Below are 248085 nucleotides of genomic sequence, written 5' to 3' on the forward strand. Positions count from 1 at the left end.
TCAGGGGACTATTTGGGAGAGCATCCCAGCTGTCCGGCTGGAGCCCGGAGAGATGATCTCGCAGAGGGAGAGGGTCCAAACCATATGAAGCTTTAGAGAGCCAAATCGATACCTGAAGACCAACTAGTAGCCAGCGCAGTCTAGTGAGCACAAATGTTCTGTGTTCCATACACAGGCTGCTACCAGGAAATGGCTGAGGTGGCCAAGGGATGTACAGGAGGTAGTCCCCTGGAGATCTTTACTGGTTGTTTTAAATAAACCAGCAAGTGCCTGGAGGGCTGTGTATTCCATTGTAAAGTAAGCCAGTGCCTTAGCACCACAGGAGGGGCCTCTTCCCCCGCTCTCTCGCCCCCTGTCCTTGTGGACGGGGTTTTCCACCCCAGCCGAGATACTCATCCAGCATCCAAATTCCTCTTCTTCTTGCACCCTGCACCCTTCCTGCTTGCCTCAGGCAGGAACAGTTGAGCCACTCCTGTGTGAATCATTCCCCACTGGGTAGAAATGCTTTCTTGGATGCATACGGTTGGGCCCAGCAAAGAGTCGGAAGGCCTGTGATCTGGGATGACTCACTGAGCCCCAGGAGAGCTGCTGCGTGTAAGGAGACAGCTCAGACAGAGGTCAAGGCAAGGGTAACATTGCAACAAAAAGAGGTGTGATCCATAACCATGAGATTTCACAAGAGGATCAGGAGCACTGCTCTTCGCAAAGACTGAGAACGGAACCGACCTGCAAGGACAGAAAGCGGAGACACAAGACAGGAAAGGACCAGGGATTGACTCAGTGTGAACAGGAAAGCAAACATCCCAAGCCGATCAGCAAGGCGTCTACATCACTCACGCCTACATTCTGAAACACTGCTGTAATTCCCACCCCAGCCAATCAGTTCGGGCTCTTCTGATTGATTGCACTGGCTAGCATATATGCGTACTACTGCCCACTACAGGACGGGATCAGCACTGATTAGCTGTGTGTCAGACCTAACTGAGATTCTCCTTTAATTCAAACAGCAGACGCCTGTGCTTTGGGGAGCAGGAGGATGTGGGCTCTATCCAGATGATGGTGGTCTGCCACATAGTGAAGTTCCAAGGTGGCTGTGAAGTTGTTAACGTATTTTGAGTATGATGAAAGGCTAGAGAGGGTAGTACAGGCTGTTTGCTAAACCTCCTTGCTGCCAGGGATGGATAAGGTAGCTCAGGTGAAGGGCCAGATCCAGTGGCCAATCTGTGCATGGAACTCCAGAGTGGAAGGATGCCTCCAAGCCAAGCTCCCAAGAGAGGGTGGGTGTACGGTGCACCCAGATGGCTGGCGGTGGCGTATTAATGGAGAGAGAATGTATGGGCTAAAGGTGTCAACATAACCCAGTCATTGCCCGACATTAAACACTGTTAAACAAGCTCCAGGGTTTGGGATACACAGACCTCAGCCTGCTTGGCACCATGGCAAACACACCATTAACAATCCTTTTAACCTTTTATTAAAGATAAGGAAAAACAGTGAAAACCTTTGAAATGTAAACTATTAAGTCAGGCTTTCATTGTAAAAACATCCCTTGTTCCCTCGCCCTTTAGCTGGAGAGAGTTTTTAGAAGGAAAGCCCCTTGTCTGACAGTCCCTTAGGTGGTATCAAAGATGGTGATAGCTGTGCTTTGGGGGAAGAGAAACAAAGTTAGTTGAGATGGGCTGGACCTGTTACTATTGCCTTGTTGTTAAAGTATGATTCGGTTTTATACCAGGTGGTGTCTGGAACTCAGCTGGGGCCAGCTGGAAATGGCACTTGAGGCCCTCTTTCTAGCCTGGTCTGGTCCAGACATCTCTCAGGATTAGGACAAAGAAGGTCGAGGATCCCAGGTGACGGTGGGGGTGAAGGTGGCAACCATGACCAAAGCTCACTCCAGGAGCCAATTTTTCTCCCCAAAGTCTCTTTCTTTAAGGACCAACAAAGGGCATGATGGATAGAATAGCCCATCCCCTCATCATTTTGTCCACCAATTAGGCCTAATATCCAGCACACTAATTTTGGTTCATGAATTCCAGGTCCCACATTCTCTTGTTTACCAAGCATGATCACAACACACTCTTTGAGTTAAATCACTAGGCCTTTTTGTTCCAACTAATTCAGTCTGTCTCCCTCTTGTACCTTTTCCCATCCACATTTGTTATTATAGGTTATTGTGACATCGTGTGAACTTTCACATACTTTTGACAGTGGAGCTCACGATTCGGGTAGATTTCTAGGCCCAATTATTACAACAGTGTCATTGAATCTGTGAGCGATGGCATCCCACTCTGGGAGACGTTCCTGCCTCCTGCAGGGGTAGCACAGCACCATCCCATCCAAAAAGCTCTCTTGTACTGGGACATTTTAGCCCAAAAACATTTTTTCCCAGATGAATAACGTGTAGAGAAAATCAAGATGATGGAGGAATCCTACATCACAGGGCCAGATTCACGAGGGATCTATGGTAGATTATGCCGGTATTAACCTTGGCAAACTTCCCTGGTGTGAGAACATCTGCTGTGTGTGGGATCAGGCTGTGGCTGCACAAAGCATCCACCTTCTTAGTTATCTGGAGAAGGCAAGCCCGAAGGGGCTGTTGCCACACTATAAATGGGCTGTGTTGGCCAGAAAGGGGATATGGTCAGCGTGGATGGGGAGCCCGCTGGTTCTGCATCTCTGGCCATTCTCCTGCCAATGGAGCTTTTATGAATTATTATGGATTCTATGAATGATTATTAGTGTTTCTACTATGGGATCCCCAGTCCTGGGTCTGGACCCCATTGTACTGGCAGCTGTGCAAACACAGAACCAAATTGGGCACCCATGAACTGAGTGGGAATAAAAAACCCTGTTATTGCCATTTCGGATGCAAAGCAGTTCTCCCTAAAGAACAGCTGAGCAGAATTACTAAATAGATTAATGAGATGAACGGAGCCTGCAAGGTGGGAGGGCTCGCCCCTCCCAGAGAAGCTTGTGGAGTCAGTGAGAATGGAGGATGCTCAGTGCTTGCTAGGGCACAGGAACACTAAGCCTTAGGGCTTGTTTTTAATGTTAAATAAAACTTGGCAGGATCAGGCCCTTAAAGTGGAATTACAGCGTGCTGTGTGCCTCTAAGAGGGGCTGAGCACCCTCACTAAGCCCCAAGACGATCTCCAGCCTCTCGGTGCTGCCTGGAGGTGTGGGAGCGTTATTCTGTGAAACACCAAGCAGCAGCCATGGAGAAGAAGGCAGCCAGAGAAGGGAGAAGCAGGACTGGAGGAATGATCTCTGGTTTGGAGATAGATGTGAATATGGGTGGGTGGGATTGGGGGGCAATTCCATCCCAGGGGCTGTGGCTCAAGGTCTGAGGGCACAACCCCTGCATTGATAAAACAAGCAGCATCTGGAGGCCACGGTTGCTTTAAGCCTGGTGGGGTTGCTTTGATCTCCTCTTTGGCTCCATCCCATTGGCTTTAAAACCATCACCCCGCAGGGTCTGGCAGAAGCAGTTCTAAGTAAACTCCCCTCCCTGTTTTAATCACGGCAATCAGATGACTCTCGGAGACAGGAATCAAAGCAGCCAGCCCAGGCACTGTGAACAAAGAAAGAAAGAGCATCACAGACCCCCTCCCCCTGCTGTCCTTTGGTTGTTTTGGGTGGGAAATTGCCGGTGCTCCCTCATGAAAGATAGATAGGCCCAAGGCTTACTGGGTGTGTACATGAGCATGTGTGTAAGGATGGCGGGAAGTGGGTGACTTTCTGCCATTAACCATTTTTCATTTGTGAGCTAGTTTTTAAAAAGAGGATTGTTCCCAACACCTCTGATCTCTCTCCGGTGCATGCGCCATTACAGTGGGTCTCCTTCAATCTTCCCATTCAGATCTTGTCCAGAAAAAGGGGGTCAGGAGTGGAAAGGAATGTAACCCAGGAGGGAGGTCTCACTCTTAATTCCCCCACCCGCACTTTGCTAATCTCTGGTCATTTCAGGGGATTATGGAAAATGCAGGGCAAAGATACGAAGGAGCCCTAAACAAAAGCCGTTTTATACCATACCACCACATAGCATATTCTCCAATGTGACTCTGGGACGCTGTTAGAGAGATCTCTGTTGTAATAGGAAGTTCACAATTACAGCACAAGTTATTACTGGAAAACAAAATTCTCTGGCATGCTGCGAACAAATCTGAATTCCTGAGGCTGGTGCAAAAAAAAGAAAGTAAATAAACCCATCATGTTCATTCCAAGACCCACCAGAAACAGAGGGAATAAGACAATATGAAGGTGGAGGGGGATGAGGTTGGTGAGATAAAGCAATTCCAAGGAGGTATTTCAGACAATGAATATTAAATTAAAGCAATGGAAGTTTTTCTTGAAGGAACCCCCTCCCGCCCCCAAATGAATTTTAGTGGTTAACTGAGAATCCCTGAGACTGAAGCTTTGTACCGACCAGTCATAATATGAACAATGGCATTGCAAACAGTCCCAGACTGCATCATCAGAGGACCCTTTCCATGCCCTAGGAGTGACAGGACTATTCAATCTCTACACCCGTCCAGTCTACCTCTGTGCTGAGACAGCCAGCTAGGGTAATCACTGCAATGGTATTTGCCATGACCCGGCCACAAGACTGGTTTATTTCACGTACTCTCAACTACTAGTTCTATATTTTGGTCACTCTTTAAGTAGGCTAGATATGAACTAGTCATCTTTACGGAAAAGGATCTATAACGAACCACCAATCTGTGGCACCCTCTGCATCACTGTCAGAGGACTCAGAGCTGCGAAGCCAAGTGTAATCCATTGCTCACCGTGTATTAGACGTCTCCCCTGCCCCCCACCGCATGGCCAATCTATAGTGAATTTGAGTCTATTACAGAGCCTGGGGTTTTGGCTCAAGCTGTAGCAACTAATGATCTGAGCTTTGGACGTCAGTGTTTCAATCCCCAACGTCAGCCCAGGAGGATGGCCTACACAAGAATGTTACCCAACCCTTCTCCTTCCTCTTACAGATACTGCTAGCTGTCTTTCAAAGTGAACATTTGTTGCACACCCAAGATTTCTTTTTAAAGAAAAGCAATGGCCTATCAGAGCAGAGGGTTTCACTCACACGTCGCTCACCTGGGGATGCTGAGCCTATCCTGTATCATTCCACAGCTAAGCCCTGATGGTGTCTCAATCTGGGAAAATTTCCTTAGGGAGGAGAGAGACTTGACATAACTGGGTTGCACAGTGCTGCTGCCAGGGGTCTCAGTGAAAAGTGTCCTGACTATTCCTGCTGAGAATCTGAGTGGATGGTCTGAACAGAAACATTGCTTCGAGGATGATGTGCTATTTTCTGATTCTGGAACTCAATCGAGCCTTTTCTGGAGCTATCTGCTCCAGCCCTCGCTTCACAGTAAGTCAGAAAGAGGGACAGGAGAAAGAAGTTAACAAAATACAAAGGGGCCTAAGTAACCTGGGCCGGTTTTCAGAGATGCGGAGCACCTGTAGCTCCCACCTGTCTTCAGGAGGAGTTAAGGATGCCTCGTACCTCTAAAAGTCAGTCATCAGATTCATGCATGGATTCAAATGCCTAGTATTCCATATCCAGGTGTGCGCATGTTGGCTGTAGGGCCCAGTCCTGCTATTGATGTCAGGGGAGTACTGTCATTGAGTTCATTGGGAGGTCCTGAACTCCTGTCGGAAGCCAAGGGAAGGCTTGACTCCATTAGGGGTGTTCCATGTCCCCGGGAATACCATGAAAGGACTCCCTGCTTGTGAAACTAAACTGGCTCTTCATTAAGGGAACTTATTCACAGAGAAGCTGCAACTGCACATGGCATTCAAGCCACCAGTGTACGAGTCCCTCATGCCTCCTGCAAACTCTTCCTTTCTGCAATCTGTGCTTCTCCTCATCAGTTCCATGCAGGTTGCTACAAGGTGCTTTGGAAAATTCCTCTGTTAGCATTGCAGGGACCTGCTTACAATACATTCCCTCTGCCCCAGCGTGGTTTAATCTTGTGGCAGACCTGCCCATGGGAAACAAACTATGTTGTAATTCTGACTCCAGATTCTGCAACAGTCTTGGACTTTGCAGGACTGTAGCAGCTTGATTTGGGCACCTGGCCTAGTCCTGACTGCACTGCAAGTCCAAGCCATATTTTAACACTGTCGGAAGACCATCATTTTGTACCTGGGTTCCACACCAAGGGAGGTTTTGCCTGGGGGAAAAGAGCCCAAGCTGTCACAAAGAGTTTTAGAGTGACCAGGGCCTATCAATGTTTCTATAAACTTCAGGTGGCAAGATGCAATCAGGGCCAGGTCCTTAATTGTCAAAGCCCAAGTCAATTGTTTAGTGGGGTAATAGAGCTATACAATTCAGCCCCTACCTCGAGCAGTCACATTAGAGTATCTGCTGATCCCAGATACTTTCCTACTGTATGAATACAGCCTCCCTATCAACACATGTTCAACACTCACTGTATTTATAAAAGGCAACAGCTTCAGGCCATTTATATATATACACACACTCATTCTCTCAGGCTACAAAGCTTGTATTTAAACATAGAGGCTGGCTGACAGTTCTCAGGACAGATGGCTCCCTTGCCATGCAATTAGGTTCCCATTTCCGCTCATTTGGGGAAACGTTAGCACTTTTATCCATTACTGCAGGTAGCTGGCTTCTTCACTGAGATTGTCCCTGTCAGTAACTGCTAGCTCCTCACCCCATTCCAAAGTTGCCCCTCCTACACCTGATTCATTAACACACCAAATACCTCCACCAAAAATATACAGGAACCCTCCTGCCTAAACCTCCTTCCCTGAAGACTGATCCATTCTAAACCCACCTCCTCACTCCAAGGGAGTGGTGCTCTCACCTCCCTTATATCAGGTTGTTAATGACCCAGCTGCACAAGTGCTGACATCCTTTCCTTAACCGTTTCTTAGCCAGTTCTCATTCTCTGCGAAGAGGGTGGGTATGGTAGGCAATGTAGGTCCACGCTGAAACTACTTCTATGAAACATACCCCCACACTTTGGAAGTTCAGATGAAAACAGTACTGTAGTCCAAACTATCCCTCACAGCCAATCAACTCACAATCAACCAAGGCAGTTTTGCAGAATCCAGAATCAAAACCATCCCTTTTATTTCATTTCTGTTTTTTAAAACAATGTCCCCTGGTTTTGCAGAACATCTTAAACATGTGTTCATCTTTAAAAAAGGGAAGAAGGAGAATCAGGGGAACTACAGGTCAGTCAGCCTCACCTCAGTTCCTGAAATAATCATGCAGCAGGTCCTCAAGGAATCCATTTTGAAGCACTTGGAGGAGAGGAAAGTGATCAGGAACAGTCAGCACGGATTCACCAAGGGCAAGTCATGCCTGACCAACCTGATTGCCTTCTATGATGAGATAACTGGCTCTGTGGATGAGGGGAAAGCAGTGGACGTGATATACCTTGACTTTAGTAAAGGTTTTGATACGGTCTCCCACAGTATTCTTGCCAGCAAGTTAAAGACGTATGGATTGGATGAATGGACAATAAGGTGGATAGAAAGCTGGCTAGATCGTCGGGCTCGACGGGGAGTGATCAACGGCTCCATGTCCAGTTGGCAGCCAGTATCAAGAGGAGTGCCCCAGGGGTTGGTCCTGGGGTCGGTTTTGTGCAACATCTTCATTAATGATCTGGGGGATGGGATGGATTGCACCCTCAGCCCTGGAATGGGTTCCCTAGGGAGGTGGTGGAATCTCCATCCTTAGAGGCTTTTAAGGCCCGGCTTGACACAGCCCTGGCTGCAGGGCCGGCTCCAGGCACCAGCGTTCCAAGCAGGTGCTTGGGGCGGCGGTTAGAAAGGGGCGGCAGAGTTTCCGGGGCGGTGGCAATTCGGCGGCAGCTCCTCAGTCCCACTGGCCGCCGCGGCAGTTCGGCAGGAGCTTCTCCCCTTTGCCATCCACGGCGGCAGTTTTTTTCACTGCTTGGGGTGGCAAAAACTGTAGAGCCGGCCCTGCCTGGCTGGGATGATTTAGTTGGGGTTGGTCCTGCTTTGAGCAGGGGGTTGGATTGGTGAACCTCCTGAAGTCCCTTCCAACCCTGAGATTCTATGATTCTATGATTCATTTGACAATTAATCTGCTAGGAATATATGGCACCTCTTATGCATCAAAGAAAGACATGCATGGAAACCAAGGCAGGGGTTTGCAGGTTTGGACTAAGCGGTCTTGGCAAAGCTGCACAAGGAGGGCTCAGGGCTAGGAGAGCAGAAGTGCCGGAGCTCAGAGTTGAGCTGCATTTGCAAAGCAGAGTGAGCAATTCTGCATGGTGGCGGCCTGCACCATACCTGTCTTTGGCCTTCTCTGTGAGTTGCCCAGGATCACAAGCACAGAATTCACACACTCCTATTGCATGAAAGCATGCTACAAAATACAGAGGGGGGAATCACATCCGTTTTCTGCCCCACGTGTTCATTGATGGGTTGGAGGAGGACTGTGTGGGCTGCTTGGTGCCAGAACCACCCACATGACTTAGTTTTTCCTTCAGCCTGAATGATAACCCTTTAATGAACTAAATGGAGCAATTAAGCAGGATTTTTTAGAAGTGAACTGGCATAAACATGGAGGCTGATATTTTTGCTCCTCAAGATGATAATTAACATGAAGCCCCTGAGCTTTAAGGATTCACCATACCTCTCCTATCCTATCCATCCCTTTATTTACTTTCTTGGCTGTCTGTCCCTTATGTGTACTTTATGAGCATGGATCCTTTGGTCTCTCATGAGATATCTCAATGTGCATCTAGATAGAGAAGTGGTGTTTCAATGCCCCAGGATGACTCACCACAGTCGTCTAGCAGGGTTCCCCATATCACAGACAGCTAAGAGATCAGGAGGTTCTGGGGGGAACAGGACTAGAACCTGGATCCACAGAACAGCGGATGCTTCTGCACTGCCATCCTGCAGCCATGGTAGGGCTGCAAGCATTACTACATAGACTGAAGAGCTACATACCTCAGGAAGTACTGCCTGCAAACACTGGACTGACAGTTTCCCTCATGACTCCTGACTGGTCCAGGCCCCCTATTTAAGCCCAGGAAGTGACTGTGCAATGAAGTGGTTGCTTCTTTTAGCTGTAGTGATAAACCTGCATCTTGGCTCACTCTTGGGTGCCTGGCTCCTGGTCCTACCCACTAGGCCAGACTATCAACATCCTGGTTGTGACAGAGAGTGCCACAACTCAGAGGCCTGCTCCAAAGCCATTGAAGTCAATGAAAAGGTTCCCATTTGACTTCAGTGGGCTCCAGATCAGGTTCTAAGACAGCTCCTAGCCCAGGGGCTGCCCTCACTGTGTGTAGGTCCTCTACAGATGCCACTCGGGTCCGTTGTGTTTTAGGGGCGCTTGCTCACCCACACATGCCTCGTGCGCTGGCTGGTAGGGTGTGACGCTTTCGTGTCATTAGGAACCTCACATGTACACATCCGTTATCCAGCTCTGCTCCTTAGAAAAGGGCTGAATGTTTTAGTCCTATTGCTGGGACGAGGTCAGTGAGAGGCTCACAGCAAACCCCTAGGATGTGAGGATTGTAACTCTCTGCTAGCCAGGCACTTTATCTCACTGGCAGACTTGGCAGCCGCACCTCAGCATACCCGGACTGCCTTATCAGCTACAGCCCCTAGCTAGCCCCTCACTGTAGCTCCCTCTCTGTGCCCCTAGATCCCTGCTCCATACCCTCCCTTCCTCTGCCCCCTCCTGTGCCCCCCACTTTCCTTTCCCCACCTTTGGCTTTAAATATTTCATACTTTATAGGAATCTCTTGGTGCCTCAGTTTCCCCATCTGTGAAATGGGAATGATTCTTCCCTACCTCAAAGGGTGCTGTGAGGATAAACTCATTAAGGTGCCTGAGATGCTCAGATATCATCCCCGTCTCATATTATCCCCATACCAGCACCTGGATAAGGACCGTGATGCTCTCTCCCGCTCTTGTGACAAGCGATTGGGTCTCTGTGATTTACTTGTCACCCAAAGGATGGTGAAGCCTAGTAAATGCCACAGCTGCACCCTGGAACAACTAGTGCTGCCAGAACCTGGTACAATAAGCACAAATGAAACCACAGGAATTGTTCATTGAAAGCGGCTTAAGAGAAAGCTTGTGTTTCAGGGAGGAGGAAATTCCCTTTCAAGTCTCCATGCATATTCTACAGGTAATTAGCAGCTAGAGCTCATTTGCTCACTGCCGGTGATGAGAGTAACAGAGCAGCCATCATCTGGGAGCCAGCCAATGGAACCTAAGGCCTTGTCTACTACACTGGGTTGATTTACAGAGTAGGGGAAGCTGCAGTGACAGGAATCACTGTTTAGACCAGTGCAGCACACTGACACCCCAGCTTTCTCTCACATTCTTCCTCTTTTCCGGGGGAGGGCGGGGAGGATTTTCATTTGGAAACTTTTAATCAAGAAATATATAAATATATGTTTACCAAAACTAATTTTTTTCACCAAAAAAGTCATGGTTTTATTTGAAAAGCGTTTTTCATCCAAATCCCCTTTTGCTGAAAATGTTTGGTGTGGGGCCCCTCCTGCCTGCTGCTGGAAGATGACAACCCTGTTCCGGCCATAGGGTTGCCAACTTTCTAATTTCTGAAAACTGGACACTACAGCAGGAGAGCTGAAACTTCCCCCCTCCCTACCTCTTCCCCCAGACCACGCCCCTGCCCCACCTCTTCTCCCAAGGCCCCATCCCTATCACTCGCTGCTCTTCCCCCGCCCCCTTGCTCAATCCTGTCCACCTCCCTCCCTCCCACCATTTGGGCTCCCTTTGCTCCGGGGCCGGGATAGGAGCCTGCCTGCCCATTAGATGCAGGTAGGAGGAAGCCCCAGCTGAGCAGGGGCTGGCATGGGTTCATGACCCAGCACCTCCTCCCTTGTCCTCTCCCATCCCCTCCCAGTGGTAACTGGACTTTTGGTGTCCAGTCAGTAAATGTGACTGGACACTGTACAGGTCCCCTTCAGCTGGACTTTCTGGTTGAAAACCGGACACCTGGCAACTCCAGTTGCGGGATACAAGAGCTACTACAGTCGTGTGCTTCCCATTGGGGAAAGGCAGGCCTGCTTGCACCCAGCCGTGCTGTCTGCTCAGCGTAGGAGAATCACTCCCCCCTTCTGCAGTGCAGTCAGCTGTTGTATTGGTCTCTCCCTGCAGTGGGGCATAGCCATAGTTCAATGCCAGCAGGAGCACCAGATCATCTAGTCTGATCTCCCGTATTTCACAGGCCACCAGCCCCACCCAGCCCCTGCACCCTAGACCCAACAACTGAAATTAGACCGCTGTACTATCATCCACGGGAGACTATGAGGAGCCACAGTGCATGTGTATGCAGCCTTGCCTTCTCCTAGCGCAGGACGGACCTCTGGATGTGTATTACAGTCCCCTTGCCCTGCAGAGTGCGCCATGAGCTCCCTGAACAGAAATGTGTGCTTTGAGAGCGAAGGAAGAAGGTAGGGACAGATCCCACCAGAAAATCAGCCCAGCAGTCGCCACTCATTATTACCCTGGGCTGTTCAGTTTTGAGTGCCCGTGAGGAACTAGTAGTAGCTTGAACAGTTCGACAGGTATTGGTTGTCTTACGGATGGTTCAGGCTACAGACAACAGTTCCATCAATATGCCCAGCCCTGCAGCCCGTGTGCTCCCTAAGAAACCCAGCCAATTCCCTGTAACGGTGCACAACAAATGCAGGATGGGCCCCTAAGCACTCTGTGAACAATGATTTGGCACCATTGAATGAAGCAGAGGAACCGTTCTTTATTGGCGGGTTGAGCAATACGAACCACTTCTCCCTTTGGGTGATTGTGCAAGAATCTTCAAAACGGGAAAACCGCTCGGCCAGACTGGGAAATCTCCTGGACGCTCCATCCAGCAGTGTCTCCACAGGGAGACAATAGCAAGATACCCTGCCATGCGGCTACATGTCCAGACAACGTGCTCAGAATTACTGTAAACATGACCTGTGCACTTCTGAATGTTACTTTTGGCTCCAGCATCCCTTATTGTTACTTGTCCCTGCTCAGTGACAATGGTGTCAAGCTAACCATATTCGTTATTGTATTCCCTGTGATGCACAATGGAATCGATGTCTAATCCCTATGGAGCAGGAGTGTTAGCCATCATCTCTCTCTATCCGGCTCAGGTGTCACTGCCCTGGGAATACTGCCGTCAGCTCTGGGTAGGGTGACCAGGTAGAAAGTGTGAAAAATCAGGACCTGGGTGGGAAGTAATAGATACCTATATAAGAAAAATTCCCAAATATCGGGACTGTCCCTATAAAATTGGGACCTCTGGTCACCGTAGCTCTGGGCTCCATGCGGAAAGAGAAGAGGGAGCTGACAGGAGATCAAGAAACTAGGGGGTTGGAGGGACCAATTAATGGGGGCAGATTAAAAGCACTAAATATAAATAACTTGGCTAAGCAAGAACTATGGATGAACGCCAAGGATGGGAGGAATTGTTGAGTGCGGTAGCTGAGGATACTACTGAGAGTAGTGGAATGAAGTCTATGAGGAAAAGTGTCCCGGCAGTGAGACATGCTAGGCTGTGCAGGATAGTCCCCTGAGGGAAATGTCCGATATGCCACTGCACACAATTTTTAAAGCTAGACTGGAGAGCAGGCTACAAAGCGCCCTGTAGGAAACTCAATGTCTTGACTGCGATCATGGGCTGGGTGTGACTGCAGTTCGAGTAGACATACCCGGGCTAGCTTTCACCTAGGTAGCTTGGGTCCCAGACCCGGGAAGCTACAGCAGCACGTACCGTGAGTAAATAACCGGATGGTCTTGCATAATCCCTACTGAAGCCCATGCTACCACAGCTTCACTGCTGCAGGGCCCAAGCTAGCCAGATTAAAGCTAACTCGAGCTGCAGTCCCGCCCAGTGATTGCAGTCTAGACAGACCCATAGCGCTCAGGGTAGAGGGGACTCCACACAGGTCAAGTAGTGTTACGTCCTGCCTGGGAATCCCCTGAGCAGAGGAGGAGACGGTGCACAGGAAGAGCGGCCGATCCCGTGCGCCACCCATGCCTGATCCCACCTCACCTTGTGCATGCAGTGCCCGCAGAAGGGCATCCACAGAGAGCTGGGTAGGGGGAAATGATGCTGTGGAGGCAGCCCTCCTCCACAGCTTCCACCAAGCCGGGGGCAACCCCAGCCACACAGCGTCCCCTCTGAGCAACGGCTGGGTCCAGTCCTTCTGCTCTGGTGAACTCTGCTTTTTCCAGTGGAAGGACAGAAGTAGGGAAGGAAATCCCTTCTCCTGAACCACAGTGGCACATTAATGATCGCCTTAGGAAAGGTGCTTAGGAAAAGTGCTCCACGGGAGCATTGTCTCTCTTGGGGGTGGCAGGGTGGGGCAGGGAAGCTTTGCCAGGGGGCAGTGGTGGTGGAGAGGAAGCTAGAATAACTCCTACCCCAGCATGCAGCGGCTGTCAGGCCATCCTATATGCTGATCTGGGCAGATGATCTGTGGCAGGGGGCTACATCAGAGTTAGTGAAACAAATGAGCTGCTTTCTATCTCCTCTACTCCATCGCCTCCCTCTGAAGCGACATCTGATCTCATGCTTGTAAAATCTGACTGGATCTGCCTCTCACCTGGCTGTGCACAGAGCAGCAGGCTGGGCAGGAAGAGATTAGTAATGATTAAGCACAGCTAGCCCATGCTAGATGAAGGAGGAGAGAAGGCCACTCCCATCTCCAAGGCATCAAGGTCTCCTTGAATCTCATTAAAAAGTGACATCTTTTTGTTTCAGAATCAACCTCTGTTTAATTTTTAAAAAACATTAACAATATTTTAAAACCTGAAAATGAAACAAAACGCTAAAAAACCTTTCAGACTGACTGAAACATTTTGTTTGATCTGAAACACAAACAAAAATAGGGTTTTCATTTCATCAAGAAAAGCCCCCAAAATGGTTTCGGTTTGATCCAAAACATTTTTTTTTTTTGGTTCAACCACTTACACAAAAACCTGGTTATTTGCCTATCCCTAATTGCAAGTCCCTGTTCAAATGAGTGTTGCATTGCACAATCGGTCTTCTATTGCAGGCCTGTTGCAAGCTGGCAAAATTGACTGCCCATTCCTCTTCCATTGCATTCCTTTGCCTAGACCAGCTCAAGATGAAACCCTTACCCAGAGATTGTCTTCTGATCATGTGCGAGCCAGAGTCCCTGGGCCAGATCTTCCCAGGAGACCAATCAAGTTTGAGTTTTATGCACATATCTCCTGGGGTTTACACGTGCTTGCTGACAGGTTCTGTCATTGCATGGGAATGTTCTCCTGCCAGGTGGAAGAGCTTTGTGTTGTGCCACAAACTAGTGATCGCACAACACAGTGGATCAGATGGATTCCCCCTTGTGCAAAGTCAGCTGATGGAGCTTTGTGGAGTAGAAGGTTTTGCGAACTTCTCCAGCTCTTGTTTCAGTTGGCTAAACTAGACTGAATGGCCAGGCTCCCTCCCCCTCCCCTTGCCAGTCAAATTCATTTTTTCCCAAGGGCAATTCAGTCCCTTGGTCCTTGGGATGCTATACTCACATTAGCTTTCTGGCATAAATAGAGAAGTGAAGCGCTAATATTTCTAGCATGAAAACAAGCAGAAACCCTCACCGCCGCCAGCCAGGTGGTTGGTATCTGTCCGAAGGAAGCAAAAAGGGGGATAAACGCTCCCTTTGGTCCTCTTTGCAGCTCACCCTTAATGTAACTTGTGCCGAAGAGCGAGCTATAGGAGCCTTGGGTGTTCCCAAATCAGATCCCTGCTGCATGTCACATGCATTATCAAGTTCCTTCCTATGCCCTAGAAGGGTGACAGGCAAATCCCCACTTACTGAACTGCTTTGGCAATGTCTCTATAACATGCATCTTCAAGCCTGGCCCTTAAAAAGGACTCAGGCCAAGGTCATTAGGGTCACAGGACTAACAGGGTCACCTGACCCTCAGAGATCTATTGGCTTTCCAAAGCGAGGGCTGCTGCCTGGCCAATCTGCCAACACCTAACAACCCAGGGCTCCAGGTTTCTTCAGCAACACAGGTGCAAACCCACATTTCACACCATCCTTCAGCTCAGCTTGCCTCTGCCATACAGGGAAAGCCCTGGCCAATCGTCTCTCTAGTTTGGTTTGAACCTTTGCCTCTGCAATCAATTTTGTGTCCCTCTACACTTCTTAATATAAATGCTTCCCTCTTATATGCATGGGATATTCATAAGGGACCTGTTGTTTGCAGATGATGCAGCCCTTGTGGCTCATAGTGTTAATGCCCTACAATATCTTATTACCAAGCTTTCTGATTCATGCAAAATCTCTGGGCTAGCAATAAGCTTGAAGAAGACTGTTACCATGCACCAAGGCTCTTCAGAACCAGTTCCAGATATCACCTTAGATGGTATTCATCTAGATGTTGTTAACCAATTTTGCTTCCTTGGCTCTACTGTTACTGGCAATGTAGATCTGGATGCTGAGCTTACTAGTAGAATCAACAAAGCAGCCAAGAACGTTGGTCTTTTGCAAGACAAAGCCTAGAACAATAAAAAAATGTCAACTAAAGTGAAAACCCATATTTATGAGGCATGTGTTTTATCCACTCTTCTGTATGGCTCAGAAACATGGACGACTTACAGCAAACATACTAAATAATTTTCATATCAGATGATGCTTGGGTAAAATTCTTTGAATAAGATGGCAAGCCAGGGTGACAAACGTGGAAGTGTTAAATCGTGCTGGTATGTCATTCATGGGAATGTTGATTAGTAAGGAAAGACTCAGGTGCATTGGACATGTCAAGCAAATGCCAGATAACAAGATCCCGAAGAGTGTGCTGTATGCTGAAGCTTGCAAAAAGTCTTAAGGATGCTTGAAAAGATGATTTAGTGTCTTTGGAATCTCTGTGAATGCTTGGGAAAGGAGTGCAGAAAGCTGCTCTGGTTGGTGGACGAACAGCTAGTAGCTGGAGTGAGGTGGACTGGACCAAACTTTGTGATGACCGGCATCAGAGGAGGAAAGAATCTGCTGCTCAGATTCAGAGCATTGCTAGTCTGTGGGCACGCCCGAACCATGGATGGGACTGTCATTTACGCATCAGACTCAGCAGCCATCAAATAACTCATCAGCACATACACCATGCTCTGTAAAGAGTGACAGTGTCGATATATATATATATATATATTGTGAGAGGGTCAGGCCAGATGGCTACAGGAGGGTGATTGACGGTAGAGACATTAGCCCCAGATTAAGCAGGTCCCCTTTCCCTGAGTAAACTAATTGACCATTCCAGAACAATCAGGAAGTTGCTGGAACCAATTATGGCAGGCAGGCTAATTAGGACACCTGGAGCCAACTAAGAAGCTGCTAGAATCAATTAGGACAGGCAGGCTAATCAGAGCACCTGCTTTAAAAAGGAGCTCACTTCAGTTTGTGGTGTGTGTGCGAGGAGCTGAGAGTGAGAAGGCATACTGCTGGAGAACTGAGGAGTACCAGTGTCATCAGGAGGAAGGTCCTGCAGTGAAGATAAAGAAGATGTTGGGAGGAGGCCATGGGGAAGTAGCCCAGGGAGTTGTTGCTGTCACGCCGCTGTTACAGGAAACACAGTAGAGAGCTGAGATCCACAGGACCCTGGGCTGGAACCTGGAGTAGAGGGTGGGCCTGGGTTCCTCCAATCCCCCCTCAACTTCCTTTTGATACAAGAGGAATTGACCTGGACTGTGGGTCCCACCAGAGGGGAAGGTCTCTGGCTTGTCCCCCGACCCACTAGGTGGGCCATCAGAGACTGCTGGGATTGTTCTCCTCCCTTTCCCCATGCTGGCCAGTGATAAGGTTAGCTGAGTGGATGGCAGGTTTGAGCCACTAGCAAAAGTGGCCAAACTGAGGGCTGCCGTGAATCTCTGAGGCGAGCAAATCTGCCAATAAGCACAGGACCCACCAAGGCAGAGGATGAACTTTGTCCCAATATATTTGTAAACATTTCCTCCCGCAGCCCTCACTCATTACATTTCTCACCCTTTCCTATATTCAATTCATGTTTGTGGTTCAACCCTTTGCTTCCCCCTTTCCTAGTTTAATTAACCCTGACCTATTAACCCATCTTTCTTCCAGCCTCCGCCCTCTACACTTTTCAAAAGTAGTCTCCTTCCCACCACTGTGCCCCAAATCTCTTTCTTCTGCACAAATGGCTCACCGAAGCCTGGTTCCTCTGACCTCAGTGGGGTGCTATGGGACACCTGTGGCTGTGAAGATACAAGGATTTGTCTATGCTACTCCTCCCAGGGCAACCAGGCCACTCTACAGGCTGCCACCAGGAAGCTGGTGATGGGACTCCTGCCTTGTGGGGTGTCAGGAGGCAACCAGTGTTGAGGTCTGCAGAGGGTGGCGGAGAGGATGGCTGGCTGGTTCTGCACACATCAGAGCTCCAGCATATGGGTTTATTCATGATATGTGCATTAGAAATCGCCTTTGTACAGTGCATGCCATAGATCATCTCACAGTAGTTTAAGGTTGGTCTGTGAAGCGGCGGGTGTGAGCTAACGTCAAGTTTGGGCTGACTACACTACCAGGGAAAGGACTTCGGGGCACTGAGAGCATTAGGGAGTTGGGGATTCAAATGAGCAGTGATGTGAACAGTACAGGCAGCATGGGCACCAGGAGTACCTGGGGATGGGATCAGAAATCTAACGGCAGGGATCCATGCTCATGAACTCACAGGTAAACTTACTGCAAAATTTGGAGTTAGCTGAGAAGCCATTTCCCCCCGGATGAGCTGGAAGGGTCTTTTCACCTTCCTCTGGAGTATTCAGGTGAGACCATCACTAGGACCAGGTGGGCATATGGCTTGTGACCATTTCCCTAAGACTCAGGGAGCTGGTGATCCCTTGCCCTTCCCACTCCTTTCTCCTGCGCGCCGAGGGAACACCCGCCAGAAACCGCAGCAAGAGAACACTCTGTTTTCAGTGACAATGACAGGAGCCAAAGATGACATAAGTGTTCCGCAATGGATGGAAACCGATTGGCTGAAGGTGAGGTAATGGCTTATGAAGGAAGACTGATGGTGGAGAAACATGCTGACTAGCCAACCCATCCCACAGTGATGTCCACGGTCAGGCTGCATCCTACCTGCTCCCACCTGGGAGAACGGTGGTCGGGGTCCATCGTCCTGACACATCTCTGCTTTGAATGGAGGATGAAAATGAGACTGTAATGCACCCAGATGCCCAGTGCCGGCAGGTCTGCTGTGTGTTTGATTGCATTCCCCACAGAGTCCCGCCTTCTCCTGGGCTAAATTGTGGCATCTCTCTTTCTCTCATCAGGGTCCCATCTGTTTGCAGGAGTGATGACATCCCCCTCAGCATGCTGACATCCCAACCTGCACTAAACCTTCTGTTTCTCTGAGTTCCTGAAGCCTTCGTGGTGCCAGATGGCTTTGTCTGAAGATGACTTCATCTCCTTGAAAAGCACAGCATTCCCTTCTGCAGTGCATTGTGGGACCTAGGAAGAATCGTGGGTTGGATTTAAACTCCTTGCTCATTACACCATCCACAAAGTCTATGACCTGGCAAGGGAGAAGCTGAGCTTAGGAAACATGGTCTAGCGGTTAGGACATTGGACTGGGGCTAAAAACTGGGGTTTATTCCCAGCTCTGCCAGTGACCTGCCATGTGATCTTAGACAAGTCATTTCCCCTGCCTCGTCTATTTAGGCTGTAAACTCTCTGGAGCAAGAGCTGTTGCTCGTTATGTGTTTGTATAGCACCTACCACAGTGGGTCCCGATCTCAGCTGGGCCCTCTTGATGCTTCTGCAATATAAATAATAAAAAGAAGAGAAGAGAAGATCAACGCACTGAGTTTAGTACCAGGGACCAAATTTATCTCAGTGGAACCAGGCTTGGCCAGGGGCAAATTTGGGAGAGTTTGGTTTGCCTCCCATCTATTTCCTCTCCCAAATCATTATTATTCAATTGTATATACTTACCTCGTACCCAACACCTGAGCAGATGTTCCCCAAATTAACCAACTGCTTCCAGAAATCAATTAGCACTAATCAAACTCGTCCCCAACCACTAATGAGATCATTCCTGCTGGATCCCAGCCACACGGTAAGAATGAACAAAGGTGCTTAAATGAACAAAGGAGTCTTGCTCTGCATCCTAAGGCATCCCCAAACCTGACGTGGGTTGAGGGAAAATTGCAGGAGATGAATCTCAGAGCATGCCCCCCAGACTGGGCCCTATGAACAATTTAGAGGTCACCTTTATAGAGGGAAAAAATGTGTCCGTGCCCACTTTTGCTCTTCGTAATGAATAAGGAGGCACCACAAGTTATTGTTTTCTGCTAGTCTTTTATATTAGGAATTTAAGTCTTATCTGACTCACTTTTCTTGGAAGACTCTATGGAGCACAGGGGAACCGGTAGGTTTATGGTTTCAGAGACACCCATACAACTGAAACCTGATCAATTGAGAAGGGAACTAAGTGTCAGGGAGCCTCTGCTTTTTGTTTGTCTTTGCGCTCAGTACTTAGAAGGGTCAGGCCCATGGACAGTGAAACCTCTCTGCCTACAATATATGGGGAGAAGTTTCCATCAGAGCCTACTCCCCAAAGCCCAGGGGCAGGAGCTCCACAAGGAGTGATAGATACAAAGTTCAGCCCAGGGCTACTCTAGCTGCACCTCAGGAGATAAGCGACAGTTTTAGCCTTGGGATGTGAGCAGGAAGTAATGTTATCCTGACTTGAAGCTGTAGAAAAGGGAGGATACATGAGCGACAGAAGCTCTGTTTTTGGAAAACAACCCCCCCCACACCCCCCACCCCGTTCCCCTCCTTCTCCAGCTCCCCCAAAGCTAATCTGTTCCTATTGTTTCTCTCAGGCAATGCCCCCTGCCCTGCATGTTCCTGCAGGCTCACACACTGCCTTACGTACAGAGCAGGAAAGTACCCCAGAGGCTGAGGCTGGTAGGTCAATCCGGTAGAAATTATGTACAGCAACAAAGAAAACAAGTTGTCTGTCCCTGAGAGGTAAAGATCTCCCTGTCTGGTTGGTCTCAGCCTGTCTCTGTTCTCCCTAAATGCTCATCAGACAGCTGACTGCACCTCCACACGGGTTGTACTACCACAGAAGACATATCCCGTGGGTTTCAGGTCTAGCTGGCAGATCAGCCTTGCTAAAGTAAGACACCTTTAAAGAACAAGAGGGCACAGTACTGCTCCACAACTGATCCGTTACAGGCAGATCATGGGTTAAGAAACCAGTTCTTACTTACAGAGACAGGCCAAGATTGTAAAACAGTCAGACTCTGAAGTTTTCATTTAAGCAGCTAAATAAGTGGCCTGATTTTTAAAAGTGCCGAGCCCCTCCACGAGGACATCGGCCTCTAGCTGTAGGTGCACCCAGTTTCGAAAAACTCAGCCACACTGACGACAGTCATGAGATATTGGAGATGCCCACAATGCGCTAGGTGCTTTCTGAACATCAATGAAAGGACCCTCTCGGCCATGACCTACGGATTCTTCCCAGTCCTGGATTCTCATGGGTGTCCTACCAGCACTGAATGAGAAATGCACCCATCTGGAGGAGGATAGGAGTTACAACCCGCAGTGAAAGACATGTGGACAGCAGGGTCCCTATAGCAGTCAGTGCAGTGGGGGTACTGGTGATTTCCAAAGCCCTGTTGGAACACTCTGTTGCTCTTTAAAAATGCTTTGCAGGAATCAAACTTGCAAGACTGTATCCTGAATGTATCAAATGGAAACCCTGGAGAGGAGCCAGGAAAGGCAATAGCTACCAGTAATTAAATCTTCTAATTGTCAGAAAAGTGACAAAACCTAGGACATTCTCCACGCGCTGCAAAAGGCTCCATTGGGTCCAAGGTTGGGTTTGTATCATGGGATTTGGATGGGGGTGAGGGACATGTCGGCACCAGCTAAAGATGGTCAGTTTTGGTTTGTTTGTTTTATCAGCTTAAAAAAGTCAGAGGGCAAGTGTGGGTTGGATAGCCCCAGTCAGAATCAGGCAGGATGGACAGGCTCTGTTTAATCTTCACACACACAGCCCTGCTAATGCCCTTTGCTTGCAGTCACTGGTAACTTTGCAACCTGCATGTTGCTGCAGAGAAAGGAAGACAGAACTATGGGTTCATTTATCTAACCAGAGCCAATGGGTCTCACTTTGATTCAGTACTGGTCTGGATGTAGCCAGGGAGGGGAGAAGGTAGAGCCAGATAATTGCAACAGGTACCATGCTCCCACCTGCCACAAAAGGTCAGTGTAACAACCAGAACTCACTAAAGCCTTTGATTCTCTATACAGAATTTCTCCTTCTCTCCAGCAACTCCTGTCCCTGCCTTGAGGACTGGGATATCAACACAGGGAGTCACTAAGGACTGGGGTCCTCCTTACCCCAAGGGCAGTCTCCAGTCCAAACAATCCATATCTTTGAATCTTGGTTGCCTTTTCATTAGGAATTTCTCTGAGCTAGTCCCCTCATCCTTGTCTGGTGGATACAAGTGTTACTGTCTCTGTTCCCTTTTCACTTGGAGAGAGGAGAGGAGTGGCTGACACTGGTGTTTGCACTGACATTCTTTGCCTGTGTTGGCTAAGTCAGACAAGGCCCCATCAGTAGATGTGAAGCTCAGGCCTGGTCTACAGTACAGGATTATGTAGAATTTAGCCACGTTAGGTCCAATTAAAACTAAATCTGTCCATACAACCAACCCGATTTTGTCGACTTAAAGGGCTCTTAAAACCGGTTTCTGTACTCCACCTCGGCAAGAGGAGTAGTGCTAAAATCGACATCGCTGTTCTGGATTTGAGGTACTGTGGACGCAATTTGCCGGTATTGGCCTCTGGGAGCTATCCCAGAATGCTCCACTGTGACTGCTCTGGACAACACTTTCGACTTAGATGCACTAGCCAGGTAGTCAGGAAAAGCCCCAGGAACCTTTGAATTTCATTTCCTGTTTGGCCAGCGTGGCGAGCTCATCAGCATGGACGGAACGGGAGGTACTGGATCTGATTGCTGTATGGGGAGAAGAATCCGTGCAGGCAGAACTCCCTTCCAAAAGACGAAATGCCAATATATATGCCAAAATCTCCAAGGGCATGGACGGAACTCCGGGCTGGGCTAAGCGGGGCTGCCGCCCGGGACCCCAGCTGGCAGGAGCCGGCGGCCAGAACCCCAGACCGGCAGCAGGCTGAGCCGCTGAGCCCGCTGCCGGTCTGGGGTTCCAGCCGCCGGCCCCGCTCAGCCCGCTGCCGGCCTGCATTAAATGTGCCGCAGGTTGCCGACCCCTGCGTTAAATGAGCGCGATGAGAGGAGGCAGGATGCAAAGCTGAGGCTAATGGGGAAGCAAACTGACATGCTCAGGGGTCTGGGGGAGCTGCAGGAAAGGCAGCAGGAGCACAGACTGCCGCTGCAGCCCCTGTATAACCGCCTGCCCTCCTCCCCAAGTTCCATATCCTCCTCACCCAGACGCCCAAGAACGCAGGGGGGAGGCTCTGGGCACCCAGCCACTCCACCCAAGAGGATTGCCCAAGCAACAGAAGGCTGGCATTCAATAAGTTTTGAACTGTAGTGTGGCCTTGTCCTTCCCTCCTCCCCTCATCCACCACCCCACCCGGGGCTTCCCTCCTCCCCCACCCCTCCCGGGCTACCTTGCAAGTTTCCCCCCTGTTTGTGTGATGAATTAATAAAGAATGCATGATTTTGAAACAACAACGACTTTATTGCCTCTGAAAGCAGTGATCGAAGGGGGGAGGGCGACTGGCTTACAGGGAAGTAGAGTCAACCAAGGGGGCGGGTTTTCATCAAGGAGAAACAAACAGAACTGTCACATGTTGCCTGGCCAGTCATGAAACTGGTTTTCAAAGCTTCTCTGATGCACAGCGCGCCCAGCTGTGCTCTTCTAACCGCCCTGGTGTCTGGCTGTGCGTAACCAGCAGCCAGGCGATTTGCCTCAACCTCCCACCCCGCCTTAAACATCTCCCCCTTACTCTCATAGACACTGTGGAGCACACAGTAAGCAGCAATAACAATGGGAATATTGGTTTCGCTGACTTTTCCTTTCACTTTTTAACCACGGTCCTTGTATGATTCTTACAGAGAGTAAGAGATGGGGAAAAGGGAAGTTAAGAAAGTGGGGGAAGGGGACAAAGGGGAAAAAGGAGTGGGAAAACACCTGCAGCTTCTTGTATAGCACTAGGGGTTCAGAGTGAAAATTCCCCAGGAGTGGAGGGCTCTCAACCTGCCCCTGCTGAATCCTTGGTCTAGGACTTGCTATAACAATGTCCAGCTCTCTGAGACCTTGTCAGGAAAGACAACTCTTTCTGCAGCCCCTGAGATTGGAGACTGGGATTCCTGCAGGCTTTAGAACCTGCTCTGCTCTCCTCTGATCAGTGCTACACCATCCCCAGCTTCTCATATTGAACAGCTGCTGGGTCCGTGCTTCGAGAGAAGCCTGTGTCCATGTCCTCATCACTATTGTGCTCGCACTATCATCGCCTCCTCGCCTGCTTTTGCAGGTTCTGCACATACTGCAGGATAATGTGCAAGGTGGTTACAACACTCACAACTGCAGCGGTGATCTGAGCAGGCTCCATGCTTGCCGTGCTAAGGCGTCTGCTCGGGCAACCCAGGAAAAAGGGCACGAAATGATTGTCTGCCGTTGCTTTCATGGAGGGAGCGAGGGGCGACTGACGACATGTACCCAGAACCACCCGCAACAATGTTTTTGCCCCATCAGGCATTGGGAGCTCAACCCAGAATTCCAATGGGCAGCGGAGACTGCGGGAACTGTGGGATAGCTACCCAGAGTGCACCGCTCCGAAAGTCGACACTAGCCACGGTACTGTGGACGCACTCCGCCGACTTAATGCGCTTAGTGGGGACACACACAATCGGCTGTACAAAATCACTTCCTAAAAACCGACTTTGATAAAATCAACCTAATTTCGTAGCAGGGGAGATAAGACATGCTACTCTTTGAAACCTGAGACTAAAACCCACCAGCTGCCCAACTGGGAGCACATGGCACTAGCAACTTGCTCTGTCTGGGAGCCACTGTTTAAGAGTGAGTGGGGGATTCTTGCTCCCTGATCTAGTGGAAACTGGCTGGATGTCTCAGTGACTTTTTTGCTTGCCGTCAAGGAAGTCTGGGTGTGCGTGTGTGTTTGTGTGAGCATGTGTTTGTATGTGAGAGCACTTGGGTACGGTGCCAACCTGCGTTTGCCCATGTTGCAGCATGGGAACCTCATTCGTGGGACTATTATGCCCAGCGCTTGTTGAAACGGTATTTTAACACAGAAACCTGGCAAAGAAAAAGGACTGAAATAGGGAGACTGACAATCTAGGGTAGCAAATATACTACACAGGTGTTAGAGTTGGGGGTGGGGGTGTCTCGCAGATGGCGCTGTTTTGTCCAGAATGGTGTTTCCAGCTGTTCTGGCTGAGAGCATATGATTTGTTATACTAGATCAGACCATTTACCCATCAGCTCTAGTATCCTGTCTCTGCGGTGGCCTGTCTTGATGCTTCAAAGGACGGTGAAATAAAACAATGCACCTGGCCAATTGTGCAAGGCTTTCAATGTGGGAAAATTACTTTCCAACTCTTGTGGCAATCAGCTGATGCCCTGAGGCCAGAGATTTGATTGTCTGTACCTTCGCCCGTCGAAATACAATGTCAGTATTGTTCATAAAGTGAGCTAACCTCTTTGAACTCTAGGCACCAACCCCTGATCCTCTCACCTTATGTGGCTGTGAGGGTCACAGCTGTGTGAAGTAACCTGGCCTTCCATTTGTTTTTAGTATACCTACCCTTATTGTTACTGTGTGAACCCTTGTTTTCTTCTTATGAGACATCCCAGAAATGAGAGGCTGATTGCTTTTTTACTACACCCTTCATTAATCCTAAATACCTCATTTAAGTCCCATCTAAGTAATCGTATTGTCTGTATATGTAAACCCTGCCATGTTTGTAACCCTTCTTGGGACTTATTCAGTCCAGGGCATGATCAACTTGAAATCCAAGTCAGTGATAAGCTATTACCAGCAGGACAGTGGGGTGGGAGGGGGTATTGTTTCATGGTCTCTGTGTGTATATAATGTCTGCTGCAGTTTCCACGGTATGCATCCGATGAAGTGAGCTGTAGCTCACGAAAGCTCATGCTCAAATAAATTGGTTAGTCTCTAAGGTGCCACAAGTACTCCTTTTCTTTTTGCAAAGACAGACTAACACGGCTGTTACTCTGAAACCTGAGCCAGATAAGTAAGTTGCAGGCCTCACACCATCCTCCGTCATTTTTTGTGGCTCTCCACTCACATTTTCCTATTCCCATGGTTCTGTGAGAACCTCCCACACAAACAGCAAAGGTTAAGGTCCTGGTCTGGAACTCTTGAGTTCAATTCTCAGCTTTGATGCTCTCCTGTTGTGACCTTGGGCACATTACTTAATCTCACCATGACTCAGGATCCCATGGGGATAATAATACATACTTCCCTGCCTCACCGGGGTGTTGTGAGGATAAACCTATAACTACTTGGGAGGTGCTCAGACATGGCAGTGCTGGGGGCTATATGAGCAGACAGAGAAAATTAAAGGTTGGGATCTCCATGGAGGGACCCTTATGGTTCTGTGGAGTCTCATCGACTTCCTTGGGACTCTGTGTGTGGATAAGAGTCTCCGCTTGTAGGATAGACCCTTATCTGATTATACGGGGGAAACAGTGAAACTGGCTATACACAAATGTACCGCCAACTGCACGTGTTCAGAAATCATGAGTCATGCCCCCGAAATCATGAGACTGTCTTAAAAATCGTGGGATTAAAAAAAATTACATTGATGTTCTTTTTATTTGCCTCCTGGCATTGGCTCATTTTCAAGCTTTTCTCCACATCCATGAAGGCCAGAAGTTTCCTTTTTGTTTTAAATGAAAGCTCAGCCTCTCAGGTAATACCCGGATTCCAGCAGCCGAAGCTTTAAGAAAAACACCAAGTATCATGGGATTCGGATAAAATCACAAGAGCTGGCAACGAGGATGGGGTTTTCAAAAGCCCTTACTTAGCACTGGCTAAGTGAGACCTTTATGACGGCCTTGAGGGAGAGCAGAAGACTCCAGTGCTGATTGAGGGCCTTGAAAAATCCCATCCAAAGTGCTGATAAAAGAGAGACCTATTTTCGCTCTTACCTCATTAGTCTGTAGGGCTGTTTGTGCAGAAAAAAGAAGGGAAAATATCTTCAGACAGGTTTAAACCTCCGCTGCTGGAATGCTGTTTGTGCTCAGTGGTACATGCAGCTAAGCCGCAATCAGCATTGTTTGAGCTGCCTCTGCCACCACCTTAGAGCTGGTCAGAAAGCGGTGATGACTTTTCACAACATTTTGAAATTGTTCACACGTTGCAGACTAGGCGAAAGAGGTTTTTTTCACCCGTTCAGAATTGTTATCAACATTTGCTGGTTTTCATGGGGCAAATTTCAGGGCTTTCCCTACAGCTGGTCAGAAAATGGGTTTGTTTTTCTGCGGAAAATGTAGATGTTTCACAAAAAAAAAAACCCAAAAAACCAGAAAGGGTTTGGCCACCCTCGGAACAGTGTTCAGGTGCTTGATGAAAAGGAAATTTTCCGAGGAAAGCAGGTGCCGTCGGTGAAAACTTTGTTGAAAACCGAGGTTTCCACTGAAAACCAGCTTCAAGCGAAAATGTTCATCAAGTCCGTAGTTCCCCCCCTTTTCCGTTTTCCCTGTAAAAGTGACTGAAAAGGGGAAAGAAAGAGGGGGCGGGGAAGAGGGAGGAAGTGGAATCCAAACATCAACAAAAATTCAGTTGTGGTTTCGTACAAATAACTGAAAATTTTAAAACAAAAATACTTTTTTCACCAAAAACCCTCCGTTTTTTTTAAACAGCCATTTTCCGACAACAACAAATTCACTGAAAACTGCCAGCCAGCTCTCCCTGGCATGTAGCATAGTCAAAAGCATAAGTCAGGCATGTGACTCTAGGTCAGGGGTGGGCAAACTTTTTAGCCCCAGGGCCACATTGGCGTTGCGAAACTGTATGGAGGGCCAGGTAGGGAAGGCTGTGACTCCCCGAACAGCCTGGCCACTGCCCACCTATCCGCACCCTCCCACTTCCTGCCCCCCTCAGAATCCCTGACCCATCCAATGATCCTTGTCCCCTGACCACCCCCTCCTGGGACCCCGGCCCCTAACCACCCCCCAGGACCTTACCCCCTATCCAACCCCCACTTCTCCTTGTCCCCTGACTTCCCTGACCCCTATCCACACCCCTGCCCCCAGACAGGCCCCCCTGGGACTCCCACGCCTATCCAAACCCCCCCGTTCCCTGTCCCCTGATTGCCCCCCCCGAACCTCCACCCCATCCAACTGCCCGCTGCTGCCTGTCCCTTAGGACCCCTTGCCCCATATCCAACCCCCACCTTACCATGCTGCTCAGAGCAGCAAAGCCCTGCCGCCTGGCCAGAGCCAGCCACACTGTCGCTGTGCTGCCCGGCAGGAGCAGCGAGCCAGAGCGCTGATGTCGAGTCACGCTGAGGCTCCGTGGGAGTGGGGAGAGTGCGGGAGGGGCCGGGGGCGAACCTCCCCGGCTGGGAGCTCAGGGGCCAGGCAGGATGGTCCCACGGGCCGGATGTGGCCCAAGGGCCGTAGTTTGCCCACCTCTGGGCTAAGATCTGCCCTTAGCTGCACCTGTGCAACCCCCTGACATCTAGGGGGATGTCTGGGGGTAAACGAAAAGCCTTGGGAGCTAGAAAGATGTAGCGTACTTTTTAGCCTCTGTACAGCAAAGACTCATCAGAAGTTCCAAAAGGCTGCCGTTTGTCTCACTGTTTCCTTGTACTCCTCTTCCATCTGTTGTATCCGCCTGTTGTTTCTTATCTTATACTTAGATTGTAAGCTCCTTGGGGCAGGGACTGTCTTTTTGTTCTGTGTTTGTACAGCACCCAGCATAATGGGGCTCTGGTTCATGCCCGGGCTCCTAGGGGCTTCCACAATACAACCCATCAATAACAGTAATATCCCAGGAGGCTTTTCAGCCTTCAGCTCCTCCGTGATCAGAACAGGATTCTCCCCTTTCCCCATCCCACCCCCATGCACCTACCTGGCTCCTAGTCAAAAACAACCACTGGTCTTTGAAGCTGCAGTTCTGGATTTCATGGCAATGCTGGCTAATCTAACAGTAAAAATTTCTGCCATTATTTGGCTCTGAGGCTTGGGAGTCTGCCAAACTCTGACACACACACACACAGACGTGTTCCTTTCTCCAGAGTGAGAGCAATGCCTCTCCTCCTCCCCTAGTTGGTCAGGGAGGGCTGGAACGTCAGGGAAACGAGTTACACCTACTGCACCGTTCTTGCTAGCTGCTTTCAACCTGTGCTGCAGGGATTTCAGCCAGCAAAATCTCCCCTTGCCGGAACTTCTCTGAGCGTCTCCACTTCACAGCCACCATGGATCTCCTGCAGCTTGTGGGGTGCTGCACCCTGACTGAGGATTCGGCTGAAGGGGCAGCAAGACGATAAATTTCAGGAGAGGTCTCTCCTGCTGCAACAGGTAAGGGCACGCAGCTGCTCGCTGCTTTTGCAAACTCTAAATGACTCAGGGAGCCCTGTGCAGCATGGTCTGGGGAAAGCCCAGGGAGGATGGACAGACCTAAGATCATCAGAGGCGACTTCATGAAACGGTGCTTCTATGTGAGTAAATAGATGTAACCTTCAATTTGAAACAAACAGCCCAAGCCTGAAGATTCATACTTTGAGCAAAAAAAAAAATCCCCAACACAACCAACAACCTTTTGTTATTCTTTCATTCTTTCCCTTGGTCTTGTCAGTCCTAGTACGAGGCATTGTGAACTGGGCTAGGGAAAGCTGGTGTACAATGTTTGCATTTGTTGCCCCGGGTTCGAGCAGGGTAATAGCCTTTTCAGTTCACTCCTGTAAACTTTACCAAGAGTTAGGGGCAGACTGTCACATCCGGTGAATGGACTCTGTACAGCACCTCAGACTGAACCCACCAGGGAATGCAAGCAAAACTGAAATGATGTTAACGATGCATTGTGTGCCGGCTGTATTTACACCACGCTTTTCCTTATTATTTCCCTGTTACACTACCACCAGGGCCAGCTCTGTTGCAGCGTGCACAGGACGAGCCCTAGTGTAGGCAAGACACTGGCATTTTTACTACCCCGATGGCTAACCGCGCTCAGAGTGAATCATGTCAGCAAGGTGGTGAAGACGCCAGGGTCCCTCGCACCTTGCCTACCCTGGCGCTCCCACCACTGTTGCAGGTAGGGCTGCGAAGGTGGGAAACTAAGGAAAAAGCTCGGCAGAAACAAGGCCTCAGTGTTTGCTCTGCATTCACGTAGGCGTGGGCATATATAATGTGTGTGTGTGTTTGTGTCGATGTATGTATGATTCTTTGGGCATTTATGGAGGTCTGACAGCAATCTACACCTAAATGCCTTCGTAAATGCAGATCAATGGACATGCAGCTGTTCTTCCCCCAGCACACATGTTGCACTGCAGAAAAGAGAAAAAGGGGCACTCATGCACTTGCAGCATGGAGATAATATATGAAAGCTCTTAGCAGCAGCAGGAATCAGGTAATTAACCTCCTGAGGGAATTAAAAGCAGACCAGGTGGAATGCAAGAATCCATAAGGACAAAGATCACCTCTCAAATGACATCTGTTGCTTGGGAGCGTTAGCAAAAACCTGGCTCAGTGGAGCTTTCTTCTAAAAAAAAGGCTACAACATTTACAAAAGTTTGAAAACTCTTTATTCTTCCGTGATTCAGAGGCTGATGGGCACACACACACTTGTGCAAGCCCTGGGGCTGTTGCCAGAATTATATGGTTATCTGGGCCTAAAATGGCATTGGGTCTGAGGTGGGAAGGGGAAGGTGCCCGCACAGGCAGCATGGATGCTGTATGGTCCCAGCAGCATCATTTGCAGTTTGCCACTTAGAAGCCTCACTTCTTCCTGCCACTGATAGATCCAGGGACCTTCCATGCTGCAGAGAGGAAGGTGTCTGGATGACTGGGCTCTCCAGATTGCTAGCTAGCGGAGGCAGGTCCCGCTGCGAGGTTGAGAATGAAAAGCAAACACTTTGTATCCCAGCTTTGAGGAAAGCTGGGCAGTATCGGCATTTAGTGATGCTGAAATCATTTGACTTCTTGTTGTGCTACCTTATCATCTCTTAATATCCAGCACTCTCTGGCTTATCTGAAATAGTTCAAGGACATCAGACTTTGAGATAAATGAAGTTGGGGGTAATTGGGGGATTTATTGTGTAAGAGAACCAGTTTAGGATTTTGATCTGTAGTTACAGTCTTGATCTATATACTGCCTTTGTTTGCATCACCTACACACTCACACAACCCCTTCCTATAATCCAGAACATCTTTTTTAAAATGATCCCAACCTGCACTCTCTGCAGGGGCCATTCTTTGCCTAAGCGCTTGCCGCTTGCTAATATTTTTACTCTGAGTGAACTTTAAAGAGGAAGCTTTTGCAGAAGCTGCTCGGTCTCCTGGCCCTTTAAACAAATAAGCATCACTCTTACGGGGGGGGGGGGGGAGGAGTAACTAAATCACACCTGGAATCAAACATCTACTAGAAGCCAATTCATTTTGCATTATGCTTGGTGGACAACAGCTCTTGGCTCCGGTGCAAGTCACACAGGATCATCATGCCAGCCCGTTGCAACCAAAATGGTATTTTTGTTGTGTGCATGTGTTTATTTGTGTGCACCCCTGTGCATATGTGGTTTGTGTGTGTGTGTGTGCATATATCAGTGTGCATTCGTACAACTCCACCAGTGCAAACACATAATAGGATTAAGAAGCATCAGACCTTTTTTGGAAAAGCCAGTGCCTCATTGTCCTGCTAGAAATCTGATTAGCTGAACAAGCAGTTTGTCCTCTCTGCTGCGGTTTTCCTTGGCAGGCGGGCAAGTTTGTTGCAACAAACTTTCCTTCCTGGTTCTTGGAAGAAAGAGCTGGGTGATGTTTGAAGAGTGCAGAGCAGATTGTGGGGTATTTTTAGGAAGCAGAAAGGTTTGCAGCTAGGAAATATTATGGACTGATCATGCTTTTGATAGAAACTGAAAATAAATTCTTCAGCTAGAGACACTGTAGGTATAGTATAAAGAAAAGGAGGACTTCTGGCACCTTGGAGACTAACAAATTTATTTGAGCATAAGCTTTCGTGAGCTACAGCTCACTTCATTGGATGCATTCATTACTAAGCAATAGGTAGATGTAGAGAGAGAGTGAATAGATATCTACTACTCCATATCGATCTACTCGGATAAATAGTGTAGGGAGATAGATACAATTTAGAAGCAGATCTTCAGTAGACAGTGTAGAGAGAAGTTCCGAGGAGACACATCTTGCTATTGTAAATCCAGTTGATAAGATCTCATTAAGACAAAGCGTGACTGTGACAAGCAGCCCACTGTGACTACCTGCAAACATGCTAGCTTGCCATCCGCACCACATTTGTCACCGATCACACACTGTCACATACCCAGATGGTGAGCTCTCTGGGTCAGGGACTGTCTGTGTTACTTGCTTGTACAGCATCTAGAAATAATTAGCGAGAACGATAGTTTTACGGCGCTGCTTGGGGAGACGATCTCCCTGCATTTACTAACGGCATGCAGGACTGGTATTTTTATAGGCTATCTGGGCAGCTAGTCCATTGACTGAAACATCTGCCCCTGTGGAATTTTACAGCACACATTTCTGTAGAACAGCTCCCCAGTGATCGGCCTGTGGATCTTTTGCAGCACGCAGCTGAATTTGTTGACTCATCCCCATTACCCTACTTTTACACACACACTCTGAATGCAAGGAAGCGTCTGGAAGAACCAGTGCAGAGGAGTCAAAGCTGCTGTAAACCGAGCAGAAAATTGGCTTGATGGGGCCTATGTGCCCGGGGACCAGAACTAACAGCCAGCAGGTGAATTGGGTTGCTGACGAAGAAAGTCGGCAACGGAGATGGGTCATATAAATGATATCAATCAAATGATATCCCTGGGAGAGAATCAGAATTCTCTTGTGAGTCTGGTTGGGGAAGAGAGGCTAGGAAGGAAGCTTTCAAAGTAACAGCCGTGTTAGTCTGTATTCGCAAAAAGAAAAGGAGTACTTGTGGCACCTTAGAGACTAACCAATTTATTTGAGCATGAGCTTTCGTGAGCTACAGCTCACTTCATCGGATGCATACCGTGGAAACTGCAGCAGACTTTATATACACACAGAGAATATGAAACAATACCTCCTCCCACCCCACTGTCCTGCTGGTAATAGCTTATCTAAAGTGATCATCAAGTTGCTAGCAGTATGTCTGCACAGCAATCGGGAGGTGCAAATACAGCACATAGGACGCATACCTAAGCTAGCTGTGATCAAGCTAGCAGTGTAGCTGGGCAGCCTGGGCTAGCCCCCCTCGTGCATGCTGCGGGTCCCTGGAGGGACTGCACGCCGATCGCTCTCCATGCCACCCCCTGCTCTGGCTGCCACAACTAACCTGCTACCCTGCATGGTCAAAGCTAGCTCAGGTATGTCCACACACACTGCATTCACACCTCCCAACTGCAGTGCAGACAGACATACCCGGGGTTACAGATCCCTTTTCTGGGGCCAGTCCTGCAGGCGGATGGCAGCTCTGGGCATAGAGGGTTGGCAGGGGTGACTCCCAAAAGATTCTGGACAAGTGGCTTTTAAATAAAAATAAATATGAAATAACGTGTTAGCAGCCGGAGCACAGAGAGACAATGATTGATACACAAGGAGTTCTCTCCCGACCTGAGACTTGCAGGGGCTCACTAGCTCCTCCTACAGCTTTGTATTGGCTTGGTTTGAATTTGTGGCACTTTGTGGCTGAGGTGCAGGCAGGACCTAGTAAATTGCCAGGGGCAGGCAGCCCCTCTTCCCCGCCGTGTCGTCCAGCTTAAGGGAAGGAGCCACTGGACGCAGGCATCAAAAAGAGTTTGGGGGCAACAAATGATAAAACAGGAACGGGAGTGAGGTCAGAGGGTCAAAAGCAAGGATCCAAAGCGGTACACCGAGCAGAGAACCCCGGACAGTGCTCACTGCTCCTCAAAGGCATCCAGGGAGCCAGTGGATGTGGCCCAAAGGAACGTGCCCAGAGACATGACCCAAGGGAGGATCAAAAGCGGGCCCCACATTCGCAGAGCACCTCCCCGTTCAGCTTCCTTCTCCTGGTGTGGTGGATGGCTACCTTGGAGGAGGTTGACGAGAAGGTCTCGTGACTTTGTGGGGCCACGGATGGTGTGTGCAAGGAACGGGAGGTACAGGGGAGAAGTGGAACCAGAACCTGAGGAGAAGGTTCGGTAGGAGCCAGAAAAGGGGCTGCAACCTGGTGCACTCAAGGCAGGTGTGCGCCAGAGCCTCCCTCACACCACAGAAGGGGCAAGTGTTGGGGAGGGGGATGAGAAGTGCAGGAAGTATTTGCTAGAGCAGAGCAGCTGTTGTGGACGAATTCGTCCTGCACATCAGAAATGGAGAATCCTGAAAATCAGACTTTTCCAGCCTTTGCCAAAACTAGGAGTACCATCAACGTCCCAGCGCCATGGGATTCCCATCCTGTCCTGTTACAGGCTATTCCACAGCCAAACCTCTCTCACTCCCACGGAGTGTTCCCTAATATTCAGCCTACCGGTCGCCTTTCTGAATTTCTTCCTGTGTCTCCTAAGTATACCCGTGTGCACTGTACTCAATAACTCCTCCCCATGCTTGGTATTTACATGCTGCACATATGAATAGGTTCCCATGTCTAGGGACAGTCATCATTTGGCTGCGCTAACCACAGTGACTCCCTCCATATTCCTTAGCCATTTACATTGCCCGTCTCCAAAACCACATTCCAAGTTCTCTACCTTTTGGGCAATGAAGTGCCCATGACTGACCCCAGTACTCCAGGTGTGGTGCCACGGGAGCCATAAAGAGCCACCCTGCTCCCTGCCGGAATAAAGCTATTACTCACCTCCCTCTGTGAACTTGCTTTCCAGGCAGGCTCTGTCTCAAGCTCTCATGGCTGCTATCCTCAGCATCACCCATTCGAGGTGGCACCTCACAGGTACCTCCCAGGCTACACCGTGGTATCTAACTGCTGGAAAAGGAAGGATCACTGCCTCTGGAACCCAGTAGAACAGGGGATAGGTTGCAAAAGCTGCAGATTGCAGACTGTGATCAGTGAGGAGGAGGAGCTGGGAGATGAAGGAAATCAGGCCTCTAGGAGGGAGAGAGAGCAAGGGGGAAGGGGTTTAGACTAACACACCTGCCCACCGACTTATGTGGCACAGACTCAGAGTGCATTGTTGCATTCACACTGCTAACCACCCACTCAAAACCAGATGGCATTCCTGGGAGTAACACCAAGCAGCGCAGCTGCGGATGCTGGCCAGTGCTCAGTAGCCCAGCCACGGAGTCTCTACTGCATGGGGAGGCTCCCACCCTCCTTGCCCTGTGTGATGAAATGATTGATGTCAAGACTGGCTGGCTAGACCTAGGCTGGTTGCTCTGTGGAGTTTGCGTCATTCCGTCTTGCTGCCTGGGCTGGAAGAAGCTGGAAAGGCTGGAGAGGGGCCAGGTCACTTAATTGCTTGATGTTTCCATTTCCCTGTCTGTGAAATGGGGGCAGTGATGTTTACCTTCCTCCAAGGGGTGTTGTGAGATTTCATCAGATATCATTTATAAAGTGCTCTGAAGGCCTCATGAGAATGGAACCAGATCAGTGCCAAGCAGCATTACCAGTATTCACCTGGGCTGTTGTTGCTAAGGTTCACTGACCCACCCAGCGATACTCCAAACTCAAGCCTCCTGACCTTCTCCTATGGATAGCAGACCAGCTCACAGAGTGGGTATAAGAACAGTGACATCTCTGCAGGCAATCATCTTCTCTCTACTCCAGGCATTTATACAGGACTCACTGCCACGGCAGTGCCCTGTAGCTGGTGGTCTTATTGGTCTCTTTCCTTAGCTGGACTCCTTCAGGACCACGCGCTCTTACAAACAGCATTAGATCAAACTGTCCCGGTGCTGATGGCATGCTGGTACTAGAAAGCCTCCTGAGTGGTGCATGGGTTATTCACAGATAAAGGAGACAAGTAGCTTATGTTTGATGCAACAGAGAAAGGGGAGCCACTAGCAGGTTGCAGACAGCGGAGTGACATAGTCAAAGTGATCAGCTAAGAAAGTTATTTTTGCAGCAGCAATCTGAATGGACATGAGTGGGGTGAGATTGCATTTGTTAAGGCTAGAGGATGTAGTAGTGATAGACACGAATTCTGAGAGTTTTAGCAGTGTGGATGGATCAGAAAGGCCATATCTTAGAGCTCTTATGCAGGAAGAATCAGCAAGTTTTAGACACAACCTGGATGTGAGTATCTAACCAAGGGTGTGCTGTCACCCCAACAAATTCTTATAGGACTGAGGAAGGCCCTCTGGAGAATAAGAAGGCCGTTGCTTAAATTAAATACCTCCCTAGCGGGGAGTCATTCATCCACCTGCAGGATGTTCAGCCTAGCTGGAACAATTATTTAATGGGTCATTCCAAGCCAGGGCATACCTCGGTCATAAAATGCCCACGCACCGGGTTTTAAATGACCAGCCATGCTGTTCCTGGCTGCTTAGCAATCAGGAAATGATTTTCAGTGCTCTGGCCAAGCTATGTGACACACACTGCTTGTCATTGAAAGGCTGTAGAGGGTAGCGGCATTGCTGTGTTGTTGTGAAATCCGCTATGCTATTTCTTTAACGGGATACTATCCAGTCAAATCTGCCCCCAAACAAGCTTTCACTTCACATACAGCATTGCCAACCCCAAATGTTCAAAAATCATGAGCCAGCCCCCCCATCACAAGATTGGCTTAAAAATCGTGAGATTTTTAAAAATAATAAAACGGGGGTTCTTTTTATTTGTCGTCTGGTGGTTTAGTGCTTAGGGTTCGCATTTTCAAGTTTTACTTCACAACTCTGAGGGCTAGAACCTTTCTTTTCTTTTCAAAATGAAAACAGAGATTCTCAGGTCAGCACGTGAATCCAGGAGCTGGTGCTTTAAGAAAAGCCCCAAATGTCAGGAGACTACAGTCACGATAAGGTGGTGCGAGTTGGCAACACTGACACCTAAGCCGAATAGAAATGGTTCCCTCACATTGTTTTTATTTTTTAAAGTCCAGTGGAACCCTTTTATTGAGCAGCCATAACATGGCTCTTTCGTCCTGGTAACTCAGACATTGCAGGGTTATGCTTGTGCATGAGCACACAGCAGTGAAACTGACTAGAAACCATCTCCATACAAGATAAAACTGACCTGCCTTTTTAACAGGGACCAAGCAGAGAAAATGGCAAATTGTAAACAAACGGCATGAACTGTGAAAAGCAAATAAGATTTTTTTCAAGAGGGTTCAGTGTTCATCCAAGGTGTTATTAGCGACATGGATAAATGTCCTCTTTAAAAATATATACTTTTTAATCCTACATTTTCTATACTGAACAACGTTAATTATTTTCTGATTGATTTAATTTTGCAATGTTTGGCCCTAAATGAATTTCTCATGCTGTGTCCCTCCTGTTCAGGTACACACTGAGCCAGGAGAAGGTGCATTCCTGGAGTCCTTCCCCCCTCAGGCTTTGCTCCCACCTTGCTAAATAATTTGCTCCCTTAGCTCCCTCCCTTCTTCCTTTGTGACCCTTGTACTTTAAAACCACAGTAAAACTGACCCTGTCATTTGTAATTTGAGCAGCTACAGGGCTTTTTCCCCCCCCAACAACCTTTGGAAAGAGGTAGGCGTGTATTTACCTGTTCGTCCTGTGAGAACTATTCTGGCTGGGCTTTGTGCAAAGTTTTAAATAGGTGATTGGGAAATGAAGGGGAGGAGTAGGGCAGGAAATATATGACAAAGGGTGGGTAGATCTCTTGCAAGAAATAGGGGTGACAGGGGGTGGGGTACTGAGAATGGGAATCCCAAATCCAGTCTTTCCTCCAGGTCTCATGGAAAAAGGACATTTCTAGGAGCAGAGTGCAGGTTGCATTTCTAGGAACAGAATGCATCCCTGGAGTTCCCCAAGGGATGAATTCACTTCAACAGCTATGTTCAGAGTTAACTTGCTTGGGGTGTTTTTTCCTGCTTCCCTTGGAGGGGATAGAACTCAGGGAGGTATCTGGCCCTCACCCCGCCTCCTTTCTGCAAGGCTGTCCCCACTTTTCGGAGGCACACCCAAAAAGCATGCAAGCTCTGTATATTGCATTATGCCGTCCCTTGCTACTGCAGAATCACAAGCTAACATCATTCTGGGAAATCACAAGAGGCAGTTCACAACTTTTCTTTATGTCAAATGCTAGCTGTGAGTCACACAGGGTAATGGGGCCTGGACTTTATCATGCAGTTATTAGTTATCATTTAGTTTCCGCATATCAAAAGGATTTCCCCCTCTGAGCCTCATCACCGTGCCAGTTTTTTTGTTTCAATTTGCCAGACTTCTTGGACACACTTTTAATATAGATTCACCAAGAGCGTTCCTCAGTTAAAATGTAGCCTGACTAAAAGCATAACAGAAGGGTTTACTAGGTATTTGAGTCTATAAGACTCAACCCTTCCAGAAATTCTGATCCCCTTTTGGTGTTCATGAACAAAGCTTGAATAACCGAGGAATGATCTCCTAGCATTTGGCTACTGGCACTTTAACAGGGAGCAATGTATAGAACTGTAGAATCCCTTCAACTGTATGTGCAGGGAAGATTGCGGAAGCAGAACACAGCAGTGAAGACTGTAGCGTTGTCAGGTCTTCTGCAGCCAGAGAGCAGAAATACACCCACCTTCCATGTGCGCCCCGGTACCAGAAGGTAAAGGCCTCAGGAGGTGAAATGGATCCTGAGAAGGGAAGTAGGTGAAGGAGAGAGGATGTGAATTATGTCTGCTGGGCAGTAAACAGCTTCCCTGAAACTGAACGTGAAGTGCCCTCTGAATGTCTGGAGCTACAAATCATGGTACAGGGCGTGTGATTTAACCCCCATAGACAACTTTTGCCAGAGAAAGGTGTATAGCCCAGGTCACAGGGTTCCTGTGTCTCTTCTTGAGTCACTGCTCCAAAAGACATGGAAGGGATTTGTTTTTCTTGCTTCCTATAGAAGATAACCTGCTGAAAAGCTTGTCTATTTTGAATATTAACATTTAATAGAGAATAATGTCACTCCTATAGAATCCTACAGGGTAATCAAATCACAGAAAGGATTTCATTCTCTATTAATCTATTGGCAAAACCCAGACCCTATGCAGCACGCTACACCTAAATCTTGATTCAGGGATCCCTGAACTAGGCAGCAGAAACCTCAGAGTAATGAACTGCCCCTCACCTTAAAGTCTCTTCTCCCTTAATGCCCTACTCCCTCACCAGGCCAGTGCAGTACACCCTGCTCACAATTTCCTGTTTATTGTGATATTAAATTCAGTTTATTTTACACCCTTCACATACACAGCCTCATCTGTAAGGTTTCAAAGTCATAGAAACCTACTACGGTTCTGCAGAACCTTATTGGTTCCATTGCTGTAAAATTCTATTGGCCTTTTCCTAAAGGGTTTTCTCTTGAGTCCTAGGATAGGCCATAACGGACCAGTTTTGCTCCTGTGGGCAATTCATTTTCCCCAGCTTTCTGGCTGAGCTTTGTCACTGCTTTCTCAGGTGTTCTGGTTCCTCTCTGAACCTTTTTTCTTGTGAGCTTAGTCCATGTGAAAGATATCAGGTTAACAGTTCCAGGGACAGAAGTCATGCAGGAGCAGCAGCCGTGTTGTGGAAGCAATCCTTTTGCTGCCCGTCGCATGTGTCTAACGCTGATCTGTAGAAACCTGCCCTGTGGGAGTGAGGGTGATCCCAGCTGTGAACACACTGACCTCTGCTGACACTAGGTTGCCAACAGTGGTGGTGGTTCTTCAAATGTTCCGCTGGGACCTGGCGACTGGGGAGCTACCAGATTCACTGCACATAAGATACCAAACAGCTAATAGCTAATGGTAACTTTTGGTCATTACCAGCCTGGGCTTGATTTAAAGCAGCAACAAAGAAGCCAAATGCTCTGTTTCCTGTTACCAACGGCCTGTGAAGACCTGCCACTTCTTCAGGAATGAGAAAGAAAGGGAAGCAGGGAAAACCATAACAGACGTTAAATATGGAAGGGAAGGAAATGCAGCCTAGAGAAATCAGATGCAAAATGGCCACCTTAGGGCTGCCGCTGCTTGTTTCCAACTACCAGAAGAACATGTGTAACCCACACACCTTCTGGGTGTGGTGGTCTGTCCCATCTAGTGACACCGAGACCACTTAGAGAGAGAGAGAGATAAAATGAGTCTTCTCTACAGCCTTAGCTACTAGGCAGTTGGCTTTGAGCTCATTAGAGGCTCAGGCACTAAGCTCCCAAGGTTGCTGGTTCAATCCTGCCCGCTCATGACCGGGATCTGTCGGCGTTACACATGCTGGGAAAGGTTCCTATAAAAGGGTGAACCTACACTAGGGAGTTTAGTAGCCGCGGGACAAACACAGTGACTACAGCTCCTAGGAAAGAGCTGAAGCTAGAGATCTGAGTGGAGGCATCTTAAGGATTTTAGAGCCAGATTCCGAGATAGTTAAGGTTTTTTTGTGTTCAGATTTGTTTAAAAAATCTGCTGCTTCCTATGCTTGAAGTTTGGCACCAGTGGACGGACCCCTAGAACACACAGTCTCTTCACATCAGAACCTTTCTCTTAAGAAGGAGGAAGTGAACTTGGACGGACTTGCAGCACACCCTATCTTAAGGAGCACCATATTCTATTCTATTCTATTCCATGCTCCGCTCTGCAGTAGCCGAGCACCATCCAGTAATGCATTAACCAACATGTCTACACATCTGTCACCTGTTTTTTTTCCTCATCCTCTTTTCCTATTCCCACCTACCGAAAAAAAGATCCCCAGCTAGTTCCACCTCATACGCTCTGGGGAGATCTTTACTGCCCGAATTATATGAAAGCTTTGTCAGAGAAACAGAGCCCTCCCAGGATGTCCCTGGTTCCTTTCCCTTCCATCACCTTACCTAAGTAAAGGCTGACCTCACCCTTGGAAGCTCCAGAAACCATCTGTCTGAACCTACCAATGTGGCTAAAGCTTAAACCTAAAGCCTACCCAGCACTGAGGAAGCCAAGGTACTCTGCCACACCTGAAGGGAGAACAGAATAAATGGAAATTCCATTGAGTCATCTCCTTGCACTGGAAAGTAAGAGTTCTGGTGAAAGCGAAAGGATGGCCTCATAACACTTCACTGGAAGAGGCTGTTTTTTTAATAACATTGACACCATCCGCTCTTTAAATTCTATGTGTCTCGTTACTCCTGCCCAAAGATAAACTAAAAGACAACGTGACGGTGTGACTAGGTTAGGGATATAAGAGCACAGCAGTGTTATTTGCGCTATGATTTTCCTGCATGCTCAGCTTCAGAGCTTCCCCTTTTGGAGAAGTCCAATCAAATTTAATAAGGAAGACACCAATGGGTGCCATAGATATTTAGTAGGGGTTATAGAAATTATTCTGCAAACCTATTGAATTTGACACAGGATGTTCTCTTTTCTATAGATGTCTTACATCATCCAATAGAAGAGATAGATTCTCCATTACATTCTATAGAATGGATAAAAAAAAAACCCAGAAAGATTACTGTTTTCTATTAAATTCTATAGGGCTTTGTCCCAAATGAATCTTAGCTTGGTAGTTCTCACAGTGTGGTCCATGGATGCCTTCCTTGTAATCTGCAGAAAGGAATTTTCAGGAGGATAAAGCAGTGGGAGCGAGAGGTGTTGGAAAGGCAGGTGAGTCCATGAGCAGCTCTCTTAGGAAGTGGTCAGTAGAATGAAAATGTTAGAGACCCTCTGGCTTCAGTGACTGTGCTTCCCTTGGGCCCACAGGTGGGAGAGTTTGAAAACCAGGATTATTGTCCACTCACAAAATGAAAAGGGGGAAAAAAATCTGTAGGAATTTAATTGCTATTTCAGGAGAGCAAGAAGGGAAGGGAACGTTCTAGTAATGGCTAAGTGCAAAATTCTGCTTCTACGTTTGCAAACACAGCTCCTATTGACTTTAATGGGAATTGCAGAAACACACACGTGGGGTTAGAATTCGGCTACAGTTATGTATGTAAACATAATATCAGTAGTTGTGCGCGCTGAGATAAGGGTAATTAAATTGAATGCTTTAGGGCATAGGTTAATAACGGCGGGAGTCAGGAGGAATGTTCTGCCATATGCTAAAGCATTCGGCATTGGCCCTGCTAGAGAAAAGATACCAGAAATGAAGGTTAATGGTCTGATGCCATTTGGAAAATCCTGCCTTCTTAAGTGATGTCTGTCTCTTTCACTCTTTTTAAAAAATGCTGGCTTACTCTCCTCACATGGATTGTATGAGACAAGAAACTCTTCCTGCTTTGCAGACCTATAGGACACACACACACTCAAACACACCCACATGTCCTCCTTCTAGCTTCCGCCATGACAATGTTGTAAAGGAGCAGCTTCAGACAAGTCCCTACACGCTGCCAGACTCTTGCGCTCTCTTAAGTAACAAGCAGCTCTTCTACCACAGCTCTCAGGCTTAGAAGAAACTGCATGTCTCTCTTGATAGATTGGCCTTGTCCTACGAGGGTTTTTTAAGCACATGTGTGTTGCATCGTTTGCTCAGGACTCAGTGAGTGTCGAGTTTTATAGCAGTAAAGACTTTGCCAGCTCTGTACCAAATCCACATGACATTGGCTTTTGCTTCTCATTCTGATATTTGCACTTTCCTGTGACCCAAGCCACATATCTGAGTTACCCAGGAAAGAATTTTCTGTAGTATCTGGCTGATGAATCTTGCCCATATGCTCAGGGTTTAGCTGATCGCCATATTTGGGGTCGGGAAGGAATTTTCCTCCAGGGCAAATTGGAAGAGGCCCTGGAGGTTTTTCGCCTTCCTCTATAGCATGGGGCACGGGTCACTTGCTGGAGGATTCTCTGCTCCTTGAAGTCTTTAAACCACAATTTGAGAACTTCAGTAGCACAGACATAGGTGAGAGGTTTTTTGCAGGAGTGGGTGGGTGAGATTCTGTGGCCTGCGTTGTGCAGGAGGTCAAACTAGATGATGATAATGGTCCCTTCTGACCTAAATATCTATGAATCTATATGCAAAAGCTAAACTTCAGTTGTCTTGTTCCAGTCAGTCAGACTGCTGGATGACAGGCTTTTACTTATTCATGAAGGCTGGGTGTGAATGATAGTGTCTAGCTCTTTATTGGCCATCTCAGCAAGAGAAGCTGACACACATGCGCACAAACTTGGGTTCAGATCATTTGTTCCGAATGTTTGGTTTAACTAGGAAGTTGAACCAGTCCCATCTTTTAAAGAGATGAATCTTGAAAAAGCATCTGGAAAAACAAGTCCTTCTTGTTTAAATTAGTAAGGTGCCGAACAACTGGCAGGTATTGGTACTTGATATGCAATTTGAATTTAAAAGAGGAAGGAACAGTCCCAGATTGTGATCTCCTGGGATATCCAAGGGAAATAGAGGCGCCTATAAATAGCTTGAATTATCAGTGAATATCCCCAGTTTCATCCCTTAATGCAAAGAGACAAGCATTCATCTAGCTTCATAAAAAATACCCTGGCCATTTATAAACCATTGTCACCCTCACTAATAACATTTCTCCATATTAACGACACATCTGCCGCCCCATTCCTTCAGTGACGTCACAGTCACGTCTTTGTGAGAGTTACATTCATGATGATAGCGTTATTGCTCCACAGACCTGGGTGCAATGCCAGTGGAGGAACCTGGCAGCAGGGGCACTAGGATTGTAGCCACTGCAGAAACACTCGTGTCTTGGTATTCAGCAAGAGGAAGCACACAACAGCTCAGCAAGGGTTCAGTAAAATACAGGACATTGCCTCAGCAGGGTTCAAAGAAGGACTGAACGTTTATAGGAAGAAAAAGGTGACCCTGAGTTATAATAGCTACTGCTGAAAAAGAGAGTTTTGGAAGGGACAGAAAACCTCATGCACCAAGGTTTAATGCAATCTCTAGCTATTAGGGATTAGGATGAGATTAGGGCAGATTGTCCCACATCTCCCAGCGGAGGGGTTTCCCTGAGGCACCTGGTGCTGGCCACTGTCAGAGACAGGACACTGGACTAGATAGACCATGGTTCTGATCCAGTCTGGTAATTCCTGTGTTCCTATTTTGTGACATTTCCTAGAGAGTGATCATGGTTCTTTAAATCAGGTCCTGCTGGATGTGAGCATAATGCATAGTTCAATCACATCCTTAGTTTTTGTTGCATCTTCTCTCATGCTGCAACATGCGAGATTTAATATAACTGCCCCCATCCATGTTAGCTAACACACTAATTGTTTGTTCTTTGCCTCACTTCAGGGCCCAAGGAGACACCCCGCCTCACACACCATGGAATTTGCTACAAAGAAGCGTGTCCTGAGCTCTGCTTGTTTTCTGATGCATTGTCTGGCCTGCTTGGGGAGCTCTGAGAAAGGCAACTCCTCCCCCTTACATTTTACCCATCCCTTTTATAACGCCACAATCTATGAGAATTCTGCCCCCAAGACCTATATAGAGAGCTATGTCAAAATGGGCATTTACGTGACAGACCCAGAGTGGGCCATCAGGTACACAATAGCTTCTGGGGACAGCGACGGTCTCTTTAAAACCGAGGAGCACACGGTTGGGGATTTCTGCTTCTTGAGGATCAGAATGAGGAGCGGGAACACGGCGCTTTTAAACAGGGAGGTCAAAGACAATTACATGTTGATAATTCAAGCCACAGAGAAAGCCTTTGCCTATGAAGCGTGGGCCAAAGTGCTGATCCACATTCTGGACAGGAATGACTTGAAACCTCTCTTTTCACCCCCCTCGTACAAAGTCACCATCAGAGAAGACACACCTCCGAAAACTGCCATCAGCGTGGTCAGTGCCACGGATGCTGACCTGGGTCAGAATGCAGAGTTCTATTACGCCCTCCACACCCGCTCACACTTGTTCATGGTGCACCCCACCAGCGGAGTAGTGATGACGGCCAGGAGGCTGAATGGTACATACCGAGGGAAACACCAGCTGCAGGTCCTGGCTGTGGACCGAATGCGAAAAATCTCCGAGCGCAATGGATTCGGAAACCTAGCTAATCTGGTGGTCCAAGTGGAGCCATCTGCCAGGAAGCCCCCAGCTATTGCCTCAGTGACGGTGACACCAGCTGACTCAGCTGAGGACCTCCTCTACGCTACATTGTTTGTGGAAGCTAGTGGTTCAGAACCCGGGATCGATTCAGTTGATATTGTAGCCGGAGATCCAGGAAGGCATTTCAAAGCCATGAAATCCTTTGTTGGGAGCAATGAGTTCATGATTGTGTCAACCAAAGAGATCAATTGGTTGGCTAATCCCTCTGGTTTCAATCTAAGTCTGCAGGCCAAGGACAAGAGCAAACCACCTCTGTGCTCACAGATTAGAATTATCCACATACCTCCTTCCAAGTATGTCTCTGCCAGATTTCAGCAGGAAGTGTACAGAGTCCAGCTCAGTGAATTTTCCCCACCTGGGAGCCAAGTTGCTATGGCTAAAATCACCCCAGTCTTTCCAAATCTGAAGTATATTTTGAGACCCACTCTGGACAGCACAGGGTTTAAAATCAACCCTCAAACTGGGCTCATAACTACAGTCAGAACGATGGACTTCCAAGACCAGTCTCACTTTGAACTTGAAGTTACAACGGCCAACAGCCAGGCCTACACCACTGTTGCCATTGATATCATTGATTGCAACAACCATGCTCCAACTTTTACTCAGTCTTCCTATCATGGCACCTTTGATGAAAACGTCCTGCCTGGCACCAGTGTTTTAACAGTGATGGCTACAGACCATGACCATGGGGAGAACGGCTTTGTCACCTACACCATAGCCAACAAGAAAGAAGTTCCATTTGTCATTGACCCATACTCAGGCATCATCTCCACCTCCAAGCCAATGGACTATGAACTGATGCAGAGATGGTACCATCTGCGTGTGTGGGCATCAGACTGGGGATCCCCCTTCCGCCACGAGACCGAGGTTTACGTTTCCCTCATTCTGAGCAACCTGAATGACAATGCCCCAGTATTCGAGAAGGCAAACTGCAATGGAAGCATCCCATGGGACTTATCTATTGGGCACCCCGTGGTCACAGTATCTGCCATTGATGTAGATGAACTGCAGCACGTAAGATACCAAATCACGTCTGGCAATGAGCTTCAGCATTTTGACCTGAATCCTGTCTCTGGAGTCATTTCCCTTAGAACCTCTCTCAGAGATCTTCCTGCTGGGCAGTCACCCCTCTACTCGCTGAAAATAACTGCAACAGATGGAGAGAACTATGCTTCACCTACATCTGTTAACATCACTGTGGTCAGCCCTGGCTTCCCAGTCCACATGCAGTGTGAGGAGACGGGGGTGTTGCAGCAGCTGACGGAGAATATAATCCACTCCATCAAGTCTCTGTCTAAGGACCAAGGCTTGGAGGAGGAAACCTCTGTGAACCAGTATCATGTGAATCATCATTCACCTCAGTTTGATGACAACTTTCCAAGGTCTATCGATATCATAGAGACTGCCCTAGTCAACTCAACCATTGTTGACCTTGCAGCTGTTGACCCTGACACTGGCTTTAACGGCAAACTGGTCTATGTGATCACTGATGGAAATGAGGACAGTTGTTTTACAATTGACATGGAGATGGGTCTCCTCCAAGTTCTCTCACCTTTAGACCATGAACGAACCAGTTTCTACATCCTTAACATTACTGTGTATGACCTTGGCACTCCTCAGAGGTCATCATGGAAACTCTTGGCGGTGAATGTGCTGGATGCCAACGACAATGCTCCTAAATTCCCACCAGGTACATATGGGGTGGTGATACCAGAAGATGTAACAACAGGGACAGTTATAGCACAGGTGAAAGCAGAAGATGCTGATATGGATGACAATGGGAAGGTAAAATATTCCCTCCTCACCCCCACTGATAAATTCGTCATTAACAGTGTCACCGGGGAGGTGACAGTGACTGGCCCCCTGGACAGAGAATTGTGGCCTCGCTACGTGCTAAAAATAGAAGCCAGGGACCAGCCTAGAATGGGCCACCAGCTGTTTTCAGTCGCTGATCTGGTTGTGACTTTGGAAGATGTAAATGACAACTCCCCACACTGCATCCCAGCCCTGAACCATGTGAAGGTCCCTGAGGACCTGCCCCTGGGGACCATTCTGCTCTTCCTGGAAGCCTTTGATCCTGATGCTGGCTCTGGGGGAGAGCTAAAATACAGCCTTATCAACAATGAGGAGAGGACATTCCACATGGAGAGGCTGACGGGGGCTCTCTGGCTGGAGAAAGAGCTGGACTATGAGATGAGGAACTTTTACAATCTGACCATACAAGTCAGCGATGGCGGGAGGCCCATCTCTCGCTCTTCATTCTGCCACGTGGCGGTTGATGTCCTTGACATCAACGAGAACCTACACCCTCCTCGCTTTGCCTTCTTTGTGTTCAGCGGTGGGGTGCAGGAGAACAGTCCCGAGGGTACATCGGTGATGATGGTAACAGCTCAGGATGGAGATAAGGGGCAGGATGGAGAACTCCAATATTTCATCCGAGAGGGCACTGGCCTGGCTGTCTTCCGCATTGAAGAGGACACAGGTAATGACAGGCCAGTGTAAGGGTATGTCAAGGGGCACCGTGAAGGTTGGCTTAAATGACATCCTGTGGTTGGTCTGAATTTTGACCCACCGGAACCTTTCTGTATTCTGTTTGCAAAGTCCGTAAGCTCAAATCACCCTTGCTTGTGCAGGGAAGTGCAACGTGCAACCCCATGCGCTAGCAGTGGCAGCTGCTCCCAATGGGAATTCACCAATGTGTGGACCTCCTGCCTCCCTAAGGGGCTCTGCAAGGGGAAGATACCTTGCAAGAGCAGCCAAAGTCCCATAACAGCCCCACTACCTGCAGCTGCTCAGGGATACTTGGGATTGGTATATGTCCCAGACACACTTTCCCTGCCCCCGTCCTGGTTTTCATTGCCCACATCCAGGGCTGCCTGGGCCAGCCATAGGCCCCACAGCAGAGTGAGGTTTGCGTGCACCTTGTTCACCTGGACTGATAGAGTATTAAATCATGACTCACTTCAGTCATCAGGGTCTACTGCTGCAGCATTTCAACCCTTTTTCTCCCCCTCCACCACCCTAGAACCCCAAGGTATGCAAGCTTCATCTCCGAGATAAGCCTGACCTCATGCACCAGATCCAGTGCTGAGACTCAGATCTCCTGCATGGTAACACAGAACTGCTAGTGGACCACACACAAATTCCAGCCCAGAGTTTTTAAGGGGATTGTTGTGCAAGTTTATTGGAGTTCTTGGAATCCATTGAAAGAGCTTTTGGTAATTCTCCTAGGTACAATTCAGACTGTGGGACCACTGGACCGAGAATCTACCTCTCACTATTGGCTGACAGTGTTAGCTGTTGACAGAGGTTCAGTTCCTCTGTCCTCTGTGACCGAAGTTTATATTGAAGTCACCGACATCAATGACAACCCGCCCCAGATGTCGAGACCAGTCTTTTATGCCTCTGTCATGGAGAACTCCCCCATGAATACCTCTGTCCTTCAGCTTGATGCCAGGGACCCAGACAGCAGCTCTGCAGGGAAGCTGACTTTCCAAATCGTAAATGGAAATCCTCAAGGGTTCTTCACCATTAATCCTGTCACAGGTAAGGATTAAACAGCCTCAGTGTCTCCATAGCACACATGGAGTGTTGCACAGAGCATACTCAGTTCAGGAGAGTGCACAGCTGCTAAATTACAGCTGGCCTCTGATGAAGTAGGGCAGTTTAATGGTGACTTCTTTCAAATATCCAAATCCTCAGGTACAGTGTCTGCTAAGAGGCCGATTGTCTGTCACTGGCACTCCCACAAGCTGTAACAATCTTTATCTGCAGCCAAGTGGCTCTCAGAAAGAAACAAGATTGTTTTACCTCTTTGAGAGCATCAAAGAGACACAAAGAATTTGTTTTTAATATTTACAATCAACTGCCCCACTGAGCAGCGTAAGCCAGTGGCAAGTGTATCGGCACCAGCAGGAAGTGTCCTTTTGGAAGGTACTCTTTGGTTATAGAACAGGATGATCACCCTACGACAGGCTCAATAAAAACAAATTCTGTTATACCTGGGGACTCCTCTGGTTCGCCAGTGCTATTGCTAAAGCTTATCCTCCAATAAATTGGTTAGTCTCTAAGGTGCCACAAGTCCTCCTGTTCTTTTTGCGAATACAGACTAACACGGCTGCTACTCTGAAACCAGTATTGACTCAGCCTCTTTCTGCCATCACTCCAGACTACATCTTTTATCTCAGCATTAATTGCCAGATCTGTGAGAGCCTTCCAAAGCCCACTGATGCTCAGTGTAAACAGCTTCCCCAAATTATGGTAGTCTGACATGGGGCCGGTCTGAAAATGAAAGCTCTGCCAGGCCTCTCACTATATCAGCTCTTGGGAACTGGCGCAAGGAGGGCAAAGAATCTGACTATGGTATGGGGTTGATTAAATGAGTCTGGCATGGCAGTACCAGGATAATGCAACAGGTTAATGTTCCTTGCTCTCGGTATGCTACGGCAGCTGGATGTACTGAAGAGGCAAGTGAAACTAACTTGGCTCTTGGCAATGTGTGTTGCTCATCAGTCTCTAGTAACCCCTTCCCTGGCTTGTTAAGATGTTGAGCTATTGTAGGGTTGACCATGTGGGGGAGGCAGGTATAGTATAGTATAGTAAATGGTAAGAACCTCCAGGTTTCAGTAGAGACTCTTTTTGTACTCCCTGTAAGATGGTACTGTATGTTGGCCACAAATGGTGACATGCTGGATAATATCACGGAGTCCTCCCAACCATCTGTCTTCTTCAGCAATTGCAGCTCTACATTCCTCTGCACCCCTGGTAACTATGCACTCTGCTAGAGAGTTGCAGCATCCACATAAAAACAATATTTTAATTTTACATTAGAACAACCAGGCTAAAATCCAAATGAGCTGACTCACCTCGAAGGGAAATGTCTGTACACAAACAAAAAATGCGTGACTCACATATAAGCCATCTCCTGTCCCTCTCTCTGTATTCTCCATCTCAGGGGTTGTGTGCATCTGATGAGAGGTGACCTTATCACTTGGTGGGAGGACTCTTCTTTAAACTCAGAGCTTGGGAGCAGTGAGAGGACCTGCTTCCAAACTTGATCTAGCTTCCTTTCTCTTCCCCTTTACTTGCATGTCATCCAAAACGAAAACGATTGCCTGGAAACATTGGTATGCACCCCTAGGTTTACATGCAAGTATATACAGAATTTAAAAAGAAGACATTGATTGCTGTTGCCAGATAAAGTCACAGCTTGTCTAAATTTCTGGGCTGTAGACAGTTTACACAATGCTGATTTCACGATGAGGAAGGGAACGTGTTGGTTGCCCCACTAAAGTGGCTACAAATACAATCTTCTTGTGTCTCATCCTGAGGCTACCGATGGCTGGAAAGTGGTGGAAGGCGGAATCCTGATCTTTGTCGTCAGTGATGATTTATAGTGTGTTTGAGATGGGGATCTACTTGACCCTCTCCGGACAGTGAAAGCCATCATAGTTGTGCAAGAAACAACCACAAAAAATTCACTGCAAAATGCGTGACTTTACCTACATTTTAAGAGAGAGGAAAAGGGCCCAGAGAAGTTTCTGGCACCATGAATCCTCTAGAGCTTTTAACACACTCTGAAGAGTTTTTTCCAATATTCTAGCTCTTTATTCTACATGCTTTTTCAAAGGCAAAAAACGCCTCTCTCTCTCTCTTTACTAAATGGAGGAAAGACCATGAAAGGTTCTAGAAGGGTTTACATTCCAAAACCAGTGATCGCTTCCAAATTCTACCACACTTACTCTGAGATCACCCCAACATTCAAAGACAGAAGAATATTTTGAGTGATTGAATTTGCTGAGGCAGAAGTGTCTGTGACTGGACATGACTGGGAGTCTTTACTTTCTTTATGTTCTTCAGTTACGAGCTATGAGTAATTTCAAGCGGAAGCCACACAGTCTATTGTTGTTAGTCATGCAATTTGAGCAAATACTGAAGAGATGAGAGTCGGCACAAAGGTTTCAGAGTCATGAGCCAACAGCACACTTAGAAGGAAACTTCTTAAACTTGAAGAACACCACAGTCTAGGTCTCCAGAAATACATAGCCCATCATCTCCCTAGTAAAATGCTTTTGTTCAATGGACAAATACGAGTTTATGTTACAGTGGCACTGGAAACAAATCAGAAAGATTCAGTCTCAAGGATCAACCAGGCTGAAATGCCCCCACATCTCATAGAGAGGGAATGACCACCCGAGTACGGAATGCACCCTAAAGGTCCCTGCCCCACATCAGTCCATAATTCACCCTCTCCCCATTTCTGGTTAAGACCCTCCCATAGCTGCACTCAGGCACCAGCCAGACACCGTTCTGAAAATCAACCAGCAGGAGGGCCTGGTAGATTGATGCCCATCAACACAGTCCTCCCCCACAAGCCCAGCTTCACCTTGTCAGCAATGCCCATGCATTCTGGCAGCTAGCGGGAGAGAGCCAGGCATACTGGGCTTTGGCTTGCACTGCGAGGTTAGTGCTGGGTCAGACTGAGAGCTCTGTGTACTGAAGGCATCTTCTGACCCACACAACAGACAGCAACCTCTCCTTAGCCACACTGCACTCACAAACCCTCTGTGTTACCTCCCCCAGCCAGGAGGGCCCCCACCTCCAAAGGCTAGGTGGTGTTTCAGACTCCATGCCCATTCAGTCCTTATCTGCTGGGAATGCCAGGAAGGGCATGAGTATAGCCAACCCAAACCCAACCCCTTCTTGCTAGCGCACCAGGCCTAGCCCCGGAAAGGTTTTGTAACCATCTGGCATTTGAATTCCCTCACCTTTACTGATAACGTTGTCTATAAAGAAAGGTTAATTTACTCTCTGCCCTTAGCAAGAACCCCATCACCTGTAACAACCAATCAGCTTCTAACCCTCACCCCATGCTATGAGATGTGGCAGCAGGAGATAACATGTTCAAACAAGCCCGTCCACCACAGGGCACTGCAGATCTTAAGAGTGCAGGTGCCTTGCCTGGGAAAGAGAATTGCTGCTTTCATTTACTATATTCTTACTTGCTCTTTTCTTGATAAGGTTTCTGGTGCTCTCCTGAGCTGAGATGGGCAGGTCTCAGTATAGTGCCCTGTGGACAGAGGGCCCCCTCCCCACAGTTGTCATTTTGCTGGTGGTCTCAGAGAAGCCAAGAATTGCAGGGGCCACAGAGGTTACGCTCCACCTCTCAGTCCTAGAGGGAGGTTCCTCCTGTTCGGAGTTGAGACACACTAGCAGATGCAACCCACACTGGAGCTGTTCTGTGGAGGGATAGTCCCCTTTAAGTCATTCTCTCAGAGCTACAAGGTTTGCACGGAACAGAAAGGGCCCCCCTAAGAATGACCCCTTAACAAGGGGCTTTCCCAGACAGCATAGAGCAAGTATAAAGGATTCAACCCTGTCCCCCTTCTCAGATACCTGAGAGAGGGTGGAGAAGAGGGGTAATAAACAAAGGTTATTGTTTAATAAGAAGAGGGAATAAACATAGTGAAGATGAGAGCTTCCTGCCTCTGGCAATGGAATATCCCCAGCCCAGCCTAGCAGATGGTGCAGTGGAGTTTTTGTGGGTCATAGTTTTAGCTGGAAACTTTTGCAGACATCTACATTGGATATGCCTAGTATTTAGAAGTCATTCTTTGATGTAAATTGTGTTCTAGTGTATGGGGAGTTTGCAAGTGGAGAGGGGGTGTTATGGAGGGAATGAGGATGTCAGAGTTACAGGGTGGTTTTGGTCACTTGTCCTGAAGACAAGCAAATGTAGAATACGTGGTATCCACTTTGCCTCAGAAAACTGGTATCTTCTTCCCTTCCCCAACTACTCACTCAGCCAGTATCTCTTCATCGGAAACATCCTCCATCTCTGAGCTCTCTGCTACTACTGGGTTCCTGTATCCAGAGGGGCTACTGCTTCCAGAAACCGATTTCTTTCCCTGTGTGTTTCTTACCATGGAGGGAACCAGAAAGACTTGCAGACATTGCTCCCCTCCCTCTTTAAACCTGAGTTCCTCCTTTCAGGAGACCAGGGCTGGGGAACATGCCTGTCTCTGAATCCATTCTCCTTATCTGCTACCTATCAGCTGGGCTCCCAGCCCATTCCCTCTGTGCAGATCTAAGGGTGCTTTGAGACTTATGGGCACCTTATTCTCAGGGAGGAAAAGGTCACTTTCTGCTTTAGTGCTGTGAGCTCAAATGGTGTGTGGTCTTGTAAGTTAGCTACATTGGCTATAAAAATCCCCTGAACAGGAGGCAGCTGGGAGCCTAGTACCTGAAGATCACTGTGGGTTTATGCTTAAAGGTAGGCATAATTTTCTCCAGCTCTGCCTTTTCAGAGGACAGCTGATATTCTCTATGACTTGCAGTAGCTGTGTGCCCTCAGATATCATAGAATATCAGGGTTGGAAGGGACCTCAGGAGGTCATCTAGTCCAACCCCCTGCTCAAAGCAGGACCAATCCCCAATTTTTGCCCCAGTTCCCTAAATGGCCCCCTCAAGGATTGAACTCACAACCCTGTGTTTAGCAGGCCAATGCTCAAACCACTGAGCTATCCCTCCCCCCCCCAAAGATATGTATATCTTTGTCTTGGAGGAGGCGAGGCTGAAAGTCTAGCCGTGAAGCCGCCTGTCTATAATGACCCTGTAGCAAGCAGCACCTGCCAATCATGCTCAGCATGTTGTCTTCTGTGACATCCTCCTACAGACACAGTAATCAATGTCATTTGTGGGTCTTCAGACTTTGATTTTAAGAAGGACATCTGAGCAACAACATATTTGCTCATGGGCTGCTTTGGCGTATAACATCCCCAGTCTTTCCCCCTTGATTTTGGGCTTTGTTTTAACCCAGATCTAATACACCTGTTTTCTGCTCGGTCCCATTGAGCACACGTTGCCCATCTGACTGCAAAAGGTTTAGGAAACTGCTGACTGTTGTAACATCAATAGTGCAGTGTCGTTACATGATGCTGGCAATACTCGTGGGGTGGATTTTTCTTTGTCACCTCTAAACAGAGGGCTGCATACAGCACTGACTTGCAGATGAGACTGGATTTAAAGTCCTTGTATAAGCTGAAGCCGGAATAAGTCTTGGGTTTCTATCCCCATGCTCCTGTGACAAGCCTTTACATGCGCGGGTTTGTTCCAGCTGCAAATCCTCCGGCTTTTATTACCAAATCTCACATTCCTGGATTTGACTCTTGGAATTAGGAACTGGAGACACAAGCCAAAGAGGTGCTTATGAAACCACCCCTCGCTCGGATCACCTTTGCAGTGACCTCGGTTGACCTGAGCACAGGAGATCCCTCTCTTCAAAGACAAACCATGGTTCTAAAGAACGCTGGAAAGCATTTGCTTCTTTCCAAATGAATTACAGCCGTGAAGACTGTGTTCACTCCTAATCAGCAATATGCAGGGCAGATCTGATGGTGTCAGGGGTGACCCTGATACCAGGGAAACCATTCTCATCATGGAAAGCACTCACTGCTGACTTCACTCAAAATGCTGAAATTCAGTGCAATCAGCATCTTACTTGGCATCCTTAAAGGAACAGTACTTGGAGCAATAGGTCATCTCCACACACTTCTTCCACTCACTGCATAATCAGTTTGTGGAACTCACTGTCACAAGACATCTCTGAGGCCAAGAGCTAAGTATGATTTAAAAAGGGCTGGATATTTATATGGAGAACGAGAGCATCCACTGTCACCTTAGATGGAACCATCTTACATTAGATAAGGGATATACATTGTCATGCTTTGGGGAATAAGCGAATCATGAACAGGTTAGGAAGAAGTGTCCCCTGTATAAGGGACTGGCAGCTAGAACCCAGGTCTGCAGAGCCTGGAGCAGCAGATATTCCCACAGTGCCGCTTGGCGGCCATAGAGAAGTAGAGCCAGGGGACAGGATGGAGGATAGTACAGGAAGTACAGCCAAAGAGATCCAGAGTGACAGTGTCTGATTGGCCCAGTGCCCCTACTTAACCCCAGGAAGTTGTCTGGGCAACCGCACAAACCTTGGCCTGCTGTAATGCCAGACTTCACCTGGTCTCTGTCTCCATCCTGACTTCGACCCCAATTCCTGCCTCTCGATTCTAACCCAGTACTGCTTCTGATCTCCAGCCTGACTCTGATTCTTGCAGACCTCAGCCCAGCTGTGACTGCTAGGCCAGACTTCCTGCACCCCCATCCCTTATACCTGCTGGCAAGCTTTGTCCAGAATTGTCCACTTAGGGGTGGTTCTTGAAGCTTCCTTTCATGCGTGTGGTACTGGCCACTGTCAGAGACAGGATGCTGGAATGTATGGACCCCTGGTTACTTCCAATGTCCCCATGTTCCTACTGGGCTAATGTCATCCCAGGTGTAACTTTTTAGGGACCAGTTGCACAGCCCTTACTCACCCTGGTGAAGATATGTGTTTTCCCCCTTCTGGGATATCACAGTCTTTCCACATGAACTGTCTCAGGCAGCCTTCCCATCCACTGCCCAGGCTGTGCCACTTCCCCAGTGCCTGGCAGGGGAACCTAGGCCTGCCCACTACTCTGGGTTCCAGCTCAGGGACCCTCTAATCACCAGCCAAAGTCTGCAACATCCCAAACATTGCTGCCATTTCCCTGAGCCTTTTCCTACTCCATCCCTATCAGGCTTCCGCTCGACCACCCTTCTAGGTAAACTCTTCCTTCAGGGCCAGGATCCCAGTTCTTTCTCTCTCCCCCTGGGTCTCCTCCTTTCCCTCTCTAAGCCCAGAGAATGACTGCAGGCTTCCACACTGCAGCCCCTTTCTGCTGTAAACCTCCTTGCTTTATACTAGCCCCACCTGCTCCTACTCAGCTGGGCTCCATCCTTAATCAGGGCTTGCTCATCAAGGCTCATCCTCCCTCAGATGTGGCCTATTGCATTACTTAACCCCACCTGGGCCACATTAACCCTTTGTTGTCTAGTGTGGGGTGAGCATTCCATCACAGGGAGATATAAGGAAAGAGGGGACCGTTAGATCGTCTAGTCAGCCCTCCAGTATGTCACAGGCCATTATCTTTCACCCAGTTGTCCCTTTAATGAGCCCAATAACTTGTGTGTGGCTAAAACATATCTTCCAGAAAGGCATCTAGTCTGGATCTGAAGACACCAAGAGATGGAGAATCCACCATTGCCCTTGACAGTTCGTTTCAATGGTCGCTGTTAACAATTTGTGCCAAAAGAAAGAAAGAGGGAGAAGGGTCTAATGAGGGGGTAAAATGGGAGAGCAGAATAAAAGAAAGAGGGTGAGGTAGAGCAAGAAAGCACATGGGGGGGGGAAATGAAAGAGGGAAGGGGACAACAGAAGGGAGAAAGAGGATTTTAGGCAAACTACCTTCTCCTTTTTCAGGGCCTTGTGGTGAAAAATTCAGGTGCCCTTGACCTTGGAGCTCTCTGTGTTAACTCTTTGGGTTCTGCTCTTGCCCGAGCTGGGCATGAGGTCAGAACCCTATCCCCAGCTCTGCCAGCAGAAGCTGTTTTTTTCTGTTGGCTGATACCAACGCACAGTTGCTTGCTGCTCCTGTTCCAGCATGCCTGGCTTTCTTTCCCCTTATTCTGACAATGAACAGGAGGCATTCTGTCGCTGCAGGCAGAAATGATCTGTTTCCATTGTCAGCACGTGGGCTCGGACAGGCTGCAAGCACAGGGCTTGTGCATTCCTGGCCTTGCAAACTTTTCTTCCAGCTGGAAAAGAACTGTAAAGACGATACAGGACCTCAGTTAGTTTGCAAGTGATCTTCAGGACCAGCCTTGAGGAGGCGACAACCAAGGAGTAAACATGTTTGTGATGGTTCTTGTCTGGGATTTTGTAAAAAGGCCACCCCGCTCAATGATTAACCCAGGCAGTAAGAGCTCGAGGGAGTTAACCGCTCCAGTGGCATCTAACCTCCATGTTGTGTGTAGGAGCTGCGTTGGCCTCTGGAGCTCGAGCCTCCTGGCTAGTCATTGTGCCTTTCCAAACCGTGACAAGGTACCTTAACCATTATTGTGCACTGGGGCACAGACAAGGAAATCAGCCAAAAAATCCAGAGTGGATTTCAAATCCCATTAGAAAGCCTGCTCAGCATTGGCCAAATCAGAAAGGAAAACAACAATTATCTGGGGGGAGTGGGGGAGGGGGTGCTTTTTTCCAGCTCCTAGGAGGAAGTGGTTCGAACAGCTGTGTGTAAACATCTCTTCAGAGCACAAAAGCTAATGGAAGTTTCCCTTCCATAATGGTTTTGCCTTCCACTCTAGCCCTCTGATTTCAGAGTGTGCCTAACAGAATGGCAACAAAGAAAAAATTCCACCCGGCTTCCCCTGAACTTCGTGTCCAGCCTCCGCCTCTGGGGCTCCGAGTGCTCAGCTGCCAGAGTTGTGTGAACACACTTTGCATTTGTGTGTCTGGGCAGGCACGTAGCGCTATAGCTCTGTTTGGGAATTAGAACAATGAACCGTTAACCACACGCGCTTTCTGGGCTCAGGACAGGCCGGTTAGCAAACCATGGACAGGCATCACTAGCTGTGACTGGGCCCGGGGTGGGGGGCACAGAAACAAGTTTGCCCTAGTGGAACTTGCCCTGGGGTCAGAAAGAGAAGCCAATGGAAGAGAGACCCCCCCCCATTGTACCCAGGAGTTATGGACATAGAGCAAAATCAGCCCGTGCTGGTGAGCGGGGTCCTCCGTTATCCACGGAGAAGGGTTAGCCTGGGACGTGATACATGTGTCATAGAATAATGATGATCAGTAGGACCCAGTCCACCCACCCTCTATTCCTTCATTTCTCTGTTACTGTGATGCTTAGCCAGAACCTGGTTTGTTTTCAGTTCCCCCACCATCTCTGTCTGGCCTCCTTTTTGTGACTAACTTTTTGTGACGAGGTGAGGGAATATCTTTTATTGGACCAACTTCTGTCGGTGAGAGAGACAAGCTTTCAAGCCACACGTTGCTCTTCTTCAGGGCTCGAAAGCCTGTCTCTCTCACCAACAGAAGTTGGTCCAATAAAAGATATCACCTTAACCACCTTGTCTCTCTACATGACTACAACTACACCGCACCCATTTCACCCCTGTTCCCCCTTTCACATCCACTTACCAACCTTGCGTCCACCTACCTATCCCATCTCGTCAGACGTAAGCCATGGCTACAGGATTCAGCAGTCTCAGCAGGCACCATTGCTTATGACTCAGCATTTAGGCCCTGATTCAGCAAAGCACTTAAGCATGCGCCAAAGTGTTTTGCTAAATCAGAGCCTTACTTGTTCTCATAGACATGTTTGTTCCTGTCCCAGCGTGGGGGGAGGCTTTGATGATTTCTTGAGGTCCCTTCTAGCGCTACATTCTATGACAAGGGGCAGATTCAAAGACTCCTTGATTTCTGTATTATTGCTTCTTGCTCTTCTACCTCTGCTCAGATGTAGAAATGATGACTGGGGGGGGGAAAATCCATCACATATATCCAAACATAGTCCGTTAAGCTATGGCTTAAGGCAAAAGACCTATCTGGCTTCAAGATTAAACTCGATATGTTTATGGAGGAGATGGTATGATGGGATAACATGATTTTGGCAATTAATTGATCTTTAAATATTCATGGTAAATAGGCCCAATGGCCTGTGATGGGATTTTAGATGGGGTGGGATCTGAGTTACTACAGAGAATTCTTTCCTGGGTATCTGGCTGGTGAATCTTGCCCATATGCTGATCGCCATATTTGGGGTCGGGAAGGAATTTTCCTCCAGGGAAAATTGGAAGAGGCTCTGGGATTTTTTTGCCTTCCTCTGTAGCATGGGGCATGGGTCACTTGCTGGAGGATTCTCTGCACCTTGAAGTCTTTAAACCATGATTTGAGGACTTCAATAGCTCAGACATAGGTGAGAGGTTGATTGCAGGAGTGGGTGGGTGAGATTCTGTGGCCTGAATTGTGCAGGAGGTCAGACTAGATGATCATAATGGTCCCTTCTGACCTTAATATCTCTGAATCTATGAAAGCTACTCTTGTTATAAGATACATTAAGGAGACCAGGTTTACTGTTTTAAATGCATCGCATAAATGTTTATAGTGGCAGCTGCCACAGCTGCAGGGTGTTTCTCGCAGCCACATGCGATTTTCTGCTGCCTGTGGCATTTAGACACTTGTACACAAAAGTAACTATGACCAAATTTAAAACAACAGTATCTATCCAGTAACTGTATTAACCCTTGGATCAGAAACAGGATATAAAAACATTTGTGTTGTCAGTTTTGACACCCCTGCAAATGGCATTTGACGCATTCCACTCTCTTTTTAAAGGCAATCCAACTGACAACAGGTGGTAGAGTGAAAGAAGGGATGATGTAAGCACAGTGAGAATGACATATCCCCTAGACAGACTGCTATAGGCACACACATGCTGACAAATATACACATATACTACCACCCAGGCACACTATTCAACAATTCGTGTTCAAAAGTCCGAGGTCAAGCCTCAAAAATCATGAGATTAACTTAAAAATCACAAGTGTTTTTAACTATATATGTGGGGTTTACTTTAATTTGCCTTCTGGTTCCTGAGCCTTGGGGTACACGCAGTCGCATTTTAAAGCTTTTATCCCTAACTGTGAGGGCTAAAAACGTACTTTTTAAAAAAAATGAAAGCTGAGATTCTCACATCATCATTCGACTCCAGGAGTTGGGGCTTAAAGCACCATGTGTCTCAAAATCACAGGAGTTAGCAACACTGCATCACACACACACATTCAGTAGGATATGAAAAATATACAAGGTCTGTTCCCATATGGGATCTGGAATATGCAAGGTAAAGTCTAATCTTTCCCCATTTATTTTCAAAGGTACTTTTCTCATATGGAGATATTTCACCAGGAATTGGCATTTGTGTAGCAGACAATGGGTGAGGTTCAGGGAGGCCAGCCAGTGGACACAGCTGCTTACTGAGGGCAGGCAACCCCGTGAAACAATCTGGTTTCAAAAAGGTGCCTTTGTGGTTGTTAAGCCAAACATGCACCTTAGCAATGGCCTCGTCTGGAATCTCTCATACCCTGTGCTCTCCCCACTCTGCAGAGCGGTCATGCCAATAAAGAGAGACAAGGAGTAGAGAACATTTTTGTCATGCTTATTATAAATACTAGATAATAATAATACCTAGCTTTGCAATGGCAGATCTCAAAGTGCTTTTCAAAAGAGGGCAGTATCATTATCCTCACTTTATAGATGGGAAATCTGAGGCACAGAGAGGGGAAGTGACACCCAACAGGCCCAATAGCAGAGCTGGGACTAGAACCCAGGTCTCCTGAGCCCTAGTCCAGGCTCCTAGGCCACACTGCCTTGTAACAGGGTGTCTAGTCTTAAAGCAGGGGACTGTCAGACAGGCTCCCTGAATTCTATTCACAGTTCTGCCACTGACTTACTCTGACCTTGTGCATGGTCCTCAACCTTCCTTGCTTCCATTTGTCCATCTGGAATAAGGACATAATAATATCTACATTGCAGAGATATTAAAGGTGCCAAAGCACCTTCATGAATGCCTGGAAAGCTGTTTGGGATTCTCAGATGGAAAGTGCAATAGATTGTAATTACACTTACTATGATAGTTCATTATCATAGAATCATAGGACTGGAAGGGACCTTGAGAGGTCATCTAGTCCAGTCCCCTGCACTCACGACAGGACTAAGTACTATCTAGACCATTCCTGACAGGTATTTCTCTAACCTGCTCTTAAAAAATCTCCAGTGATGGAGATTCCACAAACTCCCTAGGCATTATGATTGGTTATTGTAAGTATTATTATCGGTCCAAATCTGAGGTCCTCACTCAGTGTTCACACAAATTCCCATTGACTTCAGTTGGAGTTTGCGTGAGTAACGGCCCTCAGGATTTGACCCATAACGAATACATAATAAACCAAGCAGTGACTGCTGGCCGTGGCAGACCCAGGGCTGTGACACAGAGAGCTCACAGGCAGGAGGCTGTTCATTGTCAGAAAGTCATGCATTATATATAACATTTCCATCAGCTGGAAGAGCTGGTTTTGAAAACAATGCAGAGCTGGCAGCCCTTCTGAACAGGATCACTGTTAAGACAGGAGAGGAGTCACCACCAGGATCCAGCTCTCCTTGGCTAGCTGCTTGTGAAAATCATCGATTTAAAGGCCAGGAGGGACCATTATGATCACCTGGTTTGACCTCCTGCATAACACAGGCCAGAGAATTTCACCCACTAATCCCTGCAACAAGCCCATGCTAGAGCATATTTTTTAGAAAGCCATCGACTCTAGATCTAAAGACTTCAAATGATGGAGAATCCACCATATCCCTTGGAAAGCTAATCCAATGGTTAATTACTGTCACTGTTAAAAATGTGTACGTTATAGCCTGGATTTATCTAGCTTCAGCTTCCAGCTGCTGGCTGGGAGAGATATTCTTCCCCTCCATAAAAAGGAACTTCAAACTTTTGCCCAAAATACTGTAACGTTTAGAGATCAATGTTCAAAACGGAGAAACAGGAGGCAACATTTCCACATTGTAAAACCACTTCTACTCACAAGCATGGGAAGTTTGCTAGTTTGGGGTCAGGAAATGCTCTCTTCCCACAGTCCTCTTGCTTTTTCATCCATTTACTTAAGGGGTAACATTGGCACTGGAATCTCTGGCTCTGGCTGGCGAGTTGGAAGAGCGATTTGTGCCATCCACTCCTATGAGGCTTGGAACTCAAAGATTATCTCTCTCTTGGCAGGTCTGATTTCCACCACTTCTCGGCAGCTGGATCGAGAACACAAGGCTGAACATATCCTAGAGGTGGGTAATGACGAAGCTGTAATTAGTTTTATTTACCTGCAAGTGTTTCAAGTCCTCAAAGAACATTGCCTTGCAAGTTGGCGCACAGAGAAAGAGGCTCATACCATCAGCTCCCAAGCGCTGGGAAAGATAATTAAATGTTGGCTTTTTTTTCCTGTGTTTCCCCAAGTGCCAGCTGCACAATGTTTTTGAAAAGTGCCTCAAGATTTCCTAACGGAAGAGTGGAGGAACACGAGGCCTGTTGCCAAACCATGGGGAACGAAGGGTGGGAATTGCAATTCTAGCCTCTAACAAGATGGACAATGATTCATTTGTAAGAGACCAAGGCAGAGAAATTCACCCTTATTTATCTTAGTGTACGGCGTTATCTGAGCCCAGTCCTCAGGTGCACTGAGCTCATGCTGGGTGCCGTTGGATTGCAGGGAAGGGAAGGGGCCTCGCCAATCCTAGAACTCTGCTGGGGCCAAACTAACACCCAGTACAAGTTAGAGAAGGCACAGGAACCCTATGGACCATTCCACCAGCCCAGGATTGCCAGAGCGTTAACTTGGCCCCTATGCAGAAAGGAAAGCAAGGGTGGTACAGAGCAAGCTATGCTGCCTTTACATCACCAGGAGATTCCCCTACAGTAGAGTGATTTCCATAAAGCTGAAGGAATCCCCAGTTGTGCTGAGGAACCAGCCCTCTCCTTCCTAATAATAATGTTTAGTAATTCTAGAACACTCTACACACACATACCTTTTCAGTCTCACAGCATCCCCAAGAGATCTGTTTATCCCCATTTAACAGAGGGATAAACTGAGGCACAGAGAGGTTAAGTGACTTGCCCCAAGCCTCGGGGTGAGTCAGTATTAGAACTCAGAAGCTCTTATCTCCAGCGCCTGTGCTCAGTCACTTCAGTACATTTGTCAATGTCTTCCTTGTTTCTAAACTCAATAGTTCCAGGCAAGGGTGAATTTTCCTGCCCCTTTTCTATATTTCTGTGGATTCCATGATCATTTGGGAGATATTTCAGCACACTATTATTCTACAGTTTCAGGACTTTTCTGTTCCTTTTCTCCCACCCTCCAAGAATTTCACAAACACATCAGTGAAAATGGCCAAATCCGAAACGAAGACAAAGAACCTCCATCCCATTTGTTTCATAGATTCATAGATATTAAGGTCAGAAGGGACCATTATGATCATCTAGTCTGACCTCCTGCACAATGCAGGCCACAGACTCTCACCCACCCACTCCTGCAATCAACCTCTCACCTATGTCTGAGCTATTGAAGTCCTCAAATCATTGTTTAAAGACTTCAAGGTACAGAGAATCCTCCAGCAAGTGACCCGTGCCCTATGCTGCAGAGGAAGAGAAAAAAAACCCAGGGCCTCTTCCAATCTGTCCTGGAGAAAAATTCCTTCCCGACCCCAAATATGGCGATCAGCTGAACCCTGAGCATGTGGGCAAGATTCACCAGCCAGATACCCAGGAAAGAATTCTCTGTAGTAACTCAGATCCCACCCCATCTAACATCCCATCACAGGCCATTGGGCCTATTTACCATGAATAGTTAAAGATCAATTAATTGCCAAAATCATGTTATCCCATCATAGCATCTCCTCCATAAACTTATACAGTCCCTGTATCCAAAACATTATCAATAACTTGTCACACAAAGATCACAGGTCAGATCTGAGACCTTGTGCTCAGTCTAGGGTGTCAGTTTTTAATGACTTTTGGCACAGAGCTCACACACACCATGGGGAGGTCATGACGGCCTGTTCATGCGTCCAGAACCCTGGAATAACGTATATATTTGTGTAGCAAGAGTAGGACCGGATTCAAGCACATCCGTTTTACTCCACTGATTTCAATGGAATTACTCCTGATTTATATCAGTGTAAATGAGAGGAGAATCAGGTTCTTAGAGTTTATATCTATAATGACCCGTGGCCTGGACTATTAGAATCTGGGACCTTCAGTGCTAAGAGCAAGTATCTCTAGCCCTTCAGCACAAGGTGCAATTGTAAATGCATCTCCTCTTAAGTGGACCAGCCCTAGACAACACCACGTAGTGTGACACACAACTTCTGCAAGCTGCAAACGCCAGAGAATAACTTGGTCACATGCAGTTGTATAGGTTTGAAATTTCATCCAGGCGGCGGAAGTGACATTCAAATCGTGGTGGCGGACAAATACACATACATAAAACAACCACCCTATATTTTTACAACTGCCCTTCATGATGAGGGTTGGCTGTTGTGTTCTGGCTCATGACAAGATGCTCCTTTACCTAGTCCCCTGGTTTGCTTGCAGGTTGCTGTTTCAGACAACGGAGATCCAACCCTGAAGTCCACTGCCAGAGTCGTGATCCAGGTCCTGGATGCCAATGACAATCCTCCCAGCTTCCCCCACAAACTCTTCATGGTTCAGCTCCAGGAGAGAGCAGCTTCTGAGGCTCCACTGCCAGTTTGCAGGCTGATTGCCTCAGACCGTGATGTGGGGCAGAATGGACAGGTCACCTATAGCATGGAGGAGTATGAGGAGGGGATATTCACAATCAACCCTGCAACAGGCACGGTGCTCTCCAGAAAGGCTTTCCCTGCCTCGGAATACAACATACTAACGGTGAGAGAGGCACAGAGAGAGAATGCACATGAACGGAGACGGGTAGGGGGAAAGCGGAGAGGGAAACACAGAAGTAGGAGAGAGGGAGAAAATCAGAGAGGAGAGAAAGAAGATGGATAAGATGAGAGGGACACATGGAAGAGAGAGAGAGAGAGTGGGGAGGGGGAGATAGGCACAGATGGAGGGACAAAGAGAACCAGCGAAAGTGAGATGGAGGTATGAAAAATGGAGGAAAAGTCTGAGGTGGAATGCACCACATTCTTCCAGGGAGAATATCATGTTCCACATGATGTCACTTGGGCTTGGATCTGCGTCTGAGCTTTCCCATAGATTTAGAGGTGTTTAGATTTGGGGTTCTGGTTCAGATCCATTGCAGAGAGGAGCCAGAACCCAACTCACAAAGTTTCAATTCAGGTTCAAACTCCTGCCAACTTCAGGGGCTTTTGGATCCAGGCTCCTGGCCCAGGTCCCTCTCTGCTTTGACACAAGCATGGGTCTGATTTGGAGTGAGCCTGGGAAAGTATAAGGGTTTGCTTTGTGACCAATAGGAATTTGGTTGCATGACGTCTCTGTGAAAGCAGGTCAAACTTTGCCCATATGAGTGAGGTTTGCTTTGTGGTTTATGGGCACGTTCAGGCTTAAAACTCAAAGGGAAACTGCAGGGAAGTATCATGCAGAGCCGGGCCCTGAGAATTTCAGCCCAACCTGGTTAGTGTGCAAGATTGCTAAACCAGACTTCTCTCTGAAACTCAGCCTGTGTATTCATTGGCAGGTCAAGGCGACAGACGGTGGCAGCCCCCCACTTTCCTCCAGCGTGCGGCTTCACATCAGTTGGGTCTTTAGCCCAGGCCCTTCCTCAGAGCCACTAGCTTTTGACGAGCCGCATTTTAACTTTGCTGTGATGGAAACGGACCCTGTGAACCACATGGTGGGAGTGATCAGCGTTGAGATGGGACCCAGCCAGCTCTGGTTTAACATCACAGGTGAGGCACCAGTGGGAAACTAGTGCTATGGTGTCTAAGATCTGGAAGAATTTTGCCCCAGTTCTCTGGGCATTCAGCACATACATGCCCAGAGCAAACAAAGCAGTTTACTTAAGATTATAGGAGAAGCCTCCATGTAGGCACTGAATGACATTCAGACTGACTACACAGTAAACATAGCTGCCCCACTAAAAGAGTCGGTGCCCAAGAACAACTACCCATCGTATTTTACAGTGACATTTCTGGCACTTGCCCATCTATAATGAAATCTCCTGCTTTGGAAGATGCTGCGGGTGAGACAGACTCACATGGCTCATGGGAAATATGTGGCAATCATGGCTGTGCAGCCTGGTAAAAGACCTTTTGAGCTTTCTGTTTGGCTGACTTGGTTACCAGGCTTGCTTTGCTCAGGGCACTGTATGATTCCTCTAGAAAACAGTTCTTTCTGGATTCCTCCTCTTCTTCCTCCCCTGAGTCTGCTCTTAAATAGCCTACGATTTCCATGAGATCAGGTTTGATATAGACTGTGTGTCTTTCCCGTACTTCTGATGGAAGTGCTTACCCAGGACAGTTCTCCTTTTTAGAACTCCCCTCTGGGACAACTTTGTGGGAAGGCAGCCTGTGAAGTTGGGGTGAATTTGTCCATGGATCACACTGGGCAGAGATAGAGATTCAGAACTGTCATGCTGTTCAGTGCTCAGTATGCGCCTGGTACCATGGGGAGATTATGTCACGTGCCTATTTGGCCTAGTCCCGGCTGGGGTCCAGTCTGCAGGAATTGTCCTTCACAGGCAGAGCTTTAAGTGTGTGAGTAAATCCTTCTCCCGCCTCTCTTGCATTTGGGCCAGGATAATGAAGTACAAATACAATTAACAATGAGCCTCGACCTTGTATAGCACTGACAATGCCAACCCAACGTTTCTCTGGCTTTATTACCACTTGCCTGGATTTTATAGCCCCCAGGATATTTACCTCTGAATTTCATCACAGCGTTTATCTTCCCTTATAGTTTGGGCCCTTTCTGATCTCCTGCATGCCAAATTCAGAAAAGGCAGTTGTGAATGCATTGGCTGTTAGTCGGCACTTTGTGAAGTGCTGCATCACCATGCATCTGAATCCGTATTGTTTAATTTATTTTACGCGGCTGGTGAAGTTGTGATTTGCAGCTGAATGCTGTACTTCTCATGCTGCAGAAATCAGGAAGCCTTGGTGCGGAATTTGGGACTAGCCTTTCCCTGATATCAGGGTTTTTCTTACTGGAGGCAGGGTTTGACAACTGAGAGGGTGGGAGCCTAGACTGAGCCTCCTTCAAGGGGGTAGCAGCTGAAGAGAGGGGAGGGATTTCACATTTTCCTTGGGGGGCTCTGAGCATCTTCTTTCCTCTTCTACTTGGGGTCTTTACTTACCTGGTTTTCTCCTCTCCTCTGGCGCCATTTCCCCATGGAAGTGAGGTTAGAGTGCTGATCGCTTATGCTGGTGGAAGGGAAGCCACTTGTCAATTTCTTTTCCTCAGCCTCGGCTTCTTTTGTCTGTCTTGCACTGTATCAATCAGGATTTTCCCACACACCCTGATAGCTGCACCATTGGATGCTCATAGGAAAATACGCCTGATTCAGAATGTTGGGGAATCTGGCTGCTGTCTGGCAGAGGTGTTGGGGCACATGATAAATAGCCCTAACAGCCTCTAACCGTCTATAAACCAGCTTATTCCAATGGCATTTTGCATGTCATATGTGAATAACAAGCAAATAGAGTGTGAGACTCAGTGCAGGGGCGGTCATCCTTGGGCTGCCTAGCAATAGCATGAGGAATGAGTCTTCCACTGAGTTCCTCGAGTCTGTGCTATGTGGCCATCTGGGCTGAAGGAAATGGCCGTTGCTCACACTGGGAGTGCCATCTGCTTCTGCAGCTGTTCAGCGTTGGGCTTCTCCGAGAGCTTGCAGGCTCCCTGCCATGGCAGGGAAGGACACCACTAACTTACTGTCAGTGCGACCCTGGAGTTTGAAATCCACTGCAGCTTTCCCTTGTGCAAAGTCACCCCCTTTCCCATAGGTGATAAGCCTGTAGCTCTAGAAATCTGTAGAGTGGATGCAAATGAGGTAATGCCCTAATTTTCAAATTTGAATATCCATGGCATCATTCGCATAAAATCACTCTTCTTCCCTCCCACCCTCTTCTCTGTCTCCCATCTGAGATTTTCCTCAAACCCTTGTTTCTGTTCAGTTCCCTATTTCACAGCTAGAGTTTCCCCCTGGCCACTCCTCTGGCCTAGCTTCTCCCATCTCCATCTCCTTTCTGGTCCCTCTCTTTGTCCCTCAGATTTCCCACTGCTCACCCACAATGGGATGTCCTGACCATAGAAACCCTGCCTAGAGTGTAGCCCCCAAACCGCCCATGGCCACAGAAGTACATCTAGAGCAACATAGCTACATAGTACCATTCTATTCACTACCAGTCCTCTAGCCCTCTCTGTGGCTGTGAGTGAGCTGAGGGTTATGGTCCTCAAGGCCAGATCTCCATGGTTACCATTCTCGAGGGCTCCTAGGGGTCTGCATGGTTTAGATCCCTAATGCTTCCATCCAGGGCTCTTACTATACAGATGTGGCCTAGAGCTCCTTCCTCCAAACCACTCCCCTGTCCTCCCAATGAGTGCAAGAACTAAGAGCCGGTGCCCAGGGACGGGTGCCCAAACTTGGGAGTCTCTAGCCAATCTGGGAGACTTAGTAGCTCTGCCTTCCCCCACCCAGCTCTTGCAGTGACTACACTGAGGGCTAGAGGCAATCCGTGGAACACAGGGCTCCCCTCGGGGACTGGGATGGGGGTAAAGGGAGGAAAATTCCCGCCCAATGTGAAGCCAGCACATTCTGTCTCCCCTGACAATTCTAGGCCTGGGTCACCTTCCTAGACCTTCTCTTCAGCTGGAGATGCCCCAGTGTTCCCTCTGCCTTTGATCAGGCCTTTTAGATTCTTTACCAAACAACAAGAAAAAGGCTTTCACTGACTCATCCTCCCCATGGGACCTCCCTCCGGTCCTATCTACATACTTCCCTCCATGTCCTGGCGGTGGGACATTTAGAATGCCTGCCAGCTGCCAAGTTTTAATTCACACACACCCCAGCTTCCTTGGAGCAAAATTCTTCTTTTATTATATTGCTTCCCCCCACACACACACACACACACCCCTCCGTTTTATTTCTCTTCCCCATCCCAGATGGTGACGATGACATGGATTTTGATATTGAAAAGAGCACAGGCAGCATGGTCATTGCGAGAGCCCTAGATGCAAAGAAGAAGCCAAGCTATAACCTTACAGTAGAAGTCACTGATGGGTCGAGTTTCATCAGGACCCAGGTAAGTTCCCACCCTTCCTGAAGGCGGTTAAAGTTGCTAATCTTTCCATTGCCTTCAACAGGCTTTGGATCGGGCCCTAGCAATGCAAGTCTCATTGCATTGTGCCTATTTGGGGTTGCTGTAAATCCCTCTTATGCTCCCCAGGCTCAGGGTTTAGGAAGATGAGGCCTGCGCCCCAAGGACTGTACACTCTAATTTAAACTCTTGCACTCAATCCCTTAGTCATTTATATCAGAAGAGTGGAAGCAGAAGAGTCCCACAGGAAATCAACCTAAGTGAAAGAAGGGAATTGGGGGGGATGAGTAAGGAGGAGGCTGTTTAATCCTTTTATCAAGGTCCTTTGCTCAGCTCTTACGGCTGGAGGAGCGAGAGTGAGAGGTCAGAGAGGACATGTAGCAGCGGAGGATCAGTATGAGTACAGCGCTGTACACAGCGGAGACCCAAGGCCCTGAGAACCGAAAGGGCAGCAGTGACCAATTTCGGGGGGATACACCCATTCAAATGTTATCCCCATTTCTTCCCTGTTTGGCACTGCAGCAACCTCTCTCGTTCTCAGCACAAAGGGGACTACTCTCAGGCTGGTGACGTGGAGAGAAGGCTGGGGAACAGAAAGGAGGAGACATGGGCTCTCTGCTCTACCCCTTCCTCAATTCAGTATCCAAAAGCACATCCCCTCTCCACTTGTGTAGGCTGAGGATGCTCCACCCTGAGGGGGATTGCTCGCTCTCAGACCATTACCCTGCAGAGACAAGGAGTAGTCAAAAATCAACAAGCATTTTACAACGGAATTCTCACCTTGACTGACCCATCAGTGCTCCTTGTGGTGACTCGTTGTGGGAAATTCCCTGGAGTGGTATGTAGGGGGAGGTTAGCAAGGATGTTAGACAGGCAGAGGCTGCCATTCCACCAAAATTCATTGGTGACCACCTGCTATCTTCAATGTCACAAACTATCGTTCCAAATAAAAAACAAACACCACTTTGGCTAATGCGCATTTGCGGCCTCCCACAATCTCATCATCAGTTTATTTTGGCACCAGTGGCCACTACGGGATGTCAGCAAACTTGCTATTGCAAAACACTATGGCATGTTTGATTTTGTTAAAAAGGAAGCAAATCATTACAGCGGGCTGAGCAAGATGTGGTCAAAAGGTGCAGAGGTGGGGGTGTAATGGGGAGGGCAAGGGAGGGATTCAGGGGTATTGGATAATGGAAGGAACCAGCCAACCTCCGCAGCAGAAATAGGGTTTGCGGTTTGCAGGTTTTACCATAAAATATTCAAGGGGGTTATTCTTTTTTAAATATTTTCACACTGCTCCTGATATGTACAAGCTCCACCCACCCACCATTCCCGCTCCCTCAGTTTCCCAGTGTGAAATTAACAAGCAACAGCCTGACATTAGCCAGCAAAGCCAAGACCAGTGGCTGCATTCATGTTTTCAGGGCAAACGGTGAGTGTTTCTCCATACACCAGCAGCAGACACTTTCAGGCTTTTTAGACTGAGAGATCAACAAAATTACAGTGAGCAAAGATAAAGGCTCAATGAAAAGAGCACAGTGGGCATCTTCTTGGACAGCCTGCACGGAAATGAGCACAAAATGGCTGCATTCAGGAAACAAAGGCACAACAGTTGCGTACCTAACTTTACCACACACTATTTACTGGTCAGTCTGTGTTTTGAATTTTTCCTGCAACCCTTTGATTAGTGAATAGGATTGGGCCCCGGAACAGGCTCCCCTGAATAATGCACTACTTCCTCTGCAGGCCTACGTCCATGTGATTGACATTAACCAGCACCGCCCCCAGTTCCAGGAGAGCCGTTACGAGCTGACAATTCCTGAGGACACTCCCCCTGGGACAGAAATCCTTCGGGTCAGTGCAACAGATGAGGACAAAGGGAAGGGTTTGATCTACACCCTCCATGGCAGCGTGGATCCCAGAAGCACCCGGCTTTTCCAGCTGGATCCGAGCAGCGGCGCCATCATGACAGCAGAGGGGCTCAGTTCTCAATCCATGCTGCAGCACATCTTAACAGTGATGGTATGTTAGAGCCAAAGCATCACCCTGCTGAGCTGGAACATGCTTTGGGGTCCCTTTGTCCATCAGAAATATGGCTGGGTGGCTTGAGAAGTTTAAACTGGGGCCAACACTTTTAGAGGGGAGGGAAAGGCAGGCCTTTAGCTTTCACCATGTAACACACCAGATAAATGTGCTAATGGCTGATCCACATCGAGGTTAAGAGCCTATTACTGCTGCCAGCTAACAAAATTACTCCTTCAACTCAATTGGTAGAGGCCTGTGCTTCGGCTCTTAAGGGCATAGGTTCAGTCCCTGCTGAGGACTACCCATAGTACAGGGTTATTACAGTCAAAACATCTCAGTCTTGATGAGCATTTGGAAGAGTAACTGAGAAGCATTACCCAGTAATGGCCCTCCCCTCACTGAGCATAATGTTAACCTGCTCTTCCTCTCTGACATTCAGGTGAGGGACCAGGAAGTCCCCATCAAACGGAACTTTGCCAGGGTTGTCATCCACGTGGAGAACTGCAACATTCACCCTCCCCAGTTCGTCAGCGTCCACTATGAAGCAGAGGCACTGGACTCAGTGGCAGTAGGCACAGAGGTTGTACAAGTCAGAGCCCTGGATCAGGACCAAGGAGCCAATGCTGAAATCCACTACTCTCTTCAGGCAGGTGAGGGACATGAGGCAGGGCAGTGTTAGTAAAGAACATGCGTGCAACATGGATCCAGACACTGGAGCAATCTTGTCCAGTTAGTGGGATCCACCATTCGGTGGCTGGTCCTGTTTCTGTGTACCCTCAATATTACCACTGCTGAGCTCTTGTGATCTGCAGAGCAGAAACAGAGCTATCTCCGTGGCTGAGGCAACAGGAGCATGCTGAGTTTCTTTCATTGGGAAGCTGCTTTTGCCTCCCCCCTTGTAGAAACAGACCCCTTGACCTCTCCTGATGTGCACAGACTCAGCCTCACCCAATGTAGAAAGTGTCATTAGGAACCCTATACAGTTGTGGTTGGTCATCCAATCTCATTTCTCTCTGGGTTCTGGTAGAAGGAGACAGGCAGCTCCTAAAAAATGGAGAAAGTGCCTGGAAAATCAGCACTGTTGCTGAACTGCAGGAGAAGGCTTGCTAGGAATAATACCTCTTGACGTTTCTTCCTTGTGCCCAGTCCCCCGGCTCTGACTTCAGTTCTGCACAAACTCACACTGTTCCCTATCGCCTCATATCTTCAAGCCACCAGAGCCTAGCTGCTGCAGGAACATTCTTCCAGGGCACATTTAACGTCTCTAACTGACGTACAGCCTGACTGCACAGGGCCAGCAGAGCTGAACGAGCTCCAGATTCCTGGATACCTTAAAAAGGGCCCCAGCCTGTTGGACAATTACAGCACATTGTGCCCTTTCTAATGGCTATATCTATCCCCAGCCTGGGTTGGAAATGGGAGCAGTACGTGGATGCACATTTAGAAATTGTTCATTCCTCTATCATGTTACAGAATATTAACATATTTTCTTAGAGAAGATCATTTCACCCCTGGGTCACAAGTTCAAGTCTAAGCTAAGACGTTAGTGATTGAAACACGGAGCTGCAGCAGCCTCCAGACTGCTGTTTGATGGCCTATGTGAAATAAGTGGATGGTCTCCATCTAACTGCTAATGATCCCCAAACTTATCACCACCTTTCTTGTTGGCTGTCTCTGTAGAGGCACCAAGGAATTAATTGCTATAGAAACTGAAGTACCTCTTTTCAATTCCTAGTGATGGTCCCTCCAGTTCAAAGGTGCCCACAGACTGCAATGGTCATATATTTTATCACTCTAACAGTACAACCCAAACACTTAAGGATGTGCCACATTGGCTGCTTAGATTGTCAGCACTTTGGGCAGGGCCTGCCTTTTTGTTCTGTATTAGTACAGCACCTAGCACGTTCGGATGCTGGGCCATGACAGGAGCTCATAGGTTCTACTGAAATACACATATTATTATAATAATAATAAGTTATGGCAGGGTAGGGCAGGGGGATATGGCACAGCCCACGCTGTACCTGTTCAATCCAAAAATGGAAAACTTCAAGTGCGCATTTCACCAGCATTAAATTCACCTGAATTAAAGAATAATTTTTCTAATAATCCTTATCCTTTATTTACAAGTTTGCCTATAGTTTACTGCAGGATCATTATGTTTAGAGGAAGACCAGCCCATAGGTGTGGGAACTAGGAGGTGCGGGAGGTGCTGCCGCACCCCCTGGCTTGAAGCGGTTTCCATTATACGTGGGGTTTATAGTTTGGCTCAATGGCTCTCAGCACCCCCCCACTATACAAATTGTTCCAGCACCCCAAACCAATCTATACATTAATATAGATTGTTATTTCCCAATGAAGGAAACAGATAATGGTTAGCACAAGTCATTTGATATGATACCAGGAACGTCCCTGGAAACAATCCAAGAGGACACGGCCAAAGAGTGAGTTAATCTCTTGATTTTGCCATTTCTTTTATTTCAGGTAACAGTGAAGGGTTCTTCAGCATTGACTCGCTGTCTGGAATTATTACAGTTGCCCAGAAACTTGACCAGTCCAAACAAGAGCGGTTAACGCTCATTGTAAAGGCAGAAGATCAAGGGTTCCCCCAACTTAAGGACTCCACTGCAGTCCACATTCACATTAAACCCTCCGACAGCACCCCTCCTAAATTTCCAGAGGTGGAATACATCACAGAGATCAGCGAATCTATTGCTGCTGGCTCTCCTCTTATCCTGGTTTCAGCCACAAGTGTGTCACCTGTCAGCTATGAAATCAAAGAAGGAAATGGGGATGGTGTATTTTCTATGAATTATCAATCAGGCCTTATTTCCACTCAGAAGAACTTAGATTTTGAGCAGGTCTCATCTTACCAGCTGAAAGTCCGAGGCACCAACATGGGAGGAGCATTTACGGACGTAACAGTGCTTATCTACGTCATGGATGAGAACGACAATGCACCTGCCTTTGTTCAGCCTTCCTTCGTCGGCTGGATCAGCGAGAATGCTCCATTGGAAAGCATGGTTATGGATGGAAACAATGCCCCACTGGTAGCACATGCAACAGATGCTGACCAAGATTCGAATGCCTTGCTGGTCTATGAAATTTTAGAACAGGAGGCACTGAAATATTTTAATATAGATCCGAGCATGGGAACGCTGACCACTCGTGCCGACATCAATTATGAGCTCATCCCGGTTTTCTACTTCAACATACATGTCCATGACAAGGGTAATCCCTGTTTATTTGCATCCACGCCTGCCAAGGTCATAGTCCACGTCAAAGATGTGAATGACTCTCCTCCAGTATTTTTAAATGACACTTATGAACTTTCTGTCTTGCTGCCTGCCCACCCAGGCATGGAGCTTTTGGAAGTGCAAGCAGAAGATGCAGATTCGGAGGTGACGTATAGCATAGCGGACGGCAACCTTGACAATGCTTTCTGCATTCACCCACTCACAGGTCTCATCTCTGTGCTTAATGCTACCCTCCTGGGAAGTTATCGTGAGCTCACAGTCAGAGCTGGTGATGGCTTATATAAGAGTACTGCTCTGGTCAGGATAAATTTAACCAAAGCCCAAGTTACTGCCTTAAAATTTGATCAGGACTTGTATACTGCAACAGTGCTGGAGAATTCTACGGATCAAGAGACTCTGATTGTTCTTGGAGTCAGGGGGAATCAGCTAAATGAGCCACTCTTTTTTTCCCTCTTAAATGGCACGGAGAGGTTCAAAATGATCCAGACATCAGGAGTGCTGCAGACCAAGCATGTGGAGTTTGACCGTGAAAGACAGGACATGTACGAGGTTGCTGTGGAAGTAAAGGACAGTAGAAACCCACCCAGGGTATCTCAGGCTACAGTCAAGGTTTATGTGGAGGATGTCAATGACAATCCACCACAGTTTGAGAACATTCCGTATTACACATCAGTTCAAGATGGTACGGAACCGGGTGATGTTGTTTTTCAGGTATCTGCCACTGACAGAGACATAGGAGACAACGGAGCCATTACTTATTCATTAGCAGAGTTCTATGAGTACTTCTGGATTGACCCCTACTTGGGGGATATCTCGCTCAAGAAACCCCTCGATTATCAAGCTTTAAATAAATACACCCTTAAAGTTATTGCTAGAGATATTGGCGAGCCTCCCTTGCATGCTGAAGAAGAGGTTTTAATCACTGTGAGGAACAAATCCAATCCTTTGTTCCAAAGCCTTTACTATACAGTGAAAGTGCCGGAAAATATCCCCCTGTACACACCTATTCTCCACACACAGGCTCGTAGTCCTGAAGGCTTGCGGCTCATCTACAACATCATGGAAGAAGAGTCCCTTAAACTGTTCAACACTGACTTCAAGACCGGTGTCCTTACTGTCACTGGGCAGCTGGACTACGAATCAGAGACAAAACATACATTTACGGTGAGAGCCACGGACACAGCGTTGGGGTCCTTTTCGGAAGCCACGGTGGAAGTGGAGGTGGAGGATATTAACGATAACCCACCTGTATTTTCTCAGATGCTTTACACAGCATCTGTCTCAGAAGGCTTGCCAGCTCAGACCCTTGTTGTCCAGCTCTTTGCTTCTGATAAGGATTCAGGACGAAACAAAGTAATTTCCTATCAGATCTTGGACGACAGTTCAGATGCTACCAAGTCCTTTGATATTGACCCTAACACGGGACAAATCACAACGGCCCACGTGCTGGATCATGAAACAAACCACCAGTTTCTCATGAAAGTAAGAGCTACAGATCACGGAATTCCCCCACTTAGCAGCGAAGCCCTAGTAATCATTGACGTGGCAGACATAAATGACAACCCCCCCGAGTTTAGCCAACCTCAGTATGAAGCCAAGGTGAGCGAAATGGCCACCTGTGGCCATACTGTGATAAAGGTCCAGGCCCTGGACCCTGACAGTGGAGACATCACCAGACTGGAATATGTAATACTCTCAGGCAATGACAAAAGACATTTCACCATCAACAGCACTTCTGGAATAATTTCTATGCTCAACCGCTGTAGAAAGGACCTGGAGTCATCTTACAACCTCAAGGTCTCTGCTTCAGATGGGGTTTTCAAGACCACTGTGCCCGTGTACATCAATACCACCAATGCAAATAAATACAGCCCATCTTTTTGGCAGAATGTGTATGAAGCAGAGCTGGCTGAAAATGCCGAGGTAGGAACCAAGGTGATTGAGCTTCTGGCTATTGACCCAGACGACGGCCCATATGGCAGTATAGATTATACTATCATAAACAAACTTGCCCAGGAGAAGTTCTCCATAGACAATAAAGGCCACATTGCCACGCTGCAGAAGCTGGACCGGGAAAATCCTACCGAGAGAGTCATTGCTATTAAAGTCATGGCAAAGGATGGGGGCGGGAAGGTGGCTTTCTGCACAGTCAAGATAATCCTTACAGATGAGAATGACAACCCGCCTCAGTTCAAAGCCTCTGAATACACCTTGTCCATTCAGTCCAATGTAAGCAAAGGCTCCCCAGTCATTCAGGTCCTGGCTTATGATGCTGATGAAGGCGTGAATGCAGACGTCACCTACTCTGTTGATTCAGTAGAAAGCATTGCGGAGGATCTTGTTGAGATCAGTGCTGCCACTGGGGTTGTTAAAGTCAAAGAGAGCCTCGTTGGGTTAGAAAATAGAGCATTTAACTTCAACGTCAAAGCTGAAGACAGCAGACCCCCTCACTGGAACTCTCATGTCCCAGTGAATCTTCAGATTGTCCCCAGAGAAGTGTCCTTGCCAAGGTTTTCTGAGCCACTGTATACATTCTCAGCATCTGAGGACCTTCCAGAAGGATCAGAAATAGGATCAGTTAAAGCTGTGGCAGAGGAGCCCATCATATACAGCCTGGTGAAGGGAACCACCGCTGAAAGCAATAAGGATGAGGTATTCACACTGGACAAGCAAACAGGGGCTTTAAAAATCAAGAAGGCCATGGATCATGAGAAGACCAAATGGTACCAGATTGACATAATGGCTCACTGCTCACATCAGGGGACCGAGCTGGTCTCATTGGTCTCAGTAAGTATCCAAGTGAAAGATGTCAATGATAATAAACCGGTTTTTGAGGCGGATCCCTATCAGGCTTTTGTCACGGAGAACATGCCATCAGGAACCACAGTAATTCAAGTTACCGCTAATGACCAGGACACAGGGAGCGACGGACAGGTGACCTACAGCCTGGAAGCAGAATCTGGCAACATCAGAGGACTCTTCACCATTGATAGTGAGAGTGGGTGGATCACGACACTGAAAGGGCTGGATTGTGAAGCTCAGGAGACCTACCGTTTTTATGTGGTAGCCACAGACCATGGCAGGAAAGTCCAGCTGTCTTCCCAAACTTTGGTGGAGGTCACCATCTCCGATGAAAACGATAATGCTCCACAGTTCACCTCAGAGGTCTACAAAGGTTCAGTGACTGAGAATGCTGAGCCTGGGCAGGTCATTGCCACGCTCAGAACCACAGATGCTGATATCTCAGAGCAGAACAGACGTGTCACATGTTACATAACTGGTGAGCTGCTATTAATTTTAACTCTTGAGCTGGCAAGAATAATAAGCGTATAATCTTAGGGCCACATTCTGCTACCATTAGTCACACCGACTAGTACCTTATTCTGCAAACGGTCCCATTGCAATACTTATTGCATGCATCATATTAAGTGTTTTCCACCAGGGGTGTTGCAGCAGTCTCAGAGTGAGTCGTAATATTTTGTTTCTCATGGAGGCTGCGATATGTATTTAATTTCTTTAGTCTTGCTTTTCTCTTATAAGCCAGTCTAGCCAGCATACAAATCTGCATATGTACATATACTCTGAATGTATATGTAAAGATACTGTGTGTGTGGGCGCGCGCCTGATATTCTGGTACTGAACACGTTCAGGATGAAGTCAATGAGATCTGTGGGCACTCAGCACTTCCGAGAATCAGTCCTTATATGTCTGTAATTGCATACGCTTACCCAGTGGTTTTAGTTAGCCCATTGTCTGTATCAAATAATGTCCAATATTGTAGTTTCAAACATACTAAAGTTTTTCACTATTAAGAAACAATAAGGAGGTTATTGCACACCCAGAATGGAAGCCAGGCCAATCAAAATTAACCACAGCCTATTAAAAAAAAAAGAGGATTAAAAACTAAAATGTCCATACTTTATTTCGACAAGTAATTGCATGATTTTGTAGTATGTTTTGACTACAAAGGGTCTTTCTCAACAGTGAAACAAATGCCTAAAATTAAAATGTTTGTTCCAGCTCAGATAAAGACCCTTCAGGGTCAAAGCATTTAGCCAGATCATGCTGTAGCCTGTGATCTGTTACAATCTTTTAAAACAGGAGTGTGTCTGTGTTTTCAATCTCTTTTTAGCTGGTTTTTTGAATGCCTGGTTATTTTTAACTCATCTGGCTGAGTATGTTTGGCTGTTTTTGTCAGAACATTTCTGGCTTCTTTAAGATCTGGTTTCAGATTACTTTATGCCCTGGAAAATGCACTTTGATGTTGTTTGGGCTTTATTTATGTTTTCTCTATTTTGAGTTAGGCGGTTCCATATGTAGTTAAAATTTAAGAAACACATGTATTGCCCCAGGGCCTAGCAAAACAACACAGAATGCAATCAAGACGCGCTTATCCTTTAGGGTCCATAGAAAAGAAACCATTCTGATCATTATTTTAGGGGGAGTCCTCTCATGCACTCTTTCCCCCTTCCCCCTTTAACTGAGCCACCTGTTTTTCAGCTAGTGGGGGATATGCATCAGAAGGAAAAGTAGGGGGGAACAGGAGGCAGGGTGTAAGCGGACGCCCATCAAGTGCTGATGAACTGGATCATGTCACACAGCACATGCTATTTTGAAGTAAACGTATAGAAGGGGTTCATCATAAATATGGTAACAAATCTGGGACCTCCTCGGTCTTGGTGGGTGTCACTCTTCTGTAGGCCCAGGCCGCTTTGAACTTCTTAGGGTCAGTGGTGATAGAACTCTGAGCCCACAGCACAAGGCTCTGTGCTGCCTAAGGTCATGGTGAGTCTCACACTGGGAGGCCTGTGGTTTTGTGGCAAGAGGATCTGAGCTCTGTGCCCCCTGCCGCCACAAAGTTCTCAGTGGCCTAGTGAACAACAAAATGACAGCTGAGGAGGCCTAGGTGGCCACTAGATATTTTAAAACACAGAGCAAGTTAAAAATAAAAATGCTAGGGCTTGATTCTCCTGGGGTGCAATGGAGAGAGCCAGTTTGGCTCCCTGCTTCTCAGCCCCCCAACCCCAGTGTAAATGAAAGTTGCCAGGAGGCAACTTGAACTTGTGCCGCTGGCGTACGGTGCTTCATGGCCTGATGTAAGTGAGGAACCTGGTGTAGCCGAGCCTATGCCACTCCCCCCGCCCCTCCACATTGCCTCCCCTCACCAGATACACCCTTCGCCTACACTGGTACAGTTCCAGTGCAGGCCATCAGTTCTTTGCCACCGGAGATTCCCACAATATGGGTGAATTCTCCCAGAGTAGTCATAGGTGCTGGAACTAGGGGTACTACTGCATCCCCTGACTTGAAGTGGTTTCTGTCATATGCAGGGTTTGCAGTTTGGTTCAATGGCTCTCAGCACCCCCATTATACAAACTGTTCCAGCACCCCTGGGGGTAGCTTCTGGCCACTTTAAAGTTCACTTTCTGTCACCTTAGCCGCACAAAGCAAACTTGGCAGACTGGAGAATCTGGCCCGCTAGCCGTTACGCAACCACCTCTGGATTCACTTATTACGTCATTAAAAGTAGCTACGGGAGATCAGTTGCAATGCATCCAACGAAGTGGGTATTCACCCGCGAAAGCTCATGCTCCAATACGTCTGTTAGTCTATAAGGTGCCACAGGACTCTTTGCCGCGTTTACAGTTGCAATAGTACATTTAAAAAAAAAAATCTTTTCTTGCACTGCAATAATGAACAATCAGTGTTTGCATTTCAGTGTGTACGTAGCTTCCAGATCTCTTTAGCCACATATAATTCTATTGTGTTTGGAGATAGAGAGAGATATGGACAGACTTTAGGAAATGGGATACATTGTGTGCTTTCGTGCTGGCTCGTATGTACATCACTGGGACATTTCAAAGCTGTTGAAAACAACCTTTAGAAAACAACTTGTTCCCCCCCGGTAGCTCATGTAATATTTAAGCAAGCCATGACTGACGCATAAGTGGTATTTCCTGGGGCTTAAAGTGCAGCAGGGAGGAGTCAGAGGTCTCAGATGGAGCCAATAGGACATTCCTGCCCATTTCTCCTTACAGCTGCTGCTAACACATGCAAGTTCTGCAGCAGGTTGCATGGAGTGGGTGAGGTGGTACAGGGGAGAAGCAGCATATCCATCCCCAACCCCTGTCCCTTCACACTTTCAGCGCTCGCTGTACACTGTGTTTCCTCACTCTGCCTTCTGTATCTTTCCAGAAGGAGACATGATAGGACAGTTCAGTGTTAAACAGGTTAAGGAAGACTGGAAAATCATTTCCAAGAAGCCTCTTGACAGGGAAGATATAGAGAAATATCTCCTCAAGGTCACAGCCTCCGATGGGAAATTTCAGGCTGTCACGGAAGTGGAGATTTTTGTCCTCGATATCAATGACAACGACCCCGAATGCAAGCAGGTGAGGCGAGGGGGGAAGGCAGTGGAAGTGGAACTGATGACAGAGTTGGCATAAGTTAACGTGGTGCGGACTTGTTGTAACTCTAGTACAGAGCTATCTCCTTATTACTTTGACCGTACTCACCATCTTTTAATTAAGCAACATGGTAACGAGAGGGTCAGACCCAGACTCCAGATGTGTAACGTAGCTGTGGCTTATGACACAAGCAGTATGGCAGATAACATATAGAGGCAAAGGGTGGGGGAAGCTTTCTGGGTAGGGGCATGAAAATGGGCAAGCCATGTATCCCATTAGGCTAAAGGATTTCTATCACAGGGGATAGCTAAGGGGTTTGGCAACAGGACAGAGAGCTTTTCACCTCCAGGTCACTGGTATGAATCAAGCTCACGTTGGGAATGACCAAAAGTTGTTGCTCTCCAAGCAATGTTCAATGGCCTCTGTGAAATGAGTTTGCTGACCTCAGCCCAGTTTCCAATGGGCAGGTTTCCTCATCACAAAAGACACAGAGGCTAATTAACAACCTTGAGGCACTCTCAGCAAAGAGACCAAGGAGCAGACATTGAATTAGCCTCTCCCACCAGAGGTGGTCCCCCTGGCACAGAAACACTGACCAGCCACATGGAGGCACATTGATCTGTGCATAGTGGATTGAGTCCCCAGGCCTATCATTCTACCACTGGTTATGAGCACTGTACTACCCACACCCACACATATATCATAAAATAGATTTCCCTTTATATCAAATGGAAGCAGCAGTGAGACCTGAAGGGGACTGCTGAAGCTGCAGGACCCAATTCACTGGCAAGCCTGATAGCCTCGTGTTTCAGAAAACTCTGCTAAAGGGTCACAAAGACAATAATAACTCACTCAAATCGCCATAGACATGGCTTCCCCATTTCCGTCTGCTTGGAGGAGAGGTGGGAGAAAAGCAGGAGGAGCCTGGACAATGTCAGCCTTCTTCTTACCAGCTCCCCACTCCTTTATTTGAAATCACAACATCTGGCAGTAAAGTTTTGTTATGTTGGCTTGAGCATACACATCCTGCACACAGAATGATGCCAAGCATGTCTGAGGGCACTAACTTCTCTCCTTTCCAGATTCTCTACACAGGGAAAGTCTCTGAAGATGCACTCCCTGGTCTTTTCATTTTGAAAATATCAGCCACTGACTCTGATGTTGGCAGCAATGCGCAGATGACGTATAGTCTGCATGGTCCTGGTGCCGAGGAGTTCAGACTGGACCCACAGACAGGTAAGAGCTGCACCTGCCACATGGCAGTTTGCAGAGACCTGTGGGTTATGTTCTCTTCCCCACCCACTCACTCCGGAGATCAGTTGCAGTTGCAAAGTTGGCTCCCTGGAGCTGCCTGCCCCTTATCTCTTGTTGAATAAACAGAAAAGCCTTTAATTTCAGCTCTGTCAAGGTAGCAGCGAGGGCAAACAGGGAGCCTCCTTCATTTATTGCAGTATCTTTAGAATACTGGTTCTTTTCTGGAGTTAACTAAGCGCTCTCTCCACTGACTTCCTTTAAAAATGTTTGGAGATACCCTGGTGAGGTTTTAGTGCTTGGGGAAGGGGAAGGACTGATATTACAGTCTACAGCCGGGCATAAGAGGAGAAGGTGGGTTTTAGGGGGCAGGGCTGAATGAAGAGACCTGGGTTCCATTCTAAGCTCTAGCAAGGCCTTTCTGCATGACCTTAGGCAAGATTTCATCTCCGTGGGTCTCAGTTTCCCCATCTCTAAAAGAGAGATAATACTTATCTACCTGGGAGTGATTAACTCAATGTTTGCAAAGACGTCTGAGATCCTGCTAGCGAAGTGCAATTTATTACAGCTGAGACACATCATGTGCAAACTTCCCTTGCATAGCGTTCCCTTGCACAGGGCCACTCCTGTGCAAAGGCTGACAGTGATATCGGAATAGCTTGTAGCACTGAGACATGGGCTTTTTCTCACTGCTAACTGGGCTGGAGCTATTTTTTTTAACCCAAGTTTGCTGTCTCCCAAGGCTAGTGCATTGACATAGTGTGTCATATAGCCCTCTTTACCAAAATTCTCTTAGATTGCAGCCATTGCTGTCTCTTATTATTTCACTAGGGGAGCTGACCACTTCTGCACCTCTAGACCGGGAGCAGAAACCTACGTACCATCTTGTCGCCAAGGCAACAGATGGTGGAGGCCGTTCCTGCCAGGCAGATATAACCCTAGTCATAGAGGATGCGAATGACAATGCTCCAAGGTTCTTTCCCAGTCATTGTGCAGTAGCTGTCTTTGATAACACCACAATGAAGACACCCATTGCAGTGGTCTCTGCCAGGGATCTCGACGAAGGTGAGTCAGAACGGGATTTCTAGCCTGAGTTCTTTTACATCATAGATAGAAATTCTCAAAATACAGGGAAGGAATGCCGCAAAGGGCATAGACGGCTGTGACTTGGTGCAAAGGTGTCTGGATCTTTGATCCAATCTTCTCGTTGCTTACACATTCCTGAAGACCTTGAAGACCCTGTAGGAAACTGGATACATGTGTAAACTTCAGAAGATACCAGCTGAGGGCATCTTAGTAGCTTAGAGGTAGCATTATGCACAAACAAGTAAAAGAGTGAAGTTCCAGTCTCGACCGGCCTCTTTCTCATTGGGCCAGTATTTATGGGAGCACCGCAGAGCTGCTGGATGCAAATGTCACCACTGATGGAGAATGGGAGCCAATGACAGTAGTGATGAAGGTTTATAAATGGGGCGGGAGGAAGAGAAGGCGAGGGAAGAGAAATGAAAATGGTCTTTGGGAAGTTGTTTGGATTTTTCTTGTGACCCTGGGTTTCCTGAGCCCTGGATAAGGCTCCTGGAAGAGCTCCTCCGTGAAGGTTTTATTTACAATGGTAGATATGGGAGACTGTGCAATTATGAGGGTGAAAATAAAAATAATTAATTAAAAAAACAGAGATCAACAGCATATCGGAGACAAATATCTGATGGATGGCTGCAGGGATGGGTAAAAGGTTGGATCCATATTGGAATGGTGCACACATGAACTGGGACTTAAATGCAACCAAAAGTCTTTCTCTTGGGTTTAAGTTCATTTGGGTATCCATAAACTATGAAGTCCCGTGATTAATCCAGTCTGCCCCGTTATCGTTCCAGGCTGCAATGCAGAAGTGATCTATTCTCTCACTGACTCAGCTGATGGACACTTTTCAATCGAGGAGACTACTGGGGTAATCCGGCTAGAGAAGCCCCTAAAGGACACTCAGATTTCAGCATTTGAGCTGACAGTTTGTGCAACAGACCGGGGCTCCCCGCGCCCCCTCTCTGCTCTCACCACAGTCACTGTCTCTGTGGTGGATCTGACCGAATACCTGCCAGTTTTCCTGAGCACCGAATATGTGGCCACGGTAACGGAAGACGTGGCCGTGGGCACTGAGGTCCTCAACCTGTCCACGCTGACGAGGGACGGCGCTGACAACACGGAGATCAAGTACGAAATCGTGAATGGGAATGATCAAGGGAAATTCCAAATCAACTCAAACACAGGTAGAAGGTCTAGTTCCACGGCACGTCCTGGCTGGACTGGCAAGGAGACCATCCTAGTCAGTGCCCGTTTTCCTGTTTTGTCTCTGTCTGCCTCATACTGCTTCTCCCTTTCTCCTCCGTATTGTAATTCATGTTTTTTGAATTCCATATGCTCTTTACCTGACTTCCCTCTTTTATTCTAGCCCCTTCTCATGATCCTGAAAACTTTCTTCCCCTCCTCATCCTCCCTTCCACCACCACCCTTATCTTCCTCTGGAGGTCTTTTATTATCGTCTTTGATTCCCATCTCTCTCTCCCCTTCTCTCTCCTTTGATCTTTCTCTCTCTCCTCTCTTATCTTCCCTGCCTTTGTTTAACTTTTTGCATCCCTCTCTCCCCAAGTGTTTTTTTTAATATCGTGTTTCATATTTTAAAATAGCTTCTCTCTTCTTTCCCAGTTTGACAGCTCCCCACCCCTATTCCCCATCCCCTACCCTCAGCCCTGTGCTCTTTCTTGCCCAGATATGGAGTATGATTTGTGAGGCGGGAGGGATATGTAATACTCCACTACCCTAAATACAGACACCAGATTCTCTTAGGGAACAATCCAAAGTCCATTGAAGTCAACAAAAAGACCCCTATTGACTTCAGTGGGCTTTGGATCAGGCTTCTGGGGGATGATGCATGAACAGAAAACAGAGTGTGGAGATTTTTCCATTGTGAATGCTCAGGATGGTTTTGTTCCCTTGTTGTTTGGTTCTGGAGGAAAAACACTCCACCCTGACCCGACAAGGAATCTGACAGGGCAGAGAGTGCTACAATAGGTGATTTTATTAGGTAGCTATTCAACAAGCATGGATAAAAATGGAATTATTACTCACGGAGCAGGTGCTGAGTCAGCCCTGATGAGCTAGCGTAATGTGCCATATTGTTTACTCAAAGAGATGATAAAGGCTGCCTATTGCAAGAACAATGTCAGATTCCCTGAGATAGCCACTTTGATGTGACAATGGAGGCCTTCAGCCCTTCACTAGATCATCCCAATCCAAGATGCTGTCTTTATCGTCCCAGCCCCAACACTCTCGCTAACTTTTCCACAAAGATCACTTCTTCAGAACGTCCATCCTAATAGAATTGGAGCAGAGTAATTCCCAGAGAAAGGCTAACATGGGATTTTAGTCATAATCTCATGATGACTTGATTCGAGTACATGGCAACATTCTGTCTCCCTCTTTGCTTTCATGTAGACCTCAGTTTCTCGCCAATACCCTGAGATATGCCCTACCCTTCTGCTTATATACCCACAGACAAACCCAGACACTCATGCCACCACTTTCAAAGGAGACAGCTAGTGATCTCCAGCGGATACCTATCTGTTGATTGTCTCTCATACGTCCACATAGGCTTCAACAAGAACCTTTCTTTCCTGCACTTGGCACTTTTGATTGAATACCTATCTTATTCTGGTTTCACCAGAACCTAACTCATCACTTTATGTATCTTTCTACTTTACTGCAAGATGCTATTGGTTTATATTGTCCCCGATTTGATCTTTTCCACATATGAATCCAGAAGCCGTTACGCAGTGGAAGGATATTTTACTTCTTCAAGCATTCGACAGCAGAGTTGGGCTAGTTATAAAAAGAGTCTGTCTGATTAGAGCTTGTTTTATGTGAAGTCACAATGTTTAGTGGCCTGGTTTGATGGAATATTGCTGTAGCCACCATGGCTTTAGCTGCTGCTGGTTAGCCAATTTCCTCCTTGATTGATCTGGGGGTCTCTGTAAGACATTACATGTCCTGCGTTCAAAGCATCTCCTGTCTTTGCTGTCTGTACACATATACAGGTATCTTGTACGTTAGCGGGAGCCTGGATTTTGAAGTGAGCCACGAGTATTACTTATCTGTTGAAGGCACAAGGAAGGGTTCTGCGTCTCTCAGTGACATCACCATGGTGGTGATTAATATCACTGACATAAATGATCATATGCCAAAGTTCACCCAGGATCCTTATGTCACTGAAATCCGCGAGGATGCAGCTGTTGGGGAAACTATCCTTACGGTAAGACAGAACGGAACGACTCTTACTTAGCAGCCTAAAGGATGGCTCCTGGCTGAAGCCAGGTACCCACCCACATTCTCATTCACATTGTGGTAGAGACTAGAGGCCTTAGTCAGGGATTGATGCTGCACACAGAATGATTAGAGGATCCCCGCCCCACAGAGCTTACAGGCTAAATGTATTACCAGAGACAATAGGTGGATCCAGAAAGTGGGGGGCCAGCGATGGAAAGAACAAGGCAACAGTGAAACTGTTACAACAGGGTGAAAAGCAGTGGTCCCAGCACACCAGCTGCCAGGTCATTGTTGAGTGTTTTGTAGGCACCATGGCAGAGGTGAGTTTTAAGGAGGGACTTACGAGGAGAGGCTGAGGGAACTAGACTTATTTAGTCTGCAGAAGAGAAGAGTGAGGGGAGATTTGATAGCAGCCTTCAACTACTTGAAGGGGATTCGAAAGAGGATGGAGCTAGGCTGTTCTCAGTGGTGGCAGACGACAGAACAAGGAGCAATGGTCTCAAGTTGCAGTGGGGGAGGTCAAGGTTGGATATTAGGAAACACTATTTCACTCGGAGGGTGTTGAAGCGCTTGAATGCGCTCCCTAGGGAGCTGTTGGAATCTCCATCCTGAGAGGTTTTTAAGGCCCAGCTTGACAAAGCCCTGGCTGGGATGATTTAGTTGGTGTTGGTCCTGCTTTGAGCAGGGGGTTGGACTAGATGACCCCCCTGAGGTCTCTTCCAACCCTAATCATCTATGTTTCTATGATTTGAAGGAAGACAGCAGAATGGCCTTGCAGAGTTTTCTCTGTTCCTACCCTGGGCTTCTGCGAGGTACTCTCAAAAGCAACAGTCCGTCTTCCCCTGTCATGCCTTAGTCAGAACCTCCCACCCTCAAACAACCAGCAAGACATTGCCTCTTAGACAGGAGACATTTGTTCAGGAGCCCCCCTCTTATCGCTCCCCCAATAGGTGTCAGCTGATGATCTGGATGGGGCGATGAACAATCAGATCACATACTCTATTGTGGGAGGGAACCTACTGGAGCACTTCACCATCCATCCCAAGAGCGGACAGATCTGTATTGCCAAGCACCTGGACCGGGAGGAGGTGAGTTGCAGTCCCAAGATAAGGTCCACCTAAGGCTTGATGCTGCAGATGGGCGAGTTAGAAAACAATGTTACGTCACACCTCCAGGAGAAGGCTGAAAATGACTGGGGAAGCACACAGTGCTCATCTCTCTGCCGGGTTTTGAAGGATCCATTTAAAACATTGCACTCAGCAGGCCAGGGTAATCAGCTGCCATGCACACGAATCCTTTGGACCCACAGATATTGCCAAAGGGTCAGGAACACATGCTTTGGGGTCTGGACTAGAGCAGAGATACTGTGGTGTAATGGTTAGAGCACTGGACTGGGAGTCAGGAGATCAGGATTCTCTTCCTGGCGAGGCCAATAGCCTCCTGTGCGATCCTCGGCCAGTCAGTTCCCATCTCTGTGACTGAGTTTGTCCACTTGCAAACAGGAGACAATTATATTTACTTTCTTGGTGAAGTACTTTGAGACATATGGATGGAAAGCTCCAGAGAAGGGCTAAGTGTGATTATCATTATACTGCCCATTACCTTGTGCTCTTTAAGAAGCCTGCATGTGGGGAGAATAAAACATCTGGACACGAATCCCAGGCTTCTTTCCACTTCTCCCAATAATCAATGCATGCCGAACACCTTCTAGGTTCCCAGCTATTCCCTGACGGTCCGAGCCACAGACAGCGGCCAGCCTGCACTGTTCAGCGACGTTGCAGTGCGCATCCAGGTGACGGATGTCAACGACAACCCGCCCAGGTTCTTCCAGCTCAATTACAGCGTGGTGGTGCAGGTAAGGCAGAGCCTCTGCGCAGCGGAGACACTGTGTTGCCTCTCTTTCATAGATTCAGAGATATTAAGGTCAGAAGGGACCATTATGATCATCTAGTCTGACCTCCTGCACAATGCAGGCCACAGAATCTCACCCACCCACTCCTGCAATAAACCTGTCACCTATGTCTGAGCTATTGAAGTCCTCAAATCGTGGTTTAAAGACTTCAAGGAGCAGAGAATCCTCCAGCAAGTGACCCGTGCCCCATGCTACAGAGGAAGGCAAAAAAAAAACACCAGGGCCTCTTCCAATCTGCCCTGGAGGAAAATTCCTTCCCGACCCCAAATATGGCGATCAGCTGAACCCTGAGCATATGGGCAAGAGTCACCAGCCAGATACCCAGGAAAGAATTCTCGGTAGTAACTCAGGTCCCACCCCATCTAACATCCCATCACAGGCCATTGGGCCTATTTACCATGAATAGTTAAAGATCAATTAATTGCCAAAATCATGTTATCCCATCATACCATCTCCTCCGTAAACTTATCGAGTTTAATCTTAAAGCCAGATAGGTCTCTTTTCCCCGCTGCTTCCGTTGGAAGGCTATTCCAGAACTTCACTCCTCCGATGGTTAGAAACCTTCATCTAATTTCAAGTCTAAACTTCCCGATGGCCAGTTTATATCCATTTGTTCTTGTGTCCACATTGATACTGAGCTTAAATAATTCCTCTCCCTCTCCGGTATTTATCCCTCTGATATATTTATAGAGAGCAATCATATCTCCCCTCAACCTTCTTTTGGTTAGGCTAAACAAGCCAAGCTCCTTGAGTCTCCTTTCATAAGACAGGTTTTCCATTCCTTGGATCATCCTAGTAGCCCTTCTCTGTACCTGTTCCTGTTTGAATTCATCCTTCTTAAACATGGGAGACTAGAACTGCACACAATATTCCAGGTGAGGTCTCACCAGTGCCTTTTATAATGGTACTAACACCTCCTTATCCCTACTGGAAATACCTCGCCAGATGCATCCCAAGACTGCATTCGCTTTTTTCACTGCCATATCACATTGGCGACTCATAGTCATCCTGTGATCAACCAATACTCCAAGGTCCTTCTCCTCCTCCATTACTTCTAATTGATGCGTCCCCAGTTTATAACTAAAATTCTTGTTATTAATCCCTAAATGCATGACCTTACACTTCTCACTATTAAATTTCATCCTATTACTATTACTCCAGTTTACAAGGTCATCCAGATCCTCCTGTATGATATCCTGGTCTCTCTCTAAATTGGCAATACCTCCCAGCTTTCTATCATCTGCAAACTTTATTTGCACACTCCCACTTTTTGTGCCGAGGTCAGTAATAAAAAGATTAAATAAGATTGGTCCCAAAACCGATCCCTGAGGAACTCCACTGATAACCTCCCTCCAGCCTGACGGTTCACCTTTCAGTATGACCCACTGTAGTCTCCCTTTTAACCAATTCCTTATCCACCTTTCAATTTTCATATTGATCCCCATCTTTTCCAATTTAACTAATAATTCCCCATGTGGCACGGTATCAAACACCTTACTGAAATCTAGGTAAATTAGATCCACTGCATTTCCTTTGTCTAAAAAATCTGTTACTTTCTCAAAGAAGGAGATCAGGTTGGTTTGGCACGATCTACCTTTTGTAAAACCATGTTGTATTTCATTTCAGGATACCCAAGGGACCCCCCATGAATTACACCAGGGTTGGGAGGGGGCAGTTAGCTGTGAAGGGAGATTCTGCTTTGTGTTTGTGACAAGCAATGAACTAATAGCACTGTCTAGAGGCAGATATGTTACCAGCAGGTGCTATTCACCACCCCCCTTCCACTACACCTGCAAGCACCTTGTGCCCTTTCAGTACTGAGCCTCAAAGCCCTGAGGTCCTGACCTACAGCACCCTCCTCCCTGCCCTCTTTGGTCTACATGGCATCTCCAGGGACGTAGGAAGGGACCAGTCCCTGCATTTCTTCCTGGTCCTCCTGCAGGCTGTGCCCTCCCGCGCCACTACACCCATAATCTGGTCACATATAATGATGAAGGCAGCTTCTTGCCATAGGTAACCTGGATTCCCTGGTTAAAAACTGTCCAGGGCTTTGGGTAATTTGGGGTGTTTGGTGACGGGTGTAATAGGAACAGTTTAAGAGCTACAAGCATGATTTGTGGTCTGGCGAACCGGCCTGACAATAAGGGATGTAAAGAAGCTCAGTCTATTTAGTTATCAAAGAGAAGGTTAAGAGGCAATTTAATCATGGCTTATAAATACCTACTCAGGCACAAGACATCAGATAGTAGAGGGCTCCTTAATCTTTCTGACAAAGGCACCGCAAAAGCCAATGGCTGGAAGTTGTAGCTATAGATTATTAATTAATTATTTTGATTACTTAAGAATTCCCAGTTATCATTTTGAGGTTTGACAGGTTCTTGTTCTACGATCAGGCTCATTATTCATTCATTCTCTCTCTCTCTCTCGTTACTGCAGTTGCAAACACTCCAACTCGGTAAAGTGGATAGAGGTACTACAAAGTTGAAGTCAGCAAAGTTCAAACAGGAAATACAATGTACATTTTTTAACAGTGAGGGTAATTAACCATTGGACCCTTACTGAGAGATGCCATAAATGCTCCGTTACTTGGAGTCTTTAAATCAAGAAGGTAGTTTTAGCCATTGGTTGTTGAGATAGATGCAGGAATGCCTGGGGTGAAATCTATGGCCTGGGTTATGCGGGAGGACAAAGTCAATGAGCACAGTGGTCCCTGAAGGCTCTACAGCAGTGGTGGGCAGCCTGCGGCCCATCAGGGTAATCCACTGGCGGGCCACGAGACAGTTTGTTTCCACTGAGCATCCGCAGGCACGGCCGCCTGCAGCTCCCAGGGGCCGGGAACGGTGAACTGCGGCCACTGCGAGCTGTGGACGGCCATGCCTGCGGACAGTCAATGTAAACCAACTGTCTTGCGGCCCACCAGCGGATTACCCTGATGTGCTGCACATGGGCTGCAGGTTGCCCACCACTGCTTTACAGCCTATTAAACCTACCCAACTGACTCCATGAAAACCTTGAGAGCTGCCCAACCCTGGGCTGTCGGAGAGGCTAAGAGAGCCAACGCTGAGTGAGAAGATTCACACAAAGGGCCAAACCAGTGAAAGCCCAGGGAAAGTTTTAATTCCTCAGGAGGCAGGGGAGGTTTCTACCTCCTCCCAAAGTTGCAAGGAACAACAGCAAGTCAGAGAGTTAAATGGATTTTCAGCAGTTAGCTGCAGCCTTGCGTCCAGCCCTGCTCACTGTTCTTCCCACAGGACAAGTGGAGTTGTAGTTACAGGAGTTGCAGTAACAGTTATTTGAAGTTATTTGCTGGCTGTTTCCCCTTATGTTTCCATAGACGTCTGCTGACATCAGCACAACCACCCTGTGCCTTTTCGGTGCCAGGATCAAACAGCAGCCCTAGAGGCAGAGAAATTCCACCCTTATCTGGGCCAGGTGTCTTCCCTCGCTTTGCTCAACCCCTTTTTTCCCATATTTCAGGAGATAGCCCCAGTTGGCACAAGTGTCCTGCAGCTGATTATGAGCGACAGAGACTCCCCTGAGAACGGGCCGCCATATTCATTCCAGATCACCGAGGGAAACGATGGGAAAGCCTTTGATGTCACCCAGGACGGTCTGCTGGTGACCTCATCTGTTCTGGATAGAAGAACGAAAGAGCAGTACCTCCTACAGGTCCAGGTAGATCCTGCCTTACCCCTTTGGGATATGAATTCACCGAGGCCAGTACAGTAACAATGGAGGAAATTGGGAAATTTGGGAAGTTATACCCAAAAGCCCAGACAGAAGCAACTCCAGTCTTTGGGAAGTTTGGATCCAGATCCAAATTTTGAAGCCTGGATCCATCTGTAGAGCTCACTTCCCAAGAGCTGTGTCTGCACAAAACTGGGGCCAGCTTTTCCAGCAATAAAACCTGCTGGTATAGTCATGGGAACCTCTGTGGCGCAACTGAGCCTGTATGGTGCGTTCCCCGATATAGTTCTAGTGACCTTCCACTTCAGGAGAGACTCGCGTCTGTTCCTGAAAGCTTCACCTAAGTACTCCAACAAGGAGCTCTTCCCTTTTATTCATGCTCGCATCAGGTCAACAAATTAGGGCAAAATAGCTTGTTTTCAGCCTGAACTGGTTTTCCTGGGGGAACAAATCAACAGGGTCAGGACATTATTTTTTTATTGGCAAGTTAAAACGCCGGAGCAGGCCTTACCCCCACAGCTCTGCCAGTGCACCTCAGCCCTGTGCTGCAACGCTCACGCTGTTCTAACGCTGGGCTCAACACCCAGCTCCCCCAGTGCCTCCTGCCATGCTACTTCCGGAGCTCTGCTGAGCCCAAAATGACAGTTTTTCCAAACTACATGGAGGTGTTGTGATGCACACAAATTTAGGGATTCAGATGAGATCCGTCAAAATCGTATTGCTTGGTAAATAATGAAGAATATAAGCCACAGTCTCCAGAGATGCACTGATCTGCTGTTCCACCCGTAGAATGAGAAGAGGTAAAAAGATTAGAGAGCGTAATCAGGCTCCTACTGAAATCAGTAGCAAAGATCTCATTGGCTCACTGGTGAAGAACCAGAGCCTAGGACTATATATAGCGTGAAGAAAGGAGGATTTAGAGGTGACGTGAGAAAGAAATATGAAGTATTGTAGCCATGTTGGTCCCAGGATATTGGAGACACAGTCCTGGACTGTAGAGGAGCTCTGTGTCGCTCAAACGCTTGTCTCTTTCACCAACAGAAGTTGGTCCAATATAAGACATTACCTCACCCACCTTCTCTCTCTAATGAAATATGACAGAATGGATGCTTCAGAGACAGTAACTCAGAACCTCCTATTTACTAGGTGTAGGGATCACCCAAAGAAAGCAAAAGAAACTAAATTTAACAGGGATCAAAGAAAATGCTATTTTTTTACACAATGAGTAATTAACCACTAGGACTCACCACCTTCAGGTAGCACTGAGGCAAAACAAAGACAAGATTCAGAAAAGAATTAGACATTGATATGACTAAGTCATCCACAAGTATAGTCAATGGGCTAAAAACATAGAAGGGATCTAAATCTTCCATAATAATGGATACCTAAAGAGATAAGTATTATTATTAATAACATAAGGCCCAACCACTAACTGCCTGAGGTTAGAAAGAAACATGTCCTATGATACAGTTGTGCACTTAATATGGACGTACCATGGCTGCGGTTGCGCAGACAACCGCAGTGATTTTGCCCAGAACTTAGGCACTCAAATGCACACGTGTTTCTGCATGCACAGTTCTAAAAATCTGGATTGGCATTTAGATTTGTTGGAAGATTGGTAGCCATACCTGCTTTATTCTGCTGATAATGGTGCACTCAGGAACCTGGCAAATGACTTAGAATATCAAGAGTTGGAAGGGACCTTAGGAGGTCATCTAGTCCAACCCCCTGCTCAAAGCGGGGCCAATCCCCGATTTTTGCCCCAGATCTCTAAATGACCCCCTCAAGGATGGAGCTCAAACCCGGGGTTTAGCAGGCCAATGCTCAGACCACTGAGCTATCCCTCCTTCACAGGAAGGAGGCTACAGGAGTGAGTACAGGATTGCTTTTGTGAAAATGGAGCAGCTGCAAGTCTGCCTCTGGGGCTGCTGCATTCCCACACATTCCAGCAGCATTATTTTGGAGATCCTATTAGGCGGTGACTTGCAGTCAATGTTCCTGTAGGGAATTTTTTTCCTGGCCTTCGAAAGCCAGGCTGCTGCACCATCCGCTTCTCCAAAGAACCATCACTGAAGAGCCAATTAAACCCCAAGAAATCAGAATCACCTAGGCATGTTCTCTGCCGACGAGTTCCACTCTGAATGCGAATGAATGCACCATGTTAACGCTGTTAGTGATCCACCTCCCTCAGCAGCCTGCAGGCTCCTGTTTTTTTCATGGGGAGGCCTAGTCTGAGTCTCTCTCTTGGAAGGCGCTGTTTCAATCCTACCTGTCCACCTTCCCGAGAGCTGCAATCACAAAGGCCATCTCCTGGCACTGCCCTGCCATTGCTGCCCTGCTGCTCTTTCTCCTCCTTCATCCCACAGCCACAGCTCGTGCTCTTCCAGCTCCCGCACGCAGGAAGTGAGAGGTACTCTACCTCAATGCGTCCTTCTGCGCCCATCTGCTGGGGAGCGGGGAAGAGACGCTCTTCCCACACGTGGCTGTAACAGGTCCTTTTGTTTTCCTTGACAGGTCTCGGACAGCGGCATCCCTCCTCTTTCGTCCTCTGCCTTTGTAAACATCCAGGTGAGCGAGCCCAGCCAATATGCTCCCTCAGCGTTGCCCCTGGAGGTTTTCATCACTACTAATGAGAGCGCCTTCCGAGGCGGTGTTCTCGGCAAGATCCATGCCACAGATCGAGACCCCCATGACACCCTGGTGTACACCTTGGCAGCAGAAGTGCCCCAAGAGGGGCACTTCTCAGTGGGGGCAACGGATGGCAAAATAATCGCTGGTGAGAAGCTTCCCCATGGCCACTACGCCCTGAATGTGACGGTCAGCGACGGCACGTTCAAAACCACCACCACCGTCAACGTCCATGTGTGGTGCTTCAGCCAGGAGGCCCTGGACAAGGCCGTGGTGTTACACTTCCAGCACCTCTCCCCCGAGGAGTTTGTGGGTGACCACTGGCGCAACTTGCAAAGGTTTCTGGGAAACATCTTGGTCATAAGACGTCAGAACATCCACATGGCCAGCCTACAGCCCGCGGTAGCCTCTAACGGCGTGGAGCTCCTCTTGGCCGTCGGAGAGTCCCCTGGTGCCTTCTACGAGCCCCGTGTCCTAGCAAACAAGATTTCTCTGTCGGCTGGGGAGATGGACCAGCAGGTGGGGCTCCAGCTGAAGAAGGCCATTCATGTGCCATGTCATGGGCCAGCTTGTGCCCGGCGTGTCTGCAAGGAGACAATTCAGCTGGACCCGGGCATGGTGTCCACCTACAGCACTGCCCGACTCAGCGTTCTCACACCCCGGCACAGCTTGGAGCAAATTTGTTCTTGCAATGGTGAGAAATCCTCCTTATTGCTCTTGAATTCTCCCCCTTGGGAAAGCCATGCCAGTCTCTAGTGTGTGGGATTATCCCTTCAGTACATCGTGAAACTCAGGGAGTTCTCATGCAATTACACTGTTCCAGTAACTGGCCATTCTGGCTTCGCTTTCAGAGCCAGACCTAGCGTCCTTGAGCTTTAAATTCCATCTAGCCTGTAGGAAGAATTCCACTGGATAATGCTAAGCTCCTATCCTGTGTCATTAAATAATAACAGGATCTCTGTTGCCCATGATGAGAGTAAAGTCACTCATATGTGGAGCAAAATGGTCTGGGCTGTTCGGGTAGAGCTTCGATCCTTGGGTTCCTGTGCTTTGGTCCTGTGCCCAGCAAAACACAGACGAGTTAAAAGTGGTGAATTCAAATCAAACCAAAAAATTTGTATTCATATTTTAAGTACAGTAGCTTCCACTTAACAGCAACCCGGCTGTGGTAGGAAGAGGGCCTGCAACGTGAGGCCTTGTATTAGAGGCCTGGTATGAGGTCTGAGACTAAAGTAATGATCAAAACATCTACATTCATCATGCTGTCATCCTGACCTATCTTTAGGATGGGTCAGTGTGTTCCTGTTCTGTTTGGGGAATGTGCCGGTATCGAACTGTTCTGGTACCACCTTTCTGGAATGTATTTGCATATATGTTCTTATCCCTCGCATTACTTAGGAATGTGTGTTTCTGCAATATCAACCCTGTTCTTGCCAGATTGTGTGAGCAGGACCTGCCTCTTGCTCACAACTTAACTTTGCTTTATATTAGCAAGTTTTGACCATGACTTTCGCCCAGGCCTCATGCCTCATACCAGGCCTCTAATGCAAGGCCTTATGTTTCAGGCCCTCTTCCTACTACACCGGCTATTGACAACTTCCTGTTAACAGCAACATTTTGCCAGGCTCCAATCCCGTCCCACTGACTTTCATGTTAATGGGATTCAGGTACTTGCCGCTTATTACCAATGGTTTTCAGAAGCACGGCCCCAGCGGCAGCCCCGGGTTGGGAGGGAAGCTGCAGCCGGGGAATGAAGTGCTGGGACCTGCCTTCTCTGGCGGCAACCCTGCAAACCTGCCTGCGGATGATGCTCAGCCTGTCCCGTTGCTTCCTTCTGGGACTGGAGCCCGGCAAACCTGCTGGCACAGGGGCTTTGGGCTGGGAGGGAGGCTGTTGGCAGGGTAGATGCCTCTCCGGGCTGTGCCCTGTTGGGGAACTACACACAGGGAGAGAAGTGCTGGGGCATGCTGAACCCCAAAGAGTGCAGGGAGAGGCACTGTACAGCCCCAGGGGTCCCCAGCGCCTCAGTTCCCCATAGAAAGGCCCAGCATCTGGGCTGCAGCCGGGAAGGCATGTCCCAGTGCTTCTGTCCTAGCTGTAGCCCTGCAAACCTGCCTTCTGCTTATTAGTAACTGCTGGGTAATAGCACTTTCTGCTGGTGACCGAAGGGTTTCTAATAAGTGGAATCTTCTGTATTTCCACATAGCCCAAGGAATAGCAGCAGCTGGCAGGTTGGGAATGAGCTGTCCTGGCAAAGCTGTTTGCAGCCCCCTAACAGGAACGTCCGGGATGCTGCAGGACAGGATCGAGCTGCACAGGCAGAGCCACATGTTGTAGGTCAGGAATATCAAGAGATGCTGCATTGGTAGCGTTAGTGAAGACTCAGGACAGGAATAGGAGGGCTGCTGCAGATCAGGACTGGGCTGCAGGGTCATTATGGTGGAAGAGCCGTTGGGGAGACTCAAAATGTGAATAGCCAGGGGGCATTGCAGGTCCTCACGAGCTTCACTGGCAGAGCTATGTAGAGACTCGGGGCAGCAAGGACTCCTGCAAGTCAGGCTAGAATTACAGTGGCTGAAATGTGGGAAAACACAGGGCTGGGGAAAGCACTGGATGCCGTAGGTTAAACACAATCAATTTCAGACTGTTTTCAGATGACCTGGTTATATTTCTAGGCACTGCTGTGAGATTCAGTGGACACAGCTACATCTGGTACCATCACCAGGAGAGAGGGGACTGGCAGATGCAGTTCCGCCTGAAAACCCACCAGCTGCATGGTGTTCTGCTCTTCATCAATGGGACCAACACTGCTGTTCTGGAGGTAGGGTTTGCAATAGCTAAGGATGTATTTCTGCATTAAGGAACAATTCCACTGATTGTGCACTGGGAAATATAGCCAAAGGAAGGAACAGACTGAACAAAGAAATACTCACCTATGTGTAGGTGTAAGCCATTCTAAAACACCATGTGGGGAAGACCTGTTGGTAACCTGGGTACTGTGCAACTTGGTATGTTCACCTAGGCGGGCGACACGTGATTACAGCATGACACGTTGTGAATACAGCATGACTGCTAGAGAGGGGCTTTTTGCACCCACGGATTGTGCACACAGCCAGTCTGTACTAAAGCAGCCTAGTGCTACTACGTCTCTTCCTTTACCCCGCCTGGTTTGTTTCATCCTTGTGTTACATCATGTCCATTTGACTGGAGGCTCATTGGAGCAAGGGCTGTTACATACCGGGTGGGGTTTTCAAAAACACTCTGTCCCTGTTGAGCCAATGGGAAAATTCCCACCAATTTGAACAAAAGCAAAAGTGAAGCTGATGCTGAGCATCTGTGGAAACGTCACCTGAGACGTTCGTACAGCACCAGGTACAGCGCGGTCCCGACCTCAAGGCTGCCGCGCTACCTGGTAATAGTCTTAGCAGCACAGGAGACAGTTGAGGGATGCCAGACAATAGAGTTCCCATGTACCTACAGGAGTCACTCAGGGAGCACCAGGAGCCAGATTCCCAGCTGGTACAAACTGACATGGCTCCACTGACTTCAGCGGAGCTGAATGGACTCATACCTGCGGAGGATCTGGTCCATGGTACCTACAGCCTCACAAGGACCTGTGAACATGGTGTTTCCACCAACCCACAAGCTTGTTAGTGAGCAACCCAACCCCATTTACCCACCAGGGAATTAGTCAGCAACCCTTAAACATGGTGTCACTCATTAACGTACCACAGGAAACAACAGCGGCTGCTTCTACTTTCCTCAGCGGCTGAGCTGGGCTGAGCACGGATCCAGTGGCCACCCGAAAAGATACAGAGAAGGTGTCTGGATGGCCACCAATGGATTAAAGCCTCTTTGTTTTCATGGAGGGCGGGAGGGGAGAAGGTGGGGACAGAAGTCTTATAAAATGGCAACTCACATCACTTACTATTTCATGAACGATCCAGGCAACTTTAGCCAGTGAGATGCGGGAGAACCAATTCAAGCTTAAACTTGCAGCCTCTTATCTTATGTTCCTGCAGTGGGTTTCGTCACTCCAGACAGCTGCCAGAACCAGGAACATCTTCATCTGATCTCTCCCCTTTCTTTGGCTGCACTCGCTGAATCTATAAAGAATTCAAAAGAGCATGTGTCTGCTCCCTTCCACCTTGGCAGCAGAAGGAAACCAAGAGCCCTCCAGAAAAGGCTTTTATTGTCTGTTCCTCATTAATTATCAAACTTAAATTAGGCCCATTATATCTTATAACTCACTTATTGACTTACTGGGTTTTTTTCCCTGAACCCATCTCTGTGTAATCTAGACTTAAGACATAAATTAAATACAGCATCATGCTCATTTAAAGGGACACGATCAATTTTTTAAACGGAGTTTAACAATACTTTCAAGTGCTTCTTCAGCCCCTGAATCCCCTGCCTCTTTCTGTGGCGTTTTCTGATTTGTAAAAGTTTTTCTTTCCGTTGTTATGGCATAAAAGACCCCCACAAACAACAAGAGAAATGGTCTAGCAGGGGAATCAGTGGAGCTGGCAATATATCAAGTGCTGTCAAAGGAACAAACTGAAAAAACACAGAGAAATAGGTTTTTTCTTCTCTAATTTCTTGCAGCTACAGCAATCTTAGGGGATGGCTGGAACAGGAGTGGGTGAATAATATTCACACAGGAGGATGGTTTTTAAGACGACAGTGTCCATTTCAAACTGCTCAGAAAAGGCAGCTCACGCAGTCCCCATCCCTGAGCCCCGTGGCGGCATTAAGCCATTGGCCATGCAGCGTGGGGGGAAATGGCGAAAGGGTCTGCTGACCAGAAGGAATTTTCTCAGCCAGAATTCTGCGTGACCTTGCATAGCAGCTCAGATCTGCTGGCCCCTCTGGCTGGGATGCACCAATTGCTGAGCACAGCGAATGCAGGGACTGTGATTGTACCTGCCCATTGCCCCTGCCCATTGCCCAGGGGCATGAAAGCTGCGGAAGACTCTTGCACCCTCTTCTGCACCTTGCACAGCCCCGGAGCGCCCCTCTACTGCCCCAACAAAACATTCAGGGAGGGGCCATTGTCAAGCCCACATCGGATCTAAAAGGGGTGCCTCAGACTTCACCCTGAAGGCCGGCAGAGTTAGGCTCCAGCAGGCCCTTGGAGCAAGAAAGTCACATAACCAGGGATGCTCTACTGGAAGCACCTTGTCTCCAAGTCTTAGAGCAGCTCAGAGACTGGTCAATAAAATCACCTCAACTGATCTTAGCCCACAGGAAGGTGCACAGGGAAAGAGGAGGAGGCGTGCATAGCAGCCAAGAGACAACTTATTAGCCAACCCCGACACATAGGGCCTGGTGACAAAGGCTAGTTAATGACTGAGATCAAGACGGCCACCTACCAAACCCCCAGTGTTTTTGGCTATGGCAAGGTTCCTGCCCTGCTCTGAACTCTAGGGTACAGATGTGGGGACCTGCATGAAAACGCCCTAGCTTATTTTTACCATCTTAGGTTAAAACTTCCCCAAGGTACAAACTATTTTACCTTTTGCCCTTGGACTTTATTGCTGCCACCACCAAGCGTCTAACAAATATATAACAGGGAAAGAGCTCACTTGGAAACGTCTTCCCCCCAAAATCCTCCCAAACCCTACACCCCCTTTCCTGGGTCAAGGCTTGATAAAAATCATCACCAATTTGCATAGGTGAACACAGACCCAAACCCTTGGATCTTAAGAACAATGAAAAAGCAATCAGGTTCGTAAAAGAAGAATTTTAATTGAAGAAAAAGTAAAAGAATCACCTCTGTAAAATCAGGATGGTAAATACCTTACAGGGTAATCAGATTCAAAACATAGAGAATCCCTCTAGGCAAAACCGTAAGTTACAAAAAGACACAAAAACAGGAATATACATTCCATTCAGCACAGCTTATTTTATCAGCCATTTAAACAAAACAGAGTCTAACGCATATCTAACTAGATTACTTACTAAGTTCTAAGACTCCATTCCTTTCCTGTTCCCGACAAAAGCATCACACAGACAGAGAGACCCTTTGTTTCTCCCCCCCTCCAGCTTTGAAAGTATCTTGTCTCCTCATTGGTCATTTTGGTCAGGTGCCAGTGAGGTTGTCCTAGCTTCTTAACCCTTTACAGGTGAAAGGGTTTTTCCTCTGGCTAGGAGGGATTTAAAGGTGTTTACCCTTCCCTTTATATTTATGACAGGCTATAAATAGACGGCTGTGCCTGTCCAGTGGGTAATATTAATAGATATTCTGCCCTTCAGCTGGAGGGGCAGCAGTGCCTTTGACTCATTTCTTTGTCACACTGTTTGTGAAGTGCATCAGAGGGACCAAAACATTGCCAGGACATGTTGCCTAGATAAACTCTGGGTGCCCTCAAGTTTTTAATTTTGCAAAAATAGGCAAATAAGCACAAGTCAGTAGCATCTGTTATTTATTTGCTTATGGTTTTGAGTTTGTAGTTCCAGTGTTTTGAACAAATTCCTCCCAGAGTGAACACACCTGCCTTATCCTCATGATCTCCAAGCACTGCACCCATGCTGAAACGGCATTGTGCACCACAAGGAGGAAAAAGACAGGCTAGCTGGACGAGACTCACAAAGGAGTTTCTTTTTGCTTCAGGGGAATTGAATCCTAACTTGTCCCCAGAATCTGAGCAAGCCAGTTACTGATGCTCAGCTTGTGTTTAAAACAGAAGGGAAACTGCAAAACCTTCTCTGATATTCTCACCCCACTGTGCAGAGATCCATGCGCACAGCTCCCCCAAGGGTCACCCAGTGAAGTTTCTACGAGTCCTTCCAAAACAGGTTTCCCCTTGTCATATATACACATATATATGGGCAGAGGAGACAGCCATACATATATATTAGAGAGAGAGAGAGAGAAACAAATGTTTGAAATTCCACTTGTGCATTCTCCCTATTCATGGCCCCCTGGGTTCTATAGAAGACGCTCCCTTATGAATCAGTGCGGTAGGGGAAAAGAGGGGTTTTCACCTGAATTCACCCTGAAACCACATTTACTTGCTTCTTTCTCTTTTCCTCTGTCCCACCAAAGTTTTTAAAAGGAGTCACAGGCAATGGACAGCATTTTTTCCGCACTGCCCCTCCATTACAATGCAGAGAGCGTTTGTGTGGTTAGTTATTAGAATTTCAATGATCTGATTGTGTCAGTCCCAGCCCCTGGTGCTGGAGCGGGAGTATTGGATTGCAGTGGGTATTAGCAGCTTTGGCCCTGGTTTCCAGTGTGCTGATAAAAAGCTGGGTACTACAGCAGGTCTCTTTCTTTCTTCTTGGCCCCCTTTACCTGCTCCTACAATGTAGCCCTGCCAGCTGCTCGTGCTTGCCTAGATTCTTTCGGCACTTCTCGTTAATGCCAACAGAGAAGCTCCAGCATGGGCAGCTTCCACACCAGTAACAAGATACCAAGAAATCACTTGGGAAATGGAGTTCACTTGTGCCCAGGCATCCTGAATGCCAGCCCTACGGTGATCCAAATTAAACCCCGGTGCAGCAGGTGGGGGCTGTAAGAGGCTGGGAAGTAAAGTCATGCAACTTCTGCATGCTGCCACGTGGCGATGTGGTCTGGGGCACGGAGCGTGGAACTGGGAGACAGAAGATCGTTAGCTCCTTATGGTGGCAATTGTCTCACTGGGCCTATGTACAGCACCCAGCGGGGCCCTGATCTCTGTTGTGGCTTGCGGGTGCTACCATAATCCGAATCATACTTCTTATGGCATGATGAATCACAGCACAGAGATGATTCCTTCCCACCTCCCAGCTCTTTACAAAGGGAGGCAGGAGGGACTAAATCCCGCCTGTTCTAGCGTGCACTCTGAACCCACAGGGTGATGCATTCAGTAAGTTAGAGCAGAATTTGGCCTTACATATTACAGGAGTCCCAGGGGCAGCTAACAACATATCTTTGGCTGACTGGAAAAGTGACAGGAGCTGGGTTTTGGTTCACAGCCATTCCTAGAGAGAACAAAAAACAAAAGGAAATAATAAAATGCTGTTTGGTTTGTTCACATTAAGAATGGTTTTCTCCTGCCCTGCCCTCTTTCTCCCCATTGTAACAGTGGAGTGGAATGGTCCAGCAGTTAGAAGGAGGTGATCCTAGAGCAGCCCATAGCACAGTCGTCTAGAGACCTCACACTTTCCGGGTCACCCAGGTGCCCCAGCATGGCCACAGGCCCACGGCACGATCATTTCTAGAAGCAGTTCCCATCTAGCTGCTGGGGAGGGCGTTGAGTCCATCCGTGCACTGTTCCAGCTATGCTGATTACTGCATGATCTGCTTGAAACACCTGCTAAAAATAGGGCAGAGCAGCTCCTGGCTTTATAGCCCATCTCATGAGCAGCCATCTCCACCTACTAGTCAAGGGCTGCAGGAGAGGACAGGGATCGAGCTGCGTGAGCAAGATGAGACGGACTAGTTGTTTTCCAAAATAGCAGCGCAAACCTAGTTTTAAAGTAGGTTTGACTTCTTGGGTGTGAAGTTTAGCGCTGGCGAGAGGCAGCTGCCTTCTCCAGGCCAGCACCTACCGACTCCGGCTCCCCCCCAAGACCACCCTGCCAATAGGCAACAACTTGGGGGGCAAGAGGAGACTGTCGGTTGCAAGGCTAGTGCAATCTTTCAGCTTCCCGCTGAGGCTGCCAGCAGAGTTAATGGTGAAGGTGTTTGCTCAGTCCACCAGGAACTGCGGTGAGACACACTGTAATGTCAAAGATGTACACAGTTGTCCCTCACCGTGGACAGTCCCATGGGCGTTTCATTTCTAACGCAAGGCAAAGCCTCAGGAGGTCTGGCTGGTGGAACAGTCCTATTGGCTGAAGATTCTTGGGGTCCTGGAAATCTCAGCTGCTCCCCTCTTGCCTTGCACAGAAGGGGAAGGAGGGGAGCAGGGAGCGTTGATAGCTTCGCGGCACAATGCTGCTTGCATTGCTGCTAATTCTGGCTGTTTGGGCGTGTTTTGCAGCTCGTTAACGGGGTGCCTCATCTCGGACACCGATGCCGTGGCAATATCAATGGCAACCTCTCCTCCCTGGGTTTTGTGAGCGACGGAGAGTGGCACTCGGTCCTTCTGGAAGTGAAAAGCACCTCCCTCCGCTTGCTCGTCGACAGCTTGGGAAATACGTCTCTCCAGCTGCCCGTGGCCTGCAGCATCTCCCCTTCCAGGAGAGATCTGCTCTTCGGGGGGATCGTCCAGTCCCGACAACTCCAGCGAGTCACTCGGGGGTTTAGAGGTTGCCTGGATGCTGTCAGAATTGACAGCGAAGACGTGAGGCTCCTGCCCGGGGACAGCCAGGCGAAGGGGATTGTGGAGGAGGTGGGGATAAAGCAGTGCTGTTCTCACACCGGCGCCTGCAGCAGCAGCCCCTGCCTCAATGAGGGGATGTGCGTCGAGACTCACGGAAGAGGTACGTGAATGTCCTGCCGTTACTTTCTGGGCAATAAGAAATCAATAGTCTGGAGGCGAGCGTGGCAAACAGATGATCTGAATGGCAAATTTAAGGGGGCTGCCCCAGAGGAGGGGAAGTTGTGGCTTTTCACAGCGCTGCATCTCCCAGCAGGCTGTCAGGGGGCAATGTCCTCAATCAGTGAAACACCACATTGGAAGCATGACTCCGCAGTCCTTGGCACATCAGACCAGGTGCACCGCTGTTTCTGGGTGGAGTGGGCCCAGGGCCTGGTGTCTTTGCAGTGTTTGGATTCACTTGTATTTTCATTCAGGCTTTTACAAAGCCTCAAGGAGCCGTTAGTGGGGCTGGAATAACGTGAGGTCTGGTCATCCCATGACATTTCAGCTCCCGGAAGGTGGAAACACTGTGGGAAGACAAGATGTGGATTTGTTCCCATCCTGTAAGTGACTCCCGGGGGTGGGGGAGGGAACTCGTGAAAGTCATTAACACAAGCTCATGCCTGCAATTCTTGGGTTCATCTGAACCTGGCTGCCCAGCAGTTATTTGTAACAGGATTTCATCAATGTCACAAACATGGGTGTATCTATCTGTGCACCTCATCAACCTCCCAACTCCCCTGTGAGGCAGGTCAGTGCTATCATCCCCATTTCACAGTTGGGGCACAGAGACACAGAGCGACTTGACCAAGGCCTCACAGGAGGCCTGTAGCACTAACGTCGGGTCTCCCAATCCCAGGCTAGTGCCCTAACCACTACACCATCCTTCCTCTCCAGAACATCTTGCTCTGATTTCTGTGGGTGAACATAGTGGGAGGGACTCATGTGGACAGAGTAACATTGCAGCCTTGAGCCTCTTGAGCCAACCACTGCCCATGCTTGGGCTTTCTTGCTCTGACTTCCATTCCCCTTTCTTGGGGGCATCTGGAGGTGGCTCTGATACAGCTACATGGTGATGGGAGACATGCACAGGGGAATCCTTTGAACTGCTGTCTGTGCTTATTGATGCTTTTGTCTTTCTGCCTGAGGTCTGTTGCAGGGTCCCACGCCCTGTTGGGCTAGCAGCAATCAAAGGGCTGAGAGCACACCTCCCTTCCTCCCTCCCTCCCTCCCTGCCTGCATCCTCGGGCGACAGGATTTAGAATCCTGTCGGCTAGGCAGCTGTTTAGCTCAGGTGAACTTGTTCGAGGTAAAGCGTACAGACATGGTGTGCGAGTGTGCAAACCTGCAAAAGGGTGCATGTGTGTCCAGGTGAATGTGTGCACATGTTCACATATGTGCAAATGTGCTTGTGCAAGTGTGTGTGTGCTGGAGTGCAAGGGCATGTGTGTTTGTGCAAGAAAGTGTTTGTGTAAATATGCTTGGATCTCATGCTAATGTCACAATGAGGCCAACCAGCCAGTGACAGGATCATGCTCAGGGATACAGTGTGTGAGCATATGTATGCATTTGTGTAGGACTGAACATACATGTCTCTGTGCTTGCATGGCTGGCTGGTTGTGCCTGCCATGTGCATGAGTGTGTGCACAGGTCTCTACTAGTGATGCAGAAGTGAGCCTGAACTTGCCTGAGTTACTTAATGCACAGAGGATGGAGGTGTTTATTTTGGGGTCATAACCAGGCACTTTTCTAGGATGCTCCAAGGTGGAGGGGCTTCACTTCCCCAGCGCAGCTTGCTCTTGCATGGTGCAAAAGAACTCAGCAGAGCAGTTGAAATTCCCGGTATCAGAATTTGATTTGGCAGATACCAGAAAAATAGAATCCCAGCCACCCACCACATTGGGTTTTCTGTCCTGCTGTCGATATGACAACTCCCACGGAGAAGTGGAACAAAGTGTGTCCGGACAGGAGCTGCCTGGCACATGGCCTTTTGCTGGGCACTTGGCGGGCTAAAGACTGGCGAGAACGGAAAACAATGGGGTACTTGGCATCATGTCTAAAAGAGTCATAGAAATCTGCAGCTGATGGATCAGCTTTGCCCTCCCGGGAGGGAGGGGACCACCAGCTACATTTAGGACCTCACTTGAGCTGTACCCGGGGTTACAAGACACATTCAGGAGAGGCTCAGCACTGGGCAGTTGTGGTGTGTCTTATTATGCAGCCTCAACCCCAAGTTCACCCCCGCTGCTATTTCCCAACGTGTCAGATTGTTCTTGCACTCTGGGCCAGAAACCACCTCCGACACCAGTTCCCTGCTAGCTGGTGTAGCAATCTCACAGCTCTCTATTGCCCTCTCTAGGTTACACTTGCATCTGCCCAGTGCTGTTTTCCGGCAACCGCTGCGAGCTGGGGGACAGCCCGTGTGAATCCAAGCCCTGTTTGCATGGGGGCACCTGCCTTCTCTCCAAAACAGGCTACACCTGCCGCTGCCCAGATTGGTATCTGGGGGAAAGGTAAGACCAAGGAATGGCTTTGGGACTGCGTGTTCCCCTTTGCGGAGCCCTCAGCTTACAAGACACGGTTAACCTTGGGCGCCGTTTCTCATGGCTGGGGTGAATACTCAGGAACTGCATGTTCCTGCAGTTTACCTGGTCACAAACCTTAACACCCTGGCCAGCCACTCCAAGACTGATCATCACATTACATGCACTGTTTGGGTTGCATTCTCAGACTCTAGAAGGCATAAAGAATCAGACAATGAATTAATCCCCCTGCGATTGCATTGTCACTAGCTGAGCTATGTACCACAGTTCTTAGAGCCTGGGAAAATAATCTCCTTTAGTCAGCATTTTGCTGGCTGTCAGTGAATGTTTTCTTTGGTGCCGATTCAAAGTGTCTTCTTGTGACAGGGCTGTTCCCAGAACTGCTCTTGTAACAAGTAGACACTTAGCTCGGCTGTGTTACAAATTACCCCTGACATGTCAGGGCTCCTTCGCGGAACTGAGAGGACGAGCACAGAGGATGCATTGTTCTGGGGGAGATTGATGACGGCTCTGTATCTGACACATGTCGAGTTTTACAGCTGAAAAGCAAGTTGGTTAATATCAGCCAAGAGTCAGATCCTTTCAGTTACCAAGACACTGCTGGTGGGGATACTCTAGGGACCATGTCTGTCAGACACCAGATCTGCAGTGCTAAGGAACATAGGAATGTCTACTGGAATCAGACCCAAGGTCCATCCAGCCCAGTATCCTGTCTCTGATAGTTGCCAGCACCAGATCCTTCAGGGAAAAGTGTAAGAACCTACAGCAGGCAGATATAGGATGAGACCCAGGGCTCATCCTGGTCTCTAATAATTAGAGACTGGCTTAAGCCCTGAAGCACAAGGTTTAATGTGCCTTCCCAAATTATTATTGTCATTAATTTGGATAATTCTGGATATTCTTCATATCCACATTAGTGCATGTTCAGAATGCGCATTCAGCGCTGACAGCACTGAAAGAGTTAACGTGGCTCCAGAAGTAGATTTCACGATCCATGTCACCGTGGGTCATCAGTTACGCCTGCTGTAACCGCATGTCCCTCTCTGGGCTCCTCGCTCCTGTCTGCCCCACAACATGGCCGAAAAGAGCCCAGCTCACGCTGAATGTGAGTGGATCTAGCACATCTCTGCTGCCTTTGAATTAAAGCTGCCCGGCATATGCCCGGCCTGTTGGGTGAATATTAAGGTTGAAATTACCCACCCGATTTTGGGGAAAATATGCAACTGCTCACCAGGTGGCACTGCTGCACCTGAAACAAGCTGCACCCTCTAGTCAGACAAGGTGGGGGAGGTGATATCTTCTATTGGACCAACTTCTGTTGGTGAGAGAGACACTCTTTCCAGCTTCCCGGAGCACTTCTGCAGGTCTGGGGAAGGTGCTCCAAGTGTCACAGCTAAATGTAAGATGGAACAGATTGTTTAGCATAAGGAGGTAACCTTAAAGGGTGTGCAAGAGTCTCCCTTAAATAAATCGTTATGCACGAGAAGGTATTGAGAGGAAGCTGAAAAAGAAATGTGATTAAAAAGGGGCCAGTTCAGGGTGGGAGGGGTGTTGCTACTGGGTGGGAGGATCCCAAATCCAGCTTTTCGAGCCCTGAAGGAGTTCAGAGCTCTAGAATCATTTTGAAGTTGATGATTCCTGTTCTATTCAGGGATGGGAGAGTGTCAGGTTTTTTAATGGGGGTGGAAAAGAGAAATCAGTATTTTGGTCTTGATTCCTCGGACTTTTCATGAAATCTCTAAGTGCCTAAGGGCCAGCTGGTCTTTACTAGAGCTTCTAGAAATTCATGCATTTGTCAGAGCTACTCTGGACACTCCCCAGATGTTTGCTCCAGGCTGCAAACATCTGTAGCTTCCCTTGGGAAGACCGGCTAGGTAAACTACATCTGAGGAGGTTTCTTAAAGATGAATGCAGTTCAGAGTGTCTCTGGATTCCCTTGCCTGATTTATCAGAGACTTCAAGAGTGGAGAGGTTCCAAGGACCCAATTCTCCCCAGCAAAGGAGAGGGGTGTACTGGAGAAGAATCTTCCTCTGAACTTTGGAAAGAGGAGTTTTGTCCCGTAGCCTTTGGTATTGCAATCATCTGTTTTACGTCTCTGCGGTGTGGCGAAATGTACCGAATGGCTGAGGGGAGCAGTGGCATTTTCAGGGTTCCTTGGGTGGCTTGACAGGGGTAGTGCACCACCCTACAGAAAACCAGGGAGAAGGAACTTTAGGGTAGCCAGTGCTACCATGAAAGGACTGCAAATGGGGCTAAAGCAGCTGCTCCAGACCAAACGAACCGCAAATATGGGTATAAAATAAACAAAGGTGGCTGGGGTCCAAGTTTGCCTTTACAAGCTGGCCATTCCCCTGCCCCACCCCACAATTCTCCCGCTACCTGGCAGAACTGGAGAAAAGGCAACTTTGCTCCTGTTCCCTGAAAACTATCCTTTAACTTATTGCCAGGGACACTTCCCTGTGGGCCCCTCCTCACCTCACCGCTAGAGGAATAACACACCACATTCCAGAGAAAGGCCCATTCAGAAATCGACCTCACAGGCTCCCCAGCGTGGCCCCACCTCCCTCCAAGCTAGAGAACTTGGGAGCCCAATGGACAGAAAAGTCCCACAGAATCCCCTGGTGGCGGTGCAGCATCTCCTAAACCGAAGGGCTGGTTCTTGGCAGGCAAGCAACCGAGGCCGGGCATAATTTTGTGCTAGTGTGTGCTGGGGCTCTGAGAACAGTTGTGTGGAGCAGCCGCACTGCTTCAACTGGTTAGAGCTTCTAGCAGGTGTCCCCAGCTCTGACAGCCGGTGTCTCCCTTCCCCTTCCCCGCTGCAGGTGTGAGAAGGTGGCTGAGGAATGCCAGGACAACCCCTGCCGGAACGCGGGGCGCTGCGTGAACGCCGGTGGCTCTGTCCGCTGCATCTGCACTGGGGAGTACCAGGGGGCATTCTGCACGCAGAGACTCGTTACCCCCGACATCGCGCCTGCCAAGTGGGGGATGGGTCCCGTGGAGATCGGCGAGATCGTCGCTGGGGTGCTGGGCGTCGCCATCCTGGCGGCGGCCTTCGCCTTCGTCCGCAGGCGTTACTGCCGCCCCGCCAAGGCCCACAAGCCTGTGGCCAGCGAGGACCCAGACCTGCTCTCCAAAAGCGAGTTCTCCAAGAGCGTGGGGGTGGCCACGCACACCCCGCCACCCATCGAGCTCAACATCCTCAGCAACGGCCCACACAACAACCTGGACAGGGGCACACCGGAGCCGCACAAGCCCATTCCTACGTCAGAGTTTGTCACCTTCAGCTCGGGCAACGCCCAGAAACCCCGGGGCACCATCGTGTGCAGCGTGGCCCCCAACCTCCCATCTGCCGCGCCCTCCTCCATCTCCGACAACGAGTCCTTCATCAAGAGCTCCTGGGCCAGGGAGCAGATGGGTCAGTGCTCCCCCTCCACACGCCCCTTCCTCCTGCTAGAGATGACTCAATGCATTCGGGCTGCAGGCTTGTGAAGGGCCAATGGCACTGACCAGAGCCAGTGTAGTGTGGGCAGATGCTGTCCAAGCCTATGCCACAGCCCTCCCCATGCAGTCTAGTCCCTACTGCTACATCCAGCTATTCCCCCCACATCCCCACAGCCCCGCCAACACCCCTCACATCCTGACTAGCTACACCCAGCTATTCACACACACACACACACACAGAGCCCTGCCAACATCCATCACTCTTGACCTGCTACATCCCTCACACCTGACCAGCTACACCCGGCTATTCACACACACAGTCCTGCCAACACCCCTCACACCTGACTAGCTACACCCAGCTATTCACACACACACACACACACACACAGAGAGCCCTGCCAACATCCATCACTCCTGACCTGCTACATCCCTCACACCTGACCAGCTACACCCGGCTATTCACACACACAGCCCTGCCAACACCCCTCAATCCTGACCCGCTACACCCAGTTATTCCCTCCCAGAGCCCTGCCAACACCCCTGAATCCTGACCTGCTAAACCCAGCTATTTCCCCGCACAGCCCTGCCAACACCCCTCACACCTGACCAGCTACACCCAGCTATTCACACACATGCACACACACACACACACACAGAGCTCTGCCAACACCCCTCACACCTGACCAGCTACACCCAGCTATTCACACACATACACACAGAGCTCTGCTACATCCCTCACACCTGACCAGCTACACCCGGCTATTCACACACACAGCCCTGCCAACACCCCTCAATCCTGACCTGCTACACCCAGTTATTCCCTCCCAGAGCCCTGCCAACACCCCTGAATCCTGACCCGCTAAACCCAGCTATTCCCCCACACAGCCCTGCCAACACCCCTCACACCTGACCAGCTACACCCAGCTATTCACACACATACCCACACAGCTCTGCCAACACCCATCACTCCTGACCTGCTACATCCCTCACACCTGACCAGCTACACCCAGCTATGCACACACACAGCCCTGCCAACACCCCTCAATCCTGACCTGCTACACCCAGCTATTCCGTCCCCAGAGGCCTGCCAACACCCCTCAATCCTGACCTGCTAAACCCAGCTATCCCCCCCCAGCCCTGCCAAGACCCCTCACACCTGACCCACTACACCCCTCTTTTCTACTTGTTCTCTCTTCCTTTCTCTCCAATATACCCAGATTTGGATGGATGGAGAGAGAGAGAGAGAGAGAGAGAGAGAGAGCTATTGGATAACTAGATGTATACTTACGTATACTTAATTCTGTCTCAGCACGGGGGATAGACTAGATGGCCTCTTGAGGCCCCTTCCAGCCATACCTTGGTCTGATTCCAAGTAGGAATGGCTATGGACAGCTGTTAACCTGGTTCTGATTTTATTCCAGTATATCCAGCAGAAACCACCTACTGGCCGCCCAGGTACCAACCATCGGATGTCCAGGACCATCCCCACTACGACGTTATTCAAGGCCCTCTTCTGCCATCTGCCCATCCTCCTCCTCCTCCCCAAGTAGACCCTGAACCACCTGGTCTTTACGGTGGCTTTCCCTTCCCACTAGACCAGAGCAATAAGCGGGCCCCCATCCCGCCCCGCTACAGCAACCAGAACCTGGAGGACTTCCTGCCACCTGACCCCATGGAACTGCCTGCCTCCCAGTGCCAGAACGAATACACCGCCATCAGCTACTACCCTTCCCAGCTGCTGCAGGGCGAGGGGACCCCCTACCCTCCGGACGCTGGCTACAAGAGGGTGAGCATGCGCCTCAGCGTGGCCCAGCCGTCCTATGCGGACTGCGAGGTGGGGCCCCAGCCCAGCACCAGGGCCCAGCCAATGCCACCCCCAAACTACGAGGGCTCTGACATGGTGGAAAGTGACTATGGAAGCTGCGAGGAGGTGATGTTTTAATGGGGCTGCATGTTCAAAACGAGAAGGAAGCAGCGTGAGCTGTGACTGGAACATGTACGGAGGGAGAAGTAACCTGGTCTTGGTCCTCTCTCTCCTGGGACGTACAACTCTCCCCATCCCCCGTTAACAGCTTCCCTGTGTGCAGTCGGGCTGTAATATAGCGTGGACTCTTGTCCCTGGCGTTCTTTAAATAGCTCCTGTTGCTGCTCCAAAATGGATCTCACTCAGCTGGGCAAAAAACCAGAAAGGCCAGTGCCAGGGAACACAAAGGAAATTCCTCAGATGCCAACAGGCGCTGATGGCAAGTCATTCTTCATGCCAAGAGCTTCCTTAGACATGGAGGCCCCACCTCTCCCTGCCCTGGACATGGAGCCTGGCAGCAGGAGAGAGGACCACAGACCTTTGGGACAGTCCGTTGCCAGGGTAGCAGAAGGTGGGACTGACTTGGTGCCTCACTGTAGTCCAGGGAGATGAGCTATGTCTCTGAGGGGTGTCATGGAGAGGTCTCTTGTGCCTGGTTCCAAGGGTTTAAGGTGGGCCAAGCAGAACTGTGGAGTTTTGAGGACAGCCTGCCCCCAATGCCGTCTGTCCTCTGGGCTGGTGCCTCATGGCCATGAGAAGGGGGAATTTAGCCGCTACATTAGTTCATTCCTGGGCTTGTCTCCCTGCACCTGTAAAGAGCCCAGAAAAATGTCCATTTCTACAGGAGAAACTGAGCAAAGAATCCTGCCTCCCTAACCCACATCATGAGGTACCACAAGGTCGCTGGCAGAAGAAGGCACAAGATATACAGGCAGGCCTGAATTCAAAGTAGGTAGGTGTTTGACTGGACAATTACTTCAGCACCTTCCCATCTGGAAATGTGCCAGGCTACATCTGCACCGCAAGCGTTACCGGTCGTCTGTCTACATCTGCAGCATCCCTTGTGCCGGGGACATGGCTCCGTTGTCATTATAGAAAGTGGGATTCTTCATAAAGGCTGCTGGGTACAGAGGGGACCCTGGGGTTCTCGCTGGCTCGCTCATGCCCAGACTCCACACAGCCTGAGCGGCTGAGCATCTCCACTCAGGGTCTGCCCAAGCCCTGGCCTGGGGATCAAGGCCCTAGAAAGAACTGCTGACTGCACTCCAGCAGCTCACTATGTGCAATGACCCACAGACATGTGAAAGCACGTCCTGTGCGTGTGCGAGTGTGTGTGCGCGTGTCAAGGTATGTATGTGCAGCCGTGAATATCCGCACGTCAGCGGGGGAGGAGACGGTGCGCTGGCTCCTCCCAGGGTCCCCCCCCCCGCCCCCGCCGTCGAGAGAGGTGGGATTCGCCTGGATCGCCTTGTGCTTGGTAACGTATTGTTTCTCTGAGAGAGTTTATCTTTGTTTGTTTGGTCACTTTTTGAAAGCAATTAAAAAAAGAGGCAGTTTTGTATTCCTATTTTACTTGAAAACTAACGGGGGCTCCTTTGTAAGCGTCAGGCAGCTGCCTAGCTCGGAGGAAAGACAGGTGTGGGGTGCAAAATTTGGATCTGGATGCCCTACCTGTCAGCTGCAATCAGATTCTGGCTGTTGATTGAACCCATTCTAAAGACGGAAACCACCTGCAAATTTTGGCTCTGGATCCATCTCAGATTTCAAACACCCGCAAAGTCTGGAGGCCTTTGGGTCCGTGGATTTGGGCCCCAGCTCTAGAGTCAAGACAACGAGGGTGGGGAAAGTGTGAGCAGCTTGTGCTGGGGTCACACATGACCAGGAACAAAACTCCAGCTTCCCTACATGTTTTCCGAGCGATGGGCCCGAGAGGCCCCAGTGTTACCCGGGGAGTGGTCAGGACTCACGCCCTTAGTAAACATCCCTACTTCAGTCAGAGGAGAGCGATTTTTCCAGGAAACGGGACATTTCACACAAGGCTCCCTTTTCATTTCATTCATCAGTCAGCTTGAAGCCCTTGCATGTCGGACATGGGGGGCATGATGCAAGCAACGTGACCCCCACGAGCACCCCCAAGTTGCAAACCCAAACTCTTGCGCCACTAGACAGTAGGTCACAAACCTGAGATGCACCAAGGCCAAAGCAGGACATACACAGCCCCCAAGCAAAGAAACATTTATTCTCTCCCACGCAGAAACCACATAACTGGGCAAGGGGAGAGAAAGGTTGTCCAGGGTGCTCACTAGCTGGCATTACTAGAACCTATCGAGTCCTGAATTGATACATAAATGATCTTGTATTAGGAAGGCAAGTGACAATGACCCTACCCATTCTCAGACTCACATAGGGTCAGTACTGCCCTTATAGGAACCAGTTGTCCGCACGGGGGCAGAAAAGTTTGTTTGGACAAGAGATGCACTCAAAGAAATGCAAACAGCACTCTGTCGTCCCCTGACGACACTGGAGACCTGAGTGCATCCAGGATTAATGATGTTCTAGGAGTGCATCATGCCCACACAAGGGCACGGGGAGGTAGAATTATAGCTGCATACATAGCTCAGGGACATAGGTCCCTGGAAAGAGAAGGCCATGGCAGGATCAGGGAGTGGAGCAATAGGTAGGCTGGTCCAAAGGACGTGTCTGACCCACAGGTATTAGAGCTGGAGCAGGCCTGGCAGAGCGTGCCAGGATCAGGAAAAAGATGGCTCTGGAAAGGCAGCTGAGGAAGCAGACACCCCCAAGGACACAATGATGCACTAGGCTTTGCTTGCAATACCAGGGCACAATGCAGAAAAACAGCACCCAAAGTCAGCATCACTGAGCACTGGATCGCAGGCAGCGGTACTGCGGTCTCAGCCCACAAGCCACTAGATCCTGTTCAAGTGGAACAGGAAATACGGGACATGTCTCGGCTTGGTCCAGTGCCCCAGTTCCAGTTGACAGTGTTATGCCACAGGGGTACTTGGGGCATGTTTGCCATCAGGTCGATTGTTAACTGAGGGAGGATATGCAAGATTTCAAGATGGCAATCCAAGAGCTTTCCTCTGGCACAAGTCTCCATCTGCGCAGCAGTCATGAGTATCCGGATTACTTGTTTGCTTTCCATGTGTAAAACACCCCCATGTGTACAGATTCAGGGGAGCGAAGGCCCAGAACTGGCCATACTCATCAGAGCAGATTTGCCTTTTTATTGGAACCAATACTGGTGGATACTTGTTTGCACTATTCAGCCAGCTCCTCCCGATGCCCGTCCAGGTGAGCAGGGAACTCCGCCTCCGCCAGCCATGCCAGCCTGTTGGGCTGCAGAGACAGCACAGTGATTGGGTATTAACCCCTTCCATGCTGCATGAAACAGGGCTCTCCAGCACAGATGGCTATGCTGGGTGCTCTGTGGGTGCGAGTGAGCATCCCAGGGATACAAAGGTGGGGATGTGAAGGCCCTGAGCAATAGCCAGGCATTGGAAGGTTTCACACAGAGATAAGGGCAAAAAGCAGAACCATCTATCCAATCCCCTCCCCTTGCTGCTCTCCTAGATAGAATCATAGAAGATTAGGGTTGGAAGAGACCTCAGGAGGTCATCCAGTCCAACCCCCTGCTCAAAGCAGGGCCAACCCCAACTAAATCATCCCAGCCAGGGCCTTGTCAAGCCGGGCCTTAAAAACTTCTAAGGATGGAGATTCCACCACCTCCCTAGGGAACCCATTCCATTGCTTCACCACCTTCCACATCTGAACTCCAGGGCCTGATTCTGCTCTCTCCACATAGCCCAGTGTAAGTAACCCCATTAGAGTCCAGGGAAACCTCACAGTGTAAGTGAGTGGACAGGCAGGCTCTTGGAGTTCAGACAGCATTCACCACAGCATCTGAGCACCGGCCCGCAGCACGTTAAGTAACATGACTAACATGCATCCCGTGTGGTTGGTTCTCTCTCCATCAGCTCTGTGTTCACAGTAAGCCTCCCCATCAAATAAAACACAGTGCATTCTATCAGGGACAACTTGTCGCAAGCAACGTGAGTTACTAAATCTTTATTGCAACAGCATACAAACGTTCGGACTAGAGACATCAGTGGTAAGGCGCTCACCCCACGGCAATGGCATTGGGACGGTCCCTCGAACAAGCCAAGTAAGCATTAAGTGTCTGCAAAGCAACCCTTTAATGGTGCATCTGCACCGTACCCCTTGCAGACCGCACGTCTCCGCAAGCAAAGACAGGAACATGATTTCACATACCAGTCTCAGTTTGGGTCCCCTGAAGAGTTAGAGGGTGCCAGTCCCTCCCTTGGGTATACATGGACGGATCGAGACCATTTTGGCCCCCATCATGGCAATAGTTAGATCTCTAGTGCCATGCAAATAAAACAAAACCCACCTAAAGCCTTTTCTCTACACTTCCCGAGGCAACACAAGAGGCTCTGGGAGGTTCAGCTCAGTGGGATGGTCTCAGCTGAATGAGAACACCCCATGAGGAGGATACAGCCTGAAACAGCAGCTCTGAGACCTACAAACTGCTCCACTCAGCTCAGTCGGTGTGCCCATCCCTGCTCCTGAGTGCTTTAGAGCCTGTGATATGTCTGAAGCATGCCTGTTCTCAGCTCCCCACCCAAAGGGGCAGGACTTCCCAGAACCTGGCTCACATGGGGGCTAGGGAGCGGGCCTCAGACCCTCCCAAAAAGAACAAGTGCCCCCAGAACCCGACTCACATGAGTGGGAGGTAGGAAGGGGGACCCAGGCCCCTCGTATCCTAGAACACACATGAGGACAGCAAGGGGGGCTCAGACAGCCCCAGAAGGGTAAGGGGGCCCATATCCCAGCCCCTAGGAGTGGGACAGGGAAGTGAGCTCAAAATATCCCAGAGGGGCAAGAGCCCCCCAGATCTGGGCACACACATGGGAGGGGAGAACATGGGGCTGAGAGATGCCCCTGCCCCTACTCTCCCCCAGTTACTCTGCCACTCACCCATTCCCTGTGTCCCACCTCTCCACTCCCTCACCTGAACCCCCAAAAATCCCTCTCCGCTCCCCTGTACTAGTCATTGCCATTTATCCCCCTTCCCATAACCCTGTCCCCTCACTGCAGGCCCAAGCCCTCCGCCTCCTATTCCCCTCTCCTCTGCCCCCTGATACCTCTCCTCTCCCAGGAAGCAGCCATGTGTCTAATTTCCACCCAAATACTTGGATTACTTTCCCCCCCATGCATGGCTCACATATCGTAGCACTCTCCAGCTACTCACTCCCAAACTCCTTTTGTCTCAGATTAGGGCTTGTGATTAATTTATCCTTAGTTATCTTAATTGAAGTGTGGATTCACAGCAGCTGTCAATCTCAATGAGGTCTGACTCATCCAATCATTACTATATATCAAACTATTGATATGATGCCATTCAAAATGGTCTCAAGCTGTTGAGTTTTACCAAAGGGCTGTGTGTGCATAACTGATTGGAAAACTGCTCCCAGAGAGTAGTTATCAGTGGTTCACAGTCAAGCTGGAAGGGCATAACGAGTGGAATCCCGCAGGGATCTGTTCTGGGTCCAGTTCTGTTCAATATCTTCATCAGTGATTTAGATAATGGCATACAGAGTACACTTTGAAGATGATACCAAGCTGGGAGGGGTTGCAAGTGCTTTGGAGAAGGACAGGATTAAAATTCAAAATGATCTGGACAAAACTGGAGAAATGGTCTGAAGTAAATAGGATGAAATTCAATAAGGACAAATGCCAAGTACTCCACTTAGGAAGGAACAATCAGTTGCACACACACAAAATGGGACATGACTGCCTAGGAAGGAGTGCTGCGGAAAGCGATCTGGGGGTCAGAGTGGATCACAAGTCAAACATGAGTCAACAGTGTAACGCTCATGCAAAAAAAAAAGCGAACATCATTCCGGGATGTATTAGCAGGACTGTTGTAAGCAAGACACAAGAAGTAATTCATCCGCTCTACTCCGCATTGATTAGGCCTCAACTGGAGTATTGTGTCCAGTTCTGGGTGCCACATTTCAGGAAAGATGTGGACAAACTGGAGACAGTCCAGAGAAGAGCAACAAAAATGATTAAAAGTCTAGAAGACATGACCTGTGAGGGAAGATTGAAAAAATTGGATTTGTTTAGTCTGGAGAAGAGAAGACAGAGAGGGGACATGGTAACAGCTTTCAAATATATAAAAGGCTGGTACAAGGAGGAGGTAGGTAAATTGTTGTTGTTAACCTCTCAGGATAGGACAAAAATCAATGGGCTTAAATTGCAGCAAACTTCCTAACTGTCCTCGGGAGGTTGTGGAATCTCCGTCATTGGAGATTTTTAAGAGCAGGTTGGACAAACACCTGTCAGGGATGGTCTTGATAATACTTAGTCCTGCCATGAGTGCAGGTGACCGGACTAGACCTCTTGAGGTCCCTTCCAGTCCTATGATTCTATGAAAACTGAGCCCCGGATGGTAAAGCCTGTCACTCAAACTAAAACCTGCTGCCCTCAAACTAACACCCAGCGCTTTGTGCCTAGTCAAAGACGGAAGGTAATGCCTCTCCTCACCTCTTCTGAGAGCTACTCCTGCTGGAAGAGCACAGAGGCCAAACCAACATGGGGAGGGGACACTCAGGAAAGTGGAGGCAAATCAACTACTGATGTGAAGGCAACGCAGATGAATTAAGGCCCCTTAAACCCTGGGTGGATGTTCTCAGTTCACTGTAACTTACTCTCCAGTGAGCGAAGGCCACTTCACTCCTGAAAGCATCTGCACTGGGGGGCAATGGTGAGCCATGAGGTGTTTCGCCAGGCATGCAATGCTACACTTGCATGCAAAATGGCCTCCTCCACGAGGCGAGACCTTGCACTTACGCTGCATGCTGTGTGGAGGAGGCCATGTTGTCTTAGAAAATGGCATCCTCCGGGCACACGCCTGGGGGCTGGAGGGAATCATCCTGCAGGCAGAGCCGGTCCTGGGCCATGTGTTGCATATGCAGACAACACACCACTGCTGTGGGGGGAGGGAGTTAACAAATGTGCCTTGACCATGCACCTTGGGTTGGTTTCCCCTAACTTTCCTGAGCATCCCGCTGTAGCCGGGCCCTGAGACCAAGTGGAAAGTGGCTCATACAGCTGACCACCCCCCTCAGAGGAGCTGCATGCCATGACCACACCGTCCTCTCCAGGAGTCCCCGCCTGGCACCTGTAGGATGGAGAACACTGGCCCACTGCTCCTGGGTGCTGCTTTGGCAGTTTGCTCTGTGGGGTTTGCCCTGGGTGGCCTCCCCCTGGCTGCAAGAGCACAGAGAAACCCGTGGGAGAACAAACTGGGAATACCTGGAGCAGGGCTTCCCACAGCGACCAAGGCCACAATGCTGGGGCTATTACCAAGTGGCCAAAACAGAGGCAGAACTGAGGTCCCACTTCAGACATTGTTCACGGTGACTCCCTTTGCTCGTGGGCTCATTGTACCGGCTCGGACAGGGGGCACAGCTAGCCGCGCTGTAAGGGGTTGAGTGACTGTGACCAGCTGCCTGCAGGGCTCCTTGCCTTCCCCTCGCACCAGAGGGACCCGTTCCTCACCTGCGCGCATCCAGAGCTTGGATAACGCTGGTCTGAGCAGCCGCGGGCGTTCAGTGCGCCGCTGCTCTCCGCCCCGGGCAGGGAGGAGTTAACAGCCCCTGACCAGGAGCGAGCAGCGCACCAAGGGCCGGTTAGCCTATAAATGCGCGAAGGAGCCGGGCGCGGTGCGGAGACGGCGCCTCGGGAGCTGCTTCCGAGGGACTGGGGGGGACACGGGGCTCTCCTGGCCCAGAGCCGCAGGTCAGGGGGGCTGGGAGGGGCCAAGGGCAAGGAGGAGGCCGTGACCAAGCAGGCGACAGGGGGACTGGAAGGCGCAGGGCAGCGGCAGGGCTCAGCCCGCCGGGACCCCGGGGGACGCGTGGCGCACGGGCAGCCTGGCGCACGGCTCCGCCGGGGTGTCCGGTTCTGCCGCAGGCTGCAAAGTTTCTCCCCGCCAAGGGGAACTTTTCCCGAGGAGAGCACGGGAGAGCGCGGAGCGCCGGCTGCCGAGGGAGCCCAGGGACGGGGCTGAATGGAGCCGACGGGATGAACGAGGTGGGAAGAGCATCAACGGGGCTGGAGAGGTCCCCGGAGCCCGGCGCTTGGCACCCAGAGCGCGGCACCGGGAAGGGAGCGCCCCCGGCAAGGGGCTGGCTGCGCTGAGCCGGGAGCTCGCCTGCTCCCTCCCCCCGGCTCCTAGCGCTGCCCGCGGGAGGGGGACTTCCCCAACCAGCGCCCCAGGGGCCACTTGACCCGTGTGGGGAGCGGCCCCCGTCCGCCCCCCAGGCACGGGGCTTTGGAAAGGGCGCCCCGCGGAGCAGCCACAGCGCCGGTAGGAGAGACGCGGCTGCCCGAAGCGGTGATCGGCTGGGGAATCCCACCTCCCCGCAGGGCCCGCGGACAGGGACAAAGGCGAGACCCTGCCACGCCAGAGGGGGGGAGCGAGCCAAACTTCCAAAGAACTTCTCCGGGAGGGGCCCATGCGCCTCTCCTGGTGCTTTGAGAGGAGCACTGACCCTTGCCTTCCTTGAGCCCTGACCTCTTGGCTCAGGGCCACTGGAACCTGCTAGTCCCGACTGGCCGAGGACTCTGCTGTGCCCTGGGAGGCAGGTTAGATAACCGAGGATGGAGGAGGAAGGTTCTCTGCTGAAGAACCTGTCCGCTGGCTTGGGAAGGGAGGATGGTCTCTACCCCACCTGGGTGGTGATCATGCTGGCTGTCATCCTCATCGTCACCATCGCTGTGGACATCCTGGGCAACCTCCTGGTGATCATCTCGGTCCTCAAGAACAAGAACCTGAGAAAAGCAGGTAATGGCCTTGCTGGGACGGGAGGGCTTCGCTCTCCAGGCTCCCCAGGAGCAGCTCTGCCTCTCTCCGCGGGGCTCAGGAGCAGTAAGCCAGCCTCCTGCCCTGCTAGTGCAGTGACACACCGGTGCTAGCAGAATCCACCTTTGTGTCTGTGGGTCCGTCCTTGTGTGTGTGTGTCTGTCCATCCATCTGTGTGTGTAAACTTCTCCCACCCAGCACAGTCGGGATTCAAGGCAAATTTCTAGTCGTTGCAGAGAGCCTGGTGTTGGCAAGGCTAGTAAAACAGGCTATCAAAGCATGGGGAGGGGGGGAAATTCCGTTGTCCATACTGACCCTGGCTTCCATGCCCGAGATACATTGCACTCATTTATTTACAATCTCAGCCAAGGGACTAGTGATTTTGGCTGCTCAACTTGGGACACCCTAAAAAAGGGCCCAATTTTTCAGAGGGTGGGTACTCAGTGCTTTCTGAAAGCCCTTTTTAAGGAGTCTCAGCTGGGGCACCCCAAAAACTGAAACATCCCAAATCACTCATCACTTCTGAAAATCTTGACCCAGATTCCACCAGCTGGCTTCAATGCTCATCAGCACCCTCTCTGGGGGAACTCTGGTCAAGCTCCTTGTGGGATTTAGATTCTTAGCTCAATTAAGAGGTTTGGAGGACCTAAAGCTTCCCCGCTCCAAGCCTCGCAGATGATTTTGTAAGTGCATGGGTAGAATAGGACACAAAATGAATGGTAAGAATTGTTCCAGCCTTCACACAGGGGAAAACAGCTATTTTCCATTTGCACCGCCTGATTCTGGGAACAGCTACACTTCAGCTGGCATTTAATAAATCAGGGTGTTTTGGTTTTTATCCCTCTTTATGCACTAAGAAAGTTACCAGTAACTCTCCAGGTTAGGTTGTTTCTGCTGCAATGAAGTGGAGAATTTTGCTGACCTCACGCTCTGCTTACAAGCCCCACATAGGTAGAAAGTTTTCTGTCTTCCCTTGCCTAGAATAAACCCAGGTTACAAGCCAAGGTCTTGGTCAGTAATAATTAGCCTGCATCTCTGGAAAAGCCCATCCGTCACTTCATGTAACAACACTTTGCATTTCTGCAGCATTGGATCCTGAAGCATTTTACACTAAATCTGACTCTCAGCACCACTAGAAAATTATTGTAAGGGGGGAAACTGAGGCAGAAAGCTGGAGGCTTCTATTGTCAAGGGTGTCCACCAGCTTTGGGTGTCTACGTGGAGACAAATGGGGCCTGATTTTCAGTGACGCTGAGCGTCCAAGAATCCCAAGTGGTGTCAGTGGGAGCCAGGCAAATTCCATGCCTCTTCAAAGCAGGCTGTCTTTCTCCCCAGAATTGAATGACCTGAAGTCAGCGTACCTCTGAAAGCTCAGGTCTAAAAGACAAAGCCAGGAATGGAACCCAGGCATCCTGATGCCTAGCCCTGTTCCGTAACTGCTAGACACTCCTACATTTCTAGTTGTAACCTCCTTATCTTTGAATGGGTTCTCTCCCTCACCATGCAGTGACAATGGAACCCTTAGGACATCACAGTCTTTGCAATGGGAGTGGTAGCAATGCTATGCTCCAATACAACTGGACTTCATTGGCATGACTAGGTATACAAGCGTGGAGGGCTCTCAGGCCTGCCAGAGGTAGGTCCATGATGGCCAGGGTTGGGTTCCAGGCTGTGTTTGGGGTTTGATCCCCTGCGTCCCAGCATTCGGATTTCACTGCAGGGAAAAGCCAAAAGGCAGGAGGAGCTGGGAGAGCAGAGAAATAACTTTGATAGGTGTGTGTCCCTGTCCCGTACTGGGGCGCACCTAACCGCTGCTTCATTTATGCTACCTAGACTGTCGCTGACGAACCAAACTGGAAGTCAGTGGCTGGGGGTAGCCCGGGTGTGACTGGTGCAATCTAACACCAGGATCAATCTGATCCTACAGAGCCGAGAAATGTCAACGCACGTTGAAAAGCACAAAGCCAGAACCAAATCTGTCATCCCAGTAGGACTGACTTTAACAGGCTCCCCCGTGTCAAAATCCAGAGCCCATCCCAAGCACCTGCGTATAACTAACCCCCCATGCATGGAATGGCCGGTTCCACGTCCCTGCTGGAGCGGAGCCATGGCTAGGGCAACTTTTAGTGCAGCCAGCTTGAATGGACCCATTGCATTAAACTGAGTGGTTACCATCTGCTTTGGCTTTGGCTGCAAGTGCCACCCAGAAGAACACGTCTCAGCTGTATTGTCTCCAGGGAGAGCAGTGATTTAAACCCCTCGCCTGCTCTTTTCTTTTACTGCAAGCAGTACAGGGGTCAGGATGGGTACAGAATAAGGTAGGGAGGGGGAAGTGTGGGAGGGGATGGAGGGGGAAGAGGGGAGAATGACCTGTGACAGGGCCCCTCGCGGTAGGAATTTGGTTTATTGCAGGCAGGAATTCGTTCCCGTAGGGAGGGTGTTCGCACAAAAGTCAGGGTTGCAAGCTCTCTGCCTCTTCCATCACACAGTTCCATCTGAGAGGGGTCCTGCACTTTCCATGCAGCTAGGCTATGCCTTTCACCTACCACCGAATTCTCTACCCCACCCAGTGTGCCATTTCCCTAGAGCTGCTCCAAAGAGAGGAAAAAACCCACCTCTCTCCTGTCACGGTGAGGAAGAAGAAAGACCCTTGCGTGAAAAGCCACTGCCGCTGGCTCGGGAGTCCTCTTGCGGAAGAGGAGGCACAGATAGCTGTGGGCAGCATTATCCCCTTTGGGGCTTTAATTCCCAAATCAGCCCAGCAGAGAGCAAGCACACTATTGTGGACCAATGAACTGCAAAGCACCCACTTGGCTTTCCTTGTCCAAGTGATAGAAGTGCAGCTCACGAGATTCTGCAACCCAGTGATTAGGGCCTGACACCACAGAGGAGCCGGGTTCGATGCCTGGCTCTGCCACTGACATTCTGTGAGATTTTGGGCAAGTCACTCACAGCCCAATTTTCACAAGTGGGTTTCACTTTAGAAAAAAAATCTAGCCATTAGCTCATCTGTACTAATAGCACTGCTCTGTCTCCCAAGGGCATATGAGGATAATATATTAGATGGATGGTCAATGTTATTTCAATTGTGGCTAAAGGCTAAATTGCTCCTAAAGGCAATCACGGCCCCGTATAAAATGAATAAAACGGACAGTGTCTGCCCCAGGGAGCTAAAAATCTAGGATTGTGACAAGATGCAACCAGGGGATGAACAGACAGGGGTGTGGGTATGAGGTAGCGATGAAAGGAAAAGCAGTCATGGTAGTTAAAGTGATAGTAAGTTAAGCTACTCCGTAGATGATGCACGAGCCAGAACAGAATCCAGCTCCCAGAGCCATCGCCACCGTGCAAAGAGAAGTAGAAAGACAGTACGGCAAGCAGGTGTAATTTGGAGTAGGCGCAGGAAAAGCTGATTTGTTTAGCAAGGAGAAGGCGTTTTCCTGGCTGTTGCTGCTGCATTCCGACCATAGGGTCTAACTGGTTTTTTTTGGTTTTTTTTTCGGTGTTACCTTCCCCAGGCAATGCCTTCGTGGTGAGCTTGGCCATTGCAGACTTACTTGTGGCTTTTTACCCTTATCCCCTGGTCCTGATGGCTATTGTCCATGGCGGCTGGGTGATGGGGTACCTCCACTGCCAGGCCAGCGGCTTTCTGATGGGCATCAGCGTTATCGGCTCCGTCTTCAACATCACGGGCATCGCCATTAACCGCTACTATTACATCTGCCACAGCCTGAAGTATGACACGCTCTTCTCGGGCACCAACACCGTGTGCTACGTGGGGCTGGTTTGGGCACTCACCTTGCTGGCCATCGTGCCAAACTTCTTTGTGGAGTCCCTGCAGTACGACCCGCGAGTGTACTCCTGCACTTTCGCCCAGTCCGTCAGCGCCCTTTACACCATCTCCGTGGTGGTCATCCATTTCTTCCTACCCATCACCATTGTCAGCTACTGCTACCTGCGGATCTGGCTGCTGGTTCTCCAGGTGCGGCGCAGGGTGAAGCCGGAGACACAGCCCAAAATCAAGCCCCATGATTTCTGGAACTTCCTGACCATGTTCATGGTCTTCGTGCTCTTTGCTGTGTGCTGGGCACCGTTAAACTTCATCGGCTTCGTGGTGGCGGTCAAGCCCACACTGGGTTCCTTGATACCCGAGTGGCTCTTCACGGCCAGCTACTTCATGGCCTACTTCAACAGCTGTCTGAACGCTGTGGTTTACGGGGTGATGAACCAGAACTTTAGGAAAGAGTACAAGAGAATCATACTGACTGCATTGCAACTGGCTTACAGGACTGATGGAGACTAGCACCCATGGGCTGAGCCAGAAGGGAGGAGGTTTTACCATATTCACACTTATCCCCTGCTCCACTTTTAAGTGAAGTGCAAAGAGTGCAGCCAAAACAGTGAGAGGTCAGCAGAGGACACAGCTCCATATATAAGCTGTCTGCAACAAGAACAATGCAGCCCACCCTGTTCTGCAACATAGGATCCTCTTTGGAATGCAATGAGCTTTGAAAACAGACCCTCCTTGCTTACTTGCCCTGGCATAGTCTCCCCAGCCTCAGTCAGATAGGCATCCTGGAAACAGCTAGAGCCAAGTGATTGCTAGTAAATTTATTCAGTGAACTATCCACAAACATTTCACCATTTTCTCTAACTTCTCCATTATTCACCAACTAATTCTGTGTATCTCAAGAATGTTTGTGAACAGCTAGCTGAGTGTTGGACACCCAAAATTCAACTGGTTTCATTTGGACCCATGGAATAGTTACTGTTCCACGATTGGATGAGCATAAGTCCCAGCACTGAAGTTTTCTGTGTGAACACTCACCTCTATGTCTTGGGAATCTGTCTTCCCGAAGTATTCTCCAGTATTTACGGACTATTTGCTGTTCCTGCTAATACGCCTGCCAGCAAACTTGCACTGGCCACAAGGTTACCCCAGAGTGAAAGCAGAAAGGGGTGTAAACTCAGCCAAAGGGAATTCAATATTTTTATTGAATGGTGGGATTTTCCAGAAGCTCCCAAAGGAGACAGGTGCCTCTGAAAGCCCCACCTTACGTGAATATACACAAAAATGGTAGCATTTGGTAAGTCATGTGATTCCCTTGAATGAGCTGAGGTGGTGAACCCTTTCCCTTCTCTTTGGAGCCAAGGGTGAACCGTTCAGGAAGGAAAACCCATCACCAGAAAACGGAATCCACTTCAGAAGAAGACAATCATCAGTGTGACTTGACTGCTCCTCTGATGAAAAACCCTCACAATGGGAAGGGGAAACCACCACAATGAGGCTGAATCTAAGTCAGAAGATAATCCACAATGACAAGTCCTCTGCAAATGCCAGCGGCTCAAAGAGAGCATATTACCTTTAAATGAGACCAGACCTGGAGGCTCTTGACAAGATATTTAGAGCACAAGTGTGAATACTGTTTCCCATGCTGAGAGGAGCTTATAGGAGAGAAGCCAATTTTTCTCTCGTTTGGTGTTTAATTCAAGAGAGATTTTGGACTAGAGGAAAGGGAGTTGGGCCCAGATCCTTAAGGTATTTAGGATTCTAACTTCCATTGATTTCAGTGGAGAATCTGGGCCTTTGTCCCCAGTGGCCCCAAATGGCAACAGTTCACTGGGCTTGAATTTAACAGATTGTGGGACTGAGGAGAAGGGAATAAGGAAGACAGAGTCAAGATGGTTAGGTTTTCAACAAGTCTGACCAGCAGTAAGGAAATTATCCACTTGTCTTACTTGCATATGTAACAAGTTCCAGCGTGCAATGGGGTGCGGAACCACAGAACAAATTTTGCATGCAATTTTCCTTTGATCCCTGGAGATCTTCTGCTCTGGTCACCCCGGCATGTAAAGCATAAATCTGCTTTTGTGCACAGCCATCAAGGAAGACATGAAAATATGTTTTAAATCAGCGATACTCAGACTGAGGCTCATGAGCCACAAGTGGCTCTTTAATGGGTTTCCTGAGGCTCTTTGCAGCACATGCTATTAAAGCATTGTGTGATTTAATTATTAACCAATCAGGAGGCTTTTACTATGTTATTAACCAATTGTAGTTTATAAAATACTACTACTTGGTCAGTCATTTTGCTGTGAGAATAATATATATGTTATTATATATATAAACAAAATATTTCCCACTGCACTGTTTAAATATGACTGTATAGTAAATGAAATAATGATTTCACATGACCATGGCTCTTTTGGGTAATGTTGATCACCAATTTGACTCCTGAACCACTGAGGTCTGAGTATCACTGTTTTAAATGCAAGTTTACAAGCGTGAGTATGTCTGTAATGTATTATGGGTGGGATTTTCAAATGAGCCTAAATTACTTATAAGTGTAAGTCCCATTCACTTTCAATGCAACTTTCAATGCAACAAACACACCTGTGTGTGTGTGTGTGTACACACCCCTACCTTGATTAAAAACATCTTGTCTTCCTTGATAGGCATGAAAGAGAAAAAAAAAAATCAGTGTTTTTCCCCAGATGCAGTCATTGGTTTAATGAGTTTATTTTCACCTGGGTTCCAAAAAGAACACAAATATCCAAGTGAAAAAGCTTTACTGTAGATTCAATCAGATCTGATTCACCTGCACTTCATCTGTTGCTCGGAAAGAGCAAAGGGATAACTAGTCTTACAACAGGTATGAAATCTCCCATTTGCTCTCCCTGCCCCCAAATAAAAATGATGTTTCCTGAATTGTGGTTATAGAATCTTTGTTGCAACAGCCCTAGAAAGGCAACAAGAAAGATTTAAGTCGTACAGACCCCAGAATTGCTCTACGCCACCATAACATTATGATGAACTGCTGGGGAATGTCTTTGAACTATAGCCTCACTGCCGTGCACCTTACTACAGAACTCAGAGGCCATGCACACGCACGGAAACAAACAAAAGGCAGCAGTGTCATCATCTGCTCTAGGTCTGGCCAAGAGTTTTCCATCCCAGCTGTTTTGACAGAGCATTGGGGTGTTGACAGACCATTCATGCTTTCACAGAAGTCTCTGCTTTCCATAGAAAATTTTGACATATCATCAAAAATGCAAAAAGATCTTGGTTGAAAACCAAAACTCTACGGGTTTTGAGTTTTTGACCAAAGGAAAAAAAACTCACCAAATTTCCCACAACCCCCCTCTCTGAAAAATACCCTTTTCTCTGACTAGTTCTAATCAGCTCCATTAGAAACACCTGAGTGCAATAGAAATGTTACCCTGTGCGACGGATTCCCACGTGGACACAGCCATTCATTTCTTGGTGGGGACACCGGTTTGACCGAGCTCCTGGAGATTATTGTGCCTTCCATTTAGCACAGAAACCTCTAATTTGTGCTAAAAATAACAATGTTTGTGCACTTTATTTCAGCTGGCTTTGCGTGCTTTGTGCCATGGTTCCTCAGACCCTGATGGGAAGGCTCAAACAAGCCAAAAGGAGAATGAACAATGCTAATCTTTTATTCATGGTGACCCTTTCAGCCAGGAGGAACCCAAAGCACTTTAAAAACTGATGCATGAACGATGCATAGGGATCGCTCCACCTGTCACTGTAACGCAGCCACCTGTAACAGTGTGCAGCATCGCTACCCAGAGATGTGGGGCACGAGATACAAGAGACTACTGTGGCCAAGGAATCTGCAGCCAAAATATAATTCCAGAGATTGAGCCAGCTAGGACAATCCAAAGAGCATTATGGGCTCTCTAATGATCCCCAGTCACTCAGGCCATCAGGTTTACATCTCATTCTAGTTAACAGGGTTGAAGAAACGCTATCAGCTTCAGTGGTGTTACACCAGGGATAAGTTTCCCCCCCCCACCCCGTCTCCAGTAACTTTTTATTTTCACTTACCCCAGCACTGAAGAGACAGTTTCTAATGGATTCTGTCTGAAGTGTAAAAATCCCATCAATAATGGAGCAATGAACAGCCTGCCCTGTCCTCACATTTAACATACACAGGCCCAGTCATCGCATCAGTGCTTTTCTCTAAGAAAGGCCCTTCGCTTCCACACGCCCCAGCAACGTGTTTAAATAGAAGATGCACATTCTGCAAGGCCACTGGACTCTGGGCATTGCGAGGAACAGCCGGGGTACTTTCGCCGCAGCTTCGGACGGTTTGATCAGCAGCTGCTGAAACCTGCTGTCGATCCACTGCTAAAGCCCAATTCCTGAATGAGTTGCTAGGAGCACAATCCACCATGACACAGCCGAGAGCCGTGTTGATCCGGCCTGATTCCCAGATGCTGGAGGTGCTGCTGTATGGTGTGCCTCCCGGTGGTCAGGACAGAAATAAGAAATTGAGCAGGTGAACTCAGGGGCACTGGAACAATTGGTATCGGGGGGGCGGGGGGTGCTGAGAGCTATTGAACCAAACGGTATAGGATGGAAACCACTTCAGGCCAGGAGGTGCGGCAGCATCCCCCACACTCCTACTTCCAGCACCTATGGGTGAACTAATGTTACAGGGAGTGATTTGATCACAGCAAGCCTAGTGACGGATTCAGAAAAGCACTTTATTGAGGATCAGGTGAGTTGTCCAGAATCCCAGTCACTGCCCTGGACTCTGGTTGGTATTTTAGCTGTTTATGTAAATCAAAGAGGGATTTATAATATAAAATGATATAAAATCAATTTGAGTCATCGAATCCCTGTGCTCAAACGTAGTCACTCACACAACATGCAGTTAAAAAGCAAAACAGATTCGCTTAATTGATTTTATTTTTACCCAGCATCTCTTGTCTGGATTATATTAGTGCCCAGGGGCTCTCTCCCTGTCCGAGAGAATGAAGAGCGACCAAACACTCAGCCACAAAATCAGTTCAGACTCCACCACGCAATATCATTTCTGACCAACTAAACAAACAAACAAACAATGGTGGAACCCCCCACAATGAATCAGTTGTGACTCCACCAAATTAAAAAACATTTCTAACACACACCCGCATAGTCATTTCTGTCACCTTCACGAATACCAGTCCCCAAAACTGTCGCACATAACCTTCCCCAGCAAATCACTCCGGACACCTTCCCACGAACTTCCCGCAAACAAAAAGCACTTAACCCCCGCCCCACCCACACGTGAGCAAAGGCCTAAATTGCTGACCAGCAAAACAGCTGTGCCTTCAACACACAGCAAGCAAAATCCCAGCTGATCCTGCACAATAAAACCATTTACAACCCACAGCGTAAAACCGTTCATTACTGACCACATAAGCCCAGCTGCAATTCCACCTTGCATGCACACACATAAACCCACTTCTGGTCCACCCCCCAAAAAGCAGCAATTCCCCCAAACAGCAAAGGAGATCCAGTCTGAGCTAACCCCCATCGCAGCTCCCTGCCTGCCTCCTCAAGCTGCTTTCTCAACCCACTAGACCGTGGAAAGAGCTTCCTGAGAAAAGACTATTCAATCCCCTTCCTCAACCCCTGAACACCAAGGCCTGCCACTGAGCAAGGAGGACTCTCTGTGGACTATAAACCTCCTGCTGGGCAGAAGAGCCCTCCCCCATGGGCCAAAAGCATCCCCCAGAGGCCCCACTTCCTACCTGGTTCACTTGCTGCCTGGGATCTTCCAGTTCAAAGGGTTGTGCTGGAAAACTCCTCCACCTGGTGCTCTCCCATACAGCTCCAGCAAGGGGTGGGATGGCCTAGCTGCAAATCCTGTGCCCCAGAGGGGTAGAAGAAAGCAGCCTGGAAAGCCCTGCTCCATGTTTTCAGTGGAGGGAGGAGCTCTCTCAGGGGCTTGAAATCATCTGCCCTACCCAGCATGAGCTCCACAGGGCAGCGTCTCCCTCCCAGGCCTGCACTCAGAGAGCAGGAGAACACCTGTCCCCACCATCCTCCGTGACCCAGAATGCACTGGGGAAAGACATTGAGCAGCAAGTGTGTTTCTGAAGAAGACAAACGTGGATCTGAGCCCCCTAGACCCGCATTCCTGGCTGCCCCTGGGTACTCCGCACTCGGTGACAGCGGCCAAGCGTGCCAGGGCATTCTGTGGTCTTCCATGGGCATGTCACACGCTTACAACTGGGACGCACAGGCCTCGTGCATTAGCATCATTCTGGTGCAGCTGCCCTCTCTCTTTCCCCACCTTCATGCCAGCCTGAGGAAGGAAGGGTCCGCGTGACAGGCACCGGGAACAGGCAGGATCAAATTCAGCAAAGGCCAAAGGTCAGAGAAATAAGGGGAGCTGCAGCAAACCCAGCACCTCACCCATAAGGGGCTCTGCTTGAGGTCGAAGGGGAAGGAGACTGAGGAGAACAGTCTCCTGTAATTCCATGCTGCAATCAGGTGGAGAGTTAACAGAGCTGGGAACTGCCCCAGAGGGACTTAGCCCAGTTGCAGCACCACTCCTCTGCATATCCTGGATGTGGGGGAGAAAGGGCAGCTGTTCTCCAGGAGCATCTATGCAGATGGTGCCTGCCTCCCCGCAGCGCTGACTGAGGCAGGGTTTGGCAAGGAAAACCAGTGCATGATCATGTCGGTCCAGACGGTATGATAATGCATATGCTTAAGGGGGCAAAACGAAGGTTACACAAGCACCCGGAATTCTGACGGTTCCTAACTTTTCAGTGCTTGGCTTTGCAACCTTAATCCCCTCTTAATTCAGTTTTTGGATGTAATTTCCTATCTTTTTAAAAAAAACTTTGCATGGAAAAAACAAAATGTTCACCACATGGAGCCCACCCTGAGTCATTTGCAGGCTTGGGCTCTTTAGATTCACAGCATAGTCCTCTACCACTGCTTGAACCAACAGAGTAATTGGTAGCAGTAGAAAGTTATCTTCTATATTGACCTGCTACTGGAGGGGGATGGAGAAACACACGTAGCTATTTACTAGACAGGACAGGAATGCAGGCACTCCGGAATAATGGATTCCACTCCAGGTTCTGTGGGAATGTTCTCTAGTGGTAATAGATTCTTCTGCCCTGTTCCCTTATGCTTGTATCCCTCCTCCTCTCCTCTCACTACATTTTGCTCCTGTCTGCCTCCTTCCCTATCTCCCGCCCATGTTTCCCCCTCTTCTCATATCACCCCCCCCCACCCTCAGCTTCTGTCCCCAACCCCCTCCCTCCCTGTCCCTGTCCCTGTTCCATCTTCTGCCTCCCTCTGCTCCTGCTGTTATGTCTCCTTCCCCCACCCCTCTGCATTTGAGTCACTGTCTCCTCTTTTTCCACTACCCGCCAGGGCACCAGCACAGAGAGACAAGGTTCCCAGTAACACAGCAGCCCAGGAGGAGCTATTACAAGGAGCCCTGCAGCCTGGGGTGGAGCATGTGCCGTCACTCTGGGAGGAGGCCCCATGAACAGTTCAGTCACCCCGTCAGAGTGTGCAGGGGCTGGAATGGGCCCAGGGCAGGTGGAAGGTTTGGAGATTTTAGCTGTGAAGCTTTAACAAGCCTTCATGGCCTACGTGTGAGCAGATTATGCAAAGGCTCATAACTTGGCCGAACGTGGGCGTTTTCTTATGGGAACAGTAAAAGGCACCCCCCTGACGCCCTGGTGACACACTCCTGCCCATTTTCAAGTCCCTGCTCTCAAGCGCAGCGGTGCGAGGGCTTCTCAACACGACAGTTAAAAATATTTTTTTTAACCTGGCAGAATGTATTTTTTATCCAGTCTCAATACAACTGGTGTGGTTGAAATTTTCAGAACACATCAGCCTTGAGGCAAACACCCAGCATGGAAAACTTCAGCCCCAGTGGGTAAAATTGGACAAAGTTATAAACCTCTGGAAACAGGGGCTTATGATGGGAAGTACCAGGAAACCCTAATTATGGGAGTCTCTACCTGCGCCACCTATAAATAAGACCCAGATTCTGCAATTCTCACATTGAGTACAGGCTTACTGTGGGAGCAGTCCCACGGAAATCAAAGGGACTAAGTGTGTTAGGGAGGAGGACAAGGAGCAGAGGTAGAGACAGATAGGATTTAACAGGCATTGTTCTACAGGTGCACACCCACGTATGCAGCATAAGAGACACACACACCTGCTTCAGGAGAGAGCAGGAGTCAGCAGTCATCCACAGAGAATACCTGATCTTGGTTGATCTCTTTAAAAAAGGCTCCCCCCCCGTGATTGCTAACATGCTAACGCCCAAGAAATGGGGTGTTAGTGAGTTTTATTGCCATTTGCCAACTTCAATCAGCAGTGACTGACTGCCCTGTGAATTCCAGATAGCAAATAATAGTTAATAAAATGCGAGGATCAATTTCCAGCCTTTTATGACAGTTGACGTTCAAAAGTGCCTGAAGTGCTTTGGAAAATTCCAATTAAAACATAATGCCTGCACTTGGGGATGGTGATAGAAGGAGACGTGTGCCAGGAACGTATCCAACAGGCTCTCTCACAACCTTGAATTGTGAGGTGCGGTGTCACGAACCACAGGGAGGCCACGTCTCCTCAGCGGTGATGTCACTCTCCTTACAGTGTGTATAACACCCATTTTTTCATGTTCTGTGTGTATATAAATCTCACTGTATTTTCCACTGAATGCATCCGATGAAGTGAGCTGTAGCTCACGAAAGCTCATGCTCAAATAAATTGGGTAGTCTCTAAGGTGCCACAAGTCCTCCTTTTCTTTTTACAATTAGAAGTCTGACCTTCCTAAGAATTAAAAGTCAAGCTGTGACAAAACTCTACTTTGCCGCCCTCAAAGTGGCTGGAAAGAGAAGACATAAGACCAAAATTTCCTACCCTGGATCAGACTTTAGTCACTGATGTCAGATGCTTAGAAAGAGACTGCAACCTGGAATGCATCTGGCAGATTATTGTACAATAGTGTACAAAAAATCCTTAATACCCATGCTGTAGCAATGATGGGAGCTATTGCCTGAGTGTATTTTGTAGGTGTCTTTAAAAGACTTATTAAAGCTCATGAAATAAAACTGACATTGCAAGCCATTGGAGAGAGGGCAAAGGCCCAAGGGGACAGCCTGTGAAAGGATCAAATTGGTAACAACTATGATCTGTAATAAAATTCCTTATTGAAGCTCAGGGAGATACCGTGAAGCAGAACCCAACTGTGGGGATGGTTTCCTCTTTCGAGATACTCTGATCTTGAACTAATGAAGTCTTTGGAATTGCTATCATGGGGTAACATAACGGTGGAGTTTCCTTTGGAGCTGGACGAGACCCCTGTGTTTACAGCTGGCCGTGACATTCCATTTTTGGGTCACGTGGGGGGGGCTGATTGGCTAACACCTATTACGATGAATTCCAGCCCTGAATACCTCACTGCAGTGTGGGAGCTCAGTTTCGTCAGACGTCTATTCCAGTCCTTTAGCATAGTCTGGAACTCACTCCAGCCTGGCATGTGACAGCTCAGCCACTTGGTCCAGCCTGGAAATTTAGCACAGCTCAGGACCTTGCTCAGTTCTGGGAGCCCATCCCAGTTTCAGAAGCTTAATTTGAGTTAGGACCTCAGCCTAGATTAAGACCTAGAGCTCTAGATTTTAGCTAAGGGTTTCAATTAAAAGCCTTCTCACCTCAAGGTGGGGGGATATATTTCTTAAGAAGCTGCTAGTGGAATATTGTGAATTAAAATGAACAGATTTTGTGGGCTCTTATATTATAAATTCTTTATTTTGTAATGGACTCCTGGCTTTTTTCCTTGACCCACAGCACATTTGCCGTGACTCGTGTAAAGGTTGCCAGGTGTCCAGTTTTCAACCGGAACACCCAGTCGAAAAGGGACCCTCCTCAGCCTGGTGAAAATGAGCGAGCGAGGGTGGGGGAGAGCGAGCGACGGAGGGACGGGGGATGGAATGACGGGGGTGGGGCCTTGGAGAAGGGGCGGGGCAAGGGTGTTCGGTTTTGTGCGATTCGGAAGTTGGCAACCCATTGCATGGGGGGGGGAAAGATCAGCTCTCTCCTTAAACTTTCAATAAAGCGCGTAGAGGTAACAAACAGAGTGAAGCAAGCTCAGCTGAGCGACTGCAATGCATGCTGTGGACACCCAGCACTCAAATGAAAAGGCCCTTAAATTAGTAAAACCAGAGAGAGTTAGAAGTGCTCTAGTACTGGTCAAGTTGGCCTTGAAGAAAATGAGATGTATTAATTTGCAGTCAGTCTGAACGCGGCTCGGCCTAGGATTGCACCTGCTTCACTAGATGCATGCTCAAACTACGAAGTAGTGGGAGAGAAGGACGTGTCATTGAAATCGACTGGTGAGAGCAATGGCCATACTGTATACCAGTGGTTCTCAACCCGCAGCCCAGTTAGCACACAGCTGGGCTGCAGCTGTGCGCCAAAAAATATTCAAAATTTGCTGCTCCTGTCTGGCAGGGGGCAGGGCTGGCTGAGGGGCAGACGGTGTCAGACAGTCCTGCTGGAGCACTCCTACCAGCAGCAGGGCTGGGCAGGGTGCAGGAGAGAGAGTCTCTGGGGAGGTTTTTTTGGGGGGAAAAGGGGTTTGCTGGGAAGTGGGGGATTTGGTGAGGGCGCTGGGCAGCATTGGTGCAGGACCTAGGGGTGTGGGGACATGCTGCAGCAGCCCCAGGTTTTACCTAGGGCTCCACTCCTGGCCCCGCACCTGGGGTCCCAGCTGCCGGCCCTGCTCGGTGGAGAGGTCTCTGGGCATTGGGGGAGGGATTAGCAGGGAGTCGGCAGGGCAGTGTGGCACATGGTGCAGTTCTGCCCCTGAGGAGAAGGGGCATGCTGGCAGCATAGGGCTGGGCGGGCCAGTGTGCGTCTGGGGCAGTAGGTCTCAACCTACGTCCCACAATGGTAAATAGGTTGAGAAACACTGCTGAATGCACTTCGTGCCAGGGGCTGGCTTCAAACGGATTATCTGGCTCATGTAAACACTGGAGACTTATAATCGCTGCACTAATACTGAGCTTGTTCAAGAGGGTAGCATCTTTGTCTTACTCCAGTAAGTAGCAGACAGGACAAGTCACTAGTGGACTCTCCTCCTTCACAATGCAGAATTCACTCTGTTGAACTTGGAGATTATCCCTCCCCTTTCTCCAAAGGCAAAACTGACCCCACTCTATTCATGGATTTGGGTTGGGCACTCTGAACTTCATCAGCTGACTGAAGAGGTTATCCTCCAAATGCCAGATTCACTCAATGCGGTGCAAGGAGGTTCCCTCTTCTCCCACTACCCAAACAGCTGCTGGATTCACAGGAATGGTGCAACTCACACAATGGATTGATTTGGAAACAGCACAAAGGGCAGTTAGGTGCCCAAACTGCCAGTTGTATTTTCGGAGAGCTCTTTTGTAGCACAGTTTCCCAGGCTGCATTCTTGTCTACCCCTTTTCCCCTTCCACCAGAGATGGCCACTGACGCAGGAGCCGTTGTTAGGGCAGGATGGGCTCTCAGAACTGGAGTAAGGTCCTGAGCTGCTCTAAACTTCCAGGCTGGAGCCACTTTGATGCTGTTCCTGGGGTCATACATTCCCAATGCTCAGGCCTTCCATCCATTATGGATGATTTCTTATGCTTAGAAGCCAAGCATCTTTCAAACGCAGAGACTCATTTCTTGAGAGTTGATTTTCCAAATGGCCCTGATAATGACATACAGCAGCAACATGAATTAGTATCATCATCATGATGAATTAATTATTCAGCAGTACCTGAAGCTAATTCAAGTTACAACCTTGTTGCTGTACTTTCCAAATGAGTAACTATCAGAGAGTACAGGTTGAATATCAGTTACTCGGTGAGTCATATCACTCTGTTGGGTGGATCGGGTACAACTATGCATCCAGGTGGCCATAGACAGACTCATATATACAGGAGGTGGATCTACAGACCTTTCCTGATTATATTGATACTTTCTGAAAACCCATAGCTCCATCTGCAGTTTAGAAAGAAAACACCCTGTCTGTACTGTAGAAAGGTTGATATGTCCCATACTTAGAGCCCTGCAAATCTGCGGATATCTGCTTTATGTGAGTAGACAGCGGATGAATGCGGAAAGGAGTTTTGCGTCCGCACAGGTCTCTTCTGTCACTGATGGGAAGAGCAAATTAATTTCAATTGATAAGTCACAACCATTGGAGCCACAAGCTTGACCTGCTAATTGACGATCAAACTTCTGCTTTGCACACAGGGACCAGCAGTAAAGATTCTGTAACAAGCATTTAGGCAGCAATTATGTTGATCATGCAGGAGGCTAATAGAACACAGCTGGCTTTCCTGCAATCCCTGTAGGAAAACATTTTGACCAACACTAGACAGCGAAAGGAACAAACCCAGGTCTTCCACACAGATGCAGAATTAAGGCATCATTTTAGTCACTGTTCTTACAAGGAGGTTACAAAGTGAGGTGATGGTCAGAACTTATTACAGTAGAAACAGAAAATGTAAAACTGAATACTAGTAAGTTGGGCCGTTTACTAGAGAGGAAAAATCATTTTATGGTGCAGGCACAAAAGGAGGAGCCAGGATGCTTAAGTCCTAGTGACAGCTCTGCTGCAACTTCCTACATGACCTTGAGCAAATCACTTACTTTCTCCCTGCCTCAGTTTTCCCACCCATAAAATGGGGATATATGAATTAACTGGCATGTTAGTTCATTGGTGTTTGGAAGGGGAAGTACTATACAAGTGCAAAATCAATTCACTGGGTGTACTGTGTAGCTTATCCTTCCAGCACAGACTGTTGAACCCTTTGCACTTCCCTCCTCTTTGGCTGAATGCTTGTCTACACTGGGAAGCGACATTGTGGAGTTATGGTAACAGCGTTAAACAGAACTTAGCATTCGGTGCTCACCACTCGCTGACACAACGTCAAATGATAGTCCTTGCTTGCAATTCCCCAGCATAACAAGTCCCTTGGAAGAAAATAAAAAGGAAGGTCATGCTTGCCATATAAGGGCAAACAGGCTGGGGTATTTTAATAAAGCATTTGTTTAGCATACTGCCCAGTAAAATTAGCAGTTTCTGTTGCTCCCATTTGCATCTCTTGGGTGCACCAAGCTGCACCTATTCAATAATCCACTCCCGACCATCTCCCATTGAGGGAGTATAATTTCTTGCAGATCAAGCCCTGTGAATTCTCCTATGCCGTAGAAGTCTACACGTTTCGATACAGTGCTTGGAACAGAGGGATTACAGAGTCTGCATGCCCGCTGCAGATGGGCTGGCTTCGCTCTCTCTCAAAAGCAACATATTAGAAAGTGCTAGGAGGGAAGGGAGGAGAGAGGTAGGAGTTGTAGGCATCAATTTTCAAAGCTCATGGCAATCAGGTGTCTGGGTCAATGAGAAATACATGGGAGCTGGACAGCTATTTCCCCTGGTGGCTTTGAAACCCCTTCTCCCACAATACAGATTTATAGTCATCATGACCTCTCCTTTCCTGGTCAGGGAAGAAGTAAGCAATTTGCACAAGTCTGGGATACTTTAGAACCAGTCAGACTTGTTCATTTTATGTTGCACCTGCAACCTCCATACCCTTATTCCCCTGCCAGCTGCCTTCTCTTTTGTTTTTCCCTTCCTGCGTCATCGTCATGACCCACGTGTCTAAAACCCAGGCCCACAAGGTTCCTGAGGGTCAACGCTCCACCCAACAGCTTAATAGCATCAGCTAAAAGACTCCACCCCTGGGCCCTGATTGGTGGAACACCAGAGGTCTTGATTGGCCTTCTCCCCCACCTACTTAAGTCAGAAGAAGGAACAGGAAGTCATCTGTACAATTGGGCTCCACCCTGATCACCAAGTGCTAACTGCTCCTGTCCCCTGATCCTTAACAGGCTTGATTCCTAATAACCGACTCTCAGTTCCTGACCTCAGCTCCTGGACCTGACAGGCATTTCATCATTTACATGCCTAGCCCTTTGGGGCCGGGACCCATGGCTTAAGGTAACTGATAAAGCACCTTGCACATTTTGGGTGCCAAACAATATTTAACAGCGTTAAATAATTAAGAATAGCCTACTTGTTACATATAAATGATCACAGCTGGTAACTATGGACATTTAACCCAAAAGGGTAAAATTTATCCAACATCTAAAAAATAAAGTTGAGTATAAAAATCGCATCATGGAAGCCTTTAATAAAATAAAAATAGACCTTATTTATTGAATAAAACAACAGAATACATGATCCGGGTACAACACCAAATACAAATCAGTTCTTTCACTGGGCAGATATACATACTGTGTGCTGGCAGTACACACACATGCTGGCACAAAAAAAATACATCGACAGATTAGATATATTTATACACACGCTTTTCCTGGTCACTGACCTGCTGACAACGTGGAAGTCAAATGGTAGGTCTCACGGATCATCCAGACCAATGCTGGCTGTGACTACCTTATGTCACATTACACTTCGCTCCGCAATTATTCAGTCATTCCATGGATAAGTGTAACCCCAGCTAAATGCACCCTGTTCCCCACCCCTTTATTTTCATTTAAATATAGCTGAAAGGCCCAACATTTAAGCTAGTCAAAAAATTTTGAATAATGTTGTCCTGATCATAGGAATCTACAAGCACCTCAAATGCGAGGACTTCAGCACTGATTACAGTCTAAATTCACAGTTACTTAAACTGCCATGCCAACCATTCATTCTAAACACCAGGGACCAAGTGTTGTTCTCATCAGGGGTAAATCCATTGACTATGAATGGAGTTACTCCTGTTACCCAGGAGTAGATCTAAAGTGGAATTTTGTCCTGGGTTTCTTTACCATTGCAGATGGGCATGTCATGCACTCTTTCCCTCTACTCTGCCATGAAATCCCCTTTTCATTCCCTTGATTGGAGATGTGGTACCACACCCGAGTTAGAGGGACAGCATGATATGCATGTAAAATGCAACCAGGGGCTCCAAAAGTAGATGTGGCCACTTCTGTAATATCCCTCTAAACATGATCATATGGCCAAGACAGTTAGTACAAACAAAACAATTTTCCCCCTCTTCTGAACCAGCAGCAAGCTGCTAATATTCAGAGAGCAAATAATCCCGTGTTATCCAAGTGCTCTGTAAAGTTATATTTAATCTATGTTGTGTTCTGTGCAAGAGTGCCCACTGAGCCAGCCCTCAGAGCTGTACAGTGCTGTATCAGCTCAGGGCTGACAGTAGAAACAGCTTTTAAATGGAGGTGGGGGAAGAGGACACGTACTGTTGGGGGCCATAACTTATAGTTTATGTCCCATTAGCAATAATTCTGACATTAGTATTTTACATGGAGCAAGGGAGGGGAGGTTGATGGAGTGCTGGGGTTAACTTGAACGGTCACTTCTACCTGGGGAATTGGAGAAGAGACACCCCTCCACGGTCAATCAGGACTGTGTAGAGGCCAAGAGCAGCATACGTGGATGGGTGGGAGTGGGAGGGGGAGCCACACACATTAGTGTTCCATTAGATGGAATAATCCTTACGCTGGCTGGCAAGGAGAGCCTGGCTGATAACAGGAGGTAGTGGCTATCAATTGCTGCCAACTTTCCATCACGCAGAAGACAAAGCCATGAAGCCAAGAGAAACTGTTCCGAGACTCCAGCATGCAATGATGCTGGGTAGAAAAAGGTGAGGCTCAGTGAGTTGCATGTCAGTAATGAAATCAGACACCAGAGTAAGTTCTATAGGAGTCAATATAAAATGATCTTTTACATTACACTCTTTCCATATGTAGTGTGCACGTCAAGCGCCGTTCCCCAGTGCAGTTCCCGGAAATAGGGGTCTGCTGATCCTGATCTCGTTCACACTGCTCTCAGCGCAATTACTTGCAATTTACACCAAAGCAAGAGACAGCAGGATCAGGTCCTTGGTCTTAAAGGGACACTCCAGCTAGATATCAACTGGCAACTCAAGAGCTTCACCTAAGTAAACAGTAACAAGCCCTCACTGGCGGCTGGGCTTGCTATGACCTTCAGCACGAAGGCTGCAGATGGAGCAGGTTTTGTTTTGCAGATGCAGCCACCCCAATGATGAGAGTGGCAGTAAAAATGTAAAGGAGCATAAGATATAGCTACCTGCAGCTAAAAAAAGCTACATCTCTGTACAACTGGCCTGAAAATCTTGCAGGAAGACACCAGGCCTGGGCACACTGGTGTAGATAACGTATGCAATGCTGAACTGATGCTGAACTGAATGCAATTTCTATACTATGACTGCATCGTGGGGAAAGAGGCTACTTACATACAATAGGAGGGACCTGAGTGAAGTTTATGTATTGAAGCTCATCTCCAGATAGCTTCTCATCCTGGCATTTTGTCTTCTCTCAAAAAAGGTCTAAAACCCCAAAGAACGGTAAGCCCCACTGTTTCCCAGAACCAAGAAGCCAGCACACCAAATTTGCCTACATTTCCCCAAGCTCAGTTCAAACCAGTCACAGTATTCCTTGCTGAAACCAGGGCTGGCTCTTGGCCCAGATGGAACTTGTTCCTAGAGTCTGTTGACTGCACTGGGGCTGCAGAGATAGCAGGGTATCTGCGGGGTGGGAGAGGGGATCTCTAAAGGAAAGGTGTGCCCCTGGAGAGGACACACTTTGAGGCTTTGAAGGAGAGGTACTAGAGAGTGGGAAAGAAGCTTGGCCCACGCCAGGGTCTGGAGAGATGCCGATATGCATTGTTTTGGTCAGGCTGTTTTCAAGGAAATATGAACTTAATGTTCTGCTAAGAGTTTGTTTGCTTCAGGAAACAACCTGCATAACAGGAGCTGATGAAGGAAGTGAATTCTCCATTTAATGAAAACATCTGTGTTAGGAATGTACATGGAGAGAGCAGCACAGACAATGTAGGTCCACAATTGCTTCCTGAACATCTCCCTGAGGGCTCCTGGAGACAGAAGCAGCTTTTGGGAAATGCAAAAGCACAATAACCCCATTTACCAGGGTACCTTTTAAAACCAACCCTTGGTATGGCCACAGCATAAATCGACACCTTCCAGTAAAGCCCTCAGGGTCAGGTATTCACGACCCAACCTCTTGGGTGGAGCAGGACCTGCCTGCCATGTTTTGGAATTGCCATTAAAAAAAGCCTGCCTGAAAATGCCATCCTGCCATTTCACATGTGCACAGACTCCACTTCCAGGCCTGTGTTAGGGCTGCAGAGACTTGCGGCTAGGCCCTGCTAGTTACTTAAGACAGCCACTTTGTGGCCAAGGGGAAATCAAACCCTGCTCCTGTTCTAATTAAATGAAATGCTCCAGCCATTGTATAGACTGATCTTTCCATTGCTACACTAGTCCAAGAGCTCAGAGGTTTTGGATGGTTTAGAGACAGTATCAACCCTCCCTTCAGACCATTCATATTCAGCACAGGGCTTTGGGAACAAACCTCTGCTGATCACCCGCTGCAAGTTTGGCTTCCAAGCTTTGATTTCAAGATGTATATACATTGGCCATACTTGCCCCACCGTAGCAAATAAATAAATTCAGCCCAAAGCCCTTTCAGATTGTGCTTACTTTTAGACACGAGATTAACAAACCATCCTGCTGGAGTGTTGGCAACGCCTTTAAAAAAAATCAATGTAAAAAACTAAATTACAAAAAACAATCACTACAAAGTAGTCCTGGATGTGTGCTGAAAGCGTATGCTGGGACGCTATTGGATTTCCAGCCGTCGCTTTACGAACACTCCCTTCATTAGCACTTTCATTCACACTTGAGTGATCCCCTCCTCTTACGCTAACCAGAAGGAAGAGATTTTTAAGTCAAACTCTGTATCTATATCCATGGATTGCTTACTCTAGTCCTTTGGTCATTGACAAACTGTTGCAAGCCACAGGAATATGAGAGAGGGTGTCATGTCAAGCCACGCCTCACCAAAGCATGACAATGACAAAGCTTTAAACAGCTTATCGCTGCCTAGAGATCCAGCGCAAAGTAAAGGGAAATCAATGAAAGAGAAACATGAAAGAGACAGCTCCCTTCCCTCACGAATCAAACCAAGTGGATAAAACAGATAACGCTTCTTCCTACCTAGCAAGTAGTGGGACCCCCAAAGGATAGATCCAGCAGGGGAAGAAAAGAGAAACGCAGGTTCTTTATAACAATTTGCCTTCGGTTCTCATCGGCATGATTCAGCATTTGTGCTATCAGTGATTTATAACAAACAGCGAGGTAGCACCACCCAGCAGGGGCATAGCTACGGTGGGTGTAAACACAAGACATCCCTTGTAGGCAGGGAGCATTCCAGGGTGAGGTGGAGTGAGCTTAAAGAAGTACTGGCAAGGGGACATCCCTGTCCCATGCCCTTTTTTGAAAGAAAGGGGTAAAGGAAAGTGGGCTCCTAGTCCAAGAATAAAATAACTGCCTCAGCAAGGAAGTGAAGCTCCCAGACACCATCACAGGCTGCTCCGTGCGTACCTTGTTCCTAATGCTTTCGATAAACCCCACATAGTTTATACAGAGTCTACAAAGGAGGAAAAAAAAAAAAAGACAACTAAACTTAAGTCAGGGATTTAGCACAATCCCCCAACTCTTCTCTGAAACCCAAACACACACACAGACTTGCCTCATCCCATGCGACCTAGAATGGACGGAGCCCGAGATGGAGTGTGGCAGGGATCTAGGCTGAAAAAGGCCCAGACAGTTGGGTTTGTAATGTGGATTCCAATAAACAATGCCATCTAATACTTATGTGTTTGGCTCCTCAAGCTAGAGAGCGCTCTACCCACCGAGGCCCGCCTTACACACGGCGAGTGTCAAACCGGGCTGTGACTATCAGCCTGCCAGGTCAGTGCACGAAAGAGATTCTCTCTCATTGTGCAGTTTCCTGCTCCCTTTTCCCCTTGTTGCCACTGTAATTTTCCAGGTTCTACAGCTCTGAAGGATGAGGGCTCTAATGTGTCACTCACTGGCTGGAGTTGCTCTGTTGCCATGAATTAAAGTGCTGAAAAAAAAAAAAAGGGTTGGCACCAGAAAAGAGTCAGAGATTCTCTTTTTCTGGGCAGAGGGGAGTTTGGGAAGCGTAGAGGTACCCTGAGCTGTGAAGCAGTCATCTAGATCCCTGAAAGAGCCCAAGGATTTCTTCCCTCCCCTTGGTACTCTATAGTCTAGAAGCATGTCCACTTAAAACTGAAGTACCTTGGCACCTGTAGGTATGTCACCTTAATCTGCCAGAAGGATCCCGGTGGAGCAAAGGAAGGCACTCCATCCCAACCAGGGGCCGCAAGTCATCTCTGCAGGGCTCCCAGAGCCAAGCAATGAGACCCCCCCCCCCCAAAGTGGGAACTGCAGACTAAGAGGAGAGGGAAAGGGAATGGGAATCGGGGTCCTGTCTTTTCCAGTTGTGCATTCACCCTCACTTCACCTGGACAAATACATTTAAAGAGAAGGAAGGGAGAGTCACTGCCTCGACCCTGATGAAAACCCAGTGAGCTGCCAAGAGGCTGTATGGCGCTGCTGGGGTGGAGTGAGGGAAGGAAAAGGGGTCACTAGACCAAGGCTCTGGTGGTGTTGGCAATGGGGGGTGTGGCCAGTGCCCAAAGGGACTCGTAGGTGCCCACCACAAACCCCGCCAAGCCCAGGATGCTGATCAGGAAGTCTTTGGCGACGGTGACGGGGTGGATGCCTTCGGCATAATAGGTGGTGATCTCCAGCAGGGGAGGGATGATGAGGGCGAGAGCACTGCTGCTCACAGAGCCCACCAGAGAGATGACGATGTCCAGGCGGGGGATCAGGATTGCCAGCAGGCCTGGGAGAGGGAGAGAGAAATACAGGGCTGTTAGTACTGGCATCTGGAGAGGGACCACTCTCCTCTGAGCAGGTGGGAACAGACAGGCCATCACAGCATAAGGTGAATAAGGCAGCAGGGGTCGGTGTATGGTCCCGTGGGTTAGATCTCTGCCTCTGCCCACCAACCAAATGAAGCTTTGCTGGAAGCCAGCAGCCTGGGTGTCTCTTCCCGCCTCCCTCCTCAAAGTCTGTTAAAGTGACAACACACATCTAGGGTACAGAACGACCCAATCCAGGCACAACTTCCCCCGCCCCCAAGGTGGGATTGTCTGTTGGATAGGGCACTCCGAAGCCCCGGGCTTTACTCCTGGCTCTGCCAATTGAGTCACTGTAACCTGGGCAAGTGAGATTCTCTCTGGAGATAGCACTTGTCTACCCATCTAAAGCGGAGAGAGCTACAGATGACAGGTGCTGGTGTCATTAACCAAAGCAAGCAGGAGCTTTTCAGGGGTTGGTCTTCCGGAACAGCCCCTTGGTGCTCGGTATTTAGAGGCCATTTGGAGCTCCACCTTGCCCCAGTTTGCACACAAGATTGGCTAGAGAGACTGTGACCAGATTGGGGGGGAGGAGAGAAGAGGGGGAACAACTCCTCCAGGAGTGCACTAGGGTTCCACGGAGAGCCATCGTGCACAGGGATTCGGCACCATCGTTCCTGGACTCACATATCATTAAATGATGAGAAACGCATCAGAAATCCCCACAGTGGCAGCTTCACTCCAGGAATCAGTCAGGTTCACGGTCCCAAGAACTGTGGCTATTATCTTTTCCCAGAAGAAAACCGACACATGGTCATGCCTTCTCCCCTTCAGTCTGGGGAGCATGGGGTCCCCTCAGTGGCCACCAGACTGAGGTGTCTTGTTTGAGCAGGAGTCAGAAGGGCGTCGTGCTCCCAGCTGGCTAGGCCACAGAAAGGCCAGCAGCCCAAGGGGCGAGTGTCTCCTTGCAATGGGGAATACTGCTCTTCAGCAGAGGGTAGGTTCCTTCAGAGCAACAGGACATGTCAGACAGCAGCCCAGTACAAAGGAATAAGCCACAGATTCCCAAGCCGCATCCGCTGTCTCTGGACTCCCTGGACAAGGCTGGGCATACAGGGGCAAGTTATTTTTGAGTTTAAGCTTAGGCCCCCTCTACTGCCAACGTAACCCTCCCCACCTGCCATGGGTTCTGTTGCCTCTGAGGGAAGGTGGAGAGAAGATAGAGGCTGGATCATTAGTGCACAGGGCAGCTTGCAATGGAGGAGGGGAGCAGTGACCCAGCGCTCTCACCAGTCAAACATTTACACATTCAAGGCCGCCTGTGGAACAGAGGCTCACTGGTTAGGGTGAAGCAAGGGAGGGATGTGGAAAGCAGAAGGAGCAGCCCACTGGACAGGAGGAGTTCAGATCGCTATTTGGAAAATGCATTTTGAAGTGAGTCGTTAACGGCACCATGGCAATAGGACTGGGCTACTTGCAGAGCTTCAGTTTTATGAGGAGGAGGCTCATTTAACTTATTTCTATAGGGCCCACGGTTGTGGCAGTGAGACATCCACTTATAGACAGCAGGCGCATCCCCTGAGAACAAGAGCTAAAACCAGTTTGTTGCTAAAGACCCAGGCCTTTTGCATCATGCCCTGGAGGTCTGCTGGACTCTGGCTCCAACAGGCTACAGAGGGGAGTGAGAAAACCAGGCACACACAGGGCCTGACAGCCAGGGCCCCCAACCAATCTTAACAGCAGTGACAGAAAGCAGAGCTAGGCACTAACGGATAAACAAGCCTTGGGAAAATCTGGGCCTTTACAAGCCTGCCAAGGCCTTGGGCTGCATCTGGCGAGGGACAGGGAGCCAGCACACAAACCAGGTGGTATGTGCTTACCGCAGGTAAGCAGCTGCACCTGCTGCACAGGGACACCAAGACCTTTGTTATGCTGCACACAAACGGAGCTTTCCAGCTAATCCAGAGTCATGTCCCCTCCCACTGCCAAGTAAGGACCCAATTTTCAAAATCAGGGGGTTAAACTCAGATCTACATGCCCAATGTCAGGAATCCATGCTTCAGATTAGGACCAACACCAGCAGGGTTGGCTGCGTAACACGTGCTCAGATCTGTGGTTGTGCGGACCATAAGAGCAATAAAGAGGATTTTCGAGGGACACTGATCTCTTAGGGCAGAGGGAGGGTTAAATAGGCCTTCATAGCATTCCAGTTGCCAATAAGCACTGTGATAATTAGCAATGATCAAGGCAATATGCATCAAGAACATGATGCTTTAAAAAGTGAATTTGGACCATTAGAGGGGGAATTTTTACACTAGAACAAAACCTGAAAGAAAAAACGAGCATGTTCCTTGGCCAGGTGTTTTCTCTATTCGCCAACACGTGTGTCCAATATTGTGTTGAAACAGCAGCTCTCTCCTTAATCCCCCACCCAAATCACAGTCCTGAATTAGTGGAACCATTCTCTTGCTACTGAAGGTAACTGTTGTGTCACACATGGCATGGCAACTTCAACTCTTCCCACCTAAGGGCTTGGATGGTAGTTAGAAACATGCAGACTTTCGCCACACGTGTCCCATTTTCATGAGGAACCTCCCGACTTGATCAGCTAGCAGTGAAGGGCATTTACTACAGGATGCTTCTCCTGGCCATCTTCATACAACCATGAACGAGGGTCACAGCTCCGGCTCAGCCCTCACTTAGAAGATAGGAAACGTGTGTGCCAACAAGAGGGAGGAGAGGAGGGTGACTGCACAGAGCCTGAGGCAGAGAGGTGGGAACAACACAGAGCAGGAAATGACGTCAAAGGCAGCAGAGGAAGTTGGACTGCACTGCCTCGGACTTTACCACTTGGCCCGCTGAGTTGTTAAACACTGACCTCCCTGATAATGACCCGAAACGAGGACCCTGCTGCCGGGCCAAGGCCTTTCGGCCCAACTGAACTCTATCGGCAGTCCCAGCATTCCTGCACAATTCACATTCTTCACCCAGACAGTAACCGCCCAGAAAAAAACACCTAGCACCCTGCTCTACCCCAAAAAGGTGTAAATTAAAACAGAGGTCGGTGCCCATCTTCTGGCACCAGTGCCGAAGGGCCATCATCACAGCGAAGAAAGGAGCACATGACGGCAAGTCAGTCAGGGTGACAGCCAATAGACTCCACTTCCAGAAATGTGAACAACTTCCGAGACTCTGGTCTGACAAAAGGCCCTGCCAGCCATATGCTGTCATGAGACTCCTCACATCCATCTCCGCCTCTCCCCACTTTCCCAGTGTCTCAGGCCATTCCAGTGCTCCATCATAGCCACCAGAACATCTCTGCGTTTCATACCACGGTTTAAACCATTGACTCCGTGAGCTCCGAGCCCATAAATCCAAAACCCCTTGAACCACAAAGAGGAGGAAGGGGAAAAGTTGTATCCCGCTATGTCAGAATAGAGCAAAGAGATTTTTTTTGCTTACCTTCGGAAATGACACCAGCACAGATGAGCCTATCAATACATCTAGAGAGGTTTTTAGAGTTAAGAAATTCCTTAAAAAAAACCCCCACAGATGGCCTAGGTTTTTTTTGTTTGACCCTACAAGTGCCCCCAAAACAGTGCCAGGTTCATTATTTTGAATTTATTCAGTTGTCGAGGAGAAGTTTTTCCAAGATGGCACACACCCCAACCCCAGGCCATTAATTTGGTGGGTGAAGCTCTTGATATGATTTGTAGAACTGGTTGAAAGTTTTTTGTTGAAGTCTTACCCAGCAACACATGGCTTTTTGATCAGGACAAAAATTGTGGAAAATTTGTTTTGGTGAAAATTTTGAAGACTGAAAACACTAGACTGACAACTGAAAAAAAAGTGGAGAATCTGGGATTCTCTGCCCCCGAGCTCCCCAATGTCCCCCTACTCTTCCAGTTGGGGTGAGATGAGAAAAAGACAACCTCAAATTTTGTTTCAAGCATTAGTTTTATTTAGTAAAAACCCACAAGATTCCATGGATAGTTTCAAATGAAAAAAATCTGTCTCCCCCCTCACACACCCCAGCTTCAACGCTTACAGAAAATACTAACCCTGGTTTGACTGCCCCTAATGATTTCCATTACTGAAGTTGTATATTGGGCCCTGGGTGTGACACATGCTCTGCTACACAGAAAGAGAGAGAGAGAAACTCCAAGCTAGTTGTGGGATGTTCTCTCAGCTGCCAGCCACATTAGCCTGGGTGTATGCTGCTTCACTCTTTGTAATCCTAAACAGAATGATGACCCTACAACACTGAAGAGAGATGGCCCAGTAGTTAGGGCACTAGACTGGGACACTAGAGAGCAGAGTACAATCCACTGCTCCGCCACAGATGTCCTGTGTGACCTTGGGTGAGTCACTTAGCTTTATAATGCCTCAGCTTCCCATCCGCAAAATGGTAATACCACCACTTACCTCCCTCACAGGACTGTTGTGAAGATTAGTGCATTAAAGACTGAGGCACTCCAGCACTACAGTAGTGGGGCCGGATAAGTACCACAGAGAGCAGTTCAATAAAATAAATCAATTTAAAAAAATTGTAAGAGCCAAAGCCCCAGACAGCTAACTTATTAAGAAAGGAAAAGACAAGGTGGGCAGCCCTCTTCATCGTCGGTGCTCAATGGCATTGTTAAGGCTTTTCAGTACACAAAACCTTAAGGACGAAGGCAACCGGATTCTGCACAACAAAAAAAAGATTCTCGGCAATGGAAGTAGGGCACTTCAAAGCATAATCACCACAGAGAAAAGGAAATTGGTTGATTGCTTTGAAAACAAGGCCTGTCAAAAAAAAAATACTGTCTGCTACACACTCGGGGGGGGAAGAATCCAACTCCTCGAGCCCAGGATATAGGAAAAAAACATTGCATTTTTGCACCCAGAGCTTATTTATTTTAATATGGGTCACCAGAAAACAGATCTCTTGTGCAACGGAACAAGAAATGTGCCTGGAAAGAAACGTGGCTCTGTTCAGCTTGCATCACAGCGCCCCCGACAACAAGGTCTTCAGTCCAGGGGTCATTCTGCCAACACAGCTCCAGTGTGAGGGCTAGGGGCAGCCAGGTAAGATGGCAACTCAACTCTATGACAGCCACTGGAGCCGCAGGTTCTGACACACCTAGTTCGGTGGCTACGCTGCCCCGTGACACTCAGACAGCGAAGTACACGGCCGCCGCTGCAAGCAACTTGCTTAGGTTAGCGCCTCTGACAGAGCTTTCTAATCACATCACAAGATCAGGGCCTTGAAACTAACAGCCATCTAATTCAACAGCACCGGCAAGCCTGGCTGGTTAGCTCAAGACTGGCCACGGTGGAACCTCAGGGAAGGGCTGAGGGGTTGCAGCAGAAATCTGTTCTCAATCGAGTTTTGCTGGAATTAAACACAATGTCACAACACAGGCAGCAACTCCTAAGTTAAGGCCAACTTGCCCTTCTGTGGCCCCGCTCTGCTTAGACAGCGCAGGACCTGCTGTAGCATAGGATTTTGCAGCTGTGTGCTGCGGTCAGTCTCCAAGTAAGGTTACAGCAGCGCGAGACCGACTGGATGCCGAGCTCATCCTACCCCTGTCCGCTGTAAAGGTGACCTGAGAAAACAAATCCGATGTGTGCTCCTGGCTGTCTTTGGAGCATATGCGAAAGGGGCGGGGAAGTAGTCTCAGGGTTTGTCTACCCCATACGGCATTGAGCTCTTGTGGCACTTAGTGAAGATGCTATTTATGCAGATAGGAGAGCTTCTCCCATCGGGGTAGGAACTCCACCTCCCCGAGAGGCAGTAGCTATGGTGACAGGAGAAGCCCTCCCATCGATATAGTGCTGTCTACACCAGGAGTTCAGCCGGTATAAGTGCATCAGCGGGGGGGGGGGGGGGGGATTTTCCACACCCCTGAGCAATGCAGTTATGCCAACATACGTCTGTAGTGTAGCCCAGGGCTTGGTGTCAAGTCTGGTCTTCCCTGTTCTGCTGCAAGTCTCCCTGGAAAGCCCAGGAGCACCGGAGCTGACAATTGTCTCAGACTGATCAGAGGCACAGAGGACTATGGCTCTTATGGTTTGGAGCAAGTAATCACAACTCACTCCACCGGCTGGAAAAAGCAGCGTAGGCACCAGGGTTCTGGCACATTACAGTGCTTTCCTCAATGAGGCGTTTTGCATGCCAGGTAGCAGGAGCCAGCCCGCTAGGAGGCATGCAGTACCTAGCAAAGGAGGCCACCCGTTCACGGATTAAGAAGCAACGAGGATAGGAGAGAGGATCACAATCAAGCCAGCAAGCAGCTCACCCTTTGAGTGCTGGAGTGAGATTCCTGCTACAACCTGTTCATAATGCAGCATCCTCTAACGCCAACAGGGGGCACCTTTGAGCAATTTATGGCCTTGTAGCATTCTGTGTAACTTTTCCTATATTACTACCCCAGCTCTGTCTGCCTGGAGTCCTGCGCTTTGCTCTAGACAGACATCTGGGCACTGAACTTTCGTGTCTAAAGCTAGTAAATTAGCCTCTGTAAGCAGGTTGCTGCTTGCACAAGACAGCCACAGATGATTGGACGTTATTCCTCTGATCACAGGATCAAGATGCTCATTTGAGTAGCACAAGGGGCAACCTGCAGACATGGAATGGCATTTCAAATGGAAAGGATTCAGTGTAATAACTCTGCCAGAATCACTGTCCCCCTCCCCATTCTTCTCTCCAGTAGCAACAATAGCTGAGAGAAGGGGCCGTAGTGCAAGAAAAGCTCTTCGTGAAGAGCTCTCGGGCATTGAAAGATCTCAACAGCTGGACTGAGGGCACTTTTGCAACTGTTTCTTCTATCACCTCCAGATCTTCCTTTACAAGAGCTACTGGCCGTCCATGAGGACCATGTTAGAATTTGCCTCAATCTAAGGAATTGTGTACGTGGGCAATTTGTTGTCACAACACCTGCTGGATTCAAAATCCTGACTCAGGTAACTAATTCAACGGGGTTTGATAGACTCACTGCAGTCTTCCATGGGCCTTTTTGTCCCTATCCCAACACCGCGGTTTGCCACAGTTCAGCTGGACTGAGAGCTGTGGGCTTAATGGAGAACAGACCCGCACAGTCTTGCTGCCATCATCAGCTTCTCATTTATGCATACTAAAGCCACAAAGCAAGAAAGGCCTACAATTGTGCCAAGGAAAAAGGGAGAAATCTTGGTTTTCCCACTTTTGATGGTTTTGCACCCAAATATTATTGGCAGGGGGTAAACAGAGAACCTTAAAAGCCTGGATATTTTACATTGGGGGGGAAAACCACATGGCTGTAGATCTTAAAAACTGAAGTGTTCTGACAATACTGGGGCCCAACTCTGCCCTCAGTTACAGGGTGTAGCTCCCACTGAAGTCAACAGGAACTGTAGCCACATAACTGATGGCAGATGCAGCCTCTCAGAATGTACACAGTCCTTTTCACCTCAAGGTGAACCACCTTGTCAGGAAGGCTGGTTAGCATCAAAGTCAAGATTAGAACTCAGGTCTTTGGCTCCCAGGCCTCAAAAGCAGGCTCAGAAGTGGCCCAAACACTACACCGGACAGAGTGATGGTACTGAGATACTGGCTGCTACACGGAAGCAGATATTTCACTGCCACTGAGCTGCTTCCAGGAACAGCCGGCCATCAGGCCACGGCAAGGGAGTGAAGGAAGCCTGGATCACTTACAAAGCTCCATGGAAAGAGGCTTCACCTCTTGATAAAAGCTCCGCATTCCAATGCTGCAGTTTAAAGAGGGGGCTGCCCTGCTCCACTGCTTAACTCAAGTATGGCACTTGCTCAGGTCTGGCTCAAGTTAAGGGTGTGAGCGAGATGGAAGGGAGGGATGCTGAGGAATAACAGGAGCCAGACACTTTTGCACCTCATTTTCCTCTTTCTCATCTCTCCTTCCCCCAGTCAAAATATTCCCCACCCATCTCCTGGCTCCAAAGGGCACAACCCTACAGAGACAACTCGCAGGGCAAGCAGAGTAACGGGCTGCAAAATGTGCTATCGTGTGTCCCCTACGACTCCTTTAATTGTGGTGGTTCAAAGTAAACACAATTAAAACCCCACTGAAAACAAGCAGCAAAAGTAAATCACCGGCTGCAGTCCCTCAGCCTCAGGGGACAACCATTGAGCTTTCCACAGATATTAATTCAAAGGGCTTTTAACGGTGTAGGTTTAGAAGTGCTAAGCTAAAACAAATCCAAACTGCACCCTCTCTTGGGCCACCGAAGCTCTGACAGAGGCTTAGTCCAAGGTCATGAGATCATTCCAATGAATATTCATGCCAACCACTTAATGGCTTTTATCCTCTGAGAGCCCGTGATCTCACTCCCCTCTGAGTGAACTCACACTCACTCCCCTCTGAGTGCACAAACCCAGCAGGGATATGCGTGACAAAGGAATCCATGCCTGTCCCCTTAGCACATCTGGGACTATTTTTAATCCACCATCTGTGGGCTCGCTGCAGTCACACACGGATGGCTACCAAAACCCATCTCCTTTAACCCTTTGTTCTTTCCCAGCCTCTTGATGTATCCGCTCGGGGAGTCCATTTCTAGTAGTAGATACTACTGTTAGTACAAACTCTGGATGCAGGAAAATTGAAGTTGTGGTTTATTTGTAGTACTTACTGGCCATGAGTTGTTTGGAAAGGGGGTGGCACTGATGGGTTCCCCCTGCATCCATCCTCCTTGGCATCAGAGAAAGGCTCTGGCGTCAGCCATGCATAGGGACCATCTACACAGCAATTCTCACTGATTCAGTAACTCCGTTTGATCCTATCAACACAGGCCCCACACAAACCCAACCTGGTGAGAATTTCTTGGTGCCCAGGTTCTTCGTCTGTTGCTCACCACTGTGGTATCTAAGAGGACAGCACTGGAACAGTCTTATTAGCAGCATAGCCCCTGCACCCCCAGCATGGAAGGCTATTTGGCGGCTTCCAGTCTTTCGGAGAAGACCTGCATACAGAAGCATGACCTGCTTCATCCTCTGGCGTGATCCAAGCTCAGCAAAATCTGTGGCAGAGCGCTCCTTAGGCAAAGGCCCTCCACCAAGAGCTCCCCAGTCCACAACTGGCTCTAGGTCCCGTCAGCCTCTGAATCTGTGTTGCCTTGCACAGAGAGGTAGCCCAGAGGTAACTGGCATACCGAAAGCTTTGATGAGGGCCAGGATGTTGAAGATGCTGGATTGGACGGGGAGCAGCAATACAACAAGCTTTTGATTGGTCTGGCCTAGCCTAGGAGACCGGCAGTAGCCAGTTGTCCCTTGCAGCCTTCTAAGTCAGTGTCTGGCGACGTGCGTTGCAGTGACTCGAGAAAGGTGATACAGCAGATTACAATGGTTAGGTCGGCATTGAGGGGAAGGAGCGCAGTCTTCCCACTAGCCAGAGATGGAATGAGGCATCTCTGGCTGCAGTGAACTGAATATCCAGGGACAGCAATAAGCCCAGACTCCAAATCTTTACCTACTCACGATGCTCCCTACAGAGGATGCAATCATCTCAACCAATTCCTTGGTACACAGGTTTCAGAGTAACAGCCGTGTTAGTCTGTATTTGCAAAAAGAACAGGAGGACATGTGGCACCTTAGAGATGAACCAATTTATTTGAGCTTAAGCTTTCGTGAGCTACAGCTCACTTCATCGGATGCACAGTATGCATCCAATGAAGTGAGCTGTAGCTCACAAAAGCTTATGCTCAATTGGTTAGTCTCTAAGGTGCCACAAGTCCTCCTTTTCTTTTTGGTATACAGGTCGTCTGCATTGCTTCCAGGCAAGACCAACGCTAAACACCTGCTGCTACAGCCACTCTATCAGCCTTCAAAGTTCTTCGAGGTTAGGGCTTCCCTTTGGGCTATTCAGCTTCCATGGAGTAGACTTATTTGAGCCTCTCGCCCTGCTCAGAAGATTGTTCTGTTTCATTTTGCCAGTTCTCCATTCATATACTGTGATTCGGGCATGTGCGCTCTCAGCAGTTGGGACAAAGAACAGAGAGCAGGAACAGATTAAGTTACCCTTTCACGGTAGGAGTGACCCATCCACTCTAGAGTAAGGGTGAGTTCCCCCAGCAGAGGAAGCATTGGGGTCAGATTGGGGAAGCCCATATTGCTACTGGCTACGCTGCACCTGTTCTATAGATAACCATGATTTCAGCCTCCTGGCCTACTACATTAGAACTTCTTTCCAAGAACTACCCTCTTGGCAGGGGAAGATGGGCAATTTCAGATTTTCTGTGTCCATCCGGCACAGCAGCCCTGGGATGTGCAGTTGGCAGGAGGCCCAATGCTCACGCCAGAGTTTGATTATAAACCATCTATGTATTGTCTCCAGTTGTTTACCTTCCGCTTTCCTGCATGCGGCACTTAAGTGCGGGCTTTTAAGAGAGCTCCCGTGGCGGGAACAAGGGAGATGGAGATTCTCTGTGACAACTGAAGAGATTTGCTTTCAAAACAGAGTCCACAGAATGCAAAAGACAAAGGCCTGGTAAAGTAGGTCAGTTATATATGAAAGCGTGGTTGGCCGATTTAACATGCTCCCCCTCCCTGTCTTGCCTCCTCCCATCCAGCTACTGTATTAGCCAGCAACTTCTGAGTCACTGGAGGAAGTTGCCTGTTTGTGAGCTGCTCACAAGCCTTAAAGCAAGGAAGAGCAGCCAGAAACCGTCTGCAGAGTGTGTAACTGTCCAATACAAACATACATGAGCCCTACGCAAGTGGACAGGGAAGGCACCACACTGCGTACTCAGTGCACCGGGAGGTTTGCCCCATGCTTTGCATTCTGAAAGGGATTTCCTCGCCCAACAGCCGGCACTTTGGGAAGGAGTCCCTGATACGTGACCTAACACAGGCAAGCGTTGTGCATGGTTCCTATGTGCTGCTCCAACACACAGACCACCTGCAGCACCTACTCTGGGTGCATGCAGAGCCAAGCATGACCGCCTCCGAGTACAGCCAGGGAAGGGATAAATGCTGGGCAAGTCCTAACCAGCAATACGTCCGATCCCAGTACCCGGGCTCTCCTCGGCAGGGTCTAACGATTGTGCCAAAGGGCGTCAGACTGCATGGAGGTTTCGTAATGCAAATGAGTGACCGCTAAGCACCGGGGGAGATTCCGGGATACGCTGCCAACACTTTCACAAGGGTTCCCACACCGCTGGGCCCCCATCCCCCCCCGAGAAGGCGAGCAAACCGAACGGGTTTGGCTCCTACTCACATGTCACGCAGACGAGGCACGTCCTGAGGAGCAGGTTGACCCACAGCGCCCAGCGCTCTGGCACCTGGGAAACAGCCCCGGGCACAATGATTTCAGCCGGGACATAGAACTGCAGCGCGTAGGTGAAGAAGATCCCAATGGAGTAGAGCAGCTTGACAGATTGGTACAGCCTGCAAAGGGAACAGGGAGAAATCCAGTCATCTCCACTCACATCCCAGCTCCCTCAGAGGCAGAGTTAATCAAAACAAAATAAAAATAGCTATGTGACAAGAGCGAATTTAGAAGGGAAAGAGAGCTGTCTTAATCCCCATGTCTGTGAAGCCTGGCCCGGGATCCCTAGTTAAGGGGTAAGCGAGCATCCCCCTCCCAAGACAGGGCAGCACAAGCCCTAAGCCCACAGCTGAAAGGCACTTGCTCTGGCCAGGTGACTGTATCCACAAGGAGAGAGATCTCAGTGTGGGTGGGTGCCCTAGGAGTCGAACAGACCGGAGTTATCGACGATGAGTGCTTCGAGCGCTCTGACCCCGCCCCGACCGTCGTGAAGGTATGAAGGGCCAGACTGACACAGGTGCTTAAAGACGCAGCTGGGTGCCTGGGGGAATTTACAGAACTGCCTAAGGGAAGTGCCTGCCATTGAAAACAATGGGAATTAGGCGCCTAAACTACTTTGGATGTTTGGAAAATCCCACTAGATGCCTCGCTGCGTCTCTGGGCACTAAATACCTCTGGCTTCCGTGGAAGCTCCTCAGACCATACATTCAGCCCCTGGCTTAAAGCAGGTTGCTGCTAGCCAGTTCCAGGGCTTTGCTGCTTGCATATGGGTCTTCTCCCACTGCTCAGAAAGTGGGACATTTCATTCCCTAGTCAGGGTGGATCGCAGGGGCCAGGGATTTGAACTTGTGAGCACGTGCACACACAGCATGACACCGTCCACCAAGCTCCTGCCAACTGGAGTCCGAAGGCCTTTGCTCAGCTGCTGAACGGGCACTGTCCCAGCAGCACAAGCTCCCTGACCGCCTTCCCCAGCCGGAACTGCAGGGGCCACCTTTAAGGAATGCAGGGAGGCTAATCCCTATGAGGGCACTACCCACTGGGGCGCCTGACCACCCATCCACCCGGAAATGGACAGAGACCACAGGTCGCCTCACTGAGGAGCCAGCTGATCAGACTTCAGTAGCCACCAGCAACCCACGCTGGCTGTCAGCCAGTGAGCTAGAATTACAGAAGTTGTCTCTTATTACCTGCTCCCTGAGCTCTCTCTCTCATCCCTACCTTTGCTAGCAAAATTTGGGTTCTTCGCAGGAGGAAGAAAAAGCTACATTTCGCCTTGCTCTGCAGCGAGCCCGATTCTACTCTGTGCCTTAAAATAAAAAGATCAAGGCTACCTTCAAAGTGGTTTATCAGCTTTCAACATGAATATTTCACAGTTTTCAATTTCTACCCCCCTCCCCCCCCAGCCAAGGGGAACTACCAGGATTAGCACAGGCTTCGGAAGTTAAAAGCAATGCAGACGTCACCACCGCCTGCACTTTAACCTGCTCGATTAAAAAAAAACAAAAAACACCAGACTATTTTTGGAGCTCGACACAGAGGGTTTGGGGGAAGGGACTGTTAAAATAGCAATGCTGGGCAGGTTGTGTGTCCTGGTAGAGCCCCTTGCTAAGTCCTCAAGTCAGCAGGGGGCTCGCTAGGTATTCATTCTACAGTGACAGACACCAGCAATCCAAAGGGAAGGAGTTTGTCTTCTCTATGTGAGAATGACCCCGATCTGGGACCAAGGATGGCTAGAGGATACCAATTGCTGTGCAATGTCAAGGGATCCCTGGGCAAGAGAACCGGCCTTTTAGAAAAAGAGTGTTGTATAACCTGGGCCAACCAGCTGACTAGATCCCAGCATTGCATGGGCCAATCTCGATCAGGCTTCCAGTTGGTGTACATGTGTGCACGCCTGTCTGGAGAAATAAGAACAGAACAGGGGAGCAGAGCTAGACAGAACTTGTGTGGCACGGGGGAAGACAAGTGGAAGCTGGGGATGCAAAAGCTCCAGCCAAGGAAGGAGGGGCTAGCCACCTTTTTACAATCCTTTAGTGCTGCTTCTCTGCTCCACACCGAACCTGATGGGGGTTGTGGTGAAAGGACATTCCTGCTTTGGTTTGGGAAGATCAACTCAATGGTGGCAGTGCCGGGAGAAAAGCTACACACTGCCTGAAGCAGTGATGGGGACAGGTGAGGTACAAAGTGCAAGCTATAGACAGGAGCTATTTGCTGTGCATATTGGAACAGATCTCCTTTAGATTATTCCTATGTCAATATGCCTGGAATATCTTTTATAAATTCTCTAGTCACTTTACGCAGTCTTCTTAAGATAGCAAGTAACTCAAGAATTCAGACTACATTGCCCACCGTGGCTTTACAGGACATACTAGCTACTGAAAACGCCCACACTTATCAAGGCAGGCTAATGTACAAAAAGCTACAGGCAAAATTTTCATGTTGGCGAGAGACTAATTTAAGGGTGTAAATACCCTGACGCCTGTTGTGCAAGTTGGGGTTTGGGGCATAAGCTACATCCAGGTATGGGGGTGAGTTTCTGAACATCTGACCATAAGTCACCTGTTCCTGTGTTTGGTTGGTTATATTCCTACTGTGTCACACTAAGTGACCACCAAAGATGGGAAAAGGCTACAGAGAACTAGCTCCTAAAGCAAGAAGTTTGTATGAATGTAATGCACGTCTTCAAAGATCCAGAGCAGGGCTGGCCCAGGAGTCTCTGCAGGTCACAAGGAGTCAGCAACTTCGCCCCCTGCTCCCCTAGGTGGGGGCAAAGCACAATGTCACTTAAGAGTTTGGAAAAAGCCATTGATGTTTTAGAAAGTGGATGATGCTGCACAGAGGAAGGATGGTCTTGTGGTTAAGGCACTGCGGAGAGCTGGGTTAAATTCTTAGCTCTGTCAGATTCCTTGTGTGACTTTGGGCAAGCTACTTTGTTCCTCTGCCCTTCAGTTCACCATCTGTAAAAATGGGGATAGTAATATTCCACTCTCCTACCCTGTGTCTTGCCTGTTTAGACTGTAAACTCAGACAGTTAGTTCTGGCTGTGTTCTCTATTTATATGGCCATTAAAGGTCAATATCGGGGAAGTCCAATGATTCAGGATGTACGAGTTTTACTGTAACCTTTATCATGCAAGGGTAAGGAATGGCAAGCCGGGTCACATGACAAGTCAAGACACTTTCCACTAGAGGGAAAGGGTAGAGCTAGCAGGGAACAAGCCAAGATTAAGCACTGCTATCTGGTTCATAAGCCACCTTGGGACACGCAGGGTTCCAGGCCAATGAAGGCAAAGAAACTGCACACTTTTAAACTTTGAATAGTTTCCCAGACCTCTCTTGCCAACAGCACCCTGGCTCATCCTCTTTGGCAAACATTTTCTCTCCATCAGCCACCAAACATCCTGAAGACCTCAGCCTCGAGAGACTGGGCATAGCTATTCCACTACAAGTCAGTGCACAAGAGCAGTGTCACAGTTTCTGTACGAGGCACACCCATTCTCGCACATGGCCAGTGAGTGGAAAGATGGCAAAGGGGCAGCCACAGAGCCAGACAGAGGGCTTTCCTCATGGGCTGGTGTTCACATGGTTTCCCCTTTCACCAGGCAAGGAGAAGAGACCCAGCTTCAATTCCCTGCTCCACCAGACTCCCTGTGATCCATTAGGCAAGCCTGTGCCTCAGTTTCCCCTCCGTGCAATGTGGATAACAGCCACGCCCTACATCCCTGGGGAGTTGTGAGGTACTCAGATACCATGGTAATAGGGGGACGCAGAAGTACTAAGACAGGAGAAATGTCATCCATTGTTCTCCAGGGCTACACTGTATTTCACAGAGCCACATGCTTCCTACAGACAGGCTAGTCAGACTCCGCGTAGCTCGCAGATTTCTAAAGCATTCTTCCATCAGAGAGACTCGGCAGCACCCGAGACTCAACATGTCTCTTACGTAGAGAAACACAGCTAGCGCTGGGAGCAGGACACGTAGCCAGTCTGTGCCCCCAGTCCAACATGCTTTTTTTTTTTTTTTTTTTAATTAAAGAAAACCAAAGGCAGTGAATAGCTTGTCCAGTTGGAGTTACCAAAGAGGACAAGAGCAAGCGAAATATTCTGACACATTGGACAATGACCAGGGCGCCCAGGATAAGAGGCAAGACAGATGCCGTGGATTCTCCAAGCTCCTGGACACCCAGTGGCTCGGCTGGGTCTCCCCTGGGTGGGGATGTGCCATCTTTCCAAGCCATCCTAGGGTACTGGTTCAACACCAGCTTGGTCAAGGGCTAGTTAGTGACCCAATATCCCTTCCAAGAAGACCCATGTCTGAAACTTACTCAAAGTGTTTGAGGAGAGAGAGGAGGCAAATCAGATTCTTGTCTGTTACTTCTGTCCATTGCTCGAAGTGCTGTACACGAGCAGAGCACACCCGTTCCAATCAGAGGCCTTCCCGTGAACTGTTATAAAGCACGGCAGCCCGCCGGGGAGGGAGGGACTCATGATTTGTCCCATTCTGAGAAGCTCGTGGCTTTCCAAACACCTAAACCGGGGCAGGCTGGAGAAACAGAGCACACTGGGCAAGTCCTTACATCTAAGCATCTTACTGTATCAACGACACGCCTCCCCCTGTCAAAGCATATGGTTTTCCACCATTTCTTGTCGTGATGCCAGGGGAGACGGGGAAGGAGGAACAGAGCTGAGCTGACACAAGGAGCGGAGAGATGTTCCACTTTTAGAGACCAGAAGTTGGAGTCACTCTGCATCCTAGTAAAAGGCCAGGAAGCGGGGGCCCACTTAAATCCTCCCCTACAACCACCTTCCTGAGTGGCGGAGGTGGAAATCAACGTCAGGAAGTTGAGACAAAAAGGGAGTTACACAACATGCCTTCTCCTGGACTTAGGCTGGCAAATGTTAAACCTCAAACAAACAGTTTCAAAAGCCTTACATCTGTGTGCCTCATTGAATCGATCATCACAGCCTTCACGTTCCAAACAAGCTGCAAAATACAGCCCCTAGGTGCTAGCGGACAGCACTGGGCTTTTAGTTAGTTCCTGCTGTCCTGCCTGCCCGCTACCTTAGTTCCTCAGAGTCCTTTGAAACCTGCCTCTTGCCACAACAGAGAAGGCAGCTCTGTAGCTGGAGGGTTTCAATTGGAGCAGCTGCTAGCACCTTTGTCTGGGCCCCCTGGGGGCCGAGCAATTTTGTTTTTAATCTTCTCTATGACAAGGCTAGGGTGTGAAACACTGGGACGGGGTGGGCGGCGTAATAGGTGCCTATATAAGACAAAGCCCCTAATATCGTGACCTCTGGTCACCCTAAACAAGGCACTCCCCAACATCAGCCTATTAGTCAGTTTTTATTTAGATGAAATTCCTATTTGGTAAAGCGGAAGGCAGCGCCAGGCAGCACAGGCTGCCGATTGACACCTGTCAGTTAGAATGCCACAAACAAACCATTCCTGTAAGCACCCTGCTTGAATTGTAGCTATGTGTTGCCCTATGCTATGAAGTGTGTGTTGGGCTGAAACGCACCTGGCACTTCTCATCCTCAAAGTGCTTTAAACCCCATTACTTCTCACGGCCATATCACCCAAACTTCAAAGACAGGGAAACTACGGCAGCAAAATTAAGTGATTTACCCAACGTCAAAAGAGAGCCCTGTTTACAATCTGACTCCCACTCACACCTTTCCCAGTAACCTACAGGTCAGTCACCCTGCAGACACTGAATAACTCTCCTTGGCTCCCTAATGAAGGGGTTATATATATAACTCTGGGGCAGTCTGGTCCAAAGGGGTGGAGATAGATATCTATCTTTGCAGCAGGATTGGAGACAGGTAGACACCCTCCTCCGTATTGTGTGTGATGAATCAGAAACCCCAGCAAGGTTTCCACTTACAAAGGAAGACTCACAGCAGAGAGGTACAGTATCCCAAGGAAAAGGGCAGAAGTAGCACTGAACCAGTACCAGACGTGACCCCGGAGGGAAAAGCTCTGCAATCTAAGCACCTGCTCTGGAGCTACATGTTCAAGTGTGGTCAAGCTACACTCATCCCCTCAGCAGCCCTGCACTGAGAAGAGCTATTGCACCCACCAATTTCCTTTCTGCATCATGTGAAATGCAAGCGCCCCACACAGAGAATGTAAGAACGGGCCATACTGGCTCAGACCAGTGGTCCATCTAGCCAAGTATCCAGCCTTCCAAGTTGCTGGTGCTACAGAGGCAATGAACAGAAAAGGGCAATTGATCGAGTGATCCAGGACATTGTACAGCGCCAGCTCCTGGCAGTTAGAAGTTTAGGGAGACACAGAACATGGGACTGCATCCCTGGCCATCTTAGCTAATAGCCATTGATGGATCTATCCTCCATGAACTCATCTCATTCTTTTGCTATATTTTGGCAATGAGTTCCACAGGCTTTCTGTGCGCTGTGGGAAGTAGTACTTCCTCATGTTAGTTTTAAACTGCTGCCTATTCGTGTCACCTGGTGACCCCCAGTTCTTGTGTTACGGGAAGTGGTAAATAGCATTGACCAGAGACTCACCAGCAGTCAGGCAGGTTGAGAGTAATGCTGGCCTGGATGTTGGCTCCAAATCGCAGGTATCCCAAGGTCCCCAGGCTGATGTACAAGACAGTGACTATGGCCATTCCCACATACAGAATCACTGGGAAGTGCCGGGGATTCTTCATTTTATTTTCCAGGGGGAGCACCTAGGAGGAAAAGGAGAAGGAAAACCAAACTGAATTCGTTTCCCTACCCGTCACCTCCATGGGTTTGGAGTCTAGCACGCCACCTCTGAGCCAGCATCTTCCTGGATGTGGCTCGCTCAAGAAGACTCTTTGGGTCTGTGCCCCATAGTCAGAGGAGACCCTAAGCAGCAGTGAGTAGCAGCCATGGCACACAGCTGACTGTTGCTGTTTAGCCATTTGCCAGCAGTGCAGCAGCTGAACAGGACGAGATGCTCCCTGGATCATGGGTAACCTCCCCAACCCATGCCATGCTGCAACAAGACCCAAGGAAAAGGAGCAGGGAATCATGTGACTGCGGACACTACCCAAGTCGCTCCACTGTAGAGGAGTTAAGGAGGTGGGACGGTAACAGTAGGGTGAATGCAGGCCCGGGGGTGGATTACACCGTTTAAGACTCTGGTATGAGGTAGCCAGGCTCCTAGGAATCATGTGGTCAAATCCTAATGGGGTCAGCTCATCCCTTCAACCTTTCAAAAGAAGAGGAGAGTGCTACACAATGTACCGTAGCACCGAAAGTCCTGCCGCTATTTCCTCTGTGCGGTTAGACGCCCCTGCCCTTAAATCCTGCTCTTGGGCAAGATTTCCCCTGTTGCGTGCTGCACCAGCTGCTCACCACACTCCACTCCAGAGGGGGGGCATTATCACCATCTCCCTGTCCAACCCAGTCTCCCTGCACTGCTGGCTTTCAGAGAACTACTGGGGGAGGGGAGGGGAGGGGAAGGGAGAAAATACTATGCATGGGTGGGACTAGTCTATACTGGGATGATAAAGTTATATTTTAGTTTGTCCTACATCTAGCACTGCTAACTGGCTTCACTACCTCTGTGCATCCTGAAGGTTTCCATTCCCCCCCTTCACAATAAACTGTTTCAAAAGACCCCCTTCTCCCCTTAATAGAGAAAAGAATCGCTCCCTCCCATTCTTCCTCATTCCTTAAGACTAACTGGCTTTACCATGTCATCTCCTGCTGAAAGTACCAGCATTGCATCCCTGTAAGGGATACGTGAACTTCATTCAGGATGTACCAGAATGCCATTAAACTCATGTACTTTCTCCGTACAGCCTCATCCGCTATTCTCATGCTTGGGCCATAGGTAATGTAGCTGCTAAAGGAGTTGTGTAGGAGTTAGCCAGTGTCAGGTATAATTTACAGGAAGCTACTATGCCTTCTCTTCTTTGTAAACACAGTGCTGGCAGCAGTCCCCAATCATTTCAACCAGACAGTGAGGGATTAGAAAAAGCCACAGGTTTAAGCTTATTTCAACTTTTCCACAAAATACTGAAAAACAACGAAGCAGCAATGCCTCATAGGAATTGTAGTTTGGGTGCCTTATGCTCCCAATCTCCTCAAAGGGCTGGGTTTGCTAGCTGGACTACATCTCCCATGATGCCTCCTCCCCTTTTGGAGAAGGGAATTCATTATAGGAGTCACTGACTTTATGCAAAGAAAAGTCCAGCCAGCGAGCCCTCCTATACAAGAGAATGGGAGCACAGAACCCCCAAATTGCACCATTTTGAATCGAAATACTTCAGGTTTTGTGCTTTCAACAACATATCAAAGTTTGTGCTTTGTGCTTATTTGGTTTTCAACAACATATCAAAGTTTTCCATGGAAATCAGACTTTTTGAACAATTTCATTCCACTGAAAATACAATTTTTTGTAAGCTGCTGAGAAACAATTTTCAAGAAGCCCTAGTAATCAAAAGTAACAGGAGAGACAAAAGACGACACTTTTCTGGGGGGGTGGTAGGAGTGCATTGTGAAGTTTGCAGCATGTTGCTTTACCTCTACTCAAGACTATGGCCACTGTGCTTAAGAACGGCCATACTGGGTCAGACCAGTGGTTCATCTAGCCCAGTAGCCTATCCATGACAGTGGCCAGTGCCAGATGGTTCTGGCAGTTGGTTAAGGAGAACCCAGAGCATTGGATTGCGTCCCTGACCATCTTGTTAGGATGGGTAATAGCCATTGATGGAGCCATCCTCCATGAACTTACCCAATTCTTTTTTGAACTCTTTATACTTTTGGCCTTTACAACATCCTTTGGCAATGAGTTCCACAGGTTGACAGTGCATTGTGTGAAGTAGTACATCCTTATGTTTGTTTTAAACCTGCTGCCTATTCATTTCATTAGGTGACGCTTAGTTCTTGTGTTACGTGAAGGGTTAAACAACACTCTTGTTCACTTTCTCCACACCATTCATGCTTTTATAGACTTCTGTCATATCCCTTCCTCCCCCTTCCTTGTCTATTTTCTTAGCTGTTTTCAGTCTTTTTAATCTTTCCTCATATGGAAGCTGTTCCATACTCCTAATCATTGTCTTGCCCTTCTCTGCCATCCTTTCCAATTCTAATAGATCTTTATTGATATGGGGCAACAGAACTGTACACAGTATTCAAGGTGTAGGCAGACCATGGATTTATATAGTGACATTATGTATTTTCTGTTTTATTATCTAGCCCTTTCCTAATGATTCCTACCATTGTTAGACTGCTGCTGCACAAAGAGCGGATGCTTTCAAAAAATTCTCCACAATGACTAAATGATTGCTTTCTGGAGTATTAACAGCTAATTTAGACCCCATCATTTCGTATGTATAGTTGGCATTATGTTTTCCAATGCACTTACTTTGTATTTATCAACACTGAATTTCATCTGCCATTTTGTTAGACCCCTTTGTAACTTCACAGTAGGCTATGGGCTTAACTATCTTGAGTAATTTTGTATCATCTGAAAATTTTGCCACCTCACTGTTCACCCCTTTTCCAGATCATTTATGAATATATGTTGAACAGCACAGGTCCCAGGACAGATCTTTGGGGGACCCCACTATTTACCTCTCTTCATTGTGAAAACTGGCAATTTATTCCTACCCTTAGTTTCTTATCTTTTAACCAGATACTGATCCATGAGAGGACCTTCCCTCTTAACCCATGACTGCTTACTTTGCTTAAGAGCCTTTGGTAAGTGACCTTGTCAAAGGCTTTCTTAAAAGTCCAATTTCCTTTTCCCACTGGATCACCCTTGTTATTAGCTTGTTGACACCCTCAAAGAATTGTAATAGATTTGTAAAGTGAAATCTTGCCTCACCAAAGCCGTGTTGCCTGTTGCCCGTTGCCCAACAAATCATGTTCATCTGCGGGACTGATAATTCTGTTCTCTACTATAGTTTCAACCCATTTGCCAAAGTTAGGTTTTCCAGCCTTTAATTTCCAGGATCGCTTCTGCCGTGGAGCCTTTTTCAAAAATAGGCATAACATTAGCTGTCGTCCCATCATCTAGTACAGAGGCTAATTTAAGCCACAGGCTACATACCATTAGTAGTTTTGCAATTTCATATTTGAGCTCCTTCAGAACTCTTGGGTGAATACCATCTGGTCTTGGGGACTTACTGCTGTTTAATTGATCAATTTGTTCCAAAAGCCCCTCTACTGACACCTCAGTCTGGGAGAGTTCCTCAGGTTTGTCACCTAAAATGAATGGCTCGGGTGTGAGGATCTCCCCCACGTCCTCGGCCATGAAAACTAACACAAAGAATTCATTTAGCTTCTCCGCAATAGCCTGGTCTTCCTTGAGGGCTTCTTTAGCACCTCGATCATCCAGTGGCCCCTCAGACTGTTTGGCAGGTTTCCTGCTTCTGATGTACTTACATTTTTGCTGTTAGAATTTGAAGAGCAACTAGCTCAGGACACAAATACTTTCTTGGCCAGTCTTATTCTTTTACAGTTGACTTGTCAGTGGTGCTTTTGGGTCTTCAAATATAGACTTTTGTGAGATCCTGTGATAGCTGCTATGTGTCTTAGACTGCACTGGGTTTTAAAGAGGGAGCATCAACAGGTCACAGAAGCACAGCTGTTGGAGTAGAGGACTGTGAGAGAAGCAAATTAAGCCAAAGAAAAAGCTTTTATTCCCACCGCTCCATGCTTGCTTTGTGAACACGGCTGGGGAGAGAGGGCTTGTACACAGTCTTTACAGTTCTGTGCAGTGCATTTTTCAATACTCTGGTGTCTTTGATAAGAACTAGATAAGTTCCTGGAGGATAGCTCCATCAATAGCTACTAGCCAAGATGGTCAGGGATGCAACCCTATGCTCTGGGTGTCCCAAGCCTCTGACTGCCAGAAGCTGGGAATGGGCGACAGGGAATGGATCATTTGATGATCACCTGTTCTGTTCATTCTCTCTGAAGACCAGTGCTTTGGCTACTGTCGGAAGACAGGTTACTAGGTTAGAGGGACCACTGGTCTGACCCAGTCTGGCCATTCTCATGTTCTTAATGGACTTGGTGCTTCCAGCTCATGTGTTTACGCAGCCAGGTAACACAAAGACATGAAACCAGCTGTCCCCTTAGAAAGGGAGCTCTGGGAAATCCCCTATAAGGTTTAACCAAGATAATAAAAGTGCTCCACCCCTTCCTTTTTCACATCAGCATGCTGCTCTATTTACAGCACCTACTAGAAAGTAGGCAAACATAATTGGCACCACCGGAAATTGAACCGAAACTGCTGCAAGATAGCAGGCTACTCAAGTGGAGGGACTAGACCAAGCACTCCAATCCTCATGTCACTTTGTCTTTCCTGTCTCTAGCAAGGCAGCTTTAAAACCCAGCGAAGTTCACTCCTATAGGCCACACTTATCTGTGCCACACAGGTAGACCAAGGTCTTTAAGTCAGAATGCCAGCTTTGAAAGTATTAGATCTGAAGAGGAAGGAATTGAACAATTGCTGCTTTAGTGTAAAGGTCTTTCAAGATTTCTTTAAAGGGCTCGATACCCCTCCATTCTCCTAGTAGCAGCAAGGTTTGACAGAGGGAAGCTGTGTCTGTGTAGTGGATGCACAACAAATACCAGTCACCCAAGTCAAACATTTGGCTTACAAGAAGAGAGAGAGAGAGATCAGCACATACAGAACAGATGCTGCAGAGAGCGTGAATAGCAGCCGATTCTTGCACCGCTGACAAGCCGACACTTACCACTCCGATACCTTCAAAAGCAAAGATCGCCGTGCCAAAAAACAGAGGATAGGTCTTCCAGCCCGCTACAAGAGGCAGGTTGCTGGGATCTGGAATGCTCTAGAAAAGAGCAATTTGGATTTAAATGCAAGAGAGAAACCAAGGCCTGGTTCAAAGGTTCTTTTCTGTCGCACTTGCTCACCACTCAGTCAAAACATGGACTCAAATGCTCCTGAAAGCAGGTGTGCATCCAGCACTGCAAGAGCTGGGCAAGTTTCTCCCTGTACAGTGCACCTAATGCTTTACCTACCGTCCCCCACCGACTCTAGTGTACGCCCTCCCCCAACCACACACCCACTCCTCTAACCGTCTTGACCGGCAGCAATCCCTAAGAGTAGCTCATATAATGCAGAGGTAGCCAAACTGTGACTCTTTTACAGTTAAAGTGCGGCTAAAAGCCCTCCATGCCTCCACTTACTCCACCTACCAGACTTGGGGTAGTGGGGAGGTTTGGGCTCCTGCTCTGCGGCAGGGCGGTGGGTCTCAGGGCTTATGGCCTGTGAGAGCAGGGCTCTTGGGGCGTCAGCCCCACTCCTGATCCCCAAGACACACCCCTCCCCTCCGGGCCAGGTAGACTCCCCAAGACCCCCTCCTTCTCCGCCAGGCTGAAGCTCTGAGCCCCAGCAGGCATGCCCGGCTCTCAAACTTCTGAAGATCATCATATGCAGTCCCTGAGTGAGGTCTGGAAGGTCTCTAGATTGGCGAGGCATTCGGCTTTGCTCTTTGCACGTACCGTGATGATATACCAGTTTATCATGATGAGACTGCTCAGCATGGCGAGGTTGGCCAGCATGGAAAAGATGGACAGGAACTTGAGATTCCGTATGTACACGAGCAGCACCAGGAACGGCAGTAAGGAGAGGATGAACAACCGGGAGTCCATAGTGGGAGTCAGCACCGTGGTTTTGTTGGAATGGCAGTCATTGGTGGTGCCATTTGCTGCAGAGATCACCTGGAGGGAGGAGCCAAAAAAAAAATAAACAAAACCCTGGATCCTGAACTGTTCCCTGTCATAACCTGAACTTGGCAACCGAGTTGCGTGGCTGATGGCGAGTCCTAGCCACACAGTTATGGTCTCACAATTTAAGAGCCACACAACCTTTATCTTTTAGAGATAGGCTGCATTTGCAAACTTAAAATACTGCAAGTTCTTTTAATAACCCAACAGACGGCTGTAGGGCAGGGAGGGAGGGGACATTTAACATGGCTTTGCTATGCAAACACTTTGAACTTCTATAGCAGCTTCCATATGAATTTTACAGAGCTTTGTAAACACCAAATGAAACTCAGACTCCCAAGCGAGAAGTGTTAGGGTCCCTAGATGGGGAAAGCGAGGCATAGCAACTCAGAGACTTGCATTGAGGTCACACAGCATGCCCGATGAAAAGCTAGGAATAGAGCCCAGTCCTGTGCTTTAGACACAACAGCATCCGCCCCCTGCCATAGTCACAGATCCTGGGTACTCAAAGACACTCTTACAGTTAAAGTGCGGCTTTACACCTCGCCTATCACATCAAGTGCAAATCCGTCAAATTGCTGGACAGCTGAGCTAGGATTTCCGAACAAGTTGCAAATAACCCTTTTTAGCCAAACCATAACTAGTCTATTAAAGAGACAGTACAGTATATTTTTACAGAACTCAGTGTGCACACACGCTCTGCATAAAGCGGGAACAGCCGGTTTCTTTTTTTGCCGCATCATGATTGGATTAAAGGCACTTTGGTGCTAGTATACAATGTATTACCCAAGCCGTAACCACTCCTGGGGCGGCGAAGCACAGCACAAAATATAAACACATATTGTGCAAAGACTTAATGTTCCAGATTTCACAGGAGGATTTACTTTACGATCATGTAAAATAATGCCCCCAAATATGGGCTTCTGAAACCAGCAAGGGGCTTTTCCCCACCCTCAGCTAGTAAAGAAGCAAACGAACATCTGATCTCCATTTCTAATGGTCGGCTTCTTTGTAGCTCAGCCAGCACTGGAATGTCGAGATCGCTCCATTATTAAAGCAACATGAAGGGTTCCCATGGCAGGAAGCCTGCCTTGAAACAGCAGTGACAGTCAGCCAATGCGGTCAGCGAACTAACAGCTGGCTGCATTTGTCCACCTGCCCTCTAGTCGTGACTGACTATGACAGGGTCTGTGAGGTGAAAGAAAAACAGCCCATCATACAAAGAGAGCACTGATGCAGAGCAGCCACTTCACACGAATTCACTGCCCTGTGGAAACCGACAGGACACCCCCAAAAGACAGAAGGCAATGTAATGCTGGGAAGGACATGAAATACAACTCCGGTGTATTCCCGAGTGTGGTGACTGGAAGATCCCCTCCCTGCTCTCTTCACCTCCTGAGGCTATTGGTTTTCATGACATTATGGCCCAGTTCTTTGGAGCAACCTGAGGTGTCCTCTCTTCTCCCCCCTACATCTCCACCCTTTCCCAGGTGAGTAAGAATTTCCACTGATCTGAATAAAACCCAACTAAGCAGGTTTCCAGCGTTCTCAGACTTCCACCAGCATCCGACAGATCAAACCACTCGCTGAGCTGGCTCGCGTCTGTGGATTTCTCACAGTGACTAAGCTCCCTGCAGAGTGTTTATTAAGTAGATATGATTGCGGATGCAGTCTTCTTTCCAGCCACTTATTTAAAAAAGATCCATCACAGCGTCAAGGGAGCTGCCCCAGAAAAGCTCCCCTCATGCTGGGCAAGCAGGTGGGCAGGGTTTCCTCTGATGCTCCGTGGGACACTTGGCAGCCCCTTTCCCATCCGGCTCCCCCTGTGCACGGCCTGGCTCAGAGCCCCAGAGCGTGGAACACTGTCAGATCTTCAATGCCCAGTGTGCCCTTGATTCCCTCCTACATACTGTCCCTCGAGAGGCATCAGCACAAAGGGAATCTCCTTGGCCATTATTTATTTAAAAGCTACAGCGCTTTCATTTTATACCCTGCCTGCTATATTCCAGCCATTTAAAAGGAAAGGAGTGACTGGCATGGGGAGGCATGCAGGGGACTCCCAGCTTGCTCTGAAGTTTTGCAAATGCCTGTTTCTAGGCTGTAATATTTTGGTCTAATTTCAGTTGCTGGGCTTAGGGTGTAGGTGCCGGGCGGTAACATGTGATATACAGGAGCTCAGCCTACATGATCTGATGGTCCCTGCCCTGGAAGTTTGCAGTCCAGAGAAGAGAGACCTAATTCATTTGGTTCTGTTTAAAAGAGCTCTCACTGGCATCATTCTACAACAGGAACCCCCCCTTGAAATTGAGCTGGTCTCAATAGGAGCGTCTAGGTGTTACCGTACTGTCTAGTTCAATATCCCATCGGACTGTGGCCAGTACCAACTGCTTTGAAGGAAGGTGCAAGATTCCCCACAATACGCAATGTGGGATAATCCCCTTCCTCTCTTAATCCCGGAGGCTTGGAAGCATCCACAGACAAAAGATGTGGCAGGCAAGTATTATCTAGTGCTGATTTTTTTTTTCCAGATCCTGCCTTTAGTTCCCTCTGTGAGTGTGGAAGACAAGAGGTCTAGCAGCCATTTATCACCTGTGACAAATACATGATAGGGGGAGGTTATATCTGTCACTTTCCCACTTTGCACAAATGCGGCCAGGATATTGATCGCTGCCTTTGGTCTGAAGGGTTATATTTTCCTGTACCGCTCTAGTTATGGAAGCAAGTCTCTTCTCCCTGGGTTTGGGTTTTAGTTTGCGGGAGGAGGAACAACCTGAGCTCCTCCCTCACCCCAAATCTGGAGAGAATTTTTAAACAAAAACTCCCCTCCCCACCCCCTTATCGCCAAAAAAGCTGAAGTCTTACCTGTTTCAGATTGTCAGCCAGAAATACGAAATAAACACAGCAGAACCCCAGCTGGGTGAGAATCAAGAAAAATCCCACTATGTATCTGGGGGTGGGGGGGAAAGAAAGTATTTAAAAAAGAAACAAATGCTAAAAGACACAGACTCATGCTAGAGGTGCATCCTTTGATCCTAATGCTACACCAACAGTGTGAGTGATTCCTCAGCTAGGAGACCGCAATACAGAGCTAGAGGTCAAAGGGTGATCTGGATTGCTTGCTTTTGCTGATGGTAGGAGGGAGCGTTGCCGGAGGAAGAAGCTTCCCCTCTCCCTCCCTTTCACCAGGAAGCTCACACAGCAGAAGGCCCTTTGAGTACTCTGACCTTTTTAAGGTGGAAGCTCTCAACTCGGAGACAAGCCAATACCTGGAACAGGCCCATCAGAAGCAGCAGCAAGCAGAGAAATGTGCGTGAACAGATCTGTTACACGAGGGTGGTTTCCAACCACTGTCTCAGCAAAGGGATAAGATGGGATCCTGCATCTTATGCTTAAAAATGCCTAGCTCTCTGTTCACCTTCTCCACCCCATCTCCCATTTTAGAAGGGGCTCAGTGTCCTGTGCTAGACGTGGGTAAGTCTGACATCGTGGCCTCTAGAGATTTAGCCCAAGAGTGCCGTAAAGGCATCTCAAATATTGTGACCAAGGAGGGGACCTTATCTTGCAGTTTGGCGAGGTGCAGAAGCACAGAGTTTACACTGGGTGGGGGTGAAGATCTGGACCCCCAAAATTCATAGATTCCAAGGCCAGACAGGACCATTGTGCTCATCTAGTCTGATCTCCTGTAGAGCACAAGCCACAGAACTGCTCCCAAGTAATTCTGCAAGCAGATCGGTTAGGAAAACATCCAGTCTTGATGTTAAAATTGTCAGTGATGGAGAATCCACCCCAAGCCTGGGGTAAGTGGTTTCAATGGTTAATTACCCTCGCTGTCAATTGAAGAGGGTCCCTCCCCACCCCCAGGAGTTTGGATTGCCCGTTCCGCGGAAGGGACCAGCACCACCCCCGTAAGGAAAGCCTTGCCATCTGGGAGACTCAGCTATGCTCATCCTTTTTTGCTTTAAAAGTTTTCTCCCTGCTGCATTCAAGGAGACCAGTCCCAGCAAGAGAGGTTACAGGCTCTTGTTGCACCGGAGAGGCCCCGAGCCACAGAAGCCCCGCTTCACATATGGATTGTCAGTGTGTGTAACAGGCACACTGCTAACGTACGGACTTGGGCAACACCTGCCAGGCAGCGGAGTTACTGAAACGGATGGGAAGCCTCTGACCAGCGGTTAAGCTTCCTCGGTGTCCAGCGGCTGACAGGAATTTGTGCCAACATGCAATGAGGTAATTAGCGTCACCTGTCCCTTCCTTGCTCAGCTGCGGAGCAAATGAGTTTCCTTTTCCCACCCAGATACGTGCAGTCAAGTACCACATTTCCCCTACAGCACCACAGCTGAGCACACGGGGATGACCTCCAGCATTTCAAGGCAATAAACACAGCGAGACAGAGTCCAGCATCCAGGGGCATAGACAAGCAACTGCAGAGCACACAACAGTTGTGTTTGCCTAGAGCCTGGTCAGACCCTAGGGCTTTGCGTTGTGCAGCCTCTCTCAGGGTAAAAAAGGTGCTCTGCACAAAGCCAGGCTCCCCTCAGACTGGGACAAGGCTGAGAAGGCAGATGTGGCATTCCCCTGAACTGGAAGAACTGCTTAAGTCTCTTATTTTGCTCACTATTTGATTAGCATGTTTTAGAGCCCAGCCAGCCCTTCCTCTCCCAATCCAAACCCAAAGCAAGAAGAGAACATGGTACCTTCCCCAGATGGCGTGGGTCCGAAGCCAGGCACTAGGGCTGGCTTCCAGCCCGTACATCACGGCATCTCCATAGTCCACAAAAGGCCTTTGATATCTGAAGGCAGAGAGAAAAGCGACAATGGTGGCCCAATCTACCTTCTAGTTTCAGAGGCACAAACCAGGGGAATAACACAAGATTGCTGGTATTAGATGCAAGGCTGAAGATATTTCTGATTGGCAAATTTTGGGCCAGGGTCCCCAAACTTTTTACATTATGTCTCCCCCCCCACCCATACCACTTGCCTGTGCCCCCTGGGCCGCAGTCGTGAGCCAGGGCCGGAGCCATGTCTGGGAGCAGAACTGCAGCCGGGCTGTGGCTAGGGTCAGAGGCTGTGGCTGAGAGAGCAGCAGTTGGGGGCAGGCCAAGAGCAGAGGCACGGTCGGGGCCGGCAGCAGGGGCCGAGTGCCGAGGCCAGGGCTGCATGTGACCCTGCAGCCGGGAGTCAGGGCCACAGCTGCGGGCAGAGCAAGGCTGGGTGGTGCTCCTGTGGAGACTGGCCCAGGCCCTGTTGCGCCTCCCCAAACATTCCTCCACATCCCCTAGGGGTGCGCGCCCCATAGTTCGGGGACCACTCTGCTTGGCCACTGTAATAACTCTTGTCATGCTTCTCTGTTGAACCCAGGTACCATATAATGGAGATGGAACCGTCAAGCTTGTGTAACCACAAGCAGTAACCCCACAGTATCTGCTCAGAGGAAGATGGGAATCCACCCAGGACAGGTGTGAGCTGGGGACTTGAACCAACAGACAAGGAGAGCTCTTGGATACACTAGTGCAAGCAGGGAGACAACCCCAAATCAATCAGGGGCCATGGGAAGTGAAAACGACCTCCATTTTCTATTTCATTCTTTCATACTTTCCCCCTCTGCGGCTCTTCCCAGTCAGTGATCTCCAGGCACATCACAGGTGTGAGTGACGTGCACCTCCCAAGGCCCCTGGGAGGTAGGGAGGCGTCGCCACCCCCATTTTACAGGTGGGGAAGCAAAGGTGGAGAGAGATTAAGTGATTCACAAAGGAGTCTGAAGAAACAGGAGAGCTTTGATTCACTGCATCATGGTGGTAGTTTGAGAGATCAAGGACTGGGACAACAAATACAGGGCTGTCAGGTGCACTGCCAGGCTCAGCACTGGGAAAAGGGGGCGTAGTGCGAAATCAGGACCGAGGAACACACCTGTAGCACACTGTGTGACTGACTCTGAGGGCCAGGCACAGCACAATCACATGCTGTACACAATCGCCTTTATAATAGCCTCTCTCCTTACCCAGGGTGTAAGTGTTCCTCCCCATCAGCTCCCTCTCTCTAATAGAAACTGACCAAGCCCTTGAAAAATCTGTGTAACTTACCTAACCTGGTAGCTTGCAAAAAGCTTCTTCCCAATAGGAGGAACTTGGTGCAACGCTCTGCAGATCTGGTTACAATATTACAAAGGCAACATCCTCTCCAACCCTCTACGTCCACCATGCACCACACCCAGGGATTCAGGAAGGAGAGCTTTCTGTCCACAGGTTGCACAAGGGCTTTCAGCACTTTGGCAGACTTCCACGGATAGAATGCTGCCTGCGGACTTTAAAGGATGTGCCACCAAAGAACCCCATTTCTAATGAGCTCCATAAAACTCGGGCAAGGGGAGTGCTGGGAAGGGGATAGGAGGCCAACACTTCAGGCATGACAGCTGTGGGGGTTTCTCTTACTTGTTGCAGAAGTGGTGAGCGCATTTAACCAGGATGCCCATACAATGCACTGCGGCGATTCCCATCACCAGCAAACTGAGAGGGCCCAGCTAGACAGCAGGAGAGGAGAGAGAAAGGAGAGAGAGAGAGAAGAGTGCACTCTGATGGTTAAAACGAGAACTGCAAGACTGGGTTTACATTAGACAGCAATGTATAGAGAGCTGAGAACACAAGCACAGTCCTGCCTGCATTAGAAGAGCGTACCAAGGAACCGAGGCAAAACTCCTAACACAGTGGGAATCAGAACTGTGAGGGGGAAAAGCTCTGTAGGATTCAGGCTCTGCCTTTCCAAATCCTGGATTGTTCCCTGCAGTCCAACACAGTCCCAGGTCTGGGGCCACCTCGCAACTGCGGACTGGTGGAGAGTATCAGAGTAACAGCCGTGTTAGTCTGTATTTGCAAAAAGAAAAGGAGTACTTGTGGCACCTTAGAGACTAACCAATTTATTTGAGCATGAGCTTTCGTGAGCTACAGCTCACTTCATCGGATGAAGTAGCTCACGAAAGCTCATGCTCAAATAAATTGGTTAGTCTCTAAGGTGCCACAAGTACTCCTTTTCTTTTTGGTGGAGAGTAGCGGAAGCCCCAAGCGAGGTATGTTGGCTTCGTCTGATGCCAAAGCACCTCAAGGAGCTTTATAGAAGATGGACGATATTTAAACAGCGCATGGCACCAGATTAGTAACAAAGTCATGGGGGAAATGGAACCGTTGGGGTTGGACTCAGTGTCAGGATCCCCAACATCCCTGGAGCTCCATGGGAATGGGCAGAAGGGCCGCCTGCTCCCTCCACAGATGCTGAAGCGATGCACTGTATGGCCTATTATAGATACTGGCGAGACGAATACGCCCGTATCAGTGCCTGAGGGTTGCAGGAGCAGCTAGATACACAAGAATGTTAATCAGCAGGAAGGCTCAGCAGCATCTGATGGCTAAGGAATGCAGTTCAGCACTAGGTGCTTCTGGGACAGCGTTAACGCCCAAGTTCTACCGCCTGGGCTCGGCGGACGGGATGTTGTCACACTGCAAAGTTTTGTTTTAGGTCACAATTTACATGTGTACTTAATTGCTAGGAGCGGAGAAGAGACCGCCTGATGTTTCACAATGTGTTTTCTCAGTCTAGGTAAGGGGGTGAGAGGACACCTTCTAGCAGCCAGAGGCTTTACAGTCACTGGTCTAACTGCAGCATTGGAAAGAGACCCACACGAGGCTAAGGGTCGCTGTACGATCAGCAAAAAGGGCCTGCCCCACAGCTCTGGAGTCTGCAGCCCTCGGTTTGTCTACAGGATACAGCACAGTGACCTCAGTGCATGGGCAAACCTTCCCCAACGCCCTGCTTCAAGCCCGGGCAGAGGAAATGGCACCAAGAGGAACCCAGCACCAAAGCCCTGCTGATACCTTCCCCCAAGAAACCAGCCCAACGCCGCAGCTCTTCGCTGGGGCTTCTGAACAGCCAGCCATTAGCCGAGCAGTCGCTACTGACCTAGCAGGGAGTGGAACCGATGACGTAGGCCTGGATGCTTTCTAGCCTATGACCAACCCCAGCAGCCATCTAAGCAGGAGATGTTAGACACACAGAAGGCCTGAGTCCAAGCCATCAACATGCCACTGTCTAGAAACCAAGCAGAAGCCCCCGCCGCAATTGGAATGGGTGCCTGCGTGCTAGGAGGGAAGACACGATCTTACCACGATGCCAGCATTTTTCACAGCCAGGGGCAGTCCCAGCAGGCCAGTGCCAATATTCCCTTTCACCAGGTGGATCAAGGTTTGAAACCATCTGCAGATGAGAAGATACAGAGACGGTCAGGAGTGCCACAAGATATTCAAGCCCCATCCCCAAGCCCCAGTGCAAACCTGACAGTGTACTTCAGCCCCAGCCTCCCCGCCACACAGCCACTCGAGTCCTAGGCTGCCCTTGAACAGAGATTAGCAGTGGTTGGGAACAGAAAATACCCTTGCAGGATCTCTGAGCAGCAGATGCGTCTGCCGGAGCAGCAAGCAGAGCTTAGCACCTGCAGGTCTTCGTAAGCCCAGCCGCACCAGCAAGTGACAACGCAGTCAGAAGCGACTGATACTGAATGGGTCCATGAGCTCAAGCATCTTGCACTGCCATTCAGGGAGATGTTGGGTAGCCCTGAGCAAACTCTGCAGGTCAGGAGCTTCCCCGTTCGGAGGCCTGGGTGCCCACGGTGTGAAATCATTTTTGATTACAGCTGCTTCAATGCTAGCTGCCCCGGCATGTACCCTTTCGCTTGAACTGGGAGCAAGGAAGATGCTGAGACATTACTGCAAGCACGCTACTGATTGCTCTGGATCCGGGCAAGTCATTTGCCTTCCACATCCCCAAGTCAGAGCTGGCTGGGGAAAAAAAGGTGGCGGGAGAATGCAGGCGGGGAGAGGGCAATCCAAAGCTGGTTTCAAAAAAAAAAATTTAAAAATGCTGTCTGAGTCAGGCTTCGTGGGGGAAATAAACTGCTGGAAAAAATTTCTGCCAAGACCCGGCATCTGTGCCAAATACCCAGTCTATCCACGCCCAGACTGAGCTTACAGCAACCCTGGCGGGTGGAGCCCTTGCTCCCGGAGACCTGTACGGACAGGCACGAGAGAGTCTGCAAAGCCAGCTGCCTCCCCCTCACCCTGAAAGGGGGCTAGTGCTTTCCCGGTTACACAGCACATGGCCAGCGCACAGGGTGCCAGAGCATCCTCCGAGGAGTACCGGGGGGTCGCGGCGGCCAGCAGCTGAATGCAGAGCCCACCACCAGCCACACCCAGGCAGTCTGCGGCAGCGGAGACAAGAGGTGGTTCTGAACCAGTCACTCACGTTGTCCCGTTGCTCTCCCCAAACCGCTGGTAGGACTCAGGAGATGCAAAGCCATTTATGCCTTCAGTGGGGCTCCCGTCAGGCGTAGCCTCTGTGGAGCTGTAGTCCTTGTAGTCCTCGCTCCGCAGCCTCCTGGTGGACATAGTGGCTGTGGAAACAATCACATCAGAAACTGCTACTGCTGCTAACTCTACACTCCCTGCCCGAGTCACTTCTGTGCTCCCTGCCTGGGCTTTCTTTGGTTCACCCATGGTCACAGGACCAGCTCCCTGTGCAATTACCAGAGCAGGCTCTCCCTGGCAGGCTATTATAGGGCCTCCAGACCAACCGGAGGAGAGCCTAGGCCTGTGCAGGGGTCAATATAAGTCCTGCACTCCTCCCCAAAGCAAGACACACCCACCCGGGATGCACCCAGCAATTCCTGCGGGGACAGATCACTCGGAGGTGACCTGCCCAGATACTTAACACCAGATGACACGGACGTCTTTACCGCTTCTCCCAAACAGGCCGGGTACACAGAGCAACCAGCGCCCGTGCAAGCTGGCAGCACACGGCCCCGGAGCTCTCCACCTACTTGCAGGTCACCTTTACGGAAGGCTGTTGACAGCTGCTCAGAACGGAAGGTTCTGTACAGGCTAGATAGCGGCTGTAATACGCCACCAAGGAGTGGATACACTCAGGGCTGACAGGCACCCAAAGGACTCCCAGTGAAGAGACACGGACTGTCTGTTAAGTGACTTTCGCTGCAGGTGAGCAACTGCCCCACACGCAGCCAGCAGAGTTCCCAACCGTCTTTCATCCTGGTATTTTGAGATCCGTGTTTACAACAAGCAGGTCCCAACCCCACTGCCAGGGCCAGCTCCAGGAATCTTTACCCAGGGTTCAGGACTTCCTGTCCCTCCCCCGCCCCCACCATGAAATCAGACTGATCAAGTTGGATTAGGGGTTTAAACTGCTTCCTGGATAAGATCTGACAAGAGAAAACAAAGGAGAGGCTTTCAGGAGCCTTTCTACTCAGTCAGCAATTGTGTAGAAAGAATAGTAAATATGGCAGGCGACCAGCTTGGCTTAACAGTGAAATCCTTGCTGATCTTAAACACAAAAAAGAAGCTTACAAGTAGAAGATTGGACAAATGACCAGGGAAGAGTATAAAAATATTGCTCGGGCATGCAGGAGTAAAATCAGGAAGGCCAAATCATACCTGGAGTTGCAGCTAGCAAGAGATGTTAAGAGTAACATGAAGGGTTTCTTCAGGTATGTTAGCAACAAGAAGAAAGTCAAGGAAAGTGTGGGCCCCTTCCTGAATGAGGGAGGCAACCTAGTGACAGAGGATGTGGAAAAAGCTAATGTACTCAGTGCTTTTTTTGCCTCTGTCTTTACGAACAAGATCAGCTCCCAGACTGCTACACTGGGCAGCACAGCATGGGGAGGAGGTGACAAGCCCTCTGTGGAGAAAGAAGTGGTTCGGGACTATTTAGAAAAGCTGGACGAGCACAAGTCCATGGGGCTGGATGCACTGCATCCAAGAGTGCTAAAGGAGTGGGCGGATGTGATTGCAGAGCCATTGGATTTTTAAAACCTCACGGTTTTAAAACCTCACGGATCTTTAAAACCTCACGGTGATTGGGGGAAGTCCCAGATGACTGGAAAAAGGCTAATGTAGTGCCCATCTTTAAAAAAGGGAAGGAGGAGGATCCTGGGAACTACAGGCCAGTCAGCCTCAGCTCAGTCCCTGGAAAAATCATGGAGCACGTCCTCAAGGAATCAATTCTGAAGCACTTAGAGGAGAGGAAAGTGATCAGGAATAGTCAGCATGGATTCACCAAAGGGCAAGTCATGCCTGACTAATCTAATTGCCTTCTATGACGAGATAACTGGCTCTGTGGATGAGGGGAAAGCAGTGGATGTGTTGTTCCTTGACTTTAGCAAAGCTTTTGACACGGTCTCCCACAGTATTCTTGCCAGCAAGTTAAAGAAGTATGGGCTGGATGAATGGACTATCAGGTGGATAGAAAGTTGGCTAGATTGTCAGGCTCAACGGGTAGTGATCAATGGCTCCATGTCTAGTCGGCAGCCGGTATCAAGTGGAGTGCCCCAAGGGTTGGTCCTCAGGCCGGTTTTGTTCAATATCTTCATTAATGATCTGGAGGATGGCGTGGATTGTACTCTCAGCAAGTTTGCAGATAACACTAAACTGGGAGGAGAGGTAGATACGCTGGAGGGTAGGGATAGGACACAGAGGGCCCTAGACAAATTAGAGGATTGGGCCAAAAGAAATACGATGAGGTTCAACGAGGACAAGTGCAGAGTCCTGCACTTTAGGACGGAAGAATTACATGCACGGCTACAGACTAGGGACCAAATGGCTCGGCAGCAGTTCTGCAGAAAAGGACCCAGGGGTTACAGTGGACGAGAAGCTGGATATGAGTCAACAGCGTGCCCTTGTTGCCAAGAAGGCCAATGGCATTTTGGGATGTATAAGTAGGGGCATTGCCAGGAGATCGAGGGACGTAATCGCTCCCCTTTATTCAACATTGGTGAGGCCTCATCTGGAGTACTGTGTCCAGTTTTGGGCCCCACACTGCAAGAAGGATGTGGAAAAATTGGAAAACGACCAGCGGAGGGCAACAAAAATGATTAGAGGACTGGAACACATGACTTATGAGGAGAGGCTGAGGGAACTGGGATTGTTTAGTCTGTGGAAGAGAAGAATGAGGTGGGATTTGATAGCTGCTTTCAACTACCTGAAAGGGGGTTCCAAAGAGGATGGATCTAGACTGTTCTCAGTGGTGGCAGATGACAGAACAAGGAGTAATGGTCTCAAGTTGCAGTGGGGGAGGTTTAGGTTGAATATTAGGAAAAACTTTTTCTCTAGGAGGGTGGTGAAACACTGGAATGCGTTACCTAGGGAGGTGGTGGAATCTCCTTCCTTAGAAGTTTTTAAGGTCAGACTTGACAAAGCCCTGGCTGGGATGATTTAGTTGGGGATTGGTCCTGCCTTGAGCAGGGGGTTGGACTAGATGACCTCCTGAGGTCCCTTCCAATCCTGATATTCTATGATTCTATGAGTGCTCTAGCAACTGGGCATCCTACGGAACCTATAGGTTATCATTTCAAAGGAAGGCCTCTTTCTCCTGGGGGCAAGCCAAGAAGCAATTAGATGCTTAATTCCAAGATTAAGCCTGGAGAGTTTCCAGATGCCTTTGCCCCCTGCATGCTGACTGCAGGCCCATGCACTATTCCTCCCAAGTATGATGTTTGCTGTGTCTTAACATAATAAACGTTCAAAGCCTCTAAATGGAACAAAGAGGCTTCGGAGGTTTGCAGGAGGATTGGGAGGGAAGGCATGGAAATCCACCCAGCATCTAGTTTCACTGCTCTTGGCCCGGCCTCGGTGCAACAGATCCACTTGGGCTGAAAACATCAGGCAAGCCGAGAGACAAGTCTGCTGCTGGGGTGACCAATGGTTGCAGCCCCACAGGCACTATTAGCAACTGGCTGGAAACCTGTCGTTAATTTGCAGAGACACGAAGAGAGAAATATGCTCTAATGACTGCTAAGCTGATCCAGGCTCAGTTTCCATTTCCTACCACAGGAGTGTCACAATTCACCTTTAAGTAACAAACCACCACAAGCAGAACCAGCAAGCATCACAGCCTCGGAGATATGCAATATATATGCATGGAAGTGCGTGGCACCATGCAGCTTTGAGTCATTCCCCTGGGCACAAGGGGCCTGCTTCTGCTCCGACTGAAGCAATTGTGAGACAGCAATGAAAGCGGGATTGGGCCCAGCGCAAACTGCCATTCTCCCTGCACAACAGGCACTCAAATATTTGCTACAGCTTGCGGGCTGGTCGAGGAGACAACACTGCAGAGAGGGAGAGAACAGAATGGGGAAAAAGGAGCACGTGGTGGAGGGAATTGGTAGAGAGAAGCAGCTAGGAGTGAAAACAGAAAGCAAGGCCAGGAGAGAGATAGGACACACAAAACAAGGGATGGAAAGATGGATGGATGCCTGGCCTTGGGGTTACACCACTGGACGGGGACTCAGGGGTCCTGGGTTCATGTTTCTGGCTCTGCAACACTGTCATGTGACTTGCCCAAAATGTGACTTGACTAGGGATCTCTAGGCATTACTCTAATGCAAATAATAAAAGGACAGAGGGAGAACAGACAAAAGCCAGTGGAGACAGGCAACAGAGTCAGATACAACACATGGGGCACGGCAGGCCAGAGAGGACAGTTTGCTGCCCCAGTGCCAGAAAGATCAGACAAGGGTGGAAGGTATCCTGAAGAACGCTAGGGAATTCCCACCAAACATAACCCTCTAGGCTTCTAGGGCACTGAGCTCTTCCAGCTCCCCTCCCACCTGTCCAGCCACTTCCCAGCATTCCCTTCAGGATGCCCACCTGCAGCTGTGTGTGTGTTCCGCTCCTGGCCCCTCCTCTTCTTCCATACTCTCCCCCAAAGTAACCTCCTGGCTCCAACTCTGCCTCCTCTCCCCAGCCTGTGGTCTGCCTTTCCAACACTGGTCAGCTGGCACTAAATGGCGAGCAACTGAACTCCCAGTAGTCACCTTGCCCCAAAACATTTCTTTGCCACTACGATGAGTTCACTGTCCTCCTCCTCCTTGCTCAGGCCCAGATGCTCCATCATCTTCAACTCTTCATTTTCCTTCTGAACATCCCAGCTGCTCTCAATAGCCACTGCAGTACAGAAACTAAGGGCTGTCTGGAAACATGCCACATTTGCTTTTTTGGGATGGGAGCTACGGCAGGAGGAAGGGGAAAGGAGAAGAGAGGCATAGAAACAATCTTACCTCAAGAGCCTCGCGCAATATGTCTGAGAAGAGCTTGCACGTCAAGAACACCAAGAAACAGGGACAGCAGACCATAGCATCTTCCACCCCTACTATTATCTAGAGAGATCTTTGATGTCAAGCTTTAAGACCCCCATTGTAAGAAATCCAGCAAGCAGCGTCCTTAGTTTAGTAACTTCCCCTGTACCTCTAAAATCTATTCTCTGAAGTTTGGCAGCTTAGTTGACCAGGGAATGGAGGGAGTCATTGCTCCGTCTGGAGCCAAACATAGCACAGACAGAAGTCACACTAGCTTCCTCCTACATAGCCCTGCCCACTGCTATTAAATCCTGACCTTAAAAGTATAACCCCTGCTGTTCCTCTCCTGGCTCCCCACACTGCTGGGAGGGCACCCCACTCCCAGCTGACTGCTAGCCCAATATATGTTGGACCATAAACATTCTCTCTCCAAATGCTCTCAGCAAGCGATTGGCAGATCTGTTAGAATTGTAGCTGAAGGAAAGCAAGGCTCTGCATACAGACTATCTGGATAAAGCACATGTGTTAACCTGCTCCTCCACTACCTGAGACAGCTGTCACGCTTAAGAGGTTCATTTCAACCCAGAACCCTTTGCTCCAAGGCAATCAATCTTATCCCGTTGCAGTCTCCCTGTGGTTAGAGCCAAGTCCACACTCCTCCTGCTGTTAAAAGTTGTACAGCCACGGAAAGTACCTACTAGAATGATCAGGCAGCACTGCTCTCAGCACTGGGGAGCTCAGGTTCCAGCAGTCCTTCAAGCTACTTTTCTCCTTCCTTAGTCAGCAAGGCACCTACTTCTCTCTCACCTGCAGTTAGTTTACAACAACCTCTCCCGTCCTGGAAGCCCAAGTGATTTCCTTCTCATTCAGAAAAGGCCCCCTTCAGATAAGCAGTGTTGGGGGGGGGGGGGGAGAGGAAACAGGTTTCTCACCACCCTCCTCCACACTGTGTCCTCTCCTGGGCCTGCTCTTATTTCTGAGCAAGCTTTAACCCGAAAGCAGCTGACACAGAACACGTCTTGTGGGTCCCCACAGTGGCCTACAGGAAGTCCATTGCACCAAGCAGCAGGGAAGGCAGGTTTGAATTGAGGGCAGGCAGTCACGTAAGGCCAGCACAGTCCTGCTTCTAGTTTCCATGATAAAGGCAAGATCTACTGCTCCATAGCAGCATCTAAGGAAGCTGGATGATCCCCCTTCTCAATGGGGAGGGGAGTTTTGCTGAAAAGAGATGTGAGCCAGGTTATCAGGATGGGGGCAGGAGGGCTCCTCCTAGACGTGAGAGGAGAGATGTAAGCATTTTGAAATTAACATCATAGTTTGGAGTAGAGGTCTCAAACTCAAATAACCATGAGGGCCACATGAGGACTAGTACAGTGGCCTAGGGCTGCACCACTGACCAACCCCATGCTGCCCTGGCCCTGCCCTACTCCACCCCTTCCGTGAGGCCCCCACCCCTGCCCCACCTCTTCCCATCCCTTCCCTGCACCCGTTCCAACCCCTTCCCTGAATCTCCACCCCTTCCCTGCCCCCAGGGGGAGCAAGAGGGGTGCAGGGTGCATCAGGGGGCTCAGGGCAGGGGGTCAGGGTGCAGGAGGGGTGTGGGGTGTAGCAGGGGGCTCAGGGCAGAGGGTTCAGCTGCAGGAGGGGTTCGGGTCCACCAGGCAGGCTCCCTGCCTGTCTGCCCTGCCCCCATGCCGCCTGCCCTCCAGGTACCTCCCACGAAGCTCACATTGGCCGGGAATGGGGAACCGTGGCCAATGGGAGCTTTGGGGGAGGTACCTGGAGGTGCAGCCAGGGCAACACACAGACCCCTGTGCTGCCCTTCCCCCAGGTCCCGGCTGCTTTCCGGAGCAGCGCCGGGGGGCAGGGCAGGCAGGCAGGGAGCCTGCCCTGCCCCCAGTGCGCACTGGGACGGAGCCACTCTAGGTGAATGCTGGAGGGGGCGGGGGACCGCAGGGAGCTGGCGGGCCAAAGAAAATAACCCCGCGAGCCACGTGTTTGAGATCCCTGGTTTAGAGGGCCAATATCCACTGAAGTCCGTCATTTAAGCTTTTGGCATTAGGTGAATGAAGGAGAGAGGCTTCCACAGAAAAGGAAGTAGGAATGATATTCTGCAAGGCTTCGAGAAGGGACAGCATGGGGGCACGGCAGAAGATAACTGGAGAGAGAAAGTGAAGCCTTTGGGAAGATGCAGGCTTGCGCCAGACCCCACCATCCCTAACCCAAATAATTACCTGCCCCGTCTAGAAAGAAGGAAGTGAGCGAAAAACAGGTGCCCAATACAAGAGCAACACGCAATCTCCTTCATGCGTAGCTCGGCTTCCGACAAGCCATTAAAATGGGGTCCTGACCAAAAGGCAATTAGCATAATCTCAAATCCAGTCAGTAATGCAGATCGATCCCACCCCCAGCTTTCTGGCAGATTCACTTCCAAATTCTACCCATGCCCCCCAAAACAATTGGTGATATTTTTACAAGCAGCATCCTCCTCACTCTCAGAGCAGGAAGATGTAAATGGCAGTGGAGAGTGAATTGTTGGTGTATGTACTGTGAACACTAAAGACAATTGTCAGCCTGGGGATCAAAGAGAAACTCTTCCAACAAAGCAATCTGACTGTAATTACACAGCAACCAGCTGCTCCACCTACTCTGCATGGTGCATCTAGAAACAAACCATTAGTGGAGCAGGAGCCTGACATGCTATTTGAGGCTCACATCAGTGATGTTCTCTATACAAGAAACAACATAGTTATGTTATATTCTCTCCAGTCAGCACTCAATTCCTCCCTCGAATTTTCCCAGAGCACACCTAACTGCTCTTCTCTTTTGAAACCCAGGCAGATCTGCCCATCGTGACTTGACATCTTCCTTTCTGAATTAAAGATTGCACAATAGCAGGAAGCACAAGTGGTCATTTTCCACACAATCAGCAAGAAGGAGAACCACTAAAACAGGGCTTGGAAAAGTACTGAGGGGAGAAAGAGGGTTTCAGTCTCATCCATGCAGAGAACATTCTCAGCCAAAAGCAAAACCCACCTAGTTATTTCCTCATCGCTTACAGAGAGTCGAGACAAGAACACTCAGTCCCTCCTCTGACCACGAAGACAAGTTTACCCAAGAAAGCCCCACTGAAGTCACTGGGGCTACCAAGTGCCTAAAGATAAGCGTGTGTGTAAGCATCTGCAGAGTCTAGCCCTTTGAGATCAGGATTCTACCTCCCGAATTGGGGTGGAGGAGCCATTTCCGCCATTATTATGGGTTTCCTCCTTGTCTGGTTTGGAGATGAAAGGTTGGGGTGCTGCTATTCCTTTCAAAAGTAAGGTGATGTTCAGACCTCCGGAAAGACCCTCACAATTTGAGCTTTGTGTCAGATGTCAGGGCTCTTTTCTGCCAGTATTCATTTACTCTTACTTTCCAATGCCTGCAGAGATGACGAGCAGCACCAGCGCTCTGAATGCCCCTCCACATTGCTAAATACAAAATTCCTGGGGAGGACAAGTAAACTGCCCTCATGACTCCAGCTTGCCCACATGTGGGTGGCACTGAGGCACTGACAAACATTTCCCTGTAGCCGCTCTGACTGTTAGGTAGTTTTTTTGGCCCTGCCTGACACACATGACCCCACTTCTCATTGCTCCACAGCATCTTCAGGACAGATGATACTTAGCGCAACTCCCGCTAACAGACATTCCCACTACTTACCCTTGTTCCCCCTCCCGCCGTACACCATAGACATGGGTCACCGAGGTGTATGGTCAGCTTTAACTGGCACTACTAAAAACAGCCTCTATGCTGGGCACATGCCACCTGGTTCACACTTCCCTCAACATAATCCTCCCCTTGCACAATACAACTCCCCCCCACCCCGAACTCATTGCGCCCGTTTTGCTGCATGCGCCTGCAGCTCCAGATTTACCCCCACCCTGGAGGTGGCTACCCCTGGGCTTTAAATCCCCAACGCAGCTTCTGCCCCCGCCCCGGGGCATACAGACACCTGCTACCCCCTCCATACAACTAACACTGCAGAGGGCTCCCGAGGGCTCCAGCCCCCATACAGGCATCCATACCCATCCCCCCAGGGCAATGCCCCCCACACACACACACCCCTCTCCCCACCAGGCAATGCACCCTCCATTTACACCCACCGGAGCAATGCCCCCATGCAGGTGCCCCTAATCCCCGGGCAATACCTCCCCTCATTCACATTCCCCCTACCGGGCCATGCCCCCCATGCAGGGGCCCCCAGTCCCCAGGCAATGCCCCCCCCCATTCACATACCCCCTACCGGGCCATGCTCCCCATGCAGGGGCCCCCAGTCCCCAGGCAATGCCCCCCCATTCACATACCCCCTACCGGGCCATGCCCCCCATGCAGGGGCCCCCAGTCCCCGGGCAAAGCCCCCCCCATTCACATACCCCCTACCGGGCAATGCCCCCCATGCAGGGGCCCCCAGTCCCCGGGCAATGCCCCCCCCATTCACATACCCCCTACCGGGCAATGCCCCCCATGCAGGGGCCCCCAGTCCCCGGGCAATGCCCCCCCCATTCACATACCCCCTACCGGGCCATGCCCCCCATGCAGGGGCCCCCAGTCCCCGGGCAATGCCCCCCCCATTCACATACCCCCTACCGGGCCATGCCCCCCATGCGGGGGCCCCCAGTCCCCGGGCAATGCCCCCCCCCCATTCACATACCCCCTACCGGGCCATGCCCCCCATGCAGGGGCCCCCAGTCCCCGGGCAATGCCCCCCCCCATTCACATACCCCCTACCAGGCCATGTCCTCCATGCAGGGGCCCCCAGTCCCCGGGCAATGCCCCCCCCATTCACATACCCCCTACCGGGCCATGCCCCCCATGCAGGGGCCCCCAGTCCCCGGGCAATGCCCCCCCCATTCACATACCCCCTACCGGGCCATGCCCCCCATGCAGGGGCCCCCAGTCCCCGGGCAATGCCCCCCCCATTCACATACCCCCTACCGGGCCATGCCCCCCATGCAGGGGCCCCCAGTCCCCGGGCAATGCCCCCCCCATTCACATACCCCCTACCGGGCCATGCCCCCCATGCAGGGGCCCCCAGTCCCCGGGCAATGCCCCCCCCATTCACATACCCCCTACCGGGCCATGCCCCCCATGCAGGGGCCCCCAGTCCCCGGGCAATGCCCCCCCCATTCACATACCCCCTACCGGGCCATGCCCCCCATGCAGGGGCCCCCAGTCCCCGGGCAATGCCCCCCCCCATTCACATACCCCCTACCGGGCCATGCCCCCCATGCAGGGGCCCCCAGTCCCCGGGCAATGCCCCCCCCATTCACATACCCCCTACCGGGCAATGCCCCCCATGCAGGGGCCCCCAGTCCCCGGGCAATGCCCCCCCATTCACATACCCCCTACCGGGCCATGCCCCCCATGCAGGGGCCCCCAGTCCCCGGGCAATGCCCCCCCCATTCACATACCCCCTACCGGGCCATGCAGGGGCCCCCAGTCCCCGGGCAATGCCCCCCCCCATTCACATACCCCCTACCGGGCCATGCCCCCCATGCAGGGGCCCCCAGTCCCCGGGCAATGCCCCCCCCATTCACATACCCCCTACCGGGCCATGCCCCCCATGCAGGGGCCCCCAGTCCCCGGGCAATGCCCCCCCCATTCACATACCCCCTACCGGGCCATGCCCCCCATGCAGGGGCCCCCAGTCCCCGGGCAATGCCCCCCCCATTCACATACCCCCTACCGGGCCATGCCCCCCATGCAGGGGCCCCCAGTCCCCGGGCAATGCCCCCCCCCATTCACATACCCCCTACCGGGCCATGCCCCCCATGCAGGGGCCCCCAGTCCCCGGGCAATGCCCCCCTCATTCACATACCCCCTACCGGGCCATGCCCCCCATGCAGGGGCCCCAGCCCCCAGGCAATGCCCCCCCCCATTCACATACCCCCTACCGGGCCATGCCCCCCATGCAGGGGCCCCCAGTCCCCGGGCAATGCCCCCCCCATTCACATACCCCCTACCGGGCCATGCCCCCCATGCAGGGGCCCCCAGTCCCCGGGCAATGCCCCCCCCATTCACATACCCCCTACCGGGCCATGCCCCCCATGCAGGGGCCCCCAGTCCCCGGGCAATGCCCCCCCCCCATTCACATACCCCCTACCGGGCCATGCCCCCCATGCAGGGGCCCCCAGTCCCCGGGCAATGCCCCCCCCATTCACATACCCCCTACCGGGCCATGCCCCCCATGCAGGGGCCCCCAGTCCCCGGGCAATGCCCCCCCATTCACATACCCCCTACCGGGCCATGCCCCCCATGCAGGGGCCCCCAGTCCCCGGGCAATGCCCCCCCCATTCACATACCCCCTACCGGGCCATGCCCCCCATGCAGGGGCCCCCAGTCCCCGGGCAATGCCCCCCCGTGCACGTGCACGTGCACATACCCCCCACCGGCCACGCGCCCCCAGCTCGGCGCTCACCGACAGCTGCCCGGGGCTCACCGGCCCCGCCCCTCCATCTTTCCGGCTGCCGGTCACCCGACGCCCAGTCACGTGACGCCCGGCTCAGCCGACTCCCTCGCCCGGCGTCTCCAGCCTGCGCGTGCGCAGTAGGGGCGGCGGCGGAGGAGTCGGGAGGGGGGGGCGGTGTTGCTGCGCCCCCTGGCGGCCGGAGCTGGCGCTGCGCAGGCCGAGCTCGCAGGGCTGGACCCAGCCGCGCGAGGGGTGCAGGGGCAGAGCCCAGGCCCGCTCCAGGCTGCTGCACGCTGCTGGGCCGGCTCAGGGCTCCCCCTGCTGGTTCCCCTGCTTGGGGGGTGCTTGCAGGGGGGCTCTCTGGCCGGGCCGGTGCTGGGGGGCTGCTCCCCGGCCTGGCCCCTAACCCAGCCCTCCCTGCAGTCAGTGGGAAAGGCACCTGTAGCCTGCTCCCCTGGCCCACATGGCCTCCCCACGCCCGCAAGGAACAGTCAGGCCTCAGCCCGTCAGCAGACCGGCTGCTCGGGGCCCGGGTTCATCGCTTTGCAGTTCTGGGTCGTTGCCCGCTGGGGTTTGGCAACCTCCAGGCTTCCCCGTTCCAAGATTTTCCCCACACCCAGGGGTAGGGGGGATGAGAAGCAGCCTTTGTTTGGCAAGGAAAAGCTGAGATCCCGTGGGGCGTTGGTGGGACTCCAGGACCTGGCCCCACAGAGTCAAGAGTTGGTGATGCTGCCCCCAAACCCCACCCACCCCCACCGTGGGGAAGCAGATCCGGGTGCAGCGTGGAGTCAGAACCCAGGAGGAGAAATGCCCGCTGACAACATCAGGGATGTTTCCAGGCGCTGCAGGTTTAGCGGCCTGGCCTTACGAATCCTGTGTCAGCCTCTCACATAAATGTGATGCTCTGTCACCTCCGCGCTCACGTGGGTGTAACAAAAGCCACCACTACACTGGGCATGTTTCACTGTCAAGGACTCAGAGAAAGGAGCGTGCACCGCTCGCGGGGCCAGAGGGGGGAAGCATGCACCAGGGATAGGCTGGGGCCTGTGTCTAAGCAATACCAGTGATGGATTATGGGGAGGAAAGCATGCACAGGGCAGCCTGGCACGTTCTGGGCAATGCTGGTCAGAGCATTGCATGAGCACTTCAGAGTTGTGTGAAGTGACATCTGAATCGGAGAGTCCGTGGAGCAACGACCCTGGGGCATAGTGGTCTGGGAAATATCTAGTGAGAGTAGCTGCTGGGAAATGCTTGCCTCTGCTGCCCACATATGGGGAAGCTGGGGGAAAATTCCTCCAGGCAGTCTGATAAATGCAAATTGCCTGACATGCAGGGCCCTTCCAAGCCCAGCAATGTATCAAGAGGGGGATTTTGCACCTCTTTACTGAGATCCTTTGATACAGCTGTGTGAGTGCCCAGGCCGAGGGAACGCTGCAGGTTCAGCGTCAGATGCACTGACAGCAGCCTGGGATAGGACGGGTGGGCAAACTTTTTGGCCCGAGGGCCACATCTGGGTATGGAAATTGTATGGTGGGCCATGTATGCTCACAAAATTGGGGGTTAGGGTGCGGGAGGGGGTGAGGGCTCTGGGGTGGGGCTGGGGTGAGGGGTTCGGAGTTCAGGAGGGTGCTCCAGGGTGAGGGGTTTGGAGGGTGGGAGCGGGATCAGGGCTGGGGCAGGAGGCTGGGGCGCGGGAGCGGGTCAGGGGTGCAGGTTCTGGGCAGCGTTTACCTCAAGCACCTCCCAGAAGCAGCAGCATGTCCCCCCTCCGGCTCCTACGCAGAGGTGCGGTCAGGCAGCTCTGTGCAATGCCTGCACAGCCAATGGACGCTGCAGGGGCAGCGCTTGGGGCGGAGGCAGCGTGCAGAGCCCCCTGGCTACCCCTACGCATAGGAGCCAGAGGGGGGACATGCCGCTGCTTCCGGGAGCCACGCAGAGTGAGGCAACGCCCAGACCCCACTTCCTGACTGGAGAGGGGAACACCCCAGACTCTGCTCCCCGGCGGGAGCTCGAGGGCCAGAGTAAAACATCTGGGGGGCCAGATGCAGCCCCTGGGCCGTCGTTTGCCCACCCCTGGGATAGGAGCTCAGACCAGCTGGGGAATCCACTATCACTCGCTCCAGCCAGTGCTGTCAGACCATCACGGGCAACAAACCAACTCACCAGATTTTCATTTACATTTAAAATAAAGAAAATCACAGGTTCCAAAGTTACCGACGGGCCAAGAACCACTGCGAAGGACTCAACCCTCCAGTTAAAAAGATTTATTAAGCACTCGTTGTGGCCCCAGCACTAAGGGCCGCTGCCTCCCAAGAAACCAGCAGGCTTCAGCTAAGCAGTAAGGATGCAGGAATCGGCAGGATAGTTAGTGCTTCTCCACACAGAACAGAGCAGAGCAAAACCCACTGTCAGTTAGGATGTCGCTATAAAGCGTAGCAAGTTTAGAAAGCAGAAAGGTGACCAAAGGCCTTTGTCTCTTAAACCTGTCATGGGCACACAGACTGTGCAAAACATTGTGCGTTAGCCCAATGCTAATCACTATCACACCAGCCCATGGACTGCGGGCATTCAGTAGTTAAGGCTTCTAAAGTGCTTTGAAGATCAGCCCTACACAGCTGCTAAGTAGTATTATTAGGGTGTCATACACATGCATCACAGATGTAATACAGAGCAGAGTGAGCAGTGGCTGTCACATGTGCACGCTCAGAGGGTAGTAATGGAAGACAGAGGACGTGGTGATGTACCGCAACAGCACAGGACAGGTGTGCACTGATGAGGTCATATACACCTGTCTTGCACAAAATAATACAGGAGAGGGCGTGCAGTGAGAGTGTCTTATCCACACAAATCGATGGTAACAATACAGGGTACAAGGTAGGGATTGCATGGCACACACATGCACCTCAGCTGCAATAGCAGGTGTGCAGTGATGGTGTGAATCCACTCACACCTCAGGTGTGCTAACACAGCGACAGTTGTATACATAAAAACAATGAGGAGTCCGGTGGCACCTTAAAGACTTAACAGATTTATTTGGGCATAAGCTTTCGTGGGTAAAAAACCCACTTCTTCAGATGCCTAGAAGAAGTTCTCCATACATCTGAAGAAGTGGGGTTTTCTACCCACGAAAGCTTATGCCCAAATAAATGTGTTAGTCTTTAAGGTGCCACCGGACTCCTCATTGTTTCTGTGGATATAGACTAACACAGCTACCTCTCTGATGATTGTATACATATAGCTCCAGTGCACTAATACGGGACGGGGTGTGCAGTGATTGGGTTATGTATTCTACACACATCTTAGGGTTAGCTGCACTGAACTGGATCTGCAGGTGCAATGACAGCCCAGTATGTGAATTGGGAGGCAGGGACTTACAGTGCTGAAAAAACACCTCCCAAGCAATTTGATCCTATACCCATTGAAATCAATGGCAAAGCTCCCATTAACGGTGCAGAATCGCACCCAAAGTGAACAAATCAACAGCTCACGGTACACCGGATTAGAGTCCTGACTCTCTATTTCCAGGGCCACATCCTGAGCTACAACAATTTATGCCAAACAGAGACTCTTCTCCCTAAAGCCTGTCAAGACCGACGAACGTCCTTGAACCACGTCCTGTAGAAAGAGTCTGATCAGCACATTTTGAGTTGCACCATTCCTTTGCTGTAGCTGCTAAATATGCTGGCTGCAAACTCACGAGGTTCTAAATTCATTTGTTCCTCTGCCCAGGATATGGCAGTGTGACGGCCTGCCTCACCATGGGTTAGCACATTTATGAAATGGTCACTTTAACACTGTGGTCGAGAAGTTCACAGTCGGGTGATTTTCAGTTTCGTAATTACACTGCTTGGAATCCTCACCAGCCAACCAAATTGTTCCTTTGGTTCAAGCTGTGACAACCACATCCTTTTTAGAGTAACAGAAGCCCAGAGCAGAATGAGTCATTTGGTCCTCTGGTAGTGAGAATGAGTACATTGTTTTCTTGTTCTATCCCTCTTTTAATTTTTTAATGCAGACATGGGAGAGAGATAATGTCCATGCTGTTGAAGATCTGCCTCTTTGGCTGGCAATGCCCACCCTCCTGGCTCTCCTTACATTACCATAAGCAATGACTTCTTCGGAATGGATCGGTCCAGCGTGGTCCCGTTTAGGAAGCTTATTTGTTGTCAGAGAATTCAGTGCTAGCTGGACAGCTCTTACTGTTGACAGGTCTCCTGCTGCTACTGCCCAGGTTGACTCAGAAACATAAGAAGTGCCACCCCAAGATAGACCATGGTCCATCTAGCCCAGTATCCTGTCTCCAGCAGTGGCCAGTAAGAATGAACGTATCAGTCTACCTGCGCGTGCATCTCTCCAGTCAAGTGTCGGGGCACACCTTCCTGGAGGGGGCTTACACCCTCAAAGTATATAAGACGGCACTCGTGACCAGCAGTCGAACCCCACATTGCAGAGAGGGGCGGCCAGCTCTAAGCCTCTCTTTTCCTTTTTCCAACTGATTGTTTAAAAGAACTATTTATTTCTGCTTTCTTCTTTCAATTTTTTTTTCTAAAATTCCCTGTGTGATATTTTTAAAAAACCCAGACAAACAAAAACAGCCCCACACCCTAGCCAACAGATGGCAAAAACCCCTAGGACGGTCAAGGTTAACTAGGACACTCAACGTGTGGAATATTGTGACACCCCATTTTGTTTTAAGCCAGTCAGCTGGAGGGCTTACGGGCCCTCCCACTGTTACTGACTGGAGGGGGGGAGAAGGGAGCGTTAAGCAACACGAAGAATGCAATTTCATTACATATGTGGGAAAATAATCAAACTAGACCCCCCTCCATAAGGCTGGCTTGTAGCACAGCGATACAACTCTCTCAAGGTGAGAGAGTGCATGGGGGACATTCTGGCCTGGAACGGAGCTCCTGAAAGCTAGAGCCACCACTAGGATATGACGAGAAAGACTCGGCATTAGACCTGAGCCAGCAGTTTAACCTGATATTTCCTAGGATCAGAGAAGTCGGGCAGAAGAGACCCATATGGCCATCCAGCACATTGCGCTGCAGTGCAGGGCATTCCCCAGCAAAGCGCAGCTGGGAATCAAACAGCAACTGCGATGGGAAGTTCTGTTTAGTGCCATGTGCCTCCCTATGGGCCTGATCCATACGGGCCTGAAATCAACAGGGGCTGGGGGGAGGGTTTCTATTGACTTCAGTGGATCAGCCCAAAGCTGGCATGGGGAATGGTGCACAGCCGACCTGGACCAGGAGAGGGACGCTGCTCTACAGAACAGCATGGACAGGGGTGGAGGGAAGGGATCGAAGCCCCACTGGGAAATGCAACAAGTGGGGCTGCAATTGTAGGGACTGTGATGAAGACTCTCTCAAGTCTTTAATCTCATGATTTAATTGAGAATTGGTCCTGCTTTGAGCAGGGGGTTGGACTAGATGACCTCCTGAGGTCCCTTCCAACCCTGATATTCTGTGATTCTATGATTCTAAGTCTCCTCACTAGGGGCCAGAGCCCTTGGAAAGGCTCCTATTGACTTCAACAGGCTTTGAATCAGGATCAGGAGGGACCCAACCCATTTGCCAACCTTGCCCACCTCTAAGTCCACCCTGCACAGAAGACAAAGGCCTCTCTCCCGCGCCATCCCCCCTTCCATTGGCCCCTTTTCTGAGAGGGAAAAGGGCAAAGAGAGGCGGGAAAGGGGAAGCAGCAGCTGTGTGAGGGCAGATGGCAGCAAGAGGCAGCAGAAGGAGGAAGAGAGCTGTCAACCGGCTCCAGCGTGTGTCTCAGCACGGGGCGGGCTTGTGGTCGGGCAGGGCTGGCCAGCCTCACTCAGAGTGGAGGGACAAGGCCACCTTGACACAGGCGAGCTGCTTGGCACCGTTGCTCAGGACAACCTGGACGCGGTAGTCGCCATTAGTCAGCCAGGAGGGCAGCTGTATGACAGGCAAGTAGAACTCACTGGCTGGCAGGGAGTAGGAGCCCTAAGGAGGGAAACAGATGCCAAAACGTTAGCACACAGAAGCTCCCGCCTCACCCCACCACTGGCTTCCCCTGCCCCAAAGTACAAGCCCACTGAGGGGCGACTCCACCAAGCTTTCGGATTCTACCCCCATCCGCTCCCTGCCCTGCACCTCTTGTGGAGTTTCAGTCATGATCAAGATGAACAAATCAAGCATGTTCGAATATCCATAATTACTCATCACTAATTACTCCCCCAGTGGTGTCTTTTGCTGCCCACCCATCCCCGGGGGCGCCCTGCAGCCCACTGCCCAGTGATTTCCAGCTCAGCCTCTCTGCTTCTCAGCCACCTGCCTGGTGCAGAGACCTCTGCATCTGTGGGTTTCTGCCTGTATTCCCGGGCCCCCTTTCCACGGTCCGGGCGAGCTCAGTACGACTGGCTCTGGCAGTGTCTGGAAGGTGACTTTCTCCATTCCAGCCAGCTTCACCACTGCAGGCAAGTTACTCCCTGCCCCTGATCAGGGAGATTTTCCCAGGCCGGACCGAGTCCAGCTACCTTTGGGGCAGCGTTTCCCAGCAACGTTACAAGGAACCCCCAGGTGGCAACAGCGATCAAAGCGAGCTGACACCCAATCAAATCCGTCTGGAACCATCCTTCTTAGGCCAGTCGAAGCACAAGAAGATCCAGTGATCACACAGCGACTGAGACAGTCCTCAGGGACTCCCTCGCCCACAGCCTAGCCCACAACGCCGGGGGCCTTCCTGCGCTGCTGACCCACAAAGGCTACAGAATGCCCCCAGGGATGGGGAGGCAAAGCCCCAGACCTCCCTGGCGTGGGCCTGCTGGACCCAGACTCTGCCTGATTCCCCACTGCCTTGCACCGTGTGTGCAAAGTGGGTGCTTCAGATTGGGTCAGAGCAGATCAGAACAGGTCCATCTAGTTCAGGACCCGGTCTCCAACAACGGCCAGTTCCTCTGACCTGACCCACGGGCTGCAAGGCAATGCTGAATCCAGCCAACAGACAGGATGCCCTCTAACTACCCCTTCTCTCAGCAGCTGGTTTCTATTCTCTCTCTTCCAAGTGCTCACAAAGCCCCTTCCCCAGCACGCAGACAGCTGACTCAGAGGGCAAGGGGAGAGGAGGGCTGCCATGCTGAGCAGGGGTCTTGGGCTTAGGGGTTGTGACCACCCTGCCCTTTCCATGTCACTATGTGACAGGAGGTTCCCTGCTGGCTCTTGGCTAGACGGGAAGCAGGGGTACTGACAAGGAACATGAGGAGAACAGCTGGCTTAGCACTTACCTGTTTGAAGGGGCAGTGACAGGGGATGCCATAGCTGAGCAGGGGCTCGGGGCATGGAGTTCCGGGGGGGATGACGTTGTCCAGGATTCCGCAAAGGCCATTGTACGTGCAGCTCCCGATCTCATCCAGACAGGGGACCTTTATCCATATGTCAACTACCTTCTTTTCCACAGTAAACACCGCCTGGGACAAAGGATTGCACACTTCACATACCAGAGAATCCCAGCTGGTACGGTCTCCCCTCCAACCTTCCCCTCCTCCAGGAAGCCTTCCTCTGTAACCTTACCATACACCAGCTTTCCTGACAGGTTGGCCCATGTCTTGGTTTCTCTTGGTGGTTTTAGACTGTAAGCTCTTCCAGGCAGGAAATGCACCTTCCTAAACTGAAGGAACTGGTGCTACTCCAGACTGACAGATCGGAAACCAGCCCTGTGTCTGCAAAGTGCTGAGTACTTAGGGCACAATGCAAGAGACATTTAGGATCAACAATACCTGAGAAAGCCATCACTGGGCTGTAGGTTTCCTATTCAGAACAGCTCAACGGAGACCCATCTTCCTCTTTAATTCTGTTCCCGAAAAAACACATGACTTTACCTAGATTGTAAACCCTCACTATCTCTCTGCAGAGCCCCTAACACAGCAGGACATGGATCTAGGCAACTTCCAAGCATTACCACAACACAAACATGAAATAACAGCACTGGGAACAGCAGTAAAGGCTGCAAAGTCTTGCCCTTGGAGATGCCGGCACACAGCTCCCTCCAAACTCCAGGGCAGAATTTGACCCGCTCTGATTCTTTGGCATGAGCAGCAGCGTGCTAAAACACCACAAGGAGCTGCAGAAAGTTGATCCAGAGCCACATACCACTAAATAAAAGAAGCGGAACAGAAATGTACCGTCCTGGGCAGCAATTCCCCTTTCGCCTTGCTGGGTGTTTGTTACCCTTGCAGCTGCTCGGCTGAGGGACAGGAGGCACTTGGTAAACAGGGGTGAAACAGGCGGGCTAGTTCTTCTGTAACTTCTGCAATTGCAGCTGTGGCCTTGAGTTGGCCCTGGTTTCGTCCTGCCCTAGCATCCCCAGTGAAGCCCAGCAGTCGTCCCTCTGCCGGCTGCAGCCAGGACAGGGCCACAGCAGCGTCACACCCCGCGTCCTCGTTTATGCCAGAGGTAGTTGGGTGTGCCATGCTAGCAAAGGGGAATTCCCACTGGCTCAGCCCAGCGCTGGCAGTGATCGTGCCCAGATGTCAAGGGCAGGGGAGAATCAGGCCTGCTATCACTCGCTACGCACCCTCTTGGGAAATGATCATAACATCGCCCCGTCAGCACTGGCTCTGCAGGCGGGGCTGCCTGCTGGTTAACACCCTGCATCAGAGACCGGATGGGAGAGTCCTGCCCCTGCAGATCAGGGCCCAGGGCACAGCAGGTGTAACTGCCCTCATCTAGCCAAGCCCTCGCCCGCCTCACTGACACGGAAAAAGGGTGGGCCGGGGCTCACAGTGTCACTGATGGGAAGGGAGCCCTGTAGCGAGGCCTGCCGCCCCTTGCCGCCCACACCATCATATGATCCAGCTTGCATGGTTGGGGAACTTGCCACCAGCTGCCCTTCCGCTTTCAGCCCTTGCCACCAGCAGCCCTTCCGCTTTCAGCCCTTGCCACCAGCAGCCCTTCCGCTTTCAGCCCTTGCCACCAGCAGCCCTTCGCCATAGCAATCCCGCCCCTGCAAGGGGCAGACGCCCTGCAATGCCCACCTCTCAGCTGTGTTTGCTGCCTGGGCGGTGCGTGTCACTAATCTCTAAAGGCCAGACCCTCTGCCGTGGGTCCCAGGAAGGCGTGTGGGCTCAGGAGGCCCCCAGCCTCCCAGCTGCAGTGGGTGCTGTGCACATGGGGAGGAGCTTTAAGGAAGTGATTATGTTCGTTATCGGCGTCTCCGCAATCAGGAGCCTAGCCTGGCAGTTGGGGGTGGATAATAGGTCTGCTCCCCATGTCCCATGTTCTGGGGCGGGCGGGCGGGGGAGGGGGAGGTTGCCTGGTAGAAAGGTATCTCCCACCTGCCTCTCCGCATCTCCTGGAGTCCTATCCCTCCCCCACCCCTTCCTCTTCTCTCACTTCATCTTCCAATGAAGGTTTCCCCTTGTCTCTTCCCCTCCTCCTGACCTTAATCTGACTCCCCCAAACAGGGTCTCCCATCTCTCTGCTCCCCCCGCCCGCATCCCCCTTCTCATTGCTTCTGTGTTCCCTCCCTCTCTCTCCCTCCCCATGTTGCCTCATTCTTTTCTTTCTCTGAACACCCCTTTGTGGCCTTTAGCTCGGTGAAATCGTTCCCCACCTGGGCGAGGAAAGATCAAGGAAACAGCCCCCATTGGAGCTCTCCACATCTAAAACCCTTATTCTCAAAGGTGCTGAGCGCTCAGCAGCTCCCGCTGGCTTCGCTGGGATCTGCGGGTGTCCAGGATTTGCCAATCAGGCCGCGGCAGTTTCGGTGCCCGTCTTCCTCAGACTTGGCTGCGTTCCCTCAGCGGCGAGTCCAAGACTCATTCATCACCCCAGCCTAACACAGACACCGCCAGGTTGCTCCAGGGAGCAGGAGGTGGGAGCAGCTTGGATCTTACCTAGTTCCACTTCCCAGGCTGGGCCCGGGGGGCCGCGGAGAGGGGCTGGGAAGTCACAAGGGAGTGACTCCACACAAATAAATGGGCTGCTTTAACTTTCCTGAAGGGAAGGGGAATAGCTATTGTGGTACGAGCACCTTTCTGCCGCTGTAACTGCATCCATCCTAGGGGTTGCACTGATCCATTTTAGTAAAAAGCTGCAGCTCAACAGACAGACCGTGCACAGACCAAGCCAGCCTTCGGTCCCCCAGCAGCAAATATTGCTAGGAATAAGAAACTCTGGGCCCTGGAAACTGACTGCAGCAGTGGAAGGTCTGGGGCCGGAAACCCGCCCCAGGTCTACAATCCCCGTTTATTCACACCTCTTGGGCATTGCGGAGAATTGAAAGGCCACCGGGGACAGGTGTTATGGTTGCTTTTGGCACGTTCTTTCCCAACACTCCACAGCACGTTAATGGACAGATCCTGTGTCTGAACAGGCCTCTCTGGCGGGCTTGCCCTTTTCACATACCTTCAGAGGTGAGACGATGTCAACACCACTGGAAACCGCCACGCTGACTTTCAGGTCCCCGGGGATGTGGATCGGGTCCGGGGTTACGGACAGACTCTTAATCACAAAGGGATCGGTCCCATTGCCACAGTTCTCCCAGGAGAAGCCACCAACCTACAGGATTCAGAGAAGGAAAGGGTTAAACAGTCTCTGCACTCAGCTGGGCTGGCTGGCCTGGGAGCAGCACTCTGAGCTGGCATGCCAAGGAGACTCAGTTGTCATGTTCCCCAGAAACACCATAGGCTGCCGCAGGAGGGAAGGTGCTCCAGTGGGTTCTTGAGGGGATCTGAAAGGAGTCCCCTCCAGCCCTTCACAGCAGGAGAGACGGCAGCTGCACTTCAGAGTTCTGGAGTGTGACAGCCCCTCAGAATTCTATTGTGGGGGCAGAGAACTCCATCCATTTCACACACACACACACACACTTACTGATGACATTCACGGGGGGGGGAAAGGAGCTTTTAAAGCATGCAGTCAAAGGCTGAAGAAATAGTAACACTGTACTAACATTTCAGGAGAGATTTTCAAAAGCTCCCAAGGGATTTAGGAGCACAAATGCTATTGCTTCTGGGATCCTAAATCCATCAGGCATTTTAGAAACTCTCCACCTCAGGCAATAATTATAAAGTCTTTTAATACATTTGAGCCCAGCACATGTGCCTCTATCTGGCATTTCCAAGCTTCCTCTTGAATAATGCTTAATAATGCTTGAAAAACGTGCATCTCCCAGATTTAACATGTGTCTAGAAATAGCACATTTGCCAGTGACGTCACCAACAAACACTAGACTCTGAAACTCAGAAGGCTTGTTTTATTAACAGGTTCTGAACTGAGTATGTATGGCCTAGTCTACACACACAGTAGCACCAGTGTAATTGAAGGTGTGGTTTCATACTGATTTAGTTAAACCAGTGCAGTTTTGTGTGTGGACAGTCTTAAACTGATTTAAATCTGGTTTAATACCAGGTTAGCTGGTGTCGGTAAATTAACAGGTGCAAGCTAAACCACCAGAAGAGTATCTACAGTGGTTTGCCGTACGGGTTTATCTACACACAGACGTACCAGTGTCACTTAAATCAGTTTTGTTACACCAATGCACCAACTTTTGTGCACAGACTCTTATATTAGATTAAAACTGGTTCGATCAGTTCAGCTTGTACCTGTAAATTTACCAACACAAATTACACCAATATAAGGCAGATTTAAGATGGTATAAGAGCATCCATGCACAAAACTGCACTGGTTTAACTGAACTGGTATAAAGTCACACCTCCAGTTCAAACCAACACAACTTTGTGTGCACGACTGGGGCTAAATCAAATTAAAACCAATTTAATTCAAACCAGTGCAACTTGTATGTGTAGACAAACCATTCGAAACCAACGTCTATTTATCCACAGGCAGCTACAGCAGAGGCAACAACAGCTGCATTGGGCATCCCCTCCCATGGACTCACCAGCATACCTTGCTCCCGTAATGGGACAGACTGGTTCTGTGGGGGCAACCCCTCTGATTTACTGTCGGTGCCATCCCACTAATGTCAGTGGGATTGCCAACATGTCACCAAGAGGAGAACTTGTCCCAGTAGCTCACCTCTGTCTAGTCCTAGTAAATTTCAGCATGTGGCATTCTGCTGGAGTGGGTGTATTTCTATAGATTCACACCTCCAATATAAGAACATAAGAATGGCCACACTGGGTCAAACCAATGGTCAGTCTAGGCCAGTATCCTATCTTCTGACCGTGGCTGGTGCCAGATGTGTCAGAGGGAATGAACAGAATGGGGCAATTATTAAGTGGTCCATCTCCAGCCATTCAGGCCCAGGTTCTGGCAGTCAGAGGTGTACGGCCACCCAGATCATGGGCTGCTTAGCATTTCCATGGAACATCTTGTGCTGCCGACTCAGAGTGCCTAAGTCTGAGTCATGGATAACTCTGCTACTTCTAAATAACATTTCTCCAGCCATATCAAAGGCACATGTCCCCGGGAAGGGACAAAAGCCCAGGTCCAGTCTGAAACTTTATCACTAAAGCCGTTTACTTAGTTTGAGTGCAAACACACGTCTGAACAAGCAAGAGACAAGGTTTTGTCCTCCTGGATAACTAAAACAAGCCCAGCTCCCTGGGAGGGGATAGTACTGAACTGACCAATGTGAGCTCAGAAGGAGCACAGAGTAATTGTTCTGACAGGTGGAGGCTATATGGAAAAGTACGGAAATGCTGTTTCCACCAGTTATAGCTCAGATAATGGGACACTAAAATCCCAGGCACTTACTCCCATTGAATGCCCCTTTTCACTGCCACGGCGGTGGAAAGTGGCCTCAGTATAAAAGCGAACCAGGCATCGATTCAATGTTTGCTTTGGACTAGATGCTCTTGCATAATGGTTTGCCACACACTGAAACCCCGTCCTGTGCTCACACATGGCTCAGAACCCTACTGGGCATGCTCCAAATGATAACAGCTTTTACTCTTGCTGTATTTGGCTTAGCAGAGCACCGTTTCGGAAACCCCATGGGGAGATGAAGGTCTCCTTCTTTTCAGCAGACACACCTGGTGCCCCTAGTCCTTTGGCATAAGCCAATAGCAAAATGCCCATTGCACTAGCCTGGCTTCATCTTACCAACGCCCAGCACTAGCCAACTCCCTTTCCAGGGTCCACATCCTTTCCCATCTATCTACTACAGCTTGTATGTGGCCTCTGGCTGCTTGCTGCAAGCGGATCTGTGGGACAGGAGGCAACAGTTAAAGCAAGAGCCAGACTCAGGGGTACATGACCGACACTGAGCCTTTCACCTCCAAGTCCTGCATTCGAAGGCTGGGGATCACGATGGCTCGGGAGACAGGAGCGGGAAAGGGAGCCATGCGCTGCTACGCCTCTGTCTGAATCTGGCCGAACTGAAAGCTGTCAACCCAGACTGTTCCCTGCACCCAGGTGACTTCACGCCATGCTGGCAGCCCGGAGTGGCTCTAGCCCGGGCATAGCCGGCCTGGGGGGTTCACATCAATGAGGTGTAATGCCAGCGTAGCAGCTCTTCCACACTATCGCTCCACCCTGCAAGCCAGCCCCAGCAATCCTTGCTCCTTTCTGGGCTCCTTGGGGGTCACTGCCAACCGGCGTCACTTAGAACAGGCCTAAAGCTGCCGAATTTTAGGCTGAGACAAATCCAAAGCACAGCCCCATATCAGCAGAGCATAAAGGGGGGTTACACACATCTCTGCACCTCCCTTCCCAAGCTGCACCCCTCAGCTCATGCATCCATGTCCGTTCTGCAGCCTCTGTGCAAAGAGTTACATGCTTATCTGCCTAACCTTGAGTTTTTGGACAGAGCCTCTGGCTCTGGGGAGATCTCTCACACCCACAGAACCAGCTCCAACTTTTCATGACCTTGGCTGGTGAGGTGGTTGCTGCAAAAGCAGAACTGACATTTAAAAGAACAAAATGAGAACTGAAAGTTGGGCAGGGCCCAGCTAAAGCAGCTCCTGAGCCCGGCCTCTGTGCTGGCTCTCTTGCGGTCACAGGGCTGTTATTGTACAGATTCAATAACATTGCAATCTACTTCATGTCTGAGCTATGGTCCAAATGGCAAGGCGGACTCCAGGAGATGGGTAAAGAATGGGACAGCCATTAGGAACAGCTCAGGCTACAGTTATCCATAGTATGCGGGTATGGCTGAGGGACCTTGGTCCAGCTCCTGGTGGACAAGCATCCATGTCACCAAACCACCACTACTGAGACCCTCTCTGGCCATGGACACAGGCAGTGCCAGCTCACAGAAGGGCAAAGCCTTTGGGGTCTGATTCCCCACCTGGTGCCATCATTTGTACCCATGCAACAGGAGCTCGGTGCACTGCCCCATCAGGACAGCAGCAATTCACATCTGCTTGGCACAGGTGTAAACAACTCCACAAGGTGCAGAGCCACAGGGATTCGAGCTCATTGTTAGCAGCACCGGGTTACAGGCTGGCAAACAGCCCTGCTCCCACACATGGGCGGGCCGGGCAAGCAAGCAGGGTGCTACGCCCATCGGAATCCAGGCCAGCGTGCACCACTGCTCTCCTGGGGACAGGAATGGGCGTATAGCCCCATGCTGCCAAGGGTATGCAGTCCCACCCCTCACGCTGAGTCCCTGCTCCCCGTCGGCCTTCAGAAATAATAACGATACAGAGCCGGCTCTTGGAAAGGGCTTTTCATTAAAACCACACTTGACTTTTCCTTCCAAATGGTTAGTTAATTTATACCCCCAAAAAGGTATTAAACTATGTCAAAGATCAGAATCGAAACACATGGAAATGATCGAAACAAGACGTCTCCACTGACCTGATGGGAATTTTTCTCCCACTCCCTTGGTCTGCGAAACCTTTGGTGATTTAGGCTCCTGGTCCCGATGCAGGAGGGGACCCTTTCTGGAGACCTTGAAAATCCTGGCCAGGCAGGAAAACCATTTCCCACCCAGCTCTCCCGCCCTGGCTGCTGCCCAGGGCTGGGACCCCGCTCCCCCGCCCGGCTCTCCGTCCACACAGGCCAGCCCACCCCAGGCAGTCAGGACACTCGCAGGCTCCCGCACTTGGCACGTGTGGGCTAGTGCTCATGGGCCCTTAGGAACCTGCGTCTGCCCCACGCCAGAGCCCCTGACCCGTCCCCCAGTGGGGTGAAGCCCCCTTACCTTGCTCAGCCTCCGGGACGGCGGCCCCTCCACCAGGAAGGGCTGCCCCCACCGGCCGCCCCGCACGGCTGGGCACAGCTGCAGGGCACAGAGAGCCAGGACCAGGGCCAGCATCGCTGCCGGGGCAGGCTGAAGCCCCGCGGGCGGGAGCCGGGAAGGGAGGCGGAGAGGCTCCGCTCCGGAGGCCGGGGCAGCCGGGCTGCGGCGGGGTCTGGGTGCCGGAGCGGGACGGGCAGGGGGCGGCGGCGGCGGAATGCGGCTGGCTCGGCCGTTCTCGCCCCAGCCGCTGCTCGCCTCCTCGCTGCTCAGCCGCCTGTCGCTTCCTCTTTCGGGTGGGTCGGGTTCAGCCCCGGGCAGGCGGCGCAGGGCGCTGGGACGGGGAAGCAGGCGCCGCTCCACCGGGAATGGATGCAGGGAAAGGGGCCCTGCCCTCTGCTGGCAAAGGAGGGCTGAGCTAAGGCAGCTCCCTGTCCGCCTGCCCTGCCTCCCCTACCACCGGCTCGCTTCTTGCTTCCAGCAGCGCCAGGCAGGGACCAGGGCCCCGCTCGGCGCTGTGTAGCCACAACGCCAGGCAGTCCCTGCCCCAAAGAGTTTGCAGTCTAAGTAGAAGACAAGAGACCGCAGGTGGGCACCCACAGGCACACGGGAACCAGGGCCACGGTGCCGGCACTGGTCTGGGCACAAGGGCCCCTGCCAATGATACCGGACGACACAGGTCTCCCCGAACAGTCCTACTGAGCGAGACCGATGGCCTGCCTAGCCCAGTGTCCTGTCTCTCACCGTGGCCTGCCTAGCCCAGTGTCCTGTCTCTCACAGGGACCTGTGCCCGATGCTCCAGGGGAACACGCATCATGGACACCTGCCCATACGATGTATTTTTCCTAGCCCCAGTCAATTAATGACAGGTTTCAGAGTAGCAGCCCTGTTAGTCTGTATCTGTAAAAAGAGCAGGGGGACTTGTGGCACCTTAGAGACTAACCAATTTATTAGAGCATAAGCTTTCGTGAGCTACAGCTCACTTCATTCAGTCAATTAATGGTTGCTTTATCCTATATAATGTCACTATGGATGGTGTTAGTCATCTCAATATCTAATCCTGTTTTAAATCCTGCTAAACTCTTGGTGTCAATGATATATAGTGGCAGGAGTTCCACAGGTTAACAGCGTGTTGTGTAAAAAGCTAATCCGTTTATCTACCTGAGGAGTGTTGGTATCTCCAAACCTGAGGCTTAGAACCCTTAGCCAACCCCTCCAAATCTGTCCAAAAGGGCCACAGAACTTTTCCCAGCTGTGTGGGTTTGTTCCATGCAGACAGAGGCAAAGTGTCTGGGCAGCAATATACCAGTTAGGGAAGATGTGGAGGAAAGGGAGGGGCAGGTGGTGAGGATCCATACAAAAGGCAGGTTTCCCAGAATCTGTGTGAACCGGGAGAGGATTTCAACAGGAAGGGGACAGTCCAGTTCTGTGCTGAAGAGTTTGGAGCTTTTATTTTTTTTAACTTCTCAGTGCTTGAGGTACATACAGCAAAATGCATGTCCAGAATTCCAGCAGGCCCATCGCCACTGTGGTGTCAAGGCGGGCACTCCAAGGATATCTCATTCTGAGCGGGGGGTCCAGCAGAGCCCAGCAGCAAGGAGGTTAAAATTGGCAGCGTAAGGCACTTGGTGAAGGTCAGGCAATCAGCATAGGCTCCGACTAGCTGCACCTCCATGACCTTATGTAAGAGAGGTGGGCCGGGATCTGAACACCCACAAAGTTATTTAACCCAAACACAATTATCTTTGTCTTTATATCGGGCCAAACCAAAACCCTGGGATCCAAACAGCCCCCAACTTTGAGGGGTTCATGATCCAGACTCATGTTTTGTGGCTTGGGCCCTTCTCCTTACCATAAAAGCAAGAAGAAAGTGCTCTGTGGGATGGAACATCTTCCCTTGCAACAAACCGGGGGAGTAGCTGCAATGCAAGTGCCCAGGGAATGGGTGGAAGGGATGAGAGAGTCTTACCTGACTGTAGATTGTGACGCACAGGGCACCTATTAAAGGCTTAGTCATGTCTGGGAAGTGGTTGTGATATCTTCCCTGGGGGTATGTTTAGCCGATGAATTTGGTGCAATGCTGATAACGTAATATCCATACTGGCATTGGGATGGGTGGAGGGCTCTGCAGAACCAGCTGAGCTGCGTCTCTCTCAGATGTGGGGAACACCCTCATTCTGGCGCCTGCTCACGCAGTTGAATCAACCTCTCCATGCTAAGGCAGTGGGTACCCTCTCTCCAAGGCCTCTTCCCCGATCCCTCTGGAGACAACACACCGACTGTCACCCTGCAGTGCGGACTGGCCTCCAGCTAGACGAAATGTATAGATACAGAGCTGAGGCCTGGGCGTTCCACGCGGTGTGTATGATTGCCACAAAAGCTACAGCAGCACCATGTCTCCAGCTGCGGACCCAGGTCTGGCAAATGGGGGAGAGGGGAATGGGTCAGTGGGAGTGGGCTGGAGAGTGAGCCCACCCCACACTCACCCAGCAGCAATGTCTCCCGTCCTGCAGGGCTTGGCCCCGCTCCCCGCTCCCCACTCCGGGCTTTGCGACCTGGCCCCTGGGGTCACAGCACCGTTCAGGTTTGGCTCAGCCACCCCCTGTCATGACAGAGAGGCAGCCAGGCCGAATCGTGGAGCTGCAACGCCTGGAACAGGGAGCTGGGCCCAGCCCCGTGGCCAGGACCTGAGCCGCTGCTGATGGGTGCATGCAGGGTGGGCTCACTCTGCAGCCCCCGGTACACCTTCTTTCTCAATTGCATAATGTGCTTGAAAAGGCACCACACATACACTTAAAGGTCACCCCCATTAGCTCCGCCACTGCATGTCGCAGCCAACACAGCGAGCCCGGCATGGCCTGTACAGAATGAGGCTTAGGAGCACATCTGTGTTGACTCACCTTATGTAATGCCACCGGTGGATGCAGCTACTGCCCATGTCTCTGTACAGCATAAGTCATACTCAGCAGTGACCAGTCACTGACACCCTGCTGCATTCGACTCCAGGCTTTACCATCACCAGCCCGTCACAGTCCTGCACCCAGGGGATGCTTTTCCCTGCAGCCTGATGGGTACAGAAAGATCCCTGAGAGGCGCAGTTCCCCAGTTGACACAATGTATAATAGATCCCACAACGGAAATGCAAGATTTCGGAAGGTGTTTTAAGGTTTTGGGTTAGCGCGTGTGTGCGTATCTGGTGGATCAGTGTCTGCAGTCTAAATAAAGTTCTAAAGAAAGTGACTCTTTCTGCCATTCTTTACCTTTTAAATGGCTCCAGCCACCACATAGGGATGCAGATCTCGACCATCCCTGAATTTCAGGGTGCTTGGGTTTGGGGTTGGGAATTGGGTCTATCTCTATCAGCAAAACATTTCATAGGACAAATAACAAACTCACACACATAAAGAAAAGAAAAAGAGAAAAGCCCCAGCAGCCTCCTGAAGAGCAAAATTATATCCGGAGAAAACATTGCGTTGTGCAGATAACAAAGTAAATCTAGAATGTGACAACGACAAACGAATGTTTGAGCCAACGACGCCTAGTTCACATGTCTGTCATAAAAATTACAAAGACTTTCAGAGAGAGAGAGAGAGAGACCCAGGTGAAGGAGTAGAAAGTTTACAGGAAGAAAAGAGAAAATTCAGCAATGAAAACAACATAATCCACATTTGTTCATTTGCATTATAAGTTCTTTGGGGCAGGAACCACGTTTTCCTACATTTCTATGAATCACCATGCAAAGCAAAGGCCTGGTATAAATACAATACTCTAGACGAGTACTTCACCGAAGCATCAGGGGGCTGCTTGTACACCTGATCCTGCAAATGCTTCCCCAAATAGTCCTTCCTCACTGGAATGGCCACGTAGATGTCTGAGCTAAAGCCCAGTCCAGTTCTTACACATTCTGAGAGTGCGGATGTTAGAAGGGCACATGGAGATGCTCACAGCCCTCACGATCACACAGTCTACAGCATTGTAAACGAATAGAGTAGTGGCCGGGGAACCGCCTGGTTACCAGACCAGGCTAACTGCCTTGCTCCTTGCAGCTGCTTACATGTGTTCCTGCTGGAGAAAAGGCCATTCCCTGAAGTCCCTGCCTCCTTCTCACCTTCTGCTCTGTTTGTGGGACCTACCCCGTCAGGGACCCGCTGTGCATTTCTAGGCTTCAGATAATCTGCCTGTGCTAGAGAGTGGGAGCTTCGGAGGTGGGAGATCTGGAATGACGAACCTCCCAAGAATGGGACATGCACGCACCTACACAGAGACTCTTAGTTCTTCCCGGGTGTCTCTGATGCAAGTTCGCTGTGCTCCAGCCCGACTAATGGTGGGGTTTATTTCTCACATTTAGAGGAACTCCTTGGAACTCCCAGCACCCACACACCCATCCTCTCCTTTAACTGTCCTAGCTGCTTTCCAAGGGAATGGAGCATCGTCCGGGCGGGTAGTTCAGGAAGGGGGTAAGAAACAGCACTGTGGGACTTCACATTTATTTGCTCAATAGTTGCCCCGCCCCCAGCATGCAGAACGATGCGGCGAAGAAAGAAATGAAGATAAGTGACATCCAGCCGATAGTGATCAGTGACAAATGTGCTCCGCGCTTTGCCGGTGTCGGCAGATCTGCAAGCGCGTTGAGCATTAGAATTAATCCCCACGCGTCCGAGAAACACCCCCAGGAACTGTTGGAGATGCGGGTGCAGCCACCGCTGCCCTCTCCACTCTCTGAAGGGGGGGGGGGCTGGAGACTGGAGGGGAGATGCAGTTGTCCCTAGGTGCCTCCCTCCTTCCCTGGCAGATCAGCCCCAGCGCGACCGGCTGCCTGCTCTGGCTGCGGAGCTGCATGTGCGGCCGCGAGGAGGGGGAGCAATGTTCCGACGGGCCCCAGTTTACACGCCCAGTCACTGACTCCGGTAGGGGAAGGGTCCCGAAGGTCAGCAGAGCTCTTGGCGGAGCTCTATTTTTAGCAGCCCTGGGTTTGCAGCTCGTCCTTATTTAGTCATCAGCCGAACAAGCGCCTGCGTGCGGGAGCGCGGGGGGATGTGGAGGGGGGTGACCAGGGAGGGGTGCCTGGAACGTATTACCTCGCCCCACACCAGCCAGGCAACGACAACTGCTTCACTTATCATCCTACAGTGGCTTAGGGCTGAGGAATAAATAGCAGCAGGCCCAGGGACCTGTTCCTCCCACCCACCCCTTGAGGCAGCCCTGATCTTCCCATGCCCTTGGCAGGAGGGGCGAGAAAGTGTAAGCTACCCAGCATGGATCGGTTTTCATGCTCAGGGCCCAAGAGCTACCAGGGAAGCCCCTTAGCGTGCAGAGAGCTCACCTGGGAAGTGGCCCTGTGCCTGGGCCGGCCACACCCCGCAACTGACCTGTCATTAGACCGAGGCAGAAGCCACCACGGTAGGGGTTAGTCAGCCACGTCAGCGTCCTCTCCACAGGGCTCTGCCAGCGCGCCTCACCCCTGGCCTGCCATACCTGTCGGATTACAGTCCTGAGACTCCATGCGGCTCTGCCAGCGCCCCCAGTCCTGATGCACAGCACCCGCGTTCCTCTCATTCTAGGCCCCTCTTGAGCAGAGATGGAGAGTGTATGGTGGCTCCATGCTGTGACCAATTCTGTACCGGTGGCTAGGCTGAGAACACCACACTCAGTTCACTTGTGTCCAAGACCAACATTTGAAACTAGATCCCTGTCCCCAGGTTCGGGGGAGGAGGGAAGGGGGGCTGGATTTTGCCCTAAGCCTTGTGCTTTTCACCTTGTGCAAGCCTAGTTTATTGCTCTTTGTAAGCAAAGTGAATTTCATCCTCTCTTTCTTCTTCTTTTTTTTTTTACTTAATTATTTTTGTCCTTTTTGCCGTTAAAAAGAGAGAGCAGAAAAGGAACACAGGTGACTGGCTTTGGCTTTCTCCTCTCCCCACCTTTTGCAAAAACACAGCTTATTCCCCCAGAATGACAGGAAGGCTCTGAAATCACCGCCCCAGCCCAAAACCAGAGCCACACTTGCCCTGAGGCCTTAGAAGACTCCACAGTTTCCATCTGCAGGAATCTGTGGGCCTATTTCCGGTGGGCCTGAGCTCTTACTTGGGCCGACTGGCCTTCTGAAAACTCACGTGCTCAGTCAAAGTTGCAGCATCTCAGCTGGTTGGACAAAACCCATAAACATAGGCAGGCTCGGTAAGCAGCCAGCGGAGATCAGTGACAGCCTTAATATCTTGTTTATTTATAGCCTGTCAAAAAAGGCCTCACCCTGGCAAATTGTGCATGTAACCCGTCCGCATGCCCATGGGCCCCTGCTGTGCTCTCCTCACCCTCCCTCCCATTGTCTGTTGGCTTCCAGTTCAGGTCCCCGCAGAGTAAAGTCGTAGCCTTGCGAGTAATTATGCAGGGCTCCAGGCATGGTCGCACCGCCCTCGCTTGAAAGGCGCTCTGCCACAGCATCACTGCTCCGGGACCCGAGCTAGCTACTCGGGTATGTCAGCTCCAGGGGCAATCACACCTTGTGACTGCAGTACGCACATACCCATAGTGCCATGCATGATGCCATGCCCCCAGGGAGCTGAGAGCAGGGCTGGTACAGAACCCCTGTGCCCACTCTGGAAGGCCCTTTGGGCAGAGGGCAGGGTATCCTCCAGGGGCCATCTCCAGCCACTTTTAGGTCCCTTTGCTCTGTGCAAATCTCTCCAGCCCATTTTGAATGACAGAAACATGAAAAAAACAAACCAAACCCTCTCCCCGCCTTCCCTACCAGGAGTGAATCTGACAACTCTTGTGATGCCGCGGCCACAGCTCGAGAATCAGCCCATTGTGAAACGCAGCCATTTATCAGATAGCAACAATCAAAATAAGTGAGTGCCAGATTGTGCCCTTGTGATCTGCATGGGGAGAGAACACCTCTGCTCACAGATCTCCCACCTCCCCGAAAGGGGTGTGTTCCATCTCCAAGAAACAGTCCCATGGGCCCATGAGCGAGAGGTGCTCTCTGTAGCTCTGGGGATCCTGGAGTGAGCGGGGACAGGAAGGTGTTAGAAGGTGCTTTGTGCTTCAGGGCTTCTGCTCATCTTGCTCATCTCCAACTATTAGAGACCATGATGAGGCCTAATGTGGGGGAGGAGAGGGAACAGATTACCCCACATCTGCTACCATAGGGTTCTTACGCCTTCCCCTGCAGCATCTGGTCCTGACCAGCGTCAGAGACAGGATATGGGACTGGATGAATCTTGGATCTGACCCATCTGGCAATTCCTATGTTCCTAAAGTGACTGTTTCCCTGCACCAAAATGCATGCACCGAAAGACACTGAATCCCCTTTAAATGGCTGTCTGAGGAAGGAGTAAACTCCAAGTACATTGGACCAGGGGAAGCCACATAGGAAACAGACCTGAAAAGCGAAATCTCGCCAGTGAGGACACATCCTGTGTAGCCCGCACAGGCGAGGTTTCATAATGATTTACTGCCAGTGAAATGCAGAGATCTTTGGTGCAGCAAAGTTACACTGCGAACCAGCTCTCCACCAGGCACCAGTGCAGAGCCAACCGCCTCGCTGAGGGGAGGGCCTGCGGGGATGTAACCTAATCTGGCCCAAGGCCCCTGATTTAAATGGCAGTATTTTAAAAGCAAACATGTGTTGTAACTGCACTCAGTAACCATAACACTCCCTGCCATGCTGCTGCCCAACACAGGAAGCCTGGCCTATCAGCACATCCAACATAGTTATCGTATTACAACGAGTAGCGTGCGCCGAGCAGCAGGCGAGAGCAGCCCAGAGAACGAGAGCCAAACATGGATCCAAGCCCGCATTCACCGCAAAACCGTTGCCGGGTCACCATGAATCCTGACCGACGGGGTGAGACCAGCCCTCCAGCTCCACAAGCCGTGAGGTGGGAACGGACACGCTGGGAAGCTGGGAACTGACCAGGGATCGGCGCTAAGCAGCAGATGGCATCTGCTTACAGATTCTGCGGGCAAGGAGGATGGAGCCTTAATTGAGTCAGAGTTGTTAGAGCTGGTCGTTTAGTGCACTTCCCTGCCAAGGTAAAGGTGTTCCCGACAGTACAGATCAATGCCCAGATACAGACCTTGCATGAGACAGTCAGTTCCAAAGACCACTTTTGTGTTCATGAGAGCAGTAGGGACTCTTTCTTCTCCTGTGACCAGCCACTCTGCCGGTACTCCACTCTGTCCTCTAATGCCCTACTGCACGCCCCCCGGTCCTCCAACAGCTCTTGCCACACATCATCCCTCCTCTTCCCATAAGCCAGACAGCCTACACCTGGACTTCCATTTTGCATCTGGGTTCTTGAAGCCAGACATGCCTGAATTTGGGGGAAGTTTGATCTGGATCTATACTGTGTGGTTTAGACTTATGTCTTGTACAGACTACCAGCCCCCCTGCCCCACTCTGCTAAAATCAGAGGCATTTATGGAACGAGTCCCCAGCAGGGGGGGGTCTCAAATACCCATCATCCTGCACAACCATTGACATCACATGGCACATGAGCGCTCATTTAAAAGGTGACTGGCAAAGCCCTATAGAATGTAATAAGGTTCTAGAGAAATCACTCTAAAAAGCTACCGAAGCTATAGGATTTTTTAAAATGTCTTACAGAATGATTTAGCAGCCAGAAATTATTTTCTATTTCAGGCCAAAAAAAACCATAGAAGAGTTATCGTTTCCTAATAATTAAGTTCTGTAGGATTTTCCATGAGCAAAGGGGCGTGGGATTGTGTCTGTGCCTTTTTATGGTATTTAAAGAAATATTGGGCCAGATTTCCAAAAGACCTCCGGCTGCATTTAGGAACACTGGACAGTTCTTCAGCAGCTGCCATGGAGAATTTTGGGAGTTGTTGGGTGCAGAGCACTTCTGAAAATCTGGCCCATCAGATCTGGTCCTTCTGGGGGCCTCCTTGCGTACAATGTCCACTCCGCTATCCCTTTTCATGTTATATTTAAAAGGCAGTAAGACCAGAACGGTGCCTGGGATTTCTTCTTCTTTTTTTAATATGTAAGTTAAAGATGCCTCTGAATATCCTAGCCCACCAGTGATCTTAGCCTGGCAGTCTGAGAACTGGCATCTCAAAAAATGTACATGCACAAAATTGTGTGCAGATTTGGGCACTCCGTTTGTGGACACAATTACCAATAATGCACATGCGATTGCCATCATTTCAAGTGCCAGTGACCAGTTAGAAACATAACTGGTCAGTTGCCCATGCAATTAATTCCCATGTTTCTGTGCACCATCACAGCAACCTTGTGTGCAAATTAGACACAGAAACGTGCATGTATTTTTGCATTTCCATTTTGCATGCCTTAAATTTTGAAAACCTGGGCCAGTATTTTTAATTAACTCTTAATCATCATTGAGTCCAGTTCCTTGTGCTGATTGAACTTTTGCCCGCCAAATGGTATATTAGGCACATCCAGCAAACACCCTCAGCTGATGAACCAGTCTTGCCCAGTATATTTAATGTTCCCAAGGAAAGCACTGCCAGGACCTGCTTCCCTTATGGCAGCCATGGCAGAGTTCAGAACACTGGCCTTATCTGTGGCTCCCACATCACCTTGGCAAAGGAGAAGCTGGTGACAGCTGAATGCTGGGAGGCAAAAGTGCCTCACAAGCTGAGCTCAGAGCTAATTTGCAGCAGAAGATAAAGATTATGCAGCATCGGACCCAAAAGAGAATAGGCAAAGCTGGCTGTACCAGTCCCAAGAAGACTTCTCTGATGTACAGAACTGCAGATTGACTGGCTTGCTGCAGTGTGTCCACCCCCACCCTGTTATCAAACCAACCTTTCACAATTCTCTGGGCTTTTTCCTCCTGTGGTTGTGACAAAGCGAGCTCTGGCATGCGTCAGCCAGGAAAACTACCCACAAGCCACGCTGTTCTTACTAGGAGCACTTCTTGGGTCTCTCCATTCACAGCAGGAGCAGGAAAAAAATTAGTCTAGTGCCTTCCCAAAGGCCTTGTCTATGCTAGAAAATGTTTGGCAATAGAGCTATCCATACCTGTAAACCCTCGTAGTGTTATGGAGCGAGTGGTGGTTGGAAATATTCCTGCGGCATGGGTTTCCATTAGCAAATGCTGTTTCATTTATATCGGGGTGGCCAAACTGCGGCTTGCGAGCCACATGCGGCTCTTTTACATTAAAGTGTGGCTCACAGAGCCCCCCAGGCCACCGACCATTCTCCACCTACCAGACTGCGGGGGAGGTTGGGGCTCCTGCCCTGTGGTAGAGTGGTGGAGCTAGTGGCTTCTGCCCCATGGGGAGGGAAGAAGGGGGTCGGGGCCTCAGCCCCACTGGGGACGCCTGCCGGGACTGAAGCCCCGAGCCCCAGCAGACACACCCCGTCTCTCAAACTTCAGAAGATTGTCGTACGCGGCTCGGAGGGTCAGAAAGTTTGGCCACCCCTGATTTATATGGAAACTTGCCGTGGGAACATATTCGTTCTGACGACATTTTGTGGCGTGGGGGAAAAAAGCGTTTCAACAAGGTTGAAACATTCTGTTTCGACATTTTCAGAGGGGAACGTTTTGATTTTTCTGCTCACAACAATCTTTCATTTGGGCATTTCTTTTATTTTATGTTGAAAGCATTTCAAATGTTGAAATCAAAACGAAATGTTTCCGTTGACACAAAATGATTTTTTCCCCCTGAAAATGTCATGGTGCGGGAAATTTTTAAATTCCAGTCCAATTCGGAACAAAACAAATAAACCAACAGCAGCATGGAATTTCCTGCGAACCGGAAAGTCCAGTCCCGCACAGCCCAAGCCACAGCTTATACGGCAAAAGTGTTTCCCAGTGTCAGGTATGCTGCTTCCCTGAGTGAAAGAAAGGATGCCAGTGCACTTTTATGCCGTACAGCTGCATCTACACCAAGACTTTTGCTGGTTTAAAAATGTAAAAACATCACTGGTCACCACAAAGATTGGCAAAAGTTTCTGGCCTAGACCTGACCTGCCAGAACAGCTGGGGCTGCCCTCTGCCCAGAGGGATATGGGACGCTCTGGCTCTTTCCCCATCTGTTCCTTAACACATGAAGCCAGCGACTCCTGGGGGGTAAATGTGCAGGGCAAACATGCCAGTATTTTGCTTTGTGACTCCCACTGGACTCTTCCGAAAAGCTCCCCGAGCAGTTATGGGCTTGATGCAGGGATCACTGGCTGGGAGGGTGTCCTCTGGCCTGGGGGAGGGCAGAGTGGATGGCCATAATGGTCCCCTCTGGCCTTAAAACCTAGTAACCGCTTCCTCCCTCGGGGGTGGGGGCACGTGCGGCCCCGAGACAGAGAATTGAGACCCCGAAGCTGCCCGGGGGGACCAGCTGTACGTTGGGGGCTCAGGCAGGTGGCTGTGTCCCGCCACCCCAGTTTGGAAGAGCAGGTTCCCTGCGGCGCTGGGCTCCGGAGAGGGCTCCGGCCTCCCCTGGCCATGCCAACACGTGTTATCAAACGGGCGCCTGGTATGCCGCCAGGCTCAGCCCTGCCAGCTGGGGATGTGGTTTTTTGCAGGGGGGCTTCTGCTCGGGTATTTACGGCGCGCGGCGGTCCCAGCAGAAGTTCAAGCAGACGGCTCGCGCTTCGCTCGCGGGCTCGCAGCTGCAGCGCCGGGCACGGAGCGCTCCGCGCCCCGCGGCGGGTCCCGACCGCCCGGCCATGGGCTGCACATGCAGCACGACCGGCCGCTGCCAAGCCAGGAGCAAGGTAACGGCGAGCGACTCCCTCCCCCAGCTGGGTTTGTGATGGGTTCCGCTTTGACAGCGATCCCAGCGCCGGGGAAGGGTGGCGGCCCCCAGAGCCTGCCCCTGCTGGGGTGCCCCCCTGCCAGCGCCCCGCTGGGACCGAGCTTACCAGCAAACCCCAGGGCTCTGCCCTTGCCCAGCTCGCTGCCGGGCTGCCTGCCCTCTAGCATGCGGCCCCATGGAGTGCGCTGATGAACCGCAGTTAGTGACCCCGGGGGCGGGGTGGGGGGGGGGGGCTGGGCGTCTGTTCTCCCTCTGCTTTAGATAAAGCCCCTTCCCCAAAACCATGAGCAGGAGAAGAGGTGCTGGCCCACTGCTGGGGAGAGTACCAGGCTGTAAAGGGGTGACGCTGTTGTTCCTGAAAACTGCAGGGCCTGTGTTGATTGTAGAGTTGTGTGTATGGTGAAGAGGGTCTAGGAGTTCCTTCTCTAGTAATGTGGGGGGGGAGGGTCTTGAGAGAGGCTAGGGGTTCCTTCCACTGTACTGGGTATATATAATTATTCACAACATGAGTAAACTGTGGTGAATCCCAAAGGCACAACAAAAAACTTCCTGTCCGAAGGGTCTCCCTGACTCTCAGCAAAACTCTCTCTGCCAGGAAAGGGTTAGCAGCAGTACCCAGAGAAGGGGTGAATTCCACCAGAGGCAGCAAAATCTGGCTGATTCTCCTTTCAGTTTAAACAAGAGCGTTCCTTCCATCCGCCCATCGCTGGTTCCTGGGGGGAGCAGGGCGGGGGGAGAGAAAGATGCTTTTAAGATTTAAGGAAACTAACTGTTCTACAGCAGGGAGGGTGGCAGCCAGGGAGAAGGAATAGGAGAGAATAACGTGAGCCTAGAAGGTTGAAACAGCACCAGAGCAGGATGTCTGCAAACCTCACCCTCAAGCATCTGATGGTTAGAGTCTTCCTTGTCTTGCTTTGCTACCTGAGCTGCTAAGCAGGAAGTGCAATAGCTGATATTCTAAGGGTGCTAACTACATTTAAGCAAAGTACTCTGGGTGAACGATTTATTCTATGGCTTTAGCCTGTCTCCAGTTCTGGAATTATCTGCCAACAGATTGATCTTTACAAGCGTGTTCATTATTTGACTGAAACGTCACATGTTCATTGTCAGTTTCTGGGTTGTTTGTGAACTATTGGTTTCCCTTGTGCTTACAGTTATTCGCTATTTGTTATTCGGGGCCTGTGATTGGTCAGCTGAGCCAGGCAGTGCACCCTGCGTGGATGATTTTAAAAGGAGGAGGGAAATCACAGAGATTGCAAGATGGCTGCACAAAGCTTTGCACAAATTAATATTTGCACGAGGGAGTAGTTCTGAGACTTCCGGGAACACTGAGACAGAAAAAAAACCACTTGTACAGATACTCAGGGGAAACGGAAACAAAAGGACACACCTAATGTCCAAGAGAATTCACAGTGGAGTTGCAGACAAAGGTCTGTGAATATTCTTTTTCAGCCCCATGCACATGAATAGCTGAATATTAAAGAAATGTACTCATCTCTTATGCACAAGGTCAAACACTTCTAGGCCAGTCCATGCTTCTGAGGGCTCCCTGTGCAAAAGAGACACTGGGTGAGAAATGCTGCATACAAAAGGCCCCAGGAATTGAGACAAGGGCATTTCGTTGACATGAGATGGAGTCATTTGGAGACTCTTCCCTTGATTCCGATATGTCCAGTAAATACCATAAACTTAGCTGGGGCAAGGAAGGGGATACAGCCTTTGCTGGCCACATCTTTAAATCAAGATTGGATGCCTTTCTCAATTGTATCCCTAGCTCAGCCAGAATGTATGGGCTTGATGCAGAAAGCACTGAGTGAAACGCTGTGGCTTGAGTTAAGCAGTCGGTGAGACTAAATGCTCACAGTGGTCGCTTCTGGTTTAAAACCTCTGGCACAAGGATAGATCAGAAAGCCTGAAAGGGGGAGTGTAAAAGGGATTGAAGGTGGGGGAAATTCAGAGAGTCACAAGGAAGTAGAAGACGAATCCTCAATGCTAGGATTTGAGAAAAATAAAGTTGGATGCTACAGGCCTGATTCCATTCATGTTTAGTGACTTCTCAGGCTGGGAAAAGTCCCTTGGACACCAGTGGTTCTGATGTTTTAATGGGAGTGGATGTTTTAATTGCTGTGATTCTTTCACCATTGCATGGGGTTAAACCTGATTGCCAGAACTGGGGATGGGAAGGATTTTTTTTCCCGGACCCGTGTTGGAAATGACCTTGGGGAGTCGTCACCTTTCTCAAGGGTACGAACCAGGGATCATCTATTCAGATCAAGTGGGCGTATCACATCTTCTGAGTGCAGGGAGAAGGGCATTGCCAGGACTCAGTCCTTCGTGTCATTCTATTTCTGTCTCTTAGAAGAGCAAAAAGATAAGAAAGTGATTGTGTAGGTGCCAAGTGCAAGAACCCAGCTGGGATCTTGTAGCCATAAGACCACTGGAATGTGATCAGCTCTGAAACTCCGCTGCTTGAAGTAGCAGGATGCAACCTGCATTTCATCTGACATCCAACCAGGAGAGGTGCTGAGAGGTCTTCTTGAAAGATCAGGGCTCAGGTCTGACATCATTCCAACAGCGGGTTAACACACACACACACACACACACACACACACAGAGTAGAACTTCAGAGTTACGAATACCAGAGTTACAAACTGACTGGTCAATCGCACACCTCATTTGGAACCAGAAATACACAATCAGTCAGCAGCAGAGACAAAAGAAGAAAAAAAAAAGCAAATGCAGTACAGTATTGTGTTCCACGTAAACGACTAAAAAAAAGGAAAAAATTAAAAAAAGATTTGACAAGGTAAGGAAACTGGTTCTGTGCTTGTTTCATTTAAACTAAGATGGTTAAAAGCAGCATTTTTCTTCTGCGTAGTACAGTTTCAAAACTGGATTAAGTCAATGTTCAGTTGCAAACTTGAAAGAACAACGATAACGTTTTGTTCAGAGTTAGGAACATTTCAGAGTTACAAACAAGCTCCATTCTCAAGGTGTTTATTCTTTATTCACTTAGAATCAGAAAGGGTCAGAAATTAAGATGCTAACAAGACAGTTAACTCAGCCACAAATCTCAGTTTGTATGTTTATGGTGCAGATTTAATTGCACGAACGGTAGTATGTTAAAAGCCATGAATAGACAATGGGGTTTAAGTGGACCACGCCTCTGCAGACACTGCTCTTGAAGCACTGAGCATCTGCTCCCATTGAAGTTATTGGCCTAACCTTCCTCCCATTGACGTCAACAGCAGTCACAGAGCAAAGCTCCTGGTGACTTTAGGGAGAGCAGTGTCAGGATTTAAACACACATTCCTTGGTTTTTGGTGATTTCATTCTGCAACACGAAGATTGCATTATGCATTAAAAATGCAATTTTAGAAAAAAATCTTGCTCTAAAATCTAAGGCCCGGATCCTGCACATTGACTGCTCCTGGGTGCATCTCTCTACCCACACCAAGACTCACTGGCTCCACAGGGCAGCTCAATAGCAGGACTGCAGGGGTCATTCAGTCAAAGGCCGACTGGTGCCTCTTCAGTTCGTGAGGAGTAGAGTAGAGTAACAAAGGGACACAAATACTCACTGAGCAGGTGCACAGGCTCCAAGTATCTCTGCCAACATGCCAGTGCTCCGTAGGCACGTCCAAAACGTTCTTCGTTTTCAGCCAGCTTTTGTTTTGAGGCTTGGTTATGAGCCTTCTCCCCACTTAGGTTGAACGGACACCTAAGAATCAAGTTTCCAAGCTTCAGACAGCCTGGCGTTACCTCTAGGGGGTGCGGAACATGACAGTAATTTTTGACGTTGGGGAAAATGGTTTGCTTTTCTTCGGCCCACGCTCCTCATCCGAAACTAGTGAAAGGCATTTGGACCAAGCTGCAAAATAATTCACCTTGGGACAGACACCCACTTTAAGGCCTCTTTACATGGCTGGAGCAGTGGGCTCGTGAAACACAGCTTGCTTGCGCTGCTGGACATCCTGCTGTGCTATTTATTTGGACGGTCGTTCCACCAGAAACTGCAGCCAGGGGCATGTGCTCACTCTGGCCCCTGTGAAGCAGTGAATGGTCTCTATGGGATACTCCGAGAGAGACTATCACGGAAACGGAGAGAGATTATTAGCACATGTGGAATACTCCGACTTTTCTTCCCATTGTAAGCCTCAGGCCCTATTCCCCCGTCGCAGGGCGTGAGTCGTGTAACCTCCCTGGTTTGGTATTTGGACACAGGGACAGCAGCACAATCCAGGAGCTTCCAACAAACAGCCCTTTACTGCAGCTTGCTCAGAGATTGCCCTGCATAGATCCAGCCACTTGCACCTCCTGGGGGGTGCCACAACTGGGACTGACAAAGGCGCAGTCCGCTCCAGACAACACCCATTGCATTCCATGGAAGTTACTCCTCTCCTGTGCGGAGTCGGGAGAATAGACCCCCATCACTTGTGTACAGCGTCATGTCAGAGAGAGGGGATCAGATCTAGATGTGATGGACACAAATGCAGCAGGCCAGAAAGAGCTGAAAAGAAGAATAAATCAAACCAGATTTTCTTCTATTTCCCAGGTTCCCATTTCCTTTCACCAGGGAGGGGAATCCAAATGGCAATAGGGCATCAGTCTCTGTGTTAGGTTTGCGCCAGGGGAAAGGCCTTTGGGGCCTGCCTATCATTGCCCAGCTCTAGCTAATGGGCCCGACCATCCCCTCAAGACTATCAAAGTGCACAGGGATAAGAGAGGCTCTGTCCGGGAATCCCAGACTGGACAGCCCATTCTGCCACCAGGATCAGGAGCAGCAGCTGGCAGGCATGGTGCCAGGGAGAGCGGCTGTTCTCGTTGAGGAAGAAGCCTTGTTTACCCGCACGCTCTGCAGCCTGTGCAGGCCCCCTCCTGCTTTTAGGCAGGGGTGGGGGTCTATGGTGGCCTGACCAATGCTGAGGATGGGAGGTAGCTGCTCTGTGGTCAGGACCCTCGCAAGCCCAAGAGGGCACCAGGAGCTCATGCAAATGCCCCCTCCACCAGGCTTCTGCAGAGCCTGACCGCTAGGTCTCCCTTAGGCAGGAGCCCTGGAAGCTGCTGCTGCCTGAGGGCAGAAGTGGGCCCTCGGGAGCCATCTCTATGAGGGTGGGAAGAAGGCACCTGGGATTGAGGGGAGCCTAGTGCAAACCCACCAAGAGCAGCTGCCTTTGGGGAGAGTGGAGTAATCCTGGGAGCTGAGCTGCCACCTCCTTTTCCCTGGGGGCTGATATGGCCTGATGGGCTCCCATCCTTACAGTACATCAGCTGGTTCCAGGGCTAGGTAGGGACTGAGGGGCCTGATCAGATCCCTCCCTGCCTATGCCACACACATACATCTCCGCCCCACACACACACACTGTGTCCCTGTGCAGGGGGATGCACTGTTTCACCATGGCTTAAGATGAGGTGTGTTCCTGGGAAGGTGCGGCCAGCCCCTGGAGAAGGTGCGGCCAGCCCCTGGAGAAGGCAGGCAGCTAGACAGAGAAGGGTCCATCCCCTGCTGAGGTTTCATCAGGTGCCACTTTCTGATCTGAACCCTGCTGCACACTTCGAAAGGCTGTTGCCACACAGGGCATGGCTGGGAGAAGATCGCTCCCCTGACTGCTCCTTTGGGGTGTGGGCTGGGAACGGGTTGTAGCACTTCTGGCTCTCAGCTGTGATCGGGGAAGTTTGCCTGGAGTCAGGGGCCCGATTTAAGGTTTGCCCATGATTTGTTACAGCCCCCGAGTCCTCTCTTTGCAGCTCAAGAGCCAGCCATAAAGGGACGCTGGGGTGGCAAACGGCAGCCAGCCTGGCCAGAGGTGCCATGGGGAACCTTGAGGTGCTCTGCCATGGGTTCAGGTTTCCCCCGTGTTGGCCTTTGTCGCTGTGCTTTCAAGTCTGTGATTAATTCAGCAAAACTTTCATGCAGCTTCACAAATCGCTGCTGGGAGAGACTGAGGCACTTGGGAACACCCCGGCTTTTACAGCGTGCAGCCGATACCAACCAACAGGTTGCCTCCCAAACATACCTGGGGTCCAGGCAGCAATTACACGCCCCTCCCCTTGATCTGATGTTGTAATGCCTCTCCCAGGGCCGGAGGTGCCACTCCCTCCTGCCAGCCCCTACGGCACACAGACACAGGAGCTGGCTGGTTTGCCTCTGACAGAATTCGGTACAGGTTCGTGTGCCCCGCCCCTACATCACCATCGCCATAGTATCTGAGCAGCTTCCAATAGTGCATTAAGTGATGAGGCTGACATCTGCCACGTGTGGCACGTTCCCTGTGTCGTGCTCCATGCCGGAAGAGACGCATGCGCAGGGGAGGGTTTTGTCTGAGAGGGTTTTTTTTTTAAGTGTACGTGCAGCTTTGTGTTTATTTTAGAGGAGTCCAGTTAACTAAATATGCCTCGGCGCTGGGGTCAGAAGGTGGGAAGATTTGTGATGGGCCTTTGTTCCTGGGCGAGTTTGCTCCAAGCGGCCCCTGAAACAGCTCTGCCTCCTGCATGGAAAACTTTACTCTGATGGTAGAAGGGTCCATTGTCCTTGAGGAGCAGAGCTGTCCACTGTGGTTCTCAGGCCAGAGCGTTTGGTGATCTTTTATTGTTCCAGACCTAGTAGGAGCATATGATCCTGCTGTAAAAAGCAGTCCCTGTGCCTACGAGGATCACTCCTTTCGGGGTAATTTACTGCTTGGAGAAGAGGTGGACAGTTTATTTCAGGGTTTTCAGGCTCCTGGCTGTCTCCTTGTCTGTCACTCATTCCCCACCCCCAGGGACTCAGTGATGCAGTGACAGTAACCTCTTTGATCTTTCCCTGTCCTGGGAAATCATGCACAAAACCCTGCTGTCCTTCCTTTCACCACTCTCTAAATGTGGCTATCACACTTCACAGGTTGTAAAGTAGCAGCCCCTGTAGCTGTTTGATATTTCTGGACTGCGCTCAGTCTCTCTCTTGCACATGCTGTGGCTTGGAGGTCGGGAGCATTCCAGCCCAGTGTTCAGAATTCAGGGAGGTCCTGCAGCTTTTAGGAAAGGTGGCACTGCCCTAATCTGTTTTGCAGCACTGGGCACCCCCCCCCTTAAGTTTTCAGTCTCTTTTCCAGCCTGCGTCCTCTCTAATCCATCCCCTACAAGCACCCTCCAGGAGAGCATGGCAGTGAGCAGAAAACGACTCTCCTTGTCTCCTCTCTCTTTCCGTAGTTGTTGCTGTGAGATAAGAGTGCTTGCTGCAAAGTCCTTCTAGGGATGTTCTGGGGAGGATGCAGGCCCCAGCTTGGGCTTTGGACAGGCTTTATTAGCTTTGTGCTGCTGCTTCAGATGAAACTTGGCTCCTTCTCGCATTCTGTATGTTTTGGTGGCATGGAGCCTCCTGGCCCAAGTGAACAAGCCATGTGCTTCCAGCACATAAACACTGAGAACCTGGGGCCAAAATCCTCCTAGCAAGGGTAGCTAGAGCAGGAGGGATCTCATAAAACATAGGGGACTGTGACCACTTTTGACCCGTTTCCAAGTCTTCTATTCTTGAACCCATCTCTCCTCCCTCCCATTCTGGCATGGAGTCATTGTCAGTACAATTCAGATAATTTTCAGAGCTTTGTTTTCTTGGCTCTCAAGTTCCTAGTGCAGATGGGAGGTCTATGTCAGTTAAAGGCCCCTGTTTTGCCCAGATCTGTGTCCTGAGCAGCTGTCAGTTTCCATTCAGTAAGTGGTGTCTGCATACCTCTGTCTGTTAGTCTCTAAGGTGCCACAAGTACTCCTTTTCTTTTTGCGAATACAGACTAACACGGCTGCTACGCTGAAATCTGTCTGCATGGGAGGAGCTGGGCACAGATCACCCCTGAGGTGTCTTTACCTATGCGACTATTATGCCTTTGTTTTCTGTGTACTGCACCTTTCAATCTGTAGGGACCCTCCTGTCTGCAGGGAAAGGCAGGCAGCCAGTTTGGGTTCAGTTCACCACAGCCTATTTGATTTCCAGGGCAGAGCCCACTAGGGCAACGACAAGTCCTTTTGGGCCACAGATCCCAGCAAATCAGCTAAATACCCGGAACCGAGAATGAAAAAACCAGGGACAGGGGTGCAGGGCACAAGGTCAAAACAAGGGATGCAGAGAGGGACCCGGAGCAGAGAACCCCACGGGTTACCCACTAATCCAAGGAGGAGTCTGTGAATGCCAAATTTATGATGGAAGGCAGTTTACAATGCAGGGATCACTGGGTGGAATTCTCTGTGTTATGAAGTCAGACTAGAAGATCACCATGGTCCTTTCTGGCCTTGAAAATCTATGGTATAAGCCCTCTTCAGACTTCCATGAGCTGAATGTTCTGTTGTGGTGGGAGGGGATCTGCATCTGCACGCATTACACATGTCTGCACCTGCCCTGTTCTGGGAACTGTTTCCTGCCCATAGCAGCAGGTGTGCCAGGTTGGGAATATTTCATTCCTGATTTTGCACATGCTACTTCCCTGGGAATCTTTCATTTCCAGATGTGCATCTCCACCGTGCACGAGGTGTAGATAAGCTACAGAATTTTAATGCAGATGCTGCCCATAGGGCGATCTGCTCTCACTCTAAATAAGAGGGCAGGCGGTTGATGGTGGTTGGTTTGTTAGACACGAGGTTCAGATTTTAAAAAAATTAGAGGTGATTTACACACTGTTACAACAGATTACTTCCTTACAGCTTTTCTGATTTAAACTGTCATTGCCCTTGCTATAAATGGAGTCAGTCTGAAGCTTCTGGGACATAAAATAATAAAAACACTAGGCAAGTATTGATTGCCTTTCAGCTGGGGCAGGGACTGGCGACATTTCTGTTCTCTGTATGTACAGCTCCTAGCACAACGGAGTCCTGCTCTACAAGTGGCGCTCTGGGCACAGCCACCTCGCTGCAAGCAATAGTAAGACTCCCAAAGCACTTTACAAAACCACCCTTGGTTCCTAATCTCCTATCTCCACTTTTCAGAGAGGGGTGCTGCGGCAGAGACATTGACCCAGGGCTTTGCTTAACTCACACAGCAAATTGGTGTCAGTCAGGAACAGAACCCAGATGGCTGGACTCACATTCGTCTGCTCTATTAGAGACTGGGACAGGAAAGCACAACAAGCCAGTCTAAGGTGCTGTCTATAACAAGGCATAACTCCATCAGTGTGGTTACACTGGGACGAATTTCCCGAATGTGGACAGGGCCTCCCCTGGTGTGACTTGCGCCTCCTTTGGCATGTGCACTAAGTTACACACCCTTGCCCGCGTGCTGCCCTCCATTCAGCCAGGCTCCGTGGGCCCAGTTCAGAGGTGGTCGGCGAAGGTGTGAGATACACGTTGGGCAGTGGGTGTGAATTTTCAGGAGTCTGACTGAGGCCGAGAGCGGCAGAGCCGGTGGAAGAAAGCGTAAGTGGCACCAGCTGGATTCCTTCACGTTCCTTGACGCGACAGAGTTAGGCTGACCCTGCTTCATCACGGCAGGGGGTGAAAATCTGCACCTTTGCGTGACATGGGGAAGCCCGCCTAACCCCGGGTGTAGACCGCGCCAGGTCAGTGGAAGAATTCTCCCGTTGTCCGGAGCTGCAGCGTTTCTAGTGAAGGCCGCCCCAGAGCACGGAGGTCAGTTCTCTTCATTCCACTCCACACGGGTGTAAACGCCGCTGGTGTCAGTGGGGCCGTTCCTGATGGACACCAGTCGGATCCGCACAGGGCTTTGAGGCAGGGGGGTTGGGGGGGGGCAGAGCTGCCCTTTGGCAGTTGAACAATCGCTAAAAATAATTTAGTTTTTTCTTCCAGTGCTATTAATGCAACTAAACTAAACTGCTCCGGGGCTGGAACGTGGCCTGCTGCGACTGTATCTCCTAAGCAAGCTCCTAAATCTGAGTTCTATAAACCCTGTTAAACAGGGAGGCTAGGATGGAAACTGTGACAGGACCTCCGCACTCGCTCAGCCGGGGCTGGGTGCAGGAGTTAATGCTATAGCAAAGCATTCCTCTGATGATGATGTAATTGTTTGAGCTGGAGGGAAAGGGAGAGCTTTGCTGGTGCCAGATATTCTGAGGCGTTGTTAGAACTGGGCTTTATCCCTGTAATTGCCTTTGGTTTAGTGTTGTTTTTCATCTTTCATTCCGGCACAGGCTCCGTGCTCAGAGCCCTATTTCTAGGCTCTGAGCCTGGCTGTCAAAAGCATCAGTTGAGCTACAAGTTTGTGGGTGTTGCTAAAAGACCTGTACCCACTGTCTGAGCCTGGGCTCTGACTGGCTAGTCAGCTGTCCGGGGTCCTGGGCATGCACCCGTGGCATGAAGATGGGGTTAAGGGAGGGGCACAGCAAGAGCCCTGGGAAATGTTTCCAGCCCTCTAGCTCACGTGGACTGGTTGCTGGACAGATTTGTACGTGTCCATCACATTGTCCAGTGCTCCCATCCCAGACGCCCTTTAAGGGAGTGTGGAGCTGATAATGATACTAAGGAAAAGTGGAGATTTGGACCTCGAGCCAGGAGGGTCCTGGTAAGCAGAAAGGCCTGCTGGTGAGACTGACAGGGCCCCCCACAAAAAAGGTGGAAGGGCAGTAAATCTTCTAGCCTATCCGTGTGGCTGGGCGGCTGCACAGGAAGAGTGTGTGTTTGTGTGTGTGGGGAGGGGGGTGTATTTGTGTGCAGCAGGGAGTGTGAAGGGAGGGGTGTGGGTGTCTCCTCCCTTCGCTGGTACATGCCTTCTCTACGGAGCACTTCTGCAAACAGAAATCCAAGGCCAAGTGGGAACGTGAGTAACCAGGAGTGAGGAGGGAGAGAAAACGAGCGGGCACATGTGACCCGGTCTCGCCTCCCTGTGCTGGGATTTCTCACCAGAACGGCCCTTTACATGCCACAGGATATCTCCACTATAATGGGGGCAGGGCCCCTCTGCATGGGAGCTCCCAGGTCACACGTTCCCCCCTCGTGTGCTGTACCATGTTAGCAATAAGGCCAGCCAACGTGTCACTTTCCATCATACCCAGAGGAGAGAGAGATGGCAGAAGGGCAGAGTGGGCTAAGTGGAGATGGAACAGCCTAAAATCGGAGGCCAAAGGTGGAGATAGCAGAGATACTGAGCTCCCTAGGAGAACTGGCACAGATTCAGAGCTGGCTAAACAGGATAGAGTGTGACAGAGGCTTGTGGTCGCTGGCTGGGGCTGCAGGTTGAACTATCCCTGGATAAATACAAGGTGCTGAGTACATTTCAGCAGTGCTCTGGATTGGACGGGACCTAGCGGAGCTGCTGGGTTCTTAATGTTGCGGCAGCTCTTTCATTTAGAGGGCCTGCTAAATAACTCCACCTCATAGGGACCCATTTAAAAATGTCCTTCTCTTAGGGGGACTAATTTCAGGGTGTATCATCCATGACACGATTCCCTTCGGGTCTCAGCTCTGCCACAAACCCGCGTGGTTTTACATTTTCCCAAGGGGTCCCACTCTTCCTTAAGGCAGGCCATGCAGTGCCTTCAAAACTGAGCCTCTGGGCTTCAGCACTCCTGAGTCACAACGTGAGCTCTGCCCAGCGAGTCCCACTGAGATAGACCACTGGTCAGAGTCTTGGACACACTTCAGGGACCAATGCACCTCAGCAAGTACATTTTCTTCCCGGCATTTCATGACTCCAGTCTTCTTATTTTCCCCACAGAAACGACTAAGAGCTCAGCAGCCAAAGGGGCAGGTTTCCCGGGAGCTGACGGCCTTGAAGACAGAGAATCATGGTGAGGTGTAAATCTTTTCCCTCACAGGGCTTTTCAATGCCCTTACCCCTTTAAAAGCATTAAGCTAAGACAGGGGTCCAAACAGATGGGCCAGTGTGTTCCACGCACAGATGCACCCGGTACCTTCTGCAGCACTGTGAACTCTGATGCGGCCAAAGTGGCACTGTGACTAGTGAGTCTTCTATTCTGGTCCATGCCCAGGTCATCTCACCTGTGTCTGTTCAGAAGGCTCCTCCGGATGGGGAGGCGATGTGTATGAGGATCACTGGGCTAAAGGGGCTTTACTGACTTGAGTTAAATCAGAGTGGATTCTCTCACTCCAATTTCCTAGGGGGTCTTGGCATGAGTCCCACCTGAGATGGTGTCACAGAGCCACAGGATTGGTGCTACACGCCAGCTTTTAAACAGCCCCTTGGAGGGTCCCCTTCTGTGTGGCAGACCTGAAAGGGGTCCCACTCTTCCTTAAGGTAGGCCACGCAGTGCCTCCAAAACTGAGCCTCTGGGCTTCAACACTCCTGAGTCACACCGTGAGCTCTGCCCAACGTATCCCACTGAGCTAGACCGCTGGTCAGAGCCTTGGACACACTTCAGGGACCAGGGCACCTCAGCAAGTGTTGGCAGAGACACCAGGCAGCCTTTTCAGAACAGAGGCAGATGGAACCCAGCACTGGGAAGGCCTGAGATTAGCATAGAGGAATAAAGGTTAAAACACCATCTCTTCTGGCCACACCAGCCTTCCCTCTAGTGTCCTTTTCTGGCTCTGGCTTTCCATGTCCCTGTGTCACGCCCAGGTGAGAGCTGCCGAGACACTCCAAAAGCCAGCTCTTATCCCAGCCACCTGAAACCTTTCGATCCAGTGTCTACCTCCTGCAGACACGTGCTGCGTTCACACGGCTCCACCTGCAGGAGATTCCCATGTATAAATGTCAGCTGCTCAGTGTTTGGGGCTTCCGTTGTCTTTGTGGACCCTCCATTTATATGGGTCGGTTTCAGCCAGTACTTGACAGTCCCATTTATTTCACCCCAAACAGATACGTGACACAACAGCTCATGTCTCTTTCTCTGCCCCATGAGCAGATTTAACCCTTTTGCACCCCCTGGGGAGCAGTGCAGAGTACAGAGAAACTGAGGCATGCAGGGGAATCATAAAATATTACAGAAGATTCCCACTTCATCACGGATGGTTCCTTAGAAATTGACAGAGTATTTGGCGTACGTTCCTGGAAATGCATCCTTGTTCTAGTGGAAATATTGCAAACTTGTATGAGACAAACCGCACAATGCAGAGCCAGGCTAGAAATAAAGATATGTATCCTCATCTGGCATAAATTAGCCTGTCAGTGATGCTGATTTACATCAGCTGGGGATCTAATGCTAAAAGTCCAACTCATGCTGACGAAGAGTGTAATGCTGCCATCACAGAAGCCCCTCTACCCACGGAGCAGGCTCGGTATTGGCAGGGCATCAGTGTAAGTTTTCCCTGTGCTGCCCAGGAATGAGAATCAGAGATTCACAAGCAGTTTCCAAAATGAACAGCAAATTCCACATGCTGCTGTTCATGGACTGACCCTATTAGTCACTCTCGAATGCCTGGGTGACAACACTGCTCGTGAAAATCTGAGCAAATTCTAAAAATGTCATGAATTCATAAGGGAAGCAAGTAAAAAAACAAAGCTCCTTGCCCAAGGGAAGTGGGTAGGTAGAATTCTAGGAAGCTGCCTTAGTGTTTATTCATGGACAGAGAAATCGATGACTGAAGTCTAGTAATATGTATGACCAGGCGAACACCACAGATGGCCAGCTCAAAAACTGCACTAGCTGACCAAAACGTCCCACCAGACGAACAATCCCACCCCTAAGGAAGCAGTCAGTGCAGTAGTGAGGAGGACATTGCATGGAGCTAGAGAGGATGGTGTCTGAATGCTAGTGAGATGAATTACCTTATGGGTATGTGTCTTGTTGCTCTGTTCAGAGTTGACACACTCTAGCCCTTATGTGAAGGGCTGGTTCAGGCAGAGAACTACAGACAAGCTCAGAGATAAGTGCTCTCTACCAGCTGAGTTATTCAGCAGGCAGTGTTTGTCATTCGTCAAAGTCCCGTTTAAATAGCTTCAGTCACCCCATCAGGAAGTGGATACGATACCATGTGACCACTCCCACACACCAAATTGTGACCAGCAGTCAGCTGTAGCAGACTGTTTGCAAAGCACCCGTGGCTGGAAATGATTCGCTCAAACCAGTCGTTGAGCAATGAATGCACTCGCAGAAACTGGGAACGATTGACAGGAAACAAAGACCTAAATGAGACAGTGCAGGGAGAAATAACTGAGCTGGAAGGGTCATCCCCAGGACTGAGAGGCCAAGGTTGTCTCCTGTCTCTATTCAAAACTTGTCCCCATTGCGGAGACTGCCAACACGTTGCCCATTGGTGCTAATTAGTGCCAGGGGTAGTGTGGGTAATTGTCCAATAGGAACTAGACTGAGATCATATTTTATGTGGGCCACCAAATCACCCCCAAGTGATAATGAGTTGACCAGGCCTCAATTCAAACTGGTGACCTGTTAGGTTATAGATATTCAGGCCTATCTGTAAAGGCCTATACTCTAAGAATTTAGGTGCATTCTTATCACTTGGCTAGTTAGAGGTATAAAAGGAAGAATCAAAATCACTGTCTGCCAGTGTAAGGGCCTTCTCTTAGGGTATGTCTACACTACGAAATTAGGTCGAATTTATAGAAGTCGGTTTTTTAGAAATCGGTTTTATATATTCGAGTGTGTGTGTCCCCACAGAAAATGCTCTAAGTGCATTAAGTGCAGTAACTCGGCGGAGCGCTTCCACAGTACCGAGGCAAGCGTCGACTTCCGGAGCGTTGCACTGTGGGTAGCTATCCCACAGTTCCCGCAGTCTCCGCTGCCCATTGGAATTCTGGGTTGAGATCCCAATGCCTGATGGGGCTAAAACATTGTCGCGGGTGGTTCTGGGTACATATCGTCAGGCCCCCGTTCCCTCCCTCCCCCCGTGAAAGCAAGGGCAGACAATCATTTTGCGCCTTTTTTCCTGAGTTACCTGTGCAGACGCCATACCACGGCAAGCATGGAGCCCGCTCAGGTAACCGTCACCCTATGTCTCCTGGGTGCTGGCAGATGCGGTACGGCATTGCTACACAGTAGCAGCAACCCCTTGCCTTGTGGCAGCAGACGGTACAGTACGACTGGTAGCCGTCATCGTCATGTCTGAGGTGCTCCTGGTCGCCTCTGTGAGGTTGATCAGGAGCGCCTGGGCAGACATGGGCGCAGGGACTAAATTTGGAGTGACTTGAGCAGGTCATTCTCTTTAGTCCTGCAGTCAGTCCTATTGAACTGTCTTATGGTGAGCGGGCAGGCGATACGGACTGCTAGCAGTCGTACTGTACCATCTTCTGCCAGGCAGGCAAGAGATGAGGATTGCTAGCAGTCGTATTGTACCATCTTATGCCAGGCAGGCAAGAGATGAAGATGGCTAGCAGTCGTACTGTACCATCTTCTGCCAAGCAGCCATGAGATGTGGATGGCATGCAGTCCTTCTGCACCGTCTGCTGCCAGCCAAAGATGTAAAAGATAGATGGAGTGGGTCAGAACAAGAAATAGACCAGATTTGTTTTGTACTCATTTGCCTCCTCCCCTGTCTAGATCACACTGCAGTCACTCACAGAGAAGGTGCAGCGAGGTAAATCTAGCCATGTATCAATCAGAGGCCAGGCTAACCTCCTTGTTCCAATAACAACGATAACTTAGGTGCACCATTTCTTATTAGAACCCTCCGTGCAGTCCTGCCTGAAATACTCCTTGATGTACAGGCACACCCTTTGTTGATTTTAGCTCCCTGAAGCCAACCCTGTAAGCCGTGTCGTCAGTCGCCCCTCCCTCCGTCAGAGCAACGGCAGACAATCGTTCCGCGCCTTTTTTCTGTGCGGACGCCATACCAAGGCAAGCATGGAGGCCGCTGAGCTCATTTTGGCAATTAGGAGCACATTAAACACCACACGCATTATCCAGCAGTATATGCAGCACCAGAACATGGCAACGCGATACCGGGCGAGGAGGCGACGTCAGCGCGGTCACGTGAGTGATCAGGACATGGACACAGATTTCTCTGAAAGCACGGGCCCTGACAATGCATGCATCATGGTGCTAATGGGGCAGGTTCATGCTGTGGAACGCCGATTCTGGGCTCGGGAAACAAGCACAGACTGGTGGGACCGCATAGTGTTGCAGGTCTGGGACGATTCCCAGTGGCTGCGAAACTTTCGCATGCGTAGGGGCACTTTCATGGAACTTTGTGACTTGCTTTCCCCTGCCCTGAAGCGCATGAATACCAAGATGAGAGCAGCCCTCACAGTTGAGAAGCGAGTGGCGATAGCCCTGTGGAAGCTTGCAACGCCAGACAGCTACCGGTCAGTTGGGAATCAATTTGGAGTGGGCAAATCTACTGTGGGGGCTGCTGTGATGCAAGTAGCCCACGCAATCAAAGATCTGCTGATGTCAAGGGTAGTGACCCTGGGAAATGTGCAGGTCATAGTGGATGGCTTTGCTGCAATGGGATTCCCTAACTGTGGTGGGGCTATAGACGGAACCCATATCCCTATCTTGGCACCGGAGCACCAAGCCGCCAAGTACATAAACCGCAAGGGGTACTTTTCGATAGTGCTGCAAGCTCTGGTGGATCACAAGGGACGTTTCACCAACATCAACGTGGGATGGCCGGGAAAGGTGCATGATGCTCGCATCTTCAGGAACTCTGGTCTGTTTCAAAAGCTGCAGGAAGGGACTTTATTCCCAGACCAGAAAATAACTGTTGGGGATGTTGAAATGCCTATATGTATCCTTGGGGACCCAGCCTACCCCTTAATGCCATGGCTCATGAAGCCGTACACAGGCAGCCTGGACAGTAGTCAGGAGCTGTTCAACTACAGGCTGAGCAAGTGCAGAATGGTGGTAGAATGTGCATTTGGACGTTTAAAGGCGCGCTGGCGCAGTTTACTGACTCGCTTAGACCTCAGCGAAACCAATATTCCCACTGTTATTACTGCTTGCTGTGTGCTCCACAATATCTGTAAGAGTAAGGGGGAGATGTTTATGGCGGGGTGGGAGGTTGAGGCAAATCGCCTGGCTGCTGGTTACGCGCAGCCAGACACCAGGGTGGTTAGAAGAGCAAAGGAGGACGTGGTACGCATCAGAGAAGCTTTGAAAACCAGTTTCATGACTGGCCAGGCTACGGTGTGAAAGTTCTGTTTGTTTCTCCTTGATGAAACCCCCCGCCCCTTGGTTCACTCTACTTCCCTATAAGCTAACCACCCGCCCCTCCTCCCTTCAATCACCGCTTGCAGAGGCAATAAAGTCATTGCTGCTTCACATTCATGCATTCGTTATTCATTCATCACACAAATAGGGAGATGACTACCAACGTATCCCAGGAGGGGTGGTGGAGGAGGGAAGGAAAATGCCACACAGCACTTTAAGCACAGCACTTTAAAAGTTTACAACTTTAAAATTTATTGAATGACAGCCTTCTTTTTTTTGGGCAATCCTCTGTGGTGGAGTGGCTGGTTGGCCGGAGGCCCCCCCACCGCGTTCTTGGGCGTCTGGGTGTGGAGGCTATGGAACTTGGGGAGGAGGGCGGTTGGTTACAGAGGGGCAGCAGTGGCAGTCTGTGCTCCAGCTGCCTTTGCTGCAGCTCAACCATACACTGGAGCATACTGGTTTGGTCCTGCAGCAGCCTCAGCATTGAATCCTGCCTCCTCTCATCACGCTGCCGCCACATTTGAGCTTCAGCCATGTCTTCAGCCCGCCACTTACTCTCTTCAGCCCGCCACCTCTCCTCCCGGTCATTTTGTGCTTTCCTGCACTCTGACATTATTTGCCTCCACGCATTCGTCTGTGCTCTGTCAGTGTGGGAGGACAGCATGAGCTCGGAGAACATTTCATCGCGAGTGCGTTTTTTTTTCTTTCTAAGCTTCACTAGCCTCTGGGAAGGAGAAGATCCTGTGATCATTGAAACACATGCAGCTGGTGGAGAAAAAAAAAGGGACAGCGGTATTTAAAAAGACACATTTTATAAAACAGTCGCTACACTCTTTCAGGGTAAACCTTGCTGTTAACATTACATACATAGCACATGTGCTTTCGTTACAAGGTCGCATTTTGCCTCCTCCCACCGCGTGACTACCCCCTCAACCTTCCCCCCTCCCTGTGGCTAACAGCGGGGAACATTTCTGTTTAGCCACAGGCAAACAGCCCAGCAGGAATGGGCTCCTCTGAGTGTCCCCTGAAGAAAAGCACTCTATTTCAACCAGGTGACCATGAATTATATCTCACTCTCCTGAGGATAACACAGAGAGATAAAGAACGGATTTTGGTTGAATGCCAGCAAACATACACTGCAATGCTTTGTTCTACAGTGATTCCCGAGTACGTGTTACTGGCCTGGAGTGGTAAAGTATCCTACCATGAAGGACGAAATAAGGCTGCCCTCCCCAGAAACCTTTTGCAAAGGCTTTAGGACTACATCTAGGAGAACCGCAAATGCCAGGGCAAAGTAATCCTTTCACGTGCTTGCTTTTAAACCATGTATAGCATTTTAAAAGGTACACTCACCAGAGGTCCCTTCTCCGCCTGCTGGGTCCAGGAGGCAGCCTTGGGAGGGTTCGGGGGGTACTGGCTCCAGGTCTAGGGTGAGAAACAGTTCCTGGCTGTCGGGAAAACCGGTTTCTCCGCTTGCTTGCTGTGAGCTATCTACAACCTCCTCCTCATCATCATCTTCTTCGTCCCCAAAACTACTTCCGTACTGCCTCCATCTCCATTGAAGGAGTCAAACAACACCGCTGGGGTAGTGGTGGCTGAACCCCCTAAAATGGCATGCAGCTCATCATAGAAGCGGCATGTTTGGGGCTCTGACCCAGAGCGGCTGTTCGCCTCTCTGGTTTTCTGGTAGGCTTGCCTCAGCTCCTTCAGTTTCACGTGGCACTGCTTCGGGTCCCTGTTATGGCCTCTGTCCTTCATGCCCTGGGAGATTTTCACAAAGGTTTTGGCATTTCGAAAACTGGAACGGAGTTCTGATAGCACAGATTCCTCTCCCCAAACAGCGATCAGATCCCGTACCTCCCGTTCGGTCCATGCTGGAGCTCTTTTGCGATTCTGGGACTCCATCATGGTCACCTCTGCTGATGAGCTCTGCATGGTCACCTGCAGCTTGCCACGCTGGCCAAACAGGAAATGAGATTCAAAAGTTCGCGGTTCTTTTCCTGTCTACCTGGCCAGTGCATCTGAGTTGAGAGTGCTGTCCAGAGCGGTCAGAATGGAGCACTCTGGGATAGTTCCCGGAGGCCAATACCGTCGAATTGTGTCCACAGTACCCCAAATTCGAGCCGGCAAGGCCGATTTAAGCACTAATCCACTTGTCAGGGGTGGAGTAAGGAAATCGATTTTAAGAGCCCTTTAAGTCGAAATAAAGGGCTTCATTGTGTGGACGGGTGCAGGTTTAAATCGATTTAACGCTGCTAAATTCAACCTAAAGTCCTAGTGTAGACCAGGGCTTACTGTGACAGTCTGAGGCCCTGTTCTTAGGCTAAGGCCTTTGGCTAAGCAACAGAGGCAGCCATAAGCTGGGAAGCGACGGGTCACCTCCTCATATCCCAAACTAGTCACATTGAAATAAGGTGCTATTGGGCTGTTAGGAATACAGTCCTGTCCTGAGAATGCCTATCGCCTCCAGAGAAAGGGAAGTGCCTAGAAGATGTAAAAGGAAACTTAGTTTGATAACATCCTGTCTGGCAAGAACTCACTTATCAATAGCTGGGATGTGAAATCCTCACTTCTGTATTGTTTTGTCATTATAGTTCCCACTTTGCCATTGTTTGTCTGTATAATCTCTGTCTGGTTCTGTGATTGTTTCTGTCTGCTGTATAATTAATTTTGCTGGGTATAAACTAATTAAGGTAGTGGGATATAATTGGTTAAATAATCATGTTACAATATGTTAGGATTGGTTAGTTAAATTTCAGGAAAATGATTGGTTACGGTATAGCTAAGCAGAACTCAAGTTTTACTACATAGTCTGCAGTCAGTCAGGAAGTGGGTGGGGGTGTGTCGGGGGGGGAAATGGAAACAGGGAATGGGGGTGGGGACATTGGAATCATGTTTTGCTAAAGGGGGAAATGGGAACAGGGACACAGGTAAGCCTCTGTGGTGTCAGAGCTGGGAAGGGGGACACTAAGGAAGGAAACTGGAATCATGCTTGCTGGAAGTTCATCCCAATAAAAATCGAATTGTTTGCACCTTTGGACTTCGGGTATTGTTGCTCTCTGTTCATGCGAGAAGGACCAGGGAAGTAAGTGGGTGAAGGAATAAGCCCCCTAACATGACCGAGTGGAGAACAGCCCCAGAAATTCTAATCCTGTCAGCAAAACCAGCTGGCCATGGTCTAGCCATTTATGTTTAATTTGCAGTCACCGCAGCTCCCTTGCACGAGGATGTGGAGAAGAAGAAGGCGCTGCTGCTGGAGGATCAGAAGAGTGAGATTGCGAGGCTCCTGCAAGGACATCAGGAGGAAACGGAGAGGCTGAAGGAAGCCCACCAGGCAGAGACCCAGAGACTGACCCAAGACATTAAAATCCAGGTTGGGTCAAAGTGGCTTCCCCACCCCAGGAGTGTCTGTGTAGTGTCCCAGCACAGTCACCTCAGTTCTGGGCATTCATGCTTCTGCTTACTGACATTCGAACTGCACCACTATTATTGGTTCAGAGCTAGGCAGTAGTATACAGCAGGACCTTGATGACCTGATGGTCTCCAAAGACACCAGACAGCATGAGATCCTTTGGTGGTCAGCTAGCAGGCTTTGACATTCCCCTTTCAGCCCTGATCTCACATTCAGAGCCAGCTGGCCTGCTCCCCCAGTTATAGACACCTGTCTGCCTTCCCCAGGGTTAGCAGACTCCGTATGGTTGGTTAGTGTCCTCAGATTTCACCTCTAGACACCTAAGGCCATGAGTAAGGCTACAGTTTTGTCATGAAGGTCACGGAAATCGTGAATTTGAATAAAGTCCATGAAATCTCAGAAATGGCTGTAAAAACACATTTGACCTGGTGCACTGGGGTCACGGCATTATTCAGGTTTGGCCCCTCCAGCCCCACCTATGGCGGGGTAGACAGACCCAACCTGAGAGGGGCTGTGACCCATTCCCCAGCTCGGAATGCCCAGAGCAGGAGGCTGTGCCTAATCTCACCTGCTGCAAGGTGAGCTCGCTCTCCAACTTCTCCCCCTTCTCTGACTTGTTTTTTCCCCCCGGCACTCTGTTGTGAAATTTACGTGCCAAAATCATAGCCTTAGCTGTGAGTGAAACTGAGCTCAGTGGTTCACTCCTCCTTGTCCCCCTTTTACTGATACCACAGAGCTCAGCAAAAAGGGCAGTTGTCCAGGAAATCCTGGAAAAGTCCAGGGTGTTGCAGGTCAGCTGTCCTAGCAGAGCTGTGTGTGATGCTCTCCCCCTCCCTTCCCCCCCACATATTGTTGCCAGTGATATTAACCCCTCACTGTCATAAGTACCAAAGTTAAATTAATTCATAAAAATAGCACCAGGAAACTGGATCTGCCGCCCAGGAGATAAATAGGAGACTGCACAGGCAGGTACACTTCAATTTCTCTGAATTCCCCAGATACTTAGGGCTTGTTGTTCACTTTGTTTCTAGGTGGAAAAGGAAAGAGATTTAGAGCTTAAAAAGCAGCTCTCAGAGCAGTTCGACACACTGAAGAGAGAGCATGAAGAGAACCTCCGAGGTAAGGCCCGAGTCTCTCCTTTGCTAGGCGCTGGCTTCCCTCTATGCCACCACCGCTATGGTTTAAACTTCTCACAGGGCTGTTCTTGCATCTCTTCTCCTCTCCAGCCTCCGTGGCTCTCTTGAGCAGAGGCTGATCACTCCTGTAATGAATATTCAGCATTGTCATTAGATGTTATGTGTCCGAGAGATCTGCCCATGTTTTGACTGGCCCCGTTGGCAATCACCTACCATGCCCTCTGGATTACCGTACTGTCCCCTGTCATGCTCTCAGAGGTGCGATGGTGCTCGCTTACTGTCCTGTGGCCTGCACCTCTTCAAGCCAAGAGGGAGGGTACCCTAGGAAGGGCATGGAGAAATGCTGGCAGGAGGTATTACTCTGTAGTTCATTAGCTAGCATGGAGCGTTTGTAGAAACCCAGCCCAACGTTTGGAAAATTGACCCCACTGAGGTATTACACTTGCAATGCCAGTGCCTCTGAAATAAACCTAAAATGCTTCAAAAAAGAGACCCCTTCCATCGGAGCAGGAGGCGTCCCAGGGAGCTTGTGGGCTGGTAGCGTTTACACTGCAGCCAACAACGCGAGATCTGCTCACCCAGTCTCAGCAGTAAGGCTGGGAATGGTGATGGGGTCATTCCCTCTCTTTCTCCTTTCGCTACGGCTGGCATACTGCCTCTCTCCTTAGCGTGGCAATCACTTAGCTAGTAGCCCTGTGGCTTTAGCTGAGCGAGTCCTCCAGGGAGCTCCCAGCTGCAAGGCTGCTCCAAGAAACTGCATTTCCTCTGTTTACAGTCCCAAGCCTCTGCTGACTCTTAGCCCAGAGTAACTCTGGTCCCCCCTGTGGCAGGGCCATCTACTGCCATTCTGTGCAGGTAAGGGGCTTGGGCAGGGCTTGCTTTCCTGTCTTTTGACACTGTCTCCTGCTTTTGACACTGATTTTATGTTTCCCTTGCAGAACTCCAGAGGGTCCATGACCAGGAGACGATGCTCTTAAGGGAATCCTACCAAAGGTCCCAGTCTTCCTTACAGGTGCTGGTCCCCTTGCTTTGGCTTGCTGAGAAATTCCCTGTGGAGCAGAGCTCTCCAGATTCAGTGCACAGGTCTGAGGGCACTGGGGGAAGCTTCCAAGGGACCTGCCTGAACTACCCCTGAGGCAAAACAGCACTGGCTGCCCCTTACTTTTCATGAGAGCCAAATTGAGAAAGCAAAGGTTGTTCGAGCTGCTCGGAGTCCACCACCCTTGGGTAATCCAGGCTGGCTGTTTGTGGGAATGACTGGCTCACCTGAGTCCAGAGGGGCCTCTCACAAAGTGAGCGTGCCTTAATTTTGCAGCAGTCAAAGAGAGATTTAAATCGAAATGGCCACCTGGGCTTTCAGTTCCAAAGTATAAAACAGTCCTTCACTGGCTCAATCAAAAAAGTGCAGAGTTCCCTGCAGCCCCAGCACCTTCTTCGCCCTCGCCTCCACGTGCCAGTCCTAGCAGCCAGCCAGGCGCTCCCCTGTTCCTGCCCTGCTCTGTCCAGGGTGCTAGCTTCCCTCCACCTGCAAGGCACCCAGTCCTCCCTCCTTGAGTTGCAGGGAGTCAGGGACCCTGCTCACAGTCCCTCTCCTATTGGCTGCTTCCAGCGTAGCCTCCCGAGAGCTTATTAACCCCTTGCATGCCAGTGTGGGGCAGACACGCCATCACACCACTACTGACACGGGACAGGTGGCTTGCGTTTGGAATGGCTCCATGTTGTTAATGGCGCTCAGAGCTCAGGTTTTGGTTGGGGCACATCTCTGCTGGCAGGCAAGCCTGTAGCCTGAACACTCCAGACGTGAAACGGGTGCGAACAAGCTGCCTAACTGCCTTACTGTGGCTCATAGCAGAAGTGGCAGAGTCAGGGAGTCTGTTCTTATACGAGCAACCCAGGAAGTGCTGATTATAAAGAGATCTCTCCCATGGTTACCGATTGACCCATTGTAACCAAGGAAGCCAGGATGGCAGAAGGCATTACAGTGGGAACTGCTCCCTGCTGCCATTAAATACTGTATTAGGGAATTGCTGCATGGGGCTTCGTTAGTCATTGTGAAATGTCTTGCCATTTGACTCCTGCCACCTCCGTACAATGCAGTAGGTCATTTTCTTTCCTTATATGAACAGTGCCCCTGCTGGAGGGGAGGTCATAAAACAGGACTCATAATCACATCCCTCTTCCTTTCTCTTCTGCCCTAGGAGATGATTGACAGGTTGAATTCCCAGCTGAAATCCTTCCAGGAGAAAATGAAACGGGTGGAGGAATCAATCTTGAGCAGAGACTATAAGAAACATATTCAGGTGCAGGAAATAAGCGAACTGTGGCGTCCTGGGAGGATATTTCTTTAACCCATCATTTGCCAGGGTCTCCGAGCAAGCCTGTTAGATTCACAGTAGTGGCAATGGACAGCTCAAACTTACAGAGTCATAGAAGCATCTGTATGCTATAAATGCTTTGTCACCAAAATAAAAGCCAAAGAGAGGCCTCCCTGGAAAACTCCCCGTCACTGGATCTGGAGAGGGTAGTGTTCATGGTGCCTGGTAAACCTGTAGTACGGTTGAAGTAAGCAAAGGGATAGGAAGTAGATCATAAGAAAATTAAGGGTACATATTCTGTGCATTATAAAGGTAGTTCAAGCTCCTTGCACTCAGGTGGCTAATGCAAATGCCGTAAAGACATGCATGTAGGCACTGAATGAACACTAGTAAGCACATTTTGGGGGGTAAGAATCCTATCAACCCAGGACTGAGAACACATGCCTACTAACGGTCATCATCTTTGGCTCACCTCCGTTGGAATGAAGAACCAAACCAGAACCATGCATTAGCCCGCCCCCAACCTCTCCAGTCAGTGGGGGACTCATGCATTTTCTTTCTCCCCTTCTAGGATTATGGGAGCCCCAGCCAGTTCTGGGAGCAAGAACTGGAGAGTCTGCATTTTGTCATAGAGATGAAGAACGAACGCATCCATGACCTGGACAAGAAGCTGCTGAACTTGGAAACAGTGGTGGGTTTGATGTTCTTCTTCCAAAAAGTCCATGGACTCCTTTCCAGGGGCAGAGATGGAAAAGCACAGTCTACAGGAGAGCGCGCCACCTACCTGAATGCAAACAGCGTTCTCCAGGCGCATTCCCCTCTGGCTCACCTGCTACCTGTGGGCAGCTCTATGTCCTGGCTGGCCTCTCAGCCGAGCTAGCGTGTAGGACGCGGACACAGTGAGGGCAGCCAGCAGATGGAGGGCTGCACTAATTGGACCAGGCTGCTACAGTGCTGGGTGTTTGCTGGCATACACAGCAGGTTGCTGCTATGCATCACTAACCTCGCATAGAGGCAACTTTTGTCAGTAACCATCAATGTTCTGACGTTGGCCCTTAGGCAGGACCTCATGAACCAGCATAGGGGATCGTCTTTTGCCAAATTCATATCACTTCTGACCCTTGACCTCTCCTTTGAATCCTCCCTTCCCCAACCCTTCTGGGATGTCACAGATGGAGAAGAACCTGCTTCTGGAGGAGAAAGTGAAAACCCTTCAGCAGGAGAATGAGGATCTGCACGTTCGGACACAGAACCACTTGACAATGACAAGGTAACATGTGTAGCGTAGTGCAGTACAACCTACCTGCTGCCATTGTCAGAGCTCACGGGAGCTGAGCGCTGGGCTAGGTATGAATTGCACTCAAGAGAGGCTGTTTTCTGAATGCAAGGCTGATAACTAGATGCTGGGACAGGACACAAACAGCAGGTATGATGGCATCAAAGCGAGCACAGAGGCTGCAGGTCAGGGGGAGATAGCTGAGAAGAGCTATGAGAGTAGGGGTGCCGCATGATAGGGCTGAGGTGCACTAGCCAGGCCTCCTGTGGGTACGTGACTTTACACGGCACTGACCTAGTTCGGGTGAATATGTGGGGTGTATGTGCATTCACGAACTTGGGCGTGCATTGCACCCATCTGGCTCTGGTGAGAGTGTATGTGTGAGGCAGACCATGACCTGGCACAGCACCACCCCCTTTTCAAGCCCATTTCATGTCCCCACTGCCCTGGCCTCCTTTGGCAGTGATCAGAACAGCTGGCAGGGCCCTGATCGCCATCTCACTCCGGGATTCTTACCGGCTCAGCTTCGTCACCTGCTGTTTCTTTGCAGGCAACTGTCTGACGAGCTCCTGGTGGTTCGGGAGGCCCTGGACAAGGAGTCCCAGCTGCGGGAGCAGGCGCACCGGGAGAAGGAAGAGCTGCTGTACAGGGTCCTGAATGGTGCCTCCTCCTCTACCTTCCCCATCCCCTCCAGTGAGGTGCCGCTCATTGCCACGTAGTGCTCTGGGAAGTGGCGACGGAGGCTGCTGGGATGAGGAAGCAAGCGAGGGGCACCAGAGACTCTTCCACCCCTCGTTTTAGCGCTTCCTTTATTGCACAGGTCCAAAGCTGCTGTCATGGGGACTCTGTCCAGTAGAAGGGGAGCTCCTCAGACTTCCAACCCTGGGACGGCCTCCCTCTAAGGGGACAGTGCAGTATTTCTTGGAACCTTTTCAATGTGCTTTTAACCCTCCTGTGTGTCCCCCTGCCTGACTCTGAACATGGGGGAGCTTACGAGACACCCCAGAACCTAGACACCTGTGGTGTGAGGTATCCTGGCTGCCCCTGGCTTCACATCTCAATCAGTAGCTGTGATTACAAGGGGAACAAGCTAGCAAAGCTAAGGAGCTCTCCGGTGCGTTCAGGAAGGAGAGGCCTGTTTCACGCACTGGTTTGCCCAGGTGAAGCTGAACCGGAGCCCTGCATCTGAACAACCTCAGCTTTTGGGGAAGTTTGGATCAGGCTCCGGGGCTGAAGTTCGCAGCTCGGGTCCATCTCTAACCAGAAACAAAGTGAAGGATGCTCATCTCAGATGGAGCTGTTTAAAACAGCAACTAGCTGAGTCCAGCATCAGCCACGGGTGGCTTTATGGTGTACACTGGCAGGCAGCGACCCCTCTCTCTCTGGTATTCTTCAAGAACAACCCCACAAGGAAAGTTTGAGAGTCTTGGAGCTGGAACATGCTGCTCTGTGTGACCCAGGCTCAGGGCTGGCACTGGCTTCCAGAAGACTGTGCCTGCTGCTGGCCAAGAAGCAATACCAGCTTCAGAAGAAGCAGCAAGCCTGCTGTTCCCAGCTGGAGAAACGGCCCCGATGGCCCGTAGCAGCCACCCGAAGTGGTGCCCGAGGTGGCAAACAGGGGGGAATGTCTGCTGGGCCAAGTGAGGATGGGGAAAGGTAACACAGTGAGCGAGAGGTGGACAGAGCTTGTCTCTCCCTGGTGCGCTCACTGCTCAGGCTTTCTGGGAGCAGATGGTTCCAGCTCCATAGGGTTGCCCACGCACCCCCTGTCCCTGGAAACCACCTGGCAGTGGCAACCAGAGCTGGACCAATGAGCGCCTTCAGCAGGAGTTTGGGGAGCAGCAGAGGGGAAGATGGACAGCTGCATGCCCCTGTCTCAGAAATCCCAGACCTGCCTGCAGATGGAACATGTGGTCCAGTAACACCTCTGGGGAGGAGATGGGGTGCCTAGAGCTCCTGGTGCCCAATGACTAGGTTACATGGGCCCATGGAGGGTGACTGGAAAGTTTGCTCCTGTGAGCGGGGCTGCTTGTCTAGTCCCGCTGAGCTCCCAGTACTTTCCTGAACCCTGTGCTGGGCTCACCCTGGCCAGACCCCTTGTCTCCTGCCGTGCTGGTCCTTTCTGGTTCCCAGCTCCATAGTGAACCTTCCTTGGGGCTGCTGCAGTGAGAATCACCATCTCCTGTAGCCTTCGCCTTTTGATTGTCCATGGCCCTGGTGGCTTTCCCTGACAGACTCGGCTTCTCTTCCAGGTCCCATGCCCTCCTTCCTGTTGGCTTCTTGCCAGAGTTCAGCCCACGGCCTGCCAAGTTCTCTCTTGCTTTTGTTTCAGAGCACTGCCTCCCAGGGCTTCCCTCCCTGGAATCTCCCCTTCTTTGGGTCTGCCACAGGTGCCTGTCCCCTTCTGCAGCTCCTCTTCACAGTCTTCCAAGCTTCAGTCCAAATCCCCCTTAGATTTTGCTGTCACTGCCTTCTGCTTCCTCCTGGCTCAGGACAATAGTCCTATTGCCCCAGGCTTCCTCCTGGGCCAGCCCCTTCTAGTTCTGGCTCTAGCCTCCTCTCTGCCCTTAGCCCAAGAGAGAACAGTCCTGGATCTACCTCTCTCCTGGGTCTCCTCCCTGGCCTTTCTTTCTGCTGTGCTCCTTCCCTTATGAAGGCCCACCTCCAGTTACACTTAACACTGCTCCAGGTGCCACCCAGTGGCCTAACGGGTCTCAGGCTGGGTTAACCAAGCTGGAGGTTTATACGCCATCACAGGGCCTGATCTCCTCTTACACTAAGGCTCCTTTACACCGCTCTGGCAGGGCAAAAGGGCCAGAAAGAGGGCACAAATGTAATTTATTCCCCCTTTAAGACCCCTTTCCTCTTGCCAGTGTGGTGTCAGGGAGCCTGTTTGTAAATAAGACTCTGGCCCCTTGATGTCATATCAGATTTGTTCTGTACAATAAGCCCCTGATGCCTCCGGTCATTTGCAAAGCATTGTCCACTGCACTCTAGACTCACCCCCTCGCTCTCTGATAGCTACAGGACACCTCCTGGAAAAGAACATTTGTTCCTTGCGAGCTCACCTGCTCCTGCTGTTTACTCCCCACATGAACCTTTAATCCTCCCCACCGTCGCTATGGAAATGACGGTGACCCTGGAAGAACACATGATGGCTGCAAACAAGCAGCTGTGCACTCTGAAAACCCCACGCTCACTTCACACTGGAGTCACTGGTAACACAAAGCACCAGGCATCTTGTCAGCTGGGTCCCATACACCACTGAACTCTGAAAATTCTCTGCCAATGAACAGTGCTGCTTCTGGCTCCATTGTCCTGTTTGTCAAGTGGAAAGAGTTTTTTCTCACGCAACCTGACTGCCAGGCTGGGCAGACCCACCCGTCGGCCTGGCCGTGATTCACCTGGGAGAATGGCTGTTTCTTTGGTGAGAGTTTGGCCGACGCTGAAATCTTGTCATTTGTGTGCTAGCAGGCAGCACTTGGAGAGTCACAAGATCCCGTTCAGCCCCCTAAGAAACCTGGGCAATTTGCTTCAGGTGAAAATTGGCCATTTTCCCAAAGAAGGGTCACCATTTTCACAGTGAAATGAGGCCTTTCTGTGTCTGGGAGCCGCCTGTTTCCATGGGTGTGGGAAATTCAAGATCGTTCCCACCCTTCCCTGCCCCTTCTCTTCCTCGTTATCTTTCCATTTTCTCATTCTCTTCTGTGCCTCTTTCCTTTATAAACCTCAGGCCCCAGGAGAGATTTTTAGACATTGCACAAAAATGCTCCAGATCACTGACACCACAACTAACAAGCAGTTCTCCTCGACCATCTTTGAGAGCAAATGGGGCGGGGGGAAGCTGTGTCTAGAATGTGAACTGCAACAGGGTCAATCCTCGCTGAGAGCCGAGTGTCTGCACAGTGCCTATGTTGGCACAACGGGGCTGGGGAGAAACCAGTCTGTTCTGCTCTGCATAGCTCAGTCTATGAGAGGAGTAGACAAGATCCCCTGAAGATGTCTCAAACCTTTGACAGTCTTTCTAGAACCCCCACAAGCCCGGGGGCCTGAGTGAAGGGAACTTAGCAGGGCTCTTGAGAACAATGGAGAAGTCATTGCTCACTCAGTACTGACTAATTACAACTCCCCGGCTTCCCCATCCTGTACCTTTCCTTGCGGCCCCATTTCTTACAAAGCCCAGGGCACTCTGAGTGGCACTCTAGGGTTGGCCTAGAAAGAGACTGTACATAGCAGCAGACAGGAGCAGCTCTGGTGGGCTCCATTCTCCTTTCGCCTACACTGACGTGACATGAGCAACTGCCTTAGAGTTACACCAGCCTAAGGGAGCGCTGAAGTAGGCTTAAGAACTAGGTAGAGATGCACCTGTCTAGGAGCTCAGACTAGGCCACCACAGTGGTCCCTTCTGGCCTTGAAGTCTACAAATCTTGGCTCTGAGAAGCACGACGGTCATAGGATGCATCACGACAACGTGGCCCCCTGAATTGTGTGCTCCTACTTCCCTCGCCGAGGGCTCAGAGCCCTGAGACTCTCCCAGGGCCTGTCTTAGCTGAGGAACCAGCCGTTAGCAAAGTCTGCGCTGGTGGCAGTGAGTTAATCCACACGCCGCGGACTTAGAACTTGAACCGTGTTTGGGTGCCACCCTACAACTTGCTCAGAGTACAGTGGCCGGGAAGAGAACACCTGGGCCTGCGCTCTGCTAGGGATGGTGCTCTGTCCAGTCGTCACAGGGCATGGCATCCATCTTAAGACTTGGCTGCTGTCCTCTTGCCACAGAGATACCAGCTCCAGCTCCTGCTGTGGAAGCCGAACAGAGGCTGCTAACTTTGGGGTATCTGTTACTCCTCTAGGGGTGGCTTCTTTCTAAGTCCCCGTTGTGTTTGTAGTGGTATGTGTAAAGCCAGCCCCGTCGCTGGCTGTCTTCTCTTTCCTTCCCCCCTCCTCCGTGCCCTAATGTGCCCACGCAGACAGGTAAATCAGGGTGAGAGGAGACGGCGGCCCAGTGTGGCGTGGCTGGGGAGCTGACGCGCACTAATTGGATGCACGCAAGCACTTTCCACTGGGCGTGCGAATGCTTTCAGGAGAGACCAAGAGGAGCGTTAGCTAGTGCCACAGACTGCCCCTGAGCTTTGCACCAGGAGCGTGGAGCCGTGCGTGCGTGTGTGTGAAACAGACCTGTGTGCTAAAGGCTGTAACAATACAGTTCTGGAAGGGGAAGATACCCAAAAAATGAAATGTCAGTATTTTCCAGGTGGCGGCGTGTGCCTTTCCTTGGCTCATGGCACGGATTGCTTCAGCAGCTCCTTCGGGGGGTTGCAATGGGACGGTGTCGACGGTTGTGTCTTGATGTCGCCCCCCTTGGGGTCAGGGCAGGCAGCTACTCACCTCATAGATCGTTCCCTGGGCAGCAGCAGTCCTATGGCCTGGCCCTCTGGCTGCACCCCTTACAGTCCACCCTTTTCCCGGGGTATAAAACAGTCCAGACAAAAAAGAAAGTAGTTCCAGGGCCCCTGGCCCCTCCCGCACACAAAGGAGGGAAGCGGTCTCTCCGGCTCCGGACGAAACGCTGGCCCCCCACCCTCCGCGTGGCTAAAGGCCAAGGCTTTTCAACAAAAGAAACAAACCGGCCCATCTTCTCCCCTCAGGTTGGCGGCGCTCCCAAGCTGCTCCTCAGCTGCTCCTCAGCATGTGAGCCAGGGCCCTGGTCCCAGAGCTCGAGCTGGGCTGGGTCTCAGGAGGGCCCAGCCCCAGGGCTGACAAGCCGCACAGGTGCGGCCGGTTGGGGCTGATCGTGACCACAGGAGTTCTTTAGCCTTTTCTTGACTGCTGGGAGGGTTATAACTAGCTGCCCCACCACAGATGGGGTGCAGAGAACCTGCCCTGTGTTTGGGAGGGAGGCCGTTAAACCGTCGTCCCAGAACAGAGGAGAAGCTGCAGAACCCAGCCTGCACCCTCCCTGAAACTGGGAGAGAGGGGAAGACGCCAGCTACCAAGACCTTACGATACGGGGAGACTGGCTGCAAGGGTCCCTTTCCGGTGTTGTGTATAAGTGCGGTCGGTGAGAAGCCCTTTCCTGTATGAGAACAGAGCTCAGATTCCCGCTGTGAGTCACCCGTGCCTTGCCTACGCTACAATGTATGCGGTGCAAGCATGGGCCCTTTGGAAGCAGAGGGTGTTTCAGGGCTGGCCTGTGTTTTTCTCTTTAGCTGCCCCAGAGATCCCATTGGAGCTGGCTGAAGTTTTTCTAGTGCTCACATTCAGATGGGAGGGGAAGGGATCCTGGGTGGGATTCTCCCTGGAGCAGAGGTCAGTGTGGACTCGTGTTCCTAATGCACTTAGTACTGCAGAAATTCCCACCCTCCGCCAGCATCCTGGGTGGGCTTGGATGGCCCCGAGGGCCACCTCCCCGCAGAAAGGAGCTGTTGAGTGTCAGGTCTGTGGCTAGCACACAGATCTCCATAGGAAGCACCCCCACAATTTGCTTTCCTTGTCAGCGGTCTTGGCAGAGAAGCCAAAGACTGACTGAGCTACCGTCTTACCCATCTCCTGCCCTTCCCTGTTAGGACAGAGACACACAGGCAGCTCAGTGTGTGTGGGTGGGGGGGGGCAACGAGAGTTCGCACCCATTGTTTTCTAGCTACAGATCTGGCCCCCATCATGACAGTATGTTAGCCCCTCGAGCACTGGTGAAATTATCCCAGGTGGGAGGGGGACTACAGTTTTATCCCCATTGTACAGATGGGGAACTGCAGCACTGAGGCTAAGGATGTTCGGAAGAACGCAGCAGGTTGGGAGTCTATGGGGTGCTGAAAGCTTGAAAACCTGGCCACCGGTGTTGCAATGGGAGCTTCTGGCTGCTGAGCACTTTAGAAACTCTGCCCCTTATCGACCCACCTAAAAGACACCCCTTATTCCCCAATCAAAGTAAACCCTGAAATGAAGCAGCCTAAATAAACCCCACTACAGAGAGAAATTAACCCTTGTTTTTAAAAAATCCTTCCTGCAAGCAGTTGACAGAGATGCCAAGAAGTTCATGCGAGCCTTTCTGTTGCCACTGATTGTACATGGAAGGAACTGAGAGCACATGGGGATGGGCAGAACGAACCCCCGAGATAGAATAGGGAGCTGAGCTCTTTGGAAAACCTGGCCCTCCATGACTTTGCCAAGGGCATCAGTGGCAGAGTTGGGAACCAAATCCTGATCTCCTGAGTCCTATGCCATTGTGCTAACCACAAGAACCTACCCCAGTTCCGCAGAGACCCTGAGAACGTGGCTCCCCAGAGCTGTCAATCAGGCAATTGTCACTTGCACTAAACTCATTTTAAAAGGAAACAGCTTCCACAGAGAGAAGTCTCAGCTCCTTGTGGGCCAGGAGACAGGAAAGTATGGGCAGGGGCGGAAAGGCAGCTTGAGTCCTGCTGTTGCGGCTGTCACAGCCATGGAAAGACTCTGCTGGGCATCCAGCACTGACCCTCAGGACAGCAGCACTCACATGCATCGGGGCAACATGAGTGACCCCATCCACAGGAGAGTTGGCTGGAAGAGCAAACCTTCACAGAGGCTGCCTCTGCTGGTCTCTGACCAAGAGGATCTCTGGAGTCTGGCCAGCCGTTCTGTCATGCCTCCAGCTCTCCCCAATGCCTGGGACCAATTAGGCTGCGGGGTGTTCTGCACAGCTCACTCGTTCTCTCCCACATTGGTATTTTGCTAATATCTTTTCAGCCTGCTCGGTCAGGAAGGAGTCAGGGGAGGTAGGGGGAGACGAGGCCTTCAGCCATCAGTCATTCTCAGGGGTGGCAGATGACAGAACAAGGAGCAGTGGTCTCAAGTTGCAGTGGGGGAGGTCTAGGTTGGATATTAGGAAACATTATTTCACTAGGAGGGTGGTGAAGCACTGGAATGGGTTACCTAGGGAGGTGGTGGAATCTCCATCCTTAGAGGCTTTTAAGGTCAGGCTTGACAAAGCCCTGGCTGGGATGATTTAGTTGGGGTTGGTCCTGCTTTGAGCAGGGGGTTGGACTGGATGACCTCTGAGGTCTCTTCCAACCCTAATCTTCTATGATACATTTCTCTGGCCTGATATAAAAGGGGGTATTTGTCACCTCCTGGAGGTACAATCCTTAGTGTAAGAATTGCAGGCAGGGCCCCTACTGGGTGTTAAAAACAGATGTAGGCAATAAGATAGGGTGTATTTCTATATCATGGCTGTCCCCCCTTGGGCTGTCCCCGTGAAATGGTTCCACGAGGGAGGGCAGCGTGACTGGTGCCATGTTAGAATTAAAGTTTATGGCTGCTAGGAAATACATACGATGGTCCCTGTTCAGGACTGCACATGGGAAAGCATGCTCCTGTGTGGGTACCCGCGTGCTCTGCACATATACATGCATGCACAGGGGTGTACATGCACATGGAGGCATGTGCCTATACAGATGTGTAGGCGAGCACACATAAATGCATGCACAAACACATGCACAGCTGAATAGGCGGACACACACACGCACACATACTCTGCATGCC

General features: G+C 49.9%; 5 protein-coding genes and 1 long non-coding RNA gene across 10 annotated transcripts; 3 read left to right on the top strand and 3 right to left on the bottom strand.

The window, feature by feature from the left end:
* Positions 1–283: 283 nt before the first annotated feature.
* LOC140915540 (uncharacterized) lies at positions 284–60980 on the bottom strand. Of its 2 annotated transcripts, XR_013636139.1 has the most exons (4): positions 60740–60980; positions 18735–18774; positions 18096–18467; positions 284–726 (listed from the first exon to the last, which is right to left on the bottom strand). It is a non-coding gene; the product is annotated as an uncharacterized LOC140915540 (long non-coding RNA). The 2 variants fall into 2 exon arrangements; XR_012160194.2 differs by lacking the exon at positions 284–726 and having other exon boundaries at positions 17074–18467.
* On the top strand, positions 28293–112079 carry FAT2 (FAT atypical cadherin 2). 4 transcript variants are annotated; one of them, XM_073355298.2, is made up of 24 exons: positions 28293–28531; positions 43424–46718; positions 47468–47782; positions 60931–60992; positions 63295–63606; positions 64379–64589; positions 67801–67940; positions 69705–69980; positions 70423–70633; positions 72465–76517; positions 79433–79629; positions 80727–80880; positions 81727–81960; positions 82770–83159; positions 84984–85198; positions 86163–86300; positions 86924–87067; positions 90602–90799; positions 93326–94133; positions 96115–96260; positions 102409–102850; positions 105089–105242; positions 108096–108688; positions 110136–112079. In XM_073355298.2, the coding sequence occupies exons 2-24, from the start codon at positions 43454–43456 to the stop codon at positions 110654–110656; spliced, it is 13179 nt and encodes a 4392-aa protein (XP_073211399.2). In that variant the 5' UTR covers positions 28293–28531; positions 43424–43453; the 3' UTR covers positions 110657–112079. The 4 variants fall into 4 exon arrangements, with proteins under 4 accessions (XP_073211399.2, XP_073211402.1, XP_073211403.1 ...); XM_073355300.2 differs by lacking the exon at positions 28293–28531 and adding an exon at positions 29198–29264; XM_073355301.2 differs by lacking the exons at positions 102409–102850; positions 105089–105242; positions 108096–108688; positions 110136–112079 and adding an exon at positions 97462–102396.
* Positions 112080–119225: 7146 nt separating this feature from the next.
* On the top strand, positions 119226–123735 carry LOC140916429 (melatonin receptor type 1A). Its single transcript, XM_073358077.1, has 2 exons — positions 119226–119414; positions 122951–123735. Exons 1-2 carry the CDS (start codon positions 119231–119233, stop codon positions 123733–123735), a joined length of 969 nt encoding a protein of 322 aa, XP_073214178.1. The 5' UTR covers positions 119226–119230.
* Positions 123736–137431: 13696 nt separating this feature from the next.
* Positions 137432–187700, bottom strand: LOC140915541 (proton-coupled amino acid transporter 1). The gene is made up of 11 exons (XM_073355303.2): positions 187595–187700; positions 176295–176442; positions 175160–175250; positions 173438–173526; positions 171704–171799; positions 169872–169956; positions 166785–167003; positions 166013–166111; positions 160836–161002; positions 154252–154421; positions 137432–143025 (listed from the first exon to the last, which is right to left on the bottom strand). The coding sequence occupies exons 2-11, from the start codon at positions 176435–176437 to the stop codon at positions 142766–142768; spliced, it is 1419 nt and encodes a 472-aa protein (XP_073211404.1). The 5' UTR covers positions 176438–176442; positions 187595–187700; the 3' UTR covers positions 137432–142765.
* Positions 187701–189834: 2134 nt separating this feature from the next.
* On the bottom strand, positions 189835–203110 carry GM2A (ganglioside GM2 activator). The gene is made up of 4 exons (XM_073355305.2): positions 202667–203110; positions 197965–198117; positions 194844–195026; positions 189835–193563 (listed from the first exon to the last, which is right to left on the bottom strand). Exons 1-4 carry the CDS (start codon positions 202778–202780, stop codon positions 193408–193410), a joined length of 606 nt encoding a protein of 201 aa, XP_073211406.1. The 5' UTR covers positions 202781–203110; the 3' UTR covers positions 189835–193407.
* Positions 203111–214248: 11138 nt separating this feature from the next.
* CCDC69 (coiled-coil domain containing 69) lies at positions 214249–244898 on the top strand. Its single transcript, XM_073355306.2, has 9 exons — positions 214249–214403; positions 226077–226149; positions 234633–234802; positions 235873–235960; positions 236916–236989; positions 238176–238277; positions 238864–238983; positions 239465–239562; positions 240119–244898. The coding sequence occupies exons 1-9, from the start codon at positions 214356–214358 to the stop codon at positions 240285–240287; spliced, it is 942 nt and encodes a 313-aa protein (XP_073211407.1). The 5' UTR covers positions 214249–214355; the 3' UTR covers positions 240288–244898.
* Positions 244899–248085: the final 3187 nt, after the last annotated feature.

Source organism: Lepidochelys kempii, chromosome 8 (genome assembly GCF_965140285.1).
Source record: "Lepidochelys kempii isolate rLepKem1 chromosome 8, rLepKem1.hap1, whole genome shotgun sequence".
Taxonomy (NCBI): Eukaryota; Metazoa; Chordata; order Testudines; family Cheloniidae; genus Lepidochelys; species Lepidochelys kempii.

What these genes read in the sequence shown, in the direction of transcription:
- LOC140915541 (XM_073355303.2), bottom strand. Translation starts at nt 176,437, where the DNA reads ATGTCCACCAGGAGGCTGCGGAGCGAGGACTACAAGGACTACAGCTCC. An exon ending in CTTTTGAAGGTATCGGAGTG is followed by an intron (nt 161,003 to 166,012) that starts GTAAGTGTCGGC and finishes TTTTCCTCCTAG; the next exon opens with GTGCTCCCCCTGGAAAATAA. An exon ending in GTGCCTCGTCTGCGTGACAT is followed by an intron (nt 143,026 to 154,251) that starts GTGAGTAGGAGC and finishes TCCCTCTCCCAG; the next exon opens with GCCTGCTGGCAATCCTGATC.
- LOC140916429 (XM_073358077.1), top strand. Translation starts at nt 119,231, where the DNA reads ATGGAGGAGGAAGGTTCTCTGCTGAAGAACCTGTCCGCTGGCTTGGGA. An exon ending in CAAGAACCTGAGAAAAGCAG is followed by an intron (nt 119,415 to 122,950) that starts GTAATGGCCTTG and finishes TACCTTCCCCAG; the next exon opens with GCAATGCCTTCGTGGTGAGC.
- FAT2 (XM_073355298.2), top strand. Translation starts at nt 43,454, where the DNA reads ATGGAATTTGCTACAAAGAAGCGTGTCCTGAGCTCTGCTTGTTTTCTG. An exon ending in CGGAATACAACATACTAACG is followed by an intron (nt 63,607 to 64,378) that starts GTGAGAGAGGCA and finishes ATTCATTGGCAG; the next exon opens with GTCAAGGCGACAGACGGTGG. An exon ending in CGTCGAGACTCACGGAAGAG is followed by an intron (nt 102,851 to 105,088) that starts GTACGTGAATGT and finishes TGCCCTCTCTAG; the next exon opens with GTTACACTTGCATCTGCCCA.
- GM2A (XM_073355305.2), bottom strand. Translation starts at nt 202,780, where the DNA reads ATGCTGGCCCTGGTCCTGGCTCTCTGTGCCCTGCAGCTGTGCCCAGCC. An exon ending in CGTCCCGGAGGCTGAGCAAG is followed by an intron (nt 198,118 to 202,666) that starts GTAAGGGGGCTT and finishes TGAATCCTGTAG; the next exon opens with GTTGGTGGCTTCTCCTGGGA. An exon ending in GTCACTGCCCCTTCAAACAG is followed by an intron (nt 193,564 to 194,843) that starts GTAAGTGCTAAG and finishes TTCCCTCCTTAG; the next exon opens with GGCTCCTACTCCCTGCCAGC.
- CCDC69 (XM_073355306.2), top strand. Translation starts at nt 214,356, where the DNA reads ATGGGCTGCACATGCAGCACGACCGGCCGCTGCCAAGCCAGGAGCAAG. An exon ending in GCTGCCAAGCCAGGAGCAAG is followed by an intron (nt 214,404 to 226,076) that starts GTAACGGCGAGC and finishes TTTTCCCCACAG; the next exon opens with AAACGACTAAGAGCTCAGCA. An exon ending in AACCACTTGACAATGACAAG is followed by an intron (nt 239,563 to 240,118) that starts GTAACATGTGTA and finishes GTTTCTTTGCAG; the next exon opens with GCAACTGTCTGACGAGCTCC.